We start from the raw sequence: 243,793 nt of genomic DNA on the forward strand, positions 1-243,793 counted from the left end.
CTCCAGTCAGCAAGGAGGAAAATCTATGTCTCCTCCTGGGCCCCAGTGCCAGTGTCATGGAGGGCTGCCCACTCCATCTCCTGTGTGCGCCATGGGGCAAGTGACAGTAGCTACTCTGTGCGGGGGTGTGTGTGTGCACGCGTGTGCGGAGAGAGAGAGGAAAATTTGTTACTGTTTTTTGTTTGTGTGTGTGTGTGTGTGTGTGTGTGTGTGTGTGTGTGTGTGCGTATTTCTTCCAAGAGGCCATCAGCATTCCGGCAGCGTCCTGAGAAATTCATCAAATTATTTAACCTTTGCTGGAATAAATAATACATGTGCTTTCTCAGGATTTATTCTGATTAAGCCATTCTGGAGTGGTGCCAGGCCTGAGCCCGCCCCAGGAAAGGCAGGAAGGAGGTTGGTGGCACAGGATGGGAAATCAGGAGGCCAGCTGAGGGCTGGATGGGAGGGGGCCAATGAGGCCAGAGGGCTCTTGTGGTGGAGGTGGCCCCTGTGGGCTCCTCCAGGATGCTGGGACACAGATGAAGAGGATGGGTTCTGCCAGCCTCCATCTCTCCAGCTGCAGGCCGCCTGCCTCCATCTTGGCATGAGGAGGGAGGTACAGCGCAGAGAGAGCTGGACTTGGGGTTCAGAGATGTGGCTCCAACTGTCGGGTGACTGTGCGTCCAGGAGGCTGAGAACCAGGAGGCCTGGGTCTGAATCCCTGCTCTGCTCTCTGCCTGCTGTGGCTCCTGCCCTCTCCTGGTACCCCCATCCACATGCCCTTATCCAGATGAGCCTGTGAAGCACAGCATCTAACATCTATTGACTGCTCAATAGAAATGAGGTGGGAACGTACGAATCTGCTGATAGGTGAACAGCTTTACCCAACAAAAGGACCGATTCATACGGCTCAGGCTCAGCCTATACATGCATGTAGTGATTACCATACTGACATGGAGAGTTTACTGTGTGCTCTAGTCTACATGCCTTCCACAGTAACCAATTTAACTTCAGCCCCATGAGGGCTGTACAGTTATCATTCTCGTTTCGTAGATGGAGAAACTGAGGCCCAGAGAGGTCAGGGAAGCTGCTGGCGGGCACCCAGCTGACCAGGGGACTAAGCCAGGATCTGAACCCAGTCTAGCCCCAGAGCGCCTCTCACTGATATGTCTGACATCACTGCTGCTTGGCCTTCCCTGGGAAGATGCTGCCACTCTGCATGGGGGTGAGAAAGGCAGAGAGAGAGCCCTAGATTTCCAGATTCGATTGCTGATGTGGAGAAGCTCTCGATCAACTGTAGAGACCTTGAAAGAGGGAAATTGTTTGGGACTTCTGTACATACAGCGTGTCATAGGGTCCCAGAAAGGTTCTAGACATGACCCAGAAGCTGGCCATCCCAAACGTGTCTTTAGAAAAGCCTGTGGATGCCAGAAAAAGGAGCCCCTTCCTCTGTGTGTTCTGACCCACGTCGAGCACCTGACAGTAAAGCAAGTAAGTCTTAGAGGCTGTCTGGGTCAGCTCGGGCTGCTGTACAGAATGCCACAGGCTGGGGTCCTAGATGACAGAAACTTATGTTCTCACAGTTCTGGAGACTGACAGTCCAGGATCAAGGTGCCAGCAGAGTTGGTTTCTGGTGCGGCCTCACTTCCTGGCTTGCAGATGTCCTTCTGGCTGTGTCCTCACCTGACCTTTCCTCTGTATGTGCCCACTTCTGGTGTCTCTCCCTCTTCGTATAAGGACACCAATTCTATTGGATTAAGGCCCCACCTTTATGACCTAATTTAACTTAAATTACCTCCCTTAAGGCTCTATCTCCAAATACAGTCACAATGGGTGATTAGAGCTTCAACATATGAATTGGGGGGTGGAGGGAGACACGATTCAATTTACAGAGGTCAGTACAGAGGGACGCTGGACATAGCTGCCCTGACCCCAGAGGTGACGGGAGCAGGTGGAGGGATCAGGCCATGTAGCCTACCTCAGAGTGGAGGCTCTGTGACCCTAGATAAGTCCTTCCCCTCCTGGGTCCTCAGTTTCCTCCACTGCTGAGTGGGGTGGTCACCCCTCTCCACAGTACCTCTGAACTGTAACGGTCTGTGATTCTCTAGGTGTCTGCAGGGAAAGTGAGAGCAGGCAGGAGCCAGTGTGTGTGGGATCAAATCCAGCTCCACCACTGAGTAGCTGTGTGATGGGCAAGTGACCTGCCCCCCACCGCACCTGCCCAGCTAATTTCTTTATCTGCCATCATGGGACAGTAGTCATTCCTACCTTTGGGCTGGTAGGTTTGCTTCAACAAGAGGATTCTGCGAAGCACCTGGTTGGTAGTGGGGATTCCAGAAGTAGCAGCTGATGATCAGGAAGGGCTAGGCAAAGAGGGTAGGAAGCTGGTCTCTGAATCAGAGGGAACAGAGGAGACCCTGAGTGCCAGGAGTCCACGGGGGCATCCCAGGGGAGGAGACAGCCCAAACCTCAAACCCACCTGGGATTCAAACCTCAAAACTCTACAGGCAGACCTCAGCATTTCCGTAGATGCCCAGTCAGCCCCAGTCCCTTTCTTAGTCAGCCCCAGAAAACCCAGAGTTGGAAAGATTCACAGCTGCCCAAATGATAACCCCAAATAATCTTTCTTGAAACCACATATCATTTTCCCCTTAAAGAAGCGAAATCTCTAATTAGAGTTTTCTCTGAACATTTTCTCTTTGAAAAAAAATTAAAAATGTATAAGCCCTCCTGTATCATGTATGTATATTTCATTGCTGCATAATTGGGATCTTTGTCAGTAACGGGGTAGCCGGCGACAGCCTTTTAACCGGCTACAGATGCTAAGGTGGAGATAGGCAGTTCCCCCCTCTTCGCTCGACTGTTCCAGCCAGAGACTAGAGTCCTCCCTAATAAGTATTTATGTCAAACTCCTTTTTGGGGAGTAGTGGGGAGAAAGAGCAGCTGTAGCGCAGTTGAAAGATGTGGCTCTGATTACAGTTTGCTGGCAAAGGGAGGGGGGATCATTTTTAGAGTGAAACAGTGTTAATCAAGTTAATCACAAAACCCGCGCTATAATTGCTTCTGCTCTCAGACAAAATTTTACTTTTATCTAAATTACTAAAGTGAGGAGAGTGCAATCCACTCTAATTTAGCTTTTGAGCTAAGGAGAAAGCGTGTGTGGAAGGCTGGAGAGGTTTTTAAACATCAGGAGAACTCATGCTATGGAATTCAACTCTCCTCCTCTCTCTCCCCCTCCCTCCTTACCTTCCTCCTTCCACCCTCCCTCCCTTCCTTCAAGATAGCTTAGCCCAGTAGTTGAAAGCTCAGGGTCCTGGATCTGCCACAGAAGGCTGTGTTAACAAGTTAGTTAGCCTCTCAAAGTTCTCAGTTTCCTCATCTGTGAAATGGGGATGAGAATGGTACCTACTTTAGGATTGTGGGGCAGATTCAATGAATTAACAAGGATGAAGTACTTAGGACAGTGTTTAGTGCACACGAACGTACACACACACACAAAACAACAACACTCCAGATGTGTTAGTTGCCATCTTATCCCTCAATTTTCCTTCCTTCTGTTGCCACCACCTCTTCCTCTTCCTCCCCGCCCCCTCCTCCCCTCCCCCTCTTCTTCCTCCCCTCTCCCCTTTCCTTCCTCCCCTTCCTCCTCCTCTCCCTCTTCCCCCTCCTCTCCCTCCTCCCCTTCCTCCTCCTCCCCCCTCCTCCTCATCTTCCTACTCTTCCTCCCCCTCCCCCTCCTCCTCTTCCTCCCCCTCCTCCCCATCCTCCTCTTCTTCCTCCTCCTCCTCCCCCTCCTCCTCTTCTTCTGTCTCTTCTCCTCTCTCCTGATTCCCACCTCCTGTTACCGAGCACTTCAATCTGTAGGAGGCATGACCTGTTCTTCAGGGAGCTCACAGCTTGGTTCTCAATTTGTTCAAGTCAAAGGAGGAACATGGTCATGGACTCAAGAAAACACTGAGAAGTTCTGGGGATTTGGACTGGAGGAGACCCTTTCTTCCAACTGGGAAATCAAGAAAACCTTCGTGGAAAACGTGACATTGTAGCTGGGCATTGAACGACACTACAGATGTGGAGCTAAGAGGGCGGGGGAGCCGGAACTGGGACCCGCACTCCAGACAGAAGGCACGGCATCGGCAGAGGCCTGGAGGGGGAGCGCCCAGGACAGGGATGCTGTGGCAGATCTGGGTGCTGTCAGGTGGGACTCGGCTGAGCATGGTCCTGATGACACACCCAAGCTATCATTCCACCCTGTGCTACACTCGAGTTTCATCCAGGTCATCTTCCTTTCCTCAGCTTCCAGGACACCCCAGGCTGGGTCCCACGGTGACCACACATTGAACCATACACAATCTTGTTGTCATTGGCTGCCATGCTCTGGACCTGCCCCCCACCAGCTTCAATTCCTCCCATGCCGGCTCCTTGGATCTCCCAAACTCATGCTTAGTCCAACGAGGAGCTGATGTCATCCAACTTGCCCGGAAACACAGATTAGAGAAAACACACACAGTCAATTTAACTGGCAATTAAACAGGCTCCCCTATGTAATTAGCGTCAAGACAGCTCACAATTACTACAGGGCGCGCGTTCACAGCCAAGGCTCCACATTTATATAGAGCGACAGTCACTGGGCACTAATATCTTAACAGGAAGCAGAGGGAATTTGTGAAACCATTTCAAGGAGACAGCCCATCCCGTCCCTCTGCACTATAAATAACTCTTTGTAAATGCAACTGTAAAGTTAAAGAGGGAATGCTTGAAATGATGCAGTAGAAGAAAAATATTTACTCTGTTGAAAGTGATTGTTCTTTTAAGATGACTGATTTCAGAAGACTCACTAGTTGGACCATATTAGTAATAACACACCACTGGTTGAGGGCCTCCCCAAGCCAGGCTCAGGCCATACTTTATTGCATCCAAGTTACACAATGACTCTCTTACAGAGAGGGGAATTAAGGTCAGGGAGGTGAAGCAGCTCGCGTAGCTCTCAAGGCGGGCAGCAGGATATAAATGAGGTCTGACTCCAAAATCTTTGTGCAAAACCACCCAACACACGGCTGTTCAGCACTGCCTGGCAAGAGCAGCCTGGCAGAGTTCACATCTAGTCCCCAAACACTAATTAGCAAATGAGGAGGCCGAGGCCCAGTGAGGGAGGGGCTTGCCAAGGTGGCAGCAAGCCCCTGGCAGAGTGGGGTGGAATCCCAGTCTCCTGCCTCTCACTGTCTGGACCTTTCCACTGTGCCCACTGGTGTATATGGAAAATGAAGCCTGGGGAAGGCCACCAAAGAGCGTCCTTCTGGTAACTCTGTCTCCCCTAGAACTGCCTTGTAGTTCTGAAGTCCTTGTTTCCAGGGAGAGGGAGGCCTGAGATGGCTTCAGGGTCAACAGATTCCTTGTAACTTAACCCAAACAATCAAATATCTAACAACATTGAGTACTGCCCTGGGCACACAGTAAGCTCTCTCTTTCCTCTTCCCTTCATCTTACCCTTCAGAAATACCCCTGGAAAGAATAGCAACCTACTCATCCATATTTTTATGGCACGTTGGTGGATATATCAGTTAGCTATTGCTGTGTAACAAACTTTCTCAAAACTCAGGAGCTTAAAAACAATGATTTATTATCACTTACCCATCTGCTGGTCAGCTGAGCTTGTCTGGGCACCCCTTCTTTCACTGTAGATGTGTGACTCGGCTAGGCAGCTCTGCTCCATATGTCTCTCAGCCTCCTTGGACCAGCCAGGTGGCTGGGGTATGATCTTCTCATGGGGATTTTAGAGGCTCAAGAGTGTGAACTGAAACATGCAAGGGAGTCCTGGGATTGGCTCTGGTACACCATCACTTCTGTCCACATGTTATTGACCAAAGCAAGTCACATGGCCAATCCCAAATCACATGGCCAGTCCCAAGTCACAGGGTTAATCCAAGGCACATGGCCAATCCCAAGTCACAGGGCCAATCCGAGGCACATGGCCAATCCCAAGGCCAATGGCAAGGGTGTGGATGCAGAGAGAAGTGAAGAAGTATGAGGAAGAGAGGCATTCAATTTACCGCAGTGCAATAAACAACAGTTAAGTAATTTACTTGTTTAAAAATCAGTATTTGATGGGGAAGGAGCTAGCAGCTGAAGGGATATGACTTAAAACTTTAATTTACAGCTCTGTAAAATGAGAATAATCACAACTAGCTCACAGGGCCCTTGTGAGAGTTAAGTGAGATAATCCACATAAATTGCCCTGCACCCTGCCTGACAAGTCATCCTCCCTCAAGAGTCAACACCATCCCTAGGGTGACCAACTCAACCCAATTTAGCCAGGTTCCCATCCTTAGAACCCCCTCGGTCCCAGGCAAACCTGGTTGGCTGGTCACTCTAAGTCTCCCCATCACCAAACTAATACAAGCTAATCTGCCTTTGCCAGGCATCTGGGGTAGACTTTCTCATTTAACCCTCATGACCACCCTACTCACCAAGGGGCCCCTATCTGCTGCGGCTGCATACGGGACTCAGGCAGCACTAGGAAATAGGGAGGGTAAAAGATGACTGTTTCAATGGACTCTTCCCTCAAGGGGCTGACAATTTAGAAAGATAAGAAACACAAGTATGGTAAAAACTGTGACACAAGGGAAAAAGTGATTCAGGCAAATCCAACTTCTCCAAGGATGGTGAGGTTGGGATTTTTCAACATGAACGTTCATGCTCCTTTATAGCTACTCTATCTTGATAGCCAAGGTTAAGAGTCTGGGTTTGGAAATTCAAGGAAAATTATGTCTGACAAGTGTTTGCTTGACAAAAGGAATTTGACTTAGTTCTCCCACTGGGTCGGTGGGGGGAGGGGGCCTTTTTCTAAACATATTTGTTTACAAATTGGAAAACCTTTAAATCAACCAAGGGCAGGTGGGGGCTGTTCAACTACTCTGCTCCCTGAAATCTTGGGCAAAAAGAGGAATGTGCATTCAGGGCGTTCTGGGTAATGTCAACACTCCTCCATTTACTTAGAAATGAATAGTAAACCAAATTTAACTGTCCCAATCATTCATCTTTCTCCTTGCAGCTGGACCTTTTAATTTTCATTGTTTTAAAAAGTCATGGGTGCGTAGAAAATGGACTTGAGGACACGGGGAGGGGAAGGGTAAGCTGGGACGAAGTGAGAGAGTGGCATGGACATATATACACTACCAAATGTAAAATAGATAGCTAGTGGGAAGCAGCCGCATAGCACAGGGAGATCAGCTCATGCTTTGTGACCACCTAGAGGGGTGGGATAGGGAGGGTGGGAGGGAGATGCAAGACGGAGGGGATATGGGGATATGTGTATACATAGAGCTGATTCACTTTGTTGTACAGCAGAAACTAACACATTATAAAGCGATTATACTCCAATAAAGATGTTAAAAAAAAAAAGTCATGGTGAAGCAATATGTTACCAGGAGCACAATAAAGGAATGGAGTGTTACCCGAGGGAGCCAATTTTGTCCTCAGCTCTGATGTCTTCTGGAAAAGCCAAGCCCAAAAGGTACACCCAGGTGCACTGGGCATACTGCGGCTTTTGAGAACACCCTCAGGTGAGCTTGGGAGCTGACTGTCTCATGCCCTCCCCCTGGTTTGCCTGATTTCAATTCCGCTCCCCTTTAGTGAAGTCAGGGAGTGAGGGCTCACTTCCAGCTCCTCCTGACCAGAACTCCAGCTCATTCTTGGAGTCTTTCGCTCATTCGTCATTCACCAAAGTTTCACCAAGGACTTCATTACAGAGATAGACAGATCAGCCTTGGAGAGACTGAACCGGACACGTGCATAAACAATGGCAAGGCAAGGTCAGCCTTGGGAGGTCCGAAGAGGGAGCCACAAAATGTGTGATCAGGGCAGGAGTCAAGGCAGCTTCTCAGAGGCGGTGGTATTTGGGCTGAGCCCAGCACATCCGCAGAGCCTTCTCCAGGAAAGCAGGCATTGCACAGAGGAAAATTCGGCTCTGAATCCCGGACTTGCTTCTCATAGTTGGGGGATTTAGGCAAGTCCTCTCAGCTTTCTGTGCTCATTCTCCTCTACAAACTGGGGGGTGATGACTGTACCAAATTAATGGAGGTATCATGACAATTAAATAAGATGACATGTATTATGCACTCAGAATATTGAATCATTTATTTAATAATTATGTATTAAGCACTAATTTGATGCCAGGCACTCGGCTGGGCAGGGGGATCCTATGGTGGACAGAGGCAGGTCCAGGACCCAGGATAACTACATAGTACCTGGCACATGATACAGCTCCAAGAAATTGTACTTGTCATCATTATTATTGCACCCACCTTAACCCACAGAGCAGGAACAGGGCTCAGAAGGAATACCACCCAGATGGCCAAGGGTCCACAAACAGCCCCCATCATCTCCAAATGGGAACGACAGAGTTGAGTTTTCTAAAGGCAGGAAGTTATCCCAGCATACAGAATGCAAAACCCAAACATGTGTCAGGCTCCTGGTTGGAAAGATTTTTGGGGCCCTGAGGATCCTACTGTTCATCCCACATTCCGCCCCGACATGATTCCACCATCTCCCTTGTACTGATGACGGTGATGGCCACTGGCCACTGAGTGCACGCGGCATGCCAGGTGCTCACCTGGTCCGATTTGACCTCCTACCCCCTGCGAGGTACTTTACATCAGTGGCCCTTATACTTTAGCAGACATCAGACTTACCAGGAGCGTTTGTAAAACAGCCCCAGAGTTTCTGATTCATTAATCTGGGGTAGGACTGCAGAATTTGCATTTCCAGCAAGTTCCCAGACATTACTGATGCCACTGGCTCAGGGACCACTGGCTTATAACATTATCCCCATTTTACAGGTGAGAAAGCTGAGGCTCTGAGAGGTAAGGTGACATGCCCATTCACAGAGCTAGAAAGGGGCAGGGCCTGTAATGCCAGATGGCCTGGTTTGCTTGCGAGTGAGAGGTTGTCAGGAACATGGGACTTTTCAGTGCTAAAATCAGGACAGTCCTAGGCAAACCAGGGAGTCGGTCACCCTAATTTCAAACCAGGCCTGAATGATTTCGTGGTCATGTCCCAAGAGCACTGTAGAGTTTACAAAGGGTCTTTACACCCATTAATGATATTGCTATGATTATTAATAACCTCTATTTATATATTGCCAGGGACCGTTCTAAGTGTTTTATATCCAAGATAACTCTGAATTCTCATAACAGCCCTAAGAAGTAGGAATTATCAGCCACGTTACAGCGGTAAACTGGGGAATTAAGACGAGGTGATTTGTGCAGGTCATATTGCTACTAATGGTAGAGATGAGACCCAATGCTAGGCTCTTCCTTGTCTACGCCCAGGGGGTGGGAGGACTCCCTTGGTAGGAGGGGGAGTCTGAGAGGCTGGAATGGAGCTTGGTGGCTCCCAGCCCAGGTTCTGAAACGGAGTAGTGGGTTCAAGTCCCAGCCCTGATGTTTGCTGGTGGTACGGCCTTGGGTAAGTCACTTAACCTCCCAGGCCTCAGTTTCCCCTGCTGTAAAATGGAGATCATTATAACAGCTGCCCATCAGGATATAGTTGGAGAATTAAATGGGTTAAATCCAGATGAAGTTCACAGAACAGGGCTCAGCACTGAAAGCTCAGTAAGTGTCGGCTATTGTCATCCCCCTGCCTTTGCTGAGGGCAGAGGAAGGACTTGGAATTTGCCCTCCAGGGGAAGGGGAGCTGGCTCCCTGGACACAATATTACAGGGCCCTTGAATAAAAAGCAGTGAATACTCTGGTGGAAAAAATATGTATATTAACAATAACTTTTCTATCACTATCTTTAGTTCCTATTTTGTGCCCCTATCAGTTCCCTGCCACCCCCTTTCTCTGAGACTGTTTCTAAGTTTCAAGGTTCTTATGTCATGCTAAGGTGTTAGGAGCACCCGATCTTTGGTGGGACAGCCATCCATTCACCCCCCTCAATTGCTGCCCCATGCCTGGGGCCACTGAATCCTCTCCATTTTCCTTCTATAAGGACCCTTCAGGTGTTATTTCTTTTGTGCCTCCCTTGGCAAACCTTGCTGGGCACAGAGGCCTTGGTGAGACAGCTGAGGCCCTGGGTCCCCTCTCTGGGGATCCAGCAGCCCCCCCCCACACACACACACAAGGCTCCACCTGGGATATGAAGCCCAGGACCCACTGGCTCATGTCCTGCACATTTTGGGGGTTTACCACCCACCACCCTTTTATTTTTCAGTCCTAACTGTCAGCCATTACACTGATTTCATTCGTTGCTAATGTGTTATACCTCACAGTCTGAAAAACACTGGCCTGGTTGACTGAAGTGAGGGAAAGGTCAAGTGGGAAATGGAAATACTAGTCTACAATATTCATTTCTGTTTTAAAATATTGTCCCAACTAAAACAAAACAACCTCTCCATGACCACAGGCCTGTTTCATGGCCCAGGACTGTGGGGCAGGGAGCTGGGGAGGACCTGTTCTCACTGCTGCCCACAACTTCATCTCATTAACAAATTAGGATGGACAAGAGGTTATGTTTTTGTGTTTTTAAGAAAATTCTTTTGTTGGAGAAGACTTGGCTCCCTACCCACTCCACTGACTTAACAAGATGGATGGGTCTTGATTTAGAGCTGGTTGGAGAGAGACATGGCCCATCCCTGAGTTCCCATCTCTCCAGCTCTCCCACTGGCCATGTGGAGGTAGCAGTTCCTCCAGGCTGGGCTCTGATGCCAGCATGTCTTCTTTGGATGGATTTGTCTTATGGATTGGATTTGTCTTGGACTTGGGCTGTCATAACAAAATGCCATAGACTGGGTGGCCTAAACAACAGAGATTTATTTTTCACAGTTCTGGAGGCCAGGATGTCTAAGATCAAGGTGCTGGTTGATTTGGTTCCTGGTGAAGGCTCACTTCCTGACTTAACAGATGGCCGACTTCTCTCTGTATCCTCATGGAGAGAGAGAAAAAGATCTCTTGTTATAAAACCACTAATGCCATTATGAGGGTCCCACCCTCATGATCTTATGTAACCCTAATTACCTCCTCAAAGCCCCAACTCCAAATACCATCACACTGGAGTTTAGGGTTCCAACATATAAATTTGTGGGGCACACAAACATTTAGTCCATAACAGGATTCTACACAGTTCTGGAACATTGCTCAGCCCTCAATTTCCAGAGGCAGGTTGGGCTCGGGAAACAGGGTGCTTGGGAATGAAAGACCAAGCCCCACCTTCAGTGATTACCTCTTTAAGACTTTCAGAGGACCAGCTGAGACAGAGCCTCCATGAAGCCTGAACTTCGGTCTCACAGGCCAACCTGAACTGGACCCTCCGCTCACAACTGTGTCCTCATTCCCTGGGGGAATCCAGGAAGGTGACCTCCTGCAATGGTTCATTTTATATGTCAACTTGACTTGGTCATGTACTCAGATATGTGGTCCAACATGATGCTAAATGTTTCTGTGAAAGTATTTTTTAGATGAGGTTAGCACTGAAATCAGCAGACTTTGAGTAAAGCAGATTATCCTCCATGATGTAGGTGGGCCTCATCCTATCAGTTGATGGTCACAATAGGAGAAGACTGATCTCATGAAGAAGAGGTCATTCTGCCAGCAGACTGCCTTCAGACTTAGCTAAAACATCAGCTCATCCCTGAGTTTCCAGGCTGCCAGCCCACCCTACAGATTTTGGGCTTGCCAGCCTCCATAATCATGTAAACCAATTCCTTAAAATCAATCAATCTCTCTCTCTCTCCCTCCTATACAAAGGACAGGAGCCAACAGAAGGATCCTCATCTCTAGGGAAACCTCCAAGCTGAGACCTGACAAAGGAGGCGGAATTAGCCAGCCCAGGAGTAAGAGGAAGGGTGTGGAGGGAACAGCACGTGCGAGGTCCCTGGGGCAAGAGGGAGATTAGCGAGATGGAGAAGATAGTCCACGGTGGCAGGAAGGGAAGCATGCGGCAGGGAGGAGGCCGAAGAGCTAGGCTGGGACTGAACCACACAGTCTGTGAGCCTCTGTCAGGACTTGGAATTTCATCCCAAGGGCAATGGGAGCCCCTGAAGGGTTTCAAGCAGGGACAATGGGGTCCACTAGAGTTGCTTTGTCACCAAGGTACCCGGATGTTCTCGGGGGTAGGGTAGTTGGGGACAGGGGTCCATGGAGAACGGTCCCTGGGTGCCTGCCTTACTTTTGGCCAACTCTCCCAGGCACTCTGGGGTGGGAAGACTGAAGCACCCCCTAGCGGATGGAGGGGGCGCAGCAGCGGGAGAGCGTTCAGGTGGTTTGGGGCCCCCAGATTCTCCGCTGCTTCCCTCCCCATCCTCCCCGTCACGTGGATGGGCCGAGGAATTGAGTTGTGGCATCAGGCTTCGTGTGGCGAGCTATTGTAATTAAAGGTCTGTCATTTTTTTCTGCTGGAAAGGCAATTTTCCGAGGGCATCTGGGTTTTTTTTTTTCTTTCTTACTGATTGTGCATGCGAGACAGGTCTTGAGGTCGTTATGCGAGTGTTAATGTTCCGTTACAATATTCAGTAATGAATTGGGACTTTCAGAATAATAGCAGTTTGTGCTATTGGCCAAAATGAGAGCATTCATCTTAATTTTTAACATCTATTGCCTTGGAGAAGCTTTTATAATTAAATGTTTGGTTGCACCAGCAAATAAGAAGAAGGAAGTTTCCTTCGCTACATAGTAAGGACCTTCCTACCTTCAACCAGCAACGATTCTGGCCCTGTTGCCTTACCCACAGATACATCGAGATTCAGATTTCAGTCCATTACAAAAAGGAACTTTATAATGATTACAGTCATCCGGCAATAGTCTCACCTTTTTTTTTTTAGGTAATGAGTGCCCCATAGCTAGTGGTATTCAAGCATGGCTTGTAAACTGTTGAGCTGTAGAGGGGATTCCAACATTAGAGAAGGGATTCATATTCATAAAGTTACAGGGATTTGTGGACAGGACCCGCACAGGAGCTTCTTTTAGCATGACCTGCAAGGAAGGTTGTACGGCGAATTTATCACCAATTCACAGGATTTTAGTGGCACCTGCCTGCTAACAGACAATGTGCTCTTCTGAGCTGACTCGTTCATTCTGCTGTTTTCCAGTCACTCATTCCTGCAGGCTTGGCAACGTGATGGGGTTTTCTGAGTCATTGCTTGTGCTTCAGAGTAATGAAGCTGAATTGTCTTTAACCTAATTCTAAACTTCAGACTTGTTGCTCTTCCCGATTTGCTTTCCCAAGGCAAGTGGTCAGGAGAGCTGAGAAGGACTTGGTGCAGTAAGTCCCTTCTGTGTTTACTACAAGAAATAACCTTGACACAGGATTACCTCTGTACATAAGGAATCAGATTCGAGCAAATGTCAGGGTGTTTTAGAACTACCCAGGGATTCCTGGAACTCCTCGGAGAAACTTTAGGACTCTCAGTGGGTCCCTGGCTGCATGTATAAACTGAAAGGGAAAGTAGGGCTCATTTGGGGGGAACCTCCATGACCCCATGCTGACCTTTGTTCAAGGTACCCCAGTGCCATCATGGGCATTGGTGACCCTCGTTCAGTATATCCCCACAAAGAGCCAGTGCTGGAAGACCTTGTCCTTGAGGAGCATCCTGCCTATTTTGTTCCCCATCCTTCTGCCACTAGACTGTGCTTCTCCACAATTTGTGCCCTAAGCTGCCCAGCCCAGTGGCAGGCACGTACGTGGTAAGCATCCGTGAAGTGTTTCTGGGATGAATGAATGAATGTCAACAGAGGTTGGAATTGTTCTCAAACCACTCTTTCCTGCCTCCTGAAGTCAGTTAAGACAGAGTTTTCCATTCCTTTCTTCCCCTCTCTCTCTTCCTCTTTTAAGAGCATCTAAGTGCACCGAAACCACAATGTCTGACATGCATGCCACACTTTCTAGCTGCTAAAGCCCTTTCATTTCCATCATCTGATCTGACCTGCCCATTTTAGGGTGAGGAAACTGAGGCGCAGAGTCTCTGGAGCAGTAGATGGCAGAGAGAGGACTCCAAACTTGGTCCTCTGATTCCAAGACTAAGGCGCTGGTGACTATGCATCCACAGCTCCTGCCATTTCCAGCACTGTGTCCTCAGAAAACAGCAGCCACCGGAGGGGCCCACCCCTCATTTCCGTCTCATGCAGACCACACAGGCTTTGGATCCTGCCTTCCCCTTCTGATGTCCTCATAACTGCTCCAGGACTTGTTCATAAGGGCTTTTCCTCGGTAGGCAATTACCTGAGTTCATATGGTTAATTGAAATATTCCTTTTCCTAAAGTTTTAATTCATCCAGCGTAGTTTCAGGAGCCACAGATAATAAGACCTAATTTATAATTAGGGCTTATCAAGAATCAGCTAATTTCTAGACCCCTGATTCCCAAGGAAGGAGTGTGCAGAGTAGGGGCTTCTCTTTCCTTTCCAGGGAGTTGCTACCCACAACGCTCAGAGAGACACCAGGGAGGGAGGAGAACTAATTGGGAGCTGGCTCTCCATCTTGGACAATTTATTAATTGGATTATGGGAAATCTCAGGCCCCAGGCAAATCCCAAGGAGGCACTGCTGCTTCCCCTGGTTTACGGTGAGAATATTAGGCACAAAGAGTTAAGACCTAGGTTCTACTTAGTCTTTCAGGAGTTGGGACTCTTTAAACAAGTTATTGAGCACTGCCTAGCCTCAGTTTCCCCATCTATACAATGGCTGGGATCGTCTCACCCTCCTGGCCTCTCAGAGCTTTCCTGGGAATTACATGAGATGATGGGCATTTCACGATTTCCTTTGGGGCTGATATGCTTGGGATGGACCTGAAAAACAGCCAGAAAAGGGTGTCCCAACACAGGAAACCATGCCTCAGAGAGACTGAGATTGGTCAGGACCCCACAGGCAGGAAGAGTTGGGGTCTGCTTCTGACCCCAGCTGTCCTTTTGCCTAGCTTCCTGAGACTTTCCTTGCACCTGAAGGTCCCAAGGGTCTTGAACTCCAGTCGCCTCGTTGCTTACCTACTGCAAGCTCCACTTCTCTCTAGAAGCCACTCAAACATCCACCCAACCAGTTTGAGTGTCAGGAAGGGTTAACGCAGGGACAGTGGAGTGAGCAAAGCTTTAGAATCATATAGGTATGGTTTCAAACCCATACACTGACCTTTACTAGCTGTGTTAGTCAAAATTCTTTGAACCAAAAGAAATTGACGTGAGACAGAAACCCAACACAAATGAGCTTAAGCTAAAAAGAAATATTAGCTAATGTATCTAAACATTATAGAGGTCCTGGCTTTAGGGATGACTGGATCCAGGTGCTCAGTGATGACAGAGCTGTCTTTCTCTCTATTGACTCCATTCCTCAGCAGGGTTTCACGATGGTGGGCAAAGATGGCTGTGGCCCACCTCTGGGGAGAGGGAGAGGAGGTAGATTGAGCCCACTACATAGACTGAGCAGGATTTCCTTACAGCAGGGAAGAATGGTTCTGCAAAGAAAGGGAGATTGGGAAGACAAACAGCCATGTAGCCTCAAGGCAGCCACTCACTCTATCTGGTTCTCTTTTCTCATCTGTAAATTAGCATCAATAGAAATGTTGCAGGAATAAGATACAAGATGAATGTACAAAAATCAATTGTATTTCCATACACAAGCAATGAACAATCCAAAAAGGAAATTAGGAAAACAATTGCATTTATAATGGCTTCCAAAAGAATAAAATACTCAGGAATGAATTTAACAAGAGAAGTGTAAGACTTGCACACTGAAAACTGCAAAACTTGCTGAAAGAAATTAAAGAAGACCTAGGGACTTCCCTAGTGGCTCAGTGGTTAAGAATCCAACTGCCAATGCAGGGAACACGGGTTCGAGCCCTGGTCCAGGAAGATCCCACGTGCCACGGAGCAACTAAGCCCATGTGCCACAACGACTGAGCCTGCGCTCTAGAGCCCGCAAACCATAACTACTGAAGCCCGCGCACCTAGATCCTGTGCTCCGCAACAAGAAAAGCCACCGCAACGAGAAGTCCACGCACCACAAAGAAGAGTAGCCCCTGTTCGCCACAATAGTGAAAGCCCGCGTGCAGCAACAAAGACCCAACGCAGCCAAATAAATAAATAAATAAATAAATAAAAATTTTTAAAAAAAGCAATGGCTTAAAAAAAAAACCCAAATCTTTAAAAAAAAATAGAAAAGAAATTAAAGAAGACCTAAATAAATGTAGACATCCTGTGTTCATGCAATACTTAATGTTGATAAGATGGCAGTACTCACTCAAACTGATCTACATATTCAATGCAATCTCTGTAAAATCCCAATACGTTTTTTTTAGAAATTGTCAAACTGATCCTAAAATTCACATGGAAGTGCAAGGGACTAAGAATAGCCCAAACGATATTGAAAAAGAAAAGTAAAGGTGGAGAACTTACAAATTCAACTTCCTAATCTCAGAACTTCCTATGAAGCTACAGTGTGGCACTGGCATAAAGATAGACATAAATTATCAGTGGCAAAGAAATGAGAATGCAGAAATAAATCCATACATCTATGGCCAACTGATTTTAACAAGGGTACCAAGACAATTAAATGGGGAAAGAATAGTCTTTTCAATAAATGGCTCTGGAACAACTAGCTATCCACATGTAAAAGAGTGAAGTTAGACCCCTACCTCACATATTATTCAAAAATCAACTGAGATTGGATCATACATCTAAACGTGGGATTTATAAATCAAGTGAGATTTATACCAGGGATACAAGGATGATTCAATATCCACAAATCACTACATTAACAAATTGAAGAATAAAAATTATATGATCATCTCAATAGATGCAGAAAAATCTTTTGACAAAATTCAATATCCACTTGTGATTAAAAACTCTCCACAAAGTGGGTATAGAGGGAACATACCTCAATGTAATAGAGACCATGTATCATACTCAATGGTGAAAAGCTGAAAGCATTTCCACTAAGATAAGGCACAAGACAAGGATGCCCACTCTCACCACTTTTATCCAGCATGGTACTGGAAGTCCTAGCCACAGCCATCAGATAAGAAAAAGGAATCCAAATCGGATAGGAAGGAGTAAAACTGTCACCATTTGCAGATGACATGATATCATACTTAGAAAATTCTAAAGATGCCACAAAAAAACTACTAGAGTCATCAATGAATTTGGTAAAGTTGCAGGATACAAAATTAATATACAGAAATCTGTTGCATTTCTATACACTAACAATGATCTATCAGAAAGAGAAATTAAGGAAATAATCTCATTTACAATTGCATCAAAAAGAATAAAATACCTAGAATAAATCTAACTAAGAAGGTAAAAGACCTGTACTCGGAAAACTATAGGACACTGATGAAAGGAACTGAAGATGACACAAACAGATAGAAAGATATGCCGTGTTCATGTATTGGAAGAATAAATAATGTTAAAAGGACCATACTACCCAAGACAATCTACAGATTCAGTGCAATCCCTATCAAAATACCAATGGCATTTTTCACAGAACTGGAACAAATAGTTTTAAAATTTGTATGGAAATGCAAAAGACCCAGAATAGTCAAAACAATCTGGAGAAAGAACAGAGCTGGAAGTATCATGCTCCCTGACTTTAGACTATACTACAAAGCTACAGTAACCACAACAGTATAATGCTGGTGCAGACAGACATGTAGATCAATGGAACAGAATAGAGAGCCCAGAAATAAACCCACGCACATATGGTCAATTAATCATGACAAGAGAGGCAAGAATATATAATAGGGAAAATACAGTCTCTTAAAGAAGTGGTGCTGGGAAAACTGGACAGATACATGTAAAAGAATAAAATTAGAACATTTTCTCACACCATATAAAAAACAAACGCAAAATAAACCTAAATGTAAGACCAAAACCCATAAAACTTCTAGAAGAAAACATAGGTAGAACACTCTTTCACATGAATTGTAGAATTAGTTTTTTAGATCCACCTCCTAGATTAATGAAAATAAAAACAAAAATAAACAAATGGGACCTAATTAAACTTGAAAGCTTTTGCACAGCAAAGGACACCATTGGCAAAATGAAAAGACAACCTACTGAATGGAAGAAAATATTTGCAAATGATATTTGCAACCCCATAAGCGTTAATATCCAAAATACATAAACAGCTCATACAACTCAATATCAAAAAAACAAACAACTCAATTTAAAAATGGGCAGAAGACCTGAATAGACATTTTTCCAATGAAGATATACAGATGGTCAACAGGCACATGAAAAGATGCTCAACATCACTAATCATCAGAGAAATGCAAATCAAATCCACAATGAGATATCACCTCATACCTGTCAGAATGGCTATCATCAAAAAAACCACAAATAATAAATTTTGGCAAGGATGTGGAGAAAAGGGAGCCCTCATACAGTATTGATGGAAATGTAAATTGGCGCAGCCACAGTGGAAAACAATATGGAAGTTCCTCAAAAAGCTAAAAATAGAACTACCATATGATTCAGCAATTCCACTCCTGGATACATATCCAAAAAAACCAAAAACACTAATTCAAAACCATACATGCACCCCAATGTTCATAGCAGTATTATTCACAATCGCTAAGATATGGAAGTGTCCATCAACAGATGAATGGATAAAGAAGATGTGGTATATATACACAAAGGAATACTACTCAGTCATTAAAAAAAAAATGAAATTTTGCTATTTGTAATGACATGGATGGACTTGGAGGGTATTATACTTAGTGAAACAAGTCAAACAGAGAAAGACAAATATGGTATGTTATCACTTATATGTAGAATCTAAAAAATAAAACAAATTAATGAATATAACAAAACAGAAACAGACTCACAGATATAGGGAACAAACTAGTGGTTACCAATGGGGAGATGGGATTAGGGAGGGACAAGATAGGGGTAGGGGATTAAGAGGTACAAACTACTATATATAAAATAAATAAGCTACAAGGATATATTGTACAGCACAGGGAATATAGCCAATATTTTATAATAACTTTAAATGAAGTATAATCTATAAAAACTTTGAATCACTCTATTGTACACCTGAAACTAATATAATACTGTAAATCAATTATACCTCAATAAATTTTTTTTAACTTTCATGCTTCAAAGGACATTACCAAGAAAGTTACAAAGAGAAAGGGAGAAAATATTTACAAATCATACATCTGAAAAAGTAATTGTATACAGAATATATAAAGAAATCTTACAATTCAATAATAAAAAGAGAAATAACCCAATTAAAAATTGGATTTTTAATCAGATATTGAAAGATTTGAATATACATTTCTCAAGTGTGTCTACCTTCAAAAGAAGACATACAAATAACCAATGAGCACTTAAAAAGATGCTCAACATCATTAGTCATTGGGGAAATGCAAATCAAAAACCACAATGAGATATCACTTCACATCCACTAGGATGGCCATAATCAAAAAGATGGGTAACAACAAGCATTCAAGACATGAAGAAGTTGGAACCTTCATATGTTGCTGGTAGGGAAAATGGTGCAGCCACTTTGGAAAACAGCGTAGCAGTTTTTCAAAAAGTTAAACGTGGAGTTACCATATGACCCAGCAATTCCACTCTCAACAATTCTACTCCTAATTTCAAGAGAATTGAAAACATATGTCTATCCAAAAATGTGTATGTGAACGTTAATAGCAGCATTATTCATAATGGGCAAAAAGTGGAAACTGCCAAAAGGCCATCAATTGAAAATTGGATAAACAAGATGTGTTATTCCGTACAATTCAATATCATTCAGCCATAAAAAGGAATGAAGTATTGATATGTACAACAACATGGATGAACTTTAAAGACTTCATGCTAAGTAAAAGAAATCAGTCACTAAAGGCCACACATTATATGATTCCATTTATATGAAATGTCTAGATCTGACAGATCTCTATAGACAGAAAGTAGATTAGTGGTTTCCAGGGGCTGGGGGAAGGGGGCAATGGGGAGTGGCTGTAAATGGGTGTGGGGTTTCTTTGTGGGATGACAAAATATTCTGAAATTAGATAATGGTATGGTTGCAAAACTGGGTAAATGTACTGAAACCACTGACCTGGATACTTTAAAAAGGTGAATTGATGGTGTGATTGTTAATTTTATGTGTCAACTTGACTGGAGGACACAAGGTACCCAGATCTTGGTTAACCATTATTCTGGGCATATCTGTGAGGGTATTGCTGGAAGAGATTAGCATTTGAATTGGTGGACTGAGTGAAGCAGATTGCCCTCCCCAGTGTGGGTGGGCATCGCCCAACCCACTGAGGGCCTGAAGAGAACAACTCTCTCTGCCCAACTTCTCTTGCCCTTGGACTTAAACCTTTAGTGTACTTGGTTCTCAGACCTTTGGACTCAAACTAGAATTACACCACTGACTTTTTTGTGCCTCCAGCTTACAAATGGCAGATTGTGGAACTTCTTAGCCTCCATAATCATGGGAGCCAATTCCTTATAATAAATCTCTTTTTTATATTTTACTTAGAAATATATATTTATATAGATATAGATATAGATCCTATTGATTCTGTTTCTCCAGGGAACCCTGACTAATACAGATGGTATGTGAATTATATCTCAATAAGGCTGTTTGTTATCTTTAAAACTGGTTTCAAAACATCCACCATACAGGGTCATTATGGAGAAGAAATGAATTGTTGAATCTGAAATTCTTAGCACAGTGCTAGGCACACAGTAAGTGCTAAGTGTTAATTTTCTTTCCTTTCCAAAGAAATACTCCCAACACCCCTACCCCCTTACCCAGTAATCCTCTTTAAGCAATTCCACCCCAGTGTCTAAGGCAGAACTTTGAGACATTCCACAAAGAAGGCTATGCTATGCTTGGCTACTCACAGAGCAGCCAGGGTCATTATTAAGATGGCTGGGCTGGTCTTTCCTGATATTAATGAATAAGATATTCATTTCCCTAAGAATGCATCAACTGCTCTAGCCACCCCGGGAACAGAGGGGGATGCAGATGCAGCTCTATTAATCCAAGCAGGTCTCACATTCACTTTGATTCAAAGGTTTCATTCTGGTTGCTTTCCATGAGGAGGACAGTTTATTAGTTGCCGATGACAGGCTAAGTGAACTCAGGTACTGGGTGTTTGGCTAAGGATGACAACGAGGCTATTTTAAGTCACCGAGTTCAAGGGTATCTGCCTCAGAGCTTTTGTTTAAATTGATTTGTAGTCCTGCTCACTTGACCTTGCTGCATAAAATAGTTCCAAGGGGGAAGAATAGAAGGCACAATTCTAGCCAAGGGAGCAGATGTGTTCCAGCTACTCCTCACCCCCCAACCCACCACTTCTACAGACCAGCAAACCCACTGCCCAGCTGACCTTGACTGTGGGCTTTGACTATGACACGGTCACTACACAGCAGTCACAGGAGTCGGAGAACAGTGGAGCAGGGTGGTCTGGCTGTCTGGGTTGGGAAGGCCCAGAGAGGGAGAGGATTGTCCAAGGCCATGAAATGAGTCAGTGACAAAGTTAGGATTTTAATCCAGGTTGGTATAACTATAGCTCCTTCTCTCAAATCTTATAAAGCTATTTAATATTTATTAGGTACCTACCATGTTCCAGATACTCTCTAATGCTTTATATACATTAGCTCCTTTAATTCATGCAACAGCCAATGAGATAAAGTACAATTGGTATCCCCAGTTTACAGATGAAGAAGCTGAGATTCCCGATTTTACATGGAGCTTGAGTAATTTGCCCGAGGTCACATGGCAGTAAAATGGCAGAGATGGGATTTGAACCCAGAGAGTATGACACTAGAACCAGCCTCTTAGCCATTCCACCATCCCATCTCTTTTTGCTTATTGCATTGTGAAAAGAAATGAAATCAGATTCTGCCAGGGTCTAAGCTGGACAGTTCAGGTGTCTGATGTGACCAGGGCCAAATTAACCTGGTCATTGTCATATTCCCAAACCCCCTCATGCGTAATGGAGCCAGATGACATCACTCTTCAGAATCACTCCTCTATCTAGGTTTCTGGAGTGCCCAAAGCAGGACTGGCTAGCTGGTATGAAATGTGCTACACTTGGCAGTGGTTCCTGGCACTACCCCAACCAGCCGCCTCATCCTCTCCTCTCTGACCAGTCAGAGATCTCCACCCATGCTCCTCTCTTTCAGCCTGTAGCTAATCAGCCTGCTGCGGTTTGTTACTTGGTATGGGCAGAAGGAGCACTGGACTGGGGGTCAGGGCATCCAATGTGTGAAATTCCTGTGTGTCCTTGAGTAAATCAGTTAACCTCTCTGGCCCCCAAATTCCTCATATGTAAGATGTATATAAGGATATAAGTTCTTCTCACAGGACTGTTCTGAGAATTCAAAGAACTTGCAGAAAATGGGGGCTTTGAACCCTAGAAAGGACCAAGCATCTAAGGAGTGTTATCACCAAGATAGAGCCCTGGGCAAGTGATCGGGTGTAATGAGAGGGAGTGACCAGTAGATGGCAGTGCTTCAAAGCAGCCTGTGGGATGCCTGAAGGAACGTCCTATTAACGTTTCCGTTTGGGTATGTGAAACCTTAGCCCCCCACCCGATATGTACATCTAAAAAGGGAAAAGTGATGCTCAGAGGGCAGAAGCACCACTTCCAAGGACCCACCATAACACAGTGGCAGAGCCAGGATCAGACCCCAGGTTGGTGGTCTATGAATGTCTTCCTTCATTCAACCCCTATTTACTAGGTTCCTACTGGGCATAAACGCTTATGTGAGGCCTTTCCCATGAGTTTTATTATATTTATTGATTCCCAGCCCCAACCGACCTCCGTGTTTGCCATCTCCCACTGCTTCCTGGGCTGTACTCACTGAGATAAGTACTCATCCAGCCTGGACTGGACACTGGACAGGAGAGGTGAGAGAAAGCGCCTTGGATGGACTAGAGGCCAGGAGATGTGGTTCTAACTCCAATGTCACCAAGAGCTTGTTATGTGACCTTGACTGACACCCTCATTAGTAGGTCATGAAATCAATATAGTGGGTGTTTAATTGTAAAAGAAAAGAATTTTTTAAATGCTGGCATATATCTGCCATACTACAGCTAAACATTGTTTTGTTTTTAATAAATTTATTTATTTATTTATCTTTGGCTGCATTGGGTCTTTGTTGCTGTGCGCGGGCTTTCTCTAGTTGCGGTGAGCAGGGGCTACTCTTTGTTGCGGTGCGCAGGCTTCTCATTGCGGTGGCTTCTCTTGTTGTGGAGCACAGGCTCTAGGTGCACGGGCTTCAGTAGTTGTGGTACACAGGCTCAGTAGATGTGGCTCGCGGGCTCTAGAGCACAGGCTCAGTAGTTGTGGTACACGGGCTTAGTTGCTCCGTGGCATGTGGGATCTTCCCGGCCCAGGGATTGAACCCATGTCCCTTGCATTGGCAGGCAGATTCTTAACCACTGTGCCAGCAGGGAAGCCCTAAACATTGTTTTTTAAAAAAATTGTTCCACTTATATACACACACACAGTGTGAAAATCCTGTGTCTATATGTGTGTGTCTCTGTGTCTGTGTCTGTGTGATGTGTGTGTGTGTGTACTGGGTCCTGATGTGAAAGGCATTTTGTCTTATTCATCACAGTCTCACAGTTCTGGGAACCCAGTCTAAGGGCGATTCTAACTGCATTCTGCAATCCAAAGTCTCCTGCCCTTTGCAGCTGCACATCTGCAAGCCAACCCCCATGTTGCCCAGGAATCCCTACCCATGTTCATTTCTACTTTAGGCAACTTGCTGCCTCAGCAGCAGAAAGGTCTAGTAGACTCCTGTCTTCCATCATTTAATATGCTGATAATGTGCACAATGCCATTTATCCTTAATGCAATCACTCGTGGTAGATCTTACCCCATCTACAGATGAGAAAACTAAGGCTTAGAGAGGTGATGTGACTTGCCCGAGACCTCACGGCTAGCAGGTGCCAGAGGCAGGACTTGAACCAGAGCAAACCTCACCCGGAGACGCTGCTGACTCCACCGCCTTACGCTGCCTGGAGCACAGAAAAGGCCGAGAGGCCCCTTCTCCTAAGAAAAGCAGCAACCGCTTACCAGCCCTTCCATTTCTCTTATTCCGCGTCACTTTTATTTTCTCTCTCTCAAGTTTGATTGAATTTGCACTTAATGAATCCAACTTTGTCATTTAGGGGATGTTGGAGCAATAAGACTTGATAAGGCGTGAGTGATGATGCAATCAGTTGTGCTGGGAGCCCCGGTAGGCCGCGGCCCGGAGCCCGGAGCCATCCCCGCGCCCTCCCTGGAGTCCTGGAGTGATGGCTGCACAGCTTGGTCTCTGGGGAAGCAACCTGACTCCCTGCAAGGAGCGGGACTGGGTGCGGGGTGGAGTCGTTTTATTTCCGGTGAGAACTAGAGCAGCCCTTTGGGATTAGAATGGGTAAGCCTGGGTGGGTACAGGGATCAGCAAGATGGGAGAGGTGGGGGCCAGTTCTGCCACTGACCTGTGTGCTCTGTGCCCTTGGGCAAGTCACTCCACCCCTCTGATCCTCTGTTTCTCCAACTGTAAAATGGGGCAATGGCCCAAGGTTTTGTTGCTTTGTAAATTGTTGGTGGGAGGCTCAGGCTCTTATTGGCATTTCAAAGGTGGTTGTTTGACGCAAAATAATCTACTTGGAAGTCCATCTCATGTCGTTGTACTTGTCCGTCATAAGGGGCAGCTCCACCATTCGGGGCTGCCATGTGCGAGACTGGTGGGAGGATCCCTGAGGAGGAAGGCAGGTAACAATCTTTGATAAAGGAACAAAATGAAAAATCATAATTTTATTAAAGCATGATCTCATTTTTCTTAGAAAAGACAATATATGCACAGAAAAAAAAGTGGCTGGGAGAATGTACCAAAAATGCTCACAGTCAGGGGTAGAATTTGGGGGATTTTCCTCTTATTCTTATCTGAAATTTTAGAGCTTTTTTTAAAAAAATGAAATAAAGCACATGCAAAGTAGCGTGCATGGAACATAAATGTAGAGTTTAAGGAATAATGATAAAAGTGAGCATCTATGGCACCATCTTCATTGCTCCTCCTCAGAAATCTCTCAAGCGCTCTTCTCTACAAAGCCGTTCCTGCTTCTGGACAGGCAGCTTTTGGCCAATCATCTCCTTGTTTTTATTTTTCAGTGTTTTACTCCCTTAGCAAGCATCCCTAAAGAATAGTTGGTTTTTCCTATTTTTTGAAATTTATAAACATGGAATTATACTATAAGGACTTCCCGGGAAGGTGTTTATCTTCTTTAAATCAACATTATGTTTTTCAAATGGATCCTTGTTGAGCATGTGGTTAAAAATGGTGCATTTCTGATGCTGTGCTGAAGTAAATTTTATGTCCATACTGCAATTCATCTACCCATTCTAATACTGGTGGATATCTGGGTTGTCTTCTCTATATTTGCTAGTTTTTCTACAATGAACCTGTCATTTCAGGTGGAGTGCCTGGCACATAGTAGGTGTTCAATTAAATTTTTTGAATAAATGCATGAAGAGTGATAAGTTATTATTATTTTTTAATTAAAGAAAAGTTCCAGTGGTACTAGAAAGGTTGAGACTATGAATAAAGAGAGATCAGGGGAGAATTTTCCAGATTTACAGATTTCCCCTGGAGCTCAGAGGAGACACGTCGGGTTAAAGCAGAAGATTGGTGGACGGCATCTCCATTACCTAGAAGAGCCTCAAGCATATTTGGACGTCCTATTTAAAATTAGAATAGAGTAATATTGAAAATGAAGAAAAATTCCCACAATCATAGTGCTACATGTGTGATTAGAGAAAATTAAAATTTACAGAAAGCATTGCAGCAGAAGAGGCAAAGCAATTAACTAGGAGTCAGAGAAGCTGAGTTTAACTCTCAATCCTTTCATAAATGAGCACTGTGGCCTTAAAATAGTTGTCCTAACATCTCAGAGCCTCAGTTTCCTCATCTGTAAAATGGAACTAGTCCCTCAAAGGGTTAGTCAAAGGAGATGGTATAAGAAACTGAGTTTTGTAAAGGGTTATACAAATGCTGGGGATTTCACATGAAAGTGCAGGGTGGAAAGCAAGTCTTTTGGAATGTCCATTTCCTGACCTATAGCATCCATTTCCTTACTACTTACCACACACTACTTCCTGCCCAAGGCACAGAAGATACAGAAATGAGGAACACAGCCTGCCCATAGAAGGGGGTTGGGGGTGAGGAAGAGACCAGTTTGAAATAAAAGTGACTCCTTTATTATTAGGAATCTGACTTAGTTGGGAAGGTTGGGGCAGGGGTGGGAATGGGAGACTCCTCGGTAACTCCCTGCTGTCCTGTTAGCCCTGTGAAGGAAAGACCTCTGGTTGTACCAAGCACATAGCAGACACTCCATTTTGAAAGAAAGAATGAAATAACAATAGTATTTTAAAATCAGATCTAGGAAGAACTGCCCTCCGCTCTCCTTTTGGGTGGTAGACGTCTTCAAAAAGTTGACAAAGGTCTTTGCATCTTCCTGAAATCCCACAGAGGTCCTGGAATTCCTGGTTATAATCATGCATTGTGGCAGAGTTCTTGACCGCACGTGTGTGTGTGTGTGTGTGTGTGTGTGTGTTTTGAACCATTGACCTCTTTAGCAGTCTGGGGGAGCCCGTAGATCCCTTTTCAGAATAGTGTTTTTAAGTGTATATGCATTTTTTATGAAAATATATTATGGGATTGCAAAGAAAATTAATTATATTGGAATATAGTTTTCAACATATTAAAAGAACAAATACGGGAAATAGTAATAAATAGGTTTCTTTATTAATGCATTGAATAACAAGCTGTAGCAACACATCTAAGAACTAACATGATTTTGAAATAATGAGGAACCTAAATGATATTTCCAGGTAGCTGCAATAACTCTATTGTGATAGGAAAACAAAAAACACCTGTGATTTTATAGGTGGTAGTCATAGTACTGTTAATATGTCTGTGGTTTGTCACCTATGTTCAAGAGGGAATAAAATGCTAAATTTTAGTTGCAAAATTAGTGAAAATAAAGAAAAATAGACATAGAGTTTTTTCTCCATCCAAGTTTGCAGACCTCCTGAATTCTAACCATACATCTCAGGTTACAAGCCCCTGCAGGTGTTTGAAACTGTTTTTATTAATAATGAAGTGACCCATACTCACCACTGTCTTTTGGGGGAAAATGTCTCCTTTTACAAACACATGAACACACACAAAGACTCAGGCATCTGTGGAGCTCAAGGTGGGGAGGGGACACAGGACAGGCTAGAGTTGGGAACAGGGAGGGCCTTGTGGCATAAAAGCAACTCAGCTAGTACAAGAGGTAAATTCTGTTTTAGATGCTTTTCAAATTTAAAAAATAAAATAAAGTAAACCAATGAACTAAGCTTACCACTTTAGATCTTGGCAAACAGGTTTCTCTGCCCCACCCCCCTGACACACACAAACCCTATGGAAAATAGTAGGCAGGAAAGAAAGATAATAGCAGGAATAAACAAATTAGGAAACACAAAAACAGTGGAACCAATAAATGAAACCAAGAGCTGATTCTTTGAGCGAGCTAATAAAAAAGACCAACCTCTGGCAAATATAATTAAGAAAAAAGACCCAAATGAAATCAGAAATGAGGAAGTGATTACAATTACTAATCAAAAAGATTACACACACACACACAAAAAAAGATTACACATATTTGGGGGGGGGGGGAACATTGTGCATAACGCCATAGCAAATTTGTTTGAAATTATCAGTTGAACAGACAATAGTCTACAAATATATCAAATAATCCAATAAGAAATGTAGGTTAGATCAGAAAACAAGGAAGACTCTAAGAATGAGAAATTTATTCATGAACGACCCTCCCCACCCCTGAAAAAAACATTTGTACCCACCCTGGAGTCTCTGGAGAAATCTATCTAAATTTTACAGAAAAGCACATTTCCATGTTACATAAATTATTCTTTAACATAGGAAGAATGGTTTCAAAAAACTGCTAATTCATTTTGCAAAGCAAATGCGGTCCTGATTTTAAGCCCTGATACAGAATTTTTAAAAAAGGAAACAGGGTCCAGTATCATTTTAAGTACAGTCCCAGCAAACTGTGTTCAGCAGCACATCAAGAAACTAAAATAACATGACCACAAAGGGTTTCTCCAGCAATGCAAGGAAAGTTCAGCACAAGGGTATCTATTAATACAACACCTCAGATCAATAGATTAAATAATATGAACCATATGATCATCCAAATGGATGCCAAAAAATGCATTTCAGTAGATGTCAAAACATTTTTAAAACTAGGAATGGAATGACACTTCCCTAACATAATAAGGATCTATTTAAAACCACGCCATTATCTTTTTTAATGGAAAAACTAGAGATTTTCCCATTAGAAAAGAGAACAAAATAAGCTATCACCATTATTATTTATTTTATATTGATAAATCTGGCTGATGTAATAAGACATGAAAAAGAAACCATCTGAATAGTTATTAGAAAGATAAAAACTTCATTCACAGATGATATGATTATATCCTTTAAAAATCTGATGTTCTCATCTAAATTACCATTAACAGTAATATTGAAGTTCAATAACTGGCTATACATGGATACATGGTAAATATTTTAAAAATTAATAACTTTCTTAAATAAATGCAATAACAAGACAGGAAACAAATTTTAAAATGATGTCCAAGTTATAACCAAATATAACGAATTAAATACTAAGACATAGGATGGCAAAAAAAAATTTCAATGTTTTCCTGGAAAGCATAATAGAAAAGTTGAATAATAGAGAAACGTATCATATTTCTCAACAGAAAGTCTAAATACTAGAATTTTCTGATTTAATGATTCAAGATAATCTCGAAATAATACAAAAGAATTTCTTACAGAATTTCACAACATGCATTTAAAAATAATTTTGAAAAGAACAGGCAAAATAGCAAAGAATATTCTGAAAAAAGAGCAATGATAATGGATAGCATATAAATAAGTCATTAAAGAACAATAACTGAAATGATGTGGTACCAGAGCAAAATTAGATCTAAAACTTGATGAAACCAAAGGTACAAAAACAGACTTGATGACATAAGAGACTGTAATGTATGAAAAGAATGTCACAAAATGATAGGGCAGGGAAACAGCATGTAATAAAGTAGTTGGATGGTAGATAAGCAAAGAAATTAGTTTAGGTCTACACCTAAAAATAAATTCCAGATTTATAAGAGATCAATTGAAAAAATATATATATATAATTATAAACCCAGTGGAAGATAAAATGGTATATTCATCCCATCTAAGAAATAATAACAGGCCAAGGGTAGAAGGAATTACAAAGAGGAAAAATAGACAGATTAAGCCATATTAAAATTCTAAATGTATGCACAAACTAAAAGAAAAAGAAAACACTAGGGAAAAGATTTATATCAAATAGGCTCTTAACTATTTTTTAAAATTTGACGTTCTTGAAAATCTAAAGAAAGTTAGAACCCTTTCACATACTTGAAGACAGGCGTACATAAACAGACGCACAGAAACACTCACAAACATTCATATTGACACAGGCAGACATAAGCATACATAGATACACACACATAAGCAGTAGATACACTTGCATAGGGCTGGTGGGCTCCCTAAGCCCTTCCTTGGTCCCAAGTTTAAGAATACCTCATCTGGACAGAATAGAGTGCATTAAAATAGGTAAGAACACCCCAAAGCCAAAGAAATAAATGAGCAAAAAGCACAACAAAACAACTCACTGAAAAGGAAATAGAAATAGTTAACGCAAGGACAAAATAATAAAATATTATTAAGAGAATAAAAGGTCAATTCAATATTAAAAATCCGCTATTATAACCAATCATATTAATGTCAAAGATGGAAAACCATATTAAGTTTTTTACATACGAAAGATAATACTTATGTAATTTGATTTTTTTAAGACTACGTCAAATCAAATGTCAACATTATGCTTAATGGCAAGGCAGTAGAAACACTGTAATTAAAATCGGAAAGAAGACAAGGCCCTCAACCAGCAATGTTACTTAACTTCATTATATAAGTGACTGCTTAGGCAATTAAATGATAAACTATAACAAAAGCATGGGTGATGTTCAAAATATTTAACAAGGAGTGTAGTAACATAAACAACTATATTCATTTAAAATATTTAAATTTAGTCCTTTTTACTCTCTAAGGAAATTAAGATATATAATAAAATTGCTCTTCAATTAAAAGAGATTACAGTTAAAATTGTTCATCAAATCATTCTAATAATTTCCAAACCATTTGTTGATTTTTAGACACTGTTGGTGTAACTTTTAAAAATACAGCCATCCTAATTAAATGATAATCTCTCCGAGCTATAATCTGATGCTTGAATCGTATGAATATCCTTTAACAATTTACCATTTATTGGTAGTCAGTTGGTGACTCAGTAAATGCATGTCTCTTAAGGTCTAAAATATTGTTCATAGTGCTGACTCATCTCTCAGCTTCTGCTGAAATTATAGCAATTAATCTAGAATTTTTCTATCCTTTAAAATATTTGGATTTTTATATACTTAATTTCTATTATCAAATAAGCCACAAAATTGTTTACTATAATATTGTATTTAATTACAAAAATCATTTATTAATCTTCATTTACTTTCAATCCATGGCGTTTCATAAATACTCTTGTTTATGAACACAATATATGAACATATGTGAAATATAGCGTTTATGAACACGAATAATAGGCAAGGCGATATTAACAATTTAATAAATGAAAGAACATATTTTATCAAAGAAAAATAAAATAAAACCAAAAATTATTATTTGTTTATTTTTTTGGTCATTAAGCAACAAATATATTTCTGATAATCTATCAATTTAATGTATTTTTCTCTGAATTAATACTTCATCTTATTTAAAAAGGTATACTTTTATTTTTTTTAATTAATTAATTAATTTATTTATTTATTTTTGGCTGTGTTGGGTCTTTGTTGCTGCACACTGGCTTTCTCTAGTTGCGGTGAGCAGCAGCAGCTCTTCGTTGTGGTGCGCAGGTTTCTCATGGCAGTGGCTTCTCTTGTTGTGGAGCACGGGCTCTAGGCGCGTGGGCTTCAGTAGTTGTGGCACACGGACTCAATAGTTGTGGCACGCGGGTACTAGAGCACGCGGGCTTCAGTAGTTGTGTCTTGCAGGCTTCAGTAGTTGTGGCACACAGGCTCAGTAGTTGTGGCTCGTGGGCTCTAGAGCCCAGGCTCAGTAGTTGTGGTGCACGGGCTAAGTTGTTCTGTGGCATGTGGGATCTTCCCTGACCAGGTCTCGAACCCATGTCCCCTGCATTGGCAGGGAGATTCTTAACCACTGTGCCACCAGGGAAGTCCAAAAGGGTATACTTTTAAAATTTCTAAAAAATCTTCATTTTCCTTTGGTTTTATATGTTCAAACATTTTTAATTTGGGGGCACTAATTGTCCTCTATACTCAGTAAAGCCTCCTATTAAGCTAAATATATTATTGATGTCTGATTAATAAATTAGCTTAAAGTAAAATCTCTTTTTTAATATGGATAATTTTCCAATTGTTTGTTCCTATTACACAATTTTTGCTCAATTGATAAACTTGACATAATTTTTAAACTGCTTTTGTAATTCTAGCATCATAGCCCAAGCGTTCTAATTTTCATTGTCTCAGTTCCCAAATTTTCAGATATAAATTTTTCCTGATGTTATTTGATGTATGGTGATAAATTAAGAAAACATTTATAATTATTTACTTGCTTTATGCATTTTATCACATCATTCTGGGATAATTGAATTCAGTGACTTGGATAGTACCAAATTGAAACATCCAAAAATTTTCCTAAATTTTGGCTGAAACTGCAGACACTCTCCCTAGCTATTCACAGGCACTGTTTGTATAAAATTCAATAAGGTTTTCATGGAAATATTTCTCACTGAAACCTTTTTTCTGATGTGTCAATAAATTTTGATAAATTATTTCAGATGTTGTTCCTTCCTGCTTCATGATATCAACAAAAGCCATTGAATTATCTTCAAAGTCTTGAATTTCACATTTAAGTAAATTATTAAAACTATTTTATGTGAAACAGTTGAGGCTACATCAATAATAACTGAAGTTTTACTGCCTTGATTTATACATTTTCCAAAAAGTTGTTTTCTCATGTCAGTAGATAAGTATTTGGCAACAAGCAAGTCCATAAATTTAAATTGCTATGATAAGCCCATACTGATAATTGCTCTTTTTTTGAAGAACAATTTTTTTTAAGTATTTTATGTTTGACAATGCTCAATTATTTTTAACCATACAGATGGTATTTTCTAGATGTTTTTCATTTGTTTTATCAATATTCTGATCATTTTTTTCAGAAGTTTTTATTATTGCCAATGTTTTTATAGGAAACTGATTTATAATGTTCTTATAATTTTCCTCATTGATGAGAGAAATTTTTCTTTACTTAAACAATGAGTTTTAACAGAATGTAATTGCCATTCTGATGAAATGTGGAAGTATAACACTTTCAACTTTTAATTGTATACAAATTTTGCACTTTGATTATCTGAGTCACATTTACACACTGACTAGAAAAAGTCACTCATATTATTTTTCTTGAAATAACTGAGCTGTTTTCATTCCACATATACAAAGTTATTCATTTTATTTTGCATTGTTTCTACACAGTATCAAAAGATATCCTGGGTTCTGGTTTCTACATAATATAAGAAGCTATTCCTGGCAGGGTTCATTATTATTATTTTTTTTGAAGGAATTTCATCATCATCATCATCATCATCATCACCAGGTCCCCAAATATTATTCTTTTAAATGTTTTGCCATAAAATTCTTAAAAGAGCTTATATAGGGGCAATCATCTGAATAATGAAACATTTTCTTTGAATTCTGAATATTTTTTTAACTTTTTATCTTATATTGGAGTATAGCCGATTATTTATACTGATAGTTTCAGGTGCGCAGCAAAGCGACTCAGCCATACATGTACATGTATCCATTCTCCGCCAGACTCCCCTCCCATCCAGGCTGCCACATAACATTGAACAGAGTTCCCTGTGCTATACAGTAGGTCCTTGTTGGTTATCCTTTTTAAATATAGCAGTGTGTACATGTCAATCCCAAACTCCCTAACTATCCCTTCCCTCCACCCTTCCCCCTCTCCTGGTAACCATAAGTTCATTCTCTAAGTTTGTGAGGCCGTTTCTGTTTTGTAAATATGTTCACTTGTATTACTTCTTTTTAGATTCCGCATTTAAATGATATCATACGATATTTCTCTTTCTCTGTTTGACTTACTTCACTCAGTACCACAATCTCTAAGTCCATCCATGTTGCTGCAAATGGCATTATTTCATTCTTTTTATGGCTGAGTAATATTCCATTGTATATAGGTACCACATCTTCTTTATCCATTCCTCTGTCGATGGACATTTAGGTTACTTCCATGTCTTGGCTACTGTAAACAGTGCTGCAGTGAACACTGGGGTTCATGTATCCTTTCAGTCCATGTTTTTCTCCAGATATATGCCCAGAAGTGGGATTGCAGGGTCATGTGGTAGCTCTATTTTGTTTTTTAAGGAACCTCCATACTGTTCTCATTAGTGGCTGTACCAATTTACATTCCCACCAACAGAGTAGGAGGGTTTCCTTCTCTCCACACCCTCTCCAGCATTTACTGTTTGTGGATTTTTTGATGATAGCCATTTTGATGGTGTGAGGTGCTATCTCATTGTAGTTTTGATTTGCATTTCTCTAATCATTAGTGACGTTGAACATCTTTTCATGTGCCTCTTGGCCATCTGTATGTCTTCCTTGGAAAAATGTCTATTTAGGTTTTCTGCCCATTTTTTGATTGGGTTGTTTGTTTTGATGATATTAACTGGCAGGTTCATTATTAATAACATTTCTTCTTTGTTCTTCCACAGTCAGAAGATTTATGTTAACAATATTTAAAAAGAACATTAAGAAATTTATCCAGACTCTGCTGTATCTTCGTTCTGGGTTTTGTCTTTAATATTTTATTATAAAGTCTTAAATTTATAAACATCAGAACATTGCACAATTACTACTTACACAAAGAATTACAGCACACTAACTATAAAACCAAAGTATAAACTAAACTATTTAGTGGCAGGGGCAATTACATAGTTTGGGCATAATAATAAATTATGAATTCTCCTAAAGCAGTGGTTCTCAAACTTTTTGGTCTCAGAACCCTTTTACAGTGTGAAAAATTATTTAGGACAGCCTTAGATCTTCTGTTTATAGGGGTTATATCTATTGGTACTTATGATATTAGAACTTATAATTGAGAATTTTTTGTATTTTGTTTTTATTCAGTTAAAAATAACAATAATAAGCCTATTAAATTTTTTTATAGGAAAGCAGTTTATTATCTTGGAAACAGGTAAATAAAAGAAATGAATCAAGCATTTATCCTGCCTTCCCAGTATGACCTATGCCACTGGGTAACCAAATAAAACCTATTAAATATTAACATAAATAACTATTTTATGAAAATAACTATGTTTTCCAAAAAAAATAATGAAAAAAGTACCATTGTTTTACATCTCTTTAATGTCTGGTTTAATAGAATTCAGCTGGACTCTGAAATCTGCTTCTGCATTTAATCTGTTTTGATATCACACATCATGTAGCCTCAGGAAAACTCCACTTACACTCACGGGAGAATGAGAGTGACAAAGGCAAAGATGTCTTGGTATTATTATTGAACATTTTGTCCTCACAGACTCCTGAAGGGGTTTCAGAGACTCTCCCAGAGGTCACCAACCCACAGGGTGAGAACCACTGTCCTAAAGTATAGAGTGCTTCCTAAAGTATGTACCACGAAACCATGCTGCCTTCTACGAAATGGGCCAAACTGTCTGGGAATCCTGCATAAGTGCTCAGATGTCACTCTGATGGGAGGCCCATTTATCAGCAGTTGTCATGTGCTACAGCCATTAGCTTGAACCAATGGATTTGTATTAGAATCTATATTATTAACTGATTTTGCCATACCTTGATGCTACTGGTACACTATTTACCAACTGGTACAGAAGTATTTCAAAATTTAAAGACTGGTAAGTACCATGGAATATCAGCTTTGCTTAAAGTTATAAATATTTTAAATGGAGAATTATAATTGTCATTCTTTGTCAGTAATGTATTGACATAAGAAAGCCAAGAAGATTAAAAAAAAATCAAAGTAATTAGGGCACTTAGTAAAAAAATATCTATTGCAAAATTAAAATATATATGTGTGTGTTTATCAACATCTGTATCTAGCTTAACTATATAGCAAGGACAATTCAAACTTAATAAAAAATATGCAGAACATGTATGAAGAAAAGAACTTGACTCGGAACGCAGAAGAAGGTATAGTATTATCCTAGATGAAAGGATTTAATATTGTAACTCTCCCCAAGTTAATCTATATATTTAATATTATCTCTATCAAAATAATGCTATCATTTTTGAACTTGATAAAATTATTTTAAAGATTTTTATATAGTATTAAATTTGATAAAAAATAAATATGTAAGAATAACAAAACAAAAAATCTGGAAAAAAGGATAGGGCAGAGAGTACTGGGTTTGTTTTATTAAATGTTAACATGTGTTAAAAATTTGCAGAATGAAAATAATATAGTTTTAAGACCAGAATAAATAGACATATTAATGAAACAGAATAGAAAGTTCCCAAAAGACCCAAGGTATATACCAATTCAGTATGTAATAAGGGCAGCATCTCAAATTCAAAGGAAAAAGAAGGATTGTTCTTCAATAAATAGCAGAACAACTGGCTACTCATTTCGAAAAACAAAGTTATATGCCTAACTCACATCACACACCAAAGCAAATCCCAGTAGCATTAAAGATTTAAATATCAATGAGATATTTAGAGCAATTAGACAAAAATAAAGAGAAATATTTATAGAATCTTGAAATAGAACAAGCTCTTCTAAGCATAGAAAAAAAGATTAGATCACATAATAATTTAAAATTGCATAAAAATAATGAATAAAGTAAAAAAGAAAGAACAAAATAATAAGAAAAAGTTGACCATTCCAATAAACAAGTGGACAGGAGCATGTTTATGAATAAACACAGGCGGCCAGTAAGCACAAGAAAAGATGCTCAACTCAGTTGTAATCAAAGAATAAACATAAAAACAAGGTATCAGTTTTCACCTATCACATGGGTCAAGAGTAAAAAGAATCATGCCAACTACCGGTTAGTGTATGGAGAAGGGAAAGTGTAAGCTGGAGCAGTGGTTTGGGATGGGGTGAAGGTGTATTTGGAAGTTCTTATAACACTCATATTCTTTGATGCATTTAATTCCATTTTTAAGGAAATATTCAGGAAGATTCATAACAAAGAATATTCAAGAAGCTCTTCACAATGTTGTCTCTATCAGTGAAAATGTCAGAAACACCTAACTGGTCAATAATAAGAGTTTGCTATATTCATACATGCCATACAATAAGGGTATGGTATATTCATATGATGAAATACTATGCTATCATTAAATATGATATAAGTACATATTTATTGACTTGGAGACAGGTTCGTGATATAATTATAAAAGTATCATGCCAGGCAGCACACAGACTCTAATTTTATTGTTCTTAAATGTTATTATTCCCATATCTGTATTATATGGAAGTGTAGAAAGTGTCAGGCTTTACAATAAAATACCTACACTCATAGCTTTAGTGGGAGGCTTAAAGATGATTTTACTTTTTTGCTGTTTTGGCTGATCTGTAACTTTTTTCAACACTGGACATGACTTTTGCCAATAATATATATTTTTAAAGCTTGCTCAGGCTGCCACCCAACTAAATTTGGTCCTTATTACTTCAGATACATATGCTCTGTCAGCTCCAAATGAGGGGAAATGGAGGGCATTGTTTACGAAAGGACTGGATCAGGCTCTTGGAGACTGTGTTGTTGGCCGATATTAATGGTATAAATGTGCAATGAGAAGAGATCGCCAAGCTGCCTGGGTGCTGGGGTGCTGGAACCCATGTGCATCCTCCTCAGGCTGGAGGGAAAGCACCATGGGAACCCCAAATTCCCAGACAGTCAGAAGTGATCTGTGTGTTGAGTTGCCCCATCTCATGGCTCTGTGGCTTCTATCCCCTCTACCAGAAGACCAGACAACAGTCCCTGAGAGTGTGGGATCCACATACCCCTCTGGTTGTATTCTGTTTCAGTGACGACCAACCACCGTTTTCATTCAGATCCCGCAGAGCCACTGAGAAGGGCAAATATGACCATGCTCAGTTCACCAGTCAGAACTTCCATCCTCACCAAGCCCTTTGCTCAGAACACAGCCAATGACTTATCACCCCACATTACTATCTGCTTATGGACCTGTATCTTCCATCAGACTCTGGCTTCCACCAGCCCAGGCAGCAACCCACCTAGTTTGTATCTGAGGCCCTAACACTTGGCCAGATGCAGTAAACCTGTTACTAATCCTTGGAAATTTGGGATGAAATTTCATTTGCCTGCTGTTCCTGAATACCACTCATCATTCGACAAGTGTTCACCAAGGGACATCTATGTGCCTGACACATACTTGTTTTTCTGCCTAACTAGCGCCCACCAGCAGCTGGCAAAAACGTTTTCAGTGACTGGTGAGAAACCAGGATGACTGGGGTTTTGGCATGGGCTGACAACGAGCTGGCTGCCTTCCTCTTGCTCCTTCTGCCTGGCTCCCTTAACAAGAGGGACGAGCCAAGGATTTGGACAGGGTATTCCAAGAGCACAGGACTGGGGGATCAAAAACAACTCAAGGGCTTAGAAGCTGTGTGACCTTGGGCAACTGACTTTACCTCTCTGAGCCTGTTTCCTCACCTGCAAGCTTGGGTCTAATTATAATGCATGCCTCACAGAATAGTTTTGAATACAGTATATGTGAAATAATGTATGTAAAGTTCATAGACTTGGGCTCCATAAATGGAGCTTTAGTTGTTGCTGTTATTTTCCTCATGGTTATGATATTTATTAGATGCATCAGCTCTGGTGGGACTGAAGGACTACCTGAGACCTCACCGCTACCTGCCACTCCTGTCAACTTGGGTCACAGTGAGACCTGAGAACTCCCGTATGACAGACAAGGCTACTGAGGCCGGAGGAGATGTGACTTGCCCAAGATCTACCCAGGGAGCCTGTTGTCATGGCCATCAAGACCCAGGTCTTCTGCCTCCCAGGCCCGTGCCTTCCACCAAGCCACATGTTTTCTCTGAGGAAGAGTTGAGCCTCTAAAGAAAAAATTAAGCTCCAAGAAGAGAGGGATTGCCCCCATTCTCTTGCCTTGACTTGAGTTTCCCTGGTATAGCTGTCTTTGCACCATTAGTGAGTGGTGAAGCCGGGCTGCCCTTTTCTGACGTATGTTGCACTTGCTAACTCCAGCTCAGCCGCTGCACACTGGCACATCCTGAACAGGCTCACTAAGAAGAGCTGGCAGAGGCAGGCTCCCCTTCTCTTTAGGAAAAAAGATGCCTCTTGGCTGGAAGCCTGCCATAGGCCTTGTGTGGCTTATGAACCAGAGCACAGCGTGCTGGGGCATTAGATGCCAGCACCTGCTCCCAACAAAACCACCCCACCAGTTGGTAAGAATCATTGTTTCCCATCCTCTGAGGTTCCCAATCCAGGGTTTCCCTGCCCCCTTGAAGGGCAGACTCCATGCAGAAGACCCTGGTATAGAGGATTCCATGATCAGAAAATTTGGGAAGAAGTCAAACCATACTTCCCTAATGGAGATGCTCGTTGCAGGTTGGCATAATGTAACCCCTGATGGGTGCTCAGAAAGGGACCTGTCAACTCACACTGAACTCACATTTTCCAAATGTATTTGATCACAGATTACAACCTTTTAAAAGGGCAAAATAACCGTTATTTATTACGTGGTGTGGTTGGTTCCCTCACTTCTCTCTGGTCTCTGATGAAATGTCATTTCCTCAGAGGACCTTCCTTGTTTCCCCTCCACAACTCTCTGTATCTTCACCTTGTTTTGTGTTTCTCTGTAGCACTTATCATGTGAAACAAAGTTAGTGTCATGTGATCATTTGTCTCCTTATCTAGAATGTGAGCTCCATGGTGGAAAATGTTGCCTTTTTATGGCTATACTTCCAGTCTCCAGCACATAATAGGGCTCAATAAATGCTGTTGAACAAATGAACATCCCTGCAAAAGACTCCAATACCCAACCTCTCAGTAAGAAAGTTTCCTTGGATGTCAACCAGAAAGTGGTCTGGGATAATTTCTTTATCTCAGACATGAATTTCTTAGCCAATTGGTGTAACTATGACTTGGTTGTACAAATTAATATGAGCTCTGTGAAATGGGAAATTAATACATTCTGCTAAAATTTCACAAAAGCAAAAGTTGTGATTAAAATGAAACAGAAATGCAGACAACTTCTTAAAATAGTTCACACCTCCACCAGAAGTACCATCTGAGTATCCCATTCTCTTCCCATTTATTGAGTTCTTATTTGGTGCCAGATACTATGCTAATCACCTGACACTCATTGTCTCATTTAATCTTCACAACCACTTTGTGAGGAAGAGATTATTGTGTCAATTTTGTAGATGAGGAAATAGGCCCAAAGGGCTTAAGCAAATTCCCCAGGAAGAGAATGGATATATAGATCAATTAGGGGAGAATTGCCATGTTGACAATGTTGAGTTTTCTAATCCATGAACACAGGATGTCTCTTAATTTATTTAGCTCTTCTTGAATTTCAGCAATGTTTTGTAGTTTTTAGTCTACAGGTCTAGCACTTCTTTTGTTAAATTTATTACTAAGTATTTTTTTAAATTAATTTTTATTGGAGTATAGTTGCTTTATACTAAGTATTTTATTTTTTCATTTTATTGTAAATGGAATCACTTAATTGGATAGTTTATTGCTAGTATTTAGAAATGCAATTAGTTCTTATATATTGAACCTTTATCCTGTGACCTTTTTCAACTTGTTTCTTAGTTGTAGTGGTTCTTTTGTGGATTCCTTGGGATTGTGACATAAAGGATCATGTCATCTGTAAATAAAGGTGATTTTACTTTTCCTTTCCAATTTATATGTCTTTTTTCCCCTGATACACTGGTGGAAAAGTCCTGTACAATGTTAAATAGAAGTGATGAAGCAGATATCATTCCCTTATTCTTGATCTTAAGGATAAAGCATTCAGTCTTTCACCATTAAGTATGATGTTAACTGTGGTTTCTTTCTTTCTTTTTCTTTTCTTTTTTTTTTTTTGTAGATACCTCTCTCTTCCTAGTTTGTTGGGTTTTTAATATGAACAGTTATTGGATTTTGTCAAAGGATTTTTCTGTGTCTACTGAGATGGTTATGTGGTTGTTTTCTTTTTATTTTATTAATATGGTATATTACATGGATTGACCCGTACGTTTAACTAACCTTGCGTTTCTGGAATAAAACCCACTTGGTCATGGTGTATAATCCTTTTAATATGCTACTGAATTCACTTTCCTAGTATTTCATTGAGGATTTTTGCATCTATCTTTACAAGGGATAGCAGTCTGTTGTTTTCTTTGCTTGTAATGTCTTTATTTAGCTTTGGTTTTAGGGTAATATTAGCCTCATTGAATGAGTCAGGAAGTGTTCTCTCCTATTCTATATTTTGGAAGAGTTTGAAAAGGATAGGTGTTATTTCTTCTTTAAATATATGATAAAATTCACCAGTGAAGCCATCTGGCTCTGGGCTTTCCTGTGGAAATATTTTTAATTGCTAATTAAACTTCCTTACTTATTTTAGATCTAGTCTAATTTTCTATTTCTTCTTGAGTCAGTTTTGATAATTTATGTCTTTCTAGGAAATTGTCAATTTCATCTACGTTGCTTAATTTGTTGACAAAAAATGTTCATAACATTCCTTTGTATTGCTTTTTATTTCTGTAAACTCTCTAGTGATAACCCCTCTTCCATTCTTTTTTTTTTTTTTTTTTTTGGCTGCGTTGGATCTTCGTTGCTGTCTGCAGGCTTTCTCTAGTTGTGGCAAGTGGGGACTACTCTTCGTTGCAGTGCGCAGGTTTCTTGTTGCAGAGCATGAGCTCTAGGCTTGCAGGCTTCAGTAGTTGTGGTGCACAGGCTCAGTAGTTGTGGCTTGTGGGCTCCAGAGTGCAGGCTCAGTAGTTGTGGCACCTGAGCTTTGTTGCTCCGTGGCATGTGGGATCTTCCTGGACCAGGGATTGAACCCGTGTCCCCTGCACTGGCAGGCAGATTCTTAACCACTGCGCCACCAGGGAAGTCCCAGCCCCTTTTTCACTCTTGATTTTGGGAATTTGTGTCTTCTCTCTTTTGTTCTTGGTCAGCTTAGCTAAAGGTTGTCAATTTTGTTGAACTTTTTGAAGAACAAAATTTGACTTCATTTTGTTTCTATTTTTAAACCTCTTTTTTTATTGCATTGATGTCTGCTCTAATCTTTATTTCCTTTCTCATCGCTTGTTATGGTTTAGTTTATTCTTATTTTTCTAGCTTCTTAAGGTGGAAATTTAGGTTACTGATATAATCACAATACAAGACCACTTGAATGCACTCATTCCTATCAAATTTTATATCTGATACAGGCATTTAAAAGTTATACATTGTATACATTTCCCTGTTTTCTTTAGCTACATCGCATGAATTTTGATATATTATGGTTTCATTTTCAATTAGTTAATATATTTTCTAATTTCCCTTGTGATTTCTTCTTTAACCAATTTGCTATTTAGAACTGTGTCACTTAATTTCCAAATATCTGTTAATTTTCCAAATTTCCCTGTATTATTGATTTCTAATTTAATTCCAATGTGATTAGAGAGGATACTTTCTATGATTTCTATCCTTTTAAGTTTATTGAGACTTGTTTTATAGCCCAGCATATGGTCTATCTTGGAAAATGTTCCATGTGTGCTTGAAAAGAAAGTGAAATATGCTGTTGTTGGGTGGAGTGTTCTATATATGTTAGTTACATCAAGTTAGTTGATGGTGCTGTGGAAGTCCAATTGTTATGGTCACCCTGCAGACCTAGGGCCTCTTTAAGGAGGGTCCTAATCCCATATTTCTGTCCCCAGACACAAATTATTAAAACTTCTGATTTAGGTCTGTTAAATCTATAACACAGGCTCAGTAGAATTCAGCAAATGCAGCAAAACAAAGCACAGCTCAAGCTTGCCAGCAGGCAGCAACACTGCCCAAAGGGCATGCTAGTCAACAAGGAGCAGCTCAGAATGGTAGATGGCAGAGCCAGTTAACAAGCCAAAGCAAAAGAGGAAAACTGGTGGCAGTGGTCATCGTCTAGACATCTTGCTCACAGCTCCAGTTGTTGTGGTTGACCCACAGCTGTAGCATGGATCTGCCACCCAAAATTTGGTTTGGATGATGAATCTGATGATGCCACACATGCACCAATGAGGGCAGGAAAACATTTATTATTCACATAATGAAGCTTTCTGGAGAGATCAGGGAAGTTTACCCGGCTGATATGTAAAATAACTTGAGAGAGCAAGGAAAGGAGACTGGTTTGGGGTTTTAAGGTGGTTAGGAGATGGGGCTGGAGTAAGGGTTCCCGAGTGCACAACTTGAGGTTTGTGTGATATTGAATTCTCCAACTACTGTTACTGAATTGTCAGTTTTTCCATTCAATTCTGTCAAATTTATTTTGTATATTCAAAGCTATGTTATAAGATGCATAAGATACATATATAACATATTTTCCTGATGTATTTACCCTTATATTAGTATGAAATTATTGTCTCTAGTAATATTTCTTACCTTAAAGTCTATTTTTATGATATTAATACAGCCACATTGGCTTTCTGTTGGTTACCATTTGCATGGCATATCTTTGCCATCCTTTATCTTTTAACTTATGTGTGCCTTTGAATCTAAAAGTGTTTCTCTTATAGAGAGCATGTAGTTGGATCACGCTTTTTGTATCCAATCTCTTCCTTTTGATTTAGCGGATTAGACCATTGATATTTTGATAGGTTGAATTTACCTTTGCCACTTTGTAACTTGTTTTCTATGGATCTCTCATCGTTTTTGTTCTGTTTCTCTGTTACTTCCTTATTTTGTATTAAATTAATATTCTTGTGTACCATTTTAACTCCTATATATTTTTTAATTATTTTCTTATTACTTACTTAAGGATTGTAATATGAATGTTAACTTATCATAGTGTACTTAAATTAATACAAACTTAATTCTGGTAAAATATAAAAACGTTGCTCCAGTAAATAGCTCCATTCCTACCCTTCCTCCTTTGTGCTATTATTGTCATATGTATTCAATATCTATATATAACCTAACAATAGTGTTAATATTGTTTTATACACTCTTATGCATTTTTTAAAATTAAGAGAATGAAACAAAAAATATATAGACTCTCATATTAAACTCTTTTATTTTAACTGATGACATATTTATTATTTCTGATGATTTTTATTTCTTCCTGTAGATTCAAATTGCCATCTGGTGTTAATTCCTTTTGGCCCAAAAGACTTTTTACAATATCTGGTGAGGCAAGTCTGATAGCCATGAATTCATGAATTCTCTCAGTCTTTTTTTTAAAAAAATCTGGGAATGTCTTTATTTAGCTTATGTTTGAGGGAGTTTTGTTTAATATGGCATTCTTGGTTGACAGGTTTTATTTTTCCAGTACTTTCAATATGTCCTTCTAGTCTCCATTATTTTACATGGAAAGTCAGTAAAGGTACTGATGCTTTCCTGTATGTGCTGAATCATTTTTCTCTTGATGTTCTCGAGATTTTCTGTTTGTCTTTGTACATTTCAACTATGATGTGCCTATGTATGAATCTTTTTTATATTTAAAGGTTATTTATTTGAGGTTCATTGATTCTCTGGGATGTCTAAATTAATGTTTTCTTCAAATTTGGAGTTTTCTGCCATTATTTATTCAATTTTTTTTCTGCTTTCTCTCTCTCTTCTCATTCTGGTACTATCATTGCATGTGTGTTGGTATGCCTTGATGTTGTCCCACAGGTCTCTAATCACTTTTCATCCATCTTTTTTCTCTTTGCTCTTCAAAATGGATAATTTCTACTAGTCAGTCTTCAATTTCACTGATCCTTTCTTTGTTTGTTCATCTTGAATCTTCTGTTAAGGTCCTCTTGCTGAATTTCTCGCTCCAGTTATTGTACTTTCAACTCCAGAAATTCCTTTTGGTTCCTTTCAATAACTCCTAGCTCTTCATTGAGATTCTCTATTTCTTCATTCATTGTTGCCATACTTTTCTTTAATTTTTTAAACACGATATTCTTTAGGCCTTTGAATATATTTAAATAACTGCTATGAAGTCTTCATCTGCCAAACATACCTGGAGGCACTCAGAGGCAGTTTCTATTGTTTCAGTTTTCCTGAGTTTGGGTTACACTGCTGTTTCTTTGCATGTCTCATACTTTTTATTGTTGTTGAAACCTGAACACTCTAGATAATATAGTTAACAAGTCGGGATTCTGTATTTTCCCCCTGAAAGTTGTTGATATTATTGTTAATTTTTTTATTTGTTTGTTTAGTAATCTGCCTGAGCTAAATCTTTCTCCCTAGTGATAAGCAGCTGCTGCTGCTATGTCTTCCCAGGTTTTGTTTTTTCACTGTTTCTTTTTAAGCCTGACCTCTTAAGGGTCATCCTCGTATCCATGTTGCTTAGTAGTCAGCCAGTGGTTGAACAGAGGTTGTGCTAAAACACCTGAAGCCAGTCAAGCTTCCGTCGTCTGTTGAAATCTGTGTGGGTAAAGGAGAACATTCAAAGTTCAGACCATTTTAAAGTCAGCCCCAGCTTTTTACTTTCTGTGGACCCTTTTGGGCCTCTTACACACATGTGTGTAGCCTCAGGGTTAGCTAGGATTGTGTGTTTAACCTGTGCCCTCTGCTGCTCATATGAGTAGGTTCAGCCAGGAATATGCTTGGCCCAACCATGACCATAATCTCAGACTAGTAGAGCCATTGACCCTCTCTGCTCACTTGCCACCAAAATAATCACTTTCACAAGTGATTATTATTTCACAAGCTGCTGGACATGGGTGCTTACTACCCAAATTGAATAAGGACTCTTTGATTTCAGCAGTGCAGCTGCCTAGACTCATGGCCCACCCTCTCCTGGCAGAATCTCTGCACCAGCTAAACTGGGAGGAAGGTGGGAGTTTGGAGCAGCTGCAGGCAAGAAGACCACACGTCCACTGTTCTTATCCAAAGATCAGTCGTTTTTCAAACATAAATGCTTCTCAGATTGGTGTATGTCTTTCGTTGATCTCCAGAGGATTGAAAGGGTTGTTTTTGTCAGTTTTGTCCAGCTTTATAGTTGCTCTTTGGGGAGAATGTTTGCTGATCTCTTACTTGGTCATAGCCAAAAGTCTGCTGTTTGAAGCTATAATTCTAAGCCTATGTTAACTGATCCTGAGCATGTTTTCTTTCTACAGTACCATGTGTTCTTCATAATTTTGGTATAGCACCTGACAAGTTTTTTTCACAAGTATTAACTTTATTTAGTGCCCAGGACAATCCAAAAGTTTATTTTTATATTCTAGAGATAGAGCTAAGGCAACTCAGGTATAAGAGATACTGGAGATGAATATTTACAGGTGAGAAAACTCAGATCAGAGAGAAGAATATAGCCAAAGATATATCAATACTTGTGTCAATGACTACCAGAACTAGAACCTGGGTCTTGCATTTCCCAGCTGAGGGTCTTTGTGTGTCACCCAACTGCCTTCCTTTGGGGAAGGATTGGGGATAAGAATATCCCGTCTCACTCCCCCCAAACCTTCTCCCCTTATCCACTCTACTCCACCTCACTCCCTAGATTGCTTACTTGTGTGAAGAAAAAGCACAGGTCAAAGGGCATTAGGTCACTGGAGATCCCTGCCCCTAGAGGGCACTGCTCTTTCTAGAACATGAACTCAGGTTGCCTAGAAAGGTAATTTAAATGTTGAAGCATTTTGGATTTTGTTAATTGAATGCATTATTTCAATCTAATTATACAGGATTAATCTGTCTTTAATAGATGACTATTAATAATTTATATTGTTATCTTTAATAATATAATCCTGCTTAAAATGTCCATTCACATTACTTTTCTCAGGAACTTTCCCTCAACTCCTGGAGTTTAGTTGGAGTTTGTAGCAGTCTATGAAGGCATCCATGAGTGGGGATTTAACAAGGCACTTTTTAGAGAAATAAAGATCAGTTTCCAATGAAAGGAGATGCCAAAAAATTTATAGTATTAAAACAAGTAGATATCAGTATATCATAGTTACAATATGAAAAATAAAAATCTTTCTAAAGTTCTCTGAAATTCGTCTTACCTCATACACACAGTCTTTTGGGTTCTTCTGGGGGAAGATCTCTTTATTTTGTTGTGGCTTGCCTTGACTGCAAAGCCTAATCTTTTTGTTTAAATACAAATGTCAAGTTCAAAATAGAAAACGTGGTGGACATGTTCTGGTTGTCTCTCCGGGTCTACTCTCTCTCCTTCTCTATTTTGTTCTGTGCCCAGGAGGTCGACCTCTAAGGAGTGTATCAACCAGCTTCCTTGCCCTCTGGCTTCTGGGAGATTTGCCCAACAGGAGGAACCAATAGGAAAACCATGCAGGAGAAGAGAGAGGTTGTATTTATTCCCCCAGGTCTCTCCTTGCTAGCTGTGGTTTGGCAGTGATCATGTTCCTCTACTTAAGGTACGATCCTCCTGTTGGTGGCCCTCTCCTACAGCTACAGTCTCACAGGGCCCAGGAAGTACTATTTCTCTTTGCCCCTTTGACCCAGGGGTGGAAATGGCTTTGCACCTTTGGTAGTCCCCTTCTTCGGCAGCCCCTGTTGCTTTCCCTTAACCCTGCCCTCACCTCTGTAAATGGACACGTGATTAACTTTCCTGCTTTTCATCTTTTTGAGTGCTGGGAACTGCTGGGACTCTGACTGATACAGAAAGCCAGCACAGATAAGGAAAAGAGGACCAAACGGGGAGTCCTGTGGCTTTACTTTTGGTTCTAGCTCAGGTACTATTTTGCTATGTGACCTTGGGTAAATCCTTTTTACTCTCTAGATTGCAAATGCCTCATCTGTAAAAAGAGTGGTTGGACAAAATCAGAGGACTTAGCACATTTTTTGCTCATGTACTTCCAAAAGAATTCTGAAATACCACATAATCACATATTTTAAAAATTTGTCATCATGATTTTAAATAGTTGTAAAGGATACAATGTCCTGCGTATTGTAAATACTGGTGTTTAAAAATAAAACTGTTACTTCACTCTTTAAAATATATCCAATGGAATTTAAATATCATACTGATTTTATGTCCCATCATCATCCATTTAAAAAAATAGATGAACAAACTCTTCACAGTTAGAAATTTTACAATGTTCTTTTTCTCCTTTAAATCATTTTTTCCATTCCACTTGCCTCACAGAGTTTTATAAGAATGTAATATATTCTTCTGCTTGTAAGTCTCATATGGATCATCTTGGCATAGCCTCTAAATCAAAAATATGTTTGTAGATGGAAATTGAAAAATGTTTTTATTTCCTGTGATCATAAGGCTCTAAGGGTTAAGCACTTTCCTGAATTAGGTCATCAACACAATTAATTTTAGGATACAGTTGACCAAAATTTTGGTAATTGTTAAGCATAAAAAGTAAAATGAATGGAAATTCATTAAAGTTAATGGAAGGATTGTGGTGTCTTGATTAAAGGAAACTCTGCTCCCCAACATTTGGAATCAGGCCTCTATTTGGTGCCCTCTCCCTCCCGCCCCCAGCCCAGGGTTATGCACCGAGGTCAATGCCCCACAGTAAGATTTGGATGCATAAGGGATGCACCTTTATTTTGTCAAATGGGAGAAGGGCAACCAAGAAAGGGAAGGTGGGAAAGGAGAACCAGATTTGTGCTTTCACATCGGAGCTCTCAGGCAGGTCAGTTGTAGGAAATCATACAGATAGCAGTTGAGATCTAGAAATTAATTCTCTTAAAATTCTCTGTGTCGACTACTCCTTGGAAATTGGATCCCCAGTGGATGGGTCCCCGACTTTAAAGGGCATCCCTGAATGGGAGCTTTCACAGAGTCATATTTAAGAAAGCCAGTTCTACGGTCAGACAGCCTCAACACGAATGTGCTGTGTGAGTTGGGCAACTTCCTTCACTGAAGCTTCATGCCTGTCTCCTCATCTCTAAAATGGGGGTGCCTACAGCTCTACCTCATAGGGATTCTTTAAGAACTAACTGAGGTCATATGTGTAAAGCACCTGGAATATGGCAAGTGGTTTATCCAGAAAGGATTCATAGGATTGTGGAGGTTCCTCCCAGCTCTGACATAGGTGTGGAAGGGGCCTGGGATCCACTGAGTGTGATCTGTTTTCTTCCGTTAAGCCTCGCACATTAAGGCAATGAGCTGCCACTGTAAATGTCCTGATGTCCCCGAATGAAAAGCAGAATACTCCAGGTTCTTTAGCTCTGCTTTTGGGGTAAGTTTTACTGTCTACTGACGGCTTTTCCAGTATTTCCAAAAAAGCATCAGTCAATATTTATCCTTAGGTATTGACCTTTGCCCCCTCAGAGAGGGTGATATTTCCAGTGCATTCTCATGGTAGAAGAAAGGGGCCATGGGGCTGTAGGTTTACAGACCCATTTGGCTGTCTTAATAGGGCTCCCCTATTTCTCAAAGAAATAATCATAAGCAGGCTATATGCAGAGTGTGCAAGACCAGAAAATGACACCTCTTGCTTTCCAGGAATGAGAATAAAGTATATATTCACTTATACCCTCCTGGAGAAACTGGGGTTGCTCAGGGGCCACTTTTGAATCAGGCAAGCCAATATTTGAACTTTCTGCCAGAGAAACAGAAAGAGACATTGATATGCTAAAAAGTTGCTAACTGAGTCAGTTTTGCTGTCACCTGCTCTGATGTGACTTTTGTGCTAACATTATTCCTCAGACACTAGACCTGCACAATGCCCCTGCTGACTGCCACTTTGACACCAGAACGTGGGCCTCCCTGACACATGGGCAGGCTGAGTTCTGAAGTCTCAGTTTCATTTCCCACTGATGCAGAGGAACGCTGCTATTTTCCCTTTTGAAAGAAACTGTTTGTGCATATTGCCCCTGGGGTGGTTTCCTTATTTACCATCGCTCAGAGCACAACTTTAATTTATGGAGTCTTGGACAACTTTATCTAAATGATTTTTTATTTTGAAATTTAATTTTGTTTTAACATTTTTTGAGAAGAAAGAAAATTGGTGATAAGTATAGTAGATTGATTACATTTAAGGTTCCAATTCTTTATCCCTCCCTGTATCCATGCCTTGTGCCATGTAACTGTGCAGTATTCTCCTGCCTGGACTCTGGGCCCAGCTGCGTGACTTGCTTTTTTGTCCATGGGTTGCTCACAGATGTGACTTAAACAGAGGCTTGTAATGTGCTTGCACAGTTGGGCTTGTCTGCTTTTCCCCTCGGCCATGGCCAAGTGAATGTGCCTGGGCTAGCCTGCTGGAGGATGAGAAATGTGTGGACCAGAATCATGTGGCCCTAGTTGTCCCAGCCATGGCCAACATAGATCAGCCAAGAGCCAGCCAACCCCAGCCATGTGGACAAGCCCAGCCAAGATCAGAAGAACCTTTCAACTGATCAGCAAACTCACGAATTAAATTCATGCCAATTATTTGAAGCCTCTGAGTCTTGGGGCTATTTGTTAGGTAACATTGTTGTGGCAATAGATAGCTGATAGCATATTGGCCGACTTGCCTTCCAGGAACAATATTCAAGGGAATCCTGAGTCCACATGCAACAACTCTCAAGGACTCTGGAAATTATGAGAATTAGAAGTAGGGAATCTTACCTGGGAGGCTCAAATGCTTCCACCTTGCAGGTGAGGATCTACATCAGTGAGATTCAGGATAGCAAAGTGAATATGAGTACAGGCTCTGCAGTTGGACCCCTGGGTCCAAAACCCAGATCCACTTAGGAGCTCTGTATCCTTGGGCAAGTTACTTTACCTCTTTGTGCCTCAGTTTCCTCATTTATAAAACAGGAAGGATAAAAAATAGTACCTACCTCATCAAGTTGTTACAAGAATTGATGGTTTTAATGCACTAAGAACAGCTCATTGCGAGCCCTAGGTAAGTATTTGTTAAATAAATAAATAAAATGTGACCTCATTTATACCCACAGGCTAGTAAGGCCTGGGAGACTTCTGGATTACATTTGTCTTTAGGTAGGAAGGATACATTTAGATCATGGAAGGGCTGTTTCTCATTTCATATAGTCAAACACTGACTTCTGAAAAGCTGAGTGCATACTCAACAGCTCTCAAAAATCTAGGGAAAAAATGTTTTCCTTTGGAAAATTCACTCTATTGTGTGAATACCTTCGGCTCAGTTAATTCACCTTACTAAGTCTGGGGCAGTGCTCAGTGTGAGATTTCAGGAAGGATAGCAGAAATGGTGTTATTCATTGTTTAAGAGGCCAGGAAGGATTTCCATTCCAAATTATTGAAATACAAATTTTGGTGCACAGAGAAGTAATCCTCAACTTGCATTTATTATCTCACAGTTTCTGTGGGTCAGGAATCTGCTTTTGGGTCTATCGTGAGGCTGCAGGCAATGGGCGGTGTCTCACTGAAGGCTCAACTAGGAAAGGATCTGCTTCCAAGCTTGCTTACCCGGTTGTCCACAGGACTCAGTTCCTTCTGGGTTGTTGGACTAAGTGCTAAGTTTCCTGTGTGGCGTTGGCCAGAAGCTGTCCCCAGTTCCTTGCCATGTGGAACTCCTCAATGTGGGAAGCTTGCTTCATCAAAGCCAGCAAGGTTGAGTCTACGAGACAGAAAGAAGTTATGGTCTTATGTAACATCACCATAGAAATGACAACCCATAATTTGCAGTATTCTCCGGATTAGAAGCAAGTCTCTCCCTCACTCAGTGGTAAGGAATTATGCAAGGGCATGAATACCAGGAGGTGGGGATAACTAGGGACCACCTTAGAATCTGCCTGCCTGGCTGCCTACCAAAGAGGCTGCACATGGCCTCTCAATGTGGCTTAACTTCCTCACAACACGGCAGCCTCAAGGAAGTTGGGTTTCTTACATGATGACTCAGGGCTCCAAGTATGAGCATTCTAATGAATAAGATGGAAGCTGCTTTGTCTTTCATGCTTCAGTCTAGGAAGTCACTCAACATCACTTCCATGGTTGTCTATTGGTTGAAGCAGTCAAGAGTTCACCCAAATTCAAAGAGAAGAGAATTAGACTCCAGCTCTTGAGGAGGAGAGGCAAAGTCACATTGTGGAAGAGCGTGTGGGATGAGAGACATTGTTGTAGCCATCTCTGAGCTCTGTCACACCTCTGATGCTGTTATCCCAACCCTTTGGTAAAGTCTGAAACTACTGTTCAGCTTTACATAGGGGAGTAGTGGAGAATCAAGGGATGACATAATAAAAAGAAGTGTGGTCTGCTAAAAGGGACCATATTTTTATTATCCAAATAGTGACACTATTGAGAGTGAAAGGCAGTGCTATTAATAATCTTGCTGGGACAAGAGGCATAAATCAGAACTGTTCAGGGCAAAGTAGGATGCCTGGTCAGCCCAGTCCTGCCCTCATTCTCCCTGCTCCTGGAGACTGTGTGGAGGAAGAATCATCCTAATGGGTAGACTTTGCCTGGGAATCTCAGGTGGTGACCAGCAGTGATAAGCACAGTGGTTCTTCACAGCAGTGGGACTAAGAGCAATGTAGAGGAGCCCATCATGATCAGGAACAAAGCAGTCAGAAAGGTGACCCCGGAGAAATGCAACACAAATAATTTTTTTTCAGTTACAGTGGACAGAGTCCTTACTCAAACTGGCTTCACAAAACAAAACCCCCCAAAAAAGGGTATAACTGATTCACATAATTAAAAAGTCAAAGGAAGTATAGCTTCAGGTCTGGCTGGATCTAGGGGTTCTAACTGTCATCACGACTGTTCCTTCCCACCTCTGGGCTCTGTTTTCCTCTCTGTTAGCTATCTTCAGGGAAGCTTTTTCTACACAGTAGCCCCTGGTTCCTCTAGACTTAAGCTCTATCCTCTCAGTAATCTCAGTGGAAAGGGAAACTTTGCATTCCGTATTCTTGAAAGTGAATCTCATTGGCTTGACCTGCCATGTAACCATTCCTGAATGAATCTGGGGCAAAGGGGATGAAATATATTGATTGGCCAGGTCTGGGTCATTTGCTAATGGCACTCAGGGGTGAGTAGAGAAACCCCACCCAGAATACAGAGACTGAGCATGGTGGAGGTCTTGTTCTCCAAGGAACATTGAAATTCTGTCACTAGAATGAGGTGTAGTGGAGAACACATGACCTCTACAGCCCTCTTTCCACAAAAAAACTAGAAGAGGGTAACTTTCAAGAGGGAAGAGAGAAATAAGCCTTTAGATTATAACTGCCAGTTGCCAGACCTGACCAATTCTGGCATTTATGTCTCATGACAGCTCCATGAAGTCAGTGAAATCAGTGGTCTCATCACCCTTTGACAGATGCAGAAACTGCAACACATTGGCAGAGGAGGGAAGATGTATCAGTTATCTGTTGCCACTATAATGCTGTATAACAAACCACCCCAAAACTCAGTGATATAAAACAATAAGCATTTACTTAACTCATGAGTTGTGGGTTGGGGATTTAATCTGAATTGTTCTTCTAATCTAACTCTGGCGGTGGCTGGCTGTTGGCTGGGGTCTCACACAATTTGTGGTGAGCTGGGGCAACCAGGGTGCTTCCCTTTACTCTCCTAGTCTTCCAGCAGGCTAGCTTGGGTATATTCTCATGGTGAAGGCAGAAATGCAAGAGTGAATACAAAGCCAGTTGTACAAACACCTTTAAAGACTCTGCTTATGTGAAATTTGCTAACATCCCATTGGTCAAAGCAAGTCATGTGGGCAAACTCAGGTTCAAGGGATGGGGAAATAGACTCCACCTTTTTAGGGAGAAGAACTGCAAAGTCACGTGTCAAAGAGGGATAGCTGCAGGGAGGTGTGCAGAGTTGAGACTTTTAATGCAATCAGTCTACCACAGAACAAAAGGGGAAGTGCAACAAGCCATGATCCTTTGAGGTCACTAAAGATAAATGTATTAATTTTGTTTCTCAATAAACTTGGGATAAAAGTCTTAAAGGATTAATCATCATTCTACCTTTATTAAAGCTGCTTTTAAAAACGTTCCTTCTTCAGCTGCTATAGAAAACATTATGATGGTTCCTCAAAAAATTAAACATAGCATTACCACATGATCCAACAATTCCACTTCTGGGTATATACCCAAAAGAAGTGAAAGCAGGGATTTGAACAGAAATTTGCACAATCATGTTTATAGCAGCATTAATCACAATAGCCAAAAGGTGGAAACAACCCAATGTCTGTCAATGGATAAATGGATAAACAAAATGTGGTACATCTGTACAACAGAATATAACTTAGCCTTAAAAAGGAATGAAATTCTGATACATGCTACATCATGAATGAACCTTGAAGACATTATACTAAGTGAAATTGGAAGGACAAAAAAGGACAAATATTATATGAATTCCACTTATATGAGGCCCCTAGAATAGTTAAATTCACAGTGGCAGAAGGTAGAATGGTGGTTACCAGGGGCTGGGAAGAGGTAATAGAGAGTTATTGTCTAATGGGTACAGAGTGTCAGTTTGCGATGATGAAAAATTCTCGAGATGAATAGTCGTGATTCACAACAATATGAATGTACTTAATGTCACTGAACTGTACACTTAAAAATGGTTCACATAGTAAATTTTAGGTTTGTACATTTTACCACAATAAGAAAAAGACGTTCCTTCCCTTGACATTGATATTCGAGGTTTTGATTGAGGCAGCAGCCAATCAGCTAATATTTTTGCTGCCTAACGTTAACATATGGGTGTGCTGGCCATATGGAAAACATGAACTTAGTCCTCTCCTCATGAACCTCATAGTCAAGTCGGGGAACTGGAATATTAAAATAGTGAGGATAGCAAGGCCCTGAGAGTTTACAATATTGTGTTACCTATAATACAAGGCAACTTGGGCTCCACATAAAGCGATGGCCAATAACTGTTACAGAACTTGAGAGGTGTGTTAAAACTACAGATAGGTGCCCTTCCAGACCTGTTAATTCAGAATCTTGGAGGTGTTGGGGGTGGGAAACTTGTCTTTTTCGCAAGCCTTATAGGTGATTCAGATGTACAGCCAGGTTCAAAATCCCTCTAAACTATACACAGATTAATATTAGAGAAAAAAAACTCTTTGAAGAATTGGTAACATTGAAAATTGAAAAAACTGAAAACATTTTACTTGGTAGAAATAAGCAACAGAAAATGAAAGTGACAAAGACTAATACTGCACATAGTAAAGTTTGTTATTGACTAAAAATGGATGGAAGACCCTAAATCTTCTTGACAAAATTTAGATCACAAAATTTGCCTGGGAAAATTGAACCTGGTAGGAATAAGAATCACAAAAGAAAACTCACGGTGTTAGAAAAAAAAATCAACAGTTTTTGATGGGGACAAACCACTGATCAATGAATCAAATTTTGTTGTCAAACATACATTGAAATGAGATAATTCTGATGAAAGAAATGTCAGTGTAGACTTCTATCTTTTTTGAACATTTCAGATCTATTACTTTTCTTAATTTTTATTTTGAAATAATTTCAAAGTTATATGGAAGAGTTGAAAGAATAGTACAAATAACTCTTGCATACCCTTTACCAAGTTTCATAACTGTTAACATGCAGTTACGTATTACTGCTTTATCTCATATATATGTGATGTATGTACACATATAGGAACATATGTAGATATGTATATGCATATATAAATAATTTGTTGTCTTGAACCGTTTGAGAGTTGCAGACATCATGTTCCTTTACATCAAAAGTGTGTACTTTCTAAGGGCAAGAACTCATCTTATACAACCCAGAACATCTATCAAGTCAGACATTTAACATGAAAAAATACTATTATCTAATATCCTAGCATATTCAGATTTCACCAATTGTCCCCATAATGTCCTCTATAGCAATTTTTTTTCACTCTGATTTAGGGTCCAATTCCAGATCACTCTGCCTTTAGTGGTCATATTTCTTTAGTCTCCTTTAATTTGAAACAGTTCCTCAGCCTTTTTTTGTCTTTCATAACATTGATATTGAAGAATACAGGCCAGTTGTTTTGTAGAATGCCCCTCGATCTGGGTTTGTCTGATGTTTCCTCATGTTTAGATTTGGGTTATGCATTTTTGGGCAGGAATTCTACGTGAGTGCTGTTGGTTCTTGCTGCCTCACATAGAGGTACATCATGTCCATTTGTCCATTAACTGGTGAAAGATAGATCCCGTTTTTACCTCTGTGCCTCACTCTCCTCATCTGTTCGTGGAGATAACTCAGGAGCATAACTTAACAGTGCCATGGCTGAGCGGTCATTTCAGACATGCTCCACCCACTGGACAGTTTTGCAAATACAAGCCACTGAGATCACATCATGATTAGTTTTGATCATTACTAACATCTAGGATACCTAATGTGTTCTGGCACTCAACATTTTTCTAACCTTCATACAAAATATGAATATGTATATTATTATTCCCATTTAACAGTTAAGGAAACTGAGGCTCAGAGACAGTAGTGTGATGTGCTCCAGCTCTCATGGCTGGAAAGGGGCTGAGCTGGGATTTGAGCCCAGTCCGGTCTGGTCCAGAGCCTGAGCCCTGCCCCATGCCACACTGTCAGCTAATCCCATTCGCAAGTGTACCTCATGGCAGAAAGGACAGATTAAAGCCTCCTTTGAGGACCTCCAGATGGCATAGTGAGAAAAAACAAGATGGACCAGCTCCTGCCATCTTTGTTCCTCTCCCTCCTTCCCCTGGTCTGGGTTCTACTCCCTTCTGAGATACAGCAGAACTAAGGTCAGGATTGCTGCCGTAGCCTGCTGGACATGGGGCAGCTGCCTCGAAAGCTGACTTTGTTCCCTTCTGGCTGTATAATGCTGCACAGATGAGGTGACTCCATCCCACCCCCACCCAGGGGCCTGAATTTCCCTATGTATGTTAAAGTGGAAATGAGCTGGGACTAGTAATAATAACTACCTTGTGTTGAGTGCATAACATGAATTAATGCTTTAAATCATCCTGTATGTTAGGTACCATATTTTGCCCATTTTGCAGATGAGAAAACTGGGGCTTTTATGGTAGCTAAGGTCACAATATGGTGAGTACAGAGCAGGGATTCCTACCAGATCTAATTGCCAAGACTGGATGAGATCTTCACCAGGATGCTAGACTTTCTCTAGGCTTCATAGGATGGCAGGTGTATGGAATAAGTTTTTGAAACGTGCGGCACATTTTACTGCGTTTGCTGTTGAATCCATGGACGGGTTACTCAGATTTGGCCTTAATTCTGATATTTGCTCTGGGCCATCAGCTTGATCCCTTCTCTTTTGATTTGCCAGCCTTGTGTCCTGGGCCTTCATTCTTTCTGGCTTTTCTTCCCTGGGGGACTGCTAAGGCCTCAAGTACCTGTCTCTCTGGAGACTTCACCATGACTTGCAAGGACCTCTCTTAAGGAAATAAGTTGATGCCACATCTTCCCAACTTCTTTCTTTGTGGGGCAGGGGAGGAAGAGGTGGGTAAGGTAGGAAAAGAAGAAAATTCCACAGTCAAATCAAGACGATTTAATGAATCTGTCGATTTTGGTTTTTTGGGTTTTTTGGGTTTTTTGGGGGGCGGGAGGGTTTTTGGCCACGTTGTGCAGCTTGTGGGATCTTAGTTCCCGGACCAGCGATTGATCTCAGGCCCTGGCAGTGAAAGCACTGAGTCCTAACCACTGGATCACCTAACCACTGGATCACCAGCGATTGATCTCAGGCCCTGGCAGTGAAAGCACTGAGTCCTAACCACTGGATCACCAGGGAATTCCCGAATCTGTCGATTTTTATTCCAATCACCAGAAATTTCCATGGGGGCAACCAGAGCACTGTGGGCAGAGCCCGGTCTGAGAGTCAGACTGGGCTGCCACTGGCTGGTTTGGGCAAGGACTTGAGCCTCAAATTCCTCATCTTTAAAACAGGGGTGATTGTACCTTCTCTGCCCATCTCAGAGATGTAGTGGATCAAATAAGAAAATGCTGCCATCGTGTTTAGTAAATTGCTAAGAAATCGTATAAGACTGGATTCTGTGGTTCTCTCCCATCATGTGGAGACTTAGGCAGCCTGAGTCTCCCGGGCAGGGGTTTCACAAAAGAGCATTATTTAGGCTTAAAAAAGAAACTCGGCTTGAGGAAGAAGACAGCATTTTGTGAAGTCCCTGCCTTCATTCTGTTCCACACTCTTGAGGACCTACTGTTTCACTCTAAAGGCATCTTCTTCACCAAGATCAACCCACAAGATTTTAGCTAAGACCCAGGTTCTGTTTCAGACCCAAAGGCTATTTCTGTGGCAATCCCTGTCTCCCCGTTCCCCTCATCTGCCTGTGACACAACCTTGACATCTACCTTGCACTCTCACTTGACAAAATCTCAAAATCTCACCATTCTCAATATCTGATTACCTCCCTGCCCAGCCTACCACACCCCCTTCCCTCAGGGATGGGTCTCCGAAGTCTCTGTGTATTATGTGATGGCGTTCCCCTTGCTCATCAGTGATTGGCTCCTGGTGGCATCTGAGTCGATGAGCTTGGCCAACCACATTCTCTGTCCCAAGAAGTTGGACTGGAACACAGAGATACCAGTCAGCACCTGTTGGCACTGAGGCCATTTTGACTGTGTGCCCAGAGAGGCAGAGAGCACCCACCTGGAGAGAGGTGGGAAGGAAGGGGGGCAGAGAGACAGACAGAATGAATTGGAGCTGAGATGTCCGGAGACCTGTTGCACAGAGTGATGGAGAGAGCAAGCCTGGTTCCTGATGATTTTCTGGTTCCTGATGATTTTCTATTTCCTGGCTCCAAACCTCTGGAGGCTTCATTTCATTTCCTGCCCTTGGGTACCATGATTTAATTTAATAAAATAACACTTTTTTGTTAAGCAAGATTTTGTTCCTACAGGTTACAACTAGAAGAGTGTTGATAAAACTGGTAGGCTTACCCCCATTTTACAGAGACAGAAACTAAGTCATAGTGATTAAGTCAGGAGCCCAGGGTCACACAGCTAGTCAGTGGCAGAGGCTGGAAACTCGTGTCTCTGATTCCAATAGCTGACGTGTATGGAGTGTTTTCTTTATACTAGGCACTTTCTAAAAGCTTTATGTGTATTATCTCATTTCATCCTCAAAGCACCCCTACTGTCAGCACCACAGAGATAAGGGGAGATTGAGTTGTCTGCTCAAGATCAGGTAGCATTCGAGGGCTAGAGCCAGGGCTGGGTGGGACCCAGGCTGTTGACTCCACAGCCTGGGCTCTTAGTAATTAAAGCAGTGCTGGTTCTGGGGGAAGTGGGCTGGGGATGGAAGGGGTCAGAAGTTTCTATAATTTGATAAACACAGGTATGTCAAGCTGAATCATGGACCCTTAGAGTATAGGTAAGCCCTTGGAGGTCCCTACTTGACTATGTATCCACTTAATATGTGTCTGTTCCCAGCAGCTCTGACCTGTGGTCATCCTGTCCCTGTGGTATCGTGGTGCCTGCTCCATCATTGAGCAGGTCTTGTCCTGCCCCCGGGCTCTCACTAAATACTCCCTGTCCTCCCCCCAACCCCATCCCTGCTTGTGGAGAGTCTACTCTTAGTTAACCTCCTGAACAGGGATAAATCACAGCTCTGTGTGACTGCGATGTTTCCACTATGGTTTGGGATATGTGTGCGTTCATTTAGAAACCGGATTTTGTCAGGAAGATATCAAGCCCAGTCTTCGTCCCCTGAGCATATACCCTTCGTGGCCCAGCAGGGACAGAGTGAAGAAGGGACAGACCCTCCAGGGCCAGGACCTAGATGGAGGACACACCTTCTTCCCCTCAGTGGTGTTAAATGCACTCTAGGCTCTCTGTCGGGATGTGCCTCATGGAAGAGAAGGCCCAGTTCCTGTGACTGTGGGTACTAGAGAAGCAGAAAAGGCTTGTGGTCATTCCAGAAAGAGAAGGCTGAGAAGGTCCCGTGAGTATTTTCCAGGCCGGAGGTGCCTGAAAAATCATTCCAGGTTGGGGTCACTGACCCTTTTGCGAAATCGGTGAAAGTCAGAGATTTTCTTCCCCAGAATGCACATGTAGAGATAAATTTACTTAAGGCATACAATTTCTTAATTCATGGATCCCCAAACCTATCTAAGGACACTATTTAAGAATCCCTGATCTAGGGGCTTCCCTGGTGGCGCAGTGGTTAAGAATCTGCCTGCTAATGCAGGGGACACGGGTTCGAGCCCTGGCCTGGGAAGATACCACATGCCGCGGAGCGACTAAGCCTGTGAGCCACAACTGGAGAAAGCCCTTGCAGAAAAACGAAGACCCAACACAGCCAAAAATAAAATATAAATAAATACATAAATTTATAAAAAAAAAAAAAAAAAAAAGAATCCCTGATCTAAAGAGACTCTGCCATCCGATTAAGACCCAGAGAGGAAGGATGCTTCCACCCAGCCTTCCTGCAGGATGTTATTCCTCTTGGAATCCTCACCGACCCCCTTGGGGCTAGGTTGGGTCCTTTCTCTTTCCCCATGCCTGTGCGTTTTGCTGTTGGCACTGTATCACAATGGCTTTTAAAATGTGGTCCTTAGACCACCAGCATCAGCATCACCTGAGGACTTGTTAGAAATGCAAATTCTTGGTCCCTACCCCTGACTGGTTAAATCAAAAGTCTGGGTGGGGCTCAGCAATCAGTGCTGGAACAGGCCCTCACTGTGATTCTGAGGATCGCTCAAGTTTGAGAAGGGCTGCTGCAAGCAATCCTCTTTCCCATGGTGCAGCTGCCCTACTAGACACAACATGCCTGGCACATAGTAAGTGCTCAACGACTATTTATTGCATCACGTTTTCCTGACTCCCAGGGCAGGATTTTTTCCCTTGGTACCCCATGGCTCTCAGCTGTGGTGACCGAGACTCAGTGTTGTTATGGATCCAGTTTTTTTCTGCTCCAGGGCCTTAAGTCAGGTGTGGCTCTGCTAGGCAGAGTAGGGGGTCTGGTCTTGAGACAGGTGCTTAGAAACCTTCACACAGGGATGGAGCCAGAGAGACATCACACGCGGAGCATTTCCCTGGGTGACAGGGCCTCAGCCATCTGGTGGCTGAGGGGCAGACAGTCAGGGGGCTGCCTGGACTGCACGTGTGTCCCGGGCTCACAGGAGCCCAACACTGCCAAGCTCTACAGGCTGCCCAGCTCCCCTCGGCGCCTGCCCTACACTAGCCTTGGCACAGGCTGCCAAACCTTTGCCAGGGACACGCTTGCCAGGCTGGCAGGGAGAAAAATGGCCACTTTTTATTTTCAACGACTTTCCAGCTTTGCGGGTGGTGGGGGAATGGTTCAGAGATTCCTCTTACTCTCGTGTGCGTTTGGTCTGGAGAAGCGTGTGTCTCTTAATTCTCTGCCTCCTGTGTAGGGCTAAATTTCTGACATGTTCATTCTTTAGGGAGAGACAGTGTCTTCTATACAATCCCTTAGTTTCCGGACATTTAAAAAATAACTTTTCTAGAGGGTGCAGGGAAAAAATTTCTGTAACTCTTCCTGTCTCATATTGACCCGACTTCTTAAACGTCAAACAAAACAAGACAAAACAAAACAAAACAAAACACACACACACACACGTTTGATTTTTTAAGGTCGGGGCAGAGAAGAGATACCTGTTTACCCTTAATTTCCAATGCTTTTATTTTAAAAAAGTATCCTATTTTTCTCATGGGGAGGGGTAAAGAAAGATTTCTCTCATCTCATATATATGCAGTTCTTCAAATTTTTATTCTAAAAATCTATCAGTTGTGGGAGATGTAGGATATCCAGTAATCCCTCCCATCCCTATATGGGGCAGGTCCTTCACACTTTTAATTTTTTAAAAAAATCTGATTTTTTTGGAGGTTGAGGAGGAAACGGGGAAAAAATCCCCTTTAAACCTTCCCAAGTTACAAGAAGGCAGTTCCCAAATTTAAAAATAATCTGATATTTTAGGGTGTTGGATAAAAATATTCTTGTTTATTTCACATAGAGTTTTGCAAATTTTTCTTTTTAAAATCAACTTGATTGGGGGATGTGGGTAGGTGGGGCATCTAACCCCCCCTTAACCTTTTGCCCTTCTGGTCTTACATGGGTCCAGTTCTTCAAACTTTTATTTTTAAAATAAATACGTTCTTTAAAAAAAATTGACAGGAGTAGAGAGAAACATTCTTTTTATCCCGCATTTCACATAAAAGCAGCTCCTCAAATATTTATTTTTAAATTCAATCTGATTGGGGGGGCTAGAAAGAGTCCCCTTAACCCCTCTTGTCTGACATAGGGCTAGTTCTTCAAACTTTTATTTTTCGATTACATTAGATTTTTTTGGAGGGGTGGCAGGGGCAATAGGAATATCCCCATTGAGCCTTCCGAGTCTTCCATAAGGCCAGTTCTTCAAACTTTATTTAAAAAATCAATCTGATTTTTTGGGGGGTGGAGGGGGGAGCCGAGGAGTTCCCATTAACCCCTTGTGTTCCGTCCAGGGACGGCTCCCCAAACTTTTCTTCCAACGTGAAAATGACCTCTCCGAGGGGCTGGAGAGCGGGGGCAGGGCAGGAGGGCGCCGGGGGGCGGGTGCGGGAGGCGCGGGGAGAGCGGGGCGCGGCGCGGGAAAGTTTGGGGGGCGGGTGCGCCGCGGTCCGGGGGCAGGCTGGCGGGCGGGAGCGGCGCGCCCGGGGGCCGGCCGGCTTTGTGTGCGGCGCGGAGGCCGGCGGCGCGGAGGCCGAGGCCGAGGCCCGGAGCTCGCGGGCCGCGCGGCGAGGCCGGCCCGGGGGCGGGCAGGGCGGCGGGGGGCGGCCGCGGGCCCGCGAGGGGCGGCTCGGCGGCTGCGGCGGCGGCGGCGGGTGCGGGCCGGGGGTGGGGGCGAGGGCCGGGCGCCCCCCCCGCGCGCCCCCAGCGCCCCCGCCCCCCCGGCCTGAGCGGGGCGGGCGGAGGAGGGAGCGGCGGCGGCGGCGGCGGCGGCGGCGGCGGCATTGTGCGCGCACCAGCAGCCCGGCCCGGGAGGAGCAGGACGCGCCGGGGCCGCCTCCTCCCGCACGGACCCATGAACCAGCCGGGCAGCGCGGCGGCTCCGCAGGTACGACGGGGGGCCGGGGGCATGCACCGCGCTGGGGACCCCGGGGGGCCGGGGCCCGGGGCGCTGCGCCACTTCATTGCAAGATTTGCAAAATGCAAAGTGCCTGGGCACATTTGCGGGCTTTTTTGTGGGCGCAAACGGGAGGGTCGGGGTCTGGAGAGCCCCCCCGGGCGCCGCGGGGTGCGAGGAGGGTGGGGGTGACGGGGGGGTCTTTTCGGGCCCCCACCCGGCGCCCCCTCCAGCCCCGGGCTCGGACCGGAGCCCAGAAAACAAAGCGGCGAGAGAACAGAGCAGCCATTTCAGTTTGGACAATTCACATTTTGCAAAAATACAACCCCTTCCAGCTCTCCCCCCTCCCCCCTAAATTTGCAATTTCCTCCTGACCCTCTGTGCGCTCGGGGTCCCTGATGACCCCCCGGGAGGTCTTTCCCCCCTGGCCCCCTGTCTTTGCAACAATCTTTTTTTTTTTTAGGCCATATTTCCCTTTCTCAATTTTTTTTCTAATTTTTCTTCAAACGGTAGTTTTTTCCCATTAAAACGACGCCACCTAGAGGATACTATTTTGTAAATAAAAAAAAGAAATTAAAATTGAAAAGAAATATTTTTTATTTCTTATTTTTTCAAAAGTTTGCTCTATAAGGCAGTGGAGGGGAAAGAGATTCTTTTTTTTTCTTTTTGGGGGTGACAATTTTCACTTTGATCTTTCCAGGAGTATAGAGACAATTTTTATTTCTGAAGCCAAATCCAGATAATATGTAAATGAAAATTAAGCTGGAATTTGAATGAATTCAGTTTTTGAAGGGGAAAAAGCAAAAAGCCTTCTAAAACCAAAGTCAATTTGGCTGCCCAACTCATTTTAGTTTGAGAAAAAAACTATTTGGGTTGAGGAAAGGAGGGAAATTGTTGAGTTTAGAGGAAACTGGGAGAATTGGCTTTATTGAAGCAATTAGAAATTGTACTTCATTGTAATTTGGAACTTGTTTAGCTCAGCGGGCAAAAAAGACTAATTTTGCCATTTGGCAATATTTAAAGTTTTTCTATTTCCAAGAAGGAAGGATTTAAAAGAGAAAATAGACCCTAAAATGTTGGCTTTGGACACACCCAAAAATTGTAGGTTTTTAAAAAAAAATTTTCATTTATGTTTTACTGCATTTGAATCCCAAGGTTCTAAAGAAAAACAGAAACTGGAAAAGTTAGAGTGAAATCCTGTCTTTTTTTCCCTGTATTTGTTGGATTTTGTGTTATTTTTTTTGTTTTGATGGAATAATTAAGACTGTTTTCTGATTTTGTTTCCTGGAAGGTCTAAGCATTTCTTTTTTTGTTGTTGTTTTATCCAGAAAATGTCAGAAACCTTTTCTGAGCAATGTTCAGTGGAAAAAAAATGTAAATTCATTACATTATACAAATTGAGTAGCCCACAGATTTGTAGGAGAGACCGCCATTAAAATAAGATATGCATAATTAACATTATTATGAAAAAACTAACAGTGGATTCACAGAAGCTCATTTTTTATGACATGCAACTGAATCAGTTGATAAATACAAGGGTTGAGGAATCCTTGGTAGGAAGAAAATTTTCCTTTCTGTGTGCTTGCTCAGTCTTCCAATTTGAAAATTTTATTATTGAAAAAAAAAAATAGCCGGATTGGTTTCAGCCTCTTTGATTGTGATGTGGGGTTGGTAGTTTATTAACATTTGGTATTTTTCACAAATTTGATTACTTTCAAATGGGGGGAAAATCCATTAATCTTGATCATTTGGGGGGGGGGTCTGTGATTTTTTTTTTTAAAAGCACAAATTTTACTGACTTAAGAAGGAAAGATAAAAGAGGGAAGAACAGAGAGGAGATGAAAATTCTGATTTTTATCCATCTTCTCTAGTGGAATACTTACTTTGCTGAAAAAAATGGGGTAAAAGACCAATTCAGCTGATTCTAGCATCAAAATTTAATTTTTTTTTTAAGGAAAAAAATCAAAATATAAACAAAAGCCAAACCCTAAGGTACTTGTCTTTGGAACATGAAAGCATATGTGCAAATAGTATTTGATGTAGTTTTTTGGCCTTCAAAAGAATCAAATAAGGTGAAACCCCTCCGCCCCAATTTCTTATTTTTCTTTGGGAAGACAAATACTGACTGAATTGAAATTTAACAGAGGAAAATAAGGTACCTACCCAAAGTTGAAGGGTTATTTGTGATAAATTATTATCTGAACTTGCTGGGGATTTTGCACCAAAAAAAATAAAAAGAAGTTCTAATTTTTCTGTCCGAAAGGAGGGGAAAATATTGTTAGCATTTGTGGAGTGGGATCTTGATGGGACCTGATGATGGGTCACACAGGGCTAGGACAGGAAACCCTATCCCCTTTCACCAGTCACCAGCTGGTCTTAGAAGCAATGATGGCCCCAGTCCATGGATTCCCATCCCCGTTTTTTGGAAATTCAGTTTTCTAAGGGGATACAAATTATGTGAAATATATTTGACAGTGACAGAGGTTCGACATTACCCATCAGCACCATTGCATTTGGGAGATTTTTACTTTTTTAGTAACAAAATCCTTCAGGGCTGACTGGCCACATTCTGACATTTGGAATGAGCTTTTTTTTTTTTTTTTTTTTTTTTTTTTCAAATAGAGCGTAATTAAAAATTTTTTCTCTGTTGAATTATTTAGGCCGATGCCTAGGACGATCAAAGAATTTATAATTTCCAAGGGCTCTGGAGGCCTCATGAGACGGTAGGGCCAGCTTAGCAAGTGATGGAGGAGAGCTGTGCCCTGGACTGGGGAGGGGTGGGTTGGGCACCCTTACCGGGCATCTGAGAAAAAGTCAGGGTTGTAGATAACAGGTTATTTCTGGTGCAAGGAATAAAAATATTGCAGCACGTCCCTTTGTGTGTCCTGGATCTCCTGACACACAACTCAGATTCCTTCATTCCATTCTATTGAAATTTTGTTGTGTTGGCTACGGTTTAAAGGGAACTCCTGGCTAGAAATTGAAAATCATCTCTGTTTTGTAGGCCTCTTTTTTCTTTCTTTCTTTTTTTTTTTTAATTGGTTATTCGGATCATGTTTGTTGTTAAGGAAATAGAGGTGCATGATGGCACTGTTGGGGGCGGGGTCAGTTTTCTTTTGTTTCTATTGGCGTCTCTCAGGATTGAGACCTGACCTGGGCCATACCTCTCTCACCTCCTATCATGGATGGAAGTGTGACCAGAAATGGATATTTCAGCTGATTTTTTTTGTTAGGCCCTGTCTGTTCACCAAACTCTTTTTTAATATTGGGCAAAAAATCTGGCAGATTGGACTTGAGGGGTGGTAATTTGATGATGGGCTGAGTTATTTTGGTGAAAGATCATTTATGCTCAGTTTCACAGAGGAGACTCTTATTAATGTTTTGCTTTTCTGCCTAAGGAGGTTTTTTTTTTTTTTCTAATAAGGTTTGAAATTTCAAGGGCTTGCTTTATAGCTTGACTTTGGACCAAGCTAAGAAAAAGGGTTTGCTTATACTTTCAGCCCTGCACAGAGGTGAACTTGAACAAGGGCTCTTGCTTTTGCAGAAGGAAAGCAACAAAGATGGCTGGTCAGTGTAAGTGTGACCTCTCTCTGGTCCTAGAAAATAAATAGCCAATGGTTTGTTTCGTTTGAGAAACAGAGTTTAAAAACTCCTCCATTGTCAGATACAATTTCCGCGCCCCCTGCCCCCACTTTTGACTCAGCTCTTGGCATGCTGCTTCCTCTGACCTCAGAATCCTCATGTCTTCTCCTTGGTGGGGTGATGAGAATTTCCTTGTGTGTTTCACTGGATGTATAAGCTGACTTTTCATGGTGGTGGTGAAATTTGGAAATTTTTTCACCTGTCTCCTCCCTGATGATGGCAGGTGAAGTGGCTTTGTGGGTACACAGGAGCCCTAGCTCTCCCAAAGTCTTGCTGTATGACCTTGGACAAACCACTTTTTCCTTCTGAGCCTCAGTTTTTGCATTTGTCATATCAGATCTTTGGATCAAAACAAAGATATTAATAAATAGTTTTCTTCTCTGATTCTGACTCCAAGCAATGGGCTACAGCTGCCTGGATCACTGTGTTGAGAAGGATTCTGAGGTCACATCTGGACTCCCATATCCTGGAGAGTGGGGTGCAGTGGTCAAATAGCAGTGTCCATCACAGAGTGGGGAGTGTACCTCTTATTCACCATACCCAGGCTAGGCTGTGAATCACGACCCATCAGTGGGTTGTAAAATCAATTTAGTGGGTCACAATCAGCATGAAACAAAAAAAGAATGGAATAGAATACAGGGGAGCACAAACTAGCAGAGGCATAGGTATGTATTGAAGGTAAGTGTTGTCTCATGAAACTTTAGTTTTATTTACATATGCCGATGTATGTGCATGATAAATGTAAGTCTTACCGTGAGTCACGGTTAAAAGAGTTTGACAGATACTGGTCTAGATGATCGACAGTGATGTGCTCCAGGAACATCGCACGTTGCTCTTTACACTTTATTTTCTTATTTATTATCCCAGTTGACTTTCACGTGAACCCTGTGGGGTAGGTGTCCTGGGCCACATGTTTTGTTCCCTGGTTGAGCCTGCCTGAAGGGCCAGCTGTGAAGAAGTCTCAGCTGCATGGCAGTCAGGCACACACCTCAGCTTGTTGGCCTTGGAGAAGACGGGAAGGACAGGTGCTATGTACTTCCACAGGGAAACAGCATCTTTGCCAGGTTCTGTGGCTGGAATGGAGACTTTAAGTAGCGTGGGATCCCTGTCTTGGTGGGAGGGAGAGCAGCCCCAGTTACTTTCATTCCTCACTTTTACTTCAGATCGCCAGAGGAATTTTTGTGGAGTTAAAGAGTTCATGTTTGTGCTATATTTAAAGTCCAATCAGACTCTGAGCGAATGTCTGTATTTTTGTGTGTGTGCCCTTCCTAAAAACTCTAGAATTGCTGTCTTGGTCTCCTCATCTTTTAAATGTGTCAGACCAGCACTGTCCAATCGAAATATAATTCGAGCCACAAATGTGAGCCACGTATGTCATTTAAAATTTTCTGGGGAATTCCCTGGAGGGACTTTGTGCTTCCACTGCAGGGGGCACGGGTTCAATCCCTGGTCTGGGAACTAAGATCTTGCATGCCGTGCAGCATGGCCAAAACAAAACAAAACAACAAAAATAAATAAATAAAATTTTCTGGTAACACTTTAAAAAAACTAAAAAGAATCGGGTGAAATTAATTTTAATAATATAGTTTATTTAACCCAAAGTATATCTGCAAGGCTATCATTTCAGTATTCATTAATATAAAAATTATTAATGTGCTATTTTACATTCTTTCTTTGGGGGAGGTATTAAGTCTTTTCTGACTAGCCACATTTCATGAGCTCAGTAGCCACATGTGGCTAGTGGCTTCTGTATTGGATAGCACAGGGCCAGACCAGTGTTCCATCTCGTTGTTGTTACTGGGTGGCCTCAAAAGGTTATGACACATCTTTGAAAGCTCTTGGTTTTTGTTGGTGGGACTTTGTTCCTGAACCCTCGATGCTCTGAGGCATTTCAGCCTGTAGTGGTGATGTGTTCCATCCATTTAGCCTCTTCTGGCAAAAGTGGTCCACGCCTCCCTTTTATTTGTCCCAAAGCAGTCTTCTGCCAAGGTTAGGCCAGAACGCTTTAGTTAAAAGTGACAAATGATGGCTAGCAACTCCAGAATGTTGTGTCTCAGCATGTGTGCCGTTGAAGTCAAGAAGTACAGGAGTCTGTCATAGGAGGTGGGTTTTAATAAAGTATTGCCTGAAGGAAGGATGAAGATGGAAGAAGACAGCAGGTGGGTAGGACCAGGGTTGGGGTCCTCGGGGTGGGGGAAGATCCAGGGGCAAAGATGGTCTGTCAGTGAAATCCATTTCTGAATTGATTGTGGAACCACCATGAAATCCCCCTAGGATAGGCCTTAAGTTAGAAGCATAGAAAATTTCTGACACCCCCGCCAATTAGTGAAATGGAAAGGTGGTTTTGAGGTCAGCCAGACCAGAGTTTAAAATCCAGCCTCATTGTGTGGTTGGCGTTATGTTACTTTGGGAAAGTCACCTCCGGTTTTGGAGCCACAGCTTCTGCATCTGGAAGAAGGGGGGTAATAATCTTGACCTTGAAAGGTTGTTCTATGATTAAATGAAGCAATTCACGTGTTGCATCCAGCCAGTCCTTAGAAGGCTGTCCTTAGAAGGTGGTCAGTACATGTCAGTGATCCCTGACCCAGTGGTCTCCATTTGGGGAGATTGAGTCCCAGTGACAAAAGTTTTGGTAGTTCTGGAAACTTGATGACTTATCTTTAATAGGCAGAGTTAGGTAACAACAGAAAATGTACACTTTTTTGGTTGTTGCTTTATTTTAGACCAGACTAGGATGAGACATCCCTTGGACCTTACACATCTTTCTTGTCAAAAGTGGTCTCAGTGCTTTCATTTCAGGGATGCTCTGGCTCCTCCAAGTATTTCTGGATTTGTTTCAAAGCCTGTGGCACAGTGTTTAAAGGGACAAATCTTAATTCGTCGTGAACTGTCTACCATTGAGCTTCTGCTCATACTGGGCCTTCTGTCTCTTGTGCCCTTTCCCTCTGTTTCTGCTCCATGAGAAACCAGACCCCCCCCCCACCTTGAGACCTACCTGCATGTCCTCTTCTGTGGAGACTCCCTGAGCCTCCCCAAACTGCAGTACGTTCCAGATACTCTGGTCCCACAGATGAGAGTTGGTTGTTCGCATTTCTGTCTCTCTAGCCGGCTTGTGAGTTCCTTGAGGGCAGAGATCATGGGTTACTCATTTTAGGGTCTGGCACAGAGCAGCAGCTCAGTAAATGTTTGATGACTTAATTTGATTTTTTGGAAAAAGCTCAGATCATCTGGATTTGGGTCTAGTGAAGAGTAGGTGACCAGTTTGGGGTTTGGCCATTTGGTCAACACCAGTGTTTTGTTTTCTTTATCTAAGAAAATAGATTTTCTCAGAGCCGGCTCTGAAGCCCACGGCTCCCTTGGAATAATAAATCAGAGAGGGCTCCTTTGACTTTACATGCTGTGGAGAATTTTTTAAAAGTTCCCCATCCCCCTTCGCTCCTGTTGTGTAAACCATTTCCTTAAAATGGTTGGGGGGCATCTGGGGTTATCATCCAGATTTGCAGGTATGGCAAATGGGACCCAGCATGTCTAAGGAGGTGGAAAAGGGGGGGGGGGTGCCTTGAGGTGGAAGGGACTTGACAATACCCTGTCCTTGCTCTAGAAGCTGGTCTTGGCCATGGGCCCTAGAATTGGACTTCAGAGGGCTGTTTGCAGAACAGCTGGTCACATGGGCCCCTTAGATGTGAAGTAGCTAAATGTGTGATTTGATGTTCAACCAGACCCCACCTTTGGTCGGATTCCCGTTTGCACATGCCAAAGATTCAGGGAAAATTTATGGGAGAAAACTGAGAACGTTCTGTTTATTTGCTTAATTTTTTTTTCTGTAAGTTTTCGAAAATGCTGTCATTGTTAACACTTTATGGCCCAGCTCAGCAAGTGAGCACAGGATCCTGTATTTCCTCAATGGTCAAGTTCCCACATTTTCATATTTCTGAAATTGGAATGTGTTTTACAGTAGATGTGTTCTGTTAGAGCACTATTTCTCCCTCTTTTTTTTTTTTTTTTTTTGGTGTCAAAAAGCTATTATAAAATCGATGGTGTATCTAACAGTCTAAGGCACCTTGGAATTGAGGATATAGAGTGTCCTGTTCCTGGTGGGGTGGACTGTAAAGGTCAAAGTGCTTTTCACTTGCAGCATGTTATTTGTACATCTAATCCAGGGATGGTAAATAAATAATATGCATGCCGCCACTCCCCATTTTTAAGCTTGTGGCAGACATTGCTAATCAATCAGGGCAGTCTTTTCCATTGAATCTGGCCGGTGGCCTCAGAGCCCTTCTTACTATGAGGCTACCACATGAAGCCAATTTGTCATTTCTGATCTAGTCATACACACACACACACACACACACACACACACACACACAAACACATGTACCTGGGAAGAGAGGTGGAGTTACTTGTCCAGAACCTCAGTGAATAGGCGGAGCTACTTCAAGCCTCAGATTTCTTAATTCTTCAACCAGTGCTTTTCCTACTATTTGCACATATACTATGTCAAAAGGAATTAATTTGGTCTTGAGAAATAGTGAGAGGATCTTGACTCCTCCCTTCCCTGTTATAATTAGACACCCTTGGGGTTGTCATCAAAGCAGGGCTGGATAACCTGCTTCTCTGTCTGATCCCTGAGTGATCAAAGGGGAGATGCAGTGGCTGGGCCACTGGGTTGGGTGGTGTTGCCCGCTCGCTCACTCCTGTGCTATAGATGACGTGGCAGAGGGGCAGGGCAGGCCCTGGGGTTCCTGGATGACCACCTGGGTTTATGACAGGTTACACTCTACGACCATAGTCGAGTTCCTCAGTCCCTGGGCATCTTAATTTCTACATCTGGGACCTGAGATGGACATAATCCTTCAAAGGAGTGAAATGAGACAGCATATTTAAAAATGCTTTTTAAACTCTGAAGCCCTACATGTGGGTTATTTTGTTTTGTTTTTATTTTATATGTGTTCATTTTTATAACTAGCGTTAATCACTAATTATTAGTGCCCTGTTGGGGAGATTGTATAAACCCAGAGTCACAGATGGGTGCCCACAAGGTGAATTGGCTCCTTATCTTTTTTATTTGATTTGATTTGCTGGCCTAAGGTTTAAAAAGTTCAGAACTTTTCAGCCTTTGCAGTGTATGTGTTCTCCTGTTTTGAGTCAGTTTCCAACCTCTGATTTCAATACTGTATGTGACCTGCTGCGCCCTAGAAGGCACCGGGGTCTGCACACCCTGGTGTACCCTCTGTTTGTTAATCTGCTAAGTGGGAGAACAGCCTATTTGTATACCCCTCACAGGCTTCTTGCAAGCATCCCATGTGTTAACAGACTCAAAAATGCTTCATAAACAGGGAAGAGCTGGAGAAACATGTTGGTGACAACTTTCTTTTCTTAAAAAGGAAAGGAGGGAGGCTGAGGTGAGGATGGTATTGAGTCAACAGAAAAATGATATAAATATTTTGGCTGACAAAGCAGAAGGAGGCTTCACATATAAGCTAAAGAGAAAAAATGGAGTCAGGTGATACTCCGCTCCCCAGTCTGCTATAGAAAACACAGGAACACTTGCTTTCTAGTGAAACGAGTTCTGTGTCAGGGATGCAATCTCTGATTCCCAGGGGCCAGCCCTGGTCCTGGGGGGGATCCAGGGAGAAACGAAATCTCATATCTCCCCCATGGGTGGAAATGACTCCTACCAAGTGGAGGAGGTCTGAGTGTCCCTCAGCAAGCCCCTGGCTTGCAGTTTGCTGGGAACATTAAAAGTCAGAAGCTGTTTTGGCTCCCTTTCTAGAAGTGTTATTGTCCAAGACGGCATGCCTGAGGGGCTAGCCATTCTACCTCTCAGCTTTGAGCCTCCTCCTGGACAAATTCTCACCAGCCCCAACATTCTTACAGAGAATTGAGAATGGGAATTTTTATCAGGTGAAATTTTGCAGAGAACGTGTGTTCTGTTTTATTTTGGGCTCAGAGTTTTGCAAGACAAGTGGACATAGCCAGAGCCCTTGGAGTACCCAGAGAGGATAGATGAAGACATTTTTGGATGCTGGAGATTTTTTTTTTTAATTTCATCAACTGGGGAAAAATAACTATAAAAATTTAAGTACATTATGTGGGTGTTTCTTATAATGTATGCTGGAAAAGCAGAAAGTGAAACTGATCTGAAATAAAACTGAAACTGGCCTGAAATGAGGCCTCAGGGAAGGAAAACTTCCCTGGGGTGCTACTAGCTTGAGGTGGAATTTGTTGTGAGGCTAGTCTTTTTGCATCAGAGGAGTCTAGAGCTAAAAGGGCTCATGGAGATGATTTAAGTCTGTACCATCCAATATGTATTGGTAACCACTAGCCGCATGTGGCTATTGGGCAGTTGCAATGTGGCTAGCCTAAATTGAGTTGCGCCGTTAAGTGTAAGATTCACACTGGGTTTTATTTTATTTATTTATTTGTTATTGAATTATAATTATGTCTTCTCTAGGTCTGGATCTTAAAGACTTAGTAGGAAAAAAATGACTGTAGAAGATCTCAGTCATTATTTTTAAGATACGGTTTACAGGTTGAAATGATAGCATTTTATATATTGTGTTAAATAAGATATATTATTAAAATTAATTTTGCTTGCTTTTATTTTCATTTTTTATAATGTGGCTACTAGAAAATTTGAAATTACCTATGTGGTTTATATTACATTCCTGTTGGACTGTGCTGATCTAAGGCAACCTGCATCCCCCAGGAAGGGGGAGTAGCTTGCTCAGGGTCAGGTCACAGGGCAGCTTCATCAGGTCACTGGACAGACTACAAGACTCAAGAGTTTGGGATTGAGAAGGAAAGATGATGTAGTGGTGTAGGTATCATCATAACCAGGTGGTTAAAATGGAGGGGTAATGGGGAACTTGAGAGAGGGACAGACAGAGAGAGAGAGATACTAGTAATTCAGGGGGAAAAAATTAAACTGCTTCCCACTTTGCTTATCCATTCCCCTAAACATTAATTAAACACTTTGGAAGAAAGTAAACCTAACAAGATGAGCAAAAACAAATCTAAAAGATTACCCATGACAATTTCTCTGATTGCCAAAAAATTTCCATCTTTTGAGTCTTTAACTAGGGTCTTTTTGAATCAGAGTACAGTTCAGGGCTGGTTTGGGCATAAAAACCCAGGTTTTTATGGGTTTTTAAACCCATAAAATTTTAAATCCATAGGGGCTATGGATTTTGGGTCCTGGGGGGCTGGAAGCCATTCTTTTACGAAGTCAGGTCTGCTCCCTGTAATGATTTAGGAAGCAAGGCTTCTAGAAAACCCAGAGGGCATATAACCAGAGTGGACAGAGTGGCAGGGTGGGGAGGTTACCTAGCTCCCCTGGCGTAGAGACCTGGAGGAGGGTGACTAACCTTGCAGGGAGCGGCAAAGCTAAACTTGAACCCAGGTCTCACTTTCCAGCCTAGTACTCCGGCTCTTAGTGGTTTGAAAGGAGCTTGAGCTATGTGTTGGAAATTCAACCTTACAAATTTTTTTTTCTTTAATCAGGAACTCTTTCTGTCAAAAGACTGAAGTTTAGCATTCTTATTTGTCTCATTTGAATTTTGCAAAGTAGAATTTGTCTGGCTTGAACTATAGTCATTGCACATTTGTTGGCTTGTTATATGCCAGGCACTGGGCTAAGCATTTAACATCTATTATCTCATTTAATACAATCACCCTGGAAAGTAGGGATTTTTCTTTTCTTTCTTTTCTTTTCTTTTCTTCCCTTTTCTTTTCTCTTCTCTTCTCTTCTCTTCTCCTCTCCGCTCTCCTCCTCTCCCCTGCCCTCCCCTGCCCTCCCCTGCCCTCCCCTCCCCTGCCCTCCCCTGCCCTCCCCTCCCCTGCCCTCCCCTCCCCTTTTTTTGAGAGAATTGATATTCAGAGGTGAACGGAATTGCCCAAGGGCACACAGCTTGTAGGGGGCAGTTGGATTCAAATTCAGATGGATGCCAAATTCCAGGCTCTCAACAGCCCTTTGAGGAAAGTGAAGTAACCAAGATGTGGAGTTGGTGATTGGCTAGGCCCTGAATCCAGCTCCTTAGATGCGCTGCCCATGCCCTGCTCTAAACCTCACCGTGAGGGGATGTCCTGAACTGTTGTGTCATGGGAACTTGCCCTCCCCACTCTGAGGACCTGGGTACGGCACTTGCTGTCTCCCGTTCCTCAGCTCCCAGCGCACCTCGGTGGACCCGGGCTATGTGTTTCATGCACACAGAGCCTTTAACGCCGCATTTGAAAACAGTTGCAGAAGGTTTGCTGTAATTAATTACATTTGACATACTTGGAATCGGGGCCTCCTGGATTCAGAATGCAAATTTATGCCCAGACAGATGTAAGGTATGCTTGGAGCCAAGAGCTCTGGCACATCCCAGCCAGGGCCTGCAGCATCGCTTGCTGCCCTGATGGGACTACTGTCACAGGCAGTGAGTGGTGGAGGCAGGACTCAAACTTGGGGATACCTGGAGCCCACAGGCTTTTGGAGGAGAAATAGCCCTGGGCTTTAGGGCAGGAACCATGGGTTCTAGTCTGAGCCCTGCTCCTAACTCAGCTGTGGTTTGGGGAATCTCTTTTCCCTCTTTGGGTCTCAGTTTCCCCTACTATACAATATAAGGGCTTAGACTAGGTGGTCCTTCCCTCCCCTCCCCCCCCCCGTCCTCCCCTCCCCTCCCCTCCCCTGACCTTCCCTTCCCTTCCCTATTAATTAGAGAGTCAGAACTTGGAGTGCTGGCTTTTGGGAATATTAACAATTGAGGTGAGAAAGGCTTGTAATAGGTAGGTAAGCAGGAGGCTGTTGGAACACAGAGAGGGGTATACAAGACAAGGCCTGGTATCTAGACAAGATGTTGCTAATTTCCAGGGCTCCACATAGAGAAGTTATTTATTCTGCATCAGTCCCTCCTCCTACCCACATATACTCATCTCACCATCTGTATTAGATATCTATTACTGTGTAACACATCACCCCAGAACTTAGTGGCTTAAAACAACAATAATCATTTCTTGTCTCTCGTGGTTTCTGTGGGTTGGGAATTTGGGAGTGACTCAGCTGGTCAGTCTGGTTCAGGGTCTCTCTGTAGTTGTGGCCAGATGGTGGCTGGGGCAGGGGTCATCTTAAAGGCTTCCCCACTCTCTTGTTTGGAGCCAGGACTTGGAAGACTCAAACAGATGGGGCTCCTGGAGCATCCATCCATCCATCATCCATCCACCTCCCCACCCATTTGTTTATCTATCTGTGTATCTATTTATGTATCTATCTATTTTTCTATCCATCCATCTACCTACTTGATATACCTATATCTATCCAATCTGTCCATCTATGTATCTAATCTATATCTATCTAATCTATCTATTTATCTAATCCACCTGTCTTTCCATTAATCTCCATGTGGTCTGTCCAGCATAGAGGTACTTGGCTGGACTTCTGCATGGCACCTTGAGTCTCTGAAGGCACATGTCCTATGAAGACATAGAGCCAAGCAGATGCAGCATCTCCTGGAATGATTTAACCTCAGACATCATGCAGCACAACTTCCACGTCAGTCTGTTGGTTGAGGCAATTATAAAAGTGTGCCCCAGTTCAAGGGGAGAGACATAAACTCCACCTCTCCATGGAGTTGTGTCAACGTCACGTTGAGTATGTAGGATAGAATATATATTGATGTGGCTCTTTGGAAAACACAGGCTGACATTCCATTTGTCTCCTCACCAACCCATCTGTCTAGCTAGCTCTTCACATATTCATCCTTCTCTCTACTGACCCACTCATCCACCCATTTCATCTTTCCTTCCTTTGGATGTCTGTCCTTCCTCATGACTATCTGCTTATCCATGCATCCCATTCAGTCACCCAGCACATTTTGAGCACCTAATATGAGCCAGGGACAGCTAGGTGCTTTCAATAACAAACTCAAGGGGAGAATGAAACTAATGTTTATTGAGACCCTACTCAGTGTTAGTCTTTTTATCCTCAAAATAACTCCGTAACATAGAATTATTATCATCTTTATTTACTGGTGAGGAAACCAAGGCACAGAGAAGTAACTTACCCAGGGTCATTCAGCTGATTAGTGTCAGAGCCAGAATGTAAACTCAGGACTTCCTGACCACACTCTCCCTGGTTATCTCCATTCTGTTTCTGAGTATGAAATGGCTGTCCAAGAGTTGGTTCTACACTTCTATTTTTTTTCTAAGTGAAAATAGGTTCTTGTTTCCTGATTGTAAAAAAATATCATTACAAAAACATTCAAGCAGTTTAGAAAAACATGATTATTCTTTAAAAAATCACCCCAAATCCTACCACTGTTCTTATTTTGATGGACATTATTCAAGTCATCTCTCTGCATATTTAAATATATATGTAAATATTTATAGACCTGGGACTATATTCTTCATGCTGTTCAGTAGCCTGCTTTTCTTTTTTCTTTTTAAACTCATTGATATCTTTTTTTCATCAGTAAATTTGTTTATTATTTTACTGACTGCATTGTATTTCCACTGTGTATGTGTCCTCAAATTTAGTGCCTGTAGGATTTTGGTTATTTCTAATCTTTTTACATGTGATTTTACGTTCATTTGTGTGGTGATCTCCTTGGCATCACTCACTAAAAGGCTGTTCGCTGAATCACAGCATATTCACGTTCTACAGGTGGTATCAGTTACATTTCTACCAAGAGATTGGCAGTGCTCATTTTACACATTGTGGCCATCACCTTGTATTGCCAATACAAGGAAGTAACTCATTTGTCCTTTCATGAATGGATAAATAAAATGTGGTATAGACATACAATGGAATATTATTCAGCCTTAAAAAAGAAGGAAATCCTGTCATATGCTACAATATGGATAAACCTTGAGGACATTATGCTAAAGGAAATAAGGCAGCTTCAAAAAAACAAATACTGTATGATTCCACTCATGTGAGGTATCTAAAGTAGTGGAGCTCATAGAAATAGAAAGTAGAATGGTGGTTGACAGGGGCAGGGGGAAGGGGGAAATGGGGAGGGGATGTTTAGTGGGTAGAGAGTTTCAGTTTTGCAAGTTGAAAAAGTTCTGGAGATCTGTTGCACAACACTGGGAATGTACTTAGCACTGCTGAACTGCACACTTTAAAATGTTTAAGACGGTTTTAAGAAAAATTTAACATTTATTTAACTTAACAAATTAGCAATTTGTCTTGTTGGAACATACACACAAGAAATACTTGTGCCTGTATACCATTGGAAATGTGCACAAGTGCTCACAGTAGAACTGTTTGTAATATCAAATACCTGGAAACAACACAAAAAGAATTTATAGAAATAGTCACCCTTATTTCTTCTATTATTTTACATAGGTTTTGTTTTCTTACATTTAAATTGTTTATCCATCTGGAATGTATTTGCTTTAAAGGAGGGGCAAAGGGATCAGGCTCTATTTTTTTTCCCAAAAGGTGAGCTCCTTGCTGCAACATCAATAATTGAATGATCCATCTTTTCCTCCCTGATTTGAAATGCCATTTTAATCTTATATTAAATTTCCATAGACTTAGGTCTGTTTCTGGACTCTGTTATGTACTTTGGGTGTACAGGTATCACACTGTTTTAATTTGATCACTTTAAAATAAACTTTAATCATATCTTAAGAACAGACTTATAAACTAGCATATAAATTGCCACCTGCAGTGCTTACCATGTTGGGGCAGCTTTCTGGTGGGCTCCTTCACCAGACAGACTCTCCTTGGTACCCACACTGGCATCAGTGCCATTATAGCTATGGAAACTGAGGTTCAGTGAGGTTAGGTAACTTGCCATAGGTAGGTAGTTGGTGCTCTCATTCACATCTGGGAAGTGGCAGAGTGGAGATTGGAGCCTGGGTCTGAACAAGCTCAGAGCCTGTCGAGTTCGTTTAACAACATGCTGTGTCTCATGAATGCACGGATATCTTTCTTTAGAGACCATACATACCTTGATCCCCATTATGCCTGGCACAGAATGGTGCTAGTATATGCTTCTTGAATTGGAAGGGAAGCAATTCATGGCTTATCTGAAATGGATATTATTAAACAGATTATTCCCTGGCTGCAGTTAGATGTGTGGTAACATTTGTTTTAATAAGTTTATTTTTAAATAATTAAAATATTACAGAGAAATCAGAAAGTAGAGAAATAAAATTGTGCTAAATATATTCCAGCCCCCTTATATTCACTGTTTTGGTGCATTTCCTTCCTGTTATTGGATAAGCATATTTTTATTGTTTGAATCATAATGTGTTAGAGTTTTGCCTCCTATCTTTTCCTTCCCTCATTTTTTCTTTGTCTTCATAAACATCATTTTTCAAGATTGCACAATATTCACAGAAGAGAACAAACATAGTTCATTTAACCCATATTCTGTTGGCGAACATTTAGGTTGGTCCTAATTTTTCTCTTTTATAAAATTACACTGTAATGAACATCTTCTTATATTAAATATCCTGTTTTTTAAAAAAATTATTTATTTTTGGATGCGTTGGGTCTTCATTGCTGTGCGAGAGCTTTCTGTAGTTGCGGTGAGCGGGGGCTACTTCTTTGTTACGGTGCGTGGGCTTCTCATTGCCGTGGCTCCTCTTGTTGTGGAGCCTGGGCTCTAGGTGCGCGGGCTCAGTAGTTGTGGCTCACGGGCTCTAGAGCACAGGCTCAGTAGTTGTGGCGCACGGGCTTAGTTGCTCTGTGGCATGTGGGGTCTTCCTGGACCAGGGATCGAACCCGTGTCCCCTGCATTGGCAGGCGGATTCTTAATCACTGTGCCACCAGGGAAGTCCCTATTCTGATATTTTAAAGCCATCTCCTTTGAATATATTCCCAGAGAGATTACTGGGTCAAGGGGAGATATTAGTTTTGGGCATTTATTGTTACTAAGCTTTGGGAACCTGTGTTGATTTGGAAAAGAACTATAGTGAGTTCTTTAAAGACTGTTTCATCAACTTTATTATTATGAAAGGAATTCCTGTTCAATGAGGAAACCTAGAATATATATGCAAAAAAGAAAAGATTCCATAATTCCACACTTTTCCAAGATGACCTCTGGTAATTTTGTGTCTATCCTTGCATTATTTATTTATTTCAATATTTATTTTTCAGTAAATTATTTTTAATTTCATTTTATTAGCTGGAATTCTCTAATAATTCATTTTTCTGCATTTATGTTGATAAACCATTTTTGGATGATGATCGTTTGTCTTTTGAGATTCTAAATACCTTCTGAATTTATCCATCCATCAACCATCCATTAAATATTTGTTCCAACTATGGGTGACAACCGTTGATAGTTGCCAAGATGCTTAATCTATATGGTTTCTGTTCACAGCCATCTGTAATGTGCCATGGAAAGTGTTCGGTGCTCTAAGACTGATTGCCAAGGGTGTTTGGTGGAGGGAAAGTTGAATCCTGGTAAAGAAAATCCAGGGCACCTTCCTGGAGGAAGTGGCATTTGCACTTGGCTTTGAAGGATAGATAGGATTTGAGGGTCTAAAGAAGGGTCTGTGGGAGGAAGGAGATGGAGCAGTGCATTTTGGGCCAATGAAACGGTATGAGTCATCAAAGAAAGATGAACTTACCTTTAGTGAATTTTTAGTGTCGAGTATATTTTATTATAAATGTAATTCTTTGAAAGCTGATGAGTCACAAAATTCTGCCCAAATGTGGTTATCCTTTATGTGGGCCCACCAGAATGTTCAGTTAATCATAACTCTTGTCTCTGAGGGGGTGGGGTCGGTGGGGGGAAGATGGGGGCAAGGGAGGACAGGAAGAAAGCCAGTCTTTGGTAAATTGGTCTCAGGTAGAACAGTTTTTTAACTTTGCAAAGTGCTTTTGCAAATGCATTCTCATTCCTCCCTCCTGGTATCCTGACTGAACTGACCCTTGCAAGGCCTGTGACTTGTTCAAAGTCTCAGAGCAAGGGAGGAGCGGTGCTCGGCAGTGGCTATCAAACTTTTATGACTGACCCAGAGGAAGAAATACATTTTATAAATAAAGCAAAAGCCGGGAACAGTGTTTACACTTAACCACTTGCATGCATTGTGATACTTCCTATTCTCTTCTATCTTATTTTTTAAAAATGCTGGCTGTGACTCATTAAATTGATTTCAAGACCCAACAATGGGTCATGACCTGCTGTTTGAAAACTGCTAGCCTGGAGGGCCCCTGAGAGCTTGGCGTCGGATTCTCCTGTCAGGACCTCCCAGCCGTCCTGAGGAGGTAGAACCCAGAGCTCCTTTCCCCCTCCTGGCTAGCGGGTGAGGAACAGATCAGGTATGTCCTGCCTGCCTGGCTCCCCCATCCTCGTGATGAATACTGATCTTTGTCACTTCCCATTGAAGATGTGAATGCATGAAACAGGCAGCTGTGGAGTTCCTGAGCTGGTGAGCTGAGCTTGCAGATGAGCTTGGACCAGTTTCCCACAAGCGATTAGAAGGCTCAGGGGTTCCAGTGAGCCACAAAGAGCAAAATCATTAATGGAGATTATCTAAGAGAGGTATAGGATTATAGGTCTTTTTTTTTTTCTCTTTTGTGTACATATTCTAAGTTTTCTTTAGAATCAGTGTGTGTGTGTGTTACGGAAATGTGTTAAACTAATATCTATCCTTGACCCAGTAATCCCTCTTTGGGAATGCATACAAAGGAGAAGATTTTAAAATATCAAAATATTTTATGTACGAAGATATTCATTACAGTGTAAGTTTACAGAAGCCCAGCATGAGGTCTGGTAGGAGTATGCGTTGTGGGACCGAGTGCTGGGGCTCGTGGTGCTGCTCTGGCCCCAGGAGAAACAGTCATTAGGTGGCTGCTCTGAGAAGCAGTACAGAAGAATGATTAAGGATGTACACTTTATAGTCAGACTACCTGCATGCAAAACCCAGATCTGCCCCTTCTAGACCACATGACTCTGGGAAAATTATTAACCTCTCTTTATGTCAGTTTCATCATCTACAAAATGGGTATAGTGAGAATTAGATGAGGAAATATTAAAAGCACTTAGAACAGTGCTTGACACATAGTAAGTCCTACGTGAGGCCTAGCTTGGCTAATTCCATCTGAATTTTTTTCTTGCACAGAAGATGGAAACTTCATGTAGGCCCACTTGTCGTTTGTCTGAGTCCATATGGGGTATAGGACACAGAGAGTGGAAGGACTGTAGGACTGGATGCGAAAGACCAAGTGTTAAGGGCTCTCCCCCTTATCAGGCCTTAGCTGAGTTTGGGGTGTTATTTTCCCTCTTGGAAACATTGTTGTCTAGAATATGAGGTAGCGAGTTTTTTCTGCTCTGCCTTGCAGAATTGTCATGAGGATAAAAAAACACGTTCATCCGTAAAATGAAGAGATTGGACTTTCGAGATGTCCAGGAGTTTTATTATGCATTCTGTCTGTGGTTGGTTATGGGTTCTGTGGAGAGCCCATAGTGGGAAAGAGATGCCAAGATTGATTAGTGATGTCTCACTTTTGCTACCCCAGGGCTGCATGGCTTCCGGGCCCCACCCAATCCATGGCTGGGTGGTTCTAAGGTAATGAAAGGATTGAGGAATTGGCTGTGTAGCACTGTAACCAGGAAATGGGAAGTCGTATTTTCGAAATGTATACATTAAAATATCTTAAATCTACAATAACTAAATGTGGGTGGAACTGGCATAGGCATGGACAGGCAGATAAATGGAATAGGTTACAGTGCAGAAACAGACCCAGTGGATCCTGCTATGTATTAACTTTAGTTCTAGTACCACCCAATTTCTGTTAATGTTGCTCTTAAGGTATTTTAATATTTGATAAACACCTCTCCCGATTATTCTGTTTTCAAAATTCTCATTCGTCTCGCTCATATATTCTACCAGATGAACTTTAGAATCACTTTTTTCAACGTAAAATTTGCCTTGTGACTTTAACCGCATTAAATAAATGTATGCACTGAATTGAGTAGGAAGGACATACTCACAATACTGTTTTTCTGCCCAGTAATGTGGTCTGTCTCTTATTCATGCTCCCTTATATGACCCTCAGTAAAATTCTGTAGTTTTCCACATAAGTTTTGGACATTTCTTTCTAAGTATATTCTTAGGTATTTGATATTTTTGACTGCAATTGTAAGTGGGATAATTTCCCTCATTGTATATTTTGCCTAATTAGTGCAAGTACATAGAAAAGCTACCCGTTTTTATGTGTTGGTTTTTTGTTATTGTTGTAGTGGATAGCATACTATATTGTCTTCGTAGTTCCAGTAGTTTTTTGGGGTTTCTAGGTAGGTGATAATATATGCAAACAATACTCATTTCCCTTCTTCTTCCTCGATATTGTCTCTTTTACACCTCATAGTATGGTTGACTAGACCTTCTAGAGCCATTTGAATAATAGTGGGAATAACAAGTATTCTTGTATTATTTCTTATTTTAGTGGGAACCATTCTAGTGTTTTGTAATCAAGTATGAAGTTTATTTTGGTTTCTGATACGTATTTGTTATCATTGAGTAAGTATCGTTCTGAGTTGCTGAGTTTTTTTCCCTCTTTCTTTCTCCCCTTTCGTTCCTTCGTTTCTTCCTTTCTTTCTTTCTTTTCTTTTCTTTCTTTTTTAAATTTTCTCAAGATGAAGGTGAGTGGTATGATTTAGGAGTGATTTTTACTTTTCTGTGTTTGAATTTTTCTTTTGCAAGGAGTGTGAATCATCCCCTCCCCCACTATAAAGCTATTTAGTAATAAGAGGGGGAAAAAGGATGATGGAGTTTTAACAAATGCCTTTTCATTATGTACCCATGTGGCCATATGTTTTTCTTACTTTGATCTGCTGATGTGATGAATTATATTAATAGATTTCCTAATATTAAACCATCGTAGAAGGAACCCATTTCGTTCATGGTGTTTCATTATTTTAATACATCGTGAATCCATTTAGCAGTGTTTTGTGACTATATTCACTGGTGAGATTGTCCTGCAGTTTTATTTTTAGTGTGCTGTTTTTGGCATTTTTTTATGGGGGTTTTGCTAGTACAGTGGGTTGTAAATTGGAAAGCTTTCCATCATTTTCAATGATCTGGAACAGGAGGATAGATACATTTCAGATTGCATCCCTATTGGAGGTGACTGCCGAGATTGCTGTGTTGAGAAGGATTCTGAGGCCCTGTCATGTGTAAACAATTTAGTGTTTTGGAAGAGTCTAGGAAATGAGAGTTTAAGCATGCATACCAGATGTATATTTGTAGTCCCTGCCAGGAATGATTTATATTGCACGGGAATTATCTATCTTTTGAAAGTTTAAAAGGACTTGTCTTTAAAACTCTCTATCTTTTTAGGCTTTGGACATAATTATTTTCCACTGTTATAATAATTTTTCTTTGATACTTTTTAATTTTTAATAATAATTTGGCTTTTATAAAAATAATTTAATAATTTTTTGGCTTTTCTCTTGTTGAAATAGTTTTGGTCATTTATATTTTCTTAGAAATTTATTTCATCAAGAATTTGAATTATATTTGCATAGAACAACAGAAAAAATTATATACATATATATTATATTTTAAATGCCTCTGTTTGGTTATATTTCCTAATCTGATTTTCTTGTAGTTGTATTTTTTTCTGTTTATTTTTTGGTTGAATGCTAATATCCAGGCCAATTTATTATTTTTGTACCCCACCTCTTAAAATTTTAAAGTTATTTATCAATTCTAACTACCTAAAAATTTCCAAATTATTATATATATGTTAAATAAATCTACCCTTCTGCTTTCTTTAGATTTTTAAAAAATGGAATCCTTAGCTCTTTATTTTTTTCTGTTTAGTAATAAAGGTGCTTAATCAATGAATTTTCCTCTGAGTACATTTTTGGTCACATCCCATAAACCTTACTGTGAAGTATTGTTACTATTTTCTCCTCTAAATATTCTGTAATTTTAGTTTTGATGCTCTCTTTAGCCTGCAGATTATTTCAAAATATAATTTAAATTTTTGTGTGATTCCCTTTTTTACATTAGTGTTTATTTTTATTCATTTTTAGTTTATTGTGAGAGAATGTTGCCAGTGATAGTTCTGCTTTTGGTAATTTATAGGCATTTTTGGATTCCTCTTTAAATAATAGTTTGTGTAAATGTTTCATTTGCTTGCAGAAGTAGTAATTTCCTCTTTTAGGGTTTTTTATTTGCTATATACATATATTTCCCAATTTTATATATCATCAGCATTATTAATTACATTTTTCAGATGCCCTATAGGGCTCCAGTCATATTGCTTTTTCATTTATTATTTCAAGAATTTGAGAATCTGTTAATGTCTTACCATACTATGTTTCTTTACTATGTCTTCCCATACTATGTTTCTTTTGCTCTTTACATTTTACTTTATATATTTTGTTGCTAGGTTATTTAACAGAAATTTACCTGCTTACTACATTTTATTATGGGTTGTACCCTTAATCTGTAAAAATAGGCCCTCATTGACCTATTTTATGCTTTCTACTTTCAGTTATAGTTTTTCTAATTTTTATAATGCGTTTTCTGCTTTCACCTTTAGTTGTAGTGATTTTTATAAAGCACTTCCTACTTCATGTTGTTGGAACTTACCTGATAAAATTTTATATATTTATTTCACTTTTAACCTTTCTATGCCCTTTAAAAAATTGCTGTATTTCTTTCAGATGGCATGCAGTTTTTTATATTTAAAAACTCAGAGTTTTGAGTATCTGTGTCTTTTGGAACTTACCCCTGTTTATATTTATTATAATACCTAATGTGTTTTTTTTTTTAATTCTTTCATCTAATTATAGTTTTCTATTTTCCTAAGTACTTGTATAACTAAGAAGATATTTTTGATTTCTTCTTATGTGAATGTCATCTTGGATGAATAAGAGCATTTTGGGTTACATATTTTCTCTCTCAGTACTCTATAGATGTTCTGTATTCTTATGTTGTTAATATGGAAGAAGGTAATTCAGAGGCCACATGGTATTTTACTTTTGTGGTTGATTCCTGCACCCCATTGCCATCCTTTCTGAATGCCTGTCATGTTCTTTTTCCCCCGTGAAATCCCAGGGTTATTCCCGGCAATATCTATGTTTGGTGTCTTGTAATTCGTTTGCTAGGTACATGGTATGTACTTTCAGTCTGTAGATTTAGCTTGTAATAATAGAGAAATTTTTGTTCTTTGTGTTCCACTGGTGTCATCTCTTTTTGGAATGGCATTTAATCATTTATATCCATATATCCCTATTATTTGTTTTCCATAATTATCTCTTCTTTTGATTATTTTAATCTCTTTTTATTTATTTCCTCTGAGTTTTATGAGTGCTTCTCAAGCTTATCCTTTGCATTACATACTCAGTTTTTTACCCTGACAGTTCTGCTGTTTACTGCTTCTGATGCTGGTTTTAATTCTGCAGCGGCATTATTTGGTTCCTTGTTCTCCTTAATTCCTTGAGCTTCCTTTTCATTTCACTCTGCTGTCATTTAGTTTTATTGAGAGGGCAAAGGAGAGTGTGTCTAACAATGTTTTATATGTCCCTTCTCTGCATCTTGAGTGGAAGGCGCATCTCCTTTTTTTTGTTACACAATTTTGTTTCATTTGCCCTCCCCCTATTTGCATCCTTTACTCATTCTAAATAAGGAAAGGTATGTTTTGGTCTGGTATTAAAATGATATCAGTAGCTGCTTCCTCAGATCTGGAAAGGGGAGGGCCAGATGTTGGAAGTTGATATGATGGATGAGTGATGCAGCAGCCTGAACTTGATGCGGCTGTAGGTTTTCTCAGTCTGGGTTCCATCATTAGTTTGGTTCAGTAAAGCAACACTGTGATGTACCCAGTGGGCTATGCCCAGATTCTTTCCTGATGGGCTCGGGGTTGAACTGAAAAGCTCTACCTGGAAGAAGCTTAGCTGCCACTGGGATTTCTATGTGGAAATTCCATAAAGCGGGGGGAGCGGTCCCTCTAGGTCCTGTCACAGCCCCTGCATCTCACCCCCAGCTGCCTTTGGTTTTCATCTTAGCAATTCTGTGTTGGAATCTCAAGGAGGGTGGCTGTGGAATGATCCACTGTGATGCCTCTTGATTTGTTCCTGTGTCCCTAACATCTAGCACCGAGTCTTCAATGGGCGACTTGTGTGTGAAATCCTCTTCTAAATTTTAGGACCTCCTTTTAGTTTTTAATTGTGGTAAAATACACATAAAATTTATCATCGTCACCATTTTTATGTGTACAGTTTAGTAGTGTTAAGTACATTCACGCTACTGTGCTGTCAATCTCTAGAACTTTCTCATCTTGCAAAACTGAAACTCTATTCATTAAACAACTCCCCATTACCCACTTCCCCTGGCCCCTGGCGACCCCCATTCTACTTTCTGTCTATGAATTTGACTACTCTGAGTATCTCATATGAAAGGAATCATACAGTATTTGTCTTTTTGTGACTGGCTTATTTTACTTAGCATAATGTTCTCAAAGTTCATTCACATAGTAGCATGTGTCAGAATTTCCTTCCTTTTTAAGGCTGAATAATCTCCCATTGTATGTATATACCAAATTTTATCTGTTTATCTGTCAGTGGACACTTGGGTTGCTTCCACATTTTGGCTATCATGAATAATGCTTCAGTGAACATGAGTATACTATTATCTCTTCGAGATTCTGCTTTCAGTTCTTTTGGGTATATACCCAGAAGTGGTATTGCTGGATCATATAGTAATTCCATGTGTAACTTTTTGAGAAAACCACCATACTGTTTTCCTCCTATTTAAAAAAAATGATTATGGAAAGTTTCAAAAGTATGCAGAGTGAACAAAGTTGTATAATGACCCTTCATGTTCCATTGTCCAGCTTCAACAGTCATCAGTATGTTGCTATTCTTTCATCATCTATACCTCCACCTGCTCTCCCCAGTCGATGATGGTGGTGGTTATTAAATTATTACAGCTGTTTCCAGAAGAACTTGCATAAGTAAAATGGACAGTTGTAGCTGAAGGTTTTGATAAATGGATATACGTGTGTAACTCATATCCCTACTGCAGTATGGAACCTTTCTGCCTCTTGGAAGCTCTCCTTGTGTCCTTTGTCAGTTGCCACCTCCTCTCCCAGAGGCAACCGCTGTTCTGATTGTCTTCATGTTAGACTAGTTCACCTAGTCTAGATGTAAGATTTATATAAATAGCACCTCCTGTTTTTATATTCCTGTGGTCAGTCTGGGGGGTGTTGGTGGTCCCTGTGTCACCTGCCTTACAGGACTCTGCTCTTTCATCTTTTTGCAGGTTTGGGGTTCAGTGTCAGGTTAGGTAACCACTGCCTTTGGTTTTTGTTTTTATTCTGTCCTGCTAGTGTTACAACTTAGGAACCCAATGAAAAAACCCCAACATTTCCCCAACATTTAAAACTCATTGTATTTAACTCCCCTTTTTGTTATAAAAGCAGTTATTCATGTATTAAAAACTTGAAATATAGAGAATTAAAGGAAAATAAAGCCATCATTGTTATATCACTTTGTAATCATGATTAGTGGTTCTCTTCATTAAGTTTGTCTTTTTTCTAGATGTACTTTTTTTCTGTTGTGTAATATAACTATCATCATAGTGCATACAATTTTATATCCTGCTTTTTTCACTTAACACTGAAACGTCAGTGTTTTCCTAGCTAGCTCCATGAACATAACAGTGGTCCTTTTTTATTGGCTCCATAGTTGCTGTAGTAGGGGCTGTCATTTGAGCACTTACACTGTGTCTTGCACTGTACTAAGTCTTATTAACTCATTGGATCCTCACAACATACCTGTGAGGTATGTACTGTTCCTCCCATTTTACAGGTGGAGAAATTGAGGCCAAGTGAAATTAGTCACACATTTGGTGAGCAGGGAAGCCAGGAGCCAAACCCAGGCATTCTGGCTCCTATCCCCAACACTTAGGCACTGTAATTAATTAACTTCATCATTCCTTTGAGTGGGCTGCACAGGGGTCCTTTCCTCCATCTTACAGATGAGTAAACTGAGGCACAGAAGGGAAAAGTGACTTACCTGAGGTGAGGCAGCAAGGAAGTGACAGAGCTGAGGCTGGAACAGCACCATCCTTTCTCGCTGTTTCTAGAGGTCCTTTGTTCTGCTTTGGGGGGTTCTGCCTTGTGTCCAGTTCTGCCACAGGGTAGATCACCCCCTTTATTCCAAGCTTCTGGTTTTCCTTTTATTCTCATTCTCTGTCATCCTTCCAGCAGCCCCCAAGTCTTCTTGCCTCTCTGGACCTCAGTTTCTTTATCTTTAAAATGGGCACCTCCTTTCTCCCACTCCCCTCTGGGCTGCTGTCGCTTCAGCCCTACTCTCCTGGGCTTGGCTAGCCCAGGGCTTTTCCAGACAGTTGCAGGGAACTGTACTTGCGGCTGAGCTAGCATCTGCTTTCCCATCTGGTCCCAACTTTTTCCTTAATTACCCACTGAATTGGCTGTAACAGAACGCTGACAACTTGAATGAGATATTAGCTGATACATCAGCACCCGTGCCAGGGCCTCATGGGCTTTTCCGGGACGTGAGGAAACCAGGCCCAGCAAAGCCCCTTGTTCCCTGGCCGGAGTCCCCATCCCAGCTGAGAGGCAGGCCCAGCCAAGGTACAGGGTCCTCACAGGGTCTTGTCGCTCATGAACGCCGCCTTGTAGTGGCTGAACCCCAGGCTTTCTTGTTGTCTTTGGGGCTGGGTCACAAGCCTGGAAGCAGGTTTTGTCCTCTCTCTCGTTGCTCCCTTGGTGCCTAACCCTTCATGTCTTTTGTTCCAAGTTGCTGTTTTTCCAACCATTTTTGTTTTGTTTCTAACTAGTCTAGAAGCAGCGGGACTCAGTGTGCCACAGAGGAAGGGACATTGGCTTGGGTTTTCTTGGCCTCCAGGTGCCTCCTAGCATGCCTTTTTGGGTCTGTTTTTTGCATTCGGATAAGAGGTCTGATGAGGTGTAATATAGGCTCTGATTCTAACTTCCTGTGGTACTGAGAAGGAAAGGCAGAGCTTCCATTTTCTCATTGTAAGCAGGGTAGGTGGAGTCAGCTGCCTAGGTGGGGGTGAAGAGCACAGATTCCAGGGCCGGCCAGCCAGCCTGGATTCAAGACTTGCCAATTACTTCCTCCCTGTGTGACCTTGGGCAAGTTGCTGAACCTCTCTGGGTCTCAGTTTCCTCTTTATAAACTGGAGATCAGAAAACCCCATGAAAGTTAATTGTGAAAATTAAATGAGTTAATACACATAAAGCACAGGCACATAATGAGCACTCAAATGTTACCTGTTTTTATGCCTTCCTTTTTAAGCTCATGAGCAGCAGGTGAAGTTAATTATATACTCAGTTTAGGGTGCATGATCATTTTCGGCTCATTACAGCCCTTTCTTGCTTTATTTGTTATTTCTTTTTATCCTTATTTCCCCCTTCTGCTTCTCCCCTATCTCTAAGCCATTCATTTTGTGTATTTAACATGCTTTTTTTTTGGTTTATATTGTATTCTTACAAAATGTGTGCTGTTGTTTCGTGCACATGTTTCAAAAATTGACATCAATGCCTTAGTATCTGGATCTCATTCTGTTTCTCACTTTTGTCCCTCAGCTCTGAGTGTTTGAAATCAATCACATTACTTCTAGCCAGTGGGTGCAGCTGCCGCATTTTACCCATCCACCTCTCACTGATGGACAACCAGGTTGCCTTAACTCCCCCGACCCCAGATAAAGCTGCAGCGAACCTCCTTGTGCATGCTCCCATGTGGATCTCCGTAAGACCTTTGTTATGATGTGTACCCAGGGGTGGAATTTAGTATAGAATGAAATGGAGAGTATTTGAAGGAAGCAAAAGGAGTGGATGTTTTCATGCCCTGAATTGAGGAAATCATAAGTCGGCCAGTTGGCCAGTTAAATCATAAGTTGGCCAGTTGGCCAGTTAAATCAGCAGTTGGCCAGTTAAGAAGTTGACTGTCTATTGGGCTTGCTCTATATCCCAGCTAAGGACTTTTGTTTTTAAAATTTTTAACGGAAATCATATGAATACATGTTATTTGAAAACAATTTAGATGACACAGAAATAAGTAGAAGAAAGACTAAAAGTGGAAAGGGCCCCTTCACATTGCTCCCTATCCTCCTAAGCCCCATTTCTAGGAGTTAAGCATGGGTGACAGTGGAATAGCTTATGCTAGGTCTTCCATATTTACAGGCACAAATGTGAACCTTACATATTGTTTTACAGTTTAGCTTTTCTCACTTAATAGGATGCCATAAGGCCATTCCATGGTGGCCCCAACAGATCTGCTTCAGTTTTTATCAGTGCTCCGTATTTCATTTTAAGGTTCTACCATAGTTTATGTAACTAGTCCCCTTCTGATGGGCATTTTGGGTGTAGCCAGTTTTCTGGCTATATAATGACAGAACCAGCGCTTCTTTTGGCATTAGTCTGCTGGTGATGAATTCCTTTAGCTTTTGTGCATCTTTATTTTTGAAAGCTACTTTTGCTAGGTATTGAATTCCAGTTGACAGACTTTTCTTTTTTCTTTTTTTAGTACCTTAAAGATGTTGTTCTACTGCCTTCTGTTTTAATTGTTTCTGATGAGAAGTTGGCTGTAATTCTTATCTTCATTCCTCTGTATGTTATATCTTTTAAAATTTCTGACTACTTTTTAGAAGTTCTCTTTATCTTTGGTTTTAGGCAATTTGATTGTGATATACCTGAGAGTAGTTTCCTATGTGTTTCTTCTTCTGAATTTCTGAGTTCTATAGGTTTATAATAGTCTGTATCAAATTGGAAACTTTTGGCCATTATTTCTTCAGGTATTTTTTTCTCTCCTCACTCCTGCCCCTCACTTTTTTAGGGACTTCAATTGCATATGTATTAGACCTTTTGAAGACCCACAGCATGTGGATGCCCTGTTTATTTCTGTCTATCTTTTTTCTCTCTGTGTTTTATTATTATTAGTTTCTATGGTTGTGTCTTCAAGTTTGTCAGGCTTTTTCTTCTTTAGTATCTAATCTGTTCTTCTTGCCAGGCGTTGTATTCTTCATCTCTAGAAGTTTGATTTGCTTCTTTTAAAATATTGCCCTTGTCTCTCTAACATGCTCATGTTTTCCCCTACCTTCTTGAATTTATGGAGTATGTTTATGATAGCTGTCTTAATGTCCTTAAAGTCTGTATCTATGTTATTTCTGGGTCTCTTCCTATTAATTGATTTTTCTTCTTTCATGCCTGGTAATTTTTGATTGACAGATATTGTGACTTTTACATTGTTAAGTGCTGGATGTGTTAGCATTCCTTTAAATATTTTGTACTTTATTCTGTTACTGTTTTTGTATTAGTTTACTATTGCTGCTGTAACAAATTATCACAATTTTAGTGGCTGAAAGCCACAGAGATTTATTATCTTATAGTTCTAGGGATCAGAAGTCCAAGATGGGTTTCACTGGGCTAAAATCAATGTGTTGGCAGGGCTGTGTTCCTTCTGGAAGCTCTAAGAGTGAATCTGTTTCTTTTTCCATCTTCGAGAGGCTACCTGCATTTCTTGGCCTGTGACTCCATTTCTTCATCTTCAAAGCCGGAAATGTTGGACAGAGTCCTTCTTATGCTGCCATCTCTTCTGCTTCCCTTTTCTATTTAGAAGGACTCTTCATTGGGCCCACCCAGATAATCCAGGATAATCTCTCCATCTCAAGTTCATCTGATTAGCAAGCTTAATTTCCTTTGCATGTATCCTCACAAATTCACAGGTTCTGGGGGTTAGGATGTGGACATCTTTGGGAGGCCACTATTCTGCCTACCACAGCAGTTAAATTGTTGTGTAGGACCAGAGCTGTCTTTAGAGCAGAGTTTGGGAGACTATAGTCCATGGGGCAAATCTGGCCTGTTTTTGTAAATAAAATTTCATTGGAACACAGCTGTGCTCATTGGTTTATGTATTGTCTGTGGTTGCTTTCATTCTGCAATGACCCACAAAGCCTGAAATATTGACTTTCTGGACCTTTATAAAAAAGGTGTTCTGATTCCTGGTCTAGTGCTAATTTTTCCCCACTATTGAGGCCATACCTTTCTGAGTACCCTCCCTGATGCCTTCGTGTATTAGGAGATTTGCCCACTTTGGCTGGTGGGAATATGAACTATTCTTAGCCCTGTGTGAGCTCTGAGAATTGTTCTGCTAGGTTCTCTCTGGTTCTTGTTCCAGGCTTAGGCAGTTTCCTTATATGCATGTGCTGATCAGCACTAAAACAGCTGGAGAATTGGAGCTCATTGTCTGGGCACCTCTATCTGCTCTGACTCTCTACCCTCTCTAGCTTCCTTGGCCCTCCCCCATTTTAAACTGTCTGCTCAACTCGGTGGGGGGACTCTTGAACTCTGCTTGGGCTCTTCCTCCCTGCACTGCAGCTTAGAAATTCTCCAAGCAGTTAGCTGGGACAGTTGTAGGACCAGCATGTTTGCTTTTCCTCTCTTACGGGTTGCTGCCCTGTAAGCCTGTTGCCCAGTGTCTAGAAATAATTGTTTCAAATGTTTTGTCCGGTTTCTTAGTTGTTTAAGGTGGGTGGTAAATCTGGTCCCTCTTACTCCTCATGACTAGAAGCCACCAGCGCTTCTCATATCAATATTATTTTATATTTATGAGGGTACTTTGAGAAGATAGCGTACTGGAAGAGGCATCTGGGGGTCAGAGACTGTGCATTTTAACAATATTACCAAATTAGCCCTTGTAAAGGCTGTGCCACTTTATACTTTGAGAGTCTCATTCTAATAACAGAGGTTGTGGGGACAGATGATGATATGAAACTGCTTTGAGCTCTGTAAAGTGCTGGGAACATGCCAGGGTTTACGGTTCTTAAGAAAGGGCTTCTCGATGTGGCACATGTATACAATGGAATATTACTCAGCCATAAAAAGAAACAAAATTGAGTTATTTGTAGTAAGGTAGATGGACCTAGAGTTTGTCATACAGAGTGAAGTAAGTCAGAAAGAGAAAAACAAATACCATATGATAACACATATATGTGGAATCTAAAAAAAAACACAAAAGGTTCTGATGAACCTAGGGGCAGGACAGGAATAAAGACGCAGATGTAGAGAATGGACTTGAGGACACGGGGAGGGGGAAGGGTAAGCTGGGACGAAGTGAGAGAGTAGCATTGACATACATACACTACCAAATGTAAAATAGATAGCCAGTGGGAAGCAGCTGCATCACACAGGGAGATCAGCTTGGTGCTTTGTGACCACCTAGAGGGGTGGGATACGGAGGGTGGGAGGGAGACGCAAGAGGGAGGGGATATGGGGATATAGGTACACATATAGCTGATTCACTTTGTTATACAGCAGAAACTAACACACCATTGTAAAGCAGTTGTACTCCAGTAAAGATGTTTTAATAAATAAATAAATAAAATAATACTTTCACTGCAATAATTAAAGTGGCGTCCAAGGAGTATATAAATGTAGAAAGGATAGAAAAATGAAAGAAAGAATATGTATTCCATATCTCAGTGGATTTTTTTCTGCCTCTCTTTTGCATGTAATAAGCACTACTTCTATCTGGAACTAATGGTGATAGTCATAACCAAAATTTATTGAGCATTTATTATATGTCACATACTATTGTATGTGCTTTGTGTGTATTAACTCATTTGAACTTTGCAATGAGCTCATAATTATATCAGGACCGTTGATATTGAGAGCCCCCAAAACATTCAAACAACTTGTTTTTCATCTCAAGAAAATAAATAAATAAATAAATAAAATAAATAAAGGGCTTCTCTTAGCTGTTTCTCTTTTGACTTGAGTCCCTGGTGGCCATTTTGCTCTGCCATGCTATCCTTCCGCTGGGCATTGTAGGACTAATATTATTTCCTTAACAAATGGGGATGCCTTGGGGGATCTTCTTTTAGGCTGCTACTTTCTTTCCTGACATCTGTTGAGCACCTACCAATGCTAAATAATGTCCCAAGTGCTTCATGTAGTCATTGTGAAATAATTTAAATCTCCACCACAACCTTGGGAGCTTGGGATGAAATGGAAACTGAGAGAGGTGGCATGGCTTGTCCAAGGTCACACAGCTAATTTCCAGGAAAGTGAGGATTCTTTCTGCCTTTAAACCAAATCTGCTGGCTCATACAACAGACTATCCATTTTAGTCAAGACCCTTTAGGCTGCAAGTGATAGAAATTCATCTAAAACTTGCTTATGCGAAAAGCGACATTTGTTGACGTACCTACTGAAAAGTCCAGGGCTGGACTCAGGTGACTTAGGTGGGGTTATCAGAAATGTGTTGCTCTTCATTTCTCAGCTCTTGTTTCCTTGTGTTGACTTACTCTTCATGCAAGCCTTCCCCAAGTGGTGGCAGAAATGGCTGTAGTGTCTCCAGGCTTATTTCTCACGCCAGTGGAGTAGTCCCAGTGGAAAGAGAGAACCTGTTTCCCAAGGGTTTCAACCAAAGTCCCAAGGAAGGCTCCTATTGGCCCAGCTTGGGTCACAGGCTTATCCGTGAGCCAATCACAGTGCAGGAGGGTGTGTTGTTCTGATTGGATGGACGTGGGTCATTTGGTCCCCTTGGAGTTGGGGACTGGGATTGTGGGTTCCTGAAAGGACAAGATGGTTCTTTATTGGAAGAAGGAATGCCAAATAGGCAGAAACAAAAGTGTGAACCGCATCCCTCTGGCCCTTGAAGCTCCATCATCCATGGTGCTCCCTGGTCTACTTGGCACCTGCTGAGTGACATCTCTTGTCTGGCCTTGGTTTGACAATGGCATTCCCCCCTCTCAGGTTCTAACCATCAGTTGTTCTCTCTCACCACCTGGGGCAAGTGAGGCTTCCTGGCTATCACTCCCTCTTGGCGGAGTCAGCTCTTGCCCAGGCATTGAACAGATGGGGGGAGATGTCAGGCCTTGACTTTTCAGTGCTGGAGCCCCTGTTCTTCAGCCCCACAGTGGGGGTGAGGTGCTCCTGGGGAAGGTAAAGATGGGAGAGCAGAGGAATTGTGTGTGTGTGTGGGGGGGGTTGCATGTCGACAGAGCCTTACCCGCTAACTGGCACCAGGAAACAAGGGCCCAATAGGCTGGGGATTCCCCCAAACTCTCTCTTTCATCATTAGTAAATGAGCACTTTTCCAAGGATGGTCTGAGACCTCCTGGGCTAAAGCAGCTGGCGAAATCAGCTTCCCCCTGCTGTTTCTGAATCTCGGGGAGCAGGGGAAGTGGAGAATCTGGAGATTTTAACAAACTCCCCAGGCAGTGCCGTCACACACTGCGGGTTGAGGTCCTCGGGTAGATGACTGTCCTTGAATTGGCTGAGTTTCCCCTGCCTTAGGTTTTTCTTGGATTCTCCTTTCTCCTGATGGGACTAATTCACCTAGTTTATCCAGTTTGGGGGATTTCCCTTGTTCAGATCTGAACTGCTCCTTTCCGAGTAAGGAGGTATCACTGTTGGGGCTTGAGAGTGAGTCTGAAGTGAGGAATCCATTTTAGAAGAGATCAGCATTATTATTTTCCATCTAGTACTTTCTGAGTCTCAAGACATACATTGGAAATAACATGAAAAGAGAGGATAACGCACAGTGAGTCTACATTCTTAGTAAGAAACGCTGACGCCTAAAGCCAGTGACACATCAGTCAGGATTGGTCATGAGAACTAGGAGGCACAGGCGTGTTGGAGCCTTTGGCTTGGGAAAGCTCAGTGATTATTATGACACCGCATTTCATTGGTTCATAAGTTAAGACCCTAACACTTGGTTGAGTAAAATATTACATTTACTTGAAGATTTCAAAAATCTTTTTAGCCGAAGAACCCTTTCACAAAGGAAGTCTTACAGAGGAGCTCAATATATTAATAGATAAAAGCAATTTTTTTTAATTGGGGGAGGGCGGGCCATGTTATGACTTTTGTGGGCCCCAGATACTTTTGCCTTTATGGGCTCCTTCCTTCATAAAAATATTAAAAAATTATATTTTATGACTGCATTGCTATAAAGATGAGTGTATTAATATTATATGGTAAATATTTTCTCTGACCTAAAAGTTCAGTTTCTTTATTTTGATTTTAAAGAAATTAAAGCACTTTTGTGGGCCTTAGCACTGTGACTCCTTTGCCTGGTGGGGAAGTCGGCCCTGAGGAGACAGGTCCTGGCCTGACCACCTCCTGGTTGGCCCCTGAAGCAGGCTGGAGGAGAGGAACCCAGTTGGAAGACCACGGCAGAGACTCATCACTTGTACCTTATCAGACACCGGTCTACCTCACTGTGGAAGAACCATAAGATATCACAATAAGAATGGAATGTCAAAGTCATTCTCCTCCTTCCCCCCCAAAAACCCAGGTCTTGTCCTTCAGTCTCTAAAGCATCATTCCTACCAAGAGATCATCTCCCCAGCCTCTGCTTGAACCCCTGTAGGGACAGGGAGCTCATTACTGTGTTTGGGTTCTTTCTGGTCCAGTTCCGTAAGACTTCACGGTACCCAGCAAGCCCCTGGGTCGATCACCATTTATCCCCTAAGCCAGTGAATCCTGTAGTGCCCACGCCATTGCTGAGCTGGGGTAGGAGTCTGGGGTTTGAGGCGCAGCTTTTGCCCTTCCACTGCTGTGTGAGCCGAGCAAGGACACTCTCCCTCTTTGAGCCTGAGATGCCTCATTTGGACGTGATGGTCCTTGCATGTATCGCTGTTGTGTGATGCTAGAGGGAGACCAAGGCTCGTCCTGGGCAGGGATTGCTTGCAGCCCAGGTTCTTCTGGGATGTAGAGAGCTTGTTGACTCTTGCTTGGAGGTCAAGGGCCAGAGACTCTGTATGTCCCTGTCCCCCTGGTTCTGGGAGGGGCACTGTTATGCCACAGGAGAAAATCTGGGGAGGAAGGGAAGGGTCGGGTGGTTCAGGATGACCACTCCACTCCTGGTCCCCTAGTCGGCTGCTGATTGAGGTTTTTTTCCTGAGGTTTCAGAACATTTGGCCACCCCACAGTGCCTCATGGTGCTGTGTGCTTGCCCGCTCTGGTTGGGGGAGAGGAGAATGAGGACGGTGACGTGCTTTCCTCCCTGGGGCTTGCTGGCCCCAAAGCCTGGGCTTGCTTAGAAATGAGCAGCAGTTCAGCACAGTGGGAATGTTCCTTTTCTGCCCCTCCTCGTCCAGCCCCTCCTAGTCCCTGGTGCTTGCAAGAGGTATGCACCCCTTCCCCCACCCTCGGTACTCCTGGCCCAGCCTATCCTTATGACCCTCCATGCTGCCCCTCGTCCCTGCCACATTAGTCGGCTCTCCTGGACACACCCACAGTTTCTCACCTCCGCGCTAGGTGCACGCTGTCGCTCCTGCCAGGGCAGTTGGTGGGATGGCTTCCCAGACCACAGAGAGAGAGTTGGTGCGAGGTGAGTTCCCGTCCTGGCCTCTAAGTGGGGGAGCATGCTGCCCGGCCAGCTTCTAGTCCACGCCTGGTGTTTGCTCACCTGGCTCCAGCTCTGCACTTTGTAATTATTGATTCCTGCCGCGTCCACTTACCGTGAGCCAGCTGGGGAGGACTTGCCGTTGAGCTTGGAAGTTCCTGGAAACGGTGACTTATTACTCGCCTAATGAGCGTGTCTCTGCCAGCCAGGTGTGTCCAGGAGAAAGCATGAGTGTGTGAGGTGCTGGACGGGACATCTTCGTGGACACTGGATGAACTTTCCTTTCTCTTGAGTCTGGCTCTTCAGGGCTGTTTTCTCTCTCGCCATTACATTTTTACTTAAATAACTCATCCGATTATACGCCAAGGGAGAAGTCAGTTTCATAGAGCTGTTCATCTGAAATCACTTTTCTCCATCCGTCCGTCCGTCCCTCCCTCACTCCCTCTCTCCTATCCCAGCCACCAGGGAGCTCACGGTCCAGTGGGAGAGATAGGAAGCCCGATGCTGAGTGAATTCCAAGTTAGTGCAGAACTTCCTGCTTTCTAAGCAGCATCTTCTCCCAGAATCTTTCTGTTTTGTTTAAAACAAAGTTTGTTTTACTTCATTATAAAAAGTAGCAAATGTTCTTAGTGGAAAAAATTGGAAAACACAGAAAAGTCTGAGGAAGAAAGAAAATCACCTATAGGTCCCTACCGGATGCTTACACCTCTGACGTTTTGACCTTCTGTTTTCTGTTTTCTTTTTTAACCAATGGGTGCAATAGATACAATTTCTCTCCTGCTTAGAAGGAAAAAGCTCAGCTTATAAGATAAGCATTTCCCAACTTTATTGTAAACCCTGCGGTTTTGGCTGTAGGGTGTTCCATGAAGTGGCCGTATCCTAGTTTACCCAACAGTGCCCTGTTCGGGGGATATTTTGCTATTTCCGGTCTTCCCCTATTGTAAATAATGCTGTGAAGAATATCTTATAAGTGAATTGGTTTTCATGTTTTGGATTGTTTCCCAGACTTTGTCATCTAGAAGGAATCTTAGTGATTGCCCAGACCACTTCTCCATCTTTAGTGTGTGTTCGCATCACCTTTAGGGCTTGTTCAAACACAGCTCTCTGGGCCTCACCCCCGGAGATTCTGATTCAGTGGGTGAGGGTGGTGTCCGAGAGTCTGCGTTCTAACAGGCTTCCAGGTGGTGCCGATGGTGCTCGTATGTGGACCACACTCCAAGTAGCATTAACCAGCCTCCCCTGGGTGGTGAGGGAGGTTGAGGCCTACGAGTTGGGAGAGCGGGTGATGGGTGACCATTGCCTGGACCCGGCCAGTTGGTGGTTCCCACGCTGGGTCACGGATCCCCACGCTTTGCTGCCCCTGCTGCCTGGGGAACCTGCAGGAGAAGGCAGCATTCGTCCACATGAGGGGATCTCCTGCATCGAAGTGTTTCAGCCACTCAGGGCAGGCAGATGCTGGGTGCAGATGTGAGCTTAGTGTTGGGATACAGGTGGGACCAGGGTAAGAACTAGTTTAGGAAAGAAAGCGGCGGAGACTATGGTGAATCATTTTAAACGAGAGTGAGTGACAGCTCCTCTAGGATGCGAGGGGTTAAACAGGCGGCTGGTACAGCCTCCCCGGAGCCAAAGGGGGAACTCAGGAGTAAGTCATGACTGCCTAATTAATTCAATTAAACTACTTCATAAGCTCCACTGGTGTCAGTAAATTATTAAAGTCTATTAAAAAATCAGTGGAACGTGATGAGGGTTTGGGGATGCTGCAGCTTCCTTCCCTGCTGTGGGTGCGGACGCCCTGTCTGGTACCCCCGCCAACCTACTGTGTGTGCTGAGGCCGGTCCCACCCCCCCTGGGCCTTGGTTTCCGTATCTGCACAGTTGAGTGATGGACTGGCTGTTGAACACCCTGTCGGCACCAGAGTTATTAGGATTTTCCAGTCCCTTTGGTCAGAGGCAGCTGTTGCTACAGATGCGCTGCCCCGTCTCTGCCCTTCCTTCTCATCAAGTTCATCTGGGCAGTTTCTAGGGGAGGCTGTGGGGACAGGTGACCCAAAGGGGAGGTGCAGGCTCTGGAGAGAGAGTGGACTTCACCTAACCCCTAACCCTTGTGCCGGTCAGGGGCTGCTCGCGGGTTCTCATTCAGCACCCCCTCCGCAGGCTGGGACTGGTACCCCGGCTCTTACACGTGAGGACATGGAGGCTCACAGGACTCCATGCGACCTACCCGCGAGTACCTGGTGGAGTTGAGATTTGAATTCAGGGCTGCCGTGCCTCAAAGTCCCCGTGGCTGACTACTTTCCTCTGCAGACGAATTTAAAATACAGCTGCATCCCCTGGCCAAACCCTACAACGAGCAACACTGCAGTCATGGGGAAGAAAACACCGAAATGTTCTTTTTCTCTAGTTAGTATCCAGACGTGAGGAACCGAGGAGAGGGAGTGACATCCCCGTCCCTAGAGGTATGTGAGTCGTGGTTGGCTGACGGCTCAGATAGGCCTCTTAGAACCAAGATCCTGCAGCTCTGGTCCCAGCTGTTGGTTTATACTTTTTCAGCAGTTTGTGCTACGAGCAGGCTGGGAATTCAGCAAGAATTGCTCCCTGGTGCATGGGCTTTGGGGTTACCGTCTTGTCTTCTGTCAGATCAGATCTTGCTCAGCCAAACCAGTAGGCTAGGCAGTGCTGGTCTTGAGGGTGACTGTGGTCCCGGGTTCGAGGGAAGCCTCTGTCTTAAATTAACCTTGTGGATCTTTGGCAAGTCCCTTCCTCTCCTAATCCTAGAAGTTTAGGTTTGTTCCCCTCATCTCTGAAAGGCGGCTCAGGCAGTATGCTGCATGGGTGGTCCATAGGGAGAGGAGGAATAAGGAAGAGGATGAGTTCAGGGCCAGATACACTTGGGAATGGAGCATATGCAATCTTAGAGATACATAGCCGCCATTGGACCTTTAAAGTCTCTGAAAAGTCCTGCAGTAAAGAAAGGAGATTAATTTTGTTTACCCAGCCTCCCTCAACCAGGCCACTCTTTCCCTCTCCAAGCACACCTTTTGTTTAATGACCTGAATAGACATAAAGACTTACATATTACCCTAGAGAGAGTGGCTTTTTGAGATGGTTCTTTTTGTCATGAGAATATCCTTTCTGAAAATTGGATAAACCAGCCTTTAGCAAGGTGGTGACTAACTCCCTTAAGTTGGGTTTTCTTAAACTGCAGTCCACGTTTATTCTAGGATCCCAGAGTCCTGCCAAGTTCCAGGAGCTTCTCTTCTTTCCTAGAGCCCTCGAGTAGCCAGGCCCTCAAGATCTGGAATATACTCTATTCAGGGTTCCCTTTGTGAGCATTAGCTATAGAATTTGGTATTTCGGGGAAATCCTCCTTCCCACTTCACACCACAAGGCAGAGGAACCCATTGGTGGGGCTTGGAAGTTGCCTAAACGTGTACCACGAAGTCCCAGTAATCCAGAGCTGCCTGTTTAAGAATTTGTGAACTGCAGCTGACCTTTCCAAAAGAAGGTTTGCTAAGGAAAATGCTAGTGTAAACAAGATCTTCAGGGGAAGAGCTGTAAAGTGTGTAAGGAATCAGCCTATTTTTAAGCCTTTTGAAAGTTCCCGTTGGAACATAAACACTATGCTAATTATAAAAACACCTTTTCTGTTCAAAACTGCGGTAAACAAGATGGGAGGTGGGTGGAGGAGGGAAGGAGTGTTTGAACAGAGGTTAAACCAGAGATTAAACACTGTCCGCCCATACTAGTTGATGTAGTTGCTCATCTTTAAAAATTCAGGTTTTCCACTTGTTTTGACAACCTGGATGCCCAGGCAGCAGTGCACACGAGCTCCTGCTGGCCAGCGGTCAACAGGAACAGATGGGAGTGGCTTCCTTACCTTCCCAGCTCTGGACCCCAGCCTGGCTTACTTGTGGGAATGACCTGCACTGCCCTGACCCCCTTGAAATTTACACCCCTGCCTTTCTAACAATTCTCCCCAGTATTTTAAGAGCATAATTAGCATATAATTGCTGATTTCCTCTCCACTAACGGTAGAGGAAGTCCTCTGCCTTGTTCAGCAAAACTTTCAAAGATAAACAGTGTCAAGAACAACCAAGCATTTTTTATTGAGCATCTACTAGGCATCAGGCTCTGTGCAGGGTGCTGGAATTTGGGGTTGAGAAAAATCTCCCTGCCTCTCCAGAGCCTGCTGGCTGTGGCAGAGTTCACTGGAGCTGCTGTGCAGCTGCCAGCCAGGTGTCACCCAGAGCTTGTGTCCTGTGTACCCTGAATTGGGGCAGAGGATTCTCAAACGGAAAAGGTCCTTGACCTTGACCTGCCTTTGTAGAGAGATGAGATGAAGGGTGATGTGAACTCCTGAGAAGTTAGGCTGTGGGCTCCCTTTGAGCTTCGGGGATGTGAGGTGTGTTGGGGGGAGGGGAAGGGAGCTGGTTGGTGGGGGGTCATGGACACCTACCGGAGGAGGTGTGTGACCTTGTGGTGTGGTTAACATTGAGATAGGCAGAGGGGAAAGGAGAGACCATCCCAGGCTCTAATGAAGAGGTAGAAAGACGATAATTAGCAGAGGCTTTATATGCAAATGTTATTTGAAAATGCTTAAAAATATCTTTTGAGGGAGGCTGGAAATAGCAGGTGGTCTACTTGAACAGAGAGTATGTGGGGAGTGATAAGGGGTGTGGGGTTGGAGGGGGAGGAAGAGAAAGACAGAGGTAGATGGACAGATAGATACCAGCTATCCTGCTGGAGGACCCTGAAAACCAGGTGAAGAATTTTGCTAACTAAGGAAATATACATAACCAGCCTTAAGGCCCATGAGGGCACAGTCTATGTCTGCCTTATTCACCTCTCTGTCCTCAGTTCCCAGCAAGGGCCTGGCATAGTAAATGCTTACTAAATGTTAGTTGAGTGAGTAAATGAAGGTACCTGGTTGGTATTTATCACATTTATCTTTACGGCAACCCTATGAAAAGATATTATTATCCCCTTGAACCAATGAAGATGGACCATTCTCGGGGTGTGTGTGTGTGCACGTGTGTGTGTGTGTGTGTGTGTGTGTGTATTATGGTGTTGGGGGGAAGCACCAGGACACCAGAAAGATTTTTTTGTTGTTGCAGCACCGTGAAATATTGATCAATTTGATTCCATTGTATGACCAAAGGACAGTTTTACTAGCAGAAAACATGACCGTGTTATATGGCTGCAATAAAAAAATCACAGCCATGAGCACAGGCCCAGAAAACGAAGCAAGCTGACAGTGTAGGCAGGACTCGTTGACTCCATGTCTTTCTGCCAGCGTTAGTTTGCTGTTTGTTCCTTCATGGTGCCGGTGATGAGCTCCGTGGCAGATAGGAGGTAACAGGTCCCAGTAGGAAATTTATAGAAGAAAAAATTAACACCGAATTCAGTTTGCAGTTCTCCTGCAATTAAGAAATGCCCAGTGTTGTTTAGTTGTAGATGTAAAGGGTACCAGTCTAGCCTGAAAACTGTCCCATGGGAAGGTTTTGATGCAGGGACATGATTTGATGAGCAGGTATCATGACATCTCAGCAGAAATGCACTTAACTTGAGAATACGAGTTGTGCAGGTGGCTGGTGTCCCAGGGTCAGATGACTAGGTGTTGAGAACTGCTGTTCTCTTAGTCCTTCTCAGAATGAGAGTATCTTGCCCCGCTGACTGTGATTGTTGTGTTGCAAGATGTGTGTCTTTCATACAGCACGGTCCTTTAATGCAAGCCAGCATCTTCATCTGGTGCTCAACCAGAAAAGCATTGCTCTTTTCCAACTCTGGAGGGCAAACTGGCCATTGGATTTCTGGGAAAATGGGAAAACAGTCTTCAGTGTGATGCCTTCCTGAGGAGTAGTTGATTGGAAGTTTAAACTGTAAGATTTCAGGTTTATGTACTGGCTTTAAGACTTAACCTTGCCTTGTCGGTAAGTGGCTGATCTGGCAGCTTGTTCAGGAGGGACTGGGACGTGTGGAGAGGGTGGAATGGAGTGGCCAATTCCCCTGGAAGCAGGGATGGAGCTGAGAGATTGCCCTGGCTCACTTGGGCCGTGTTTTTCCTCTCACACTAGGCACTGCAACCACGGGGCCTTTGCACTTGCTGTTCCTCTGCCCAGAATGCATTCTCCAGTTACTTTCTTGGCTCATTCTCTCATTTTGATATAATTCTTCTCAGCAAGCCTTCTCTGACCGTGATATTTAAAGTTATACCCTCCTGCCATCCATCCTCCTTTTATGCTCCATTTTTCTCCATAGTATTGATATTATTACCATCTAACAGTATATATTTTACCTTTAGAAAGAAGTCATACTTCCTGTCTCCCTCCTTCATTTTCCCAAGAATGTAAACTTTATGAGGGCAGGGCTTAAAAAACGCTTCTTTAAACTTTTCATTTTGAAAACATTTTAGACATAAAATTGTGCAAAAGTAATGCAGAGAGTTTCCATGTGTCCTTTAGCCAGCTTCCTCAAATGTTAGCACCTTATATAACCATATAATGCTCCAATTATATTATGAAATTCATATTAGCACAGGAAAGTAATAGTAATCCAATCCTATGAACAAACCCACAGACCTTATTCAGATTTCACCAGTGGTCCCACTAATGGTCCAGGATCCAATCCAGGATCCCCCGTTGCATTTAGTTGTCACGCCTCCTCAGTTTTCACCAGTCTGGGACAGATCGTTGGCCTTGCTTTGAATTCTATGCCCTTGACCCCTTTAAAGAGTCCTGACTAGTTACTTTGTAGAATGCTCCTCGTAGGTTTGCCAGATGTTTGCTAGATCGCTGATTCAGGTTATGTGTTTCTGGCAGTAGTATGCCCAGAAGCAGTGGTGCCCCCTCCTCAGTGCATCATAGCAGGAGGTACAGGATGTTGATATGATTTATCACTGGGGATGTGAACTTTGAACACGTGGTTCCAGTTAGGTGGTGTCTGCCTGGTTTCCCAAGTTACTCTCTTACCTATTGTATTAATAAGTATCTTATGGGAGGTACTTTGCGCCTATGCAAATATCTTGATTCTCATCATACTTTTTGCCTGCGAATTTTAGCATCCTTTGGTGATTCCTGCCTGCAACCGTTATTACTGTGGTGTTTGCCAAATAGTGATTTCCTATTTCTGTCATTCCTTCTGCTTTTGTTAATTGGAATTCTGCTGTAGAAGGAGCTCTCCTTTCTCCCCCATTTATTCACTTATCTATTTATACCAGTTTAACTCCTGGCTGTTTGTTTTATGGGCTATAATCCGTTACTCTCGTTCTGTTGCTCGAATTGTTTCAGATTCGGCCAGTGGCAGCCCCTTCATGCAGGCTCCTCTGTCCTTTTGACAAGTGTCCATTATTCTCTGAGCATGTCCTCACACTCTGCAAGGTATTCCAGGCTCATCTTGTGCTGTCCCCGCCCCAGCCCTGGAAACAACCCTTACTCTGAAGGAGGGCAAGGGTTTTTGTCTGTATCCCTCATTTTGTTGCATTCCTAGTACTCACAGCGTCTGGCACATAGTAGGGTCACATCAAATAATTTTTGGATGAATGGATGAGTAGATGAATCCTGGGAAGAAAGATTCCATAGGCCAGAGGCTACAATTCATACTTTTCGTAGCCTTCTCCTGGTGAGCCTGAATTAATGATTTAGAAAGGGAGGGGTCTTTTCTGTTTCCTCTCCTGTGTGCCCTGGGGGCTTTGACAGTCCCGTCTTGTCCTTTTCAGAGTGTTCTCAGTGCCGCACAGGCTGAAAAGGATCCCAGGGCATCCCTGATCTTGTAGAAACATCTTGTAGAGTAGAAAGAGCCAAAGGCGGGGAAAGCAGCCAAGAGGAGCGGGCTGGCTGGAGAGTTAGCTGGGGCTGGCGGAGCCGGACCTGCTCACTGCTAATGACTTGGTTGAACACCAGCCGTGGCGGGCAGGATGGATGCTCCAGCGGTTGACGGCAGAGGTCCTGGGACCCTCACTGGTGTGTCTGTAGCTGGGGGCTGCCGAGAGCCACTTCTGGTCTCCTGAGGCGCACAGGCCTCGCTTGAATATTTTATGAGTTTTTCTTTATAAAAGATTAAAACTCAGTCACATTGGCTTTGGAAAAGCTTGTGATAATCAGCCTTTTATTTATGAGTTGGATTGTGTGTGTGTGTTTGTGCACGCGCCCCTGAAGAGGAAAACTGGCTGCCAGGCTTTCTTGCCGACCATTCTGGCAGACTTCTGTGCCGGGAGCAACCTTGGCAAGTGGTAGCCTTTTCAGAGTCAGGAGAGGCCCGGCTGGCTTCCGAGTTGCCGTTGCCGGTGACCCCTGAGAATGGTGCCGGCCCCTTCACAGGGGGGAAGCCTTCTCCACTACCGCCTTGACTCAGCAGTTCAGGTTTGCAGAGTACCTCAGCGTCTGTGTTCTCGCTGATTCTGCAGGGTGGTTCTGGGAATCAGGCCAGGCGAGGATGGTTGTCTCAGTTTTACAGATGGAGAAACTGAGGCAGAGGAAAAGGAAGTGCCTGCTTCTCCATAGTGCTAAGGGGTCTGGAAATCATGACAAATTAAAAAATGTCACAATACCCAGGTGGAGCTGCAGGGGATACCTGAACACTGACTACTAACTGCCAACACCTCGGGGCTCTCCTGGGTTGGGGTAACATAGCAAAGGTTTATGTGGATGAAGGAGACAGGGGAGGAACAGGTGGAAGAGCTGCACTTGCTTGGAGCAGGTCACCTGGGAGGGAGAGGGCAGTGTCAGCTTGCCTCGAATCTGTATTTATCAAGCACTTACATAATGCCTACTGGGGGCAAGGGCATGGAGAGATCCCAGCAGGTGTTGGAAGACCACCTGTCAAGGGTAACGAGCCTTCTGGTACCCTCAGGCCTTTGTACCCGCCATGTTCCTGACAGGCCTCACTCAGCCAGTTGCCATGGTGATGCAGAAGTCACCTGGTCTCTGAGAACTTTGCCTCAAGAGAAGCCGTTAGTGTGGAGCTCCTTGGAGGCTAGGAGACCCCCTCAGCTGTGATTTGTGTGTGTGTGTGGCAAGGGGTGGGGGCCATTCTGCAGGGTGCATCCCATGCCAGGGGCAGTTCTCTGCAGTGCTAGGAGAGGGTACTCTAAGACGAGAGAAGGAGATCTTTATTTCTCACTTATTTTCAGAGCTTCAATTTACTTACCTGTAAAATGGGGATAAATGAGCTCACGTCATAGAGTGGTAGGGAGGACTAAGTGAAGCACTGGATATGAAGTGCTAAGCACAGTGCCTGGCATGTGAGAGGAGCCACAATGGCAGTTTGTAGTAGTACTAATAGGATTTTGCGGTGGGTTTCTGCAGTTTGCCATGTGGCTGGTTGTAGTTTTGCTTAGCTGTGTTTGCATTCACGTGGTTGAGGGCATTAGGTCTACCTGGGTAGCCCATTTCACAGGCGGAAGTCAGTTGTATGGTTATGAGCAGTTCTGTGGTTATTAGGAGTTGTGTGATGGGTTTCCCTTGCTTGCCTGCGAACTCCACTGGGGCAGGGCCAGTGGCTCTCCTTTTGGTGGTCCTGGCTTAGAACCCAGCACAGATCAGGCACTTAGTTCTTTTGCCATTCTTAAAAGTTCCTTGAACATAAAGCTTCATTTATCTGTCAGACTGAGGTTGGAATCCTGAGTCCTGTTTCTTTTACTCAATGGCTGGGTGACTATAGGTAAGTTACTTCACCTTTCTGGTCTGTTTCCTCATCTCTCAAAGTAGGTGAGTGTTATGTACCTAGATTCTACCCTGAGGCCAGAGAATTGCTCTGGCCTTTTGCCTGTCAGGCTGAGGATGTTCTGTCTCCGTCCAGTCGGTCGAAGGTTTCTTCCTGGTTATAGCAGCTGAGAATCCAGTCTGTTTTTCCGGAGTCACAAGACATCCGCATCTGAAGGAGAAACCTCAGAGGCTGATGGGGTCAGAGGTCACCGAGCTCAGAACTGATGAATTGGGATGTGCCGTGACCTCCTTTGAGGAGAAGAGAAGGAAACAGCACATGGCTGGAAGGAAGGAAGAAGGAACAACTTCTTCATTCCCCTCAGGGGAAACAGGACTTTCTGAACCTCACATCATCCTGAAAAGTTTCCCGCTAATCATAAATCCTTTTTTGGACTATAACCTGCATAAAAGATTTTTATGACAAAGTTTTTTACAAAGCAAAAAGTGCCTTCTAAAGTGAATCATCACTCCTGATGTTTCCTTTATATAAACCTGACCTTTCTTATGTTGTGTTTTCTTGCTTTTTTTTTTTTTTGCTTCTATTATTATTTTAATTAACCAAAGGAATATATGTTCACTGTTGAACAGTTAGGAAGTCCAGGTGAGCAAAAAAGGAATAAAAAAGTCAAAGTCGCCTATAACCTTCCCATAACCCGGAGATAATCACTCTGGATGTTGATATTTGATGTATTGATATTTTGATGTATCAAGAGACATATGACATGTGTAGAACGTAAAAGCTCACCCATTTAGGAAGTATTGGGTTGGCCAAAAGATTCGTTTGGTTTTTTCCGTAAGATGGCTCTAGTAGCACTTAGTTGTCTTTAACTTCATTCGAAACAATTTTGTTAGATTGTGTATGACAGCTGTCATATTAGCGTGCATTTTAAAAAAGATATCACAATTGGTGAATTTTTTTTTTCTGAAACATTTATATTAATATATTTCCATACAAATACAAATATAAAATTTTTAGAAATTTCATGTAATGTCTGAAACATTTATATTAACATATTTCCATACATATTTCCATACAAATAACCCAATGAAAGTTTAGTATTAGTTGTTTTGTTTGTTTGTTTTTTTATACTGCAGGTTCTTATTAGGCATCAATTTTATACACATCAGTGTATACATGTCAATCCCAATCGCCCAAATTTGGTGAATTTTTGTGTAGCCATTTTAATATTGAAGATGGAAGAAAAACAACATTCTCAGCATATTATGCTTTATTATTTCAAGCAAGGTAAAAATGCAACCAAAACGCAAAAGGAGATTTGTGCAGTGTATGGAGAAGGTGCTGTGACTGATCGAACGTATCCAAAGTGGTTTGCAAATTTTCATGCTGGAGATTTCTTGCTGGACGATGCTCCACGGTTGAGTAGACCAGTTGAAGTTGATAGCGATCAAATCGAGACATTAACTGAGAACAATCAACATTTACCACATGGGAAATAGCCGACCTACTCAAAATATCCAAATCAAGTGTTGAAAATCATTTGCACCAGCTTGGTTATGTTCATCGCTTTGATGTTTGGGTTCCACGTAAGTTAAGCGAAAAAAACCTTCTTGACCATATTTCCGTATGAGATTCTCTACTTAAACGTAATGAAAACGTTCCGTTTTTAAAACATACTGTGACGGGTGATGAAAAGTGGATACTGTACAATAATATGGAACAGAAGAGATCGTGGGGCAAGCGAAATGAACCACCACCAACCACACCAAAGACCAGTTTTCATCCAAAGAAGGTGATGTTGTGTATACGGTGGGATTGGAGGGGAGTGCTCTATTATGAGCTCCTTCTGGAAAACCAAACGATTAATTCCAACAAGTACTGCTCCCAATTAGACCAACTGAAAGCAGCACTTGATGAAAAGTATCCAGAATTAGTCAACAGAAAACATATAATCTTCCATCAGGAGAATGCAAGACTGCATGGTTTCTTTGATGACCAGGCAAAAACTGTTACAGCTTGGCTGGCAAGTTCTGATTCATCTGCTGTATTCAGTAGACATTGCACCTTCAGGTTTCCATTTATTTCGGTCTTTACAAAATTCTCTTAACAGAAAAATTTAAATTCCCTGGAAGACTGTAAAAGACACCTGGAACAGTTCTTTGCTCAAAAAAGATAGAGTTTTGGGAAGGTGGAATTATGAAGTTGCCTGAAAAATGGCAGAAGGTACTGGAACAAAAGGGTGAAACGTTGTTCAATAAAGTTCTTGGCGAAAATGAAAAATGTGTCTTTTATTTTTACTTAAAAACCGAAGGCACTTTTGGCCAACCCAGTTGTAAGTAAGCTATTTACTTAGCTTCTACCCTGTGCATAGTGTTGGGGAGAAACCAGGGAGCAAAAAATAGATACAGTTCCTCCAGGAAGCAATTTATGTAGACAAAAGCAAGGGAAAAAATTGAAGTGGAAAGACCTGACATTGAGCAAAGACCTGACATTGATAGTAAAAGTTGTCATGAGTTCTGAGAGTTTTGACCTGACTCGGGAGTGGTTGGGCATGAAATGGGCTGGATGGGGGAGAGGGAAGATAAATTGGCATCTGCCAGGAGAGCTGACACATACTGCCCAAAGAAAGTGGTGGTGGTTGGTGTCTGTATACTGGGGAACAAGGACAGGACTGAGATGGTTTTTGTTTGTTTTTTTGCACATGGCTGTCTAGTTGTTCTAGTACCATTTGTTGAAAGACTATCCTTTCTCCATTGAATTGCCTTTTTCAGAGATTAGTTGACTGTATTTGTGGGTCTTTTTCTGAGCTGTCTGTTCTGTTCCATTGATCTGTTTGTCTACTCTTTCACCAATACCACATACTTGATTACCATAGTTTTATAGTAAGTCTCAAAGTCAGATACTGTGAGTTTTCTGACTTCGTTCTAATTCAGTGTTGTGCTGGCTACGCTGGGTCTTTTGTCCTTCCATATATACTTTACCATAAGTTTGTCAATATTCGCAAAATAACTTTCTGGAATTTTGATTGAGATTGTGTTGATTCTATAGATCAAGTTGGCAAGAATCAATATCTTAACAATATTGAGTTTTCCTTCCATGAATATGGAATATCTCTTCATTTATTTAGATTTTTGTTAATTTCTTTCATCAGAGTTTTGTAGTTTTCATATATCCTTTACATATTTTGTTAGATTTATACCTAAGTAATTCTCTCTTTTATTGGTGCCAATATAAGTGGTATTGTTTTTTAAATTTCAAATTCCATTTACACATTGTTTGTATATATGAAAGCAGTTGACTTTTTAAAATATTAACCTGGGATCCTCCAACCTTTTTATAATTACTTATTCCAGTTTTTTTTAATAACAGGTTTTTTTTGGATTTTCTACAAAACAGTCATGTTATCTGTGAATAAAGACAATTTTATGTCTTCCTTCCCAATCTATATACTTTTAATTTCCTTTTCTTGTCTTGTTGCATTAGCTAGGACTTCCAGTATGATGTTAAGTAGGAGTGGAGAAGGGGACATCCTTGCCTTGTTCCCAGTCTTAGGGGGAAGGCATCTAGTTTCTCACCATTAAGTAGGATGTTAGCTGTAGGTTTTTTGGTACATATTCTTCATCAAGTTGAGGAAGTTCTCCTCTATTCCTAGTTTTCTGAGAGCTTTATCATGAACAGGTGTTCGATCTTGTCAGATGCACATCTATTGATATGATAATGTGATTTTTCTTCTTTAGCCTGTTGATGTGATGGATTATATGAATTGATTTTTCAGTGTTGAGCCAGCCTTGCATACCTGGAATAAATCTCATTTGGTTGTGGTGTATACTTCTTTTTATACATTGTTTGATTCAGTTTGCTAATATTTTATTGGTGATTTATGCATCAGTGTTCAAGAGAGATAATTGTTTGTTGTTTTCGTTTCTTGTAATGTCTTTATCTGGTCTTGGTGTTAGAGTAATGCTGACCTCATATAACAAGTTAAAAGTGTCCCCTATGCTTCTATTTCTTGGAAGAGATTGTAGAGAATTGGTATTATTTCATCCCTAAGTGTTTGTTAGAATTTACCACTGAAACTATCTGGGCATGGTACTTTCTTTTTTGAAAGGCTATTAATTATTGATTCAGTTTCATATACATATATATATATAAACACACACACATATATACATATTTAGATTATCTATTTCTCCTTATGTGTGAGTTTTAGTAGATTGTATCTTTCAAGGAATTGGTCCATTTCATCTAAATTATCAAATTTATGCGCAAAGAGTTCATAATATTCCTTTATTCTTTTAATGTCCATGGGGTCAGTGGTGATGGCCTCTTTTCCACTTCTGATATTAGTAATTTGAGTTTCTGTTTTTTGGTCTTGGTTATCTTGGCTAGAGTTTTATTGGTTTTATTGATCTTTTCAAACAACCAGTCTTTAGCTTCACTAATGTTCTCTATTGATTTCCAGTTTCCAATTTCATTGATTGCTGCTCTAATTTTTATTATTTCTTTTCTTATGATTGTTTTAAGCTTATATTACTGTACTTTATCTGGTTTCCTAAGGTTTATGCATAGATTATTGATTTTAGATCTACCTTTTTTCTAATACATGTATTCAGTTCTGTAGCATTCCTTCCAAGCACTGCATTCACTGCTTTCCACAAATTTTGATAATTGTATTTTCATTTTCATTTAGTTCAAAATATTTTAAAATTTCTCTTGAGATTTCCATTTTGACCCATGTGTTATTTAGAAGTCTTTTGTTTAATCTCCAAATATTTAAGTTTTCCAGCAAATATTTTGAAATTTAACCACAATTTTCTGTTATTTATTTCTAGTTAAATCCATTGTGGTCCTACAGCATATTTTTTATGGTTTCTGGTTTTTTTAGGCTTGTTAAGGTGTGTTTTATAGCCTAGAATGTGCTCTGTTTTGGTGAATGTTTTATGTGAGCTTGAGAAGAATGTGTATTCTGCTCTTGTTGGATGACATACTCTATAAATGTCAGTTATATATAGTTGATTGATGATGCTGTTCAGTTTAACTATATCCTTACTGATGTTTGGCTTCACTTTGCAGTTCTCTCAGTTTTGCCTCATGTATTTTGATGCTGTGTTGTTAGGTGCATACACATTAAAAATTGTTACGTCTTCTTGGAGAATTGACCTCTTCATCATTATGTAATGCTCCTCTTTATCCCTGACAATTTTTCTTGTTCTGACTTCTGCTTTGTCTGAAATTAATATAGCTACTCTAGATTTGTTTTAATTTGTATTAGCATGGTATATCTTTCTCTATATGTTTACTTTTAAACCAAATATATCTGTGTCTTTATATTTTAAGTGGATTTTATTTTTTTGATTCAAAACATATAGTTGGATCTTGGTATTTTTTTTTAATCTGCTCTGACAGTCTCTGTCTTTTAATTGGTGTATTTAGACCATTCATATTTGAAGTGATTATTAATATAGCTGTATTAATATCTACCATATTTGGAACTGTTTTCTACTTGTTGTCCTTGTTCTCTTCCACTTTCTTTCTGCCTTTTCTGGTTTTAATTGAGCATTTTGTATGATTACATTTTCTCCCCTCTCATAGCATCTCAAGTCTTAAAAAAATTTTTTTTTAGTGATTGCCCTAGACTTTGCAATATACATTTACAGTTAATCTAAGTCCATTTTCAAATAACATTATACTGCTTCACAGGTAGTGCAGGTACCTTATAACAGAGTATTCCCAGTTGTTCCCTTCCATCTGTTATGAAACTGCTGTCATTCATTTCACTAATCCATAAGCTATAATCATCAATATGTTGTTGTTCTTATTAGTTTGAACAAAGTGTTATCTACTACATGGCTTAAGAATAAGAAAAATAAAATTTTTGTTTTACTTTCATTTATTCCTTCTCCCAAACCATTCCTTTCTTTATGTATATTGAGTTTCTGCCCTGTTATTTTCCTTCTCTCTGAAGAACTTTTAACATTTCTTGCAGGGATCTACTGGTGACAGATTTCGTTAAATTTTGTCTGTATTTCTCCTTCATTTTTAAAGGAGAATCTTACTGGATACAGATTTCTAAGTTGGTAGTTTTTTTCTTTCAACACTTTAAATATTTCACTTCACTATCTTCTTGCTTGCATGGTTTTTGGAGAGAACTTCAATGTGATTCTTATCTTTGTTACTCTATAGGTGGACTTTTTTTTTTTTTAAATCTCTTCTGGCTTCTTTCAAGATTTCCTCTTTGTTTTTTATTTTTCTGTAGCTTGAATATGATATGCCTAGGTGTAGATTTTTTGTTATTTGCTTGGTGCTCTCTGAGCTTTCTGGATCTGTGGTGGTTTGGTGTCTCGTCATTAATTCTGGAAAATTCTCAGTCATTATTATTTCAAATATTTCTTCTGTTCCTTTTTTCTTTCTTCTCCTGATATTCTCATTATGTATATGTCACACCTTTTGTAATTGTCCTGTAGTTCTTGGACATTCAGTTCTGTTTTTTACCTTCTTTAGTCTCTTTGCTTTATCATTTTGAGAAGTTTCAGTTTCTGGCATTTCCTTTTGATTCTTTGTTAGAGGTTCCATCTCTCTGCTTACATTACTATCTGTTCTTGTATATTGTCCACCTTTTCCGTTAGAGCCCTTAGCATATTAATCATAGTTATTTTAAATTCCTGGCTTAATAATTCCAAAATCTATGTCATATCTGAGTCTGACTATGATGCCTGCTGTGTCTCTCTCTTTTTTTTTTTTTAATTATTTATTTATTTATTTTTGGCTGCGCTGGGTCTTCATTGCTGTGCTCTGGCTTTCTCTAGTTGCAGCTAGCGGGGGCTACTCTTCATTGTGGTGCGTGGGCTTCTCATCGTGGTGGCTTCTTTTGTTGTGGAGCATGGGCTCTAGGCACGTGGGCTTCAGTAGTTGCGGCATGTGGGCTTAGTAGTTGTGGCTCGCAGGCTCTAGAGCACAGGCTCAGTAGTTGTGGCGCACGGGCTTAGTTGCTCCACGGCATGTGGAATCTTCCCGGACCAGCGCTTGAACCCATGTCGAACCTGCATTGGCAGGTGGATTCTTAATCACTGCTCCACCAGGGAAGTCCCCCTGCTGTGTCTCTTTAGACTTGTCTTATGTCTTTTATCATGCCCTGTAATTTTTGGTTGAAAGCCATACATGATATAACTAGAACTGAGGTAATCAGCATTTTAGTTTGAGGTTTTATGTTTATCTGGTTAGGAGTTAGCCTGTGTTAACAGTTTGCTATAACTGTAGATATCAGAGGCTAAAATTTCCTCTGGTGTTCTTGTTTTTGTCTTCTCTGTAGTCTTTGGGTTTCCTATGAGACGCCTTAAATAGAGTCTGAACCTTGCAGGTCTTTCAGCTATAATCTTCTGTTAATTGTTCAGGAGCCCTACTGATGTGGGGGTAAGGTGTGGGGGGAGAAGAAGCATTTTAGACTCTTATGATTAGTTTTCAGTCTTTTAGTGGGCCTGGGTCCCTGGGCTATGACCTTAACAAATGCTTCTCTAATTTTTCTTTTCCTCTTTTAGGTCAGACCGGAAGTCCAGAAGGGACTGGAGTTGGGTATTTCCCTTCCCTTATGTCAGTTAATTCCTTGTTAAACTCACTTTGTTTAGACTCCATCAATATTTTCCCTTGAGGGTGGGCCTTTGTTGAATAGGACAGAATGTTCTGGGTGTAATTCAAAATTGTTACTTTTCCCCTCCCCCTGCTGGAACCAAGAGGAGAACTTTTTTTCCATCTTAAAACCCTGAGAAGCTGGTAAGACTCCTGGAGATAAAAACTCAGGAAAGAGTGGCGCCCCCAGCAGTGTTTCTCTCGCAAGCTCATCTCTGCTCAGTCTCCACAATTACCCCAAGTGTTCCTACCAGCTCCTGGCTCCAGGGGGCAGCTTCAGTTCCTGGTAGGCTATGAGTCTCTCTATTCACCTGTCTCTCCACTTTTCAGGGTCCTGTGATCTCAATTCTCTGATGGTCTAAGACAAGTTATTGATTTTTCAGTTTGTCCAGCTTTTCTCTTGTTGTGAACAAGTTGAAGTGGAAACCAGAAGTTTGTATCATCTCATTCTTTTATCTCTTTGTATTTTGGTTTGGGTAGTTTCTATTCTATAACCTACCTTCCACCTCAGTGATTCTTTTCTCAGCTGTGTCCAGTCTGCTGAGGAGCGTATCGAAGGCATTCATCATTTTTGTTGCTGTGTATTTGATTTCTAGCATTTTTTCTTAGAGTTTCAATTCTCTTTTTATGTTACCCATTTATTTTTACATAGCGTCTGATTTTTCTATTTGAGCCCTTAACATATTAATCATAGTTATTTTAAATTATATTCCAAAATCTGTGTCATATCTGAATCTGATTCTGATGCTTGCTTACTTTGTCTCTCCAGACTGTTTTTTCTTGCCTTTTAGCATGCCTTGTAATTTTTTGTTAAAAGCCAGACATAATGTATTTAGTGACAGGAACTGAGGTTGTGAGCATTTTAGTGTGAAGCTTTGTTTCTATGGCTATGTGATGTTACTGGGCCACATTTAATGTTTGCTGTACCTGTAGATGTCAGGTTTCAATTTCCTCCTTGTCTGTCCCCCCCCCCTCCCCTTTTCCTATTGTCTTTGGGTTTACCTAAGAACTCGTTCTTAAATAGAATTTGTGTCTTGCAGGTCTCAGTTGTAATCCACTATTGTTATACTCTAGTCTTTTTGATGTGGTGGTAAAATGTTAGGGAGAGGATTACATTTTAGGATTAAATCTCTCACTCATTTTTTAAGTGGGCCTGAGTCCCTGGGCTGTGACCTACAGCACAGGAAAGGAAAGCAGCCTTTGAGGCAGCAGGAACAGCATGTGCTAAAGCTCAGAGGCAAGTGAGCAGACGCCACATTCAGAGATCTGAAGGTGTGGCTGGTACAGGCGGGTGTTTAGAGCCCAGAGGGGCAGGTCGTAAGACACCTTTCGTGCCTCGCAGAGGAGCTGGGTACTTTATCCCGAGAGCCGTGAGGTGTCAGGAAGGAGTTTGGGTTCAGGAGCGACCTGGTCAGGCTCATGTTTTAGATCTGTGCTGGCTGGCACGGCAGCCACTTGCCACATGTGGCTGTTGAGCCCCCAAAACGTGGCTAGTCCAAGTTGAGATGTGCTCTAAGTATAAGATACATACCTGTTTTCAGAGGCTTAGTATGAAAGAGAGTAAAACAACTCATGAATAGTTCTTTCAATATTGATGTCATGTTGAAATAACATTTTGGTTGTATTGGGTTAAATAAAAAATATATTATTAGAATTAATTTTGCAGTTTCTTTTTAAAATGTGGCTACTAGAAGATTTAAAATCACATGTGAGTTTCACATTATATTCCTATCGGACAGTGCTGTTCTCCACTTTCCGGGCTGATGGGAGGCTATTTAGTGTAGTGATTGATTCATTCGTTTGTGAATTCATTTATTCAGCACATTTATATCTATTCATAGATCACCTACTATGGGCCAGGGATTGTTGTGGGCATTGGGAATACAAGAGTAAATAAGGCAAGGCCACTGCCCTCACAGAGACTTAACATCTAAATAAGTAGTGGAATTCAGATAATGTTCAGTGGCGTGAAGATAATGAAACGTGGTTGGGATATAGTGGTAATATACAGGGAATGAGGTCTAGGGCTCTTTGAGTTTGGGAGTCAGGAAAGGCCACTGATAAGCAGGGGCTTGAATGGAATGAGGAAACAAACCTTGTGATTGATGGGGAAAAGCACTCTAGGTGGAGGGAACAGTGAGTGCAAAGGCCCCGGGGTAGGAATGAGTGTGGTGTGTTGGGGAAATAGTAAAAGGCCACTGTGGCTAGTTGGAGAAAGTGAGGGAAGCAGTGAGATGATGCGACCAGATAGGCAGGGTCAACCGGATCCTGGAGAGTCTAGCAGGCCACCGTGAATGGGGTGGAAGATTTTATAAGGTTTTGGGTTTGGGTGTTCACGGGATCTGATTCACCTTTTTAAAGGATCCCCCAGGCTGCTGGGAGGGGAAAGAATGAAAATGAGAAGACTGGATGGGAAACTGAGAGGTAGCCTAGGTAAGAGGAGATGCTGGTTGGGAGGGTGGGGGAGGGGTGATGGAGAGATGCTGAGGAAGGATCAGAGGTGGGATGACTCTCGATGTCAGAGGCAACGGGACTCAGCACCAGGTTGGACGTGGAGTGGGAGGGAAAGCGGAATGAATCAAGGCTGACTCCAGCCTAGATGTTAGCTGGAGCACCGTGAGCTTGGTAGCACCACTGCCAGATGGGGTGAGACTCAGGGAGAAGCAGGTCCTGGTGGGGTGGGGATGGGAAATGGGACCCTTTAGACCTGTGAAGTTTAAGATGCCTCTGAGATAAGTAAGCAGTCTAAGGTGAGTCCGGAGCTCAGGTGAGCAGTGGTCAGAACTGAATATTAAATCGGTGAGTCGTCAGCATGTAGATGGCATTGAACTCTGTGGGACTTGCTGAGGTCACCTACGAAGTGAGTATAGGGAGAGAGGAGTCCCAAAACTCCTTCCTCCTGAGCCTCTGTCTCGGGAAGGGACGGCAGAACCAGCCCAGGGGACGACCCATGAGGGTGAGGGGTCTCCAAATCCAAGAAAAGAGTTTTAGGAAGGAAGGAGAGATCAACTGTGTTAGCCAAGATGAGGACTGAGAAATGTCTGTTGGGTTTGGCAGCAGGAGGGTCAGTCACTGGTGACCTTGGGGAGAGTGATTTCAGTGGTGTGCTGGGGGGCGGCTTGGCTCATTGAGTGGAGTGGACTTCAAAGAATGGGAGCGAGGAGGTGGAGTTGGAGAGCACAGACCAGTGTGAGGAATTTTGCTCCAAAGGGGGGCAGAGTTAGGTGGAGGGGGACGTGAGCCCTGGTGCCGCTGTGACAGCCTGTTCTGTGCTGTGGGAAGGATCTGGTGGAGAAGGAAGAACCGTCCCAGGAGAGAGGGGGGGAAATTGCCAGAGCAGTGACCTCGGGTTGGGAAGAGGGGATGGGGCCCAGCGTTGAGTGAGGGCTCGGCTCGGATGGGAGAGGTATGCTTGGGCCGGTGTAACAGGCAGGAAGGGGGACTCTTCAGTACAGGTGGAGCAGCCTGTTAGATTTGGGGGTGGAAAGACGAGTCGTTTTCTTCTGATGGCTTTTCTTTTCTCAGGGAAAGTAGCTGTCAGTGGAGAGCGAGCAGGTTGTTTGAGGTTTGAGGAGAAAGGGGAAAGTCTCAGATACGCATCTGGGAGAGTGAATTGAGGAGGGAAAAGGTTGGGCTGCACTAAGGGCCCACTTGAGGTTTGTGGTCGTAAATTTACAGTGAGACAATCTGCGCGGTTGTGTGTGTTTCTCCAGCGCAGGGTAGGCCACGGAGTTGACGTGGGGTTTGCTAGGGAGTAAAAGGCTAGAGGGAGCTCGAGAGTTGAAAGATGATTTGCCAAGGGGGGGTCGATCACGATGGGTCTGGTCTTGGCTGGGGAAGGATGGCAGTGAGGGAGGAGGGAGGGAAGGGGAGACACGGCGGTGGGTGGGAGGTCCCCCTGGTTCGAGGACTGGGGGCCCGGTCTGGGAGTCTGGGCCCAGGATGCTGGAGGTTGAGACTATTGGTGTGGGGTGTCACTGGCGAGGACAAGGTCTAGGTGTGAAGCGGGAGGGGGTAGTCAGGCTGGTGGTGGGGAGGTGAAAGGAAGGCCACTGGAGCAAAGGAGATTAAAGAACTGATGGAGTCACAGGAGCTGTTCTGAAGACAGAGTAACGGTGGAGCGAAGACAGGCAGCCTGGGCTGACCTCTGCAGCGCAAGGTCTCTGTAGATGACGCCGCTAGGAAGGCTGGTGGCTCGGGTTGCCTGGGCCGTGTGTTCAGCGTTGCTGCCGTTTTCAAAGGAGGAGGAGAAATGCCCCGGAGCTGGCAGAGTAGCGAGAAGGACACCCACAGGCCGAGCCAGCCCACACCAGGCCCGGCCTTGGCTCTGCACCAGTGTTTGCCATTGGGCAGGTGACTTCCTCATCTGAAAAGGGGGGGTAATAATTGCACCAGCCTTGTGCATCCGTTGCAAGGATTAAATGGACAGAATACACGGAGCACGGTTAAGCTCAGTGCTCGGTTTGTAGTAAGTGCCCAGAGACTGGTAACTCTTTTCACCAAAACAGAACCGTCCTTAAATGAGGAAGATTTGTTCCCAGAGACGGATTTGTGGATGTGTTCCCCAAAGTGGGATTGTTGGAATGAGAACACAGCCTCCCAAGGGCACTTTGAAGGTCATATGCATTCAGGCCCGTTGGTGAAGCATCGCTTTTTAGGCACATAGTGTAGATAATGCTACAGGCTGGATTAGGTTAATTCCTGAGCAGTGTGTGACTCGGGCAGACAAGAGGAGTCAGGGAGACCTTGGCTGTGAGGATGCTCTTGGCCTTGGCCTGAGCGTGGAGAGGCTGGGGCCGCCAGGGTATCCTATTTGTAGAGCCCTTTATGCTTTATAAGCTCATTTGCTACGGCACCTCCGTGAAAGAGCCGTGGCAGGATGAAGAGGAGAATGGGGCTCAGAACGGCTGAGCTACGCTCAGGGTCCCTCACAAACCCAGCCCTCCCCAGGTACAGGTGCGAGTGGCCTCAGACCCAGGACATGGTTTTACGAATGGCCACGAGGCCGGTTGGCTGGCTGGTCGTGTGTCCGGGTGGCGTGGCCGGAGCCCCTCTGGCTGGTGTGGAGCCGCAGCTAGCGTCCCCTGCCTGGTGGGAAGCTGCTTTGTGGCCCAGGCCCCGGGATGGAGAGGCTCGCTGTGGCTACTCTGACCTTGGCGGCCAGTGCCCCCTGTGGAAGCAGGCGGACTTTTCCTCCCGGACTACACCATGGCCAGCTGTGGCGGGTTCACGAAGGCCAGTCATTTTAGGAGCTCGAGTGGGAGCTGCCAGTCCGGGGGCAGGTCCAGGAGAGGGTACAGCACAACCAACATCCTCTGGCTGGCTTCCCACAAGGCCGCATTGGGATGAGAGCTATTTACAGGGACAGAAGCACCACCTGCTGTCTACCTGGCTCTGGGAACACCCAGGGCTGTGCCCAGAGCATGTCTTCATGTCGATTGACTGCAGAGAAGGAGCACGGCCCTAGGACGGGGGTTGGAAACCTTGAATTTCAGTCTCTCCCTTCCTGGCTGCATCACCTCTGAACAAAGAATTCTTTCTGGGCCTCTGTGTCGCTTCTGAAAGAAGAGGGGGCGTTGGGGCCTCTGTGAAGCCCCCTTACCTCCTCCCTTCTCCCCCTATCCCAGTCAGTCTTGATTGGTTTCATCCTTAATTATGGCTGGATATTCAGTTCTCTGGACTTCAAGCTCTTTGAGGATGGGGTGAAGTCTCTCTTACTCCCCAGTGTGTCCCAGGAGCTGGCACATAACAGCTGCTCCACAAATGTTCGCTGAATGGATGGCATTCATGCTTACTTGCGGCTCTGGGCGCTCCATCACTCGGGGGCTCAGCTGTTGGAGCAGAAGCGGATGGGGCCCGTTCTTCCTAAAATCCCAGGGAAGGGGGTGGTTGGCTTCAAACCACGGGCCGGGCTTCTTTCTCCTACTCCAGGGAAAGTCTCTCATGCAGAATCTTGCACATGGAGCACTCTATAGAAAAGGCGGTACGGCTGGGTGGTCAGGGACCAGGCTCCAGAGACAGACAGGCCTGGGTTCAAATCCCAGCTCTGCTGGACCAACTGTTACCTTGAATATCCCTCTCCCAGAGTCTGAGCCTCAGTTATCTCAGCTTGAAAATAGGAATAGAAAAACCTGCCTCATGATGGTGGTCTAAGGATTAAATCAAATAAGTGACATGCCTATTACGGAGCCAATAGAAAAAGATAATTTGTTTTTTTTTAATGATTGGTAAATATTTGTTGAAAGATTGAATGGGAATCCTCTAGAACCTTCTGGAATCTGGCTACTCCTGGATTTTCTTCGGTTTGCTGCATGGGAATTGCAAAAAATGGGGGACTTTCTGCCATGAGCGCATAGAATGGGGATTGGTGCAGAATTTGGGAGGTGTCTAGGACCTGTGACCAAACGTTCTCTCTGAACCGCATCTGTGTCCTGGGAATAATAGAACCTGTATCATTGTGTTGTTCTAAGGATCAATTGAGATAATATGTGTATGAAATGCTTAGAACCCGGCATATTGGTAAGAATTATTCATTTTCGTCCTTGTTGTACTTTGTTTTCTGAAGATGCTTAGAAATACCTCTTCATTCCAATATTATTTTTTAAAAAATTCTCCTGTATTTATTTAGTATTTTTTATTGCTTTTCTTTCCTGTTTTGCTGTTTAATCCATCTGGCATTTATTTTTGTGTATTTTTCCAGGTGTCCCACTCTTATCTATTTCTAAATTTTATTTTTTTTGCCACATCTGATTTTATTTAACAAAACTTGACAGAGTTGGGACCCCATTCTCCAGTGTCCGTCCCCTCCCTCTCCAGAGGTACCAGCAATCTAGAATTTGGTGTTTATAATCCCCAGACACATTTATAATAATGCTGTATATGGATGAAACCACAACTATCCCAAGGGATTCTTGCAACTTGCATTTTTCTTTTTTAAAACGTATTTTGTCATAATTTCAGGCTCACAGAAAAGTTGTAAGACTAGTACAAAGAATTCCTGTATCACTTTCACCCCAGTTCCCCAAAGGTTAACATTTCCGTGTTTGCTTTCCCTCTCCCTCACTCTCTCCCCCGCTCCCCTCCCTTCTCCTCCCCCAACTCTCTAGTAAATCCTTTTCCTAAACCATTTGAGACAAAACTGCAGGCATGATACCCCTTTACCCTTAAGTACTTCGGGGTGTATTTCCTAAAAACAAGGACATTTGCTTATATAACCACAGTTCAGCGATCAAAATCAGGAAATTAACACTGGTGGAATACTATTAGCAAGTCTACAAACCTGATTCCTATTTCATCATCTGTTTCAATAATGTCCTCTACAGGAAAAGAAAACCCTGGTTCACAAGCTGAATCCCATTGTCCTGTCTCTTTACTCTCTTTACATCTGGATCACTATTGCAGTCTTCCTTCTGTCTTTTATGACCTCGACTTTTTTTTTGAGTATGGGCTGGTTATTTTGTAGACTCTCCCTCCATTTGGGTATGTCTGATGTTTCCTTGTTATTAGATTCAGGTCAAGCAGTTTTTGCAGGAATACCTGGAAGTGAAGGTGTGGCCTTCCTTCTCAGTGCATAATATCAGGAGGCATTATTGTTGTTAGTGAATAGTCTGTCCTTTTCTTACTGATTTGAAATGACACGTTCACAATTGTCTAAATTCTCACATCTACATAAGTCTGCCTGTGGACTTGTTATTCTTTTAAATTGATCAGTTTACCTAATTCTGTGCCATTTTTTCCCCCAGCTGTTTTAATTGCTATACCTTCGAACTGTATAGGTTTGCTTCTTGGTGTTTTGTAACTTCTTACTCATAGGAATGGGATTCTTCCTCCTATTATATTTTCTAATTGATTATTGATGATGTGTTGGAAAGCCACTGACTTGTGAATATGTATCCTTTATCTGGCTACTTCGCTGAATTCTCTTTTATTCTAATAGTTTTTCAATTGATTCTTTTGGATTTTTTTTTTTAATATAGACAGTCGTATCTGTAAATAACGGCAGGTTTGTCTATTCCTTTCCTATACTTATACTTCTGTTTTCTTTTTTCCAGCCTTTTTACATTGGCTAGGATCTCCAGAATAATTTTGAATAATATGATAGTGATATTGGGCATTCTTGGTTATTCCTGACTTTAATTGGAGTAACTTTGGCATTATGTTAAGTGTTTGAGGGAGGTTTTAGAGAGATACCCTTCATGTGGAGGTTTAAAAAAATTCCTAGTGAATTATGTTGCTCATTTTAAAAAAACCTCAAAATCCAGAAGACCTAGGTTGATGCTTATTTTTAGAGTTGTATTACATTTGTAATTTAGTGCCATGTCTTACTTGCTGATGTTTATGTAGGAATTTGGGGTCTGTATTTATATAAGATTTATCTATAATTTTCTCTTTTAAATGATCTTTGCCCAGTTTTAATAGGAGAAGTATGTTGACTTTGTAGGAAGAATTGGGATGCTGCCCTCCCCCCAACAATTTAGAAAATATAGGTATAATCTGTTTATTGAGGATTTAGTAGAATTTGCCAGTAAAATTATTTGAATATTCCCAGTAATTTTATAATTCAAATTTCTTCCTCTAATTCTTGGTCTATTCAAATTTTCTATTTCCTCTTGAGTCAATTTTGGGTAATTTTTATTATTTAGAAACAGATCTATTTTGTATGCATTTTAAAATATATATAGGGCTTCCCTGGTGGCGCAGTGGTTAGGAATCTGCCTGCCAATGCAGGGGACACGGGTTCGAGCCCTGGTCTGGGAAGATCCCACATGCCGCGGAGCAACTAAGCCTGTGAGCCACAACTACTGAGCCTGTGCGTCTGGAGCCTGTGCTCCGCAAGGGGAGAGGCCACGACAGTGAGAGGCCCGCGCACCGCGATGAAGAGTGGCCCCCGCTCGCCGCAACTGGAGAAAGCCCTCGCACAGAAACAAAGACCCAACACAGCCAAAAATAAATATAAATAAATAAATAAATTTATTTAAAAAAAAAAATATATATATATAAATAAAAAGTCTTCCTTCCTTCTTCTTTCCCTCTTTCTATCCATCCTTCTGATTTTGTAGTTACAGTCACATTCTCATTTCTTAATATTTTAAATTTATTTTTTTATTTTCTTGGCCAGACACATTGAGGGGGCAGGCGGGGTTAGCTATTTTTTTTATTCATAATTTCAAAGGACTTGCCCTTGCTTTTATTGTCAAGTCTTTTGTTTTCTGTTTCTTTAACTTTTGATTATTTTTATTCATTTTTGACTTTCGGTCAATTTCCATTTTTTTCTTCTTCACTTCCTTTTTGAGTGACTGTTTGGAAGTATCCCATGGGTTTTGCTATATAGTACTCTCATTGTTCATTTTTAAACAGTCTGCAGTTTGTTTTAATTTCTTCTTAAAATATACTCCTCTAGATATCCTTTGGGTTACATTTCCAAGTGGTTAATTTTTTTGTGGCTCTTTTTGTTTAATTTTTAGCTTTATTGCTTCGTGGTCAGAGACTATGGCCTGTGTAATTTCTAACTTAAAAAAATTTATTGAGGTTTTCTTTGTGGCCCATCACATGATCAGTTTGTAATTGTTCCATGGATTTTTTTTTTTTAAATAACTGCTTTTTTTATTTTTATTTTTATTTATTTATTTATGGCTGTGTTGGGTCTGTTTCTGTGCGAGGGCTTTCTCCAGTTGCGGCAAGTGGGGGCCACTCTTCATCGCGGTGTGCGGGCCTCTCATTATCGTGGCCTCTCTTGTTGCGGAGCACAGGCTCCAGACGCGCAGGCTCAGTAGTTGTGGCTCACGGGCCCATTTGCTCCGCGGCATGTGGGATCCTCCCAGACCAGGGCTCGAACCCGTGTCCCCCGCATTGGCAGGCAGACCCTCAACCACTGCGCCACCAGGGAAGCCCCTGTTCCATGGATTTTTGAAAAGATGCGCATTGTTTTATAAATACATACAAAAATATATCAAACTAATTGTGTTTTTCAAATCCTTTATTGCCTCCTCCCCGCCCCCTTTAAATCCTCATGATCTGTCCCTTTCTGGGAAGTATGCTGCAATCTCCTATTATAACTGATTTTTTTTTTACATTTCTCCTTGTATTTTCAACAATTTTTGACCTGTATATTTAATGGATATAGTAATATCTTTTTAGTGGTTGAATTTTGTATCGATTTAAAATATCTTTTTGTCCATTGTAATTCTTTTTTTTTTGCCTTGCAGTCTGTTACCATTTCTGTTTTTTACTGCCATATGCCTGGTGTCATTCTGTTAATTCCTTATTTAAAAAAAAAACAAAACTTTTTGTTGTATAATAATTTAAGACTTCATGAAGAGTTGCAGCTAGAATGCAGATAGTTCCCACGTACACTTCACCTAGCTTTCCTCGTTGATATTATCTCGTGTCATTATAGTCCTTTCTATTTTAGCCTTTCTGGGTCTTTTTGTTTTAGCTTCTGGCCTACCCTGCATCCCCCCATCTGTGATACCCTTTTTTTTAATGGGGGAATTTATATACCATCCATATTTATCATGTTGGCTTGTTGAAGTTTCAGCTTCCTTCTGCCACCTTAATTTGTTTTTGGTTTTCCATGATGTTTTTTCCTGCTTATTGTTGGATTGCCAAAGTTTTCTTTAGTCTCCATTTTTCCTTATTTCTATTTTTTTCTTTCTAACCCTCCTGCTTGGACCCTACCCCCACCCCCATTCTTACTGATTTAGAGTCATAATCTTATTTCTCATTTCTTACTTATGCTCAAATTTTTAACAAACATATTTAAACTTGGACAAGAATAAATTAGTATCTCTAATTACCCTCAAAGATTCCCCGCCCACACACAAATATTTGACCTTTAACTGTACTTTTGCTTTCCTTACCCTCTCTCTATAATCTGTTCTTGGTTAATATGATATGGAATTTTATTTCCAGCTTAAAAAAATTCTGCATTGTGTTTTTGGGAATTACGTAAGAGCTGCCTTGAGCTTCACAGCTACATTTTCAGTCACTCTTTATAGACTTAACTCTACTTTGTTGAGTTTCTTTCTCTTCTTTTTAAAATTCTATTTGATGTCTTCTTTCTTGGATTCATTTTCCTTAATGTTTTTCAGAAGAGGTGCTGGGATGGCACCTTTATATATCTGAAGAGGTCATTCTTTTTCCCTACACTTGAGTGATGGGTTGGTTTGCAGTTGAGTTCTAGGTTCAAAGTCCTTTTTCTCAGAACTTTGTAGCCTTTGCACTCTTGTCTTCAGCCCTTGATCTTGCAGATGGGAAGTCTGATGCTAGACTGAGTCTTGTTTCTCTATAGGTTTTTTTTCCTCTGTGGAGGCATTTAAGGATTCCTCTTTGTTCTTGGAGTTGGGAAATTTCATCAGGGTGTGTCTGAGTGTCTTGTTTCATTCCTCCTCCTCAGCACTTGACTGTTGTGCTCTGAAAACTCTTTATTTCTTTATTTCTGTTTTGTTCTTCACTCTGGAGAGATGAGTGAATATTGGGTCAACATTGGGTCTCCAGGGTAGAGAGACAGTGAGGCCCTGGCCATCAGATGGCTTGGGATGCAAGTCCAGCTGGACAGCTGGTCGACCCTCTACAAACCACCCATTTCTCACCTGGAAAAGGCAGTGAGAATAGCTCTTGTCACATAGGGTTTTGGGAAATGAAATAGGACATAGCTAGAAAAACATTTGGGAGTGTCTGCACAGAATAAGTAGTCAGTAGTGGGAGCTGCTCTTTCTCTAATTCCCTGGAGGCATCAGAGATGGAGGAAGGAGTGGGCTTTTGAGCTGGACTTTGAAGAATGGACAGGATAGGACTTTCTCTGAGCCACAGTCTCTCTACTCAAAATGATGGAGTTTGATAAGTTTACAGATAATAGTTATCTTTTTTTTTTTTTTTAGTTTCACACAGAGGAGTGGCTTGATGGGAGATCATTTCTTTCTTTGGAATCTTAAGTCTCTTCTTTCCCCTCTCTCTCTCCTTTCTCTCTTGCTCTTCTTTCCTTTTTTTCTGTCATATTTAGTCTTTCTGGTTAACGTGACCTAATTAAAGGCAGAATCCAGGGGTTCAAAGAACCTTAATTTGCTGAAGAGAAAGGACTGCAGACTTGCCTACCAGAGCCTGTTTTAATGGACTGAATGAAAAGTTGGATGTCCTTGTGCATGGTCTGTTTCTGACAGGCCCTCTGATGTTTCCTCTTTATCTGTTGCCACTCTTCTAGGCTACAAACTGACCAGCATGTCCCCAGGTCTTGCATACAGTAGGTGTTCAGGAAATGCTTATGGAGCAGATGATGAACCAGTGCTCCATTTTTCCTGTATGGAGAAATCATTGCTTCCCACTTCACTGGGCAGGTGCCCTTGCATTTGCTGTTTTATAAAAGATTTTATTTGTGATTGAATGACAGACAGTTCTTTCAGGAAAACAAGAATAACTGGTTTAGGACCATTGTGAAACTTCATTTTAACAGCAAGAAGACAGGGCTCTGGCAACTTCAAAAAGGGCAATCAAGAAATTCTTGTTTGCTCAACAGAAAGAACTATTTAGGTTGGTAACATGGGTTCAGATTCACTCCAAACTACATATAATTTTCAACTTCTAATGGCTTCTTTGGCCTGTAAGGTAATTGGTGAAAGTGTAGTTTATTTACAGGAGTGTTCTAGGTTGGTTTCACCAAGCTGACGACTGTTCCAGGCGCATCTGGAAACATCACAGCAGAAACTCAGCTGGGGAGGAGACAAGGGTAGGGTATGATTTCCAACATGTTTTCTTTGCCTTCTTGGCATGGTTCACAAAGTGAACATTTTTTCTGCCTGGCATTGATGAGACAGGAGAGGGAAGCAGGATGGGACTGAATTATTGCAGTAGAGTGTGGTAAGTGCAAACTCTGCACCTGACTCAGGAGAGCTGGAGGGGTCAGGAGAGCTGGAGGCTGGGAGGACAGTATTGGCTAAGGAGGGGTGCTAGCCATGGATGAGAGAGAGGGGCGTTCTGGGCAGCGGTCACTGCATGAACAGAGGTTCCCAAACAAGTGGAGTGAGAGTGTAAAGTGTCTGGGCGGGGCACAGACCCACATGCAGAATGGCTGGGAGCCCCTGTGTTCCATCTAAGGAGAGCCGTTGCCACTCAGCTACAGCTGACTGTGGCCTTGTCAGAACATAGGCCCAGTGTGGCCAGAGCTTCCGATTTTTTTTTTTCCTTGAAGAGAAGCTCTAAATCTAGAGTTTTCTGTAAAATTTTTCCTAACTTTCAAATTACGGCAACTCACTGAAGAAACTTTTTAAATAATGTAAAACCCCCAAAACTCATTCCAGGCCACTAGTTTGTGAAACCTGTTTAGGGGCTGGAGAGAAACAAGGATGATGAGGGACTCGGGCCCCCCCTGACCTGTGTCCCGTCCATTGCCAGTGTCAGGAAAGAGAGCTTGGCCTTGAATTTTGAAACAAAGTCCAGGTGACTCTGGAGAAACTTGATCTTCCCCTGACCTTACTTTACTTTGACTCAGGGAGTGGGAGTCAAAAGTTTTAGGTTTTTCGGTTTTCTCCTTTTAACTCCTTTTTTTCCCCCTTGCTAAAACCGGACGGGGAACGTGATGGGGCTGGTTTGCGTCTTGGAATTTGTGGCCTCCTCTTGCCCCGTGCTCCTACCCTGAACAGTTCTGATCCCATGTGGAATTTCTACCCTTTCCACCCTCCTCTTCTGTTCTGTTGGATGATGGAATGAGGGCCAGATAAATGCACTCTTGGGCCCAAACCAGCCACAATAGCCATGCATGCTCATCTTCCCCCTGAAGTAGATGAATAAATATTTTATTTAAAATTCTCTGTTCTTCAAGACATAACACAGAGGTGTCCAATAGAAATATAATGTAAGCCACATGTGTAACTTTAAATTTTCTAGTAGCCACAGTAAAGGGAAAAGAAACAGTTGAAATTAATGTTAGTAATATAGTTTATTTAGCCCAGTATTTCCAAAATGTTATCGTTTCAACATGTAGCCAATATCAAAATTCTTATTACGCTATTATACATTTTTGAAGATGAACCCCACACCCCATGGCCTCATCACCAGCAACTATATACAAGTCTCTAGGCAAGAGAGGAGGGACCCAAGCAGCGATGCACATGGAGAATTGCTGGCTTCCACTGAGACTGAAGGTCCGTGCATGCTCTTTCCTGTCCTGAATCCTTCTAAAAAGCTAAGCAAACTAAGTGCTGGATCAAATGCTACTGTGTCTTATGAGTTTGATTGCCAGTCAAATCTGTTACCAATGCAGTAGTGGGACAGTGTATTGTATGTCAATAAAAAGTTTACTAAAAAAAAAAAAAAAAGCTATTATACATTTTTGAATTTTGTACAAAGTCTTTGAAATTGGTATTTTCCACATACAGCCCATATCACTTTGGATTCGTCACATTTCAAATGCTCAGTCACACATGGCTAGCGGCCATCGTGTTGGACATTGTGTCTGTGACAGGTGCACATAAGAAGGTGATATTCCACAGACACAAAAGAGAATACAGGCCAGCTGTGAACCAGTTATTTAAAAGGACACGTATGATCCTGCTTCTTCCCTACTTGAGCCTTGAATAATGTCAATTTTCAGGGAGGTCTTTCTTGATCCTCCCAGCCCCTAACTCCAGGCTAGATTATGTGTCCCTATTTGATGCTGTCATCAGGGGAGAGAGGGGTCTCTTTCTTCTCAGCACCTAGCACAACCATCATTATCTAGTAATCAGTGAGATAATCGTTGAACATTCCTCTACCCCATTAGGTTGCGTGCCCCAAGAATGCAATGACCATGAGCGCTTTGTTTGCTCGTTTCATGCCCAGCAGCTCCTGTAGTGGCTGCAGAAAATCGATGATCAGTAAATATGAGATGAATGATGCAAGGCGGAGATTCAGTGTTGTAGAGTAACCAGGACCCGTGGACCCCCCAGAGGGCCCAGGCCCGCCCTAACAATGAGGCCAGGGGGTCAGCCCCTGTGGTCAGTGCAGAATCTCTTGCTTTCTCACCGGCAGAATCCACCACTCCCTGTCCCTCTCTTGACTAGCTTTTGGTTGCCTGTAAATTATATTTCTGGTGGCTGTTAATAAAAATATAGGGCTGGGGGAAAAAAAAAAAAAAGACTTCTCCTAATAGAATTTTATTAAATGGCACTAGTTTAAAAATGTCTCGTAAAAAGTTAATTAATTTGGGATTTGGGGATGAAAAGCGTGATATAAATGTCAGTTATTATTATTACAATTTCAGCCTCACGCTTATGCTCTTGATCCAGCCCCTGATCTGGAGTTTCTCCTACACCCGGAGACTGGCAGCTCCACTGAAAGGCCAGACGCAAATCTGAGCTTTGGGGGTCCATCAGGGACAGAGGGAGTTAGCCAAGTTAGGCCGTCCTGCCTTTTCATCGAGGATGATGCCAGGCCGTGAGAGAGAGCTGGTGCCACTGAGTCCGGGCTGGGAGCCGTTCAGAGCAGAATGGTCTTGGTGCTCCCGTGAGCTCCCGGCCCGTCGAAGCAGCCAGGAACATCAAGGTCACGTGCTTAGCCCGAGCCTGATCACAGAATCCTGTCGAGCTGTCAGGGCTCTGAGAGATTAGAGCCCACTCTCATTTTACAGAAGGGGAAACTGAGTTTGAAGAGGCGTGGAGGCTTGCCTAACCCGTGGTCACATAGCAGGTTAATTAAATTTACAGAGGAAAAGGCAGTGAAAGCAATTAGTGAAGTAGGGGAAACCTTCCCCAGAAAAAAGGATTCAGGCAATTGATAGGTGACAAGTCTAGAAACTGTTTTCCAAGGAAACAAGGAGTGCTGGGACTTCATGTGAGTTCAGAGACAGACAGCCCTTCGCTCCTTCAAGATGCCCCCCACCATCATTCCCGTGATTGCAGACATAGTACCTAGAGGGAAGGACTCCAGACCTGACCCAGTGTGTAATTACTTCCGCGAGGCGGAGGGCAAGCTGGGATGTTAATCATCATCATAGCCCCGTACATTTCTCTAGCGATTGTGGGCCAAGGAGTGAGGATCAGTGTGCTTCCGTTTCCTCCTCTCTGCAGCGGGGTATGAAAGTACCCCTTGCAGGGGTGTGATGGGGTCCAGGTGGGTGGGAGAGTGTGTGCTCATGTGCTGTGTAAGTGGCAGAGTGCAAGCCGGGGGGGGTGGTCTCACGCTCTTAGACTCGTCTGTATCACAGAGCTGAAAGGGAGACACGGGCGGTCATTTGGTTATCCAGGGGGACAATCTCAGATGCCTGTCCCTGAGACAGGATTCCCAGCCAGGTGGTCCTTCTCGTTTCCGGTGATGGGTCTCACCCGATTCTTCCCTGCAACCCATTCATTCTGTTTTGCATGGCTCTGGGAAGGCCTGCCCCCTCCTGTCCGTGGTGCTCTAATCCTTGTTCCGTTTGGGGGATTAATCTCTCCTTTCCTCTTCGAAGTGGACCTGCAGTTTTCCCACCTTGCCCTTCACTCAAACCATGTAGGTAGAGTGTCTGATTCAGAAGAGGGGCTCAGAGACGGTTTGTAGAGTGAAGGAAGGAAGCAAGCTCGTGCCCATGGGGCTCTCTGTCCTGGGGCCTTTTAGTGAATCCTTACCTACTGGTGGGTTGGAATCATCCATGGAATTTGGGAATCAGATAGAGCTGGATTTGAACCTGGGCTCCTCCACCTGAACAGGATACTTAATCTTAGTAGTTCTCTGTTTCCTCATCTGGACAGTTCAGATGCAGAATACCTACCCTGCAGCATTACTGTGAGGATTAAAAGAGGTGATGTGTGTAAAGTACTCAGTCAGCGGGCACGCACATGTGAACACTCTGTGGCGCCAGGGATTACCGTACAGTCACAGCACTGATGTGATTTCCGGGGGACACCATCTTGGCCTTGCTCAGTAGCAAGTTCCTTGTGGTGTCCATCAAGTCCAGCACAGGACTTGACACGTAGACTCCTTCTAGAACCTTCCAATTCCCATGGCCACATGCCGCCTCTGATTGTTGACAGTTGAACAGAACTGAACTGAATGGAGAGTTCTGGCCTGTGTTACAAAGCTCAGGGTCACATCCCTGGTTGGGGACCAGGCCTGCCACGTCTCCCCGGCTGCTCTCTGTGGCTGGAACCAGCCCTGATGTGGAGACTTTTGAGCAGGTACAAGGTCTCCCAGCCTTTTACAAAGTGAAAACAGCCAATGATTGTCTCCACTAGAAATACAAGTGCCATGGCTCTGTTTTTGTTTTCTTATAAGTAAAACTTTTACTCCTCCTCCTGCCCCTTCCCCCCACCCCAATAAAAAAAACCCACAGCTGCCTCCGACTTTTGAAGGCCTTTAAATGGGAGCCCTGGAACAATGTGGGGGAGAAGGGTGAGTCCAGGACGCCCTGTTGGCCGCCATCTTGATGCCCTTGACAAAGAGCATCCAAACGGCCATTTGTCTTCCTCTCAGTCGGTGGCGGAGCCGGGCAGTTTGCGTGGAAGGAGATGCTGTGGCCTCTGCAGGAAGAGCAGCCTCCCCTGCCCCTCATCTTTATTGGATTTCAGTGAGTCTTTCTGCTCTGGGTCATGTGTGCAGTGCAACCTCATAAATGGTGCAGTGGAACTTCTGCTCCCTTTGTACAGAGGGCCTCAAGCACACTCCAGCGCCGTCGTCAGCCCTGAGTGGGGAAAGTGCGGAAAACCCAGCAGAGCTCACTTCTCCCAGGCAGCCCTGACATTTGGAATATGACCATTCTTGTCTTGTAGGCACAAGCTAGTCAGGAGGTGGAGTCGGGAAGGAAAGCAGACACTGCCTTTCCCAACTCCGTGGCACTCGAGTGGCAGCCTTTGCCTGCAGACCCAAGTCCTCACACTTTTCTGTGGAATGTTTCAGGGCTTTAAAGAGAATTGCTGAGGCCCCCTGGACCTCACGGCTTTGCAGTTGTCAGATCAGAAGAGGGATCTGAGAAGGCGTGTAGCCTTGGGGTTGGAAGGTTCTAGAAGGAATCTGAAAGCCCTCTCCTCTGACCCTGAAGCTGAGATGTTTTCAGACAACAACTTACTGGATTAAAAGGGCACATGCCATTTCATCAACTGTGGTTGCCGCTTAAGTGCCAATGGTCTATCCACCTAATTTTGAGTGCCCGCTCTGTGCCAGGCATTGTGCTAGGAGCCAGCTGTGCTGAGGTGAGCAGATGGGAGCCCCTGGCCTTGTGGCAATTACAGGTGTAACGACTTCAGAAGGCAGTGCCCTCCTATGGATAAAGTGTGTATACAGGGTCAGCTATGTGTGATGGAGTTATCTCTGCACTTACTGGCTTGGCTAGGGAAGTGTGCTGGTTTCCTACGTTTTGGAACTAGGGGGGGTTGCTATGAGATGATCCATTTTCCCCCTTCTCCCCAAGATGGGAAACTGTAGGACAGTGGGGCAATTGATCTCTGCCTATTTTCTCCATCTCAGAGTGGCAAGATCAGGCTTGAATGCAGGCTCTCTGGTTCCCAGTCCAGGTGTTGTGCTTGTGTTAGATGGAATGATGGAGGAAAAGGCCCTGGAACAGAGCTAGGTCACTGCAGTGGCCATGATTGCACATGAGGTGCCTCGCTTTTGACTTCTGCATTGGACCTTCACTTTTCCCCATGGAGGTAGCTTTTGGTTACTGCAAATTGCTGCCTGTATTTGGAAAAAAAATCATTAGAGGAACATTTCCATTGCCACCCAGATATGAGGGCTGGGTCTTCACAGTGAAGTCCCATAGAAGGCAGGAAGGGTCCTCTGATGTGAAGAGAACCTTTCTCTCCCTCACTGTCCCTGCAGACCCCTTTCCCCTCTGTGGTCTGGAGACAGGAGTGGTTTGTACAGTCCCTCAAAGCCATTTGGTTCTTCCTCCTAGCTGATTTTTCTGCATCCCCATCACAAGGTCATCTAACTTGAATGCCTCTGTTGTCAGGGTGCTCACTACCTCTCAATTGTCCTCTTTCCCTGGAGGAGAACGTTCCTCTTCATCCTGAGCTCAGAGCTGCCTGCCTCTGACTTCTGTCCCCAGGGCCACAGAACTGTGTGTTCCCCCCGCACAGGACCACCCTGCTGTAGCGAAGGCAGGTCTCTGGCCTCACACAGCCCAGCTCTGTCAGCCACCACCACGCTGGCTTCCACTGGGGAAAATACTGCCCGCTGACGTGTAAGTGTGTCACTGCCAATAATAGTGCAAAGGCTCCAAATCCGAGGACCTTTCTAGGATCGTTTCCTGATTAATTAGGTCAGCGTCTCCAAAATCAATTTCCAGTGAAGTCGCGCCGCCTGGTAGCGCCGTTCCCCGCCCAGCCGGGCGAGGGAGCTGGCGCAGGAGACAATTCCCTGGCCTCTGGCGCGGTTCAGGCCTTGTCTCTACCTGGGAAGAAAGTCACATTACACATCTCTTTTGTGATTATCCTGACTTTTTATTTTATCTGCCCTCCCCCTCAAATCTTCCATTAAACCCCCGTAGATCCTGCTTCAAACAGGCAATTAGACTAACAACGTAATTATATCCCTCAACGCTAATTGTAACTGGTTTAGGGGAAAAACAAAGAGAGGCTTCAAAATCTCTGGAAACTGAAAGCAGCGGTTATAATTTCCAGGTATTTCTTGTCCCCGGGTGTTTCTTTGAGAGCCCTGGTTGCTGGCGGGCTGGATGTCCAGAAGCCCTGCCTTTGACCCAGATCACCCTGAGGGCAAACCCCGGCCTGTCTCCACTCTCCTTTGCACGCGCTTGTGGCATCCTGTTCCTGTTCTGTGCTTTCCTGTCCCTCTCTGCTCCCTCTGGCTCTCATTTCTCTGACTCTATCTCGACCATTTTTATACTCTTCGAGCCGCTGAGAAAAGAATGAACAGGCGAGGAGGTTGAAGATTTGGGGGAAATGACATTTCTTCCTGCTCCATTGTCCCCAATAACTGTGGGCTGCTTGTGCATGTGATTCTCCCTTGGGGAAGCAGGGGAAGGCTGGGCGGAGCCGGACCTGGTTCAGGATTTGAACCTACTGCGTGACAAGGATGCTGTAGAGAGGCATCACCTGCCACCCTGCCCATTCTCAGCATTTTCCGGGTCTCTTCTCCGGGCCAGGCCCTGTGCTCAGAGCTGAACAAGCGTTGGTCTGTGCCTGGGGGCCGCCCATGGCCTGGGGAAGGAGGCAGGCAGGTAGGTAATTGAGCAGTGGGGCCATTGGGAAGAGTGTACATCAGAGGGGATCCAACCCTGCCTTGGGTGGCTGCAGGGAGATGGGAGGTGGAGTAGGGCAGGGTGGGGATGTTGAAAAGTTTCCGGGTGGAGGTGATGTCTGAGATGAGACTTGAAGGATGGGGAGGAGAGTTAGCCGGGCAGTGAGCACAGGGGGGCAGCTGCAGGAACCCCGGTGTAGCTGGAGCATTTGGTGTGAGGACTGCGGTGGTGGGAGCTGGGACGGAGTGTAGTGTTTGCCTTGGCAGGAGAAGGAGAGCCTGTGAAGGGTTTAAACAGGAGCGACAAGGTCCTATTTCTATCTTACAAAAACTCTGCGGGCTACAGGTGGAGGCTGTTGGATTGGAGGGCCTTGAATGGAGGCTGGAGCCCCGTTAGAGGCTTTTGAAGAAAGCCTGGATGATTTTTCTTGAGTGCCCAAGTGTCTACACTCTGTGATGGGGATATACTAGCTGTGTTCTGTGACTTTTAACTTCTCTGAACCTCCCTCTCCTTTTGCCAGATTAAAATGAGGATAGTCATATTGACCTTTCCACGTTGTAGGGGGCCTATGAGAAATAAAGTCTGTAAAGGTTCTGGCTCTGTGCTTGACACAGAATAAACATCAAGGAGGTACTTTTGAATAGGGAGGATGTACCAGTGTGGCCTGGGACATTTTTCCAAAATACGCATATCCCTCTCCCATTAACTTGCATTTCCAGAGGAGGGGAAATCGGGCAATTTTACGTTGATGGACTGTCCTCTGGAGAACCCCAGCAGCGCATGATGGCTCTTCAGTTATCACGGCTTTTCTCATTTCTGGAATCGAGTCCCGAGCCTTGGCCTCTTGCCTCATAACAGATTCCTGGTTCTGTGCCATTTTCCTTTTCTCAGAAACAGGGTCTCCCAGTTTGATGAAGGAATGTGCTGACGACGTTTCCCTTAGGGTAGATGTAACGCATGGTGCCCCTTCGAAGCCTGGAGTGGAGACTTTGTCGTCTTTCAGACACTGATGAGCTTGGAACCCCGCTTTCTCTCAGTAAATGTTTTCAAGCTTTCATGACACCTGGTTTGGGCCATGAAGTCCCAGGTATTTCGGCCCTGGGTTTGCCCTCAGTTATGCAGATGGGGTGTTTTCATTAAAATTTCCATTAACTATTTGTTTCATTTTTTTAAGCCAGTAAGCAATTTATAGATTCATTAACTTTTTATTACACTTGTGAAGCCAGGAAAAGGGGAAAAAAGGAAATGAAATATTTGGTGGCCCTTAAGTATGGAGGACGAAAAAGCTGGATGATTAGAGCTGATCTGAAGGAGTGTTAGGAAGGGCTGAGATCTTCCAGAGGAATCCAGAACTGGAATATCCTGGCAAGGAACACCACCCCTTTCATTCCTCTCTCCCTCTTCTCCCTTCTCCCCAGAGCTGATCCATCCTTTGCTTGTAATACTGATTATTTTTTCACCAGATGGCTGTCCTTCCTCTAATGACACACCTCCCCCAGGGAGCTCACCACTTCTGGGATAACTATGTGGCTCTAAACATTATTTCCTTATGTTGTGGTGCAGTCTGACTCCTTATAGCGCTCTTATTTCATATTTTTGGTGGGGGAGTTAGGTATGGCACGATGGTTGAGTGTATGGGCTTTGGGGCCAGACAAGCTTGGGTACAAATTTGCTTACTAGCTGTGTGATTTTGGGCAAGTAACTTTACCTCTCTGAGCCTCACTTTCTTTATCTATAAAATCACAGTAGCGTTAGGAACTCTGGAAAGGCCCAGGAAAGTGGCAGCAATATTCTTCACTGTACACTTAAGTGGTGAGGACAAAATGAGATGGGTTATTAAAGAAGCCCACCTTCTATTCATATACCAGACTGTGCCGTGTGGCTGGACTACTCATCTGTGAACATTCTCACTTGGATCCAGTTCCCTACAACAGCAAGTCACTTTGCCTCTCAGGACCTCAGTTTCCCCAGTTCTAAAATGGATGAATAATCCCTAGTTAATGAGGATGTTGGATGATTTCTTACGTATTTAATGAGCCTTTTAGAGTCACTGGCACAGCATAGTATCTCAATACACACTAGCAGTCGTATAGTTTTTGTGGCTGCAATTACATACAATATAAAAACCTCACTCTCAGGGTCTACTGTATTAAGAAGGCAATAGGCTTAAACATTACCTCTCCCAAGAGCCTCTTAGAGAAAAGCTTAGTGCTTAAAGTTACTCTCCAGGTCATCTTGTTTTGCTCCGAGGTGGAACTTGAATGCGCTGAGTGCTTCCCGGTGGATTGGTGTGTACCTGGGCTCAACCACCATGTTTGCTTAAGTGGCTACATCCTCAGAGGACAGAGTGTAGATGCAGGTCTTTGTAGAGTCACAGGTCTTCAATCTGGAGAAGGGTAGCATCCCAGGAAATCCCCTTGTCTAGATCACCTGCCTTTATAGATGTGCAGCATGGGTCTTTTAAAGTGTAGTGAGTTTTTCCTCAAAAGCAGTAATGATAGAAAGCTAATCAGAAAGGAGGGGGAAAAAATCATATATTTTTGAGCCATCCAGGGCTGGTGCTTTTCGGTATATTATATATGTGCAAGCAGTGTTTCTGTAGTTATGTATGTAGTTTTGATTCTGTTCTTGTCATTTCACTTTAGTACGTAAGTGTTTTTCATGTAGCCCTCCACCATTCATAAGCATCCATTCTAATGGCTTTGTAAGGAGATATTTATTTACATTGTTGTACATATAGGTCGTTCCCTAGTTTTTATTATAAATAATGCAGTGGACATCTTTGTACATGAATCGTTTTCTTTCTTTTGTACAATATTGATAGAATTTGTTCCCCAACATGGTCAAAGGATATGAGAGTTGGTAAGTTGGTTGTGACAGTGTGCCAGGTTAAACTTAGAGAAAGGCAGCAGTGGATGTGACAGCTGAGGGCACACCACTGCTTAGGAGATTCTTTAGAAGAATCCCATTTGGGAGAGTTGACATGGCAGAATGCTGACTTCTCATCCTCTATCTTAGCTGGGATTGGTAGCTGATGACCTCTTTTATTTGCCCAAAGACTGGGCCAAGCCATGAACTGGTGGCTGAAATATTGATTTTTACATGCCTGGCCTAAAACATACATTCAGTGACCATGATTGCAGAGTCCCACGTTGGGCTTAGCAAAGGACTAGGCCTGATAAAGCTAACACTTTAACTTTAGAGACTTGCAGATTGCATTAAAGTACATGTGACCTCACACATTTTACTTCCACTCTGGGCCTTTATTTTCCCTCTGTAAAACAGGCCTTCTGGCTCTAAAGACTGTGCATGGATGAGAAAGTACTGTGTTTTGTGCACTGAAAGTGTTCCCCAGTGAAGTCAGTCAGGAAAGAAGATTCGAGCGTACTTCTGAATAAAGTGTTGGTGGTTGCCTGGTACAGGGTACCAGGTAGACTGCTTTGAGTAGACTTCTGAGAATCATACAATGTCTTCGAATGCCTCCTCTTAACTGTTAAATCATTTGAGCTTCTGTAGTTTTCCAGTTTTAGTTAAATGTAGGCGTTTTCTGTTTTCTACTGCTTTGGCTGTCAAGTTTGCTGACTCTAGATGTTGTGGTGGGTTGACCTTTTTAAATGAGTTTAATGGAGATGGAGAAATAATAATGATGGTAACGGTGAAGACAGTGGTAGCTGTTACTTACATAGCACTTAGTCTGTGCCAGGCACTGTTCTAAGTGCCTTACATTTATTAACTTCTGTCACTTAATGATTTCATTAAATCAGTTCATTTCATGAAAGAGAAGCAAGACAGGGGATCTTGCAAAGGAAGACTGGAGCCAGAAGATGGAAGGAGTTTGGTATTTGTCCTAGAAGAAGACTTGGGTTTGAATCTCGGCCCTGCCAGTAACTAGTAACTTTGGGCCAAGTCCCTTAACCTCCACTCCCTCCTTTCCAAAGTGGAAATCATGGCTCCTACCTTGTAAAGAATTAAATGAAGTAATGGATGTAAAAATCCCATCAATCAGTAAGTAAATATGAGGCATCGATAGAAAGTGGTATTCCTGCTCCATCCCACACTCGGCGTTTGGGGAACCTGGGTCATTTTCTCCTTTAAGGATACTGTGTAGACGCTTTCTGCCTGTTGGGCTATGTGGTAGGCTCTGGGGAATCCAAAGGCATGGCCCCTGCCTGGGGAAGATGTATGGTCCAGCTGGGAAGACAGGTCATAAAAGGATGACTGAGTGCACCGGCTAGTTGATCGATACTATTTGAATGGCTTGGGCAATAAGTGCTTTAAGAAAACAGGGGAGAGAGATCGGCCCTGTGTCTTGGGGAAAGAGGAAATGGAGCCTTCAATGAAAGGGAAGGGCCCTTCCTTTCTTTGCAGAATGTAGTGTGAAACTAAGCCTTCAGCAACAGCCAGGACAAAGAGGGACACAGGGTTGAGTCTGTGCCCTGTGGGACAGGAACGCTCTTGTCTTTTATGATACAGTTCAAAAACCACCAGCATGAAGTTTCACTGTGGATCTGGAGTGACCTTGGAGGTGGACACAGTCCTGGGGCGCTCGGAGTGTTTCCTTTGCAGCCCGCCCAGCTGGCATCAGACTTGGTACCTCAGAGCCTCCACTCCTGATCCCCTTGAACAGTGTTCTAGATCTGGTCAGGAGATGCTTCTAGAGTGTGCACTGGGTGCTTGGGTCTTCTGAGTAACATTGGGGACAGCTAGCTTTCCACATTATGAGTTTTCTGTCAATAGTAGATTCTCAGCAAAGGCCGGAAGCAAAAATATGGTGGAAGGCCATTCAAGCATCCCACATGCTGGGGCACTGGGACTGGAGGGCCAGGCTTCCATTTATCAGATATTCAGGGTCCGTTCAGCCCTGAGCTGTGGCTACTGGATATTGCAGAAGACGATGCAGGTCAAGGGAAGGCAGTCCTTGCCTGTGAGGAAGTTACAGTCTAAACATAACAATGGGACCCAGGTGGACCCTGTGGTGAGCTGTGCAGGACGCTGTCATCAAGTGGTTTTCAGTCCTCCGGGAGTTTTCCGATCTGAATTGGTCAGCTATTGGTTTGACCTCAACTCCATCCCTTTCTTTCCCCTGTGTGCTCTGAATTGCAAGGAACTACATTTCCCAGGTGTCCTTGCCCTCTGGCCTTCGAACAGTTTAGCCAGAAGGATGCACAGCAGGGACATTGGAAGGTGGGAAGAAGGGAAAAGCCCAGGGTATTTCTCCCCACTCATTCTCTGCCTCCTATGGTGTTTTCTGTGTAGCTCCAGCCCCTCCCTCTCTGAACCACTCCCATTGGGCAGCTCCTGCTGAACTGCCCCAACTCTGGTAACACCTTTCTCTCTCCAGGCCTAGAGGTGGTAGCAAAGCTCCTCATGTGCTAATCCACGGTTGCTTTTCTGCCCCCTGTATGTCTTTTCTACTCAAATCCCTGTATTAAATTGCCTCTACTTTAAAGACCTAGAGTGGCTTCTCTTTTTCTGGCTCAGACCCTGAAGTATGTACCACCCAAATCAGGCCCCATAGAGCCTTCGGCTGTTCCCACCCTGAATAATCCCATGGAAGCCATGGTAAGATAATGGCTGCCCTAATGAATTCAGGGTACCAGATTTTTTTTCCCCCTGCAAAGAAAACAGAATTGTAGGATAATTTCAAAATAGTCTGGCTGTCTAGATTTCTCCGCAGGTGGCCGTTGGGATGTGTAGAATTACAGTCTTTCTTTTCTTCGTGGGCCTCTCATTTTGTAGGATGATGGGTGACTCCTTCCTTTCCAACTGTGAGAAGGACTATTTTGATTTTTTTAAAAATTCATGCAGTCATTCTCCCCCTCCCCCTATTTGCCTGGGCTGTTGATCTTGCGATATATTTATAGAGATTGTGGTTGGCTGACCAGGAGTTATTTTGCAATAGGAATTTGTAAGATTTCTACTTTGAGCATGTGTTCCAGACTTTCCTTTCTTTAAAAAGAAAAAAATCTTTCTTAGAGCATCTACTTTGCCCTTCTGTAATTATTTCTTTTCACAACCAAAGTAAGCCTTGTGTTTTGCACATTGTTTTTTTGTTTGTATTTCTTCTGTCTCTGGTCTTCTTTTTTTTTTTTTTGTAAATTTATTTATTTATGGCTGCGTTGGGTCTTCGTTGCTGCGCACAGGCTTTCTCTAGTTGTGGCGAGCGGGGGCTACTCTTCATTGCAGTGCGCGGGCTTCTTATTGCGGTGGCTTCTCTTGTTGTAGAGCATGAGCTCTAGGCGCGCAGGCTTCAGTAGCTGTGGCTCGTGGGCTCAGTAGTTGTGGCACATGGGCTCTCAAGCACAGGCTCAGTAGTTGTGGCACACGGGCTTAGTTGCTCCGTGACATGTGGGATCTTCCTGGACCAGGGCTCGGACCCGTGTCCCCTGCATTGGCAGGCAGATTCTTAACCACTGTGGCACCAGGGAAGTCCATCTGGTCTTCTCTCTTCTTTGGCGTCTCTTTTTACTCCAAATTTTAAAAGGCCATGGCTCCTTCTTCATGTAGGAATGTTTTTGCAAATGAGAATGTGGTGACTGGAAAATGGGTGCTTTGGGGATCAGGAGACCTCTGTTTCTCTATCTGTAAAAGAAGAGTGTTGGACTAGATTAGTGGGGGCAAGCATGCTACCGTCCCCAGCTTTACCTCGCTCACTGCAGACATCAATAATCAGTCACAGCACTCTTACTAGCTGAGCTGTGATGCGGCCCCAGAATCTTTCTCAACACGTTGCCCCAGGCAGCCATGTCTAATTGATTAGAATTGGCGCTGAAAATTAAGCCTGTTTGCCATTCTTGGACTAGATGATTCCCTAGACCCCATTCACATAATGGTTCTCTAAGTATTGGCAGTACAATTCCTTTCTTCTTTAAGTCAACTGACCGACCTTTATTACACTCCATCTGTATGCAGCACAGCCCTGGGTGCTGTGGAGCCACAGAGAAGCTCTAAAAAACTAGCCACCCTCATGGAACTTGCAGTTTGGTTGGGAGCAAGACTGCAGAGAGCGATGATGTTCCCGGGTACGCTCAGGCACGCCCCTGGTGCTGTAGGAGGTTGTCCCTGTGCCAGGGAAGGCTTCTTGGAGCAGGGCCGGGGGTCCAGCTGGTCAGAGGGGAATGCAGTCTAGGCAGTGGGACAGCGTGGGGAGAAACAAACAACAGGGCCAGCAAGTTTCAGAACTAGGAGGGTCATCAGAGCTCATCTGGTCAAAACTCTCCGTTTGTAACTCAGGAAACTGAGGCTCAGAGGGAGAAAGGGACTTGCGCGAATTTTAGTAAATGATAATTATATAGCTAAAGTTTAATAAATGATAAATCAGTTTAATAAATGATAATTATTTCTATAGTTAATACTTGTATAGCACTATATGCCAGGCATTGTTTTTGTTTTTGTTTTTGTTTTCCCCCCTTGGTTTTTTCCGCACGTACTTTAAATTTATTTATTTATTTATTTATTTATTTATGGCTGTGTTGGGTCTTTGTTTCTGTGCGAGGGCTTTCTCTAGTTGCAACAAGCGGGGACCACTCTTCATCGCGGTGCGCGGGCCTCTCACTGTCGCGGCCTCTTGCTGCGGAGCACAGGTTCCAGATGCACAGGCTCAGTAGTTGTGGCTCACGGGCCCATTTGCTCCGCGGCATGTGGGATCTTCCCAGACCAGGGCTCGAACCCGTGTCCCCTGCATTGGCAGGCAGACTCTCAAGCACTGCAGCCACCAGGGAAGCCCCCAGGCATTGTTTTGAGAGCTTTAATATATTAACTGATTTAGTCCTAAGTAGCCTTGTAAGGTGACTACTATTATTTCTCCTATTTGACAGATGAGGAAACTGAGTTTCAGAGGGTTAAGTGATTTACCCAGCGTCACATGGCTTGTAAGTGGTGGAGTCAGGTTTTGAACCTAGGCCATCCGGATCCAGATTCTCTACTGGGAACTACTGAGCCTACTAAATCCTGTTGGAGTCATCAGAACATGTTCTTGTTTTTTTTACTGTATTAATTTTACTCAGCACCACCAATGGAATCATAATGACATCATCCAGATCTGTGCTCATACAGTACTTTTAGCACTAGCTGAGAATGTTAACAGACTTTATATGTTTTTATTCTAACCAACAGCTGTATTTCGTGGGGCTTTTTCTGTCTATTTTACATAGGAGAAAACTGAGACTGCGAGAGGTGATGTGACTTGAGGCAGGTCACAGAGCTAGTAAGTGTCCCAGGCAGAATTTGGAGTCAGGTCTGCTGGACTCCAGATGTCAGAGTTGGAAGGTTTCTGAGAGACTGCCATTGGACAGGTGGGCAAATGGAGGGCCAGACATTGCCTCTGCCAGCGGTCAGAGGGGGTCTCCTGGCACGGGGGACTGCTGCTCTTCCCTGAGGACTGTCTGGGCACGCCCGCCTCCCTAAGCCCTTTACCTGGTCCCCTTGAAGAGGTTTTGAGTTGCCCTTACTTGCTGCCTTGTTTAAAAATACCTAAGGGGTTGACTTTTAAAAAACTCTGTCCCCCAATTCCCCAATCCTGGGTTCACTCATTTGAAGCTTGCAACCCTCTGTATTCATAATATGTTTTTTTTTCCCATGAAGCAAAAAAGTTTTTCTTTTTTTACGCCCCCCCCCCCCCCAACTTCCTGCTGATCTGAAGTGAATATTTATCATGTATTTAATGAGTAATCTGAGTCTTGGCTTGGTGAGGCTGTACCAGGACATGGTTTATGGCTGATCTGGTTTTAACTCGCTCCAGGCGGTTTTCCCTGGAGTTTTCTGTAAAATCATAAACCTGGAGAGAGAATTTTTGTGGAATCCAGTCACGTGACTTGCTCTTTTGTAAATTGAGAGATTAACTGTGTGATGGTTAAGAACTGAGATGCATTTCTTTTTTCAAAAGAAAACAAACAGAGCAGCATTTATGCACCCAGAGGAGCGTGTCCTCTTCTAAAGATGGGGAAAGTCACTCGCCAAGGTCACCCCTCTGGGCCTTGGAGCAGCATGGCACCGGGTTTGAGAACGTGAACTTGGAATCGGAGTATCTGGGTTGGAAGCCCGGCTGAGCCTCTTCCCGGCTGTTCCAGCACCCTGCAAGCTCTGGGTCCTCGCCTGGACAGTGGGGCTGGGAACGGTCCCCACTGCTTAGGGTGGTTGAGGAGATGAAATGAGATGGTGCACACGATGCTTGCGCCCCGGGCTGGCATACAGGAGGTGCTCAGTAGATGCTGGCCGCTTGGGATCGCTGGTGTTATCCCCCTTCGGGGCCCTTTATGCTGGACTAATAATACAAGCTGACACTATGTGGATGGAAAGGCCCCGCTCTAAGTGTGAGGCTGATGAGCTCACTTCATCCTCACAGCAGCTTGTGAGGTGGCCACTCCCATCACTCCCATTTTACAGAGGAAGGAAGTGAAGCACTGAGAGGTCAAGTTACTTGCCCAGGGTCCAGCTAGCAAGTGGCAGAGTTTGCGCTCCCGCCTGATTCCCAGTGACTACCACCCCTGCTGCTGAGGTCCTTCACACCTCTCTTCCTCAGTCTTAGAGCCTGAGGGCTTTTTGACTCCTGGTCCTGGGGAGGGAAACCAGGCCTCACCTTGCTTAGCTCAGGCCTCAGCTGACCCTCTCTGGATCAGCCCCCCAACTGGTCTATCTATCTATCTATCTAATCTATCTATCTATCTATTTATTATTTTTGGCTGCGTCAGGTCTTATTTGCAGCATGCGGGATCTTTTGTTGCAGCCCGTGGGCTCTTTGTTGTGGCGCATGGGCTTCTCTCTAGTTGTGGCACACAGGCTCCAGGGCGCATGGACTCTGTAGTTGGAGCACGCAGGCTCTCTAATTGTGGCGCGCGTGGGCTCAGTAGTTGCGGTGTGTGGGCTTAGTTGCCCTGTGGCATGTGGGATCTTAGCTCCCAGATCAGGGATTGAACTGGCGTCCCCTGCATTTCAGGACGGATTCTTAACCACTGGACCACCAGGGAAGTCCCCTGAACTGGTCTTAATGTCACCGTATTGCCCCCTCCAGCATCCCTTTTGCAGACAGAATCCCTGTAGTTTCTCTGCAACTGTCTTATAAATGTAAAATTATTTCAGTTTAAAAAGTTTAAAAAAAACCCAAAAAACCCGATAACCTTGCTGGGCCTGACCTCAGGAACGACCTCATGCTTTTTGATGCAACCTTAGAACCCCTTGTGATCCAGCCCAGCTGGGCAAATAGAATTGACACTCATTAAGCAACCAGGAACTATTCTAGACCCCTTAGGTCCATGTAGGGACTGTGGGCTCCCATTGTGGTACCATCCAGCGCCCTGGGTTGAGAACGAGTCTTGTAGTCTGGGTGGTGAGTCCCACATGGCAGCCCAGGGGAGGCAACTGCCCCTCCGCTCTGAGGCAGGATCCCCCCAGTTCTTCTAAGGTCCATGAGTCAGACCTCAGGGGTGGAAGTGGATTCACCTTTTACTCCTGGCCCTCTGCACACAATCCAAGGCTGACAGCGTTCCTCAGCAGCTGCAGTGGTGCATTTATTTTTAAACCTGTCACTTACTGAGCAACTACTGCATGCCAGCTCCACCCTGGGTGCCTTCCAAATGCTGTCGCAGGAGATCTTTGTCACTCCCAATAGCTCTAGGTCCTGGGGCTTTCTCTCCTCCACTGCGGTTCCCAAAGGCATCATCTCTTCCCTGGAAGATGACAGTGGCCTCCGTGTTGGGCTCCCTGACTCTGTACCGCAGCCAGCAGTTGCTTCCAGAGGTGCACATGCCTTCTGGGCGGCCTATGAGCCTTGGAGTAAAGCTGAAACTCCTCGGCCTGGTTTACAGGTGCTCAGTAATGACCAGCTGTTGATGGCGACAACAAAGACGACGATGATGATGATGGTGATGATGATGATGATGGTGATGATGTCAGTAACAGGGTCCTGCTCCAGTCCACATGGCTGCCCACCAGAGAGGAGAAGAACCTGCCTGTACCTGGAAACTTGTATGAAACAGGCAAGGCATGTGCTCGTTCCATTCCCAGGAAGCCTGATTTATTTCTTGATACTTGTCCTCAGATAGCAAGGGCTTGGGGAGGGGCAGAAGGGCACCGTAACCTCGAGAAATAAAGACATTGGTCATTTCCCACGGGTTTCCCTTGTAGTTGGAAACATGGCCAGTCAATGAGGGGCCTCCCTCAGCCTCTGGGCTCTGGCCAGGAGCTCCCTGTGTGAGCCTGGCCATGTCAGTGGGCTGGTCCCTTCCTCCAGAGGTGGAGACCCTCAGAGAAGTCTCCATCCAGCCCTGCAGGGTTCAGGGACCCAGGCTTCCCAGCTTGGCAAGATGGCACCCTTCTGCTTGCTCACTGGCACGCAGCTTGTGTTAGCTCCGTTTGCATTAGATTTTGCATTCCCACTGTTGAATGGGAGCTCTGTGTGCCCTGTTCCAGCATCCTCCCTCAAGAAAGCCCTTCCTGATCCTATGGTCTCAATGGATCCTGTTGTTAAAGATGCTCATGGAACCCAGGACTTTCTCTTCAGAGCATGTCTCTCAGTTGGTAATTATAAATGGGTAGCATGAAGTAAATAATCACGGCCTGTCTCCCCCACTGTTCTTGTTGCTGCTGTGTCCCCAGTAACTTCCCTGGTGCCCAGTACATAGTAGGCACTTAATGGGTAGTATTTGGGTGAATGAATAAGGAACCATGTCTGATTCATCTTAGTATCAGTCCCCCAAGGCCTTGCTCAGAATCACGCATCTAGTCTGAACTCTATAAATACCTACTGAAAAATGGTATCAGCCCCCTGGGTTCCAATTCTTTTAACCCAGAGTCTTCTCTGGTAGCCTCCACTCCACCCCTCAAGCTTGGAACCACTCAGTGGCTTTGAGTAACCATGTTCAGTTGGGAAAATAAATACAAAATTAGAACCAAGTACCACAAGCTAGAAACATATCACTGAATGTGATCTAAGAAGCAAGGTCTAATTAGGGAATTTATAACAGATTTAGTTCCCTGGGAATGGAATCCTCTTTTAACTTGCAAAGCTATTGTTCAGTGTTGGTACAGTCACCCTTCGTGGATGTTTTTCATGAACACCTGGTGTGTAAAAGTGGGGACTACCTGTGCTTGAGTTGGGGCCCAGTGGTTGGATAGGAAAACAGTTTATCTACATCGTTTGGGGGCAGGTTTGATTCGTTGGTTCTAGAGATGAAGGGCCAAGTATGTAGAGGAAATGGCCATGGACTTGGGATGAGAAGACATGTGTGAGCCCTGGCCATGCCATTGGCCAGCTGTGTGACCTTGGGTACGTCTCTTGGCCCCTTGGGTGCTTGGTTAATTCTTGGTCAAAGGGGATAAACTGCAGTGTCTTCTTCACGGGGTTATTGGAGGATTCAGTGCAGTGTAACAGTCTATAAAGTGCTGTGCTGATGATTAATATTCTCATGCACCAGAGAGACGCAATTCCATTTTTCTTGGTCCAAGATTTTTGGAATCTTCCCTGATTCTTTTTTTCATACCCCACCTCCAGTTCGTCAGCAAGTCCTACTGGTTCTACCTTCCAGTATATTCAGAACGCCATGTTTTTCCTCAGTTCCCTCACTGCCACGACCCTGGTCCCAGCCACCTTCATCTTTTTCCTGGGCTGTTACGGTAACCTCACCTGCCTTCATCCTTGCCTATGGTCTGTTCTCAACACAGCATCCAGAATGATCTTTTTAAAATGGAAGTCAAATTACATTTGACTCTGCCAGAACCTTCCAGTGGCTCCCCAGAGTAAAAGCCAAAGCCCTTCAGTGGCTGTGAGGCTCTGCCCCCTGACCTCTTCTCGTCCTCGCTCACTCTGCTGCAGGCACACTGGCATCCTCTTTGTGCGCTGAGCACACCAGGTGCACTCCTGCCCTTGGGTCTTCCCACTGGCCATTCCTTTTCCCCCAGTCACCACATGGCCAACCCCCTCACCTTCCATTGTTTACCCAGTGACACCTACTCTGATCACCTTATTTAAAATTGCAGCCCACGGCTCCTCCCTTGGCCCAGCATTCTTTTTTCTTTTTAATTTAATTAATTAATTAATTTATTTTTGGCTGTGTTGGGTCTTCGTTTCTGTGCGAGGGCTTTCTCTAGTTGCGGCAAGCGGGGGCCACTCTTCATCGCGGTGCGCGGGCCTCTCACTATCGCGGCCTCTCTTGTTGTGGAGCACGGGCTCCAGACGCGCAGGCTCAGTAGTTGTGGCGCACGGGCTTAGTTGCTCCACGGCATGTGGGATCTTCCCAGACCAGGGCTCGAACCCGTGTCCCCTGCATTGGCAGGCAGATTCTCAACCACTGCACCACCAGGGAAGCCCCCCAGCATTCTGATTATCCCCTGCCCTTCTCTATTTTTCCCCCCATAGAACTGATTACTTTCTAGCATACTATGTATCTTACTAATTTATTACTAATACTACCATCTGCCCCCTCTGCATATAATCACAATGAAGGCAGGGATATATCCCAACTGCCTAGAACAGTGTCCGGTGCATAGAAGGAGCTCAGTAAATACTTGTCAGATGAGCGAATGACTTTCTTCTGACTTGAGTCATGTATCTCAATGGGACAGAAAGTTCAAGTTAAATTTGGGGGATCCACTGGCTGTTGGAAAGGAAAGAGATATATAAATGAGGTTTGAGTTGTTTCAGACCCACTTGTCCTCCTCTCAGTAAATAGTAGGGGACGTAGAATCATCTTCTGGGCAGGTCCTGGGGCTCTGGTAGGTGCTTCTGGAAGGTTCAGTGCCTCCTGCAGGCCTCCAGGTCAAGTGCACTTGGTTTCACTCACCACTGACGCTGAGCATATTCCTGCAGGGTCAGTTATACCAGTTGGAAATTTAAAACAGAATTTTTGCGTTCAAACTAACATACATACATATATATGCAGTACACAGACATATTTTGGACTAATATGCATTTGGTACTTGTGGATATAACATTCACGTGAATTAGTAAGAAAGAAAATGAGATTTCAAAGACATTTGAGCATGCAGAGAACGTCCCTCCTCTCCCAGTTCACGTTCACTCTTCCCTTCCAAGGGTGGAAGGAAGCCGAGAAGCAGTGAACACTGGGGATTTGGAATTGTCCACTAGTGGATTTGAGGTTGTCCACCGGAAGCCAAGCATAGTGTTTAACACATAGTAGGCTTTCAAGAAATATCTGTTGAATGAAGAAAGGAGTGATTGATTATTTAAGATCAGTTGGTACACTTTATCCAAGTATAATTGCCAATGCAGTTTATCATTCATCTAGGCAACCTCTCGGTATCAGTATTTCCTGAGAAATAATAATTAACGGATTCAACCTTATTTGCTGAATATTTGTGCCAGACCCTGAGCTGGGTGCTGGAGACATCGCCACGTGTAGGATGCGGTCTTTATCCAGGAGGAGCACAAAGTCTGGGAAACACAGGCCTTCCAGGACCTGTGGTCCCCATCCCATAGAGCAGGTGAAAGGCACTGGTGGTGGTGTGTTAGCAGTGTTGGGAGAACAATGAACAGGGACTAATCAAATCTGCTGGGGGGAGGGGGAGTCGTTGAAGTCTCCAGAGAGGAAGCAATTTTTTGTGTTGCAGTAGGGGAGGGAAAAGGCAAGATCCTAATTATACCACCACGGAAATGTGCTGCCTCAAGTCCATCCTTGGCTTGACTGGCTGATGCACCATCTCGGAGATGCCCGCTCCACCCTCTCAGAGCTGCGGGTCCATGAGCCCTCACATTTGCAGTGGCCCCTCGGCCTCCCTGAGCCTCTGGCTCCGCTCTCTTATCGCAGAAAGGCATTTCAGTCTTCGAGATCAGGCAGCCAGGACCCAAGGAGCTGTTTTCCTCCATTGTTCAAGCATGACAAATCATTAATTTTTGATTGATTTGCTTAGAATTATGGGCGTCCCAGCATTCTTTCCGCCGCTGAACAGCTGTATAACAAATGAATATATCAGTGTGCACAAAAGATTGGCGATCTAAGAGAAGCAATTACATTGGCCACCCTCCCCCACTCTCACCCCTTCCTGGGCAATGAAGGAAGGAAATTTTTACCAGAAATTCCTCAAGTGGCTTTAAAAAAAAAAAAAAAGCCTTTTTATAATTGAATTAAGTCTTTATCTCTTCATCTTTTGCAGCAGATTTCGAAGCACACACCAGTTCCCCATGTGCTTGCTTGGGTTCCATCCATCCAGGAAGAATCTTTAATAATGAAATTTCAACTCACAAATTAAAACCAAAATGAAAAAAGGAAAAAAAAAAAAAAGGAGCAAATTCTACCCCTCCTTTTTTTTTTTTTTTTTTTTTTTGGTCGCTGCTATTCCTTTAAGATTTTGGAACCATACCAGTGCACTAAATGTGACCTCCATAACTTTTAAATTAAGAATTTATGCTGGCTTGAAATTTATGAAATATTTCAGCATGAAAGAAAGCCTTTTTCCCTCAGGAAAATTGAGCAATAAATCACAGCACTGTGGATTTACTGCCCTAGAGCCAGCGAGAGATAGGATTTTTTTTTTTTTTTTTTTTTGCTTCATTCTGAAAAAAAATGTAATCATATAAGACAGCTTAGCTGCTATCCTCCCACTCTCTAGAATTTTTAATTTCAGCTGTTTCTGCTTGGATTTATTTCCAATATTCCTGCTCGGCTTTTCAATTTCCTCAGTTATTAAATTTTAATTCAGTGCATTAGCATTTAAATTAAAAAAGGGTTTATTTTATCGAAATCGTTGGCCAGCCCCCATCCCGTAGCACACGAATTGCCTGTTTCTGCCATTTGCACAAAATGTGAAATGCAGCTAATGTCTTACAACTTACATTTGCACAAATTTAGAAATAAAATTTCTGGGTTTGGAATAATATTTTCTTTCCAAGAAAATCCTTAATAAGAGAATGGAAAAGAACAACTTAACGTTCATTTGGGAGGGAGGAGGAGGGTCGAATGAAACTAAAAATAGCCTTGCCCAGGTCCTGAGAAGAAGCTGGTGTGTTAAGGAATGGATGGGGCTGGGAGAGGAAGCAGGTGCCCTTACGGGGAGCGGGGGCGTGGTGAAGGGGGGGCTTGGATACCTTTACCCCCAGCTATGTGAAAGTGAGGAAGAGGGCCTCTCATGAGTCCACTTCCCCCACCATATTTCATTTACCCTTGAGGGGTTTGGTTAAGGTTGGGTCAGCTCCACATAGAGTATCAGAGATGAAAAGGAGGGGGAGATGATCTGATTGAACTCTCGTGCCTCCCGTGCCTGTTTTTACCTGTGAGAACCTCAGGTCCAGGGAAAAGAAAGAGCTTGCCCAAGGTTCAAAGTGAGACCCGGACAGAGCCAGGCAGAAGCTGCATCTTTAGGAGCACATGGTCCAGTGGCAACAGCAATAGAGTTTCCATTACTTTAGTGGTTACTACACATCCCTGGCCTGTGCTTACGAGTTTACCTACATCGCTGCATTCAGTATCGTTCTGACCAGCCCTTTGGAGAAGGCCTCAGGGCTGTGGGGTCTGGTAGATGCTCCTGACCTTCTGACTTGCAGCCCAGGATTCAGATCAGGCCCAGAGACAGGCTGGGAAGACTGCTGGCTCAGTCCAGGCCTGGCTCTGCCTCTTGCTCGTCTGCTGTGTAATCTTGTACAAGTCACTCTGTTTTTCTGTGCCTCAGTTTCTTGGGCCCAATTGGCGTATTGCCATTTTGCAGATGAAGAAACTGAGGCCTAAAGAGTGCAGATGAACTGCCAAGGATTATATAGCTTGAAAATGGCAGACCCAGGACTTGAACTCAGACTTGTCTGACTCTAAGCCCTGTGCTCTTGAACTTTGGTTCAAATTGAGAATCAGATCAGATTATACTGGGTAAAGGTGAGTTTGTGGTTTGGGATGAATTGCATGAAATTGCTGGTAGTAGACCATTTGGGCCTAGGAAAATGGCAAAGTCAACTTAATTCAAACAGTAGGGCTTGCTTTGAGATATTTGTGAGGACACAGACAAAGCCAGCCTGGCACCTTAGGGATCTCTACAATGAGAATGGGTGCCCTCAGCACTGTGGCTGGGGGGGCCCAAGAGGCTGTCCCCTGTTGTTATGGTGGGTCTGGACTCAGCCAGGCCCAAAGGCTGAGACTGATTGACAGGTGCTGTGATATTGACACGTGCTCTCTTGGGCGTCTCTCACTTGTGCCCATTGTCCATCTCTACCCCCCTTCGCATATCTGCTTCTCATCTCTGCCAATAAACAGACATTTCCCACCCTGCAGGGATGAACTCTTCCCTCCAGCCATCTCATTTCCCCAGTTGTACCATCTAGGCTTCTACAAAAGGATTTGTTTGGACAGCTCTTTGAAAATTTTCATCATTTTGTCTTTGTTTTATAAAAATGGGTGCAAAACAAAAATGCATGTAGCTACCAGTGATAAGAAGCTCAAATATCATAAACACAGTGAAAGGGAAAATGAGTGGAGATGGTCAGGTGTGCCTAAAAGAGAGACTCTTTTCCCCTACCCAGTCCCATGTTCAGTATGCTTGAACTGGTCAACTCTGTGAAATTGTGAAGGAAAAGGACAAAAAAAAAAAGACAACATTAAAAGTATGTATGAAATTCTAGAAATACATGCCTAGAGTTCAGTTTGAAAGGCTAGAGATCATTGGGGATTTTACCATTTTTTTAAGCTCTCTGGGACAGAATTTCCACCTCTACCACTTCTGCCTCTTCTGATATGAGCATTAGAACAACTTCTTCCCATTCGCTTTCCATACAAGTTTGAGGAACGCAAGATGTCGGAAAGAGGCTGTAATTGATCGTGTTCTTTTGCTCCCAGTGAAATGATTTGCAAACCATTTTCCGCTTTCTTGTTTCTTCCATGGAAATAATGCACTGGCATCCCATTAACTGCTCCCTCCCAGGCCTCACGTTTCTACCTCCCTATTTGTCCTTCACCTTTCCATTTCCCTCGTGTGGGCAGTGGAGGCTGTGTGTATTCACCCCATTTCCCGATTGTCCCTCCCTGAGTGTTGGAGGGAGATAAAATATTCCAGAGCGGAGGAAGGTGGGCATTGGAGTTGACCCAGACCTGGGCTTATAGCTGTGGGATGTTGGATAAATGCCTGAAATTCTTAAATGGGGATATTGTGTATGTGTGTTGGGGAACCCATCAAGAGGATTTGGTGAGAGGCGTTGAATGCCCACACACTAGCGCCGGGTGGGAAGTTAGCTCAGGGAGCGAGTCTACGGTACCCGCAGAGGCCAGGCCATGGGGTGGGAAGTAGGCAAGAGTGGGTGGTGGGGACTGTGGTGAACCAGGTATGTCAGCTCCAGCTGACCAGTCGTGTGGGACTACGTGTTGCTTTCAGAAGCTGAAATCTGGCTTTCTTGGGGGTGAAATGCCTTTATTTTTATATATTGACTGTTTAAATTGAAGCCTGCCATCTGGTTTTGCCAGCTTGCAGCTTCTCGAAAGCACTCATCCAAAGGTAGCTGCTGTTGTTTTTATTGTAGGTCCTCAATCCTTCATCTGCAATCCTGAAATTTGAAAAGCTTGAAAACAAAAAGATGTTTTGTAACTGGTAAGGAGGCAGAACTTGACCTGAAGGGAGAAGAGGCTAGTGGCCGGTTTCATTTAGCCCACTTAGGGCTGACTGCATAAGTTTTACTCTAGAAATATCAACGTGCTTGAGTTCCGGGGGCTCCCCAGACCCTGCCAGGGTTATTTCAAAATAGAGAACACATGCGCCACATTGCCTTTCTAAAATTGGAAAGGTTCTGAATTTGGAAACACATGTACGCTAGAGTCTTGAACCTGCATTATTCTAACTGTGATTACTATTATTATTAATGTTTTGACAAAGCTGGGGACTGCATTTCCAACCAGGGGTGGTGGAGAACCCAGGCGTTTTTCCCATGTCCTTGGCCTCCTCATCGAGGTCCCTCCAGCACTGGCCTAGGCGTCAGGATCCCCGGATATTTGTCACGCAGTCCTCATGAGACTTCAGGCAGCTCCCTCCCCTCCCAGGGCCTCAGTCTCTCCATCTGAACCAAAATTTTATGATTTCTGAAAATTTCATTTGGTCAGCCTTATCTTCCCATCGCCCAACCCCAAATAAAAGAGATTATGAAGCAATGCTCTCTTGCCTCATCCTGCTTGCAGGGTTGGGGGACGGACTATTTTAACATAATAGGATTTTCCCCCTCCAGTTGGTAGGAATAAACCTTCAGCTACCGTTTTATTGGAAATCCCAGCTGAAAATGAAAATGGTGCAATTCAATCTCAGATTTAGTTGGTTACTTACTTTTCACTGTGTCCCCGGGGCTCTGTGGTTGCTGGGTTTGTGTTGGCAGTGGGTGCTCAGTTGGATTTAAAGGGCCAAGCAAATTGATGGGGGGGGGGGGGGGTTGGCTGTCCTAACTCCCTCTTACCACTGGGGGCAGACTTTTCTAGCCTGGAAGAATGGAGCAGGGCGTTGTGGCTGTCTCACCCCTCTGAAGGCTGGTGTTTGAGCGGAAGCTTGGTAAGGTACAGTGGGTAGAATCTGTGTTTTCCTCTTGGCTGATTTAGGTGTTCTGGGTTTCTTTTGCAGGCTGACGGAGCCAGTGCAGCTGGAAGGAAAAGCACGGCAAGCAGGTATGCTCCGCCTCCCCCGCCCCCTACTGCACCCCCCCCCCCCCCGTCTTCTTCTCCCTGGTTTCATGACTAACAGCTACCTCTCTGTGGTCATCACCTTCCACCTGAAAGGATGAATGGTCCAGGCCAGCTCCCTTTGTTGAGAAGTAGTCATACTTCCCTGGAGGATATGAGGTTGTGGGTAGCACTTTCCAGCCCTTCTGGTGCCCTCTCTGGACACCTGTGACTGGAATCTAAGGATGACTCAGTGCTGAACTGGCCTTGGCCGCTCACGTTGGGGGAGACTTAGGGTGAAGAAATGCAAGACTGGGCAGAAGGACCTGGGCTTGAATCCCATATCTCGGCTGCTGCATTGTGAACTCCAGGGACGCCCATCCTAGTCTGGAATTCATCGGTACCGCTTGGGTCCTGCGCTCGTATCCTGAAGCCGTCCCTCCAAAGCAGGAGGATGGGATATTCTGCTTAGCCAGACCTCACCCTCAGAGCTGGCAGGAGATGGGGGAGGGGTGGTCCCCATAGGAGAGCTGGGCTGTCGTTACCAAAGATGGGGGAAAGCGATGCTGGACAGGCCCATGTAGTAGACGTCCGCCACCAGGGGCGCAGGCAGGCACTTACTTGGTATGAATGTTAGTGCTGCTGCTGCTGTTCGTTAGGTAGAGCAGAGCTGCAGTGGCCAGGTGACCTTTATTTAGGGCATTGGAGGCAAGAAGAAGGCAAGGGACAGACTAGAGAGATGGCTCCTCAGGCCACACCCTCAAAATCTAGAACAGGCTCTGGGATGACCTACTGGAGCTGGGTGTGCCAAGCAGAGGAGTTTGCCCTTTAGCACATGGAACACTAGTTCTTTAAATGTTAATACATTTTTATGGAAAAAAAGGGGTTCTATGGCCAAATAAATTGGAAGGATGGTGAGTTAAACAAAGTCAACAGATTTCTTTGCTGTGGAACTTTTCCAAGCATTTCATGTGCTAGTGTGTTTGATTGAGAGCATCTGAGAGAGAGAGAGAGGGGAATGACATGTTTCTCAAACTTACTTAACTATGGCACGCTCTTATTGAGGTTTATCCCATGGAGCCAGTGTTCTGTGGAACGTGCTTTGGGAAACCGAGAGAGCAGAAGAGTAAGGTGTTCAGCCCTGTGTTTCAGGGAGATCACTCTGGCCCCTGTTTGCAGGAGATACCAGGCTGGAGTTCAGTGTGTCCCACCCAAGCCACCATGGCCTGGCTTCCACCCACCTCCCCAGTCTCCTCGTATGTCTCCCCCTTGCTCAGTCTGTTTTAGCTACCCTGACCTTCTCTTATTTATCTAACACTGTAAGCCAGGGGTCGCCCATTTTTACCTAGAAAGGGTCAGATAGAAAGTATTTTACACTTCACAGGCCATAGGTCTCTGTGGCAGCTTCTCAACTCTGCCAGTGTAACTCAAAAGCAGCCATAGATAATACGTAAATACACAAGTGGTCATGGTTTGCCAACCCCTGGCCTGAGAGCCTTTGCAGCTGCCGTTCCTTTGCCTGGGATGTTCTTTTCCCTGATCTTCCCATGATTCGTGCCCTTTGATCCTTCAGGTCTCAATTCCATCCTCCCCTCTGAGAAGCCTTTTCTGACCCCCTCTGACCCTGCCTGTGTCCCTCGTGGCCTGTTTATGCTCTTCAATTATTCCACGTATTTGTGTACTTTTCTCTGCCTCTTGACTGCCAGCTCCAGAGGCAGAGGCCACGTCTGTCTTGTTCACTGCTGTGGGCTGGCCTCCAGCCGGTGCTCAGTGAGTGCTTATGGGATAGGTACACTGAGTGAGATGGGAGAAGATGCATGATGTAGGAGTCAGGAGTGTGGGCTGGAATGGAGGGCTGCACGGCCGGGCTTGGGACTGGGAATCTGGATAGTGACTCGCGTGGCCAGCAGCTGCCCAGATCCTTTGTGTTTCTCTCCCGGGCCCCTGGTAGTGGAATCTTGCGTAAGAACAGTGTATGAGGCTATGGCCTGCGGGGCAGTTGGAGTCCCTAGACTGGCAGTGCCTGGAAGAGTTTCCTGGATCTGAATGTCAGGACTGGAAGGGGCCTTGGGCTTTGTCAGGTTCCCCTCCCCGCTCCCAACGCCCTTCATTGTACACATGGTGAAGAAAGGCCCTGCTCAGGGTCATGTGCTGAGTGAGTGGCAGCATCAGGCCTTGACCCTGCCTAAGCCAGTGCTTTCTCTACACGGTGATGCTGTACTCAAGTGATCTAGCCAGCCTCCCCCACTGCCCTCTCGTGTTCATTGAGCACCTGCTAGGTTAGGCCCAGTGCTCTGTGCTATGGACTCAGGTGGATTAGATGCTAATTTATTCATCCAGCAGATATTTGAGCATCTGCTGTGTGGCAGGCACTGTTCAAAGTGCTGGGTCTGCAGCAGTGAATGGAGACAAATTTCCCTTCACTCCTCATCACTTGTATGTGGATGTGGTCCTTGCCCTCCCTCGCTAACGCATGAATCTCTCCCATACCAGCATCTCTGCCTGGTGATCAGAACACAGCAGGCGGGTTTCCCCACCGTGCTCATAGGTGCCTGAAGCTCTGTTTTGAGTCTTATCAGCCCAAGGCTGTAGTGAGAGGGAGAAGAGTGCTGCGATAGATTAGAGACTCTTGCCCCGGTCAGGGGAGGTGGGAGGTGGCATGTGTGCCATCTATTTGCTCTCCCTGATTAACCTAGGCTTGCGTATACTCAGTGATGGAGCCCCCCCATGTTATTACCACAGTGCCAGAATATACACCAGGAAGGGCCAGCCCAGACCTTAGTGTGTGACTTGAGATGTAAAGAAAACATTTCTGATAATAATAATAACAACTACCATTTAGTCAGGCTCTGAGCTAAGTGATTTACATTTATTAATTGATGTAATCTTTATCACAGCTCTGTGAAGGATGCGCTTATTATTCCCATTTTACTGCTCAGGAAGCTGAGGCCCAGAGAGGTGTACAGGCATCAGGCTGCCCAGTTGGAAGTGAGCAGCACAGCCAGCGTGCCTGCCCAGGTCTGACTCCTTGGATGCAGGTGCCTCACCACTGTGCCCTCCTGCTTCCCCGCAGGAAGTGATCAGTTTACAGAGGTTAGAGGAGCCTGTTAGGGGACCAGGGCTGGGCCATAGGCTGGGGGCTCGTCCAGAAGGCAGGGCCTCCAAAGGAGCTCCCAAGTGCATTTATACTGATTCTGTCATTAAAGCTAACAGAGCATCTTTGAAGGACCAAAGCAGCATTATTGTGGTGTGACCCAGCTTTCAGTGTGAGAAGTAAGTTCTGCATTTCAAACATCTCTGCACGTTTGTCCAGAGAACATTAACATAGTCCTTAGCTGACGCCACTGGTGAATTTGACCCCGGCCTTGGGTTAGATTGGCCAGGTGAGGTTTAGAGTTGTAGATACTTGATGGAACATTAGACTCATGCAGCCCCTGTTTCAGATGGGGAGACCAAGACCCGAGGCTCCCTGAAGTCAGAGTTAGGCTGGATGGCCCTGGTCGGGACTGACCTTGAAGGACCTGTGACCCTCTGGCCTCCGCTCCCTGCTCCCAGCCGTGCCGTGCATGCTGTGTTATCACACCAGGGTCTGCTTTCGTCCCAGCTCCTTCCTTTTGGCCCAGAACACCTAATTTTGTTCCTTCTCCAGAGGGCCTCTGGCTAAACCCCAAAACCAACAGCATGGGCTGCTAAGGAATGAGTGTCAAATTGAGGGGGGACAAGGAGAGGTGGTGTTTCTGATCCTAGGAAACAACTAACTGTGGTTTGGTTTACTTCCCTGTAACCCAACCTGGGTCGATCTTACAAGACCATTGATTCCAGCACTTGAGGTTAATGCTAACCTAGTGTGCAGGTTACAGATCACGTAGCACAACTGCAGCCAAACGTCACTTATTTTAAGAAGCGTGGGAGGCTGCGGGGCCTTAACTGTGGAAAATTCTAAAGGAAACGCAGTTTTCATAATCAAGTAAATGTAGCTACAGGCTTGCTGTAATGAAGAATTATGCCCTTTTTTTTTGTCAGTTGAAGGTTTTCAGAGCTGGAAGGACTCTGTAGATAATCTGGTCCAACCCTTTCATCTGGAGATAAGACAGCCCGGGATAGAAGAAGTTGAGGGACTCACTTGTTCACCGGGTGTACCAGTTGCCTAACAAATGATCAGGATCTTCTAGACAGGGAGATTGGGGTCGGGGAGAAGGTGATAAGACCAAGTCTCATTCATTCATTCCACAAACACTTACTGAGTGCCTGCTAAGTCCTGGGGTCTGACCTAGGTTCTGGAAATACAGTGGTGAGCAAAACAGAAATCCCTGGTCTTGTGGAGCTGATGTTCTAGTGGGAGTGGAGGAGACATAATAAATACTGAAAACACATTGTATGCCATTTGGTAAAAAGTGCTGTAGGGGGAAAGCAGGGAGGGGGGTTGGGAGAGTCAGAAGGAGTATTGTATCAGCAAGAAGGTGACATTTGAACAAGGATCTGAAGGAAATGGACTGAGCCAAGCAGTCATTTGGGGGAAGTGCATTCCAGGCCGAGGGAACAATAGGTGCAAAGGCCCTGGGGCAGGAGTGTTACTGGAGCAACCGCAAGGAGGCCCATGTGGCTGCGTAGGGCCTTGGAGACTTTTGTCAGGACTTTGGCTTTTACCCTGTGTGAGATGGGGAGCCACTGGGGATTTTGAGCAGAGGAGTGACATGATATGCTTTGGTTTTAAAAGGATCATTCTGGTTGCCAGGAGGAGAATAAACTGCAGGGGGCAAGATGTTACAAGACATATTGCCAAGGGTTCAGGACAGGCAGGATCTTAGAAGATAGGCTTGGAAGGGAGCTTCCAAAAGGCCCTTTTTTCAGGGCTGAGGAATCCATTTCAGCAAAGCATTGTGTAAGTCCTGCATCCAAAATGCACAGCCTCCTGCTTGGTCCTGGGAGAGCCCCAGAGTGAAGCAGCATTGTCCCTGTGGCTCCCACTCTCCATGCCTGGTCTGCTGGGCATCTAACTCACCCTCTCTCTGAGCCCAGACTACCTGGGTTCAGATCTGGCACCATCTACTGCCTGGTTGTGTGACCTTAGGCTAGTTACCTGACCTCAGTTTCCTCATCTGTAAAATGGGGATTATATTCATACCTCTCTCATAGTGGTGTCAGTGAGTATTAAGTGCAGTAATAATGATATGTCTACCCTTAGCACAATACCTGGCCTATAGTAGGTGCTCAATAAATGCTTGTTTTTATCACCACCATCACCACGATGCTGAATTCCATTCCTAGGAGGAGGGAACAGCGGGTGGCAATTGATTTCTTTTTTTTTTTTCTTTGTTGGAGAGGAAAGATTGCTTTATTCAGGAGGCCAGCAACCTGGGGAGAAGATGGACTCGCATCCAAGAACCAACTCCCAAGATTCTGCTTGACCATGAAAGTTTTTAAAGGGAAAAAGGGGAAGTTAATCAATCGCAGTTAATCATTTGGGGAGGGGGTCAGAGTCTTTTATCTTCCACTGTGTGCAGATTTTCTTCTGATTGGTTGGTGGTGAGGTAACAGGGTGCTGCTCTAGGCATCATACTCAGCCTGAAGTTACCAACCTCCACCTGGATGGGGGCCTTAGTTCCTGCAGAAGAACTCAGAGATATTGTTATGTATATTCCGTGAGGAAAACCCAGAACCCTGCTTTATTATTGCACTTCTGTTTCTTCACTGCTCTTCCTTTGTTTCTGCATTCCCTCCCCTCCCTGACAAGCAACTGTTTGAATCTGCCCTTTGGTACTCAGGGAAGGTCTAGGAGGCTGAAGCTTCTTTCCTACAAACAAGAAATGGGGACACAGAAAGGATTTCTACTGAGGAGGGCCCCACAGGGTCCTGCTCAGTTTCACACAGTGTCAGCAAAGTTCTGTTGCCACTTAGCATTCACCTCTAGGAGCCAAAAAGTAAGTGGCTAGGTTTAAGATGCCCATGAGGTTCCTTCTCCAGCGATGTCATACACCTGGCCCTTTGGAAACCGTGCACCTCAGATTGGGACTTGAACCCACGTGCCAGGACACGAACCCAGCCTAAACCCAGGTTGGGACTTGAACCCACATGGCCGGACTCGAACCCAGCCAAAACTCAGATTGGGACTTGAGCCCATGCAGCTGGGACTCAAACCCAGCCAAAACCCACTGTCTTCCAACTGAGATCACACACCTGGTTTCAGGACTCAATGAAGTTCAGGTTCTTGATGTCTCATCACTGAAAGGATTCAGTGAGAGACAAAGTGATAGGTAAGAAGTGGATTTATTTAGAGAGAAACACACTGCACCAACAGAGTGTGGGCCATCTCAGGTGAGAAAGGCACCAGGGTATGGGGTTGTCAGTTTTTATAGGGGTGGGTAATTTCATAGACTAATGAGTGGGAGGAGTATTCCAGCTATTTTGGGAAGAGGTGGGGATTTCCAGGAATTGGGCCACCACCCACTTTTTGATCCTTATGGTCGGCCTTGGACCTGTCATGGCGCCTGTGGGTATGTCATTCAGCTTGCTGATGTGTTACAGTGAGCATATACTGAGGCTCAAGGTCTAGTGGAAGTCAACTTGTCCGATTTGTCCGCCATCTTGGACCCATTTGGTTCTAATCAGTTTATGTCATGTTCTCAGGCTATGTCATTCTTTCAGAGGTTGTGCCCTGCCCCCTTCCGTCCTGTTTCATTACCACCTCAGAGATTTTACTCCCATATTCTTATGGGAATCAGAAGTAAAACAGGAGGGAAGGAGGCAGGGCACAACCTCTGAAAGAATGACATAGCCTGAGGACATGACGTAAACTGATTAGAACCAAATGGGTCCAAGATGGCGGACAAATCGACTTCCACCAGACCTTGAGCCTCAGTATATGCTCACATCAGCAAGCTAAATGACACACCCACAGGTGCCATGACAGGTCCAAGGCCGACCATAAGGATCAAAAAGTGGGCGGTGGCCCAATTCCTGGAAATCCCCGCCCCTTCCTGAAATAGCTGGAATACTCCTCCCACTCATTAGCCTATGAAATTACCCACCCCTATAAAAACTGACAACCCCATACCCTGGTGCCTTTCTCACCCTCTGAGATGGCCCACGCTCTGTCTGCGGAGTGTGTTTCTCTCTAAATAAATCCACTTCTTACCTATCACTTTGTCTCTCACTGAATTCTTTCTGCGATGAGACATCAAGAACCTGAGCTTCATTAAGTCCTGAAACCAGGTGTGTGATTTCAGTTGGAAGACTGTGGGTTTTGGCCGGGTTCAAGTCCCGGCCGCATGGGTTCGAGTCCCAATCTGAGGTTTCAGAAGGGCGATGGTCCATCTTCTGTAACTGCTTCCAGGCTGAGTAGGGGCATTGACCCTGCCTGTCAGGGAGTAAAAATCTCTGGATGCCTGATCTAGGGGCCCCAGGGGCAGGGCAGCTCTTTGTTTTAAGTCAGTATGGGCTGGAATCCTCACATAGCCATCATCTTGGTGTGGAACTGTTGTAACTGCTTCCATAGCCTTTCTATGAATCTTCTTGATCATGAAGCACTTTTTGTAACAGCATCAGAGTACAAAAGTATCTTTAAATGACAAAAGAATTAAAATGCATGTTTAAACATCTGATTACAGTGTAATCGATAAAGTTGGTTACAATAACCAGAATTACCAACGATTACATTTAACTTAACATACCAAATAATCCTAGTTAAATATTTCTCTTAAAGATACCTCAGGGGATCTCTAAAGTACCCCACAGTTACCTGGAAATCAAAAGAAACTTAATTAAAATTTGGTATTTGGGAAGCTTGTCAAAAGTTTTAAAACATTTGGTCAAATAAGATCATAGGTCACTGTGAGACAATACTTATTCCTTAATCAAAGTTACAAAAGATCTCAAAAACAAATACAGATCACTTACAGGCAAAGAAACTCATACTATCTGTTATTATAAGCAGCATTTCAAGAAAACTTTGGAGGGAGAAACCAAATCCAGTCTTGTTTTAGCCCATTCCTGACAAAATCCATTTACCCAACTAATGATCATGCATAACTCTTTTCAGTTTTTTTCATTCTTCACACCTTCGTTTACTAAAAACACATATCTTACTTTTCTTAAAAGTTTTTTTCTCATTTACTTTTCTTGTTGACAAATTTGTAGAAGATAGAATAAGGTCTTATTTGACCTCTGATAAACCTCGGTACAACAGAAGTATTATGCTTAACACTGATGACTCTTACATGTCTCTATTAATCAAACCAACAAGCTTAGCCACCTTCAATACCAGATATCAGTTTAGTACTGAATATTTTCCAGATGCCATGAACCTGAAATTCATTCTGGCCAGATTATTTTCTATTTCTGAGTATTTATATAAGTGCTTAATTTTTTAAAAGCCAATTAAGTAGAGCTCTTTTACGAATTAATTTTTGGCAATACCATACACCTACAACACACATATAGATACATATGAACACACAAACACAGAGGCCTCATAGTTCCCATTCCAAAAATTCAGCCCTGAGTCAGGTACAACATGAAAGCCATCAGTTACAAGGGGTTGGATTCAAATTAGGCTTCTAGCAGATGGAACAAATCAAGGTCACCTATCTAGATGGCTAAATCCTTTTTACTAGTGTTTGCAGAGAAGACACTTAAGATTTCTATTCATCCTTGTGACAAGTCAAGTTCTAAATTACTTTTCCACCGTGCAATTTGGTCAAGATTTGCGCTTACGATTTTAGATGTTATCCCTTCCAAGGTAGTCCCCCAAACAGGTATTAGTGCCCAAAAAGTTGTCACAAAGAAACGGCACAGAAGACGTCCCCACCGGTGTTGACGAAGAGTGGAAGTTGGTCTAGCTGGTTTCAGGACTTAATGAATTTCAGGCTCTTTATGTCTCATCGCAGAAAGAATTCAGTAGGAGACAAAATGATAGGTAAGAAGTGGATTTATTTAGAGAGAAACACACTCCGCGGACAGAGTGTGGGCCATCTCAACAGGTGAGAAAGGGCAGTTGATTTCTCATAGAGCCTGGAGATGGGAGAGAGGCTGGAGGTGAGGATGAGTGTGGGTGGGAGTGGAGCTCGTGTTTGTGGAGGGGCTACCGTGACCCACATCCTGTGTCCTGCACTTGCTCCTGCCAGGGGCCATCTGAGGCAGTGATTGGCATCCCTCCTCCTCAGAGAGAACTGGGAAATAGACTCATTCACCATCACCCAAATAATCAAATGGCTTTGGGCCTTGCTGAATCTTGTCCTTTAAGCCAAGATTTTCCACTGGTGGAGAGTTTAATCTCATAATCACATGTGTACGGCTGCATAATTATTTTTAAAATAATATCTTCTTGTTTAGCATTTTGGTTTTCAGCAGGAAAATTAAAGTAGCCCTAAACAAATTAACCTTATTTGCACAAAATTTCAGTAGTATCAGTAGGCCTGATGCTAGTCAATGACCAGTATGGTATTAGCAGAATGAATTATTTGAGAAACAGCTCTGGGTATATTTTAGTCAGGCTGCATCTTCATCTTGACTCTAGGTTTATGGTCCTGTAATTGGAGCTCATTTGATTTCCAGAAATGTGTGTTCTCACCCTACCAAGCTTGGGGCAAAGTTTGGCTTACAAAAATCATAAATTGCAGGCTGATTCTGAGGGTTCACATACTTGCTCCAAAGGGACCCCTTGCTTTTCTGGATGGGCAGAGTTCCCTTTCTGCTTAATCAGTTACTGTTAAGCCTAGCCTCTGCACAAATAGGGCTGATTCTGGAAAATTCAGACATCCTTGGATTTGTCCTCTGGAGATAGCCCCAGAAATGCAAACTACAAGTCATATGCGTCAAAATCGGTAAATCCTTTTTCCAAATGGTACTGTGTTCTTGAGCTTGGGGTGGTCCAGCAAAGGGAAGTGCTTGGGATCTCTAGGGAACCTGGGCTCAGTCCACCCACCCAGCTCGAGTTTCCCACCTGTGCTCCTTGAGCAAATTAAGCAAGTTCTCCTTGTGAAGCTGCAGTTACCAGTTCAGAGCATCTGGAAGTCTTGTCCTGAAGAAGCACATTCTTGAGAATGGAACCAGGATGATCTGACCTGCTTGCTTCTTGAGCCCCTTAATGACAAGGGCCCTCGATCTGAGAAAGTATCTCGGGAAACATCCACAGCCTCACTGTCTGTCTGGCTCTGCCAACAGGAGAGAAAAATCCTCACCCCTTGGCTTCCACTTCCTCCAGGTTCGATGCAAACCACGATGGTTAAGAGCGTGGGTACATCACACCTACCATCTTGGTCATGCCCACCTTCCCATCCTGTAGTGAACCTGCCGACGTGTGTCCCCACCTCTCCCTCTTCATCATCGCTGCTGCGTGTAGGGGGCCGTGCCCTCCACTCCTTTGGTTTTCACAGGGGCTAAACATTGCTCTCCTGCCTTCATTTATGAGTTCTCCACCCATGGCCTAAGAGCTCATCTTTTTCATAGTTGGACCAAACTTTTCACATTTTGCCTGGCGAGTGCTTGGTAAGGACAGGAGAAGAGAACTAACAGTTAATGAGTCCCACTATGTGTGTGGTGCTGTGCTGAGCGCCTTATGAACATCTCTGTGCTTTAATCTTCTTTTTTTTTTTTGGCTGCATTGGGTCTTCGTTGCTGTGCCCGGGCTTTCTCTAGTTGCGGCGAGCAGGGGCTACTTTCCGTTGTGGTGTACGGGCCTCTCATAGCGGTGGCTTCTCTTGTTGCGGATCACGGGCTCTAGGTGTGTGGGCTTCAGTAGTTGTGGCTCGCGGGCTCTAGAGCACAGGCTCAGTAGTTGTGGTGCACGGGCTTAGTTGCTCCGTGGCATGTGGGATCTTCCCGGACCAGGGCTCGAACCCGTGTCCCCTGCATTGGCAGGCGGATTCTTAACCACTGAGCCACCAGGGAAACCCTGTGCTTGAATCTTCTAAACAACCCTTTGAGGTTAGTGCTTACACGTCAGGAAAGAGAGGTGTGGGCAGGTTAGGAAGCTTGGCAATGGTCCACACACCTAGTTTATCATCCTCAAACCCCTTGGAGGGCTGGACTGTGTAGCAAGGAGTCTCGTTTGTGTGTCCGGGGGCAGCACGCCTCTGGGCAGTGAGGGTCCAGGCCCAGGTGCTCACATTAGGGCGTGTGGACAGACCTCGCTGTGCATTCCAGACCTCAGTCTGTCATCAGCCCATCTCAAGGACTGGTGGGTGAAGAGCAGAGGGGTGGAGGCCAGATGTAGTGCCAGGATGGGACGAGCACATTGGAGGGACGGCAGAGCTTTCTAAGCAGCTGGGCAGCTCCTGGTATCAGTTGTCAATGTGGGCAGGATAGAAGGGGAGCAGTCCTATTGGGAAGCTTCTTTACGTTTCATTCCAACGAGGATGGCCAGAGGAGTCGGGCATCAGAGATCGAGGCCAAGTGACAGCCTCAGCAGGAAATAACATTGACGGCAGAAAGGGTGTATTTATCCTCTGTTTATATGGCCAGCAAGAGAACCTAGGTATGGCCTCACTCTGTGGTTGAGTTACCTGCTCTCTGGGGTCTGCGTGGGCCACCACGGGTGCCCCGGAAGATGCAGGACAGTGGGCATGGGCTCCTCTGTGGCCTCCCCTTCCCCACCTGCCTGTCAAGGGCATTCTAAGTGGGTGAGAATTCCTGAGCCTGCAGGGTCCCAAAGTTGTGTAGGGAGAGCCGCGGCAAGGTGGGTCTTCAGAGAGCCGTGCGCATTGCTAGCTGATAAGTATTGTACCAAGGCCAGACCCATTGGAAAACGAAGGCAGTGCATCTGTTTTAGATGCTATTAACAGTAATTCTGCTGACCTGGGCCAACCTTCCATGTGCCATGGCACCCTTGAAAGAAGCTCCCAGCTTTCCCCAGAGGGCCCTACCTGCTACATGTCAGAGTTTGTGACTTGACAGCATTGCTCCAGACTCCTGCTTTTCTCTATTTTAGGTTTAAATTAACCAGGGAATTAACTCTTAATATTTAAGTCTTCATGCTGTCTTTCTGAGCTGCAGTATTACCCAGCGTTGTGGCTGACTGACACCATACATTGAAGAAAATTAGGTGCCTAAGAATTAACTCAAACTAATGATATATTTATGCATTGTAGGTTATTTTTGAATTTCTAGACTGTTAAGAGTTGTTTAATAGGTTATTAGTTTTAATCTATTAATGTAATCTTTTCTACTTGACTATTTATTAAAATATATCAGTGGTACATGCCAGAAGTAGATCATTCTGAGGGTTATTAAGGCATGGGTGTTGGCGTGAAGATTTGAATCATGGGTGGAATCGTAAATACAGCTGCCTTGTTACTGGGGTTTGTGGAAACTGGGGTTTTGCTGTAGTTTCTCTCTTTTGGCCCTTCCAGGCTAGTGGTAAAGCTGCGACCTTTGTCCCCATTATGTTTTCTGTCCTTGTGGCTAAAAACAGGACTCTTTACATCCAAAGGACCGGTGTGAGCACAGCAGCCCTTGTAGGGCACATCAAGGAGAGTTGAAGGTCAGCACTGAGCACAGAGCCCAAACACCTTTCTCGGTGGCAGAGATGGAGCCCTCCATTCCTTTGTTTTCTTGCATTTCCATGTTCCTGTTTTCAGCATCTAGCATGTGCCTGTTCGGTCAAGATACTAAGGATACTGTAGGAGACAAGGGAATACACACGTTCCCCACCCCTTGGAGCTTCCTGTCATTTAGTCATTTATTTGTTCATCCATTCAACAAGTGTTTTTATTATTTTCTCTTCTCTTGAGAAGAAACAGAAATCATCCAAATGATTAAAAAAGCCCGGGGGTTGGAGTCAGGCAGACCTGGTTGAATCCTGCTTCTGTCACTAGAAAGCCGTGTGACCATGAGCAAGTCACTGTTTCTCCAGTCCTCAGTTTTCTTATCTGTAGAGCAAAACTACCTGCTGTGTAAGGCATTGTGAAGAGCAGGGAGACAGTGCATGCATATGGCCTGAAGCAGCACTGTGGCTGGCCCGTCCTTGCCACTTGGTATGTCACAGCTGCCCTGTCCTCACTCGCCCCGTTATTCGCATCATTGCCACCGGCATCTCTTCCACCCTGCATGCTGGCATTTTTGCACCTGCCGTTTTCTGTTTGTATCGTTCAGCAGACGTTAGCTGACATCAGCCAGGGGCTAGGCGCAGGGATACACAAAGCAGTGGGGTAGAGCCCTTACCTCTGAAGGTCTCCCAGAACCGCATGGAACTGGCAGGCAGATTCAGATCAGGGACCTGTTAGAAGCAGAGGGGGCATTCCCAGAGCCACTGGTGGAGGCTGCAGACTCCCTGGCAGTTGTCACCCTGAGACAGGGTGTCAGCGCCCCATGCCCGCCTGAGGGCCCGAGTCTGCCAATGGAAGATATAATGGTGACCCTGCATCTTCAAGAGTTGAGGTCATTATGTAATATCAGATCATCACCTTGTCTGCCTTGAACTTACATGTTATATGTCACTAGTATCTCAGTAAACCTGGAGGAAAAGAAGAGTTGGTGTTAGAGCATTACCAAGGCTGCTGTATTTTGGCAATTTAGAAGGTAGGAAGAGTGCGTTACATTTAAGAAAATTCCCATTGGAAAGGATGGAGAGAAGACTGTGCCACTTCAGGAATAAACTTCACTTATTCAGAACGTTGGCTCCGGTGAAACGTCCTCAGCCCGTGTTGTACCGAGGGCCAGATGGGTGGGACATTGCTGCCTTCAGTCCTGGGTATCAGCTGAAGCAGTTCAACCATCGACAGTTCTTTTGGGGGGGGTAGGTAGAGGGAGACGCCTCGAAGGCCACAATGGCATTGACCTTTGCAGGGCTCGTTCTTGGCTCCTTCAGTGAACAGGTGCTTATTGATGACCTCCCCCGTGCCAGGCGCTGCCGTAGGTGCTGGCATGTGACAGTGAACCGAGGAGACAAAGCCCCCGTCCTCCTGTAGCTGTCATTCTGCTTGGGGAGACAGTGAAGAGGACGGGAAGTAACAAGCATGTTTCATGAATGGAGGGTAAACGCTGAGCAGAAGTCGTGGAGCCGGGAGGGGGTGTGGAGTGCTGAAGCTGGGGTGCAGCTGAGACGGCTGGCGCTTTGGATCAGGCCGCCACGGATCTCTCTGCCGGCACTGGGATGTTTGAGTAGAGACCTGGAGGAGTGGAGAACTCGCTGTGGGGACGTCTGGGGAGGAGGGCAGAGCGCTTCAGGCCTGAGGCAGGAGCTTGCCCTCGTGCTCAGGGGGCAGCGAGCAGGCTGGTGTGGCCAGTGAGGGGGGAGCGAGAGGGGCGGTGTGAGCAGATGCGGTCCGCGGGCGCGTGGGGCGTGTCAGAGAGCCCCGAGGGTCGGGGCGAGAACTCTGGCACCTGCGCCGAGTGAGACACGGACCCCTAAATGAGTGTTGAGCCGAGGAGAGACACGAGCTGGCCTAGCTGAATAGGATGGCTCTGGCTGCCGTGTCGAACGTCAGTTCTGGGGCGTTGGGCCAGGGTAGGACCAGGGAGACGGGCTGTGAGAATACTACAGCAAGACAGGAGAGAGGGGAAGGCGGCTTGGACGAGAGTGGTGGCCGTGGGGTGGTAAGGAGTGGTCAGGTTCTGGACATATTTTGAAGCTGGGGTTGATAGGATTTGCTGGTACATTGCTTCGTAGAGAGTGAGAGGGAAGAGACAAGGATGATTCCCGGAGTCTGGGTCTGAGGAGCTGGAGGGGTGGAATTATACTAACCGAAGTGGAGAAGACTGCCGTTATCTCGTGACAGTGTCTCAGGCTGCGGGGTTTAGCGGGAAGAGCACTGGGATTGGAGTCAGAAGAATTGTTTTCTTGACTTGGGGGAAGGGGCGTAGCCGCGGCTCAGTCTGGACCTGTAAATATGGGTGCGTGTTAGGCGTCCAGGCGGAAGTGTCCAGCGGGTAGTTGTCATGCGGGTCTGGAGCTCGGGGGGGAGGTCCAGGTTGGAGATATGATTTGGGATTTATCATCACATAGTTAATATTTAAAAGCATGAATCTAGGTGAGATCATGTAGGAAGTGAGTATGGATAAAAATAGAAGAGGCTCTAGAACTGATCCTTGGGGCAGGTTGACATATAAGGGTTGGGTTGGTGAAGAGGAATCAGCAGAAGATGGGGGAGTGGCTGGAAGGTGGGAGGCCCACCGGGCAGGCCCAGAGCTTAGTGAGGAAAGAGTTGGAGGAGGAGAGAGGGGAGCTCGTTAGAGGCTGCTGATAGAGGACGAACTCAGTGAGGACCCAGAAGGGACTGTTGGATCTAGGAGAATGGAGGTCCCAGGAGGCCTTGGAAAGAACAGCTCTGGTGGAATGGGGGAGGCACAAACCTCATTGGACCTGGAAAGCATTGCCAAGGAGAAGCCTGCCAACATCTACGAATAATAATCATTTGTACTCAGGTCATCGGTAGGTGGGCAGCTGGGTAGAGCTGGAGGCCTAGGGCAGTGGTCAGCCTCTGCAGCAGGGTAAACACGGCCCCTGAAATCATGGCTGGATGTGTGTTAATTCATTTAACACCCCATGTATCCATGCATTCATGAAGAGTGTATTTAAGCTCACCTTGAGGGCAGTTAACCCTCATTCGTAATGCTTGGAGTCTTTTAATGAGGTTTTATTCTAGAGGGAGTTAACCAAGTCATTGCTTACACACTGTGATTAGAGATTTCCCCCCCACCTTAACATTGTTTCAGGTGGCTAAAGTACTAGAGTAAAGAAGCAGTGGCCTTTGGAGGAGGTGGAGTGGCCCTCAGGCTGACTCTCGGAGCACAGACAGATGCCCTGCTCCCCGTCCTATGCGAGGAGACATGCACACTTTCGGGGTAGAGGTCTGGCCTCCACCAGAGCCTTTGACATCTCAAACTCTAGCTCACTTGTTGTCAGATGGGAAAACCGAGTCAAGCAGGGGTGGGACCGAAGTCCAGTGTGCTGAGGACTTCTCATTACTACTGTGACTTGGTAGAACTTGAAGCATTAGCGTTTTCGGTGGGATGATGTAGAAACTGTACTCAGAGAGAACGTTGTCTGACTCCTGGGCACTGGGCATCACTGGGACTCTTCCTTCAACATGGCCAGAAATGGAATTTGTCTTTGAGCCCCCAATCCACTGGTTGCGTTGTCTTGGGCTGCAGGGCTCAACAGGAACGGCCCCAGGATAAGAGTTGTTCAGACAAACTCATGGCTGGAAGTCTTGTGCCCTTGGGCATGCCATTCATTCACTGTGTTGATTGAGTTCATACCATGCAGCAGGGCCCAGGCTAGGGCTGGATGTGGATGGGGACGGAACAGACACGGGCCCTGTCCTCTGTTCTGGTTCCCCGTCTGTCCACAGGCTGCTTGTGAGTGCCAGATGTGACAGGGTGAGTATAAGCACCGAACCATCTGGTAAGACCCAGAGGAAGATATTTGTTTCTGAAACTTCCCCAGGCAGGCTCTGCGGGCACATTGGACTGGCCATATCAGATTCAGTCCCGGGGATGAGTAAGAACGAAGCAAAAGAAAACTTTGGGGGTGGTGGGGGTCAGTGGTTTGCAAAGTTAACTGCTTTGGAGGTATTTCTTCCAATTTAGTCACGCCTAGTGTATTAGTTTCCTGTGGCTGGTGTAACAAATTACCACAAACTAGGTAGCTTAAAGCAAAAGAAATTTGATCTCACAGTTCTGGAGGCCAGAAGTCTGAAATCAAGGTCTTGGGCCAGGGTCACACGCCGTCTGGAGGCTCTGGGGAGATCTGCTCTTTGCCTCTTCAGCTTTGGGTGGCTGCAGCATTCCTTGGCTTATAGAGCCGCATGGCTCCTAATCTGTGGTCATGCTGCCTCCTCTTCTCTGTATTGTCCCCTCTTCTGTCTGCAAATCTCCCACATGTCTCTTACGAGGACACTTGTCATTGCATATAGGGCCCACCCAGATAATCTAGAATCATCTCATCTCAAGATCCTTAAATGATTTACATCTACAAAGAGCCTTTTTTCAAATGAGTTTGCATTCACAGGTTCTGGGGATTAGGTCGTAGGCCTGTCTTTCAGGGGAGCCGCCATTTACCACCCACAAAAAGCAAAGCTGTAGGTATCAAAGACGGAGAAAGTAGGGGTTCTTGGAGGTCTAGTCACCACCACCCTGTTATTCAGGCCTCATGGGTACTTCTAGGCCTTTGCTCTGGAACCCCTAGGCCTTTAAGGAAAACACTTTGAGAACCACTGCCTTAGTGAAAGGCCAGGGCTGTTAGGGAATTCCTTGGGCAGGGACCCACTTGGTCTGGCTTCTCTCCTGGCATTCTGGGATGAGCAGTAACCAGTGACCACAGACATCATGTACTTACTGAGAAATATCCTTTTAGTGCCTGACATTGGATTTTATGTTGAAGCGTGACTCGGGTTAAATATAAAATTCATAGCATATCTTGAGCAACTATTTTGTAGTTATCTATATATAAATCTATTTTACAGTGACACAAATAGAATAGATTATGAAGTGTCAGCATGTAGATAGATTCCAAGTGCTTTTTCACTAATATACCTAATGATTCGTGCTGAGAATATCCATGGGCTCCACTGTACATTTAAATGGATATAATTAAAATAATGAGCTCTATTTTAAAAAATGATACATGAAAAAATATTTTTTTAAAGACGTTAGAAGGAGCTGCACCACTAATTCACAGTGATATAAGTACTTCTGCAATTCCATTGTTATTAGGATGCCTAATTAAATGTAAAGCATCCGAGAAAAGCAACATTTGGGCTTGTAAATCTAAAGTGTGAAGCTGGGGGAAGAGAAGTCCCCTGTGTTCCTCAGTGCAGCGAGGGCTCAGGGGTGTCACCTGTAAGAGAGTGGATGGTTGTGTGCCGTTGTGCTTGTGGGCAAGAGGGTGTAAGAGTCACCTGTGTGAGAGTCACCTGTGCAAGGCAGACGGGGCATTCAGAGACGGGCTCTAACGCCATCTCGAGCAAGCAGGGAAGGCTTCCCAGAGGCAGGGATGTCATCATGGACCAGTGTCATCATAATGGCAGCTGCCATCCAAGGAGATCCACTCTGTACAGCTTTCTGGCTCACCTTCTGCCCCGCGCTGGCAAGGATCACAGACAAGGAAACTGAGACTTTAGCAGACAAGGAAACTGAGACTCGGAGAGGGGAATCTCTGGCCGGAGGTTGCGGGGTTTGTGGACATCCAACCTGTCAGACTCCCAACACCTCCTCCCTCCCACCAGGATGGCAGATGCTAATGAGGCCCTTGAGGGCAGGAAGGGACACTAGGTCTGTTAAGACAGGATGGTCAAGCGCTCACAGGCCCCGGGGGGAGGGCGTTCTGGGCAGGGAGCTGTTCTGTGTCCTTCCCATCCTGTGACGTCCGCTGTGGGGAACACTGACAGGTGGGACATCTCCCCTCTGGTGGGCCTCTCTGCGGGCCCTGGGAAGCCCATCTGCCCTGAACTTGGGGCTTAGCCCCTTGTGCAGCCGGGGTCGGGACCAGCCAGGGCCAAGCCAGGGAGAGTCCACAGCTGCCTGCCTGTCCAGCAGCCCCTAGGGCCCGTGGGCTGTGTTCTTGCCAGGCTGGCATGGAGGGTCGGACAGGGTCCCTGAGTTCTCCCTCTGTGCTCAGCGTGCCTCAGGGTGGGCAGGACTGGCCAGTTGTAGCACCCATGTGGTCTCAGCTAGGGAATAGGGATCTCAGCAACTTCGATCACCAGTTTCCCTCAGCACTAGCCTCTCCACTCTAGGAGTCACTCTAGACAGTGTCCTGGTTGTACATTTTTGCAGTCAGTCCTCACGAGGCCCTTTGAGTTAGTGTGGGGCTCCCTGCCTCACTGGTGCGGAAACAGGCTCAGAGAGGATCAGGGCCCACTCAGGGTTCCAAGCTGGCATGAGAGTGCTGCGCTTTAAACCCCACTGATTTACTTCCCCAGCCCCTGCACTGAAATCTGTGCGTGTAAGACTCTTCCCCTGCGTCCTCTCGTTCCCTGCACACTTCTTTCCCCTGCCCCCCATATAGACGATAGGTACCCCAGAACATCTCCACTGGGGCCACCGTTCTAGGTCCCTTGCAGACATTGCCTTGTGTCTGCATCACAGTGCTGTGGGGTAGGTGCCGTGTTTATCCCCATCTTATGGGTGTGAAGACTGAGGCTCGGGGGTGAAGTCCCTTTTGCAGGAACCCACAACCTGAGAGAGTGCCAGTTCTGAGATTTGGCTCTGGGATGATCCAGGTTCACAACCCAGTGCTCTTTCCATCTCAGTTCCTCGCATCTCCTTCCCGCCAGGCCATCAGGCAGCCTCTACTCCCTCTTCGTGGTTTGCAGACGGCCTTCTCTCTGTGTCCTCACATGGTAGAGAAATAGCGGGAAAGAGATCTCTCTCCTTCTTCTAAGGCCACAGTCCTATCAGATAAGGGCCCTACTGTTCTGATCGTATTTAATCTTAATTACGTCCTGAAGGCCCTATCTCCAGATACAGTCACGTTGGGGATTAGGACTTCACCAGGTGAAGCGGGGGTGGGGAGACACAGTGCAGCTCATAGGACCACCCCAGTGGTCTTTCTCTGCCCCCTCGTCATCAGCTGGAGCCTTCCTTCTCTCTCTCTGCTCAGTTCCCCAACCTGGGAGAAAGTTGAGAGCTGGGCGGGACACTGGACATGATAAAACCCATGTTCTTGTGGTAGATGGAGCTGGAAGCCCAGAGAGGGGAAGGGTCTTGTCCAGAGTCACAGAGCAAGCCCACTGCTCATCCAGGATGAGATCCCGGGTCCTGCCTCCCAGCCCGGGCACCTCCGCTAAGCTCCAGTTGGTATGCTAGCCGGCCTTGCCTGAGCATGCCTGAGCCTGGGCCTTGAAGTTCACGGTCCAGCTGCTTCTCTGGAGCACTGGAGAGGGCTGGACATGGCCAGGGCGGCATCGCCAGGCCTGGAACATGACCTGATTCCCCAGCTTGTGCATGCCTCAGCTTCCCCACCACTGCCAGAAGGATGAGGGGGCCCTTATAACACAGAGAGTCTCACTGAAAGGAGGACAGTTCAAGAGTGGATGGCCGGGACCTGGCTTTGTGCCTCGGCCTGCCACCAATCTTGTGTGTGGCCCTGGGCAGGTCGCAGCCCTGCTCTAGGCCTCAGGGCCCACCCTCGATATTGAGCATGTTAACTTAAGGATGTTTTCTCCTATTTGAAGAGCCACCTAGAGGCCAGATTGTGGGGGGCCAAGCGTTGGCTCCGTGGCCTCTCCCTCAGTGAGCCTTTTGGCCTGTATGTTCCCTACTGTAAAGCAGGGTGAGCTCTGCAGCCCTTCCGCCAAGGAGCAAAGGGAAGGGCACCACGCACTCTGCATACATCAAGCCACTGAAACCCCTGCTGCTCAAAGTGCCATTGAGGACTAGCAGCACCTGCCTCCACTGGGCGCTTGTTAGAAATGCAGAATCTCAGGCCAAGCCCCAGACCTGCTGGACCAAATCTGCATTTTACCAAGATTCTCAGCTGATTTATGGTCACGCTGAAGCTTGAGAAGAACTGATTTCAACCAGCCAGAGCTTTTCTTGCAGGTCTCTTGTAACTCCAGTTGCAAGAGTTACTGGTCACATTTAGACCCCAGCTTTTCCATCTGCAAAATGGGTGCAGTTTGAGCCATCCTAGTCCAGTGATTTTCAAACTGTGTTCCTTGGAGCCCCAGGGTTCCCTGGAGGACCCTCAGGGGCAGCGGTGGGGACCTGTGCTTTAAGGTGAGGGTCACGTGAGAGGTGGGTCTATAGCTAAAAATTTTGCAACCCCCTTGGCTGGGGCGCTCCCAGGTAGGTCTGGGGCGAGTCTGGGGTCCACACTGAGCAGACTATCTTCTTTCCCAGGGAGCGCTTGAAGCGCAGCCAGAAGAGCACCAAGGTGGAGGGGCCAGAGCCTGTGCCGGCCGAGGCCTCGCTGAGCGCCGAGCAGGGAACGATGACAGAGGTGAAGGTCAAGACGGAGCTGCCCGATGATTACATCCAGGAGGTGATCTGGCAGGGCGAGGCCAAGGAGGAGAAGAAGGGGGTGAGCAAGGATGGGACCGGCGACGTGCCTGCCGAGATCTGCGTGGTGATTGGCGGTGTCCGCAACCAGCAGACCCTGGGTGAGCGCCCGTCCGCAGGGTCGGGCTGGGGCCAGGGTGGGAACGTGGAGCCGGAGTGCTAGGGAGGGAGGCCTGGGATCCCTGTCCCTCCCCGGCTTAGAGAGCCTTCTGTGGCTGCCCTCAGGGAAGGGCCTCAGCTCCTGACACTTGCCTTTGCCTGCTCAGCTCTGCTCTGGAGCTCTTGTCTTCCCACCTGACGTGGCAAAACCCTACCTGTCCTTTTAAGACTTTGCTCAAGTCAAATGCCTGGAACTTTCTGCAGGCCCGGCGAATCTCTCACACCATGGGGCTCCCACGCCCCAGATGGGTCCAGCACAGCCTGTATCACTCGGTGTCCTAAATGCCCGTCTGCATTTCTTCCTCCTGGGCTTCCCCGGGGGCCTCCGGGGGCAGCTTTCAGTGTGGGTCCTTCTCAGACCAGTTGTCCAGTCAGGATCAGATGGGTGGCAGTCTGGCACCTTCTCCCGCCTCTTCTGGTCTGGGCCAGGCTCAGAGGAGCTCAGTAGAAACGAGCTTCTTAGAAACCATCTCTCCCCGCTACATTACAGCGTGAGCCAGGGGATACCCCTTCGGGGCTGCCTGCACTCCTGCCAGTTTGCAAACGCAAATGCCCACAAAGCCCGAAAGATACGTTTATTTAGCATCGTGGAGATGAGCCAGACAGGCAGGTGGTAGGTGGTAGGGCCTGGGTCCAGCTGGAGAGCCCACGCCTCACGTACGGCAACTAGGTGGGGAGACGGGCTCAGCGTGGCCAGATCTCTGGACAGAACACATGCCAGAAATGAGAATTTTAATGTAAATTCTTTTGGCTTTAAACGTTGGTGACTAATTTGACTTTTTAAATCTGCCAAACAAAACATATCTGTGGGTCAGAGTCATTCCATGGGCGGCCAGTTTGCAACCCCGGTCTGTAAAATACAGTCCACGTGCCTCAGCCTGGCACGGAGACCTTGCCTAGTCTGTTCCCAGGTCTCCGTTTCCATCTGTGCCCTCCTCTGCATTCCTGTGCTTAGGAGGCCACCTCACTCCCCTCTACCTGTCCCTCCTGGGGCAGCTCTGCCCACCTCCTCCTGACTTCCAGGCTCCCATCCCATGTGTGGCAGGCAGGGGAGGCTACCCTCTGTCTGTTTCCCCAAGTTTAGACTTGAGACCTCTTGCCTTTTCTTCCCAACCGCTGGGGATCAGCCTCAAGTTCCCTTTCCCAGCTGTTCCTGGGCTGGTTGTGGCCACCATCACTCCACCTGGGTCACTGTGGTGTCCTGCTAACAGCCATGCCTCTGTGTCTTTCTGCCCTCACCTGCCATCTACTCTGGCTGCCAAGGGCCTTGACAAAAATGAAACACTGACCATGTCACTCCCCACTGTATCTAAGGTCAAGGCCATAGCATCAAGGTCCTCCATAACCTGAGCCCCATAGCCCCCTTTCTTCTTTCTTTCTTCCCGGTCCTTTCATTCCAGCACAGTCTGCTCTTCTGCAGCATCTCCTACCCTTTGCTCCTGCTGTTCTCTCTCCCTGGAATGCCTTTGCCGAAATCCAACCCAGTTTACAAGAGTAGCTCCAGTGCCCCCTCCTCCCAGAAGCCTTCCTTGATTTCTTCTGGTCAGAAGTGGTCTGTTTCTGCCCTGCCCCTCAGGGGGCACTTCCCATTATCTACTTGAGATTAGAGGGGCCCTGTCAGCACCTGCCTCTGCCACAAGATGGGCAGCTCCTGGAGATTAGAGCTCCAGGACCTGTCTGATCTGTGTCTGTGCTCCTTACTCCCACCACACAATTCCTAGCAAGGTACTAGTTTCTAGGAAGCAGTGTTGTCATTGGTGCTATAGCTGTCAGAATGGGGCTAGGTTATGCCACAGTAACAAAAGACCCTAAAAAGTAATGAGATCTTGGTAGCTCAGAACCACAAAGGTTCATTTATTTCTTAGTCCCACTACATGTCCATTGTGGGCCAGCTGGGGGCTCTGCTCTGTTCTGGACCCAGGCTTAAAGCAGCCATTGTCTGGAATGCTGCCAGCCAAGTGACAGAGGGAAAGACAGCTCTGGAGGGACTCATGTGCCAGCTGCAATCCACAAGTGAGATGTGTTAATTCCCTTCACAGTCATTGGCCAGGTTAGTCAGGTGGCCCCGCCCAACCTCAGGGAGGTGGGGAAATGCCATCTCCCATGTGACAGAAGGGGGGATGAACCAGAAGTATTTGCTGAAGAGCATGAGTGACTTAGCCCAGTGTCGAATGAAAGAAGAGTCTTTTCTGGGGCCTGCGTCTGACCTCCCTCCACCAGTGTTCACTCCCCAAGGCCTAGGACTGTGTTAGCCACTCATGGATGTGTTAGTTAACTGAGGAGAGGACCTGCCCTTGCTCACTTTAAGACTCACTGGACCCAGGAGTTATTTATGCCCTTCACTGGGAGATGCCCAGTGAAGGGTAGTTGAATCTGAACCTTGAGGCGGGGCCAGCAGTCAGGATTCAGTGGGGAAAGCCTGGAGGGGCCATACGCTGGAAATGCTGGGAGTCCTCCCTGGGCCAGCTCCCTGCACAGTGAGAGGCCCCAGGGCCTCATGCCAGCCACAGACTCTGGTTTCCAGCTCAGCTGCTACTCAGCAATAGGTTCCTTGGCCTTGCTGTGCCTCAGTGTCCTCTTCTGTTAAAGGAGACATGCTCCCTGTCCTGGCCACCTCATAGGTGTGGGAACCGAAGGGGACAGTGTTGTGCAAGGAGAATGAGCTCAGCTCCTCAGGCTGGGAGTGGATCCAGGCTCCCTGACTTAATGGCTGTTGCACCTTGGGCAAACTGCTTGACCTCTTTGTGCCTCAGTTCTCACAATTGCAAATTCATGGGGTTAGGTGAGGATTCAATAGGATAATGTGTATAAAGTACTCAACATTGTACTTAGTAAATAATTCGCTGTTATTAGCAGTAATACTAGTATTGATAGTATAAAGTACCTCTTCAAGAGGAAAGAGTAGTAATAGTTTCTGCTATTTTCCCAGGTCTGAGGAATAAGCCAGTGTGATGTAGAGAAGAAGCAGGATAGAGAAGAAAGGTGGCACTGGGTGAGGTCTCAGAAGACATGGTTTCTAGTTGGTTCTCGGTTTTCTCCCCTGAGCTTCTTCTAGTACTGCCCCCCTAGAATCCAGGGACGTTGAGGATGTTATGAAATTTCTGAGTAACCTGCTTTTGGAAGACTTTTGTGGAAAAGGTGTAAAAACCACAGTTAGAAGTGGAGCCGCCATTTTGGAACCGGTACCAAAGCAGGGCCAGGGCACTCCCTGCTGGTCATCATGGCTTGTCTCACATCCATCAAGGCAGACCTTCCGCCTTGAGGGTGTAGTTTCCTCTGCCAAGGGTCAGACTCAGAGGAATCTGGCTTGGCCTTTTAGTAGCAGGAAAGAAAGGCAATTTTAAAACAAAAAATCAATGTTAGAATTGAACATTTTGAACTCATCTCATCTCAAAAAGGCAAGTAGATATTATCTTGTGGGCCACGTCCAAGCAATTGCTGCTGGCTATTAGGAGTTCTGTGTTGAAGATTCTAAAGGGTGGCATGATTGATTATTGACGTCTGTCATGGATGTGGAAGTGGGCAGAGGAGCTCCACATGCTATAGATGTGGCACTCAGACCCCCTTGTTTTATAGAGGGGCAAACAAAGGCCTGGGAAATGGAAGAGATTTGCCACTGCACCTCACAGCACCCACCTCCCACCTGCTCCTGGAAGTAAAACAAGGAAGGAAAGCATTCCCAGGGATCTGGCCGGGACAGAATGCTGGTTAGAGCCATCCCTTTAAATGAGCTTGTGCCACAGTGTGCTTCTGTGCCCTGGTGGCTGGGCGCTGTGCAGTGAACATGTTCCCAGGGCACTTGGCAGGGGTGCGCAGGGCTGTGGCCGGACTCTGTTGCTGAATAGAATAGTGTTCCTGTTCGGTCACCCAGTGCTTTGCCATGAGGGAACCTCCTGCTTGCCTTTTCTCTGAGCTCCATCCGCCTGTTCCCACCCCAAAGTCCTCACTGGCCCTTTACCAGCCATCAGACAAACAGTGTTCCTAGTGACACAAACATTATCTGAGGCACTTCCCGTGGAGGAGCTTGGGTCTGGACACATGGATGGCATTTGGCAGCTTCTCAGACTAGTAGAGTCGAGAGGGGCATCAGTGCCCAGGAGGCTGGGTGCCAAGCTTGCAGTAGTTGCTGCTACTTTCCTGCTGCCCAGAAATTCTTTGTGCTGAAAAGGGTATCTCTCAGTCTTGAGAGACTGAGAAAAGGGTATCTCTCTCCTTTTTTAGCAAGAAGAGCAGAGACAATACTGACTGTGACAACTTTGTTGGATAAAACGAGAAGTGAAAGGCATCCCTAACTGATCACTGCACACTGTCCCAACAGTGTACCTCAGAATCCTTCTCAACACAGTATACTAGGAAGTCACTGCCAGTCAGCTAGAATTGAAAAATCTGAAGTAGAAACCTGCTCGTCAGCCTTGTCCTAGATGATGAAGACAAGGCAAGCTGGGTTTACACCAAAAAGCATCCAGCCCATGGAGCATTTCCTGGAGGAATGGTGCAGAAGAGATGATGGAGTCTAAGTATTCACAACTTAGAGCATTTTGGTGGGATGGGACCGGGCAGACACATTCCGAGTAGCCCCAGCCAATACAGGAAAGTCACCAGGAGGTGATTTCAGCTCATAAAAGGGAGGACTCTGTGATTATGGGAAGTGTTTGGTAACTGAATACAGGCCTGTGAGGGAGTGAGTTCCTGTCCTGGAGATGGGTAAGCAGAGGAGGGTCACTGGACCAGGTACAGGAGGGAGAGTCAGTCAGCTGGGAGCCTGGATCCTGCGAGGATGTTTCTAGGCAGCGAGCTTTGGGCACCAGGGGTGGTGGTGTTTTCACACACACAGGGCTGCCCAGGGAGAAGGGGCAGGGAAAGAGGAGGCGGGGGCTTGGCCACAGCTCTGGAAGGAGCAACAGAAGAGCAGACAGCCATTCAGACACAGCCACATGGGTTTCGGTCTCTTATAAACCCAGGCAGCGAAGGTGCCAGGTCCCGCTTCGTAGTGCCAGCTGATAGTTTCCTGTTTCAATCGGTGTTGGCAGGGCTTTGGGCCTGAGCCTGCCAGAACCTACACTCAGCTGTTTGCTGCAGCCACTCAGAAAGGAGGGTTCTGGCCTCTCTCTCAGGTGCGTCTTATCCCAGCTGCTGACTCTCCATCTGGTGGTCCAGGGTGGGATGGGGTTCCTGATTGGAGGGAACCCATGGAGATGGGAAAGGGCCCCTGGTCTGTAAGCCAAAAGCCCCGGGGTCTGCCCCGCTGTGGGGCTCAGGACGGGTCCCTTAACCTCTCTGAGCCATACTGTCTTCATTGATCAGTGGGTGTAATAAAGTCTGCCTGTTTTTCTAGTAGGATTGTTGAGGTCAGAGTGAAGTAATAGGTATGAAAGTGGTTTTGAGGGGGACAAAAAATGCAAAACAGATACCAGTGATATTAGCCAAAGCCTTGGACGTTGACACATCCGGGGTTACCTCTGGAATGATAGGAAGCTGAAAGGCCAATGGCTTCAAACTTCTTTTCTTCAGTGTCTCCTAGAAGAATTTTGAGAAACTATATTCTCTTTCACATTTTTGAGTTGGCGTCTAACGTTTTCATTCAAAGTTTTGAGTAATTACAAAGGATATACTTTCTGATGTGTTGTATTTTTTTTTTTTAATGTGGCATTTTGGAAATAAAACTGTGAACCACTCTTTTAAGTGTATCCAAGGGAATCCAAACCCCACCGCTTCTTTTTTTTTTTAATTATTTATTTATTTATTTATTTATTTTTGGCTGTGTTGGGTCTTCGTTGCTATGCAAGGGCTTTCTCTAGTTGCGGCAAGCGGGGGCCACTCTTCATCGTGGTGCGCGGGCCTCTCACTGTTGCGGCCTCTCTTGTTGCGGGGCACAGGCTCCAGACGCGCAGGCTCGGTAGTTGTGGCTCAGGGGCCTAGTTGCTCCGCGGCATGTGGGATCCTCCCAGACCAGGGCCCGAACCCGTGTCCCCTGCATTGGCACGCAGACTCTCAACCACTGCGCCACCAAGGAAGCCCCCCCACCGTCATCCATTTAAAAAACATATGAACAGGTTCATCTTTCACAGTCAGAAATTTTACATCTTTCCTTTTTCTCCTTGAACTCACATTTCCAGCCCACTTCCCTCACAGGATTTTATCCTAATGTAATATATTTTTTATGCTTGAGAGTCTTTTATTGATCACTGTTTCACACTCATCTCCCACAACAAGATGTACGTAAATTGAAATAGAAATTTCTAAAAAATATGTTGGAATCATAAAGCTGTACATTTTAAAACTTTTTTTTTCCCCTGATGGAGTTGCTATTAGCATACAATTTGTCAAAAACAAATTTAGATAAATAGCAAACATAAAAGTAAAAAATTATTGATTGAAAATGCACCTCTTAATGAAATGGATGAGGCTTTATTTCTTCAATTGGCTCATGTTTCTGTGAATTAATATTTCTTATTGTTGAGCGAGACAAGATTCAGCATTCATTTAATTCCTTTTTTTCCATTTTCTTAAGTGTAAGTGCTTAGAAGGCTTGATCACATAAATAAGGAGCCAGGGGTGGATGCAGTCTCGTTTTATTAGTGTCACTCAATTCTTTGAACGCCTTCCAAGTTGTATGCCAAAAATCACACAGGGGTCTATCGTCAGATATTATTTTCAATGGTCTCTTCGCTGACAACTCTATTAGATTCTTCTTCAATTTTGTTGAATGCAAAGAATTAGAAATCACCCAATTTACAAAAGAAATTATTCCCAGTCATTAGATCCACCCACTTTCTGAGTCCAACACAGTATCTCTTTGCCTGGAGCCCTGAGATGTTCATCCCCCTTGGACAGCACCACGGTGGGATTAGGGATGGGTGAAAGAACCATTGTGTTTGTTGTGTGGAGAAGGGTGAAGGTGAGGAGAACCAGCTGAGTGGGGCCTCCCTGCCCTCCACGTTCTCTGGTCCATTGGTTTTAGGAAGAAATGCATTGGGAATTGATTCTCTTAAAATTCCCTGTGCTCGTACATCCCCAGGGGATTTGTACTGTACTTGGAAGACCGTGGTCCCGAGGACATTTGGTCTGAGTCCCAGCCCCAGGGAGCCTCAGGAAACCTACTTGTCCACGACTTACCTCTCCAGGCCCCCTGTTCCCCAGCAGGCCATGCGTGGGCCAGCTCTGCTGCTTCTTAGGACCAAGGGGGCAGGGTGCTCCTGAGCACGTGATCTATGAACAGCGGCTCCCGACACTCTGAGCTAAATACGGGACTGCCTGTTGTAAGGAGCCATCTGTCTGTCCCCCCACCTTGTGTTTTTCTTCTCTCCTTCACCTGCTCTGGATTTCTGCCTTGTTGCATTTTGTGTATCCTGAAAGGTGGTGGAGCTGATCTGGAGCTCGCTCGGTGCCAGTGATAGAGTTCAGGCATGCTGCCCACATTCCTCTTCTGCCTCCGTCTTCCCACTTCTCCCTCCAGTGGCTTCGGGAACTCCACCCACCTGCTCTCACCTGGCCTCACTTGGTCTGTCCAGTGCTCTTGGGAAGGGAGCTTAAGCCAGGCTCTCTGCCAGGTGGTTACAGAAAATGCTAGACCGATGCTCTTCATCAGTGCCTGTGGATTCTTGTTGTGTCACTAGTGACAGCGGGATGGGGGAGAGGAAAAGGCTTGTGCCTGTGTGCTGACGTGTCCTGCCAGCCATCCCAGGCAGTCGCTCCCAAGGCTCTTGATAGGGCGCTCTGGGGGTCCTGTGGCGGTACCAGAGCTGGTAGGGGGTTCTGCTGCCCTGCAGTGTTAGGGGGAGCCCCATGACTGAAGGGGGTTCCTTGGCATCCGGAGGTAACCTGGCATGGTGGCAGTAGGATGGCTCTGGATCCCTGAAGGCCAGCTTTGAGCCCAATTCCTCACTAGCCACTATCTGAGTGGCCCCAGCCCTGGACCACCTGGCCCCTAGAACTTTCAAGTTCATGGTTGAAGTGGCCGTTGAGTTGTCTCAACCACATGAGGACTTCTGGGAAGATGGAGGATGGAAATGAGACCTGGGTGTACTCGGTAACTGGTAGCCGTTAGCAGGCGCCCTCTCTTGGCATCCTCTCGGGGGCTGACTGTGTGGTGGTCACACCCATGGGCCCTGGAGCAGGACAGATCAGGTGACCTCTGGCCCGATGTGTTCCCCCTCATCTGAAAAATGGGGATAATAATCGCCTTTCTGTGCTGGATTTGTGAAGATGAACTGAGCCGATGCGTGAGAAGCCCCCGAGTCCAGAGCCCGCTCCCACTAGCTGGCTGTGTGAAGTGGGCAAGTTGCTGCTTCCGCACCGTGCAGTGGGGTGCAGTGGGGTGCAGTGGGGTCAGAGGCCAGCCTGTGCAGAGACGTTGGAGAGGCGCAAGTGAAATGAGTTGCAGCGCCTGCACTTAGTAGGCCGGGAGAGATGGAGACAAAGGACAGGAGGGTAGCGGGTGGGGGGGGTGGTGGAGTGAAGAAGCGGACGGGGCAGGGAGTCAGGCAGCCGGGAGGGGGACCTTCTGAGCGGAGAGTCTCCGTCCGTGAGGGCCCTCCAGCGCCCACTGCACCAACCTGGGGTACACGGTGGCCGTGGGCCAGGGGGACACAAGGCCACAGCACACGTGGGGTACATCCTCCCTGGAGGGTCATTTTGCTGGGAGGATTACAGGGAGAAATGTCAGGTTATAACCACGTGATGGGTAACTTTATGTTACATCCATGTTATGAATCAGGACAGAGGAAACACAAAACTGCAGGGGAATCTGGGCCTGCGGCTGCTGTTCTGCCACACCCCAGCCTCCCTTGGGGAAGTGTGGCCGCCCCTTAGCCAGCACAAGCTCTTTAGTGAAAAAGTGGACAGCGTGATCTTGTCCAACCCTCTCGTGTGTGGATGGGGAGACTGAGGCACTGAGAGGTCAGGAGACTGGCCAGCCCTAGACTCAGAGCCCTCCTCGCTGGGCCCCATCTTTAAGGGCCCTTTCTGATTTCTTGCTAGTTCAGATGGAAAAGCGCCGGAAGGCAGCCCTCACGGTGAATCTGTGCGAAGCCCGTATTCAGGGACCAAGCGTTGAGATATGCATCTGGTACATGATGGCTGAGGGGCAGGAGGACCTGTTGGGGCCAGCATGAGGGCGGGGGCGTGGCTGAGTGCAGCCGTCAGCTGCAGACCCCTGAGTATACAGGGCCTGCTAGCCTCTGCAGGGACACAGGGAGCCACCTCTTCACCGCATCACTGCCACCGGTCAGCAAATCTGAGCCTGCCCAGGACCCTGGAAGACGTGCTGCTGGAGGGATGGTAGAGCATGACTCAGTGTGCCAAGCAAGGGGTCTGCTCTGCCCTGGGGCCAGGAGAGGGCCCAAGGCTGGCGAACTGTGCCCCTGTGATTCTCTGAATGGGTTGAGGCCTGTGAGCAAGGCTGCATGTACCCTTGGCTGTCTCTGGATTGAGGGAGAAGCCAGTGGGACTGGCCTGCTTATAAACAGTGTCAACTGGGTGGGTGAGTCGGGGACATCGCAGCCTGCAGGCTCTGTCCATCAGCCTACACTTACTGTATGGTTTGAGGAAAGACCTTGGGTATTGAGGGCAGTTGGAGAAACTGAGGCCCAGGTCTTGTGGCAGAGAGGGGTAGAGCTGGGGCTTAGAGACCTCATCCGGAAGTGCGTCAAGTCTAAACAAGTCTTCCCCATCACAGGCTGTGGCCTCGGTCCTTTGGGGAGAGACTCCCCCTTCCTTCCCTGGGCTGCCTGCCCCTCCACCTCCCCCCGTCTTTCCCTTCTCCTGCTCAAGGCCCCTGACTGTGGCCTCTTGCTACAGCCGTGTCAGGGTCCCGCACTGTGCCCACCAGGTCCTGCACTTGGCCGTCGTAGCACAGCCACTCTGCACGTCCTCTTGCCTGGTGGCTTGTCTGCTTCCCATCAGACGGAGGGCAGCGATCGCGTCTTGCTTATGGTTGGGGCCTCGGTGCCGGGCATGTTGAAGATGCTCAATAAATTCCCGATCGGTTGAAGGAGAATTAGCAGAAACGGTTGAAGTGCGGGTTGGAGGCATAGGGAGGGAGTCCAGGTCTTTATTACTCGGTGACAGATGAGTAGAACAACAGGATGCCGTGAATTTACTGAGCCCCCGCTGTGTGCCAGTCACGGGACTAAAGACAGGGAAATATACACTCTGATCTTTGCCCTCCGTGTGTTTATATTTTTCCCAGTAAGACAAGGGTAACACATATAAAACCACTGAATAACAGGCTGCTAAATTCCATGCTGGTTTGGATGACAGCGTTCCCTTGAGTGACCCACAGTAGCAAAGTGGCACTGCCACCTGGGGGCCCGCTGACTCACAGGTTCTAGCTCATTCATCCTGATCTTGGTCATGAGACGCAGGTATCATAGTCCTGTTTTACAGGTGAGGAAGCTGAGGCTCGGACCGGAAAAGGAATGTTCCTGCGATCAAACAGCTAGCGGGTGGCAACGCTGAGCTCACGGTCAGGCTCCGAGCCCAGTGCTCTTCTGACTTAACCTGATACTTGGAATTCACACCCAGTAGCCGGGCCTCTGGCCCGAGGTCAGAGACCGCAGGTAGTGGGAGTTGACGATACTCCCACTCACCGACGGTCCGCGCTCGTGGTAGGAGTACTACTCATGCTTCGTTCAGGCTTCACATAGATGCTCTTACGTTATCCACAATTTTCCGATAAGGAGACAGGCCCGGCCAGTAAATGGTTGAGCTGAGACTCCATCCCAGGGCTGTCTGACTTCAAACCAGTGGTTCCCACGCCTGGTTGCTGGGCATCACAATCCTCTGTGGATGCTTTGGGAAAAGGCAGATTCCTAGGCCCCTGGCCCTAGCCATTCTGGTACTGTTAGCCTGGAGGAGTGGGGTCAGGGACTCTGTGTGTGTGCAAGCTCCCAGCTCGTTAGGGACGGGGCCTGGGCCCAGGTGGTGGCAGGCCTGTGTGAGGGATGGGCAGGGCCTCCAACTCCTGGGACCCCTGCCAGGCTGGGTCTGATGGGCTCTGCTTGCCTTCCTGCCATGGGCCTTTGCCCTGTGATCTGCATGGGTGGGCCCTGCCTTTGACTTATCTGAAATGCCTGCTGGGAACTCAGCCATTTCAGTCTACCTGCCTCTGGGAGAAGGGCCTGGCAGAGGGCTGGAGTCAGACATTCATACCATGTTGATCTCTGCACGTCTGAGGGATCAAGATGGCACCTCAACAGACAAGAGAGGTCCTCTCCTTGTCAGACACATCTGTAGTAGAGCTGGGCACTTCCTGATGGGGCGTGGGGCGAACTCTATGAGGTAAGTACTTTTAGCCCCATTTTACAGATGAGCAGACTGAGGCTTAGTGTGTTTAAGGAAATTACCAAGGTCATGCTGCTGGTAAGTGGCAGAACCCAGATATATGGTTTAAAGCCTGTCCTCTTAACCTCTGTCCATCCTGGCAGGGAGAGCAGTAGCTAGAAATTATTCTATTGCACCTAAGTGATGATTTCCTTACATGGATGCAATTTATTCCTTATCCTGAAATTCTTTTACATTCATCTCCTTTTTCCTTTCAAGGAATAACTGTGAGTTACCTAAGAAGTTACCCTCTCTGTCTTATAGATTTGGAAGCTGAGGTCCACAGGCGGGAAGTGACTCGCCCAAGGTCACTCAGAAAATAGAGACAAAAACCTGAAATAGACCCCAGCCTCCTAGCCTCCAGCTCAGTGCTGTCTTTGCTGGTCCTTGCTGCCTCTTTGCTTGTGGGAGACACGACAGCCCATTGGCACAGAGTTAGCATTACCTGGAGGCATCACCAGGGGTCCTGGGGCCTCGTGGTTGCGCACGTTGGATGCTGGCTGACCAGTCCTTTCCTTTCCTGTTTTCTAGGGTCCTACGAGTGTGGAATCTGTGGCAAGAAGTACAAATATTACAACTGTTTCCAGACCCACGTACGGGCACACCGAGGTGAGTGGCGTGTCCCTGGGGCAGAGCTGAGGGGCTGCACCTCCCCATCCTCTGCCTGTTTTTCCACCTGGGCCCCTCCAGGGTGACCCCAGAGGCCCTCAGAGCTCTTCCTGCAGTAGGAGTGGGACCCGAAGAGGAAAGGAGAGGCCTCCTTAACTTGGGAGAGCAGCCAGGGATGGGAGTGGGGTGGGGTGCAACAGGATATGCCACCAGTGCCCCCTGTCTGCCCCGCACAGGCCCGCTTCCTCCCAAGGTGCTTCAGTGCTGTTCAGTGTCAGCGGTCCTCGCAGGGAAGGTGCTCGTGTGTCATCTCATGTGCTGCTCATGACAGCCCAGGGAGTGAGGCGGGGCACTGTCTCCATTCTGAAGATGAGGATGCCGAAGCTACGGGGACAGGAGGGATGGTGCCTGCCCCTCCCTGAGCCTGACCCTGGCAGGCAGGGAGGAAGGGCACCGGCTCAGGGCCCGACAGACAGCAGGGAACATGGGGAAGGCTTTGTGCCTGCACCCTGAGTGGGAGGAGAGCGTCCCTGGGCACGCGGTAGCAGCTTCTCCTGGCCTCCGCCTGCCCAGCTTCTCTCTCTTTTGGTGCTGGCCCTTCCATTGGTCCCCTCTGCTCACCTCCTTCTTCTCTCTCTCTCACAGACACAGAAGCCACCTCGGGGGAGGGAGCCTCCCAAGGCAGTGAGTATTTTCCCCTCCTCTTGGACTGTGCGGGCTGAGAGGGCCAGGGGTGGGAGGAGGAGGGAGAGCCAGGGCCAGGGGTGGGGGAGGAGGGAGAGCCAGGGCCAGGGGTGGGAGGAGGAGGGAGAGCCAGGGCCAGGGATGATGCTCTCAACCCATCACCCCGACCTCAGGCGGCTTCTGGGAGGCCTATTGCTGTGATGCAGGCTTTGGCTTTGGACGCAGCACCTCAGAGCAGCCTTTCCCAAAGTGTGCTCCGTGGCCTAGGCATCTTGGGGGAAGTTAACAGACGTTCTGTCAATCAAGGGTTCTCTGGCCAGATAACCTGGGGAAACCTTGAGTTCTGCTAAGTTGAACATGTTTCTTTGCTGTAGACTTTTCACTGGCAAAATATGCACATGTATCCCCAAGAGGGGTCCAGGGTATACACCATTTCCTCTGTTCTTTTGACTCCTGCTCGTGGGTCGGGGGCTGTGTAGCTGATGTTTGGGAAATGCTACTTCGGAGACTCATCCACCCATGGGCACGAACCCTGGGGTGCGGTATCCCAGCACTTGGCATGTACAGGGCCTGGGCATCTGGGGATACTGTTCTGCTTGGCTACTTGCGGGCCCTGCTTGCCTTCCCTCCAGATCTAAACCCACAGGGCTGGTAGCCAGCCAGCACGACAAACCTGAGCTCCGGAACCCAGCAGTTCCCCTCCCAGGTGCGTTATGTGCGCACTTCCACCCCAAGATGTGAATTAGGGTGTTCTTAGCACTATTCGTAACAGCTTCAAACTGGAAGCCACCCAAGTGCCCAGCGCTAGTTGAACAGATAAGTGAGTCATGGTGTGTCCCACAAAGGACTGCAGTACAGCAGTGAGAGGGAAAGGCCGACAGCTACACACAGCAGCGTGGGTTACCCGCAAACAGAACGTTAGCCAAAGGAGCCCGGCACAAAGAGTGCTTCCCCTAAGATCTGGGTATAGAAGGTACAAGAACGGGAAACTAATTCACGCTGGAAGAAGTCAGAGTCGTGGTGACCCTTGGGAAGGGGTTTCTGGGTTCTGTGATTTGAGTTGGGCACTGGTTACAGGTGTTTTCGGTTTTCAAAAATGTAACGAGCTGAATGTTTAGGATTTGTACGTTTTTCTCCATCAGTGGTCAGCATGTTTTTTGATAGGGGACCAGATAGAAAATATTTTAGACTCTGCAGACTAGGTCGTCTCCATCACAGCTGCTCAGCTCTGCCATGGAGCACGAACACAGCCAGAGTCGGTATGGAAATGGATTCCTTATCAAAACAGACAGTGGGCAGGCCATCGTTTGGCCACCCCTGTTCTGCGTGCTTGGTATACCACCATGAAAAGTTTCTTAAAATAATAAATAGGGCTTCCCTGGTGGCGCAGTGGTTGAGAGTCTGCCTGCCAGTGCGGGGGATGTGGGTTCGAGCCCTGGTCTAGGAGGATCCCACATGCCACGGAGCAGCTGGGCCCATGAGCCACAACTACTGAGCCTGCGCGTCTGGAGCCTGTGCTCCGCAACAGGGGAGGCCGCGATAATGAGAGGCCCGTGCACCGCGATGAAGAGTGGCCCCCGCTCGCCGCAGCTGGAGAGAGCCCTCGCGCGGGGATGAGGACCCAACACAGCCAAAGATAAATAAATAAATAAATATATTAAAATAAATAAATAAACAAACATGAACCACCCCCCGCCACCTCCCTTAAAAATCCAAAACAGAGTAGTTTGAGGAGGCAGGGTCTTAGTTGCCATTGGGTCCTAACAGCATTTCTTCTAAGGCACTTTCGCATCCACCCTCTCTTTGGATTCTTACACCACGTGAAAGGCCTGCAGGGCTGAGGCTACCCTTCCGTTTTCTGGAGAATCTGAGCCTCAGGTTGGCCAGGCACCTGCCCGAGGGTCCTCGGCAGGAGGAATTCAGGGTCCTATGCCTCCTCCCCAAGCCCCACCCTGCCCCTGCCTGGCCCCGGGCTCCTTCTCCCTCAATAGCTCCCTTCTCTTCCGGCTCCCCATCGCCTGCCTGTGGTCAGCCGCACAGTTAAAGAACTTCCCTATTTATCTTTCCTTCTTTGGCTATTCTGGGCCCCTGGCCTCTCCAGCAGCCCCTCAATGATCCGTTATGCTCCGTCTGGCTTCCGCTGTTCCCGGAGTTTCACTGGTTGTGGAGGACTTCGTGACCGGGGGTATTTTTAGGCCTTCCATCACTTTTCCCTTCCTCTCTGCGGAATTCACTCCCCATGGCCAGTGTGCTCTGCTTGACTCTCCGTCCTGCCCCCCCCGCCCTGCCCTGGGCCAGCAGTGCCCGCTCAGAAAGCCTGGCCTCCTCACACCCCAGCCTCGCGACAAGAGCCTGGCCATGGAGTCCTGTGGAGAATGTCAAGTCCAGCCTTGATCTTTTTGCAGATGAGGATACTGAGTTCCAGAGAGAAGTCATGCAGCTTGTTAGGGGCGGAGGTGGTCATAGAAACCAAGTCTCACACCTTCTAGTCCAGGAACCTTTCATTTATTTGTTAGAGAAATAGTACAGTCATGCATAGAGGCATATACCCAGTTACCCATCTCTCAACGACGAACATAAAAGATTAACTCCGCATCGAGCTCTCTTGCCTTTGTTTAACAATAATATTAGGTAACATTTACCAAGTATTTATTGTGTGTTAGGTGTTGTGCTCATTTATTCTTTATCACAATTCTGGGAGATGAAGGAACATATCAGTCCTGTTTTACAGATGAGAAAATCGAGGTGCAGAGAGTTTAGGGCACGTGCCCGACATTAATGGCACCTGTAGGTGATGGAGTTGAGTTTGAACTTGGGCAGCCTGACTGCAGAGCCTGCCTCCCCAGAGATTCCTGGAGTCCCTGAGCTCTCTTGGGGTTCTGAAGATGTGGTTTCACTGACCAAAAAATCATTTTGCCTTTCTTCCTTTGGGGATAACTCTCTTGTCCTAATTCGCTCCTGCCTTAGGTGGGCCCGGGCATGTGGCCCTGTCCACGTTGAGGAGACATAGATCGAGATGTGGTGTGGGATTCGACAGAGCAGGGTGGGGCACTTCTTGGTCGCAGAAAGCTGGGGGTTCACCTTTTATTGGATGTGGCAGATGTATGTGGCCCAGCTGGTAGGAGAGGCAGCGTGAGCAGAGATGAGACACATGGGGCAGGCAGCTGTGGGGTGACCAGCACTGACCAGTATGGGAGAGGACTCACGGGGCAGGACCCCATCTGGAACCAGCAGACCCCAGTTGGGCTTGACCTCTCCACCTCTGTTCCCCGGGTGTCCAGCTCTGAGAAGGATTACGGTCCAGATGGGACACGATGGGATAGGTTGTTGCCTGTGTTGGATTGCTGGCCATGGGGAAGGATCGAAGCCCGTGCCAGGCTTGGAATCCTGGAACTGCCAGCCTGGGAGAGGCCCCGGGAATCAGCTCATCTGCCACCACCCCCCCTCCCCAAACTAGGGGGGAAATGGGGATGCTGAATCCTGAGGTGGGGTTGTCACTTGCTGGCAGTCTGGGTGAGGCAGGCCGGGACCAAGACTCTCCTCCCCACGTCCCACCACCTCTACCCCGCCACTCCGTGGTGGGTCGGGGCAGGGGCATGGAGATGGGAGGGCCTGGTAGGATGGTGGATGCCTGAACCCTGCCTGGTCCCCACACCCTCAGAATGTCTGTGTGTACCTCGCCCGGAGACCAGGTTGTCTCTGTGGCCCTGCATCTGCCAGGCACGTCCAGGGACCGCAGGTGCCGTGGAAGAGGTGGAGGCAGAGGCGGGGAGCTGGCTAATGCCATCTGTGTCCCTGACTTCAGCTAAGCGGGGGCCAGAAACCCTCCCACAGAATCGCCTGGCACTGCAACCTTGGGATGGGGCAGTCACATCAGATCCTGTGTTTGGGTGCTGAGGAGCAAAAGATGGGCCCAGAGGCTGGTACCCCAGCCCAGGAGTAGAGAGTGATTCATCCGGACAGAGAAAGACCATGTGCCCTGACTCAGCTGTGGCTTAGAGTTAAGTGAGTAGCTGGATCCTGGCTATTCCCTGCCCCGCTGTACAGCCTTGAGCAAGCCGCCCAACCTCCCTGTGCTGGGCATCCTCGGGAAGCTGGGGTGGACGGGCCATCCCTAGATCAGCCCAAGGAGCACACACACAAGGTCTTTGCTAGTCCAAACGTTGGAGGGGCTGCCGATGTGGCAAAGGCACTGTCCTGTACGAGTCCAGCCTCAGACTTTGGAGAGGCCTAGGGGATCATCCAAACTCAGGCCCTGTCATTGTTTATTGCTGTGTCACACATTTCCCCGAAACTTACTGACTTGTAAAGCGACAGGCATTGGTCACGTTACCGTTCCTGTGGTCAGAATCTGAGTGTGGCTTCACTTGGTCCTCTGGCTCTGGGTCTCTCCTGAGGCTGCAGTCAAGGCCAGGGCTGTGGTCTTATCTCACAGCTCAGCCGGGGCAGGGACTGCCTCTGTACGTACTCCCATGTTTGTTAGCAGGATCCGTCCTTCCCAGGCTGTTGGGCTGAGGGCCTCAGGTCCCCGCGGCTGTTCACCAGAGGCTGCCAAGTGGGTCTCTACGTGAGGCAGCCTGTAACAGGGCAGCTAGCAAGAGCGAGATGGTGTGAGCAAGGCCAAAGTCGTAGTCTTCTCGTGACATCACTTAACTCTAAGCCATGGCTGAGTCAGGGCACATGGTCCTTCTCTGTCCGGATGAATCACTCTCCACTCCTGGGCTGGGGTGCCAGCCTCCTGGCCCTCTTTTGCTCCTCACCTTACTGCATTGTCTCTGTTAGGAGCAAGTCAGCGGGTCCAGCCGAGACATCGCACAGGACGGGAACGCCAGTAGCCATGGTCATTCAGAACCATCCGTGATGGGCCTCACCCAGGCCCCCCTTGCTGTGGGGCTTCCAGCAGGTCCCTTCTGCTCCTCAGTAGACTCAAGTGTTAAGTGGGTTATTACCTCCTCCCTCGATTGCAAGGCCGAATGGAGGGAATGCTGGGGGAGCTCCTGGCCTGGCCCCTAGCAGTGCAGCCAACACCCAGGAAGCTGTAGCTGCGGTGATTGTTATTCTCACATAACGAAGGAAGTCATGAACCAGGCCCTTAGGGGCTCAGCTCACGTGGGGTAGGATTGGGAGTGCCTTTGAAAATCACTTCAAGTCTCCCTGGTCTCCTTGTATAGAAGACTCCTAACACCCCAGGAACTATTCTCCACGGAGTCACCAGTTGGGCCCAGTCTGGCCCACACCACCTCCCCCAGTCCCAAGTGACTGAGGCCCTGGTAACCACGTGTCTTTCCATCCCCCGCAGACAACTTCAGGTACACGTGTGACATCTGCGGGAAGAAGTACAAATACTACAGCTGTTTCCAGGAGCACCGAGACCTGCACGCAGTGGATGGTGAGTCAGGCCCCTCACTCCTCAGGAGCAGGGTCACGTAAAGAGCCCCCCCCCCCCTCCAGGGCTGCTTATGGGGCCCAGGGCCCACCCACAGCTTCCCCTCCTTCTTCCTACCCAGGGAAGGTCGTGCAGCAGGCAGACCACGAGTGGAGTGACGAACCTCCGAGGATTCTGGGCTAGAGAAGGTCCCCATCATATTCCATGTGTATTTCTGATGAGGGTAACCCAAGTGAAACTGCCGTTTTTGTAGGTCAAAATCAGTCGAATATCAGCAATTTTATACCGATTTATTTTATGATTTCATGTTGAGTATTCACACGCTCTGGTGAAATTAAACCAATTTTTTTTAAATGAATGATGATATTTTAGCATCTTAGATTATAGAGTTAGAAATTAGAAAGATAAATTTAGGTAATTTATTTTTGGAATCTTGAGAATCCTAGAAATAGGGTCTTCGACTGGGAAAGCCTCCGGAGGGCTCCCTCTCCAGCCCCGCACCCCAAGCCCATGTCAGGCTGTGACAGCCAGGCCTTGCCACCTATCGCCTCTGGTCCATCCTTCCGCTCACCTCCTTTTTCTTTCCCCACCCCCCCCATCTCTTCCTTTTTTTCTCCTGCCCTGGTCCCTCGAGCGGCTGGCGGTGATCCAGAAACAGGCCAGCCAGAAAGCGTCTTCCTGCCCTGGGGTGGGCCCTCGCCTGTGGGGAGGATGAGGAATGGAGCGATGCGCCCTCCTGTGGCCCTTGGTGTCCTGGGCGGCCACAGTGGCTGAGGCAGCTGTCCTGGGCCCCAAAGGCAAGCTTGCTGGGACAGAGGCTGGGAGCATTGGGCAGAGGCAGCTATGGGCAGGGACTAACAGGGCTCCTGTTTGCTTCTTTCCTTCTGCGGCTGCCGCCTCCCGCCCGGGCGCAGTGTTTAGTGTGGAAGGGGCCCCTGAGAATCGGGCAGGTAAGTCCTTGGTGGCTTCCCACCTCCCTGTTCCAACCTGAGCTCTGAGACCTGGTTACCAGGGCACTAAGGGCCGTGTGTTCTCCCACAGACCCCTTCGACCAAGGTGTCGTGGCCACTGACGAGGTGAAGGAGGAGCCCCCGGAACCATTCCAGAAAATCGGGCCAAGTATGCAGGCCTCTCTCTGGGGCCGGGGCTGGGTGGGGAGACAGGTGGGGGTGGCTGAGGGCGGCAGGGCGATTCCCACCACTGGAAGGGGGCAGCGTTGCTAATCCTGCAGCAACAGCTCTGGCCAGGGAGGCACTGGCCTCCTTGTACCTCACTTTGCCCACCTGTCAAATGGGTCAGTCACTCTTAGGACTTGCTTTTGAGAAGCAGCAGGACAGCACAGGGTCCAGGTCAGGGCAGTGAAGGTAGCACAGGCTTGGTGCCCAGTGTTAGCCGTCCTGAGCCTTGGCTCCTCACCTGTGGAGTAAGGGTGACACTTCCCCGCAGGTTTGTTGGGGGATTAAATGAGATCATGGATATAAATCACCTATTAATTAGCACAGTGCCTGGTACATAGTAGGTGCTTGGAAAATACTGTCGTTATTGTTGTCAGAAGGGGTTTATCAGCAAATGAAGCTTTCCGGGGGAGCTACATGCAGATGCTCTGTCCTCAGCCCAATAAACCGCTGAGAGCAGGAGCCACGCACTTGACCTGCCTATTTGCAACGCACTGGTATTGAGTATTGTGGGAACACAGCAGTGAGCAAGACAGATGTGGCCCTCCCTTGGGTAGTTCACACACAAACGGGGCAGTAGGTCAGTAAGCAGGTAGTTACAACATAGAAGCCCAGGGAACAGTGGGGCTGGGAGGCAACTGACCAGCCTTGGGAATCCGTGAGGCTTCTGCATGGGGATGAGGGTGGGGATGAGCCCCTGTATCCCACGTGAAGGCAGGAGAGCTGCACTTGTTCCAGGAACTGAAAGGCAAATCGATTCTGAGTTCAGGTCTTAGAGAGCCTTGAAAACCAGAAGAAGGCAGGTAGATTTCATCCTGAGGGGAATGAGCCAGAGTTTACTCAGTGGAGAAGGGACTTGATCAGATTTGTGTTTTAGGAAGACATTTTGGCTGCTGCAGGGAGTGTGGATTTGGGTCGGGGTGGAGGTTGGTTCTCGCAAGTGAGACTGGTCCAGCCCTTCAGGAATTTGCATGCTTGCTTCTTGCTCTCTATTTTCCATGCCTCTCTTACTACCCAGCAAGAAGAGACCTTTATTGGCTCTACCTGTTGCAATAAGGATTAAGGCAGCTTGTGAAAATATACACACAAACATAGATTGAATGGATGAGGAAGTTTAGGGAAGGAGAGTCAAGGGAGCTGGAACAGTGAAGCCAGAGACAAGCCTCAGAGGGCGGGACTTGGTCTCGGCCCTTGGAAGGCATTGGATGGTCCCCTGAGTGTTCTTCCTCCTTCCTCGTAGGAGATGATTCTCTCCTTTTCTTTACCTCTTAAAGCACTCAGGAAACTGGAGATGTGATAACGTCTGTAAATATGATGTAAAAATAATGTCTGTATGACAGCACTTGTCATATGCAATGGTAAACATTCAATAAACAGTAACATTAAAATAATCTTGAAGTGGGGGCTTCCCTGGTGGTCCAGTGGTTAAGACTTCGCCTTCCAATGCAGGGGGTGTGGGTTCGATCCCTGGTCAGGGAACTAAGATCTCACATGCCTCAGGCACAAAAAACCAAAACATAAAACCGAAGCAATACTGTAACAAATTCAATAAAGACTTTAAAAATGGTCCACGTCAAAAAAAAAAAAATCTTTAAAACAAACAAAAAAATAATCTTGAAGTGAAGAAAATGATGATATCCTTAACACTAAAACTGCCAGAAGTTAGACTGTGGGAAAACCCAGATGTGAATCAGACATGTTCCATGACGGACATTCATAGACCAATGCAGGACAGGGACATTGGGATCTGTGAAACTCACCCCCTCCCGCTTCAATGCTATCTGCCAGCAGCCCCAGCATAGCACCACCCCTTCCATCTGTAGCATCATAATTATCAAAATAGAATACAGACAACATAGGCTATAGAATCAGACAAGCCCAGGTTTGAATGCTGACATCACCAATTTACTAGCTACTTACCCCCACTGAGTGTCCTTTGATTCTTGTATAAGTTGGGAATAAGAACATCTATCTGTTCTTCAGGGCTGTTGGAGGATGCCTGTGTCAAGTGTCTAGCCCAGCACCAGGCTCGTATTTAGGGCTTAACGAATGAGCGATGTTGCTGAGAGATAGTCAAGAGTGAGAGCTTTAGAGCCATCCCAAAGATGAACCCCAGCTCTATACTTAATGCCTGTGTGATGTCCTGCAAGTTTTATAATCTCTCTAATCACAGTAATGAGAGTAAAACTCACCTCTCAGGATTGTAGTGGAGATTAGATGAGATTATATTTGTAAAGGAATTAGTATAGTCCTTGACATTTACATGGAAAGCATTAAACAAGTGGTACCTATTAATTATCCAGAAAGGTACAGAGCAAGATGAAACTTGTTCTCTATATCAGTAACTACGTCTGACAGCCAGCCAGTGCTAGGACCCAGGAGGGATTATCACAAATTATATGGGGTAGGGAATTGCATTGAGAAAACTGACTGAGTTTGGCTCCCAGCTTGACGCCATGGAAATGAGATGTCTATAAGAGTATGAGGCTGTTCCTTGCTACCACTCAGCAGCTGCCTTGTGAGATCAGAATCCTGCTTCTTGGGCTTCTGCCACTTTTTGTAAGCTGGCCAGTGCCACAGAACCCTGATAGTGATGAGGCACAGAATAAGGGGAGCTAGTAGAGGTACAGTGCACTGTGGAGGGACTAGTCCCCACAAGTAGAGCTCTGTAGGTCAGGGGAAGAGGAGAAACAGTGGCAGCAGGGCATGCTGGGAAGTACGCCTTCCACATCCATGTCAGCTGAGCAAATTGGAGAATTAAGTACTCAAGGAGGAGGAAGCCAGAGCCAGGACAGAGCAGAGGAATCCTGCTAGAAGGAGGGAGTTGGTCTAAGAGGCCCTGTGTGTCAACTTGCTCTTCGGCTGCAGATCTGAGAATTGCTCCCATGGTAATGGTCTACCATAATAATGGGGGGATGATCGAGGACAATTTGTTCAAGTCTATTGAAACAGTGTAAATCTGGATTTATTTATAGGTTACTTGAGTTTTATACCTGGATAAGGAAGAGTGACTTGAAAGGTAAAAAAAAAAATAAGAAAATAAAACTTGGGAACTATGAAAATTCCACATGACAAGAAAGGAATTTAAGAGACTTAGAGGAAGAGTGTACCTCTGAAAATGATCTACCACAGAGTCTAGAAGGAAATGCTGTTTGGCAACCACAGTCAAGTATGAGAAAATATCACCTTAGTTCACTGAGGCTGCCATAACAAAGTACCATAGACTGGGTGACTTAAATAACAGAAATTTATTTTCTCACAGTTCTGGAGGCTGAAGTCAAAATCAGGGTGCCAGTATGGTTGAGTTCTGGTCCAATGACCCTCTTTCTGGCTGTACTCTGACATGGTGAGGAGAAAAAGGGAACAAACTCTCTGGTGCCTCTTGTTATAAGGTCTCTAATCCCATCATGAGGGACCCCACCCCCATCCTCATGACTTCATCTAACCTAATTACTTCCCAAAGGCCCCATCTCCAAATAGCATCTCATTGGGAGACAGGACATCAACATCTGAATTTGGGGGGTAAACAATTCAGTCTATAGCATGACCTCTGTAAAAAAGGAAGCTGTATGGTGAAAAAGCAACAAGATAAGATGAAAAGGCAAAGAGAGAGGAGTGAGATGAGAAGAGAGAAGCAGAAAGTATAAGAACAGAATTAAAACCTACATTGTAGATAGTAAAGAGCAGAGTTGATCTGCAGAAATGGATTAATAATGTAAAGGACAAACTTGAACAGATGAGCTTAATAAGCAGAAAACATGATAAATATGGAGAATGGGGAAACTGTTCCAGATAATTGGTGGGACAGAAACAATACTCCAAAGATACAATAGAAGAAAAAATTGCTCAGCTAAAGGAAGACCTATATGTCAGGTAGAATCAATAAAAAAAGACCCATAACTAAATAGACATTAGTGGCTCTTTAAACTATAAATATAAGGGGGAAAACTATACAGGTACCTAGACATAAAAAAGCAAGTTACTTACAAATGATTTCAAGGTGGACTTGCATCAGACTTCCCTGCAATACTAAATGCTGAAAGATCATGGAATAAGTTCTGAAGGGAAAAAGGTATAATCTAAGAATTTTATATCTAGACAAATTGTGATTTATGTGTAAAAAAAAAAAAAGCAAGGGCTCAAAAACATGCTATTTCTCCTATATACCCAACTTCAAAAAATTACTTGAAGATGTACTCCAATGAACTGAGTGGTTGAACACATTTAAGGGCTCAATTATGAGGCATTAATTCATAGTAAAAGAGGACTTGTGAATACTGAAGCCAGGTAAACTAGAAGTAAGTTTAAGTTTAAAATGTTGCAAATCTGATTATAAAATTGAATGCAAAAAAAAGAGATCATTCTAAAATATTAAAAATGAATGTTAAAAACCAGGAAGGAAGGAATAGGTGAAGGATACAATAAAGTAGGTTAAACCAGTCCTGCTTATAGTGTGGTCCCCAGACCAGCAGCATAAGCATCTCCTAAAAGCTTATTAAAAATGTAAATTCTCAGGCCCCACACCAGACCTGTGGAATCAGAATCTCCAAGGTGGGGCTCAGGTGTCTGTGTTGTAACAATCTTTCTAGATGATTCTTATTTAGGCTAAAGTTTGAGAGGCACTGAGTTAAACTACCTTTCTCAATGGTAATAGATATGAAAATATCATTTCGTGCTTGACTATAAAAATTAGAGACATGTATCTTATATACTGTCTAGAACAATGGAAAATATTGGAAAATGCTGGATATTGGAGAATAATGGAAAGGCAAAGAAAAGAGTTCATACATCAAACAACTGAAAACTAAGGGAATAAACCAGAAAGGGTATAGGATGAAAAGAAAAGAATCATAAGCCAAGTAAAACCAAGTCAGTAATAGCAATAAGAGCAAATGGCATAATTTCCTTTATTAGAAGACAAAGATTCTCAGGTTAACTTAAAAGAATCCAATTATGAATGGCTTATTAGAGACATACTTAGTTAATTCCTTGTCTTTTACTCTTCTCTTTCCCATGGAGCTCTTTCCTACTCCCTTAACTAAATTGAATTCCCTATTAGGATTTTCATAGCACTGTGTCTCCTTAAGACTACCCATTGTGTTTGCAGTTTTAGATTTTTTTTTTTTTTTTTTTTAAATTTATTTATTTATTTATTTATTTTTGCTGTGCTGGGTCTTCGTTTCTGTGCGAGGGCTTTCTCTAGTTGCGGCAAGTGGGGGCCACTCGTCATCGCGGTGCGCGGGCCTCTCACTATCGCGGCCTCTCTTGTTGCGGAGCACAGGCTCCAGACGCGCAGGCTCAGTAGTTGTGGCTCACGGGCCTAGTTGCTCCGCGGCATGTGGGATCTTCCCAGACCAGGGCTCGAACCCGTGTCCCCTGCATTGGCAGGCAGATTCTCAACCACTGCGCCACCAGGGAAGCCCCAGTTTTAGATTTGTTTGTGTGATTATTTGATTTTTCTTTCTCCTTTTCCAGACTGTAAGTTCCTTGAAGGCAGGGACCATTGCTCAACATTTTGTGCCAGCGTTTAGCACAGTACCTGTTTGATGAATGCAAGTACAAGAAAATTTAGGGAAATGGCTTTAGGGACATGTGAACAAGTAGAAGCATCTAACAAAGTAATTATCAAGAACTAATAATATTAATACCAGACGAACTAATAAAACAGTGTAATTAAAAGTTAGAGTGGTGGTTCTTAACTTTCTAACACTTGAGGATTTTCTTCAGGACCTGTTAAAACACAGTTTGCTGGATCCCATCCTTAGGATTTTTCTTTCAGAATGTCTCAAATAAGTGCTGAGAATTTGCATTTCTAACAGGTTCCCAGGCAATGCTGATGCCACTAGCCCAGGGACCACGCTTTGAGAACTGCTGTGTTAGAAAATAGTGTAATGTTAACAAAGGATATGGTTCAAAGTGGAGGTTTTGATCTCATGAGCCTATCTGCATCAAACAACATTATATCTAAATATACAAAATAAGTTCAGAAACACAATGAACTGGAAGGATTGATCACAACATTTAGTCTTTGACAGAGCAAGGAGAGAAATAAAGGTTATATAGAGTTTGAATAATACAATTAATACAGCTGATCTAACAACTTCAGAGCCTACAAAGAGCAATAATATATCTTTACCAGTGGTCATGAATCAGTTAACAAAAATTATTTAGCTACCAAAATTTTTAAAGCTTCTATATTGCAAGAAAAGAACATAAAAAGACTAAGAAACCAATTGAGAAAAGATACTTGTAACATGTCGAACGAAATGTTGATGCCCTTAATCTATAGAGTTCTTAGTGATTTTAAAAAGGTAAACATGCCTATAGAAACATTGACTGTAAACACAAATAGGAAAGTCACAAAAGAAAAACTGTATTTCATTAATCCTCAAAAATAGTCAGCTTCCTTAGAACTCAAAGAAATGGAAAATAAAACCAGCAGTGCAATGTATTTCTCCCTATCAGGCACAGTAAGAAGATGATAGTACTTAATGCTGGCTACAGTATATGGAAACAGTCATTTTGAGATCTTTCTGATGGGGGCGAAAATTGGCCCAACCTTTCAGTAAGTAGTTGGTGCTGTGGTGATCAAAAGCCTTAAAAATGCAGACCCTTAATTTATCCTGAGGAAATATGTGCAAAGATTATGAACAATAATCTTTATTTTGCAGTGGTGTGCGAAAATAATGAGCAGATGTGCAAAAATTTCTACGAGGATATGGATCACAGCATTTTTTTTATAAGGGAAAAATTTTGAAACAATCTCAATGTCCTCTGGTTTAGGAGACTGGCTCAGCAAATTCCAAAGTCCAGTGGGAACCAGGCAGCCAATAAATGCAGTAGAGATCGATGTTTATTGATTTGAGCAAGATGTCTACAAAATATTGTCGATTGAATGCACCAGGTTACAAAGAGCATATAGATCAGGGCTGGCTAATTCAAGGCCCGTAGAAGCCAGACGGCTGACGTCAGTGAGAGATGAGATGGGAGTGCAGGGTGGGGTCTGGGGCAAGTGGCCAGGTGAATGCTCCAGCCCATGGGGTAGCTGCTACTCTTTTTTGGGGATTATAGATGATTGAAGTTTCTCTTATACTTAAAATTTTGTATTTGTATTTATCAGTATTTTATAATTTTCCCCCAGTGAACAATATTACATCAGAAATTTTTAAGAAGAAAGAAGTTAGGCAGTGCCAAAAGAGAGGTAAAGATGAAGTCCGGTGGGACCCAAGAGGAAGATGTGACCCCTTCTGCCAGAGGGTGGGGGGGTGTTTGGGGGCAGGGAAGGTCCTGGAGACAAGGTGACCCACATGTGGCCATTGCAGAGGGCAAGGCTTGAAAAGGGGCTGATAAAGAGGTTGGCACTGGAGGTCAACTCAGGACACCACACATTTCCTGAGCACCGGGGCCTGGGGGTGGAGCGATGGAGGAGGACAGCGTGTGCCAGGTACTGTTCTAAGCATGTGACATACAAATTTAATCCTCACAGCAATCCTATAAGGTGGTCCTATCATTGCCCCATTTTACAGATAGGAAAACTGAGGCACGGAGAGGTTAATAGATTTGCCTGAAGTCACACAGCTTGAAATAGAGGAGCTGGGATTTGAACCCCGGCGGTCTGACTCAAGGGGGCTCCTGATTCTAGTTGGTGGTCCCAGAATGAGGAGGGGTTTGCGGGGAGGGAGCAAGCTGCTACTTCTGGATGGGACCAGGCACCCATTCCCACACTCTTCTCTCCTTGGACAGAAACCGGCAATTATACCTGTGAATTCTGCGGAAAGCAGTACAAGTACTACACGCCCTACCAGGAGCACGTGGCCTTACACGCCCCCATCAGTGAGTACCTTCTCTGGTTGGGGGCAGGGTGGGCCAGCTATAGGCTGAGGCTCTGGAGTTTTGCCAGGGGAGGGTGAAAGCAAAGGTGAACTTGTTCTGGGTCAGCCTCTAGGTGTCCAGGTCTGACCTGAGGCCACCTGACTGCAGGAGCTGGGAAAGCCCCACCCTTAAGCCAGGAAAGCCTGAGTCCTCCCCCGGTGGTCTCAGAGACCTGGGCCCATGTGGATTTTGGGTTAGGAAGGGTGGGCATCATTCACCCAAGTCCTTCAGCAGCCTTGTCCTCACCTCTTCCAAGCACCTCCAAATCACGTGGTTCCTGAGTCCCCACCCCCAAAGGCAGCACCGTGTAATGCAGCTTCAGTCTGAACCAGTGCAGGGCCTAACCCAGGCTAGAGGATGGTCAGTTAGACAAGACAGCTTTGCCCTTGGAGGTAGAAAGGGTAAGAAGTCAGAAGGAGTGACAAGCTGGCCCCAGAAGCCCCGGGTATTAGTCCCAGTGGAGTCACAGGCATGTGTGTGGCCTTGGGCAGGCCCCCAATCTCTCCCTCCTCCCCTGGCCTGGGAGGGAAAGGGTTCTAAGGATCCTTCCCACAGGGACATCCTGGCCTTCCATTCTCCCGATGCAGCTGATTTCCCAGCTTCCCTTTTGGATGTCAGAGGGGGCTGTATTCTTAGATCCCCAAGTATATGAGCTAAGAGGGCCCTCAGTCCTCAGCCAGAGTTCTGACAGGGCGGGGCTTAACCACACTGCAGGGCAGTAGGGTGGGATGTTTAAGAGGTATTTGGGAGTATCCCTGCTTTTGTTCGTCACAACAGAGCTATGGGGATCCCACTCCACAGTCTGTGGATGGGAAGATTTAGGTTCAGGGAGGGGAAGGGATTATGCAAGGTCATCAGGGTGCAAGGTGCCTAGAGTAGGGGAGGCCCAACCCTCCTGGAGCACTGGCTGTAGCAGTACAGGCACGTGGGCCCCTGAGGGCTTTCAGGTGGGCAGGGAGGGTTGTCCAGAGCTCAGGCGATGGAGGAGGTAGCTTCTCCAGGAAGTCCCGCCTGCTCTGCAGAGCAGCAGGACTGAGGGGTCCCCCTGTGGGCGGGAGCACCCATCCTTAGGTGGAACCCTAGGCTAAGCTTCTCATCCTGCTAGACCCCTGACTGCTGGGTAACCTTGGACCTGTCACTTCCCTTCTCTGGGCTCAGGTTTCCCACCTGTGGGAGCTCTCAAGGTCTTTTCAGCCCAGGGGTCTGGATTCCAGTCATCTCCAGTATAAGGAGACCCTCAGGCAGGCATCTGCAGTGGCTCAACTAGCAGAACCTATCCTGCCACCCATGCTAAGCATGTATGGGTTATTTAGTGCCCACCACATGTCCAGGTCCTATGCGGGGGAGAGAGGACACAGCTTACACTGGGTGGGCACTAACCCATCATTTGACCCACTCATGGTGCTGGTGCTGAAGCATCAGGGCTGTGGCTGGCTTGAGCTCCTTGGCTCAGACCCCTCTGGGGATCCCGCTTTCCATGGGCAGGGACAGGGGCAATTGTGTGTGGGTACCTGCTTACCTGTGCTCTCCAGGGAAACAGCAACTGCCCCGCTGCCTGGTGCCCAGAGGGGATGCTACACAGAATGCACTTACAGTTAGGTGTTAGTTACAAAGCCAGCCTGCAACTTGGGTTTCAGCCTTTGGAGAAAACCTTCAGTGCTGTTTCTGCTCTTCCCCCAAATGGCTCTTGCTGGAACAAGTTGAATAAGGTCATGGAGTTATAAGAGGAGGAGCTTGGCTTGAACCCAGACAGGCAACCTCCAGGCCCATACCCTTAACCATGAAGTTCTCCTGCATCACATGTCAGATGGTACAGCAGGAAGGGGTGCTTCATTTGTACCCTGATTACTTCCCTAACATCCAGGTACTTCTCTCCTGAAAGGCTGTCTAGTCTTTCTCTGTTCCTCATTTTCTTGTTCTCTCTATTGTGAACTCTCTTTGTCTTTCTGCATCTGCATCTCTTCTTTATTACTGAAGTCTAGGGACTCTATGATCATCTATGTTTAAAGTTACAGGGTGAGAGATTTAGGCTAGATGCAACAGAGGATTGATTCTCCAAAGCTGACCAAGAAATAGCCCCTCCAGTGGCCTTTGGATCTGGATATTTGTATGTCCATGGGTTCTATGTGGAATTGGGGGCTGGACTTGATAGCTTCATCAAGTGGTACCCAGGGCCAGGCCTTGAGAGACCCTGGGTCTCCTGAGAGCATCCAGAGAGACGTAGGCTGACTGAAAGGAGGTCTAACGAAATGGAGTCATATAATATGTACTCTTTTGGGTCTGACTGCTTTCACTTAGCAAAATGTTTTTAAGATTCATACATGTTGTATATATCAGTTCATTCTTTTTTTTACTGCTGAGCAATATTCTGTTGTGTGCAAGTACCACAGTTTGTTGAGCCATTTGCTTGTTCATTTGAATTGTTTCCAGTTTTAGGCTATTATGAATAAAGCTGCTATGAAAATGCTTGTACTAGGATTTCTGTGTTCATTTCTCTTGGATAAATTCCAGGGAGTAGAATTGATAGGTCATAGGGGAGAGTATGTTTACCTTTTTAAGAACTGACAAACCATTTCCCAAGAGGACTGTAGCACCTTTCACTCCCACCAGCCACAGATGGGAGTTGCACTTGCTGCAAATTCTTGCCAACAGTTTGGTGGTAGGAAGCTATTCTGGTGAGTGTGTAGTGGTATTTCATTGTGGTGTTAATTTGTATTTTCCTGATGACTAATGATGTTGAGCACTTTTTCATTTGCTTATTAACCATTCGTATATTTTACTTTGGAAACTGTTTAAGTCTTTTGCCCATTTTTTTTGGTTGGGTTGTTTGTCTTTTTATTGTTAAATTGGAGGAGTTCTTTATATATTCTAGATCCAGGGTCTTTATCAAATATATATATTGTGAACATTTTCTCTCAGTCTTTGGTGTGACTGTTGATTTTCATATAGTATCTTTTGATGAGCAGTTTTTCATTTTAATGAAGTCTAATTTATCAATTTTTTTTATGGTTAGTGTTTTCTCAGTTCTACTCAGGATATCCTTGCCTACCTCAAGGTGGTGAAGATATTCTCCTTTATTATCTTTTAGAATCTTTATACTTTCAGCTTTTACATTTAAGTCTCTGATCCATTTTAAGTTAATTTTTGTGAATGATGAGAGGTATGATTTGAGATTAACTTTATTCCATATGACTGTCTGGTTGTTCCAACACCATTTGTTGAAAAGATTGTCCTTTTTCCATTACATTGCATTGAGACCTTTGTTGAAAATCAGTTGAATGCGTAAGTAAGTGTGAGTTTACTTCTGTTCCACTGATCTATTTGCCTGTGTTGGTGCCAACATGGTCTTATTTACTGTAAGTCTTAAATCAGGTACTTTCAGTTTTTCAACCTTGTGTATTTTTAAGGATATTTTCCTTAAAACAAGGAACTTTGCCTTGCAATATAAATGTTAGTCTTATTGCCAGTTGCTACAAAAAAATCCAACTGGGATTTTGTTTAGGATTACACTGAATCTATAGACCAATCTGGGGAGAACAGACATCATAATAATAGTCGATCTTCCACTTCACGAACATAGTATATCTCTCCATTGGTTTAGGTCTATTTAAATTTCTCTCAGCAATAGTTTGTATTTTCAGAGCAGAGGTCTTGCACATATTTCATTAAATTATATCTAAGTATTTTATGGGTTTTTTTGATGCTACTGTGATTTTTTTATTTTCCAGTTTTTGTTGCTATGATTTTTGTATATATTGAATTTGTTTCCTGCAACTTTGTTAAATTCACTTATTAGTTCTATTAGCTTTTTTCTAAATTTATCAGAATTTTTCTTGTACATACTGATGTCATCTAATAAAGACAGCCTTACTTCTTTTTTTCTAATCTGTATTCCTTTTATTATTCTCTTTCTTCCCCATTATGCTGATTAGGACCCTCCAGTTCAGTGCTGAATAAATGAAATGTGTGGATATCTCTGCCTAGTTCCCAATCATAGGGTTCAGTTTTTCATCATTAAGTATGATCATTTTCATCATTAAGTATTATGTTAGCTAAAATAGGTTTTCATAGATGCCCCTTTGTCAGTTGAGGAAGTTACCTTCTATTTCTAATTTACTGAAAGTTTTTATCATAGATTGGTGTTAGGTGTTTTTTCTATATCTATTGAGATGATCCTGTGATTCTTATCTTTTATTCTGATAATGTGGTAAATTACATGGATTGACTTTTTAAAAAAAATAAGTCACCATGTCTGTTCTTTATTAAAATACATTGACTATCAGAAAACCATGAAATGAACTAAAGGACATTACAGTGTTGGGATGTTTCTTCTTTTCCAGAAGAATGACTTCTTTTTTTGAGCTTCTTTTTCTTGGAAAGGCATCTAAATTGCTTTGAGACCTAGGGCAGTTTGTAGAGTTAATTTGCTTTCAAGCATGTGTTTTCTGATTACATCTATCTAAAATTCCCTAGAATTTTACCTGGCTTTTAATATCACTCCCCACACTGACCCTTCAGTGGCAGGGAACTACAGTCCTAGGATTAGGATAGTGCCCCAAATTCAATCAGTGGTTTGTTAACCATGCTCATAATCAAGAAAATAAATATTTCTGGTATTTTTTTTAAAAAACACCTTTATTGAAGTATACTGTCACTCAATAAAGTACCTTATTTAAAGTAAACAATTTGATGTTTTGACCTATGTATGCACCCATGAAACCATCACCACAATCAAGATAATGAACATATCCATCACCCCCAAAAGTTTCCTCGTGCCCTTCTGTAATCCCTCACTCACCACTTCCCTACCCCCAGGCAAGCACTGATCTGCTTCCTATTACTATAGATTAGTTTGTATTTTCTAGAATCTTGCAAATATGGAATCTTATAGTATCTACTCTTTTTGTGTGTGGTGGGGGCTGGCTTCTTTCATTTAGCATAATTGTTTAGAGATTCATCCATGTTTATATGTATCAGTAGTTCATTCCTTTTCATTGATGAGTAGTAGTGTTCCACTGTCTAGATGCAGATACCACAATTTCCTTCATCTGTTTACTTATGGATGGATATTTAGGTTGTTTCCAGTTTGGAGCTAATATAAATAAAGCTGCTGTGAACATTTGTGAACACGTCTTCCTATGGACAAATGCCTTCATTTCTCTTAGGTAAATACCTAGTCTGGATCATATGATAAGTTTAACTTTTAAGAAACAGTCAGGCTGTTATGCCATTTTACATTTCAACCAGCAGTGTATTTTACTTTTCTTGTAATGTCCTTGTCTAAGTTGGGTATCAGAGTTATGCTGGCCTCATAAAGTGAGTTGGGAAGAGTGTTCCCTGAGTATAGTGTCAATTAGGTTATGTTGGTTAATAATGTTCAAATCTCTATACTTTTACAGGCTTTTTAAAAAATCTATTTCTTCTATTAAGTAGAGGGAGAAGCATTAAAATCTGCAACGATAATTGTGGATATGCTGTTTCTCTCCTTAGTTCTGTCAATTTTTGATTCATGTATTTTGAAACTTTGTTTTTAGGTGCATACACTGAGGATCATTGTGTCTTGATGAATTGACCCTTTTTAAAATTGTGCAGTGCCCCTTTAAATCTCTGATAACACCTGTTGTCCTGAAATCTACTTTATTTGATATTAATATAGCCACTTCAGGTTTCTTAGGATTAGTATTTGTATGATAAATCTCTTTTCATCCTTTGAATCTGTGTCTTTATATATGAAGTGTGTACATATAGTTGGTTCTTGCTCCTTTATCCAGTTGGGCAATCCCTGCTCTTTAATTGAGGTGTTTAATCCATTTACACTTAATATAATTTATTGATATGGTTGATTTTAAATTTACCATCTCATTATAATTTTTCCTGTCGTCCCATCTGTTCTTATTCCTCATTTTTTCTACTTTTCTTGCCTTCTTTAATATTAATCAAGAATTTTTTTGTTTCCTCTGTTAGCTTTCTAGCTATACCTCTTTTTCTTTAGTGGTTACTCTGTGGTTTATAACATTCATCTTTAATGTATTACAGTTTACCATGAATTTATAACACATCACACATAATCCAAGAATCTTATAACAACTTACTTCTGTTTACTGCCTTCCTGTCCTTTGTGCTATTACGATGCATATACATCTACATAAGTTGTAAACCCAATAATTTTTCTTTTTGCTTTATATAGTCAGTTATTTGTTAAAGAAATAAGAAAATGCCTTTTATATTTACCCACATATTAAAATTTTCATACTTTTCTTTCTTTTTTATAAATCTGAATTCTATGTTATGATTTTCCTTTATTTCCTGAAGAGCTTCCTTTAACATTTCTTATACTGTAGGTCTGTTGATGAAAGAGTCTCTTAATTGAAAGTGTTTTCATTTCACCTTTTCTTTTGAAGGATATTTTCTTTGGATATGAAATTCTAGGTTGAGATATTTTTCTTTCAGCATTTTAAAAATGTCATTCCTTTATCTTCTGGCTTATGTTGTTTCTGATGAGAATTCAGAGATCATTCTGATTGTTATTCTGTATTTAATGGGTCTCTTTTCTCTGAATGCTTTTAAATATTTCTCTATATTACTAATTTTCAGCAATTTGATTATGATGTATAGTTTTCCTTGTGTTTATCCTGTTTGGGGTTCACTGAGCTTCTTAGATCAGTGGGTTTATATTTTTCATCAGATTTGGAAAATTTTCAGCCAGTATTTCTGCAAATATTTTTCTTCCCCAATCTCTTCCTTCTCCTGTTGAGACTTTAATTACATATATATTAGATTGTTTTATGATGTTTACAGATCAATTGAAGCTCTGTTCAGTTTTTCAGCCTCGTTTTCCCTCTGTGTTTCAATTTGGATAATTTCTAGTGTCCTGTATACAAGTTTACTGATCTTTTCTTCTACAGTCTTATTTGTTTCATTAGAAATATCCATCAAATGATTTTACATTTCAGCTATCATATTTTTCATCTCTGTAATTTCCACTTGGTTCCTTTTTACATTGTTTCTTTCATTATATTCATATTATCCTTTAAATGTTTGACCATATTTATAATAGCTGTGTTAAGGTCCTTGTCTGCTAATGCCATCATCCCTGTCATTTCTTTATGTTCCTATTGATTTTCTTCCTCTTGATTATTACTCACATTTTCCTGCTTCACCTAACAAATAAATTTTTATTCTGTGCTGCACATTGTGGATGCATGCTATGTTGTTGAGTGTGTGGATTTTGTTGTCTTCTTCTAAAAAGTGTTGAATTTTGTTCTGGCAGGCAGTTAATCTACTTACAGATCAACTTGATACTTCAAAGCCTTGTTTTAAAGCTGTGTTAGGGCAGTTCCAGAGCAGTCCTTATTCTAGGGTTAGAGTAATCCTTCTGAGGCATGGCTTTTCTGGGTCTCAACTGAATGCTGGAGGTATTCAGCAAGATCTCTCCTCTGGCAGGTGGAACTCAGACATCTCCTTGCCTTTTGCCACCTCTGAATCTTCAATCAGCTCCCCGCCCCACTCCCCCCGCCCCCAGCAGCTATTGGTTGCCAGTCTTTGCAGAGGCTCCCTCTGCACAAATACAGTTTGGTGTTCAGCCAAAGACTTCAAGGGACCCCTCTGCCCATTTCTGGAGTTGTTTTTTTGCACAATTTCCTCCTCTTTGTTATTCTTCCCTGTAAACTCCAGCTGCCTCAGAAGCCCTGAACTCTGATCACTGTCTCTCAGATCAGTGAGATTGCAGTGCATCCTTCAAGCTCCACCTCTGTGCTGTGGTCCAGAGGGTCTATCCTAGCAGAGAGCTGGGGTGATCCTGGGGCTCACAGCAGGTCTTCTTTCATGAATCGCAGTCTTGCACCATCTACATTCAGAGTCTGAAAATTCTTGTTCCATGCATTTTGTCCAGCTTTACAGTTGACACTGGAGGAGGGCTAGTCCTGTACCAGGTATACATACCATCATGTCCAGAAGTGTAAGGTCTCCAGTTCTCTTTCTAAGACTAAAATCTGTGAGCAGCGGTTCACAAATTAGATTCCTCTTGCATAACATCTCCCTTGCATTCCCTCCTCTAGCCTTTGAGCACCCTATTCCCTTTTGCCTCCAATGCGTTTCTACTCCCCTCTACCGCGTTAAAGGTTTCAGGGAAATCCTCTGGTCTTCCCTGCCTCTCAGCTGCATGGTTACCTTTCTTGAATCCTTATAGTCTCTGAATTTTTGTTCCAGTTAAATTTTCAGCTTTACAGAAAGAAGAGACCACGTGCTATCTTATTTTTAATATCTCTTATGTGTAAATATCTCATACCTTTCTTACTAGGCCAGTCTGCCAGTCTGGAATGCTTTCTTCCTTTCTCAGTGAGAACCCAGGTAGGACTATCAGCCTGATAACATTCCATGTGAGGAGGTCAACAGATGGAGCAAAAGGTTGAGTGAAATGAGTTAGGAGCCTGGGAAGTTTATCTTGGCTCGGCACTGATCTCCTCTGTGACCCTGGCGTGGTGCCCGTACCTCTCTGAGCCTCTTTGTCCCTAGCTGCCTTATACCCTTGGTACCAGTGGGAGGATAACATGTGAGAAGCTTCTTGTGCCCTCTCTTGGGCATCCCATCTTTAATGTGCTCTGTTTAAGTGGTTCTGAGCCATTCGTGCGTTGATTCCTGGTTCCACAATATCTGTTGAGCACTTCCTGTGTGCTAGGGAATGTGCCAGGCACTGAGTGCATAGTTGGGCCAAAGTGGCAGAGTCCCTACCCCCACGGAACATACAGGGTAACGGGGAAAAAGACATTGATCGAAGATCACACCATGGGTCATGATTGGTGGCAGTCAAATCTTGGAAGGGAAGAAGGGAGGCGACTGAAAGATAAATGACCAGGTTGGGTATCAGGGAGGGCTTCCAGAGGAAGTGATGTTTAGGTGGAGGTATGTAGGACCAGCAGTAGTGATCCAGGCAGAAACTGGAGGGAAGAACATTCCAGGCAGAGGGAATACCATGAGCAAAGGCCATGAAACTTGGAAGAGAGAGGGGTAGACTGAGAGGGCAAGGAGTGGGCAGGTCCCAGGCAAGGGTCCAGGGCAAGCAGGTGATGCCCGAGGGTTTACTGTATCATGTGCTTTTGGGTGTCCTGAGCTCCCTGCCACAGGGAAGGAGGGGCTTTCCCACACAGAATGCCAGGATTTTGACAGCAGGGTCACAGACCATGAAAAGATCTGATCCAGAGGGTCTCCTAGAAACCATTCTGCAGGTGGAGACGAGGCCTAAGAGGGGAAGCAACATGCTCTGTTTATTGCTCAGAAATTCTCTGTCCCTTGTGCCCAGGTGCCCGGGGGTGTGTTAGTGCCTAAGGGGACCACATGGCCTATGCAAAGACCTCCTTGAGAAGCTGGCAGGCTTGAGCCCCTGTCCCATCCTGGCACTAACTTTGTGTGGCTGTAAACTTATTAACCATTCTGGGCCTTGGTTTCCTTATTCCTAAAACATACCATTAATAACTATTTACACTTGAAGAGTAGTTTACCATTCAAGGTGCTTCCGTGACCTGTATGGATTCTCACAAAATCCCTGTGAGGTTGGTAGTGCAGAGATGGGTGTCCTGCTTTCATCAGTGGAGGTGAGGTGGGAAAACTGAGGCCAAGAGGGGAAGTAAAGAGTCCAAGACCACAGAAGCCGGAGGTGACAGACCTGGGATTCAGAGGTGGGTCAGGCTCACTGCACACTCAGTGCTGGTTCTGTTAAACAGTGAACCACAAGCTGTGGTCCCCAAACTATGCTTCAGGGAGACGGGAGAAATCAGAAATGGGATGCTGGACGCCTCCCTCAAAGTTTGATGTGTAGGTTTATCCTATGGCTAAGGAAAAAAAAATTGAGAATTGTGAGATGAGCCACTCTTCTGGTTGAACTCCGGACCTTCAAGGTCCTTCACTCTGAAAGGGAGGGAGGGAGAAAGGGGGATCATGTGTAGGTATCCTTCCCCACCCACCCCTCTCCAGTTCCTGATTGAGAAAGTGAGAATCTGGAGAGTGGGGTGGCGGGGAAGAGGAGTAGCGAGGGATACCTGTGTTCTCCGCAGACTGAGCCTGGGGGATTCCTCCTGGGGCTTGAGTGGGGCAGGTGAGGGCTTGCTTATGGGGCACGACCAAAGGACTCCCCATCCCCAGCTCCTGGCATCTGGCCGCTACTGAGGTGGAAAGGCAGTGACCTCCCCAAAGGGACAAGGGGGGCCAGCCTGAGTCCTCTGAGCTCACCTCAGGGCCTCGGGTCCTGTGTGACCTTGAACAAGGCCCTGACTCCTGCATCTCTGGGCCTGGGCTTCCTCACCGGCCAGGAGTGGGCAGAGGTGGAGGGTCAGGGAGCGCCCGTTTATTTTGGCTATGAGAGCCGTGGGCGCAGCGTCTGGTGCCCAGGATGGACACTGCCCTGGGAGCAGGGGTGTAAGAAGGTCTCTCCTCTGCCCCTGAGGCAGGCAGCAGGGCAGGGTCCTTCCCAGGCTCTGCGGCAAGATGGTACCCTCGAGATGTTCCCAGTGCCGGTGGGTTCCATGAGCCCCTGGTCAGCCCCGGAGGGGTCCCTGCTCTTGCCGTCTGGTCCACTCTTGCCCTCCGGGGAGAGTTGCAGTTGAGTGAAACCACTGCCTCCCCTTTCGGTTGGAAGGTGGCACTGTGGCCACATTCACGGGCTTGCCACCCTGGTAACTACGTCTCCGGGCAGCGTGCAGGAGTCTGCCACCTGAGACCAGCCAAGCTGGAGACCCGCTGAGGGTCAGGGCCCCCCACCCCTGTTCTCAGTAACTCCAGCTTCTGCAGAGAAGGCGGGCAAGGGAGGCAGGAGGTGTGGGAAATGGTGACACAAGCTGCCCCTAACCCCACCAGGGAGCTGCTGCACTGATTTCCATTAAAGCGTCAGGCGTTGGGTCGAGCACTGTCCCCTGAGATTGTCAATCCCAGGCAGTGCCCAGGAGCGCCACAAGCCCCTTCCCCTAAAACCGTGGGGCGACATTGGGCCCGCTGCTCTTCCCCTCCCCCATCAATCAACCCTGCACGTCTCTGCCTCTCTGTCGTCTGTCATTACTGCTGAGCCAGCCTGCCTTGGAAGGAAAAGAGGCTTAGGAGTCAACATTTTAGAAAATGCATTTGAACCTGGGTTGACTAATGCAAGTGCCCCAAGCACGGGTCACAGGCCGAGTTCTTAGACACGCAGAGCCTGGGTTGGTCAAGGGTTATGAGTGACCCAGCCAGTGGGCTGGTTAGTGCCCTCCAGGTAATGCTGAGTGTGAGCTGGCGATCAGGCTTCCCTTGAGGAGAAGCAGGGGAAGGTTCTAGACTCCCAGACTTTCTCAGGCTCCAGGTGGGAGCCAGAGCCCTTGCTCTCTCTGGACCAAGAAGTTTTGGCCCTTGAGCGTAGGGGTCTGTGGCCCGAGAGGCCACGTACTTGGTCGGCTCCAAGCGCCCTCGGCAACTGAGAGCGTGACCCTCTCAGGTACCGCCCCCGGGTGGGAGCCACCGGACGATCCAGACACGGGCTCTGAGTGTTCGCATCCAGAGGTCTCCCCATCTCCACGCTTCGTGGCAGCGAAGACCCAGACGAACCAGTCGGGGAAAAAGGCTCCGGCCTCCGTGGTCCGATGCGCCACCCTCTTACACCGCACCCCTCCAGCCACCCAAACCCCGACGTTCCGCACTCCAAATTCGGGATCTCCGGCAAGCAAGGCAACTGCAGGTACCAATGGCCTATGTTACCCTCACGCTTCCTCCACTCCCCACCCTTCTCCCCACCTGCCACAGCTGTGCCCGGGGTCATTGTTCCCTTGCAAGAGCGAGGGTGGTGGTCCCTAGCTCTCTGGGACGAATCTGGGTCCCGGCTCTGCCTCAGGCTGGCTCTGTGACCACGGCAAGCCACCTAGCCTCTCTGAGTCTAGGTTTTCTTACCCTAAATCAGAGGGTTGTACAAGATGGTTTGCAAACTAATTTTTTTAAGTAGGAGAATATTTTTCTCCCCAAGTCATGGCCTAAGGGGTTTTAAATTCTTTTAAATTAATTGCCAACATTTGAACATTAAGAGATTTTTATATGAAACTTTTGATTTCTAGCTTACATTGAAAAGTCAGATCTGGCAGTCCTGGGCCCACTTTCCTCAGGGCAGCAATTGCCTTGGGGCCGAGCCACAGCTGCCTCCTTCAGTAGAGCGTGTGCTCTCCCGTTTTCCACAGTCCCCACCGCTCCCTCCTGCCTCCCCAGTACAGTGGCCACGTGGCAGGTGCCATGTCTCATTGTGATCACACTGTTGTCTGTCTCACATCCAGCCCAGTTCATCCATTTACCTCACCTGCCTGGACCCTCTTGGCATGAGTTTGCATCCCCCATTTTTCAGAAAACCCAGTCTAAAAACTCATTTCTACGAAGAGCTGCTCTCCGTGAAGAAGAGTGTTTGGCTGGGAGCTCTGTTCTCTTGGCCTCCCTCTACCTCACTGTTCAGGCAACCCCTCCACGAGCCATAGCCCAGCAGGAAGCCAGTGGATGCCTGCTCCAGTGTTGTCTGAGTCTACGCAGAAAGGGCCCAGACTCTGGAAGGGTGAACAGGCAGTGAAAGGTGCACACCAGCCATTTCTTAGCAGTTATCGGGGAAAACTGATAAGACACACTGTGTGCTGAGTACCAGCTAATCAGGAATCCTGATTCACACCGGATGGAAAGAGCCTTGGGCCTCCTGCCTAGATACGTGGGATGTAGGGTAGAGTGATGACTTGGTCACTCTGGGACTACGGGCCTTTCAGATGCCCTTAAGAGGCCCAAGGTTATCCATTAAATGTACAAGTGATCAAACTGAGAACTCACTCAGATGAACCAGGGGGCTGGACCGATTACAGCCACGTGATGAGTTGTGCTCGCCTTTACTCTGGTTCAGAAGGCTGATCAGGAGCAAGGATGTGGTTCTTAAAAATGTTTGAAGCTGTGCTTATTGTGCTTAGGTCTCCCGAAAGGAGAGTAAGTAGTTAATCCACTTTGAAGGTAATGGTTTTCAGCTACTGTGTAGAGAAGAGCTAGTAGCCATTGTTTTTTGGCAACAGTAGTTATAAATCAGTTAAACAGGCTGGTCATCACGAACTTATTGGTGGTAGATACTGGCTCAATTAAATAATGGGATCACGGCTTTCAGGTCTTGATTTTACTCTCGACCTTGTGGCTGGGAGTTTTTGCATCTGCAGTTTCTGCAGAGAACTGCCTGTAGGGCCTGTGTGGTCTGTGGCAGCTCTCAGATCCCAGAGTCACCAAGTAAGCATCAGCAAGCGATGGGGCTTGCCTCTGGCTGCCTTTATGTGACCTGGAAGGAAGACTTGTGGTGGGCGTCACACCTGGATCACTAGCTGCGCAGGTCAGGGGACACCAGGTTGTGAGCCGGAGCCTGCGTGTTGGAGCTGGAAGTCGTCACTGCCCCCATCATGCTAGAATAGGCAGCCGCTCCCGTGCGTGCGTGTGTGTGTGTGTGTGTGCGTGTGTGTGTGTGTGCCTGCGCGGGGATGTCCCCTGTGGAGCCGCTCGCTGGTTTTCAGCCAGAGGTGCCTATAGCAGGGATAGCTGAACAAAATCTGCTTTATCAGCTGAGCCAGAGGAGGCTAATTATAAGAGTTTGTAACCTTAGTTGTGCTGAATTGTACCAATATGTTGGTCAGGCTGCACGAAAATCCTCCACAGATGGGTAACCATCCCTTGCATGCATGAGGGTTAAGATGGAGAAAGGAACCACTTCCCTGCCCCTTTAAAGCCCTTTTTAAAAAGGAAGCATCTGTCCCAAGAATGAAATCTCCTTATTCTGCCATCTTCAAGGGTTAGGAGCTTAGCCAGCCCCAGGAACTTGACAACCTCACTCTCTCTGGGTTTTCACCTATAAGATGCGAATGACAACGTGGACCTCATAGGGTGATTGGAGGATTATGTGGATGTAAAGCATCTGGACCAGTGCCTGGCCCATAGTAGGTGCTTCGTAAATAAGAGTCCCCCCGTTTTTCCTAAGTAAAGAATTGAGGGGCTTTCTTTGCCAATTTACAGATGGGATCTTGAAGAGGGCAGGTGTGTAGCTCTCAGTCCAGACATTTTACAGACACAGTTAGAAGAGAGGGTCTTGTGTGTGATGTTGTCAACAGCCTCTGCAAAAAGGAGGCTGCATCAGGAGGCACTGTCAGAGTCGGGGGCAGGGGAATTGAGTAGGGCCTGTAGGAGCCACCTGTGGCTTCCTTTCCCATCACCCCAGTGATCGTCTGGAACCCCGGCCCCCATAGTCTGAGCGCTTGCCCTCCTGGCATAGGGTGGCCTGGGTGACAATGGCATTTCCCAAAGTGGGTTCCTACAATCACCATTTTTGAAGGATGTTAAGGAATCTCATATTTTTAAATGGGCTTCAGTGGCCGATTATATTTCGGAAGAAGGTTGGGTTCAGTGAAGCTAGATGGGTCTCTCTCCGGGGGAACTTCTCAGAGCCTTTGATACCTCATGCAAGCTGTTTCTCCTTAAGAAAGAGGCTGCTGGGTCACTGCTCATCCCAGATTGACTTGTTCCCAGAAGCCTTTATATCCTGGCGCATCCAGCATCCCCAATGAGCAGCTTGGAAAAGCCGTCACCTTCTGGCTCTGATGTTTGAGACAGAACGTTGGTGTTTCCCACCTGGTTGGACCCTTTCTCTGACTCTGGCGTTCACAGAGAGTTCTGGGAGAAGGCGAGCCACTCAGGAAGGCGCGTCAGTGGAGACACCCCAGAATCACTCAGGGAGCCAGTCCCTTGTCCCCGATGAACCCCGAGCAGACCTCACCTGGTCTTTGGCCTCCCAGGGTGTGGGGCTACCCGGGCTCAGCCTATCATGACTTCTCTGCCACCCAGGGACCCCTTTTGCTCTCTGGCCCTCCTGCTCTGCCAGAGCCACCGCCAGAAAACAGTCTGTCACCCTCCCTGCTGCTTGGCGGGGCCTGTGTCAGCAGAATCTGGCAGAGCAAGTAGCGAGTGGCAGATCCAGATTACTTAGTGTCACGTGTGGCTCCCCAGGGGTCAAAGATGGGAGACCCTGGCCTGTGTGCCATCTCCTCGATCAGTTGGAGCTCATGAGTGCGCCCACATCCCACACACATCCCCCCCGTGCCTGGACCTCCACCCACCCTGGGCACTGTCGGGGGCCTCCTGGGATCCTGACAAGGTATCAGGCAATTCAGGTGAGCCTGAGGAGCTGCAGGTTTGGGGTTTGGGGTTCTGGAGCCCATTGCTCTGCTGGTTCCCCAGCATAAAGCCTCAGGCACTCACCCAGCCCAGGGGCCGGGGCGGTTCCCACGTCCCTGGCCTCCCAAGCCCCCTCTGGCATGCGCCTCCCTTTGGACCTGTTGCTGACCAGTCACCGTGGTTTTTCCTTGCTCTCTCCTCTCCCCACCCAGCAGAAAGCGCTTTCAGTCGGAGGGTAGAAGGCAAAGCACAAAACCACTTTGAAGAGACGAATAGCAGTTCCCAAAACTCCAGCGGTGAGTGTGCCCCATGACGGTCACCCTGGGCTGCCGCCTCAGTCCGCTCCGGGATCTTTGTGGTGTGTGATGGGGCAGGGTATTGGGAGGAGGCTGAGGACAGAGAATTAGAGGGCAGCCAGAGCCCGGCGGAAGCGGGAGGGGCCCTTTGTTCAGGGACATCCCTCCGGGTCTCAGGAGCATCTCCGGGACGATGGATCCTCTTTGTCTCTTCCCCATGGAGAGAGGAACTCCCCTGCCCCATGACCTGTGTGATACACTGACTCGGATGGCCCCCTTTGAGCCATTGCTGTGTTTATAGGATGAACATCACAGCCTTTTTTTTTTTTTTTCCAGAAGAAGCAAAGCGGGTACAGTAGAGAGAGCTGTGGCCTAAGAGCCGGAGGCCCCAGGTTCTGGTCCCCTTTTGGACCTGGGAACATCCAAAGGTTCCCTTCCAGCCCCTACCAGCCCAAGTAGGCTTGCCTGAGGTTCCCAGTGGTGTTTTGGCGCCCCCTGGTGGTTGCCTCCTGCAGGACTCTAGCGGAGCCCTAGAGCACCTTAGAGCAGCCAAAAGCCACTGTCCCTAGCCAGACCTGGGGCCAGCCTGGCAGAGCCATGTGTGATCACAAGCAGCCTCTGCCCGAGAAAGGCACAGCAAGCTGGTCTGCGCAGTGCCAGCCAGGGCAGGGTGTAAAAAAGATTTTGATACTTCCTTTATACTGAGGTAAGCCATCACTCACTTTCTTGCTCAATTAAAGTTTAATTCACCAGATTAGGTGTTGGCCTGTGCTCAGCACCGTGCTGGGCACTGCCTGGGTGCAGACAGATGATGCACGTGGCTTGGCCACCAGTCAGGGGCTTTATGAAACATCCAGGAGCGCAGACTTGCACATGCAGGCTTCCTCACAGTGATCTGAGCTCCGGCCAAGGCTCGACCCCAGCTCCACCATCTACAAGCTGGTGACTTGAGCTCGCCTCTCAATTTCACCTCTGCTGTGGAATGGGAATGGCACACACGTCCCTGTGGTGGGGAATATTCAGAGGGTGCCCTGCAGAGTTTACACACTCACGTGGTAGGCTGTTTTGGAGGTGGTTGTTTTGTTTTTTGTTTTTGTTTTTGTTTTTTTAATTAGTTAATTTATTCATTTTATTTTTGGCTGTGTTGGGTTTTTCGTTTCTGTGCGAGGGCTTTCTCTAGTTGCGGCGAGCGGGGGCCACTCTTCATCGCGGTGCGCGGGCCTCTCACTGTCGCGGCCTCTCTTGTTGCGGGGCACAGGCTCCAGACGCGCGGGCTCAGTAGTTGTGGCTCACGGGCCCATTTGCTCCGCGGCATGTGGGATCTTCCCAGACCAGGGCTCGAACCCGTGTCCCCTGCATTGGCTGGCAGATTCTCAACCACTGCGCCACCAGGGAAGCCCGGTGGTTGTTTTTTTAAGTAAACCAAGTGATTTGATGAATAAGTGCTCCGAGGAAGGGAGTGAGGTGTGCCGTGGGGGCCCCGAGAATGTTGCCACGATCCTTTAAACCATAGAGAGCATGTCGACTTTTCCAAACTGCTTCATCCTTTTGGAAACTATAACCCACTCAGCCCCTCCAAAAGGTGAGCCTTAAAGAGCTGGAGTGACTGGCCCAAGGCCACACAGGAATAAGCAGCAGAGCCAGGACCGAAGCCGCGGTCTCCCGGGAGCCTTTGTTCTCAGCCAGCCAGGCTGCGCCCCCTGCCTGTCCTTCCACCAGAGCCGATGTTCAGAATCGGGAATGACGGTGTGAAGCGCTGCTCCCGCCGGCAGCCACCATTTATTGAGCGCTTACTGTGTGCCTGGCATGTGTTCAGAGCTGTGTGTGTCTTAACCTGTTTTCATCCTTACCGCAGCCCAGTGAGGGTCAGTGTTACTGTTGTCCCCACTTTTGGGATGAGGAAACTGAGGCTCAGGAGAGGTGGATTGTTGCCCCAGGTCCCCAGCTTGTGAGTGGTGGAGCCAGGATTCCCGGCGTAGTCCGTCTGGCCCCGTTCTGCCGCCTCCTGCCTGTGAGGCGCACCTGACAACGCCAGGAAGCGCGGGGAGCTGCCAGCAGACAGAAGCCCTCAAAGCGCAGCCCTCCCTTGGCCGCTCTGGTGTCTGGTGCCAGACAGTACCACGCCGGTGCCAGGACCTAGAAGCAGCTCCCAGCTCCCTGTCCTGAACCAGGCAGCCACGCGTGGATATTTTCTCCTTAGTGCTCTGCGGGCTCACTTTTTGAAAGTTGTGGGTGTCCTGGAGGGATGGCCCCGGCTGATCTCACCCTGCCCGTGCCCCAGCCCCACCCCAGCTGCCCCCTCCTCCTCCGAGAGCCCATCTGGCTCACTACTTCCTGAGGACAGAAGTAATGACTGTCATCTCCGAGCACCAGAACCAGAAGAGACTTAGCTAAACTGTTTCTCTTTTGCAGAAACTGCAAGTCCCCTGATTTCCAATCCTTTCCCTCTCCTACAGAGTAAGTGATGGTCCCGTCGGGGGGCTGGAGAGGGCGAGGCAGGGCAGGGAATGAACTCAGCCAGCCACACATTCGGGACCTCCCCAGAGCATCAGACCTGGGCCGCCCTCCCAGGTAGACCCAGGTGGAGGAGGTGGAGGCACAGGGAGACCCAGCCCAGGAGGGTGGAGGAGTTTGGACAGGTGTCGGCCAGAGCTGTGACCATGGGCGGCCTGACTCTACCACCCCCAGCCCTGCTGGAACAAAGCCTCCCCTTCCTGCTCACGGGGGCGGCCTCAGGACGCCTCTTCCGAGCGCATCTCCGCCATCCTCCTGCTCTCTTTTCCCCACTCGTTTTTGCTCTCTTCTCTCTCTCTTTTTCCTTCCGCGTCCCTCTGCTGGGCACACGTGCTCCTGTTCCTCTGTGCTCTCATTCTTGCCGCCCTCCGGCCCGCTCCTCTTCCCTCTCCTGTCTTATCCCTGCTTCTCTAGCTCTTCTGTGTTTCTCCACTTCTCACCCTTTCTCTCACCCCTTCTGTCCTCTTTACTGCCCTCCATGTCCATTATGTTGTTTTTGGTTCATTCATACGTTCATTCATTTGTTTACTCAGCAAACTGCCGTCTGTGTGCTTCCACCGGCTGAGAGGTGGGCTGTGGAACAAATAAGACGTGGTCTCCGCCCTGAGAGAGCTCTTGGTCCCTTAGTGTTATCCCCAGCGCCCAGAACAGTGTGGCACACAGTGAGCACTCGATAAATGCCGCTTGACTGCACCCGGCGGTCTTTATCTGCCAGTCTTCCTCTCTCCATTGCTCCTCCCCCCCCGCAAGCCTCTCCCTCACTAGCTAGTGACAGGGGGACAGACAGGCCCAGAACCGTGAGTGCACAGCCCCCATGTGTGTCTGGGTGCCCAGTTCCAAAGCTGCCTGCGGCCCAGCAGAAAGGCATCCGTGTTCGTGCTGCCCCTAAAACGGCTGCTCCGTTTCTCCCTGCAGAGCCCTACACGTGCGGCGCCTGCGGAATCCAGTTCCAGTTCTACAACAACCTGCTGGAGCACATGCAGTCCCACGCGGGTAAGGGCCCCACGGTGGACGGGGGCGGGGTACTGAAGCCCCCCTTATCCCTCCCAACCTCAGATCCTGTGAAAGGCAGGGACGGCCAGGGCCAGCCTGCGGCCGCTCTCCCAAAAAACAATCACAGGACGTGGCAGCCCTGGTTAGTCCCTTGTAACTCAGCGTGGTCTGTGCCCTGCGGGGGCAGCTGGCCTGGTGGCAGCGTAGCCAGAGAGGGGGTCGGAGCTGAAGAAGGCTTCCAGAAATTGTGACCTTTGGCCGGAGCCTAGAGGCCAGACAGGAGCTGAGCAGGACAGAGTCGTGGAGGTGTGGAGGGTTGAGTGTGGTTTGAGACCCAGGTGAGTGGAGGAAGGGGAGGGCAGTGGAGAGAGCTTAGCGCGGGACAGCCTGGGGCGAGCCCCATTGCTTTCGCAGTCATACCCCCGAAGCAGCAGTCCTCAAACGTGAGCGTGCATCAGTCACCAGGAGGGCTGGTGACCGCACAGATTTCTAGGCCGCACTCTGAACTTCAGACGCGTGGGTCTAGGGCGGGGCCCAGGACTTGCATTTCTGACTGGTCCTCAGGCCACACACACCCGGCTTGTCCGGGGACCACACTTTGAGAACTGCTGCTGTAGAGCCACAGCTAGGAGTCTGCTGTCTGGACACCCTTTTTATCAGCTGTTTTGCCATCTGTCCAGCTTACAATGTCGGCTCCCTCACTAGACCACCAGCCTCCAATTTTAGGTTTTGGTCATAGTAGCACTGATATCTTTTTTTCTTTTTTTTTAACGTGTTTATTGGAGTATAATTGCTTTACAATGGTGTGTTAGTTGCTGCTGTATAACAAAGTGAATCAGCTGTACTTATACATATATCCCCATATCCCCTCCCTCTTGCGTCTCCCTCTCACCCTCCCTATCCCACCCCTCTAGGTGGTCACAAAGCACTGAGCTGATCTGATTTCTGATCTAATCTCTGTTTTAGGCAGGCAGACACTGTTTGCTGTTAACAGGTAAATCCCAAATTCTCAGTGGTTTGACATAACCACTTCCTTCTCAGGCACATCACAGCCTAATGCACGCGGCCTTCCACGTGGAGATTCAGGGACCCAGACTCCTTCCTTCCTGTGTCTCCATCCTCCCCTGGGTCACAGAGTCCTCTCTCTCTGACTGATGGGCGAGGAGAGAGGCACACTTCCTTCTTTACCACTTCAGACCACAAGTGACCCATGTATGCTCAAATTCCAGAGCCCTGCCCAGGGACAGCCCAACAAGGGAAACGGGAACGTGGGGGAGACAGCTCGCTGACCCTGCCACCCTTCCCGCAGGGTGACCCTCTGGAGGCATTGGAGGTGATGTGAGAAAAGCGCCTGACACAGACGGTGGTTCAGTAAAGGCCAAAGAGGAGCTGACCAGGGAAGAGACTGAGTGTTTGCTTAGCTACTGTCACTGTGGTTGTTGTTGTTAGTTATTGCTTGTCTCTCTCTTAGGTTTCTGAATCTTTCATATCACCTTCCAGGTCTGGCCTGACTAGCACAGAGTATTACAGGGCGAGACGCTCTTCAGGCAGGTGCTCTTCTGTTAGTGTGACCCCTCTTCATTCATTCATTTATGCAGCGTACATCTGTTGGGTATCTGCTGTACACTAGGCACCAACTCGCATGATTTTGGGTGGGAGGGAGATAATTTATTTCTAATGTACTCATTAAAATCAGTGCAGGGACTTCCCTGGTGGTCCAGTGGTTAAGAATATGTGCTTCCGACGCAAGGGGTACGGGTTCAATCCCTGGTCGGGGAACTAAGATCCCACATGCTGCGCGACACGGCCAAAAAATTTAAAAATAAGAATAATAAAATAAAATCAGTGTAGAGCTGGATCGGCTGCCATGACACGTGAGTTCCAGTCCTCTCTAACCGATGTGTCTCTATACCATGTGACCTCAGGCAGGAAACTTTGTCGTCGCCCCCCGCCACCGAGTCTCCATCTCTAAAACAAGGGCACACAGACCTGCAATCTCCAGCTGCCCTCCTTACGCCAAGGTTCCATCTTCACGTGTCTCACACCTCCAGCTTGCCTTTGCTGTCAGCCATCCTGCACCAGGGAAGGCCTTGAACGCACTCAGAGCACTTAGACTTGACCCCGTGGGGAACCAGTAGCCAAAGTTAGAAGGCTGCTGGGGACCACTGCCTGAGCACAGCGCTTGGGCCCGAGACCCCCAGGGCCCTGTCTCTGCTCCCTTCTCCTCTGAAACCCTCCGCCCCTCTGCCAGCTCTGGAAGCTGAGCCCTAATTAGGGAAGAGTCTGGGTGCCAGTGCTTCTCTGTCCCTCAGGCAGTTGGGCGGAGGCCATTAACATGCAAATCAAGGGTGCGCCTGTGGGTGCCCCACCTCCCCCAGGCATCCCAACTTGTTTTCCGAGAAGAGCTTTGGGCTGCTTTGTTCTGGTTCAGTGCTGGCAGAGAATGCCTTGCCCGCAATCCAGTGCAAAGCCAGGCTGAATCCCAGCCAGGCTGAGTCGGGATTAAAGGATTGACTCCATAGAGAGAAATTAAGCGTCATGATCTGCGCAGTTCACTGCGCTGCTGATAAGGGGGATCAGCCTCGAATAACAGCAATCTCATTAAGAGGCTGCTGAATGGCACAGGGTAATTCCCGCTAATAAACTTCCTTTCTGCGCTGTAGGAAAACCTGCCTGGCCCCTGGTGACAGTTTAGGAGCAGGTTTTGGCAGCAATAATACTAAAGATAGCTGACACTTAGTGAGCGATTACTGTGTGTCAGGCCTGGTTATTGCGTCAGGGCTCCTCAACAAGCTGGTTGGCATTATCATCCCCATTATACAGATGAAGAAACTGAGGCTCAGAGAACATAATCGCTGGCCCAAAGTTGCATGGCTCGTAAAAAGTACCTCACATCGTTTGAGTTCTTACGTATTAGCTCATTTGATCCTCAGAACATCCCTCTGAGTTGTGTCCATATTAGCTCGCCTTTATAGATAAGGAAACTGAGGTTAAAAGGGCTAAGTATAGAAAACGGAAGCACATATTTTGGGCAGAAAAATGTCAGTTAAAAATTACTTATCAATAAGAAAATTATTAGTCCTGTGCAACAATTAATGGTTTAAATAATGATCGTAATATTTAATAAATATAAACTGTTTCCATAATGTTTTGCCTCCAGAATGCAATAGCTCATTTCCTCAACTGCTATCAGTAAGGCAGATGCTTTGATTTTTTTGATTTTTTTCCAAGTTATAGTGCTGTTTTGCTTGTTTGTGTTTAGAAGTGTGCATTATGCAATTCATTTTAGTGTGCTATTTCTGTGTTGTTTATTTTTTGTTCTTTTAATAAAATGTGTAAATTTCAAAATAAAATAAAATGGCTAAGTAACTTGCCCAAGGCTCTGCGGCCACAGTATCAGACCAGGTATCTGACCCTCCCATGAACTCCAGAGCCGGTGCTCTCAACAACCACCCTCTTCAGCAGGGTAGATGGGGTGGAGGATTAGGGATGGGGGAAGCCCCCTCAGAGATCATCTCTTCTAGCCTCTTTTCAGGTAGTCGGGGGACTGCAGCTAAGTGAGGCCTGGGGACTTTCCCAGGAGGCAGACAAGTTGGCAACTCAGAGTGGTAGGATTTGGGAATGGCCACATTTAATTTCTGATCCCTTTGAGCTACTTCACCTCTCTGGGCATCGGTCTTCTCATCTGTAAAGTAGGCTCATCACCATTCTCCACAGGCTGGGTGAGGGTTCTGGAGATGATGTATGTAAAGTCTTAAGGGCTATGGCACGTTCTAAAATAAGACTGAATAATGCAGGTTTCTCTTTTTCTATCCCCTGCTAGAGACAACTGCTTTCTTCTTCCCGCAACTGGTCCCTCCTTGGGAGACAGCCTTTATTCCAGCTTTGCGTCCTGCCCTTTACAGATGTCTGTGTATCTGTACGTGTGTGAGCATGTGTATCTGTGGTACACACTGAGTAAACCTTGTTTCCAGCTCAAGCTATAGAGCATTTACTGAGTACCTCACCCATTTAGCAGCATTATCTGTGAGATAAGGAGAAAAAAAGTTTTTTTAATAAGCCATGCTAGGCATCATTATCTAATTAGAGGTTGAGTAATCCCGATTTCAAGCCTTGCAGAAAGGCAGAGAATGAGGGAATCGCCCTGCAGCTTGCCCAGCCCCAGGATTTTGGAAGGAGGAGGGGAAACTGAGCCTTAGAGAGCTGAAGTGCCTAACTCAAGGTTATAATACTCAGCTACCCAAAGCCCGGTTCAAATCCAGGGCTTCCAAATCTCTATACTCCAGCAGAGAAAGTCAGTAAGAATGGCTGCTGGTTTCCATTTTAAAATTTGTGTTTTTTTTTTTTACACGTGAGGTCTATTCATTAAAGGAAATTGGGAAACTGCAGAGAAATGACAAAATGAAGACTCAGCCATAATCTCACTACTCAAAGTTAAACAGTTACTTTTTTTTTTTTTTTTACAAATATTTATTGAGTATATATGGTGTACTGCTATAAAGTGAATGGTTTTTTGTTTTTGTTTTTTTAATTTTTGGCTGTGCTGGGTCTTCGTCGCTGCACGTGGGCGTTTCTCTAGCTGAGGCGAGCAGGGACCCCCTCCTCGCCGCGGTGCACGGGCCCCTCACCGCAGTGGCCTCTCTTGTTGAGGAGCACGGGCTCTAGGCGCGAGGGTCAGCAGTTGTGGCTCACAGGCTCCAGAGCACAGGCTCAGCAGTTGTGGTGCGCAGGCTTAGCCACTCCGCGACATGTGGGATCCCCCTGGACCAGGGCTCGAACCCGTGTCCCCTGCATTGGTAGGCGGATTTTTAACCACTGCGCCACCAGGGAAGCCCAACTGTTACTCTTTTAATGGTTTCTTTTCAGTCTATTTTAAAATCAGATTTATTGAGATATAATTTACATAAATAAAATTCACCAATTTTAAGAGTATAGTTTGATGGGTTTTAATAAACGCATAGTCATTTATCCACTATCACAAGCACAATGTATAGTGTTACCATCAACCCAAAAAGTTCCCTTCGCAGCAAGTCCCTTTCCCAGGCCCCCACCCTGGCAACCACTGTCTGCTTTCTTTTGTTATAGTTTTGCCTTTACTGGAATTTTGTATAAATGGAATTATATGATATTTAGTCATTTGTGTCTGACTTCTTTCACTTAGCATACTTTTGAGACTCATCCGTGTTGTTCTGTGATATCAGTATTTCTTTTTATTTCTGAGTAGTATTTCGTTGTTTGGATATACCACAATTTGTTTATCTATTCCCCTACCGATGGACATTTAGGCTGTCTCCAGTTTGGAGCTATTACGAATAAAGCTGCTATGAATGCCAAAGTGCAAGTCCCTGTGTGGACATTTTTTTTTTTTAACATCTTTATTTGAGTATAATTGCTTTACAATGTTTTTAACTACTAGGTAGATACCTAGGAGTAGAAATGCTGGGTCATTTGGTCACTCTATATTTAACCTTTTAGGGAACTGCCATACTGTTTCCTAAAGTGGCTACACCATTTTTACATTTCCACCAACAGTGTATGAGGGGTCCAATTTCTCCACATCCTTGATAACGCTCGTTATTATCTGACTTTTTGATTATAGCCATTCTAGTGCATTAAGGGATATCTCATTGTGATTTTAATCTGTGTATTCCTGATGACAAATGACGTTGAACACTTTTTCATGTGTTTATTGGCCATTTAAATATCTTCTTTGGAGAAATGTCTATTCAGATCCTTTGCCCATTGTTTAATTGGGTTTTTTTGTTTATTATTGAGTTGTAAGAGATCTTTTTATCTTTATATACGAGGCCTCTATAGATATATGATTTACAAATATCTTCTCCCATTCTGTAGGTTGTCTTTTCACTTTCTTGATGCTGTCCTTTGAAGCACAAAAATTTTTGATGACGACTACCTATTTTTTCTTTCATTGTTTATGCTTTTGATGTCATATGTAAGAAATCATTGCCTAACCCAAGGTCACAGAGACTTAACTCCTCTGTTTTCTTATAAGAGTTTTATAGTTTTCACTGTTACATTTAGGCCTGTATTCCATTTTGTGTTAATTTTTGTATGTGGTATGAGGTAGGGGCCCAGCTTCATTCTTTTGCATGTGGATATCCAGTTGTCCAGCACCATTTTAAAAAAGACTATTTGTTCCCCCATTGAATTGTCCTGGCACCCTTGTCAAAAATCAATTGACTGTAAATGTGAGGGTTTATCTCTGGATTCTGAATTCTATTTCATTGATCTGTATGTCTGTTTTTGTGCCAGTACCACACTGTCTGGATTACTGTGACTTTATAACAGCTTTGAAATCGAGAAGTCTAAGCCCTCCAACTTTGTTCGTCTTCAAGAGTGTTTTGGCTATTCTGTGTCACATAAACTTTAGGCTCAACTTGTCAATATCTGCAAAAAAGACAGCAGGACTTTTGATAGGGATTGTGTTGAATCTAGATCAATTTGGGGAATATTGCCGTTTTAACAATATTGTCTTCCAGTCTTTGAACATGGGATGCCTCTTCATTTATTTAAGTCTTCTTTGAGTTCTTTCAATAATGTTTTTAGTTTTAAGTGTATAAGTCTTATACTTCTTTTGTAAATTTATTCCTAAGTATTTTATTCTTTTAGAAGCTATTGTAAATGGAATTATTTCCTTAATTTAATTTTTGGAGTGTTCATTGCTAACGTAGAGAAATATAATTGATTTTTTTTAGTATATTGATCTCATATCCTGAAACCTTGCTGAACTTATTTATAAGTTTTAATAGTTGTGTGTGTGTGTGTGTGTGTGTATTCCATAGGATTTTCTATACACACAGTCATGTCATCTGTAATCTGTAAGTAGAGATAATTTTACTTCTCCCATTCATGTGGATGCCCTTTATTTTTCTTTTCTTTTTTATTCTTTCTTTTTTTCTTTCATTGACCTGGCTAGAACCTCTAATACATGTTGAATAAAATAGAGTGGACATTCTTATCTTGTTCCTAATCTTAAGAGGAAGGTTTTTCATGTTTAACCATTAACTATGATGTTGGCAGTGGGTTTTTCATAGATGCCCTTTGTCAAGTTGAAAAAGTTCCCTTCAATTCCTAGTTTGTTGACTGTTTTTATCATGAAAGGGTGTTAGATTTTTGTCAAATAATTTTTCTGCATCTATTGAAATTATCATGTGGTTTTTGTCCTTTATTCTATTAATATGGTATTGATTTTTGTATGTTGAACTAACCTTGTATTCCTGGAATAAATACCACTTGATCATGGTGTATAACCTGTTGTATATGTTGCCGGATTTGGTCTGCTCTATTTTATTAAGGATGTTTGTGTCTATATTCATAAGGCATAGTGGACTATAGTTTGTTTTTTCTTGTGACTTCTTAGTCCTGTTTTGGTATCAGAATAATACCTGCCTCGTAGAGTGAATTGAGAAGTGTTCCCTTCTCTTCTATTTTCAGAAGAATTTGTGAAGGGTTCTTCTAACGTATTACAGAATTCACTGATGAAACCATCTGAGCCTGGGCTTTCCTTTACTTTTCTTTTTTATGGTCGGTGTTTTGACTACTAATTCAGTCTTTTTAATAGATCTATCCAGATTTTCTACTTCTTGAATCAGTTTTAGTAGTTTGTGTCTTTCTAGGAATTTGTCTATTTCATCCAGGTCATCTAATTTGTTGGAATACTACTGTTCATAGTATTTCCTTATAATCCTTTTTATTTCTATCAGATCAGTAAACTTGGTTGCTTTTTGTTTCTTGTTTTTTGTTTTTGATGTCCTTTATGAGGTTGAGAAAGTTTCCTTCTCTTCCTAGTTTGCTGAGATTTTGTATCATAGGTGGGTATTGAATTTTATCACATTTTAAAGTGCATTTATATCTATGGAGATGATTTTTCTTATTTTTGTTTTCCTCTTAGTATAGGGAATTACACTGATTGGTTTTCTGTGACTATTCTATTTCTGGGGTAAGCTTCATTTATTCATGATATGTTATTATTTTTATTTTTATATTTTTTATTTTTGGCCACATGGCTTGCGAGATCTTAGTTCCCTGACCAGGGGTTGAACCCGGGCCACAGCTGTGAAAGCGCTGAGTCCTAACCACTGAACTGCCAGGGAACTCCCATGATTTGTTGCTATTTTTATATATTACTATATTTAGCTTGCTAATAGTTTGTTAAGGATTTTTGTGTATATGTTTATGAAGGATGTTAGTCTGTAGTTTCTTGTAATTTTTTTCTGTAGTTTTGGATCAGGGTAATGACAGCCTTATAAAATGATTTGGGAAATGTTCTTTCCTCTTCTAATTCTGGGAGAATTTGTTTAGAATTTGTATTATTCCTTCCTTAAATATGTGGTCAAACTTTCCAGTGAACCCATATGGGAATTTTCTTTGTGGGAAATTATGTAAACTATGAACTGAATTTCTTAATAGTTAAGAAATTCAGAACTTAATAGAACTTAAGAGATTTGAGGTTACCTGTTTCTTCTGGAGTGAACTTTGGTACTTTATATTTTTTAGGTTTTTTTTTTTTTTTTTTTTTGCCTCACTTAAGTGGTTGAATTTATTGGCTTAAAGTTGTTCATCATCAATTTAATCCCTTTAATATGTGTAGCATCTGTAGTGATGTCCCCTTCTTTTACTCCTGCTACTAATAATTTGTGTCCTCTTTTTCTTTTTTTAATGTTTCTTGTTAGAGGTTTATCAATTTTACTGATCTCTACAAAGAATTAGCTTTTCGTTTCATCGATTTTTCTCTATTGTGTTTATCCATCTTCAGTTTCATTCAGTTCTGCTTTTATCTGTATTATTTCCTTTCTTCTGCTTATGTTAGACTCAACTTACTCTTTAAACTTACTCTTCAGATCTCTTAGTGTAGAAGCTTTATAACACTGATTTTAAGTGTTTATTCTTTTCTGATATAATTATTTAATGTTATAAGTAACATTTATTTAGATGTATCCCACAAATTTTGAAATGTTATGTTTTAATGTTTAGTTCAAAACATTTTCTGATCTCCCTTATGTTTCTTTGACCTATGGGTCATTTACAACTGTGATGTTTAATATTCAAATAGTTGAAATTTTTCCAAATATCTTTTTGTTGTTGATTTCTAATTTAATTCAGTTATGTCAGAGACTATACTTTATATGATTTCAGTATTTTTCTATTCCACCTCCTTTTTCTGGTAATCTAGTTATATGTATATGGGACTGCTTGATGTTGTTCACTCTCTGTTCATTTATATTCAGTCTTTTTTTTCTCTTTTCTCATGAGAGTAACAATTACTGAGAGAAGACAGTTGAAATTTCCAGTTGTAGGTTTATCTATTTCTTTTTTCAGTTTTCTCAGCTTTTGCTTCATGTGGTTTAATGCTCTGTTATCACTTGCACACACACTTAGGATTAGTATATATTCTTGGTGATTTGACCCCTTTATCATTATGCAGGGTCTCTTGTTACCCCTGATCATATTTCTTGTTCTGAGGTCTGTTTTTTCTGTAATACTATCACAAGCATCTCCACCTTTCTCTTCATTACTGTTTGTATGGTATACCTTTATTTAACCTTTTACTTTTAACTTATCCATGTCTTCATATTTAAATAGGTTTCTTATAGATAGCATCTCATGGGGTCTTGCTTTTTTATTAAGTATGACAATGTCTACTTTTATTTGAAATGTGGAGACCATTTAAATTTAATGTGATTTCAGTATTATTGGGTTTAAATCTACCATTTTCGTATTTGTTTACTAATTGTTTCATTTGTTGCTTATTCCTTTTTCTCTAATTTTTTGCCTTATTTTGGACTGAGAATTTTATATGGTTCCATTTTTATCTCTACAATGGATTTATTTGCTATAACTCTTTGTTGTTTTTTTTTATAGTCTATTTGGGTTTTAAACTATGCATTTCTAACTTATCAAGTCTACATTTAAAGGCTATTAGCCTTTTCATATTGTGTGAAAAACTTTCAACACAATCTTCTATTTCCCCTTCCTAGTCTTTCTTCTATTGTTAACATATGGTTTATTTCTACATATAATTACCACAATTCATTGTTATTTTTTCCAGTGAGCAGTCAGTTATCTTGTTAAAGGGATTAAAAATGAGGGAAAACACTTTTTACATCCATTCATGTACAGTTTCCAGAACTCTTTATTTCTTTCTCTAGATCCAGATTCTTATTTGATGTCATATTTTTTTAATACCTAGAGAACTTCTTTTAACATTTCTTATAGTTGCAGGTATGATTTTTTCTTTTTTTTGGTCCTTATTTTACCTCCATTTGTGAAAGATAGTATCACTGGATTTAGAATTTCCTTATTTTATTTTAAAAATATTTTTGTGTTTTTTTTAAATTAAAGTATAGTTGATTTATAATGTTGCATTAGTTTCAGGTGCACAGCAAAGTGATTCAGTTATACATACATACATATCTTTTTTTCAGATTCTTTTCCCTTATAGGTTATTACAAAATATTGAGTATAGTTCCCTGTGCTATACAGTGGGTCCTTGTTGTCTATTTTATATATAATAGTGTGTATATGTTAATCCCAAACTCCTCATTTATCCCTCCCCACCTTTCCCCTTTGGTAACCGTAAGTTTGTTTTCTGTGTCTGTGGGTCTGTTTCTGTTTTGTATTGATATATAAGTTCATTTGTGTCATATTTTAGATTCCACATATAAGCGATATTATATGGTATTTGTCTGGCTTACTTCACTTAGTATGATAATCTCTAGGTCCATCCATGTTGCTGCAAATGGCACTATTTCATTCTTTTTTATGGCTGAGTAATATCCCATTGTATAAATATAATTTATATTATATAAATTTAGATTATAAATATAAGTATAATATAAATATCTTCTTTATCCATTCATCTATTGATGGACATTTAGAATTTTTGGTTGACATTCTCTTTTAATACTTTGTTCTGTTACCTGCTGGGTCTATTGTTATTCTTATTTTTGTTCCCCTGTACTTAATTTTTCCCCCTCTCTGGCTGCTTTTAAGAGTTTCTCTTGTCATTGGTTTTCAACAATTTGATTATGATACTGTGCCTTGGTGGTGTTTTCTTTATGTATTTCTGCTTGGGGTCAATTGAGCTTTTAGAACCTGGCTTTATGGTTTTCATCCAATTTGGAAAGATTCTGGCCGTTTCTTCAAATATTTTTTCTGCCTCACCCCCTTTTTCTGGGACTCCAATTATATTTATGTTAAACTACTTAACATTGTCCATGCTCCATTTATTTATTTTCAACCTTTTACTCTCTCTGGTTTTCATTGGGTAGTTTTTTTGCTCTGTCTCCAGCTTCACTGATATTTTTTCAACAGCTGTTGTAAGCTCCTCATTGGCTAATTCCATCATCTCTGTCCTTTCTAGGTCTGTTTCTATTGATTGGTTTGTCTCCTGGTTATAGGTCATATTTTCCTACTATTTTGAATGTCTGGTACTTATTAGACGAATGACACTGTGAATTTTATAGTGTTAGATGCTAGATTTTGTATTTTTTAAGAGTATTAAACTTGGCTTACAGTTTGTTACTTGGGATCACCTTAATACTTTGGAGGCTTGCTCTTTAAGTGTATTAGGGCAGATCTAGTGGCTTAGTCTATGGCTAATTTAGCCCCATAGTATTTCTCATGCATTGAGGTCTTTCCATTCTGGTTGAGGGGACGCAGATGATTTCCCCCACGTGGGAGCCCTGGGAGTTATCAGCCTACTGCATTTTAGTGATTCTTTCCCTAGTCCTGTGGAATTTGACCCTATGCATAGGCAGATTAGCTACAGCAAAGACTCCAGGGAACCCCATTGTAATCTCCAGAGCTCTCTCTTTTTGTAACTCCCTCCTCTTTGGTACTTTTTCCTGTAAATTCTAGCTGTCTTGAGCCTGCCTGAACTTTAACCTCTGTCTCTTCAAGGGGACCGCTGGGCTCTGTTCAGTTCCCTGGTCCTACGCAGCAGCTTGAAAACTGCTTCCAGGCAGTAAGTCGCACAGTCAGAGAGCTCACCACATTTGTTTCTTTTTCTGGGATCACACCCTGGGTTGCCTGTCTGAAAGCAGTCATATCATCATGATTAGCAGGTGTTTGCATCTGGAGGGCAGAAGTGAAAGTCCCCTCCCCATCTTTTTTTGATGCATAGATTTGTTCGTTATTTGACTTGTGAGTCTAAAATATGTATCTATAAATAATACATATGACATTATGATTAAAGCTTGCTTTTCATTATCTTACGCATTTTCCCATGTTGCTCCAGTCTACATGACCACCTTTCTAGTGGCTGCAAAATATTCCTTGAGTGCACATCCCAGAGTCTCTTGACTAGTCTTGCAGGGTTGACTGAATATGTAGAAGTTGGGGAAGTCTCTTCTCTAGGTATGAATAGTGTGGCCTTGACCTCTAAGGCCTGATGCCTTTAACTGAGAAGAATGGAAGAAAGATGTCTGGCAACCCTGAACAGAGGCTACTGACCCATTCATATCCTCAGGTTGTGAATTCTACCTGTAAGATGAGGTCTCAAGGAAATACACCCACAGCAACAGCCAAAGAGCACAGAGAAACAATATTAGAATATTAGGCAAGTAGGTTTGTAGCAGAATAGTAATATTGTAAACGGCACAGCCCAGAAACTTAGGACTTGGAGTGTAGTTAAGCAATTTGTGGAATATTGTGTGATAAAAGATTGTGTGGCCATTTGTGATGACAAGCATGTAACTCAGACCATTTCCACTCAGATATGATCCTACAAAAATGTCAAGGAGTAACCGTGCATAGAGTATGGCACCTGCCCATTACTTAAAACTGAATACGGCTGCATATGCACACGTTAACAAAAATTAGGGAAATGCAGGGAGGAGGCAGCTAGGAACCTGGGGACCTGGGATGTCCATCCCAGCTCTGCTGCTGGTTTTCTGTGTTTTCCTGGGCAAATCCTTTCCTGTATCTAGACTTTGGTTTCCACTTCCTACATGTAATGAGGAGGTTGAGAATTGTATACTTTATGTCATATAGGGCTTTGGTTTTGTTGTGTTCATTTATGTTTAAAATATACTAAAAAGACGAAAAGGCACACTTTAAAGAAGCAAGAGTGTGAGATGCTTTTGGCCTCTTGGGGTGTAATGGGCACCCCCTCCTGGGTCTCAGAGCTAGAACTTTGTGTTGGGGGGGGGCCTCCCAGCCAGACTCGGGACACAGCGGTTCCCATTCCCTGAGTGCTTACTCCATGCTGAGCACTGTACCCAGCTCTTTTCCTGTATTATCTCGTTAGTCCTTCTAGCAATTTTGTGATTATCTTCATTCTTCCAAGTGATGAAAATGAGGCTTTGCAGGCCTCAGATAGTTGTCTTAGGAGCCCGGATTTGAACCCAGGCCTGAGTCCCAGAGGCCAGTCTTGCCTTCACCTGCATGCTCTAGTTCTCCTCGCCTGGTGAGCCGGCAGGCCTCTTGCACTTCAGGGAAACACACTGTCCCCTTTGTGCCCGCAGCGGACAACGAGAACAACATCGCCTCCAACCAGTCCCGATCGCCCCCTGCTGTCGTGGAGGAGAAGTGGAAGCCCCAGGCCCAGAGGAACAGTGCCAACAACAGTAGGTCTTTCCTGGGCGGACCCGAGGGCTGGTGGAAGTCTACTACAGCCACCTCCAGAGGTCTACCCCCCAACCCCAGCTTGTTCCCCTCTGCTCCCACATCCCCACCCTTGTGTGTCTCCCATGGTGGTGCAAGACCACGCATCATGGTTTCCAAAGCACTTTCACGCCTGAGACCTCATTGGTGGGAATTCTGACCTCGTGGGATGGACAGAGGCGGCCTGGGGAGAGGTGATCTGTTTGTGGTCAGAGAACACAAATTAGTGACAGAATCAGAATTAGAATCCAAATCCACTCTCCACGATTTCTCTTGTCTGCTTTTACCTGACACTGTGGCCTCATGTATCTTATTCACTAGCGACTCCTGTGTTAGAGGCCATTCCTATATTGAGGAAGATGTAAGACTGGTTGGCTTCAGAGGTCAAGGTGAATGACATGCAACAAGTATTTGCACACATATCACTACAGTCAATTCCCTTGCTCACGGCAGGCATTACTAATCAATCACAGAACTTTATTCCTGTGAGACTGTCACATGTTAAAGACTGCCAAGACCATCAGTTTGTGTGCAAGATGAAATCTGTTCATAATTCCTAATACTAGATGCTTGAGTATTAGGCCACTGCCAGACCAAGGAGCCTTGACTGGCAGGGTTAATCACACCTCTCTTTGTGTCCCCTGCCAGCCACGACCAGTGGTTTAACACCTAACAGCATGATCCCCGAGAAGGAGCGGCAGAACATCGCAGAGCGGCTGCTGCGGGTCATGTGTGCCGACTTGGGCGCGCTGAGCGTGGTGAGCGGGAAGGAGTTCCTGAAGCTGGCCCAGACGCTGGTGGACAGCGGCGCCCGCTACGGGGCCTTCTCAGTCACCGAGATCCTGGGCAACTTCAACACGCTGGCGCTGAAGCACCTGCCGCGTATGTACAACCAGGTGAAGGTGAAGGTGACGTGCGCCTTGGGCAGCAACGCCTGCCTGGGCATCGGCGTCACCTGCCACTCGCAGAGCGTCGGCCCCGACTCCTGCTACATCCTCACGGCCTACCAGGCAGAGGGCAACCACATCAAGAGCTATGTGCTGGGCGTGAAGGGCGCGGACATTCGCGACAGCGGCGACCTGGTGCACCACTGGGTGCAGAATGTGCTGTCGGAGTTCGTGATGTCGGAGATCAGGACAGTGTACGTGACAGACTGCCGGGTGAGCGCATCCGCCTTCTCCAAGGCCGGCATGTGCCTTCGCTGCTCAGCCTGTGCCTTGAACTCGGTGGTGCAGAGCGTGCTGAGCAAGCGGACGCTGCAGGCCCGCAGCATGCACGAGGTCATCGAGCTGCTCAATGTGTGCGAGGACCTGGCGGGCTCTACCGGCCTCGCCAAGGAGACCTTCGGCTCGCTGGAGGAGACCTCGCCGCCGCCCTGCTGGAACTCGGTCACGGACTCGCTGCTGCTGGTGCACGAGCGCTACGAGCAGATCTGCGAGTTCTACAGCCGGGCCAAGAAGATGAACCTCATCCAGAGCCTCAACAAGCACCTGCTCAGCAACCTGGCCGCCATCCTGACGCCGGTGAAGCAGGCGGTCATTGAGCTGAGCAACGAGAGCCAGCCCACCCTGCAGCTGGTGCTGCCCACCTACGTCAGGCTGGAGAAGCTGTTCACGGCCAAAGCCAACGACGCGGGCACCGTCAGCAAGCTCTGCCACCTCTTCCTGGAGGCGCTCAAGGAGAACTTCAAGGTGCACCCGGCACACAAGGTGGCCATGATCCTGGACCCACAGCAGAAGCTGCGGCCCGTCCCGCCCTACCAGCACGAGGAGATCATCGGCAAGGTGTGCGAGCTCATCAACGAGGTCAAGGAGTCCTGGACCGAGGAGGCCGACTTCGAGCCCGCCGCCAAGAAGCCCCGCTCCGCCCCCGGCGAGAACCCCGCCGCCCAGGAGGACGACCGGCTCGGGAAGAACGAAGTGTACGATTACCTGCAGGAGCCCCTCTTCCAGGCCACCCCGGATCTCTTCCAGTACTGGTCGTGCGTGACCCAAAAGCACACAAAACTCGCCAAGCTCGCCTTCTGGCTCCTCGCGGTGCCGGCCGTGGGGGCCAGGAGCGGGTGTGTAAATATGTGTGAACAAGCACTTCTCATCAAAAGGAGGCGACTGCTCAGTCCAGAAGATATGAACAAACTCATGTTTCTGAAATCCAACATGCTTTAAGACTTCCGGATGAAAAGAAAGAACAAAGAAAAAAGAAGAGAACGTTAGGAAAAAAAAAAAAAACCACACAACACTGTCGCAAACAAAGAAAAAGGAATTTAAGTTCTAAACACTGTGGACCTCATTATAAATGCCCCCTAGAAACTTAAGTGCTTTTTTCAGTGTGTGTGTGCATGTGTGTACACAATCACGCGTGCGCACTTTGGGCGTGGGCGGCTGTGCTCATCTGCTTGGCCGCAGAAGTGTCACACACGCATGCACACACATACTCCCCTGGTGCATGTATGCACGCCTGCTCGTGGGCGCGTGTGCATTAAACTGGGCGTGTCAGGAAAGCTGAGTGTTTGGGAAAGAGGGAAGATGTTTCACCTCCTTTTCTCAGTAAGGGGGCTTTAAAAGACTCCATTTTCAGGTGCGCAGATTGGTAGAAAACTGATGTAAAATGTTCAGGCAGCTGAGATCTGAAGTGACTTGACGCTCTCTGTCCTTCACTCTGTGGTCCCCCTTGCCCTCCATCCCCCTCCCCAAGCCTTCCTGACCCTATTGTACCCCACCCCTCCCCGGCTGCCCTGCCATGGATTCTCCAAACTGCATCAGATGGACAGCTTCTGCACTGGACTTTGTTCTTGTTCACCTTCAGGGCATTGAGCTGCTGCCTTTGTGATACCCTTGGGTGTCATGGGGCAGCCGCCTTAGAAACACACCTATCTATCTCCCCAAATCAGGAAAGGAGACTTTAAGAATATAAAGCTGACCTTTTGCTTTTTAATATAAAATAGAAAAAAAAAAGACATTTTTCAAAGAGGTATAAATACTGTCTCCACTCCTTAATAATTTTTTTCCTAACATTTTAGCAGTTTTTACTTTTTTTTTTTTCAAATTTGATTTAGGCTCTGCTAGGAGGCACTGAATGTCTGTAACTTATATTTTGGAGGTTTTTTTTGTTTGTTTTTTGATTGCCCTTTTTGTTCCTCAAGTCACACTGTAAACTAGCTCATCTCAGTGGTATATTCAATATCCTAAGGTTTTTATTAGACTTCCCTGTACAGTCCAGTTTTCCTGTATTCGAACAGCCAAGACCATGAACTTGGCTGTGCTGTTTGGAGACCAGGAGTGGGGTTGGAGTCACAGGTTTCACAGACGTGGGGTTCGGTGGAAGCCATAGGGAAGCATGTGGCTTAGGAGTTCTCCTGAATGTAAGCGGAAGACCGCCCTCCTGGCTCGCTGTGTCTGGTACTGCGAATGTCTGATTTCTATACCCAGAGTGCATTACACTACTCGCCACGTCACTGACCCTTCCAGCTCAGCAGGGACTCCTGAGTTGATCCATGTTCACATCCATCACACCTCAGACCCACGGCCTCCTCTCCCCAGGACACCGGGGATTCCGGCGGGTCTGCTGCCCACAGCCCTGGGGGGGTCCCCACGCGAGCCTCAGCCTTCCTTCTAGGACAGTAGTTGAGCACGATGCCTTGTGGGCCAAATGATGGATGTTTTGAGGGTGAAATGGCATTAGGCCACTTTCAACTTGATGCTGTGAAAGATGTTTTTAGGCTTTTTTTCTCTGTGAGCAGTTTAGGTTCCACACACTCAGCCTAAATGCCAACAGGGTGACCTTTTCCCCTCTGAAGAGGTGGTTCCGTCAGGATCAGTGCTAAGCCTCCCACCCCACCTCTCAGTGAATGAAGTGCTGGTGGTCCCATATCCCCCCCAGTGCCCACGACTGTGGGATAGAGATAGTTACACCAAGGCTGAGGATGCCTACCATCGTGGGGGGCCACTTGCAAAGGCACATTCTACCATCTTGGGGGTTGACCAAGTCCACTCCTTCCCTTCCTAGTAACAAAACATTGTTCAACTGTGAGATACCTCGACTACAAAAAGCACTGTACAGCGGCCCTCTCCCCCGGGTCCGTGGCAGTAAAGTTGGGGAAGTTAAGTTGATTTGAAAACTCAAGGCTTAGGATCATGGACCAGAACACTGTCCCAGGTGTCAAGCCTGCTCACTTTGCCTCGTGAGAACTAACCCTCCGAGTCTTGGACACACTGAAAGGCATTCAAAGTGGGCCGTTTCCCCATTCACTCCAGCAAGCCATGGTCTCAGGAACCACCATGCCATTTCCTCTCCCGGAGAAGTTCTGGGTATTAACTCCACAGCACTTCCAATTGGGGTCACGCCGTCAGAAGAGCCTCCATCTGCACTGGACAGTCACCTCATGTTGCTTCCTAGAATATATGGGAGCATTGGCAGACTTTTCAATGAGACTTTTGGGGGCATTCCAGAAGGTGGCTGCAGGGTTGCCGATGGGTGACAGATGCCTACAGCAAATGGCCTCCAGCTTTACTTTGCTGCTGGAGAAGGGTCTGTGACCTGGCACTCTGAACCACATGAGGAGGATGGGAGCTGCCCGTTTTGTGTGGTCAGTGGGAGCCAAGCCTTGGAGCCCATCCTCCCTCTTCTTAGAGCGGAGCTGTGCTGGTGTTGCCTCATTATGGGGCCACTCAGTCAGCAAATAGGCATTTCACTTTCTTGCAAAGCCATCAGGACCAAGCCCTGGTATCAGCGTTCTTCTCTTGAGAAAAATTCAAGTCTTACTAAATTCCAGTTATCTAGTCATATGTGTCACCTCCTGTCCTGTTCCTCCTTTCCACCTCAGTTCAATCCTTAGGGCTTGGCGTGCTCTGCAGGTGTGATGTGAGTGCCACTAGGTCTCGGCAAGCTGTCTCCTGGGGCTGCCTCATCCAGATACGGGAACAAGGTGGCAGGTAGTCATTTCTCTCTTGCAGCCTCTGGTTCTTCAGAAACTCGTTGCCAACGGGAAAGGCTGTACCAAGGTGCCCCCTCCATCTGCTTTCTCATGCAGGCAGCTCCCATAGTGCAAAGCCAGTTGCAGTGAACAGCTTCATAAAACCCAAAGATCTCACAGGCCCAGCCACTGGCCCCTCATCTCCAGCAATATCCACCCTATCCAAATTCTAGCTCAGCCAAAGGATTGAGGTCGGCTCTTCCAGTTCATCTCCCGGCCCCTAGCCTGGCATTGACCTTCGGAAAGTTTTTGTCTTCTGCCTCCCAGTTCTGTGACCACTCTAGGACTTTACAGCTCAAGGCGGTTGCCTGCTGACTTGGACACAACTTGCCTGAACCGTGTGATTCCCAGGACAGAAATGGCCTTTGCGTTGACATACACGGACCCCAGAGGGGAGGTGGAGAAAACACACCTCCACTCTGCAGGGTTTTCCCCCTCATCTGAGGTCAGTTGGCTTCACCACCAAAGCCCAAGCCAAGGACCATAGCCTCGTGGGTGGTCCCTCAGATTTGAAGTAACTGGCGGGTCTCGGCTCCACCAAGAGCAGCGGTGCCATCCCAGTCGTCGTGAGTGGATGCCCTTGTGCCGACATGGTTCTTTTTCCCTGTGCCCAGGTCCACCAGCCAGGCCTCCCTCCAGATGGTAGTTAGAAACCAGGAAACAAAACAGAGGGGCCACTGGGCAAAGCTCCTTTCTGGCCGCACTTCATCTCGGGGTTCACGGCATAGAAAGCCACCTGCTGTGTCCACGGGCAAGGACGCTTTGCCACCAACCTGCCTGACAGCCTCATGCTTGGCGTTCGGGGTTTGGCTCTTGGTTGGGAAAAGGGTGCTGAGGTTTCCTGATGAGGAGAGGACCGTCCGATGACACAGTTGAGAAGTTCTGCGTCTCCAGATTTTTGGGAAGGACTTTTTTTGACACCAGCTCTGTAGGCTGGCAAGCGTCTTCTCCTTCAGTTTGCTCCTTTCTCTCCTGCACTTTCGAGAAACACCAGAGAAAAACTCTGCAAGGCGTGTTTTCCACTGTGAAGCGGACCCTCTGCCTTTAGGGGTCCTCTAGGCTTGCGCCTGCACTTGGACTAGACTCCTTGGAAAGTGGGCATCTGAAGAGCTGCATTCAGGGATTCAGCACACATTCTTGGGGGCCACAGGTTCACAAGAAAGGTTTGGAATGAACCTGGGATGTGGATGGAGAAGGGAGGTCCTGTGAGAAATGGCCCAGAAGGGGACAGTACCTGGATGTTGCCATGACGATGGATGTGCTTGCAGAGACGGGAAGAGGAGGCACCCAAAGCACGGCCGGCAGTCTCCTCCTGCCCCCCTGAGCCGGGCAAGTTCATAGCTCTGCCCCTTGCCTTGGGCACAGCGACAGCGCCTCTGTCCCTGGGACGTACCTGAGGGAGGGCTTCTAGAAAGGCTGCTGGTTTAGATGAAACCCAGAGGCTAAGTAAGGCTCAGGCTGTCCTCTGGAGACAGCGGGTGGAGGGCTCCTGTCTCGGCCCCCCTGTATCCAGCCGGGCCAGTGGAAGAACTGGGAAGGAGCCTGCCCCCTCTTCACTGTGGCTAATGTTTGCTAGGCCAGTTATGGTGAACCAATGATACAGTGTTTTCCCTCTTCTGTTTCCCACCCGGTTTCCCCTTTTCAGGGTTTTCTGGAGGATTGTGTTGTTGTTGTTTTTCTTCCTCTCTCCTTTGCGTTTGAGGATCGTGGTCAGCGGAGCCCCGCTGTTCCCTGGAGGGGCCCTGTAGTTTCTGTGCGAAGAGGCACCAGCTCCTGCTTTGATGAGGGTGAAGGGCATCGGGTTGCTGTTTGTTATATTCATGCCCCTTCACCACCACGGGCATTGCTTTAAAGGTTCAACTGCTGTACAGAGAAGGATTTGCTGAGTTTGCAGCTGGGTGTCAGCATCAGGACCCATAGGGGCCCTCCCCACCCATGCGTCCCACTGGGCACCTTGACTCTTCGAACCAAAGTTCCTTAAAGGGGCACAGCCCAGCCTGGTCCGCAACCTCAGGGGCCTGGGATCCCTGTGGCACTTCCTGAAGTCCAGCTTGGCAAGAGACCATGGGGTCTGAGGCCAGCCAGAAAGGGGGCTCCTCCCACAACCCAGGTGCCAGCCAGTCCCCACCTGGGACCCTTCCCTCCCACCCAGCCAGGGTGGCCAGGTTCCAAGGCGGTGAGCGAGCTCGTGGACTGGCACGGGGCTGGAGACAGAGGGACCTGCGGGGCTGGAGGCTCCCAGACCCGCCGGGCAGTGCGTCCAGGGTCATTCAGATGCCAAGCATCAGGAAATCATTTTGTACAACCACCTGAAGCAGAGATATTTTTTAAAAAGCATAAATTATTTTCAGTTGTTTTCTGATGATCCTCCCTTTTTCTTTTCCCCGTAACTTTGCGTCGGTGATTCTTTCACATCAGGTAAATCTTGAGAAAGCCTTGGTGCCCCTCCTCCCAGGCCCCACTCAGTACCCATGCGTGTGCACCCTCATCCTTTCTCAGTAGTTAAGACATTCTAGGCAATACCGTAGGCACAGCTGACTGTGTCTCTCTCTTCGAGTGCAAGAAACTCAAGTCATCTTTAAAAAATACAAAAAAAAAATTTACAAAAAAACAAACACAAAAAAAATATCTTTTTTAGGCCAGAGTTTTCTACAGGTATTAATGAATATTTTTCTTAATCCTTATAAGTTTTATGTGTTTAATATTTCTTAATACCGGTAGCATTAATTTATACTTTTGTAGCAACACAATATTTTTATAAACAGCCAGTGCTTTGGCTCAAGTCTCCACAAGGGGTTTATGCAGGGTTATCTTGGGACCCTGTGTACCATGTACTGTATTTAAAAAAAAAAGTTACCTAGTGTCACCCTTGCTGTGTTAATTAACAAAAGACGTTGTTTGCGGTCTCCTGTATCGTTGGTGTGGACCCAACAGTTCTCCAAGGAGTCACATTGCATGGGGGTTGAGTTGACAGTTCTTGTGATATGTAAACCCCCGAGACCAAACTTGAGGGTTTATTTAGGCTTTTCTGTTTGTCCTTTGGATTTTGGGTTTCATTTCGTTTTGGTACCGTTTCTCCATTTACGGCCAAATCAGTTTTCTGGTGTTTAAAACTTTTATTGATGTCAAATGGAGGAAAGGAACAGGAAAAAAAAAAAAAAAAAAGATTTTTACAAAGTAATAAAATTTAAAACTGAGCTGTTTAAATGTTGCTGTTTTTACCTGTCTGTTCTTGTCCAAAAGTGGGACATTCCCAGGGAGAAGAGGAAGGTTCCACTTGGTTCCTTAAATCGCCAAAAGCCCCTGCCCAGAAATCAGCACCCCCCTACCCCCCGAATTCTTGCAACATTATTTCCTGGTTGGTTGATGCCAAGGTAAAAAGACATCCTTTTAATGGTTAGAGAGGATCAGTTGCTTAAATGATTTCATGTCAGTGTTGTATTTATGGTTTTACAATAAAACAACCTTTAGGAAGATGGCAGTGCGTGGTGTTATTTCTTGGGTTGGCGTTGGGCCATGTCATCCAGGTAGGAGCAGGGCACTGGTGAGTAGAGATGGACAGAGGCAGAGATGTCACCTGGCGGTGACAGAGCTGGAGTCCATCCCGAGGGGATGCTACGTGAGGTTGGGGTTAGTCAGCTCCTCGGAGCTCCCTGCTGACCTCAGGCACCAGACCTGGGTTGGTGGTGTCTGATAAATAAGGGAGGGACACGTCCACAAGAAGACGTGGTCCCCGTGGGCCTTGTTGTGAAACACTGTCCCAGGGGAGGAAGGATGGATTTGGTCCGAGTCCTACAGGCCCAGTGCCCAAGGGACACATCCAAGTTCGCCTTGGCCACCATCATTTATGTGATGTGTGTTGTGTGTACCATCCGTTTTCTGGGGAAGAGTGCCCGTAGCTTTTGCCAAATTGCTGATGGTCTCTGTGACTCAGAAAGTTAA

General features: G+C 45.0%; 1 protein-coding gene across 13 annotated transcripts; it reads left to right on the forward strand.

Moving 5' to 3' along the window:
* The first annotated feature begins 62,062 nt into the window (after nucleotides 1–62,062).
* On the forward strand, nucleotides 62,063–243,280 carry ZNF618 (zinc finger protein 618). Of its 13 annotated transcripts, none has more exons than XM_036856268.1 (16): nucleotides 62,063–62,187; nucleotides 154,089–154,132; nucleotides 174,908–175,167; nucleotides 187,079–187,156; nucleotides 187,802–187,840; nucleotides 193,140–193,229; nucleotides 194,141–194,176; nucleotides 194,268–194,345; nucleotides 201,543–201,602; nucleotides 202,145–202,234; nucleotides 213,729–213,968; nucleotides 217,663–217,746; nucleotides 220,159–220,203; nucleotides 221,176–221,253; nucleotides 234,741–234,842; nucleotides 235,528–243,280. In XM_036856268.1, the coding sequence occupies exons 1-16, from the start codon at nucleotides 62,155–62,157 to the stop codon at nucleotides 237,042–237,044; spliced, it is 2,874 nt and encodes a 957-aa protein (XP_036712163.1). In that variant the 5' UTR covers nucleotides 62,063–62,154; the 3' UTR covers nucleotides 237,045–243,280. The 13 variants fall into 13 exon arrangements, with proteins under 13 accessions (XP_036712163.1, XP_036712164.1, XP_036712166.1 ...); XM_036856269.1 differs by having other exon boundaries at nucleotides 217,666–217,746; XM_036856271.1 differs by lacking the exon at nucleotides 220,159–220,203.
* The last annotated feature ends 513 nt before the right edge of the window (nucleotides 243,281–243,793 follow it).

The sequence above is a fragment of the Balaenoptera musculus genome, chromosome 6 (assembly GCF_009873245.2).
Source record: "Balaenoptera musculus isolate JJ_BM4_2016_0621 chromosome 6, mBalMus1.pri.v3, whole genome shotgun sequence".
In the NCBI taxonomy this organism is placed as follows: domain Eukaryota; kingdom Metazoa; phylum Chordata; class Mammalia; order Artiodactyla; family Balaenopteridae; genus Balaenoptera; species Balaenoptera musculus.

Bases quoted from the DNA above. Each gene is read 5' to 3' on its own strand.
- ZNF618 (XM_036856268.1), top strand. From the start codon at position 62,155: ATGAACCAGCCGGGCAGCGCGGCGGCTCCGCAG. The intron at 193,230-194,140 runs GTGAGTCAGGCC...GCCCGGGCGCAG, and splicing joins AGACCTGCACGCAGTGGATG to TGTTTAGTGTGGAAGGGGCC. The intron at 194,177-194,267 runs GTAAGTCCTTGG...GTTCTCCCACAG, and splicing joins GGCCCCTGAGAATCGGGCAG to ACCCCTTCGACCAAGGTGTC.